Source organism: Spermophilus citellus, assembly GCF_964194105.1.
Source record: "Spermophilus citellus genome assembly, chromosome: 6".
NCBI classification, from domain to species: Eukaryota; Metazoa; Chordata; class Mammalia; order Rodentia; family Sciuridae; genus Spermophilus; species Spermophilus citellus.
Window position 1 is genome coordinate 100,651,713 of NC_138187.1, and position 288,358 is coordinate 100,940,070.

At 51.6% G+C, this 288,358-nt stretch overlaps 2 protein-coding genes across 12 annotated transcripts; both read right to left on the reverse strand.

Annotated features, from left to right (window-relative positions):
• Positions 1 to 19,484: 19,484 nt before the first annotated feature.
• On the reverse strand, positions 19,485 to 210,513 carry DISC1 (DISC1 scaffold protein). Of its 11 annotated transcripts, none has more exons than XM_081298287.1 (12): positions 205,155 to 206,657; positions 178,078 to 179,093; positions 176,395 to 176,464; positions 157,282 to 157,429; positions 147,820 to 147,949; positions 145,424 to 145,659; positions 139,972 to 140,026; positions 136,204 to 136,306; positions 127,224 to 127,412; positions 63,674 to 63,734; positions 33,611 to 33,848; positions 19,485 to 19,977 (listed from the first exon to the last, which is right to left on the reverse strand). In XM_081298287.1, the coding sequence occupies exons 1-12, from the start codon at positions 205,207 to 205,209 to the stop codon at positions 19,813 to 19,815; spliced, it is 2,466 nt and encodes an 821-aa protein (XP_081154413.1). In that variant the 5' UTR covers positions 205,210 to 206,657; the 3' UTR covers positions 19,485 to 19,812. The 11 variants fall into 11 exon arrangements, with proteins under 11 accessions (XP_081154413.1, XP_081154414.1, XP_081154410.1 ...); XM_081298288.1 differs by lacking the exons at positions 19,485 to 19,977; positions 205,155 to 206,657 and adding exons at positions 20,005 to 27,315; positions 210,431 to 210,513; XM_081298284.1 differs by lacking the exon at positions 19,485 to 19,977 and adding an exon at positions 20,006 to 27,315.
• A 32,453-nt stretch (positions 210,514 to 242,966) lies between these two features.
• On the reverse strand, positions 242,967 to 267,672 carry TSNAX (translin associated factor X). The gene is made up of 6 exons (XM_081299661.1): positions 267,417 to 267,672; positions 267,128 to 267,232; positions 261,493 to 261,607; positions 259,539 to 259,669; positions 248,890 to 249,017; positions 242,967 to 244,674 (listed from the first exon to the last, which is right to left on the reverse strand). The coding sequence occupies exons 1-6, from the start codon at positions 267,430 to 267,432 to the stop codon at positions 244,297 to 244,299; spliced, it is 873 nt and encodes a 290-aa protein (XP_081155787.1). The 5' UTR covers positions 267,433 to 267,672; the 3' UTR covers positions 242,967 to 244,296.
• Positions 267,673 to 288,358: the final 20,686 nt, after the last annotated feature.

The following is a 288,358-nucleotide window of genomic DNA, read 5'->3' on the forward strand; positions in this document are numbered from 1 at the left end:
CCGTCACAGCTCTGGTGGGGACAAGGAGGACAGTGATGGGCACCAGATTCCCGGCAGACTGGGATGGGCCAGAGGACAGACCAGGGCTGGGAGGGGCTGGGTCCCCAGTCAGTAGGAGGCAGCAGATGCAAGGATGCCAGTCTAGGAAAGAGAGGCTGGAAGTCAGAGGTGGCCTCCAGTGACATGGAGGCCATCCAGCACTGAGGGTGAGCACACCACTGAACCTGGCCACCTTGGGCACTGGGCTCAAGGCTGCCACCCACCAGGTGGGCCACTTGGACAGTTTCAAACAGCACCTCAACTTCTCGGACCCTTGCGTCCTTGTCTGTTACAGGAACTGCAGCCCTGTACACCTCTACCTGCGCCTGTGAATGAATGACACACTGCCCAGCCCAGGGCTAGCTCTCAGGTGGACAAGTCCCTTCAACTTGTGTGGGAGGCAGGGGACCTGGTCTCAGCCATCCAGGTGTGGTCATCATTTACCACCAGACTGATAACCCGTTGGCTTCCTGTGAGGGGCCAGCGGGAGGCAGAATGGCTGAGCCGGGGGTCCAGGGCTCCTCTCCCTGCGCCCCACCGGCCTCTTCCTCCAGCTTCTCCTGGATTGTTTAAATCCTCCAGGGACCTCTTCATTTTCCTGCTGTGTAAGTGTTCTCCTGGCTAATGGGAATCCTAAGGGGCTAATTTGGTGCCATCTGGACTCGGCACTTGGGCCTTCTCCAGCACTCGCCTCCAAGAGGGGTCTGCATCAACCTGAGGGCAGCCAGCTGAGCACACAGGGTGGCCGGCAGCCTCCCCTGGGGCCTGGGGGAATGGACGAAGGATCCGCTGATCAGGGCTGGAACCAAAGGTCCACGCAGCAGGCTGGAGGAAAAGCAGCCGGCAGTGACCCCGCAGGGCCGCCCGTCAGCCCTGGGTGGAATTGTCATGTCCACAAGGGCTGCCGCCTATCTCAGCTCCCAGGGTCCCTCCTGCCTCTGTCAGCTCCCCACACCACTAGAGGGCCATTTATCATCTCTCATCAGAGGATGCCTCAGGACACACGGCCACTTTAGAAAATATCTAAAATATGAAAAAAATGGGCTCACCACTACCCACAAAGTCCCCCGCGGACACGGATGCCACTCAAGGCTGTATGCATGCCCTTACATCAGTCCCATTGCGTTCAGAGTGTTACACATAAAAATATCACGACACATGGAAATAATTTTCGGCTTGGGGTTTCTAGCCTCCCGGGATTCCCAAGGGGATTTCTAGCTGGCCATGGTATCGGAGTGGACGCAGGTGGCCACGAACAAAGCACGCTTCCTTCCCACAAACACTGATGGACGGTCTACCTGCCAGAAAGTGTTTTAGGAGCTGGGATTGAAGGTTGAATACAAAAGACATCATCTTTGACCCTGTGGAGAAGTAATTTCAAACATTTTTTAAAAATTCAGTGTGGCATGAAACTGCCTCCTGATGCTTGCAATGACAAGATGAGGCTGTCACAGAGCACCTGGACTGAGCTCCAGACACAGCCCCGTCTACGTGGACACTGTTCACACATAACTAAGAGATGAACAAAGCATAAGGAGAAGTTCTCAGCGTGGCTCTATGTTTCGCCCATCCGAGGCATCTGGAGGAAGGGGCCCAGCTCACAGGTCCCTGAGACACAAAGGCACGTCTTGTTTCTATGTCACACAACGCCTGGCTATCACAGGAGCCCATGTGTTGGTAAAGCTGAAAGCCCTCACTGCAGGCTGGTGTCACAACTCCTGTCTGACTCTCAGGACCTCCCTGTGGGACATGGCTCTGTCCCCTGGGGTGCACAACCCCCTCCAATGCCACTGTGCTTATCACAGTGAAGCACATGGGTCCCTAGCTTCCCTGTTCCTCGTCTTATCCACTGAAGACTTACTGTTAGTTGCAAACTAAGGTAGAGCTGTTGAAGAGCCATCAGAGAGTGCGTCCATCAGATGGACAGAGGGTCTGCTCTCCTTCCTGCCTGCAGCCTTCCTGATACAGGTATAGGCTCAATTTTTTTCCTGTACATTTTGTGAAGTGTAACTGGAGAGAAAAAAGCCCCTGACTCATACCACAGGGGATACAAGCTGGTCACTTCAATCCACAGAGACCAGCGGCTACTCAGGCCTGAACCTTAAGTAACTAATCCTGCCAGGGTCCATCTGTCCTGGGCTACTTCCAGACCTTCATGTGGCCCACGGTTGGCCACCAAGGCAGATGGCTCTGATGTTGGGCGCCATGCTGGACACGGCTTCTTAAGGACCCGGAGAGCCCCGGCAGGGGAGGAAGCAGGGCCTAGGTGAGGCAGGAGATGCCCCTCTTGCAGGCAGGGACCTTCTTTACCTTGTCTTTCATCTTGACTCAGAGGGGCAAGCCTGCAGGTAGGTCCTGCACACATCCACTGGAGGTCCCAGGAAGAGTGAGGTAGTCCAGGCAACCTCCCTGCAGATACCCCGTGGGGGCAGAGCTGACGTGGAGGGACCTCGCCCGGCCTGTGGAAGGCCCTGCATCCCTGAGTGCATGCTGGACCTCCCTTGGGGCATTGTCACTGGATTCAGAAAGCGAGAGCAGAGGGGATTATTACTCCAGAGGAGGAAGCAGCATCTCCTCCTGGGGAGGGCCGTGGGATTTTTCAAGGGTGGATGATACCTTAAGATAGAGGAGAGCAGCTCTCACTAATGAAGAGGGAGACCACCAAGGCACCCCACCAAAAAGTGTAGCTTCCTGCTTTTCTTTTCCCTGGGGCTCCTTATAGCCACACTTAGCCTCCAGGGTGACGTCCCCCTACTGTCCCTCCCTCTGGTTATATCCCTAACTCCAGCTCACACATGCACAGACAGAGTCACAGACATGATGGACATATGAAGGGACAGTAAGGAAGTCGTGTCCTCCACACCACGACGTTGCCATGGCCACAGCTGGGCAGCCACATGTCTGGAGGCGACTGCTGGAGTTGGGACTGGGGAGGCCCACAAAGGCTGGTGTTGGTAGAATCTTGAAGAGATGGAACCTAACAGGGGTCAGTGGGGGCAGGCCCTCTCTGTGATGGGTCCTCCAGAAGGACTGGTTGGACTTGGGACCCTTTCTCCCCTCTTGATCCTTGGTCACAAGTTGGGCGGTTTTGCTCCCTGTGAGGTCCCACTGTGATAAGCCTCCAAACCCCGGAGCAACGGGGCCATGAGCCGTGGACTGAGCCCCAGGACTGCGAGCCAGGTGAGGCTTTTCTCTCTGTATCTCAGGTGTTCGATCCAGCAATAGCAAGCTGACCCTCACAGTGGTCTCCACCCAGATCCCAGCAACACCAGCACTTCCTGTCCAAGAATACAGCAGGCTTTTCACGGACAATTGCAGTCAAGAGGGACTTTGAGCGTACAGTGTGTGAATTATTGGGTTTTGCAGATGTGAGCCTGTTTAGTTATCTGACCATTTTTTTAGCTATATTTTCCACTGATTCAGGTTTGGAATATAGTTATATCTGGCACTGATTAAGTTACTGATATCCAAGTGGGTCTGAAGAAACTTATTTTCAGCCTCTGAAGTATGTTTTTCCAGTATAAGAGGAATCTCTCCTTCTAACCTTGTCCTGGCTCACGTGTTTCTATTTCCTGTGTGTCCCTGTGAAAATGAATTTTACTTCTCAAATTTGCTACTATCATGCTTGTTCTCTGAATGGTTTGTCTCCTTCTCCTCCTGTTATTCCTTCTTCAAAAGTTACTGTCATGGATTTTTTCCTTTTTCTGAATATTTACCCCACCAGACTCTGCGTACTGCCCCCGGCTCTAGGACTTCCGAGCCTCCCGTGAGCAAGACCCACCTCACACCAGGGCTGGACAGGACCCGTGTCAAGCTTGGACCCATAGAGGCGGAAGAGGGGTTTGTGCTACGTTTGAACAGAAACGGAGCCTCTGCAAGTCCCCCCACATGGAGCCTCTGACCTGGAGCCAGGCCTCCCCAGGGACATGCTGCACTGCAAAATGTTTTTGAAGCCCCCTTTTGAAATTGACTTCAGAGCCAGTTTTTAAAATCTTTTAATAGTTTCAGACTTGGTTTCTAGAAGGCACATGTACTCTCTGGAAATGACCAGGTCAACTTCAGCTGAGGACACTGCATGGAGCAGGGGGTATGCTTCTAGTTAGGCCAGCCTGGGTCCATGCCAGGGCTCTGCCATTGGCTTCTGGGTAGTTTCTTCCATAATTAGCCGTAGATGGGAGCAATACTGTGACTGATGGTATCTGTCCCCTGCCCTCATCCTAGTCCCTTCTAATATCTTTCCCGTATCCCTCCACTCCCAGGCTCCGACTCCTGGAGGAACAGTGTGCTCTCATGAGAGCGCTGGACAAGGTAGCTGACCTACATTACTTCCCTGGGGGTGGGCAATAAGGTCCAAAGAGTGCCCCCAGGCACACGAAGCCCTGGGTGGCCCCAGGTGCTCTCTGCATCCCAACCCTCTGCTGAAGGTCATCTCTGACCTGCTACAGTCTCCTGCGGTCTCCTAGTGTGGGCAGGAGCAGTGAGTTCTGGATTCTCTAAGCTACAAGGCAGAAGCTGAAAATTTGTGGTGGCCTTTCTCCATTTTTCTTTTCCAGCCCTGACAGCAGGTAGTTCCCAGTACCACGTCCCTGTGGTCTTACACAACTAGCAGTGTTTCCAGTGTCCTGAGTGACCACATTTGCAGAGGATTAGTGAATAAATTAAGTGAGATGATATATTTAAAACACTTAGGATGGTGCCCCAAATATACCATAGCTCCTAGCTCCTAGTGCTGTGAGGATGATGACCAAAACAGGCAGGATGTCATCCAGTCAGAGGAGAGGTGGCTGTCCAGCTGAGGTCTGCAGGGTGGCTGTCCAGCTGAGGTCAGCACCCACACACCCACATGCCCACAGTGGGAAATCAAAGTCACCTCTCCTGATGGACGATTTCTGCACCTACCCATTACTGAACAACGTTCAGTAAAGAGACAAGGAACTGCCGTGTGTTGGTAAAGGCTGCTGTCTTGATCGTAAGCAGGACAGACCTACTTTCCGCTCTCATTTCTGCACTTGGTGTCGGCTCTGGGATCCAGTAGGTCCTCCTGTGTGTTCTGATCAGGACGCTCCCGTTTCCTCATCGGCCCTTGGAGTCCTGAGCACAGGCCTGATGGCCACACCCTGCCCTGTGCCAGGCCTGCTGCCTGCTGAAGGGATACATGTGGAGTCCCCAGGCCCAGGGTGGACATCATGGCTTCCTGGACAGCAGGGCGTGTGTCTCGTGGTCTGACAGGCTCTGACATTCCTGCGTAGACAATGGGCGCCAGCTCTGGAGAGTGCACATCCTGGTCCCCCTGGAGCTACAGGGAGCTCCTTCTCTGTTTGCTCTTAAGAGTCAGACCCTAGCTTGCTGGACACCATTGCCACACACCTTGTGTTGATGACGTCCCTCTCAGGAGAAGGGAACAAGTCAGAGTCAGGCTTCTGCCCTGTGTTTCTCTCTCATCCCTCATTTTCTGAGTGTTTGCTTTGCTGCCATCTTCATTTCACATCTCCCCTGCCCTCAGGGAGAGTCTGCCCAGAGCCCGTCCACCTGTGTCCCTCTCAGGCCCTACCCATCCCTCTGGAGAGGAGACCCTGGACCATCCAGAGCAGCATGGCTGCCTTTGTCCACCCAGGGACCTGGGCCTGCGGCTGTCCCTGCTGAGAGTGAGGCAGAAGCAGAAACATGTCTGTTCCCTTGTCCCCACTGTGTGACAGTTACGGATGTCATTGTCCCCAGGAGTGGAGGCCCGTTGAGCAGGTGAAGAGGCTCTTTGGCCTCTCTGCCAGCCCACCAGCAGGCTCTCAGGCATTCAGGCCCGCCATTGCCCTTCTCCCCAGAGAGAAAGACACCAGATGGGATGAGCCAGCTCACAAAGCTACCGAGTGGGACACGGATGAGGAGCCATGACGTGGATTGGGGACGGGATTGGAGGCTCCAGGGGGCAGTTAAGATGTGTACCTGCGGAGCCCACAGGGCCTGGAGTCCACAGTCCCACTTGGCTTGGGGCTTAGGATCTGAAGTGGGTGGGGGCCAGGGGTGGAGGAGGTTTGTGGCCAGACTGCCCAGCCAAGCTCAGTTTGGGGACAACTCTGCTTTGGGGAGGGTTTAAACACCCTTGGGTGCTCACGAGTGCTGACACTCAGCTCTGCTGGGTTCAAGCTGCCCAAGCGCTAGCTCAAACATTGGGGTTCTCCCAAGTGTGGGATACCAGTGTGGTGGATGGCGAAGTGGGGCCACAGAACCACACATTGGAAACGCTCCCTTTATACAGAAAACAGACAGCCAGAGAGGAGGGCACCTCTGAGAGTCAAGCCCTTCAACATGGGCACCTTGTCCCCCCCAGGGTTCACATTCCTTTGGTTGGTTCTGTCGACTTCCAGAGAAGAAATGCTCCTCATTTTTATTTTTATTTTTCTTGCTACCAGGAATTGAACCCAGGAGTGCTTAACCACTGAGCCACATCCCCAGCCCTTATTTAGAGACAGGGCCTGGCTGAGGTGCTTAGGGCCTTGCTAAGTTGCTGAGGCTGGCTTTGAACTCTTGATCCTCCTGCCTCAGCCGCTTGGAAGGACCAGGGAAAGGCCAAGTGTGGCTCCTACTCCCACCTCCCACACCCCTGCCGTCACCTTCAGATTCCCTCCTCGAGGACGTGCCTATTCCTAATCTGAGTGCACCCTCACTTCCTCTGCTGTGAGGCCACTGAAATGAGTCTTTCTTTACCCCTGTCTTGAGGTTGCTGGGCCTAAGCCCATCATCCGTGATGATCGTCAAGCTAATAGGACACCCCTGGGCACACTGAGGCTGTGTCCCCTCCTCCTGAATCTGACTCTCACACATTTCTAACTGAAGAAGCCCGTTACCCAGGGAGGTTTGCACCCATGTGTGGGAGGCCATCCTCGCACGTGATTTGAGTTACCTCCCTGGCTGGGTGAGAGGTGCTTAGGCACATCTTGTGTCCAGAGCTTTCCCCACCCTTCTCAGGTCCGAGGGCTTGTCAGTGCGGAGGCATGTCTGGCTACTACCCCAAAGGCCCAATCGTCATCCCTGACCTTGAGATGCTGCTCCCCTTAATCCTCATTGGATGGGATTTTCCCCAGAATTTTTTGTTCCCCAATAAAAGTCCACTCCCTGGCATGTTCTCTCCCTCCCCCCCCCCTCTTCTCGCTAGCCTCTTTAGTAAACCTCGATACCACAATAGGTGGCTGGAGGCTGGAGCTAGGAGGAGCTGTCCTGGAGCTGATTTAAAGGTAATTAGAGTCTTGTCTCTTTAATTCAAAACTACCTGGAGGTTTCTCAGTTTCAAACCTTCATTCATGAAGCCAGCATGGGTCGTGGGCTAAACCCATATCTTGCAGTGCTAATGTCACCTTCCCTAACTTAGGGCCCAGAGTAGAAGGGTCCATGGTTCTCTGATCTATTGGAATTTGAAAGCACATGGACGCAGTTTTAAAGCATGGCTTTATTACAGAGATTGATGTGATGAGAAGAATAGTGCAGTTAATCACCCTGTAGCCCAGACACAAGCTGAATAAACCTGGTGTTTTTCTGTCATCTACACTGCAGAAGACGAAAACCCTGAGCAGCACCCTGGTTTACATATCAGTTCTACTCTCATAAAATCAAAGGGAAAATTACAGGAGCAATAAGCTACATGACCAAGTTCACAGATTAGACAGGGCAAGGACATGGACAGCACAAGATGGACGCAGATGGGAGGCACTGACCACAGGGTATGGGCTGCTTCCTCCACAGCAGGCTCACAACGCTCTCTGGAGAACCCCTGTCCTGGGAGGGTCGTCAGGAACACCTGCTGGTGTCGGGCAGCCAGGGGCTGTTCCTGGGTGGTGGGTGCTGACCCTGTCCAAGCCTCGACTGCATGGGGGGCTCACCTGGGCCCGCGAGGCAGGTTTGCCTCCTCCAGTTTCTGACTCTCTGGCCAGGATTCTCAGGGTGCAAGTGTGCTTTTAACTGGGTGAACAGACAAGTTCCAGGCTCACAGTGCCCAGGGACAGTGCGGCACCAGGAAGGCGGAAGGCGTAGCTAGGAGCAGGCACCTACCTCTGGTGGCGCCTCACTCTAAGCCCTCCTCCTCCTCCAGCTTAGGTTGAGGGGATCTTCCTGGGCCTCTGTCACCCTCAGATGCCCTCCCAAGGCTGCCGTGAGGGTGGCTGAGTGTGGAACCGCCCGTGAGTGTTTCCAGGAGGACCCCAGCTTGCCCCAGAGGAAGACGTTTCCAGTATGACATATCCACTTGATCTGGGGAAGGGGCAACTCAACCTTGGAATCCCAGGATGTTGGAAGGGACCCTAACTGTGATGGAGAACCCTGTGAGGGTTCTCCATCTAGCTGGAGGCCCTGTGAGGGCAATGGGCCAGCAGGTGGCAGTGTGATAGATATGTCACTTCCTCTCTCCTGCCACGTCGAGGTGACACGTCCCAATGTAATCAGGCTTTAAGCCACCAGAAGGCCACTTGCTGTGGGCTCGGCTATCTCCACTTTTGTTAAATTGCTTTTAAGTCAATGTTCTAACCTTCCTTGCCTATTTTTACATTGCTCTGTCAAAACCTGTTCTGTAGCCAGGCACAGTGGTGCACACCTGTGATCCCAGCTACTCTGGAGGCTGAGGCAGCAGGATGGCAAGCTCAAGGCCAGCCTCAGCCACTAAGCAAGACCCTGTCTCAAAATAAAAAATAAAAAGAGTAGGTGATGTAGCTCAGTGGACGAGCACCCCTGGGTTCCATCCCCAGTACAAAATAAAAAAGAAATAGATAACCCGTCCTGAAGTGTGGATGGGGATGCAGGGTCCTGGATCTTCTGGGGTTGGTGTGGCTAGACAGAGAGGGGTTGCCATGAGGAGGTGGTGTGGGCCAGAGGGGGCACCTGGCCCTAGCAGCCTTCCTGGGTGACACTGCAGGACCAAGCAGCAGCTGGAGCGCAGGCACAATATGTGGTCACAGACATCTGGGCTTGGCCGAGAGCCTCAGCCAGGAGGGAACACCCCATCCCTGAGGCACCAAGGAGCCCTTATTTGAGACACACTCAAGGAAGTTATTAGCTTCTGGAATCTTCCAATACATCACGACCTCACAGAAGCATTTCACAGGCTGTCAGTAACACAAAACACCCAGGCCAGGGCCTATTAGGTGTCTTGAGCCCGGGAGGCTATTTAAAAAACTTGTCAAAGTAGGAATTTGTTCCTGGCAAAATGGCCAGTCCTGACTCTTCAATTTTGCCTCACTGGAATACATTAAGGATTCAAGAATCCCCATGCCATGTGACTAGCTCATGATACTTTTTGAGACACGATTATAAATAATTCAGGGATTTGGTCCATTATTGAAGAATTGAGTCCAAGAACAAACTAATTACACCTATTATTCAAATATGCAGAATATGCTTTTGAAAACACCCAGGATAAAACTGCAGGACACACAATAAGCTTGTCCACAGACTGTGCTTTTGCCTGACTGCCGGGCCCAGGGTAGTCGCTGGTATGAGCAGGGCCTTGTCCTTGCCTGAGGACCAGGGTGCCCATGCATGGAAAGGCTAGCAAACAAAAATGGCAGCGTGGCCGAGAAATGACAAAACTTGCTGTGTGTCCCTGGGTCCTGGAGAAGGCCGGAAGGTCACTGTCCCCGACACAAAAAAAGAGATGCACAGAAGCATTTGTTTGGTTGACCTTGCTGTCTGTGGCAGGTGGGTACGGGGCTCAGCACTCTGCACAAGTCAGTGTGCACGTGACCCAAGTCTACGTTTGCACCAGGATGGCCCCAGAGAGCACAGCCGCACCACCCATGAATGGGGAAGGAACTGGGTTTATGGGGGGTGGACAGATGCACTCAGGGTGGGAGGCTCAGGGTGGACAGTTGAGGGGCTCCTTGCTGGCACTCTCAGGCCCATGTCAGGTGCGCTGCACTATCCACACAGGGGTGAGGCCTGGCATCTTGACCAAACTGACCTTTGGTTCGCAGAGACTTTCTCTGGCGTGCCTTCCTCAGTATGCATGGGATGTGGCTGCCCCGGGAGTCCCAGGGTGGAGCACTGGTCTCCTATCTGGTCTGCCCTACTCAGAGGGTTCCACGCAGGGATTCTCCCATCACAGAAGGAAACAGGTTGGGCAGGAAATAGGAGAGACTCAAAGGTGCCTGCGTCTCCTGGTCGGCTCCCGTCCCCGCCCCAGGCCCTGCCCCGTGGTGAACTTCAGAAGGTCCATACCAACATCCTTTCCATAGGTGCCCCCGGTGCCAGGAAAACCTCCAAAGCTGCAGTCGCTGAGGCTGATGCCTGGAAGCTCAGGTCAATTCTCTGGGGAGGAGGGAGTCCAGGGAGTGAGGGGAGCACCTGCCAAGCCCGGCTGGGGTGACTGGCTCTCGGGGATGAGGTGGAGGGAAGTGTGACAGGTGTCCTGAGGCCTGTCCTGGGTTTTCTTTCCACAAGTTCTTGAATCATGAAATATTCTAACTGCAGCAGAGTGCAAGATTAAACTGGGAAACAGACACCCTTCCACCAGAATTCCCTCCAACCCCTGTCCAGTGGGAACGGAGATGAAGACATTTCCAAATCCTGTGCAGCACACGCCCATGAATGTCATGGAGGTGAACTTCTAAGTGACATTCAAAAGGAAAATCAGCAACCCACCCCAGTATTCCAATTTGCAGATGCCCCGTTTCAGCTCATGAGAATGGACAGCCACCCCCCCGCTGGGTGACCCCCAGGCTCTGTGTCTCCACGACTGTTCCAGGCACATCAGTGAGGCTGCGGGAGCAGGAGCCTGAGTCCACCCTGATGATAGGGTGGCCCGCCTCCTCCCAGCCCCTGCCCTCGGGCTGTGCTTCCAGGACACCAGCTGCTGGGCAGGAGGCTGCTGCCTCTCCTCCTCCCACCTCCTCCGTGGCTGTCTGGAGCGACAGGATCATGGCCTGCAGTGCTTCCTTCACCATCTGGAGCTCTCCCTTGAGGGACTGTGCGAGTTGTTAAGGAGCAGGAGAGGTGATCGGCCCCACCCCCGGGGACCTCCGAGAACCAGCGCCTGGAGCAGATGGAGCCATCCAATTGCAGTTCCGAGCTCTTCCAAATTGTAGGAATTAAATATTGATACAAATTTTACACTTCTTTTAACAACGGCTGTGATTTCTGAGAGGCCTGAGGTTATTAACTATCTGAAGCACAATTCTGAAATGTGGAAGGAAGACTCGGCGCCCAGGCTGAGACAGATGGCAGGGCAAATGCTCAGCGATACGTGGTTACCAGCACAAGGCTGGGGAGCCCCAGGCCAGGGTGGGCGGCTGCCAGACGCAAGAGCTCTGGTGGCAGAAAGGGAAGAATGCTTGACAACAGAGCCTCCCCAAGAAATCCAGGATCTGGGGCCACTGCAATTACAGAGGCCCAAATAGGACCAGCTTCTCACCAGGAACCCTGGGCCCTGCTCACCGCTGGCCAGCCTGGTCCCCTTCAAATCTTTAAACCTGGCTTCTCAGGGACCACTCTGAAACAGCTCTGGGATTTCACCAGCTGCCCTGTTGCTTTACTCCCAGGTAACTGCAGGGGCCCCAGATTTGATGGAGTACAGGCACTGGCCTTTTCTGGGTTGTTTCTCTTAAACTGATTTCCTATTTATAGAGTTGTTTCTCATACAGAGAAAAGTAACAAAGAACTCAGCAAATCAAAGTACAGCACAGATGAGGCTCTTCTTTTAAGAGGTCATCTCCTGCAATTCCAGCAGCTCAGGAGGCTGAGGCAGGAGGATCATCAATGCAAGGCAAGCCTCAGCAACTTAGCAAGACCCTGTCTCAAAATAAAAAATAGAAAGGGCTAGGGATGTCACTCAGTGGCAAAGCAACTCTAGGTCCAATCCCCAGTACCAGAAAGAAAAGAAGAGAGGAAAAGGGAAGGGTAAATCATCACAGGAGGTCAGGCTGCTGTATCATTCCAGAGGAGACGTACAGGAAGCTTGGGGAAGGCGGTCAGGGAGAGCTGTAGGCTCACAGGCCACTGCCTGCAATGCTGCTCCACCTAGGAGCAGTGCCAGAGCAGGAATGATTGACACCCACAGGATGTGACCCTTCCAGAACAAGGAGCCCAGAGGATCTGGGATATGCCAAGGAGCCTCCCCAGCAGAAGCAAGGGCCCAGCCACCTGCACGCTCCAGGCAGCTCTCAGCCTGAAGCTGCCCCGGGTCCCTCCTCACCTGTCATTCACAGACATTTCCTACCCAGGCTCACTACTTGCCCTTGAACTTGAGGGGGGATGAGAGTGGGGTTGGGAAAGCAAGAGAGGAAAAAAAAACGGTTTCTCTCTCTCTCTCTTTTTTTTTTTTCTTTTGAAAGAAGCTTTGCTTTCCCCCATCTATGTACTCATCTTTAGGGAAAATTTCATGCAAGCCACAAAGCGTAAGTAGGCCCATCACAAATACCAGGCTCAGTTCAGCACAAAGTCAGGCTGACCACAAAGAGTGATCCCGGGGAACCCCAGGACTTAATCACCTCGGCTATGCAGCCTGGACTACACACCATGCTGTTCACAATCTGATAAGCAAGGACCAAGGTTTTCAGAGAGAAGTTAAACCAAAATGTGATTAAAAAAAAAAAAAACCTGTAAAACTTCAGGCACTGACAGAACAAACTGAAAAGTATAAAGAGAGAAAAGCTGCAAAAGAAAGTGACTGTTGCCCCATCAGCCATCGGACAGCCCTCAGACAACACTCTCTGCTGACCCTCATCCCCTGCATCCTGGCCTGGCCAACTCTGGGATCTAGCAAAACAGATCCAGCCACCAACCCCAAAACCAAACAGAGAAGGTGAAGTCAGGGAAGCCACAGGAGCTGTGGACCCTAGCCTGGGCCTGTCCTCCAGGCCCACAGGGGAAACCGCAGTCTACTTCAGGCTTGGACAGCACTGGCTGCTCTGCTGCTGAGGCTCATTTTCAAAAAGTTCAGAGTTCTTTCTCCTCCCCTCTCCCCTCCCCTAACCTGGGGAAGGGGAAACAGGGTCCCCCTGTCTTTCCATCCTGGGCAGAGTTATCTGTCCTGAGCACACGCCCCCAACAGGACCAAGTAATCAGACTTGGGGATGGCACCAGAAGATCTCAGACATGACCATCTCCCAGATTAACAAGTGAACCCCAGCTCTGCACAGAACACCTGCAATGTAGCCTTTGAATCACCTCCTTAAACCCCTTTCCCCCTGATGGGGGAACCACAGCCTCTGGGACAGGAGTCCCCTGTGCTTCCCCTTTGCTGACAGAGCCTTGTCCTCACTAGTGGATGGGCATGGGGAATGAGGACGAAGCTCCTGGTAGCAGAAGGACTCTGAGGTTGGCGAGGGCAAGGGGGGCTTTGCACAGCTGCCCACGCTGTGGGCCTGGTTCAGACAGGGTCTGTCCATTACGTCTCAGGATTTGTGGGTGGGGCTTGCGGCAGTGAGAAAGTTGTTGGGGACAGGCTGTGACTTCCACCCATCGCAAGACGGTATGGAGTCCAGGATGACTTGGCCGAGAAGGCAGGTGGGAATGGAGGCAGAGTGAAGCCTAAGTCCTTGTAAAACACTGAGGAGTCAGAAAGATGGGATTGCAACTCCCCAGGAAGCTGGGAACACAGTTATTGTCTGACTGTCCCCATCATGAAGTAGACAAACTACCTGTGCCTTTCTCACAGGCAAAGACTGAAAAAATAAATGTTTTCCTCCCTGGTGAGAGTGCCTTCTGTGAGAGAGTTAAGGTTTACTTCCTAAGAGATGTAATAAACAGGGCTGGGCTGGGCTCAGTGGTGGGGCACTCGCCTCGCACGGGTGAGCCCGGGTTCCATCCTCAGCACCACTTTAAAAAATAAATAAATAAAATAAAGTTATTAAAATATATATTAAAAAGAGAGAGAGAGAGATGTGACAAATATCTTCTGCTCTGTCAGGGCAGAGCCAGACCCCAGAAATCCTGGAAGCCTCCCATGAGATAGTAACCATTAGAACAATTAAAATCATGTTTACAATTACAAGATCTTTCTTTCTAACCACCCAGCCCCATGCTTCCTTGCCAGATGGGAGTTCCAGCACATTTTGGATGTACTGAAATGGAAGAGAGTTTAGGATAAAATATGAGCAATGGGGGAAGAAAAAGCAAATTGCAGAACAATTTTATGGAACAATCTTAATTTTGCAATGACTACAGTGATAAGCCATTGACAGCTAGAAGGCATTTTAGGAGGTCACCACCATGTCCAGGTAGTGGCCCTGGGAAGGAGACCGTGGTTTTTAAAATTTCTGCAGCTCTGTGATATTCACAATGGACGTGCATGGCTTTCTTATTTAAATCAGAACATTTATAAAAGAAACCACTTGCAACATTTCCTATGAAGCAGGCAGGAGAGATGAAAGCGCAGGTCCAGATTTTCACCCTTCCTTTCTGTCACTCAAATATTCAAATGTTGCCTGACTGGAGCCATGCATTCAGAAATGCTGTTGGCTGCACAGGGGTGAGCCGGGATGGCTGTCCTGGTCCAGCAGAAAGGGACACTGAGGGGTGGGTAGCCTGCCCAGGAGGACTAAGTGCTCCAAGTGAGCTGGGAGCAGAGGGGCCGGGCAGAGGCACAGAGAGCAGGGAGAGGCTGCTGATAGCGAGTATGCAGGGGAGAATTCGTCACCGCTTGCACAGGGCAGTAGCAGTGATGCTGAGAAGTAGCTGGGCTCTGGCCATAGTCTGATGATGCAGCCCACATCTATAACATCAAGAGGGACACCTGATCTTAATCTGAGCAGAGAACCTGAAAAACATCCTATTGTCCTCGGAACAGTGGGATCCAGCGGGCTCAGACTGGATGGGGAGAGCTGGAGAAGCCCATCGGCCAGCCATGAGGAGCTGTGACAGGAGGCGCAGGGGCTAGAGATGGGCATGGAGGGTGTGTTGAGCCACGTGTTTGCACAAAAATGAGTTCGTGTTTCCTTATTGATTCTCAGAAAAATGAACTATCCTGTTTGCTACAGAAGCCTCAGGCTGCCGAGCAGCAGGGTAGAGAAGAAGCTGGTCTCTCTGCTCGCTAACCCATCCAGCTCAGAGTCGAAGCCCTCTGGCACGTGTGACCTTGAGTTTTGTCCAAGGGCTGGATCCAACCCCAGGAATGATGGCTGACGCCTCTGTAATTTAGGTGCTTGCTGCACTGGAATGAGGGTGGGGGCAGGCCTCTAGGAACTGAGCTAGCCCAAGGACCTGTGCCCGGGAACTTGGAGGCTGAGTTCAAATGTCCCCAGACACGCCACCAGGTAGCTCAGCATCTAAGAAAATGAGCAGGCTAGTTAATCACGGCCCAGGGCTTGGCACTGCAGTCTGCAGAATGCCTCCGACCTGAGGCAGGACCACCCTCATCAGGCAGGGACGTGCCATGAGTTTCTGGTGAAGGGGTCCAGGAGCTCAGGGCACTGTCAGGAGGGCAGCCACTGTCTAATGGAGTCCTGTTTTTATAGGACAGCACTGAGCTTTTCTGTCAATGAGGCTTCCTAGTGGGCACTCAGATGGCTGAGTCAAAGTTGGTCCCCTGCTCCTCTGACCTGGCTTGATTCCAAAAGGAACCAGAGGGTGGCTTTGAAGCTGCTAGAGGTTTGCTCCACAGCTTCTTTCAAGCCACACTGCTCCTCTTGTATCCACTGTGGCCTGCGGTACTGGGGAACCACCTAGAAGGGACAGCAGTAGGGATCTCAGCCACTCATGGGCAAGGAGGAGAGACTTGTCCATTCCAGAGCCTGGGCCAAGGGACTGCATGAGCTGCCTACACCATGCCAAGACCACAGTGTGCCCCTCCCCACACTGTCGTCCCCAGCTGTTCTCACCCCAAGGCCTAGGTGGGAGCCACAGGGGAGTGCTATGGCCACCAGCCCTGCACAGCCCCCCTGTCCATGAAGTGTGTGAGCTCCGGGTCCCCGAGGTTCTCCCCTCCAGCTCTTCAGCCCTAGAGGCAGAAAGTGTGTCCAAGAGGGCAGGGCACGCTCCCACACTGGGCTACCTTGGTCTGTTCAAGCTACAAATTAGAAAATTGAACCAGACGAGAGCTGTGAGACTTCTGCACGATTCTGGATGCATTTAGAGTCTGCACACCATTGAGCACCATCGAAACTAATCCACTGGGCGCCAGACATTCCACATAGCAGGGAACAGAACTCTGCCAGGGCTTCCTGGACATGAATGTAAATGCAATCACAAATAGAACCAGTCTGTCCCCACCTTGTCTCTGACCCAGGCCAGCAGAACTTCCCTGGGGGCTTTGAAAGATGCCCCAAATGTGCAAATCCCAGGTGTGCTTCATTTCCTGTGATAGTGTGTTGCCGAAGTTGAAGGAAAAAAATGGGGAGTTCCCTGCTCAGCTTCCCTGCGCTGCAGGGTTTTAAGTTTGTGCCTTGAATGTGGAGAAGCCATCGTACATGCTCAAAAGAGTCTTCAGAATGCAACAACTAATTGGGACACAAAATGACTGTGAAATTGTACTTGGGGCTGAGATGGCTGCTCCTGGAAGCCCAGCTGGCGGGCTGTGAAGTCTCAGCTCCTGTCCTCTCCTCTGCTGCCAGAGTGGCCCCTCTCTGCTGCCTGCTCTCCTGGTCAATGGCGCAGACTATGTTGGACGCTCACTGCGCCGCATCCAACAGGAGCTGTTTAGTCCTGCCACACGTGAGGTAATGGGCCTCAGGGTAATGAGGAGACATGGCCATCTCTGTCCCTCCTCAGGCTGGTCAGTCCAGTGCCCTCTTGGGAGAGGCCAGGGACAGGCTGTCCATAGCCCCGACACAGAGCAGTATGCGTAAGAACCTTCTTGTGTACAACCACATTGCCCATCACTCGCTGGCCACTTGCCAACACTCTGTGGTGCACACGGCCTAGGCAGAACCCAGCACCTTCCACAGGAGGCGTGGACAGGAACATGGGGGACACAGTGTTCCCCTCCAGCCTACACCAGCCATGCCCTTGTGTGGCTCGCGGCAGTCGCGCTGTGTCCACACCACGTGCACAGAGCTCCGACAGCGAGTCGAGGAATCAAACGTGGCTCGTGGTCAGCTCTTCCTGCCGTGGGCAGCAAGTGCTTTCCTCCAACCTCACTCCCAGTGGGTCGCCCATCAAGAATGAAAACTAACCAGTCGGGCTTCAGCTGGCAGCCTGGAACCTCCAGATAAACCCTCATTTCATTTGTCAGGAGGCTGCAGACAGCCAGGAAAGACATGTCCTATCTTAGGGCACAACATCCCACCCAACCCTGGGTGCCACTCTGAGCAGGCCTGAAGGCACCTTCCCAGCATTTATTCCCAACCAGCTACAGAGGGAAGCCTGGAATGGGACTCAAGTGCCCAGCCCATGACACCTCCCCAGGGTGCTCCTTTTATCTCTGCAAGAATCAGCAAAACATCAAAAAAAAAAAAAAAAGCTACCTTCAATAAGCACTTTTATTCTAGCCTAGAGTGTGAGTATCTCTGTGGGCTGTGGGATGGACCCGTCTGTCTATTCAGGGCCTCCTTGTGGCCAAGGCAGCTGCAGGCTTCGTGGTGTGAGATTCTACACCCACTAGATACGACCATGGTCCAGCTCAGGGAATTCCAAGCCCCGGTTTTCTCAACTGTGGAGCAGGAATGAGTACCCCTCTCCTCAGGGGAGCGTTTCATAATCAACGCTTGCTCCATAGTGTCTGAATCAACCTGCCGTGGCCCTGCTCAGGCACACCGGGGGGGCGGGGGCAGCTTGGCCTGTGGTGGAGTGGAGCGCTATGAGACAAACAAGTCCCTACCCTGCCTGTGGACCCTGTTAAACATGCAGCATGAATCCAGCCTCATCAACCCCAAGAAACTTAGAGGTATGTGTCGATATCCTGAGTGACAAGTGAGTGACAAGAGGCCACCTATCTGAGAGCCCTTTACTTGGAAAAGCTGATGGTTCACGCACTGCTCAGTCCTCCCCAGCTCCGCCCCTGCCGCCCAGGTATAGCAGGGAGACTCAATTCCCTAGAATCAAACTAACCTTTTAGAAATTTTCAAAACAAGAGGCCAACACAAGGCCTGTCCGTGGCTCTCAGAACAGCTCCCAGCCCTGCTCAAGCCCTGGGACATCCTGCTCAGGAGCCACTGCTGGTGGTGACAGGGCCCTCCAGCACCTTGGCCTTCTGTCACGGGCTGCTATCCAGTGCCACCAGCAGTCATAGGCCTTTTTGCCATACACCTCCCTCTCAGAAGAGCTCCAATCTGCATGATCTGTGAACACACAGTCACAAGGACACCATTTGTCTCCTGCAGCTTCCCGGGGAGCTTTCCACTCACAGCAGGAAGGTTAGTTCTGTAAGAGGCAGGAAACTGTGACGAACAGTTTTTAGAAATCTACCTTGAACAGTGTTAGAATACTTGCTGATTCGGTTAAAGAAATACCCTACTAAGCTTAATAAGCAAGGTCAAAGACTTAAAGCTATAGCAAAGAAGGAACAACATTGATCTATTATGAAACCATAGATCTGAATACTTTTGATTAAGATGAATCCTTCCCCATTCAGGATCACTTACACACACACACACACACACACACACACACACACACACAAAATAAAGTATGGTAAGAACTGGAATTTTAAAAGGAAAACAGTAATAAGAAGCAAAGTTCAAATAGCTGAATTTCCTATGAACACATCAGTTATGGTTTAAGTGTGATCTGTCTCCCAAAAGCTCATTTTCAGAGGTGAAATGCCTGGATTATGACAGCTGTAGTCTAATCAACGGATCAATCCACGAATGCATTATCTGGGTGCTAACCGTAGGCAGGAAGGGTGTGGCTGGAGGAGGTGGTCACTGGGGTATGCATTTAGGGGGGCTCCCTTTGCCTCCTGGGGCCATGTCCTGAGCTGCTTTCTTCCTCCACCCCTTCCGCTATGATGCTCGGCCTCACCTCGGACCAGAGCTACAGAGTCAGCCACATGGACTGAACCACTGAAATCATGAGCCAGATAAATTCTTCCTTCTCCATGATGTTTTTGTCAGCCCTCTGATCACAGAGAAGAAAAGCCGCCTAAAACACCTAATAGAAGTCACAATCCTGAACAGAAAGAAGGAATGAAGAGAAAAGTGCACGTTAGCCACAAAGTGTCCACTCAACACTTAATCACCAAAAACATGCAGGGTGGGCTACACATCACTGTATCCACCTGTGCACCCTCCACCTGTCCTAGAGAACTAGCCAGTGGTAAACAGCCCCATGGATCATCTGGGACACAGGGCTTTTCGTGGACACCTGCCCGAGCCAACAGTCCTCCTGCCCTTACTCACCGAAGCCAACTTTAACAGAGGAGACACCAGGATATGGAGCCCTGTGAGAAGATCCTATCACTAGGAATTAGAAGGAACTGGTTGAGCTTAACCCCAGGTACCTGGTTAGACACTGAGAAGGACTGATCCAAAATGCTGCTAGTTTGGATACTCTGTAGCCCCATTAAGTGGCAGAATTGTGGAACCAAGAAACCAGAAGGTGGGTTTGGTTTCTGGGAGTTAGGAAAGCCCTTAAAAACCAGAGCCCATCCAGAGTTGGCCCTGATCATTCCCCACAGCCACTCAGCTCGGCTCTTCACTCCCCAGAAACTCCACTTTGCTTTGGCTTCATTGCATGCATGTCTAGCCTCAGTGGCTAATTTTTAGTGGTCAGATTTAATAATCAAAAAAAAACACTGAATGGCTTACCAAAGACTGGACACGGGCCACCTCAGACCCAAGGCGCACTACAGGGCAAGCTGTAGCTGCACCTGCTTCCATCTGCTAAGGCCTGGAGAAGTGAGGCAACTATTAAGACTTTCTTTTACAAAATAAACTTGCAGGTGTTCAACCCGCAAGATGCAAGGATATGAATGAGCTCTCCATTGTGACTGTGCATGGCCGTGTGAAGTGCATCTTCCATGTCCAGCAGCTTCCTGCCTATGGCTTCACATTGTTCTTCAAGTTCTGCAGACAAGATGTAAGATTCCTGGCCAGAGAAAAAGAAAAGGTCATGAGTGGGCCACAGGGACTTCAGGGCTCTGTGTGCAGGCAGGACACGTGGGGAAACATCCCAGGCTTCCTTGGCTTCCACACCCCTGGGAGTCACACGGGAGCCTGTGCCACCCTGGAGGAAGTGACGGGGAAATGGAGCCTGGTTCAGGCTGTGACTGCACGAGGGGGCTCATCCACATAGTTCCCCAGCCCCACTCCCATCTGGTCATTTCCAAGTCTGACTTCCCGAGCGTCAACTCCTGAAAGGGGTTTATCAAAAGGAAGCCTGGACTTTCAGCTGCCTTCACAAGGGACTCACACTCTTATTGGAATTCTAGCAAAAGCTAGGTGGAAGAGGGTGTCACAGGAGCAAATGGGCTGAGCTTCAAGGACACAGGGTTTTCCTTGAAGGGCACAGGAATCTAACTGGGTCTGAACACTGGCCACCCCAAAGCACATGGGGGTGGAGACATGAGTGCACACTGTCTATTCTGTTGCCACCTCCTCCCCTCCCTGGAGCACAGGCCCCACAAGAGCAGGGATGACCACATCACCTGATGCTGGACCCCCCTGAGCACCTGGCACTAGGAAGGTACTTAGAATTCATCAGTTTGGTGAAGGAACAGTTGAGTCTCAGAATTGCCTGCTCCTCTAAGACTTCCCCTCCAAATGCGTGCCCCACACAGGAGCCAGTAAAGGGCCCTCTGTGTTACCGTCCTGCACAAACCACCATAGAGCAGAGTCCACGCTTTGCAGTTGTACAAACTGGTTCAAGGCCAGTTCTAGCTCCTCAGCTCTCGGCTGTGGCCTGACATTTGCCAATTGCCCACACCTGAGTGCAACAAGCCCAGTTCCTCCAGCCATCATCCTGCACCACCTCCACACCTTCAAACCACACAGGATGATTCCCCTTCCTAACTCTCCATTCTGACATGTGCTAGGTCCACCTGAGCGACTGAGAACTCGCTATGGACAAGGGCCTTGGGCTGGCCACTCGTCCCAAGGCCCCAGCCCACAGATTCTTAAAGGAAACAAGTAAACAAGGTCAAGAAAATTCAGAGAGAAAACAGGAAATCTTGGTATAAAAGGAAGAGAAAAGCAAGAAATCAGTCCAGAATTAAAACTTAACCAAATGTAGAATTTTCCCAACTAGCAGCGAAAGGCTTACAAGATACGCTAAAGGAAGTGTTCATAAGGGAAGAATGATGGTGTGTATTCAGATTCAGGCACTGGACTGCCACAAAGCAGCAAGGACCCCAAGGGCCCAGGTGTGGGGACACTGGGCAAAAGCCCTTGGTGATCACGTGTCTGTCACGTGAAGCTGAAGTCAGGGTCTGTGAATGACATTGAAGGCCAGCCATGTGCTCTGACATGTGCTCTATTAGCTCTGGAAGGCTTTAAAGTTCATGTCCCAATGGTCCACTGTGGTGGAAGACAGCTGTGCCTGTGGGAACCGTGATCACTACTGTCACCAAGCAGAGGGCGCGTGGATTGCAGGAAAGCGTGTATATGAAAGAAAGGGATCTGGTGACAAGGTCACTGTATTGAAGTAGAAGATGGTAATTATGCAAAGCTGATGGCATTGGAAGTCCAGAAGGACTTCCTGTCCTCACAGCTCAGCCCACTTGCTCCTGTGACACCCCCTCCTGCCCAACTGCCAGATTTGTGATTAGTCATTAAGAAGACTTAAGGCAAGAACAGCTGATCACAGGAAATACTCCAATGGGCAAATAACTGCGATATTCACAATTATTTTGAGGGGTGGTATTATTGAACATTTTTATTTTCTTCTCTATACTTTCCTAAAGTTTCCCATATTTTTAAAGTATAATTAGAAAAAAATTACCATAAATATTATTTCAAACAATAACGGTAGAGTTTGGAAGCAAAACAGTGGATTTTTTAAAGTTTTTTAAAGATTACAAAGACACAAGCTCAAAGCACCATGTCTGGTGACAGAAGGTCTGATTGGCACATGCTGGTGGGGTTGCTTTTCCAAGGCACAAGTTAGAGAATCTGCCAGGCCCTGCACCAACCATGCTGGTGCACACACCTCCATATTGCAGGTTCTGCGTCTGTGGAGTCAACCAACCTCGAGTGGAAATATTTTTTAAAAACATCGTATTAGTACTGAACCTGCAGACTCCTTCCTTGACATTATTCCCCAAAGAACACACTGAACAGTGTCTTTACATTGTATCAGTTAAGTCATCCAGAGAGGGCACTTGGGGAAGAGTTAAAGCCCAGGACACACACCATGCTACCCCACTCTAAGGTCTTGAGCAGCAGAAGAGCTTGTTATTATGGAGGTCCCAGAGCCTGTCCTCTGTAGATACGACTGGTCCTGAGTCCTAAGGACATGGAGCGTGACCCAGGCACATACTGCCTGAGGGCCAGAGCCCCAGGTTCAGCACACCCAGGAGCCAGGTCCATCTGTTCTTGTCCATTTCCATGCTGCCCCAGGAACAGCTGGGTGTGCGTGGCCACCACATGCTCTCCAAACGTAGCCCGGGACAGAGGAGCACGCCTCTCCTTGAGTCTGGGTGCTCCTGAGGCCTCGCCAGTGAATGAAACCCAGCAGAGGCCACACTGCTGGGCTCCAGAGCCAAGCCGTAACAGTGGCCTGTCATCTCCGACCATAGTCCTGGGCCTGGTCTCCTGTAGTCAGGAAGCACAGGCCACAGGGATGGGCTGCGTGTGGACCTGGCAGCCCAGAACACGAGGAGACAGAACATGCTGCTTCCTTCAGGCCACGGTGGGGGACAACAGGAGGTGAGGGGCTGTGGCCAGCACAGCCCCAAGACGATGTGGCCTGCAGAGGTGCCAGCTCCGGCCAGCCCTGCAGGCCTTTTCTGCCCCGAAGACAGAGCTATTAGGACCTTCCCAGATGGTGGGGCAACTCCAGGAGGCAAGGGGCAGATGCCCACACAGTGCAGTCCCTGGCGGGACCCATGGTCACCTCTGCCATCCTAGCCACACAGCCCAGGTGGAGGCCAAGACGGTGAAGAGGCAGGAGACTGCCAAAGAACACACCGAGGTGGGGCGCGGGCAACAGAGGCCTCCTTCACAGTGAGGAAGGATGCCTCCTGCCGGCCCTGCATGCCCAGAAGCTATCCCCGAGTCCTTCGCAGGAGCTGGTGTGAGGTCTCTGACCCCAGAGTGCCCCGCCAGGGCAGAGGACCTGACAAAGCTATGCGTGTGCTGAAGGGGTTCGTCTCTACATCTCTGGATCCAGGAGCACAGGATCAGTCGCACAGCCTCCCTCTGCCATCCCAACTCCCATCCCACAGACACGTCAGTATGACAAATGGCTGTTTCCACTCACTAGGTTTGGGCAATTTGTTATGCAGCCCAGGCTATATGGCCGACCAACACAGGACCCTTATGGATGGACAGGGTAGCTGCAAAATGCCAGCAGGAAGTGCTTCCCCCACTCCTAAAGAGTGGTCTGTGACGAGTGCCTGACAGGTGCTTGAAGCCATGAGAGTGCTGGGGTGACTGGTCTCTGGGAGAGAGGGCTCCTGAAGTGGTGGCCACGAGGCTGGGAAGTGCCAGAGAGATGGCACTGCTGCTGGCTACTGGCCCCAGGACCTTGCCCCTGGTGCCGTGTGCAAGCTGTTGAACAGTGCAGGCACATATTCTGAGGGTTGTGCGTGAATCAAGAACAGAGAACTTCCCTCAGAAGGCATGCCGTTGTGCGCCCAGCTGTTGACTGCAACCAGAGCCCGGGCTGCTCTTCCCCTGGCTTCAGGGAAATGGCTCTTTGGTGGAGGCTCAGGCCAGCCAGGTGTTCTCCTGCTGAGAGGCAGAAAGGTAAGAGACTCCTGCCTCCTGGCTTCACACTGGCCTCCACTCACTCACTGCCTGGAACAGCACGCCTGTGTCCCCCTGGCTCATGTGTGTGTCACGCAGGAGCACGCAGTCCCCTGGGCCACATGGGGTGGGCTGCACTGCCGCTGGCTTCTCCCTTCTTTGAGAGCAGCTTGCCTGAGTCTGTCCTCTCCAGCTGGGGCCTTGGGATACGCAAGGCTCTGCAGGCAGGAGGAAGGGGCTTTACTGTGAACCCCACTCCAACTTCACGCTTTATCCGCTTCACGCTTCATTTTTACCTGCTAAAACTGCTCAGAAAGTTAAAAGCAAACAAAAGGGACATTGTTGAAGAGCTTTGTTTCCTTGGATGTTTTAAAATAAAGGAAATTTGTCTTCTAATCAGTCATCCTTCAGTACAAACTTTGAAAGCACTGAAGTTTCTTTATCGAAGGGTGAACTTAAGTCAGAGGCATCCCTCAGGGCACCCTGGGAGGTGGCTGCATGAGGAGGAACCCTGTCTACTCTCCCTTCTGGCTTCCTGGGAGGTCCAATGCGGGCACTTACAAAGAGCCTTCTCAGCCAGGGTGCTGAGCTCCGGGGGCTCAACACCTGGGAGCAGAGAGGCTGGACCTGGCTGGGGCTTGGGGAACCACCTACTTCACCTCCTTCCTTCCAGCCAAGGGAGATGCCTCCAGAGTCATGGGACTCAGCCACAAAGATGCAGGCCCTCACCCCTTCCTCTTCAGGATGCTGCAAAGGGCCCCCACAGGGTCTCAGCCTCTTTGGGGGCTGTTCCCTGCAGGACTCAGATCTGGACCAACCACGACAGGGAGCCCAGGGTTGCTGCACATCCATGTGCCCATGAAATGTCAGGCTGGAAATGGAGGAGGACAGGGAACATGTGAAGGATGGCAAGTTCCTCTTCCTCCTCTCCAAATAGGAAAGGAGCACCGGGTCTCTCGTCCCTCCTGTCCCCTCATAGATACCCAAAGAGGCTCGTCCGGGAGCTCATCCTGCACTACATGTCTGTGTGAAATGTGTGACTTCTGCTTCCAGTTTGATTCTTAAATTAAGCGTGGCAAGAAAAGAAAGAAGAATTCCTGCATGATTGAAACTTGAGGATTAAAATGCCGCCGGCCCCAACGCCCCTGTATTCTTGGCTGGGGTGGGTTGTGCAGGATTTGCAATTTTGGGGATAATTTAAAGTGCAGGTTGTTCTGTGCTTCAAAGCATCTTAGAAAATTCTCCAGTAATTTGTCCTGAGAGGCAGTCTTCTCAGAAATTCAAATGATTGTTTTTTTCCTCCTTTTCTAAACATGTAGTCCATCATTTAGCCACAGGAACAACCGTTTCCCCTGATGGTTAGATTGAAAAGCCACTGTAGCAGGGGAGTGGTTACTCGGGAGTTCTCCCACTTCCCACCGCCACCAGCCCCTGACTCAGAGCCTGCGAGCTCCACTTCTCCAGGAGTAAATCCCTGAGCCCTGTGCTGCAGGAAGCCTCCCTGGTGTTCAACACCCATCTCCCTGTTATGCACTCTGCAGCCCCAGTGACTCAGAAGCAGCGCCCAGGAAATGCTGGTGGAAGTGACGACACTCTTCTGCCTGGCCAGGCCCCGTGAGGTTTGCCCTCAGAGGTTTAAGTGGGAGGCCATCCCACTGTGGCAGTGTTGAGTGCTGGCACCTCCTGCAGGGAGGTGATCTGGTCACAGGGAGTGCCAGCAGGGATTAGCGCTGGTCTCATGGAGTGAGTTCCCTCAGTGTGGGTTGGTGCAAAACAGTGAGCCTGGTCCATGGAGCTCTCTGGATTCTTGCCCTACCATGTGGTCTGTTCCTCATGTCGTGATGTCATCTGCCATGATGTGACATAGCCAAGGGGCCCTCCCCAAAGACCAAACAGATGGGTCTGCCTGATTGTGAACTTTCAGCCCCAACACTGTGAGCTAAATAAAGCTTTTTTCTTTATTAAGTATCCAGCTTCAGGTATTTTGTTACAGCAACAGAAAGTAGACTGATACAAAGCTCTTGAGGATGTTTTACTCTTTCTCAGACTGCACTGTCTAGGAAATAGTCTTTCCATGGTGTGAGAGCCAGTGGGGGAACTGGTGTGAAGACTTTTCCAAATGCTGCTCAACTACAGCCAAGAACAGTCTTATCTGGGATAATCCCTCAGCCTCACAGCAGCCTCTTCATCCTGCACGACAACCCCAGTACTTGATACGTGTCTCTGTTGGCCTCAGAGAAAGCCCTGCAGCCTTGCGTGGGAAGGAATCAGTAGGACAGCTCAGCCAGGCAGCATCTTAAACATAACTTGCTAAGTGACCTCACAAGCAAACCTGTAGGCTTGAATGAAGGGCCGGAAATGTTCAGCTGTGTTGACTTAGAGCTGATGTCTCCTTTCTGTCCATGTCTCCCACCTCAGGGAACATGATTTAAAACAGAAAACAGGATTTCCTACGTCGAGCAGGATTTTCTCATTAAAATGACTTTCTAAAAACACTTGTCTATGAAAGTGTGGGCTCGCACCCATGAAGGCACCCGGCTGCTGACCTGAGCGGGTGCTAAACTACACACACTGTTAAAGCAGGCACAAATCTCTGACCAGGGCCTCGAAGGGCTTTTTATTCTTTTTTTTTACTTACTTAGTTTTATTTTCCACAAACAAGGCTAAGTCCTTGCCTGCGGTGTTTGGGAAATACCAACATTTAAAATGTTAGACTTGAGCTCATGTTCAGAGGGCAGGGGGTGTCCAGCCAACAGCCAGGGCTCTTCCCTCAGTGAGGGCACATCCCTGATGACAGTGGCCACCAGGCTGTTCAGGGCCATGAGACAGCGTGTGTATTGTCTCTGAAGGATGGCAAGTTCCTCTTCCTCCTCTCCAAATAGGAAGGGAGGACCGGGTCTCTCGTCTCTCCTGGCCCCTTATAGTTACCCAAAGAGGCTCATCCGGGTGTCAAGAGCCCAGTACCCAGCCAGGTCTCAGACGAGGGCTCTGGACACCACGTGCCCTCCACCCCCACCTGCAGGAGCAGAACGTGACGGCCAGCACCCACGGACCCAGCACATGCATCTCCCACGGGAGCCAGACCCGCAGGGTGCCGGGAGCCTCCCAGGCTCCACTCAGAGTGATAGCGCCACTTGCTGCTATGGCCACAAAGCTTTACCTGTCCTGTGCGTGGCTCCTGCTGGGCCTCTCTGTTCTGAACAGAACCTGCACTGGGAACAGGAGATGTGTCCAGCTAAGTGTCCTGGGGTGGGCACTGCTGCAGGGCCAGCTCTGCCTGGAGCAGCGCCAGGGCTTCTGGAGTTGCTGCTTGTCACAGAGCTCACCGCGAGCCGCTCATGCTCACACCTTGAGTCGTGGCTGGGATAATTCGAGATGGTTGAATAGTTGGCTTCTTCAGTTGCTGGGGAAAGTCCTTCCAAGGGAAGAGGCAGTGAGAGGCCCAGCAGAGGGGTCCTCCCTGGTAGAGCAGCCTTCTGCGCTCAGGGCCATCTGCGGCACTGCTGAGGTTTGACGAACCCTGGAAGTAAAAGCCCTGCTCCACTCACATGAACCCTGACCCACACCATGACTGAGCCTCGGGACATCTGTTCCATCGGAGTCTCACCCCACTGTCCCCTGAGGGAAAGCAGACGTGCTTGCCACCCCCAGGGGCTCAGCCGGGACTAAAGGCGTCTTCTTGGCTCAGACATGAAGCCACAGCCTTCCACATGTTCTTCAGGCCATTTTCCAGAATATTTGCGTGGCAAATGTGTTCCAGAAATGCTCCGTGGTTTTCTCCGCCTTTTAAAAAATATGGTCCCCATAAAGAATATTTACCCCAGACAGTGGCCTGTCTGTTACACAAAGAACGTGTTCCACACTTATTTGGAAGAGATTTGTGATGATCATTCCCCTTTCTTCATAAATGCTGAGGGCCACAGGCAGCGTATGAACACCAACAGGTGCAGAAGCCCAAGCACCTCTTTGTTGCTCTGGATAAAAGCTGTAGCCCCCCAAACGCCCAAATCATGTGGCTGCACCCTGAGCAAGTGGGTGTGGCCCTGGAAGCACTCAGTGGTTGGAAAGGGTGAAGAACCCACCTGAGTGTCCAGACCCCTGTAGATCACAGCCGGCAATCTGCTGTCCCCAGGACCCTCATGCTTGTCTCAAAGAAGGCATGAGAAGGAGCTCGGGACAGGAGGAATCAGCAGAGCCAAGAGAGCTGATAGAAGAAGCTGCCCCATGCTGGGTCTGTGGCGACTGGCCTACAGTCTCTGGCCTGCCGTCTCTGGCCTGCATGAAGGACAGTCTTAGAAAGCCACCGTCAGTGCTACATGGCCACTCAAGAGCTTCTGGACTGCTGCCCTGTTGCGCACTAGGCTCGGACTTCAGAGCTGAGCAAGGCCAGACCCCACAAGCACCATCAGTAGATGGGACCCTGTTTCAGCTGACACCTGAATAATCACCACCCCACAACAGGTCCAGATTCTGTGGACCGTGACACCGAACCCCAAAGACATGTAGGAAATAAAAGCAGAGCACTGCAGGAGGATGCTTCAAGGGATATGCCTTTGGGCTGCCTGTTGCCGAGAATTACCAGACTGCAAGAGGGAAGCAGAACTGGGAGAACTGAAGCCAACGCCAAACTAGTTCATTTTGTATTAGAAGAAAAATTGAAGTTCCAAGTGTTTTGTGGAAACCCCACAACATAAGACACACTTATGTTTTCAGGGCCGCTGCTCAGGCACCTGTTCTCACTGGGGCTTTGGTTGAGTGGCCCCTGCTCTTCCCTCACAACACACTCCATGCATCCCACAGACGGGGAGCGCCAGCCACTTTCCTTCTCACACCTTTAGGTGAGCCAATTGCCCTCGGGCTTCTAATTATGTCAGAGAAATGACAGCCACACGGTCCCGTCCATGGCTCCCAGAGTTACCTGGGGCGGTCCATGGCTCCCAGAGCTACCTAGGGCAGGTGTAGCCAACAGCCAGCAAGGCCGGGTTCCCAGGGTGTCTGGACAGGAGCACTTCACACTGTTGCCACTGGGACAGGGGACAGCAAGCCCTGGGCAGGGCGACTTCATGCAGGAGTGCCACGGAGCTCAGCCCAGGCCTCCTCCTGGGCTCCCTGCCGGGACATGCATAGTGGTCACCAGCTGGTGGCTGGGGAAGCTCCTGTTTCCAGCAGCCCTGTCCCCAGGCATGAGCTGGCATGACGAGGGACAGAGGTGAGCTTGTTTCCAGAAGCAGGAACCTCCAAATTGGACGTCCTCAGCTGCACCAGGGGTCCACTGAGTTGTTGTGAAGAACGTGCGGTGTCCTGGCGGCTCGGGGTGGCCATCCCGCTGTGGACCTCAGTCTTCACCACTGAAGGACAACGACCTCCACCACAGAGTCTCCAGGACCCCCAGGGCGTCCTCCTCGGGGCACCAGCTGTGCTTGGTAAGGGAGGAAGTAGCAACTGCACTGGAGCATCCAGTGGTGCCTCAGTGTCCCAGACGGAGGGGAAGCGAGTGGGTCTCCTTCCTGGGGCAGGAGGAGCTGGGAATGAGGACATTAACCCACGGGCCAGGGGGAGCCTGCCGAGCCCAGTGAACAAGTCCAGCCAGGCAGGGAACTTGGGCTTCCATTGGTGGAGCTGTTTCTAACCCTATTCATGCCAGTTGTAGGTAAAATCCTAATTAGATAATGTAAGTTCATATTATGTAAAACCATGAAATATTGGTGTGAAAAAAGTTTCTTATTTCCGAAAAAAGAAATCAAAAACCTTGGAAAGACTGAGTCATGTTGAAGCGAGGGAAGGGAGACTGAGGATTGCCGAACAGGAGCATGCTACAGGTCCAGCCCCAGGAAGGGCCAGCACCGTAGACCGGGTGCCACACTAGGCGAGGACAGGCCCTGAGGAGACCCATGCACACAAAATCGGGTCCATATCAAATGATTGGCAAATGTGGGTGTTTTTAATTTTAAAAGGAGATTTAAAGTGCAACTTTTTTTTTTTTTAATTCTCCCTTGTCTGGCAGGGGCAGCCTTTCCTCGCCCCAGTCTCTTCTTCTCCCTAAGACACGCCAGCTGCAGGAAGGTACTCTCCCCCATCAGCTCACAAACTCTGAGGCGGAGGCTGTTGAGAGACCAGGGGCAGAACAGAGAGTTTGGGCTCACAGCACGCCCGCCGCCTGAGCCCAAACGCAGGGCGCCACCCACTAGAGACGTTTCCAGGTAAAAGTTCAAGCAGGGAGGACCCACAGCCTCATCCAGGAACCTGGGCAGCACAGCTGAGCAAAACGAGGTGACTTCATTCCCAAGTTTGGGAGGATTTTTAGGTTATTGTGAACGGGATCGTTTTCCCGATTTCTTAGCAGATTCATTATTGGTGTGTAGGAAAGCTACTGAGTTTCATATACTTATCTTGTACCCTGCTACTTGGTTGAATTTATCAGCTCTAGAAATCTTTTTTTTTTTTTTTAAAGAGAGAGTGAGGAGAGAGAGAGAGAGAGAGAGAGAGAGAGAGAGAGAGAGAGAGGGAATTTTTTTAATATTTATTTTTTAGTTCTCGGCGGACACAACATCTTTGTTGGTATGTGGTGCTGAGGATCGAACCCGGGCCGCACGCATGCCAGGCAAGCGCGCTACCGCTTGAGCCACATCCCCAGCCCCCTCTAGAAATCTTCTGGTAGAGTTTTGGGGTCTCTTAGATGCAGGATTATGTCTTGAGCAAACAGAGACAGTTTGACTTTTCTTCTATTTTAATTGCATTTAATGACCTCCTCTTGCCTGATCACTCTGGATGTTAGTAATACTCCTCAGTATTTATCCAAAAGAACTGAAGTCAGCACACTCCAAAATACAGCCACACCGTGCTTATAGCAGCACAATTCCCATGGCCACGCTGGGAACCCGGCCGGGGCGGGGCGGGGAGGTGTTCACAGATGAATGACAAAGGAAAAGTGGTGTCTGTGCACAGTGGGGCTTGACCTGGCCATAAGGAAGGAGGAAATTATGGCATTTTCTGGGAACTGGAGATTATTATGCCAACTGAAATAAGCTAGTTCCCAGAAGTTAATGGTCATCAAATGCTTTCTCTCATATCTGGAAGCTATACCAAAATAAGGAAAGAGGGGAGCAGGAATCCTGTGAAAATAGAAGGAAGGTCAGTGGAGTAGAGGGGGACAGAAGGAGGAGGAGGAGAAAGGGAGGAACTGCGGAATGAAATCCACCCAACTATGCTACGGACACACACATACACTAGGGTGGATTCCACCTGCATGTGTCTCTGTGGAGCTTGTGTCCATAACATCATCAATGAACAGAAGGAAGACCACAGGGAGAGGAAGGGGAACAGGGAGGTGGGGGGAGGAACGACACGCCCTGAAGACTGACGTGGAGCAAATCACAGCCCGCACGTGTCGTCAGGTCCAAACACATCCCACTGTCACGTATGGCTTAACGCACTAAGGAAGACATCTGCTAAGGAAAGAGTAGAGATACCCGTGGGGTGCAGAACACGACACCCCAAAGGGCGCACCTCGGGGTGCTGCGTATTTGGACTGAAAGGCAAGGGCAGGCCTTACATGCAAGGACTCCTGCCCTCCTGCCCCACCCCCTCCGCCTCGCTTAAAGTGGGTCACAGAAACAGCACTCCCCGCTCCCAAGATGAGCCACAGAAACCAGAAGGCCCCTCCCTGAAAGCCATCCTATCAAGGACACCCCCTTCTCTTTGGAAGATCCTCATTCCAGAGGGCTCTGCCCCAAGGCAGGGAGGACTATGACACAGAGAGAACAGCAGGGACCTTAGGTGACCCCGTGGCCACCAGACTACCCTGCTGTCCTTCCTTCATCAACCCCAGCACAGAGCAGTTCTCCCTGAGTCCCTGGTCCTCGCTTCTCGAGGCTCCCCCGTCACACAGTGTCAATCTATCAACCTGTTGTTTCCTCTGTCCACCCATCTTGTGATTGGACTGCTGGCCATGATGCTGAAGGTGGGCCGGGAGGAAATCACACCTTTCCCCTCCCAGACCTATGTGCTCGGGGGGCTTAAATCTGACAAGTAAGGCTGCGTGTCCAGTGTGCCTTGTTGCTAGCTCCTCTGGGCACAGATGCCTGGGCACGCTGGCTGCTCAGACACCGCCAGAGGTGGCTGGAAGCTGCCAGCTCCTCTCTTGGCCTCTTTTCATTCGCCCTCGTGGAGGTAGCTACTGGCTCAGAGAGGAAGCAGCTGGGATGTGAGGGGTGATGCTGTCCAGGACCCTGTAGGAGGGGAGCCCGTCATGGGGCAGAAACAGAAAGCACCCGGGCAGCACAGGCTGCAGACAGGAGAGAGTGACACGGGTATCACGGCCAGAACAGCGTGTTCAAGAGAAGAGCTTCGCAGCGGGGGAGCTGCCCACCGGCTTCCCGGCCCCTGCCTAGCCCTGTGCGACTCCTGGAACATCTATAACCAGGCCGACAACAGCCCGTGGTTTCCAGGGTCCCCAGAAAGGCTTGGAGGAAGCCGAGGAAGCTGAGAAGGAGGCGGGCTCTTACAAGTTGAGGAGGCTCAGCTGCAGCGGGCCAGAGCCCCTGCTGATTTCCTCTGGGACAGAGCCCCATGCAAATTACCAGGCTTTCATGGCCCTGATGTAAGATGGGGGGCTTGTGCTGAGCAGCTTGGCAGGGACCCCCAATGCCAAGGTGTTAGTCCGCAGCAAAGCTCCCGCAGAAACAAAGTCCCACCACAGTGCACACCGTCTCCTTGGCCAGCCACACTCAGGGGAGGCTCAAAACTCACCTCCTTGCAGACCTCTGTAAGGAGCCAGCAGTCTCTCCTGGAAGATTTGCATCAGAAAGGCATCACGCTCCACTGGGAAACCAGTGTGGGTGGCCATGCCCAGCAGGCCTCCTGGCAGACCTCAGCTCACAGCAGCCACTTTAGCCACAAGATAATACACCTCCCCAGACCCCAAAGACTCCCTGGAAACCAGGGCAGGAAACAAAAATGCCTGCCTCTGAGACCTTAGGTCCTCTCTTGTCTGTGCCACAGGGGTCTAGCATCCTGGGCCAAGGCACAAACAGCTTTCCCTGTGTCAAGTGTCTTCCCCTGGGGGCCTCCACTAACTGCCCCGGCCATGCTGCTCCATGACAGAAGCATGTGCAGCGTTTGAAAATATTCCAGGGACGCTGTGACTGCCAGACAGTGAGCCCAGCAAGACCTGCTCCCTGAGCTCACAGACCGAGACTGGGGTGGTGCCCATCTCCCGCTCTGTTCTGTTTCAGCTGAAGAGGACACCAGGCTGCCAGCGGACACCTGGCACCTGAGCAGAGGCCTCTTGTTCTGTTTCTGTCTTTGCTGAGACGGAGTCCCTGTTAGGCTCCTCATTTGGCCTTTGGGGGCCTCCTGCCTCAGCGTCCTCCACGGTGCGTTCCCTATGACCAGTGCCCACTGCAGCGTCCCTTCCCAAGCTCGCCACCTGGCCTCTGAGAACCTGCCTCTGCTGCTCACTCAGGCCGACAGGAGGTTCCGCCTGCCAGCTGGGTGGCAGAGGAGCTCGAACAGGAGCTGGGTGGAGAACCTCGTGGTGAACACCACATGTGCGTAGAATTACACGTACGCACGTAGAAAAATTGTAGAGTCACTAGTACTGATATCTATATATGACTCTAAGTTAGAATAAGAATAAAACTGATAGCTGAAAATTTTTCTCTGCTTTTTCTATAATATTTCTACCAAAAAAATTGGCATTATTTTGTACTCATATTCAAGAGTTATTCAGACTTTCAAGTTTGCATGGTTGATGGGAGCCGCCCAGGACTGACCACCCAAAAGGCGACCCAAGAAGTCACGTGGAAAAGACCAACCTCTTTCTGTTCTCCTGCGCAGTGCGGCTCGCGGGTATGGTGAGCCCTCCATTCGGGTGACGCCTGCCACAGGGCCTTCCCCTTGTCCTCAGAGTGGGCCCAGCTCGGGCCGTCCCTCGGCCCCTCGTCTTCTGCACACAGGCTGCCCCCTGCCTCCTGGAGCTTCAGACTCTGTAGCAGTAGCCGGCAAGCCTCCAAGTCGGCCACCCATACCTTCTGGAGCAGTGGACACTCGCAGCTAGGATGGGGGAAGAGGAAAAAAAATGAGGTCAATGCTGTCTCCTGGCACATCTGGGCCTGTCAGGCTGGATGAATGTCACTTGGCATGCGGGCATATGACAAACAAGCCTCACAGGGTGATGAGGCACTTCAACCAGAGGACTCAGAGGGGCTGGCTATGTACAGCAAGCTGCTGGGACACAGGTGTCAACCCTTCCTAGCTGCTTGTCTGCAAGGCCACCCAGAGTCCCATCTGCATCTCCAGAAGCAGCTGCCCAGTCCCACACAGACCCTGAATGTCCCTGCTCCAGCAAGCTGACTACAGTCCTCAGCCACCCAACCCCCAGGCCAGGCACTTATATCACACCCACACCCAGTCACCCACCATCCCATCACCCTCCACCACACCAACACACATACCCTGTCATGGGGCCAACCAACACACAAGTGCACTCTGTTCCTGACTGCTGGACCCTATCAGCACAGGTGGAGTGCAGATGCCTGGTGTGCCCGATACACAGTGTGGACAGGAGCAGAGCAGGGCCACAGGACAATATGATGGCTTTGCACAGGGAGCAGAGCAGGGCAGGCACCGCAGCACCCTTGGCAGCCCTCAAGGAGCCAGAAAGGAGGAGTGACCATGCAGCAGGAGGGCCAGAGCCTCACAGGGCACATATAGCTGCTCAGGAACACGGCCTAGCAATGGCAGAAAGTCTTACCTCTCATGCAAAGCAAGAACCTGAGATCTTAGATAAAAAATTCATCTTTCATCCATCCATTCAGCTTCCTGATAGATATTTTCTACAGATCTGTGTTCTATTTAATAATTCTTCCTTCTACTGTGTCTGTTCTGCTGATCCATCTACTGTGTTCTGAATTTTAGTTACTTTTCAGTGTGATTTCTTAATATATTCCAGTTCTCTTTGAAATTCTCCAATGTGTCCTATATATTCCTTTTTTCAGCTGTGCTGGGGATCAGACCTGGGCTGTGTACATGCCAGGTGAGCACTCTACCGCTGAGCTACAGCTCAGCCCTATGTTTTCTTCAACATTTTAAATCATCACTATTTTAAAGCCCAGGTCTCTGAAGGATGAAATCAGAAGGAAAAAGAAAGATGAGGCAGAAGCTGTATTAGAAGATCTGTCAGCCGAGTATTGACAAGGGGCAAGAAACCACAAGTTCAGGAAGCACGGCTCTGCCATGCAGGAAAAAGTCCAAGGAAGAACACACGCGGCTGGTCACAGCAGAACTGGTGGCCCTCAGGGCAGAGTGCCACCCAGCAGCTCCACAAGAACCAAAATGAGGGTGACAAAGGGCAGAAGCCAGAACACAGCCAAACCACATCCTTCAAATATGGCAAGAACTAATTGCCCATCTAGGAGCATACAGTTAGTTTTAACTTTCCTCAACAGTAAAAGTAAAATAAAGACATTTTCAGATGAACAGAAACTGAGAGAATTCATCAGTACTACACTCATAACACAGGACATGATCCTGGCTAGGAACGAGGCTGAGAGTCCAGCAGGAAAGGGCACAGGGGAGCTAAGAGGGGGACTGCCGCAGTCTGGCTGGGCTCAAATCACGAGCCACTCAAGCAGGAACAAACTTTATTTCCGAACTCCACCAGCACACTCCACACACGCTAACCCGGAACCTCTCCTCTCCACGCAGCTCCTCCAGGCACACACCACACCAACAGGAAATCCCTCCTCCAGACCTTCCCCAACCAACATGAACCCTCCAGGAATCCCCGCGAGAACTCCAAAGAAGCGGGAGAACTCCAAAGCAGCGGGCAAGAGGTGCCCCATTGCCCAACAGTAAAGGTCAAATATACAATACAATCAATCCAGCATCACAGCAATTATATATAGCTTAACTCAAATCATCATCTCAATAGTTCAAACATTCCCTCATACGACCCGGGCTGTGGCTCTCAACAGGGGACACCCTCATTAGTGGTCCAACCCGTGTGGAATTAAGGCACATGACCACCAGCACAGAGGAGCAGGACGTGAAAGGAACAGCAATGTTCTCAGGACCTTGTACTGTCCAGGAGCAAGAAAGTCCTGGTTTATATTAAACTAAAAAGTCAAGGATTCATATTGAACTCTTTAGGGCAGTCAAAAAAAAAAAAAAAAAAACACAGGTGCTAAAGCAACACATAGCTGGCTAGCTAAAATGGGAGGAATTTTTAAGAATTAAAAATACTGAATTGACAAAGTATAGTTTTAACAAGAGCCATAAAGGAGAACTGAATAAATGTGGTACACATGGGAAACAGCAATATAGAGGCATATGCCCAAGTACATATTAAGGACAGACAGACAAGTGCCGCATTGAAGAGGCAGATTTTAACCCTCATTTTAATCAAAGTCCGGTTACATGTTGCTCACAGGAAGCACACGTTAAATACTGGGACACAAACAGGCTGTAAGTGCAGGAATGAGAACGAAAGGCCGTGGAGGCGTGTTAGAGATCCAGTGCCTGGGAAAGGATGGTCTATTATCTCTACTGGACATGGCTAAGGGAGAAAGACTGATCACTGGCTCACAAACGTCGATTCTGGATGGATTGTAGGTGGAGTGTGAAAGGTAGACTAGTGAGAGTCCTAGAAGGTAACAGGATGATATTATGACTTCACACTAGGCAGAATAAAAAGATGATATAACAGTATAAAATGCACTAACCATGAACCAATGGTAAGGTTTGTCTCATTGATAGTAAGAACTCATATTAATTAAAAAACATGGTTAAGGGGGATAAGAATAGATACTCACTGGATTAGACAAAGGGGAATGAAGGGAAGGGAGGGGAGGGAATGGGGAAGACAGTGGGATGAATCAGACAGAACCTTCCTGTGTCACCTATGAATACACAGCCAGTGAAACGCCACACCATGTACAGCCACAAGAAGGGCCAGTCACACTCCATGCATGAGCGATATGTCCGATACACTCTATGTCAAGGGAAAAAACACAGGTAAGAGAATGAGATGATAAACCATGGCACGGGAGAAATTTCGTGTTGTGCAGCAGACACCAACACACAGATCCAGAACACGAGAATCCCACAAGTCATGAGAACAGACGGAAAACCCAATAAAGCCAGGGACAAACACTGGTCACCAGGCACTTGGCAGAAGAGGGTATCTGAGTGAACAGCCCGCAGCTCATGGAAAGACACTCCAACACCACGGATCGTCAGGAAAAGGCACGTTAAGCCAGGGTGATGCGTGCTGCATGTCGCAGTACTAGGCGTTGGAGAAGGTGGGTCATGAGGACTCCCGGCTCCTGGGGAGTGTGTGCACGAATGACAGGCTTTTGAGATCTGAGATCTGCCGACTGGGAACATGTGTCAATCATCTGACCAGCCGCTCAACCTCCAGGTCTATCCTCCACAGCAGGTGTGTGCCGCCAGTTCTAGTTATTCATGGCTGTCACACTGCGTGAAGCCAACACAGACCTGAAGTAGCAAACACGAAGCACCAAACCTCCAGGAATTCTGGGTCCTGTTCCCACAGGCCTCTGCTCCCCCCTCCGTAACCCATCAGTACATAACCAGTTGTGCTTCTCTCCAAAGGCAGCTCATTTCATAAAGACTTTGACCCATCGACATGGAACCAACAGTGCAAATCGCAGCAGAGCAAAGCCTTCTCCACGCAGAGCTCCTCTGTGGGTGCACCACAGCCTCCTGAGCTCAGGGCACCAGCTGGCTTTTCAGCACATCTTAGAAACTGAGAAAGATGTGTCCCTGGGTGGAGGCCAAAAGGACGCCTATTTCCAGTCTGAGAGTTGAGACAAGGCACAGCCTCCTGGCAAAGGGCGCAGTCAGGAGGCGTGAACTCCTTTTGCCAGTCTGCACTGTTCTGTGACTGGCAATGGAAACTGTGGGCATAATGATGTGGGGGGGTACAAGTAAATTTCAGAAAGCAGGCAAATCACAAACAGAGTCCACAAAAAATAAAGGTCAACTGCGTGTACGCATGATCACACCATGTCACTTGTCAAAAACCTGGGGGCTTGAAGCGCCCATAAACAGAAGGATGGATGAACAGGGGGAGCAGGCTCTGTCCAGTGGATTGTGTGGTGCAGAGATGGACAGGTGGTGCCATAGCAAGAGGCCTGAGGAAGCTCACCCACACAGCCGGAAAGACGCAGGGAGCACTGTGACTGAATCTACAGCGTCAGAAGTCAGGACAGTGGCTGCTTGGGGAGCAGGGGTCAGGACAGGAGGGCACCCGGGCCCCTGGTGTGCAGGCAGTGTCTCTCTTCTGACGCAGGGCTCCCGTGAACACCTTAATTTGGTGAGAAGTCTCCAAGCAGGCGTTGGTGGGGTGTGCCCTTTCCCCCGCGGACAGGCAGGGGAAGAGAGGATGAGAGAAGCCAGGTAGCTGCTCGGTGAGGTCTGACCTCAAGGAGCTTGGGAGCCTGGCCCCTGGTCTGTCAGTGTGACTGGCCCTGCAGCGGGACTTCAGCTGTCTGTGCCTTCCGCTCCAGCCCCGTCCTGCACCAAGGGCATCTGCTGGAGGGGACCTTGTACTGCCATTTCAACATCTTTAACTCTCATCATCTACTTCAGTTTTCCATTTCTTCTTGTGTCCACTTTAGCACTTTATATCCTTGGTAGAAATAAACCCATTTCCTTGTGGATTTCAAATGTATTCCTAGTTTTTATTTTTAAACCTGTCTCTTAATTCTCCTGGGTTTGGGTCTCTCTCTCCTTCGCACTCTGTGCAGTCTATTGATCAGTCTCATCAGGTTGGTCATCTCATTAGTCATTTCAAAGAACCAATTTTTGCTTCACTAATCCTTGATATTGATTTCTGTTCTCTCTTTCATTGATGTTAGCTCTTATCTCTGTTCTCTCTTTCCTCGTTTCTTTGGGTTTATTATCTCATTTATTAGTTTCTGTCAAACACTTCACTTTTTTTCTTTCTCTCATTTTCTCCTCTTGCTATTTCCATGTAGTAATAAATATATTTAAAGATCTATATTTTTGTTTGAGTGATTCTTTAACTATATCCATATATGTTTACTCAAAATTTTAAATATACAGAAAAAATGTGGGAAATAATCTCAAATATGGAAAATAGTTTTTGTGTGCTGGCCATCAAGCTTATCGATTTGCAATACTTCCAGGTAATTGCATGAGATTGATTTCCAGAATTTACATCATTCTAGTCGTGCCCATTTCAGGTTGTATTTTCATTGTTTTCCTCCTCTTTAATTTGGGACTGTGCCTTAGTGCGTCCTGGTTTCTGGACAGAACTGACTTTCTCTAGCTCCCTGTCTGTCAGGCTGGCCTAACTTCACTGCACCGTGTTGAGAACACACTCCTAACGTGCCAAGGCTTCCTCTAGCACCCAGTGCCCCACTGATCCCGGAAGGGTGCGCGCTCGTTTGCTGTAGGAAAGACGAGGACAGAAGACGTATTAAAAATGAGTGCTGCTTATTTTCAATCTGCACCATCCATCAGTTTGTGAGATGAGCATTTCCAGTTCCAGCTGCGGTTCCTGGGACTGCCAGTTCTGTTGGCTGCTTTGTGGGTCTCCAACGATAACGGCAGGTTCCTGTGGGCTTCCATTGAACTTCCCACCTTCCCTGTGTCTGAAGCTCTTCGTGGTGGGCATGATGTCTTAGCCTTAAAGGTCTTTGTCTAATATAACATTGTCACTCCAGCATTCTTTTAGTTCAATTTTATCTACTTAACTTTTTACTGACTGTTATTTTCAACCTTTTAAAGTAATTTTTAAGTGAATCCAATACAAAATCTTCTGCCAAATTTTATAAATTCTGTTCTGAACTTTTTCTTTGGATTGCTGCCTTTAACCCATGTAGTCTCAATAATAGTAATTATTTTGCAGTTACTGCTTTTGTCTAATGGTTTCAACCAAGTTTTTCAATTATAAAAAAATTTAATTTTCCCTACCTTCCTTTTTTTTCTTTTTATTAAATCCACCACATAACCCATAGAGACCCCGGGGACCTTTCCCGTCTCCCACAGGGGCAATGTTTTGTGAAATTGCAGCATAATATCTCAGCAGGATCCCATCCACTCATCTGGCTGGATTTCCCCTGTGTGTGGGAGTGGTGGGAGTGTGTGTGTGTGTGTGTGTGTGTGTGTGTACGTGCACAGAGTTGGCATACAGTTTCATCACTTGTGGAAGTCTGTGTGCCCATCACCACTCTCAAGATGCAGAATGATTCCACCACCTCAAGAATTCTCCTTTTATAACCACATCTGCCCGCTGCCTACCTGACCCCCAGCCCTTGCCCCTGGAAGCCATTGATTAAAAAATATTTTCCATTTATAAATGCTTTCTGAGTGAATCCCAGCATGTGCCTCTGGAGAGGTCTTTCTCTGAGCACAACTCGCAGGGCACTGGCGTCTACGTCGTCTGTTCCTTTATCCTGCCGCAATCTTCCGTGCCCGTGTGTACAAAGGAGCATTTGACCATTCTCCATGGAAGGGGACCTGGGACATCCCCAGATCAGGGACACTGGGAACAAAGATGCTATGAATATTTATGCGTGGTTTCCTTGAATTTCATTTCTCTGAAGTAAATGTCCAAGATGTGATTGCTGGGTTGATGGTGGCTGCGTGTGTGGTTTAGTCACAATCGCCGGCTGTCTCCAGATGGTCAGACCTCTTCATATCCCACCAGTGACGTGACCTGACCTCGTCCTTTGCACCCCACCAGCATTTGATGTTGTCACTATTGGCGTGTGTTGTTTTAGCCATCGTGACATGTATGGTTCTCCCCTGTGGCTTTATCCACACCACCCTGATGTGATAAAGGGGACATCTTCTCCAGTGTTTCTCTGCTCCCCACCTGCCTTCCTCCACAAGCCTGTGTGGTGAGGGACTGACCTGCTGCTGTGCTGTTGTCCGTTGAGCTTGGAGACTCTGAACTCTAGGTAAAGCCCTTTCTCAGGTCTGTGCCTCCCACTTGTCCCCAGGTCTCTGGTTTTCCTTGCCCACTCTCTACACGAGCTCTCGCAGAGGAAAAGCTTCTTGCTTTGATAAGTTTCCATCACAGTGTTTCCCCAGACCTGGCTGTCTGTTGATGGGAGGGGGGACTCGCAAAGGGTCCCCTGGCTGGGTGCTTGTTGTGGTGAAATTCCCTGTGCCCCTGGGGGTGGAGCGTGCTTTCCAGGCTGGACATCTGTTGAGGGAAGGACCCCGCTTGCCAGGGTGCAGGAAGAAAGTGCCCAGAGACAGCCTGTGAGACATATGGTTTGTTGGGGAAAGCTCACAAGAGATCAGTTGCTGCAAGGAGAGTTCAGTTGTGACAGGCAGACAGCACCTCTGTCCCTCATGGTACTCTGCCAATGGTGGCCAGCTGGAGGAGTGACCCGTATCCTTCAACATCCATCCCTCTGATAGAGGGGTTTCACATGTCAGGTGCAGAAGCTGTGACGTCTTGTCTGACCAGCAACTGTCCTGGTGCAGGTGCAGGGAAGCAGCTTTCAACAGATGGCAGTGGCTTGCCTGGTTCCCAGCGTGCAGAGGGAGCCATGGCCCTCAAGACAGCAGTGTGGCCCTTCAGGCCCAGGCTCACTCTCGTCCCCTTGCCTAGGTTTTGGGAGTAGGAAGGGGCGCTCAGGGCAGGGTGTTATCTGCCCCCCTTTCTCTAGGGAGGGTGCTCCAGGCCAGGTCTCCTTGGTTACGCGGACTCACATGGCTCCCGCCATGCTCCTGGGCTTGCTATTCATCTTGTTGAAACACGTCCCCAAGAATTCTGAGAGGCTCCTGCCCGTGACACTGCACTTCGCCCTCACCTCAAGACAATGCTGCAGCTCTAAGTCCTGGTCCAACCCTTGGGGACACTGCTGCACAGCCTTGCCCCCTGTGTCCTGGCAGCTCACCAAGGCCAGCCCAGCCTGACCCTTCCCTAGTGCTCTGTTCTAGCACTTTCTCCCTGCCTTTGCTCTACGTAAATCCCACAAAAACACAGGCCGCCCCTCCTGTCCTGAGTCACTCTCCTGAGGCCTCAGATCAGTCCCACCTCTGGGCCATCCTCCATGGTGACTTTCCCTGCCTCCGCTAGTGACTGTCTCCTCCCCCTGGGCTTCCTGCCTTAGGAAAGCGGATCCAAACTGCTCTGCGCCTTGCACACTTGTCTCGAGCTCCTTGCTGTCCCCTCAGTGTCGACGGGACCTCCTTGCTGGTTCTTCAGTGGGATCCATCTGGCATACAGCCCAATCGACTGGCAGTTAGGACAGTGCCCCTACTCTGCCTTCTCCGTATTCCACCTGACTCTTCTTCAGGGCTGCATGTCAACCTCCTGGTTCCAAAGTCCACTCATCTCGCAGCAAAATCTGCACGGTCTTGTGTCTGGTCCACTGAGTTGGCCTCCCAGGTGTAAGTCCGTCGGATCTTTATTGTTCTGGCCTCCCAGAAGTCTCCCTTATTCTCCAAATGGGGTCATATTTCCTTAGCCACTTTTACTGCTCAGTGGTGACAGCCTTTGGGGAAAGGGAGCGTGCCAAGGCTCACCTCACGGGCTCAGCAGGTGGGAGGCATAGAGAAGGACACTTGGGTACTGTGTGTACCTGTGGAACAGCCCACCAGGGCCAGCCCCCAGGAGCAGGGAGGGCAGGGTGCTCAAGTCTCACCTGACACCTGCCCCAGTGGTGCCTCTCCTAAGCTCCTGGTCAGGTCCTAATCCCAGTCTCACTGCTGCCAGGAGCCTGTGTCTCCAGAAGCCAGTGGGCATGGGCCTCCCTATACGTGGGAGGCAGACAGGGGACAGCAGAGACCTCTGCCCACATCATCATCAGACCAGATCACCTTTGTCCCCTGGGGTTCCATTTTTGTCCACCCACTCTGAGCTTGATGGATCCGTCATGGCTCTCCATGGCTGTGGCATGTGCAGCGCTGGAGCCAACAGGAAGAGCCTCAGCCCATCCGTCATAAGGGTTCCAAGGGCTGGGCATGGTGGTGCACACCTGTTATCCCAGCAGCTCTGGTGGCTGAGGCAGGAGGATCAAAAGTTCAAGGCCAGCCTCAGAAAACTGTCAATACACTAAACAACTTAGTGAGATCCTGTCTCAAAATAAAACAAAGTAAGGGCTGGGATGTTTCTCACTGTTTAAGAACTTCTGAGTACAATCGCCGGACCCCACCCCCAAAAAAGTTTTCCAAGGAAAACTGCCAACCATCTCCCAAATTAAGAGGAGCACTATGACACGGCATCTCCTCATCATTGCATAAAACCTGAGTGAAAGCAGGGCTTGCCCAAGACGTCTCACGCACCCGCCATCCTGCACTCGCAGCCACGTCCAGCAGAAAGCCGAGCTGTCAGCAGAAGACCCTATAGCAACAGCACCAAGAGGCAAGCACAGGACCGTGCAGCTTGCAGTCGGCTGAATGCTCTAAATGTGAGAAGAGCATGGTGTGCGTGGGCACGTCTGCCCAGGGCGTGAGGTGGCCCTGAAGAGCACACAGGAAGGCCGTAATAGCTTCCCAGGCCTGGGGAGGGGCAACGGGCCTCTCCTTTACATTTTACCCTTTCTGTTGCATTTCACTTATTATTATTAAGATAAATCATGCATGTCCTTCACCATCACAGCAGGAACACCAGGATGCACTGCCCATGGTTCACCTTTTGTCCTGCTAAAACACATGAAGTTCTCGACCTCGGAGCTAAATATGCCCCTTTGCATAAAAGTCCACATGATGGTTTGTGGGGCCTGTTTTGAAAGTCAGGGAGCCAGTCCCCTAACAGGCACTCTTCAGAAGTGCCAGGACTGCCCAGCTCCTGAGAACCAGGGGATCAATGGGAACACATGCCCATGTGAAGTGGTCAAAGACTGTTAAAGGGAACAGGAGCAGGACAAGGAGAGGGGGCTCCCCTACCATTGGTCTCCACAGCATACCCCGGTAGCCCAACCCAGAAAGGGAAGGGCTGGGAGCCCAGGTGGACACAGCTCTCTTCCAGATCTCAGACGTCACAAGGACTGAGAAGCCAGGGTGCGGGCCGAGAAGGGGCCTGCGAGGAGCACATGCCCTGAGTACTTGCTCCGACAATGCACTCCCAAAGAGCAAGGAGGCCAGGTTCACGTGCAACCTCAGGTCATAAGTGCCTAGGTGTTGCAGAAAGGAGAAACTGTAGTGTCCCCAAACCATGATGTGACACAAGAGACATGTGCCCACCCAGGCCGCATGGCTGCCAGCAGTGCAGTGAGGACCCAGGACCTGATGCTGAGGGTGAGGCCATCAGAGGTAGGGACATTGGGAAGAGGCTGAGAGTCTGCATGTTCACATCCCTGGGATGCCCATGGCGCTGTGCAGGGCACACTGGGGGCAGCGAGCACCAGGCTGCAGGTCGGACACTCAACGGCCAACCACCTCTGGAGCCCCATCACACTCCCTCGGGACTCGGCACAAAGTGATCAGAGCATGAGTACACTGGCAGCACACAGAGCCCAGCACCAGCTGGGGCAGAACATGGGCATGTCCCAGGACCCCTGGAGTCAAGCCCTGCCCTTCCCTGACAGCTGAGAGGGGACCTGGCATTCGGGCGCCTGGGTGCTTCTGGGTAGTTATGAAGAAGGTCCTGCCGAGAAGCCTCCTTTCCCCATTGCTGCCTCCTTCGGCCACCCTGAGAAGCCGTTTGTGGGGTGCTCCTTATATGTGCGTTGAGAAGCCCAGATGATAAGACCTTCATGGGCGGATGGAGGAGTGAGGCCGCGGGCAGCAGGGGCACACGGTCGACCTCCCAGCACAGTGCTCAGCCACCCAAGAGGGCAGTGACAGGGCCTGTGGGGGCTCACGCTGCCAGGAACCCTACCAGGCATGGGTAGGACACAGCAGACCCCGGCTGCACTGTGGAAGGGCACATCAACAGCTGTGCCCCCAGCTCACCAAGTTTCATAACCGCTGAAATCGAAAATACAGTCTAAAAATAGCTCCATAAAATGACTTTCCTCTTTCAGGCCACCAGACAGGAAATGGGCTGACACCAGACACCACAGGGCAAGACCGACTTCTAGCGCCCATCTGGACAGAGCGGTCACACAACTGCCCTGTTGCCCGCACAGCCCAGCAGCCCAGAAAATGAGGGAGGAAAGCAATTACCCTGGAGCTGGAAACCAACGGTGGATATTGGATCATGATTATTGATGGAGAGGCAGGAGAGAGACCGCAGAGCACCAGACCCTCAAGGCAGTCGGCAGGAGGGTTCCGGAGGGGCGCTCGGTTTGGCTTTCTTTTCATCTCTCTGCCAGTCATTTGAATGTGACACTGACTCTAAGCACGGCCTGTCCCATCCTTATCAATATTCAATACCACTGTGCTGTTGGCACATTATCTCCCCTGGATACACCAAAGCACCAGATTCCTTGCTGTGGAGACAGCTTTGCACATGGACCCCGTGAATTCTCAGAGGCGGAACCGCATCCTCAAGCTCTGGAGAGCCATTCTGTAGCAAATATTTACTTCTCTATTTGTTTCCTACGGATGCTGAGCACATAGCATCTAATCTGGAGGCACAGAGGTGCCGTGGCTCATTCTAAAGCAGGCAGTGCCATCGATTCCATCAGCCGGGGTGGGAACACCTGGGGCTTGGGATTCCATTTGGCAAGAAGGAATAAAGGGTTGGTGCAGCGTGGAGGCAGAGAGAAGGTATGCGAGTTCTTCAACTTTGCATTGCACCCTAAAACCCAGCTCCCCGTACCACCCTACGGGGAGTGAGTTTCCAACAGAATGGTGGCCTCCAGGTCCACGTTAAACAGCTTCTTCCAGAGGTGGCCACTAATGACTCAAAATCCCTGGGCTGGGAGCACTAGGAGCAGAGGAGGTTGATAGAGTCACCTCTCTGTGCCCATCGGAGCCCTAGGCACTTCCCATCAATTATTTTGTTCTGCTGCACAATTTTATGAGAGACGAGTGTCATGCCTCTGATCTCCACCCCGCAGATGGAGACAGGGCTCCAGAGAACCTGCCCAGTTAAGTATCTCGCAGGGGAAGTCCCCTTCGGACGACAATGCCTGTGGCAGGTGGCACCAGATTCTCTTTTCCACTATGAAGCCTCCTCTCCACCTGGGAAGCACAGTGTCCTTCTCTGCTCTAAGCCCAACAAAGCTCGTGGAGGCTCACTGACTAGGCGTCTTGTGCTCCAGACCCAGGAGACACCCAGAGAGCCACCTCGCTTGGTCATTTTCTCACAGTAGGCGTTGCTCAATTTTTGTGCAGACACAGGAACTTCTAGTGAGATGATGGAAGCAGCAGAGGTCGTGGTGAACAGTGGCAGACGAGGTCATTCCCTGAGTGTACCGGGCTGACCGCTCCCCAGGCCCCAATTGCCCACATGAAGTTTCCAGCTGAAAACGGGGTTCTTGGACATGTGAGTGGGGACACACTGCCCATCCAGCCTGGCTACAGCTGCTCTGGCCTCCAGCCCAACAGGGGTGCCATTTGCAGAGCTGCCCACAGCAGCAACGGCAGCTGCGCAAAGGGTTTAGGGATGAACCATGCTTCCTCAAGGGGCTCTGAGGGTGAGGAGGGCACTACTTGATGTCTCTTTATAAATAAGGAAACTGAAATTTTAAAAGGTTAGTAATTCTCTCAAGGTCACAAAACTAGACCGTGCCAAAGTGGCCAGCCATGGGGTTGGCACAGCATCGGGCACAGGTCATCACTCCATGCACCTTTCCTTCAAAGCCACATGAGCTCCAACTTTGCTCTGTGCCCTCTCTGCCCATCGGGGACCAGGGCCAGCTCAGAGGGACCGGCCACAGGCTCCTCAGGGACCAGGAATGTGTGCTGAGGGCTTCTGGTGGCTACTAGAGCCACAGCAATGATTCTGAACGCCCCTTCCCTGGGTGTGTTGGACGAAAGGCCCCACGTGCACCAGACTGTCCTCACACCCTGACTCCAGTGTGTGAGTCGCCTCAATCACCAGGCTTCTCCATGTCCCCAGCAGAGTTCAGTTCTGGTTTGGTTTCCCTGGAAAATCCTATTTTTAAAGTAATAATAATATTTCTGATTAAATAAAATAGAGATAATGGGGAGGCTGGTTCAGCCACAAAGGGTTGACTACAAAGCTCATGTAGTACTTGTCTTTCCTGATCCTTGGATTAGTCTGTCGAGACTGGGAACAACCTGAGGGAGCTTAGGAAGCGATCTGGAGTCAGCCTGCCCATAAGTGCTCCCTGGCTCAGCCTTCCTGGGCCTCAGCCTCCTATCTGTACGGCAGAGATGACAGGAATGCGTACCTCTTCAGACTGTGAGGTGAGGGGGTTGAGTGTGCAAAGTACTACGGACAACATCTGAACATGACTGATGCCCCTACTTGTATCTCTCCTGTCCTCACCATCCCCCCACCACAGCAAGGCCCCCCAGAGTCAGGCTTGAATGCCTCCCCTGCCAGTTACCAGTTCACCACCTCTCAGCCTTTTAGCTCCAAATTTACCCTTCATTGCCTGCTTAGCCCAAAGGCAGCTGGGCCCTTCAAGCAATTTCCCCTTGCCAGCTGGTACAATATTAAGTTATGTCAGTGGAGGGAGCCGGACACACCCTACAGGGAGAACTGGAGAGACCTCGGCCAGCTCAGAAGGACTCACCACAGGCTCCTGAAGAGCAGACGCTTCTCTAGACCCGGCTCCTGCTGCCTGCACAGCTCTCCGCCATCTGCTCCATGGATACTTGGCTCTGCTTTCTGCAGAAGAACAGCCTCTCCAGCCCCAGCCCCAGATGCAAGCAATTTTATTAGGAACCAATTTCAAGCACAAGAGAAGAAATACAAATAGAGAATCACAGAAACGAAGCAAAACCATGTGCTTCTTTGAATAGGAAATAATAGCATAAACCATAATTTCTTTTCTAAAAATATTATAGATCCGTCTAATGACAAGGCCAAGAAACAGTGGCCAGCCCAGTAGTCCAAAGCTCCTTGGAGCAAAGGCTGATTCCAGACCTGGGGCAGGAAATGCCCAAGATGAGCCAGAAACCCCCGATTCCATCAGAAGACGGAGAAGCTTCTTGGCTGATGTCAAAAAATTCTAAAGCCAATTCAGAGAGGCTCTCATTGGCCAAAGAGGGAGCAGTGTGGATGAGGGTAATCCCGCAAATAACTTCAGTGCCACAGACGTGGGAAGCCGTGACATGGCAGCAGCACAAGCGCACGGAGGCAGCTTCCTGGTCACCTTTGGTGGATGCTAGGAAATGGTGCTACTCTGAAAACCAGATTGTTAGGGAAAGAATCACAAATTCAGCTTGCCTTTCACAAGTGGTTCTTCTGGATCATCAACTAGACACTGAAGGAAACTTGTTCTTATAGAAATCTCCGGCTACATCTGACAGAATTGCAAGATAAGAACACTGCTCCTTGGCACCCTGCTGTGATGACGCAGCACGAGGTGAGCCTGACACAGAGTCCAGGAGGGAGGTGCCACCAAGCCCCCCATGCTCCACGCAGCTCAGGAGAGTGACTGCAGACACCTGGCCCATGGAGCTGCGTAGAGAGCACTGCTGGCCCTCCCTGGGCCACAGGGTCCAATCTAAACGTTACCAGCCTCAGGTCTGACTTGGGGTTTATGGGAAACCCAGGTAAAAAGAAGCATGGACTATGGGGACAAGTTAGCCAAAATATGAGGATAAACTAAGCACAAAACTGCAAGCAGGTACAGAAAGAGGAGCGCGGAAGTGAAGACTTAGCAGACCTAGGGCACCTCTTTGTTTGCAGAACAACCTAAAATCAAAGCTCTGACTACGGGAAAGCCGGAGCGCCACTGGATCACCAGGCTTACCCAGGGGTTTCTGCTCCTGTCTTCGGCGCGGCTTCGGCGCTGCATTTATTTTTTTAAAGCCATTATTTTTTGTAGATAAATATACGGATGTGTGTATGGATTAAGTAGAATGTCTGAGGTCTGCTCCCAAATATTCCTGCTGCAGTAGTGTGGGTGCAGTAGACTAGCTCACGGCCCCAGGCTGCCCGCATCCTGGACCCGGGAACCTGTGGATTTCACTTTTTATGGCCACGATGTGACCAAGTGAAGGAGCCTGAGGTGGGGTGATCCTGCCCTCAGGGATCACAAGGTCTCATCAGAGGAGGCAGGAGGTTGAAGCAGAAGGCCACGTGGCAATGGAAGATGAGATTGGAGGCATGTGCTTGGGAGGAGGAGGGCCACCAGCCAGGGAAGCAGTGGCCATGAGGAGCTGCAAAGGGCCAGAATGATTGTCCCAACAGCCTCCAGCCCTGGCCACACTGTGACCATAACTCAGTGAGCAGCCATGGGCTTCTGGCCTCCAGCACGAGGACAATAGTTTTGTGTTGTTTTGAGACACTCAGTCTGAGGTCACTTGTTACAGCTGCAGAAGGGAACGAGTACAATGGGGAACCGGTAGAATGGGGCCAGGGGCTGCTGGACTTGCTGGTGCACACATGGGGTTCCTCTTAATTCCTCTGGTTTATACGTGTTTGAAGATACTTTTCTTCTTATTCTTATTTCTGTGGTGCTGAAGATTGAACCCAGGGCCTCCCAAGGTCAGGCAAGTTGTCTATCACTGGTTCCATCCCCAGTCCTGTAATAAGCTTTTCTTTAAGATTAGCTAAGTGGATTCAAATCAGAAAGTCCATTTCTAAGATTCAGTTTTCAAGTCTCAAATGACGGCCCCCCATCCAGCTGTTACACGGGGCTAGCATTGATCACTCAGCCTGGGGCTCTGAGGGAGGCCAGGGGAGACTGCAGGGTCCACGAGAGCTCCTCAGGATCTTGCAGGGCATGAGGTCTGGGCCTTCCATGTTCAGGTGAGAGAGCTCACATCTGGTTGGGCTGTCAGGAGGCTGGTACCCAAAGGTCCACACAGAGTACTGAGCAGGTTATCTGACACCACTGGCCTTGCTAAAGGTCAGCTAGAGGGACTCTCTGCCTGTAATTTTCGGCTTTCCAATAGCACGTGAAAAAATGTCTTACATCAGTCTCTGCAGGGACCACTGCAGTCCTCTAAAATGTATCTGGACCACAAGTACTATTCAAGTCTATTTAAGTCACAAACACTCTTTAAAAATGCTCTTATTGTTTTTCCACATGTTATTTTATATTATTTTATTGTTAACTGACACAATAATTGCACATATGTGATATTTTGGTACATGCATGCAATGGGTGAAGGTCAGATCAGGGTAATTAGCATATCCATGACCTCAAATATGTCTCCTTTCTTTGTGGTGAGAATGTTCAACATCCTCTCTTCCCAGTATTTTAATATACATAATAAATTATTGCCAACCACTGTTCCCCTGCTGTGCTACAGAACTCTGGAAGGTATTCCTCCTCCTTGCTGTCACTTTATATCCACCTGGAGCCTCTAATTCATGGCCCTCTTGTACTTGTTTGTTTGTTTGTTTGTTTTCATCCCCTGGGGTGGGACCCAGAACTTCCTGCATGCTAAGCAAACCCCCACCCCCGGCCCAGCCATCCTCTCTCCTTCCCTCACTCCCCTCTACTCTTCCCAGCCTTGGTAACTACTCTTCTATTTTCTTTGAAGGCAACGTTCTTAGTTTCTACACCTTTCTTTGCCTGACTTATTCCACTTAACACACTGCACTCTAGGTTCACCCTTTGCCACAGGTGACAGACCTCCCTTCTTTGCCATGGCTGAATAGTACTTCATTGTGATATATACATTTTTGTATCTATTCATCTATGGATGGACACTTGGGTTGATTCCACACATTGGCTTTTGTGAATTGTGCTCCAATAAACCCGGAAGAGCAGAAGTCTCTTCAACATGCTGGGTCGATTCCTCTGGATGTGGACCCAGTGGTGAGACAGCTGGGTCACATGGCAGTTCTAGTTTTTACTCGTGATGAGCCTCCCTGCTGTGTTCCACCAGGGCAGGGTGAATCCACAGTACCCAGAAAGCCCCAGCTCTCCTTCTGCGTCTCCGACCATAGCCATTTCAGCAGAGGTGAAATGGCATCCTCTATGGGTTTGGCTTGCATTCCCCTGATGACTGTTGAAGTTGTAGACCTACTGCCCTTTTATTAATTGGATTATTTGGATTTTCATCATATGGAGTTCAATTCCTTATATATCCTGATATTAACCTTTCTCACATGGAGAGTTTATGAATATTTCCTCCCACCCTCAGGGTGTCTCTGGGCTCTTTGATTGTTTCCTTTGCTGCCAGGAGCATCTTAGTTTGATAAAATCCCTTGTCTTCTTGTGTATGTGTTGTCACCTGTGAGAAAGCTCATCTTTTGTTTGATTGCTTTGTCTTGCTGGTTTCCTCAGAGAACTCGGAAACAAAGGCATGTTGTTAAGCAAAACAGGGAGAAAGTCCCCAGAAGGCAGGGGCCACAGCTGTCTGCATTCCTGGTTTGTTCCTCAGCCTGGAGCTGGGCAAGAATTCTTCCCTTCCTGCTCCTGAAGTCACATCTCCCTCCAAGGCAGCCAAGTGAAGACCAGGCCTCTCCAGGAATGAATCTGCAGTATGGTTGTGTCTCTCATCTCTGCTGCATGGTGACAACAGGCCCCGGGGCTCAAGGCTGCAGTCTCTTGGGGCTGGAGGTGGGCTGGCAGCTGGGCACCTGTGGGCCACAGCACCTCCCCTCTGCCTCTGAGGAACTGGGAGAAGGGAGGCAGAGCGTCTCTCGGGCCTCTCCCTGGTGTCAGGAAGCACAGAACTGCTGCAGCCCGCGGAGCTGGTGGTAGACACTGAGCAAAGCCTGAGAGCAGAATGAGGCTGCTCCGCAGGCTTCGGTTCCCTGGAGAAAGAGACCGAGGAGGCTGTCGTTACCCTTGCACGTGAGTGCTAAGCAGACATGAAGGAACCCACCCAAAGATGGCTGGGTGACAAGCTAGCAGGTCACAAAACCCTGTTAGCTACAGAAACTTACACCAAGGCCTCCACCTTCCTTCCAACACACTGAGGTTGGTCTGGGTTTCCTGTTATGGACGTGAAGACAGAAGAAGCATCCTGAAGATACACCAGCTCTCCTCCTTCTACCCTCATGAGAAGAGCTGGACCTGTTGGCAAGGTGAGTCTGTTACCAGGTCTTCATTTGGCTCGTTTTGCACCAGCTAAGGATCTGGAGGTAGAGCCGATGTTTATTCCTATGACAGGAAAAAGACCAGCAGAGGTCCAAGTGCTGTGACTCAGCAAACCAGGAGGCTGACACCGGAGGATGGCAAGTTCAAAGCCAGCCTCAGCAACTGAGCGAGGCCCTAAGCAACCTCGAGAGAGTCGGTCTCAAAATAAAAAGTAAAAAGGGCTGGGGATGTGGCTCAGCAATTAGGCTCCCCTGGGTTCAAGCCCAGGTACCAAAAACAGAAACAAAAAGCCATACAATAGCACATTATTCAAGATCAGGAAAAAAATGGAAGCCTGCTTCTTGCCACGCATGGTGGACCTGGAGCTCAGGGAAAGAAGCCAGACACAGACAGAAAACACCGCAGGGCCTCACTCTAGGTGCCACACACACCAAACACAGAAGAAGACAGTAGTGTCCAGGGCAGGCAGGAGGCAGTGGAGGAGATGAGGAGCAGCCAGATAGTGGCCTCAGAGGAGCAGACGTGCAGGATGGACAAGTTTGGAGGCTGCTGTTCAGTGTGAGGTCATTAGGAAATAACACTATCCTACCAGAGATTCTAAATAAGCAGATTTTAGCTGCTCCTGTTACACAAGTGTATAGAAGAGAGATACGTCCATTTGTTCACAATCGGGCCCTCTTCACTGTCTATTCATACCCCATAGCATCACGTAAATCCCAAACACACACAGTAAGATTGACTCTTAACCATGGCCGACGGCATTGGTCATGAGGTTTCCGGTTCACCTCGCCTGGACATAGTGCTCCCAGTGTTTCTTGTTGTTTTCAGTCAGGCTGAGATTCAGACTCTGCAGAAGGAAACTTGCAGAGAGACAGAAGGGAGGTCCGTGGGAGCAGGCCATATGCCCCGGGGCCCTGGTCTGCCCTGCGCCTCCACTGCCCCTGCAGTTCCAGGGAGGAAACCAGAGGGGCGTAGCCGCAAGACAGGCTTCAGACACAGGCAGGTGCACTGGTGAGGAACAGAAGCCACCATCGGAGAGCCCAGAGATGCCCAGCTCAGAGGACAGGAGGCGAGTTTGGGTGAGGAGGTCCTCGGTGTCCTGACCTGCTGCCAGCGGATACACCTGGCGTTTAGCCTTTGACCTGCGGACCTGGAGATACTGTCTGGACGGCCGTGTGGCTGTGTTCCTCCAGCCTGGATCTTACCATCCCCTTGGCAAGGAAGCGGCAGCTGGCTGTTCAGGCCAGGGAAGGCAGCTGCAGGAGGGGGAGAGGCGCACCTGCACCACTCATCACCATTGGGGTCCAGGGCCTCAAGGTTTGGCGGGTCCGGGATGGTGTCACCACTCATGTCTCCCGAGCTGCCTGCCCCACACTTTGAAACCAGATTAGTAGCATCAGTGTCCTGCATGACTGGCAGATTTAAGGACACTGGGAAACCTGCCCTGACCTAAGTGACTCCTGGAGGAACAGACACTATCCCCAGAACTCCTGCATCTGGACCTCCAGGGGAAGCCAGGGCCACCTCCCAAGTGCCTCCTTTCTTTAAAGAACAAGGCACTGGCCCTGATCCTGGGGCCAGGAGCCACTGTGAATGAGTGTAGGGTGGTTCCCAGAGGGAAGAGGAGTTAGAGCACACCAACCCGCTCCACGTGGGAACCACTGGCCATTGGTTTCCAGAATCTCCCAGCCAGCTTCCTTCATTTCTAAGTCTCGGGTCTGGACACAAGCATGGACCATGGCGGCACAGGCTGCCACGTTCCTTTTCTGCCTCCCAAATCCTGTTCCAGGGTCTGGTAGTAAGGGTTGACTTGGAGCAAAGAACACACGGTCGAGGCCAAGAGAGTAGCCAGGCTGCCTTGAGGAGCCGCCACAGGATCAGAACCTCTACCACCACCCCCACTGACTCCTGGGGAGATCCTGCTTCCTGGACAACCAGGGTGGCCTGAGAGGGGACCCAAGCACCTCTATCATGTGCTGACAACCTGGGCAGCCATGACAAGACCACGCTCATCCTGAAGCCCAGTTACACTTGGGCAGACCCTCCTCATCAAGGATGCACAGTCCCTTGCAGGTGGACTGAAACCTTCCAGGTGAGACCCCCCAGCAGCAGGAGGCCAAGATCACCAGGAACACCGCCCCCCCCCCCACCATATGCTCCAATAAGACTCACAAGTGAGCTCACTTGTGCCGAAGCGCCCTCCTGAGCAATCTTCAGTCTGTGACCAGGAGGGTCAACACAGGCCATCAGGAAGATAAAAGCAACTTCTACTCAATAGCAATAAATCAGGGACAAATCGTCAATTAACGTGCCCAGGCTTGAGTTCATTTGTGAAGCAAGGTTATGAGGCACCATTAGCATCTGCAGCGGTGGAAGAGGCCACCGCAGGACCTGGCAGATAATCAGAGGCTGGCTCCTCGTCCCCTCTGCAGAATAACAACGAGGGGAATAACTCAGTCCAATTGCATCGTCAAGTTGCCACAAGTTATCATCCTAGGCATCCCCGTCTCCTCCCAGTCCACTAAATAAATGTTATGATTTCTACCGGGGACTTTTTTTCCTAAGAAGCACAACTGAAAGGCCTGGTTTTCATGATGAATGGGGCTATGGAATTATCCTCAGAGGCTTAGCATACACACAATCACATCAAATTCTCTCAGCTCAAGAAATGTCATCTTTACATCAACTGCAACAGAGGGACCGTCCCCGCCTGAGGTGGCTGTGATAAGGGATTTAGACGCATCCTGGTGTGAGCTCCAGATAGGGACAGAGCCCAGCACCTGAACCAAGCGGCTGTCACCCTGTCCCTGTCCCTGTTAGTGCTCCGGTAGCTGCTCTGGGAAGCAGGGAGGCAGAGGGGAGGGAGCAAGAGAAAGGAGCCTAACAGTGGCACAGCGTGCGACAGTTGGTGTCACCACACCTGCGATGGCTGCTGCAGACGTGTCATCACTTAGGTGGGAAGAGGATATCGGCTTCATGACTGCCCTGCCACTAGAAGGCACAGCTGAGGAACTGAAGGGGCAGTTCTGTTTTCACCAATCGGAACCTAATAGTTCGTACCTTGCTAGCAAATTAAAGCATCCAGCAATCTTTTTTTTTTAAAAAAAATATGTTTTTAGTTTTCAATGGACCTTTATTTTCATTTATTTACTTGTGGTGCTGAGAATCAAACCCAGTGCTTCACACATGCCTAGGCAAGCGCTCTGCCACTGGGCCACAACCCCAGCCCACTTCCTGCAATCTTGATGGTGCTTCCCTGAATCATTAAAAAGTCTTCTCCTTTAATAACTGGATATCTACCGACAGGGTTTTCCACTGATATAGCAATTAATCTTTCTCCAAGATTTCTCAATTCTCACCCAAAATGCATCAAAAACATTCAAGCTATGGTGGTTTCTCTTGAGTCTGTAAACATCATCTGAGTTGTAATTCATGAATTAGGCACCGTGAAGAGTGAGCCCCTGGCAGAGCCTGGGTACAACCTCGGCTGGGTGCCTTCCTGAGTGGAGCCTGACCTGGAGATCTCCCCGATGACTTCCTGCCAACCTGTAACTAAACAGAGGAGGCAGGTGTCCTCGCCCTGGGCACTGCCTGGTGTCCAACCTCCTTAAGTGGGGCTAATGTCTTCACAGCTCTCAGAGGGCAGAGGGCACTGCTCCAGAGCAGAGAGGCTGGGTCCAGAGGCCCCTGCTTTACACGGCAGCTCATGTCCATCCGCTTTCTATTCCATTCCTCAAAATGACGGACATTTTCTTTTCCAGACTATCTTTTAAAAACAGCCTCATGCCCTCTTGAGTGGGAAACATCAATGACAAAGGACAGGAGGGCAGCCAACCCACACTCCTGCCTCTCCACTCAGAGGCACCTGCCTTACAGGACGAATCCCTGCGCCTTGCGCTGCCAGGGTCGCTCTATGGTGCAAGCACTAGGAAAAGCCCCCCTCCCCGCCATGCCCACAGGGCACTCTCCTGACCCCTGGCCTCTGCCGCCCACCCGTGCTCCCAGTCAGCACTCAGCTCCCAAGCACACCATCAGGGAAGGGGAGCCCGTGTATTGGAGTCCATTGCCCACCCAGTACTGTTTCTGAGGTCTGAGTTCCAGACCCCAGATATGGAGGCCCCGTGAGTCACTCCCCAGCCTCTGGACTCAAAGCAGAGCTCAGGACTCTCCTAGTCTCAGAAGTCCCACCAGGATCCATAGGCCCACAAGCTGCAGTTGCTCCAGAATCTCACCCCTGCCTTGCTCTGGCTCTGGGAACCTCTGCCCGCTCCAAGCCTCCTGCCGCATGAGATGGAGGACTCAGCTGCCTCATTTCCCTCCCTCCCGCCCTCTGCAGGAGGTGCTGACAGCAGGTCAAAAGGCAGGCAGCAAAACACTGAGCATGGGTACCTGAGCAGGCTGGCCACCCTGTCTGGGGGGACTCTTTGTGAGGTAGCAGCTGCAGGCAGACTGCTCTCCTCCTCCCCTCACCAAGAGGAGATTCCCTTCCACTTTTGTAAACTAAGGACTGTTCTTTCAACAGACTGCCTTTATTTCATCGTTCTCACTGTGCCATGCGGCAACTAGTGACAGCAACTGTTTATCGTGCCTTATTGCCAACAGCATTCTTTATCCTTTTCTTTACTAGCCCATTTTTATGATGGGAAATTGAGTCTTGAAGTGGTTTATTATTCTAGCGAAGGCCCTGGGCTCAGAAGTGGCCTCCTCGGAGTCTGGGTCTAGCGTCTCAAGGCGGAGCCCGACTTCACCTCTGCGCGTGCCTCAGTTCTCTCTGGAAGTCAGGAGAGGCGACGAGGAAACCCCTCCAGAGGCCCTGCCCCTGTGAAGCCCCCAGACTGACCTCAGGTCTCCTCGCTGACATCAGGAAACAGGAGCAGGTGGTGTGGGATGCCCAGGGTCCTCTTTGTTTTGAAGTAATGGCTCAAGAGAAGGGGCACCCTTTATACTACTCCTGTACCTCTTCTTCAGCCCAGACCCTGAGTCGGGGAGAGCAGCCTGGTCCTTCCCACTGGGCCCAGGCCCTGTGGAGGCCAGAGGATCAGGCTGGGGCTTTCTGACCGTCGTAACGAGGGAGCAGAACTTCTTCTCGGAACTCTGCACGATCTTTCTGAAGAACTAGATCTCAACATGTGGACACTTGGGAGGAGAAGCAGCTATTTCTGAGTAAAAATTCATCACTGGTGTTTTAGAGAATGGAGAGTATTGTACATTAGAAGTCAAGTTTATTAGAAGACCTGCCAAGTTCATTAGAAGTCTCTCATTTGCATGGGCCTTGGACATAGTTACTAAATCAACTCTGTATCTAGAACACTATCGGCTACAGCGGGGAGTCTGGTCCCCACCTAAGCACTACAAAAATCTCCCATTTTTTTTTCCTTCCTTTTCTTTTTACTCTTTAATTCGTGCCACTTTGTTACATTTTATGTATCACTTTTTCTGTATGTATGCTTGCTGAAGCATCATTACTTTAAGTATACTTAAGATTTTTCTGCATGAGAGGAAATAAGGTAAAAAGGAAACAAACAATCAGTGGTGATTTATTAAATTAGTGAGCATGTAGTGATTTCCATTATACCTGTTCACCCTTAATAAAGTATTTTAAATCCTTGTTTCTCTTTGAAAACCAGACAAACAATCCAGCCAAATGGCCTCAAAGTTCAAAGTGGACAAGACCTACAGTGAGTGTTCTCATGACTGCTTCCCCTGTGACATGCAGGATTGAATTATCTACTCAGAAGGGAAACAGGGCCCTGCGGCCACGTCTCCACCCATGGCTGGGCTTCCACGCATTCACAAGCCCCCAGAAGCAGTGGGGTCAGAGGGCAGAGTTTGGGCTACAGTAGGCCACTGATGCCTCAGGGCTGCAAGGAGACAGGAGGAGCCAGAGAGGCAGAGATGGCCTTCAGCAGAATCAGCAGGATAGTGGGCTCTGCTCAGAGACCAGCCTCAGGGTAAGCAGGAAAGATGCTACACCTCCCAATCTCTGCACCCTCACTGCCCAGGAGAAAGACAGAGCTGAAACTGTCCCATCTGGGCACAGAGGTGACTGACGGGGAAAGAAAGGCCTGCACTTCCCGCTCAGGCTCTCCAAGGCTGCAGAGGGAGGAGGCAGGGGCCCTGCGTGGGGGAGCCCCAGCTCTGCATGAGGACACCATCCTGAGGAGGGCGTGTTCGACTTGTGCCCACCAAGCCCAGAGGGAAAGGTATCTACTTTCGACCAACAATCGAATGAACTGCAGGGAGGGACGAGGAGGCCCTTCCTCTGATCCCCGGGGGGGGGGGGGGGGGGTTCCCAGCAGGCAGCTGCACACCTACAGGCAACTGTCTGTCAGATCCACTTCCTTCCATTCCCTCTGCATTGCTGGGATGTTCCTGGGGGTGGGAGGAACTGGGTGCCCAGGATGTTCAGATTGCCTGGCACGTTTGGTACGTTCCATGTGGCTCTGAGGAACCCACTCCTCACTGCAGACCTCCCCCTAGGAAGCAGACAGGGAATTTGGGTAGCACAACGGGGTGGGCAGACTCTAGAGGGCCACGCTCTGAGCAGGTCTCAATCCCTGCCTAGAGGCCCCAGCGCAAGCTCAGGTAAGCTGATTCCCTCCCTCTGCCCTCTAGCCCCCGGTCCTTGCCTTCCTCACCTCCTGGGTGCTGCTCCAGTGCGACTTCTCCAACTTCTCTGATAAGGACTAACTAGCTCCTGCTTCCCTTTGTGGATGTGGGACACAGAAGGCCGCTGGGAGAGGAGGCCACTTGCTGTATGTGAGACTGGATCGGTATTAGGAAGTAAGGAAATGGACATTCTCTCCAGCACCATCTCTACATGTTTAAATGACTCCTGCTCTTGGAAGAAAATGACACGCGTGTGCTCTGGTACCCATTTCCTCCCTGACATACATGTGTGACCTTCTTCATATGTAACATTTCTAAAGACAAAATCTCAATGGGTGAAATGGAAGCATGGAGTACACATCCTAAAACGTCCCTCCCCCTCTTTGGAAACAACTCTCCAGAGGTGTCTTCAACCTAAACACCCATCTTCCCTGAGCTTGGAAGTAGCCAGCCACCCTTGTTCTCAGCAGTAACCGAGAGGCCGGGGAGCCTGAGGAGGGACAGGTCTGGGTCTCAGAGAGCGTCCTACACATGTGCAGTGCCGCCTCGGCTGGAGGGCGCTCCCAGGAAGTCCAGCCACACCATAGGCTTCTCCCTGCCACTGCTGACACTACACGGCTGACGTGGAAGGCCAGCACCATTTTGCCAGATTTTTTTCCACTCCAGGAAGGTGTCTGCCCCTCTGGTTTTGCCAACATCTGGACCAAAGACTTAATGTCCACACAAACTGGCTGAGAAGGGGCCAGGGCAGAGACGGCCAGGGCCCTCTCCAGCCCAGCTCCCCCCTGCAGCGACCTCTGGGCCTCCATTAGCAGGTGAGTTCATGGGCACCATGCCTCTCCGCCTATCCGTGTGCACACTTCAAAATTATTAGAAGCTAAATGTGAGGTTTTGTTTAAAAAAAACTGGATTACCTTTAGAGCAATTTGTCAGCCTCTAAATTTCAAAGTAAATTTCAGGTGAAACCAAAGAGCTCTTGAGAGTTTCTTCTAAAGCCAAGACGGCCTCTGAAGAATTTTCCAACTACCTCCAAGCTCAAAGCAGATTGTAATGATTTTCCTGTTTTCTGATTATAAAAGTGTGATTCACACTCACACACTTGAGAATTGCAAGCAGAGTGCCAGGAAGCAAAAATAACCCACAATCCACAAAACTGCAGCTATTGTTTGCAGCAAAGGTTTATCTTCAACTTCAGGGAAAACCAAGCAGAGAGAGGAGGGGAGAGAGTAGAAAGAAGAAGGCGGCCACCATCGGTTCTGCCCGCGAAAGATCCCATATGTTTACCCAAAACCAGCACACATGGGGCAGGGGGCACCCGCCAGAGATGAGAGTTTGCCCTATACAACAAAGAATCTCTTTTTACAATGGTTAGAGACACACAAGATTTGAGATTGATAAAAAAAAAAAGTAGCCCATCTACAAAGTAAAGACGGAAAGCTTCTTTTGACCCCATGATAAAGGAGGATAACAAAGAGCACATAATAACTGAGATAACAGAAATGAAAACCCTTCAGCCAGGAGGGAAAGAAAACTAAGTCAACACAATCCTGCACCGTCCCCTCTGAATGCGGGCCTGGAGGAGAATATGTGGCACAGAGCTTCAAGGGCAGGATTGGCTGTTGCCATCTATTTTAGTCACGTGTTTCACTTCTGTGACTAAAGAATGCCACTGGAACAATTTCAGGGGAGGAAAAGTTTATTGGGGGTTCACAGTTTCAGAGGTCTTAGTCCACAGAAGGCCAGCTCCATTCCTCAGGGGTCAGGGTGAGGCTGAACACCATGACCAAAGAGTATGGCTCACATGACGATCAGGAAGCAGAGGGAGACTCCGCTGCCAGATATGAATATATGCCCAGAGCCACGCCCCAATTACCACCCCTCCAGCCACACCCACCACTGCCATCACCACTCAGTTAATCCCACCAGGGGATTAATTCACTGATTGGGTTAAGACTCTCACAACCCAATCACCGCTCCTCTGAACCCTCTTTCACTGTCTCACATGTGAGCTTTTGGGGGACACCTCACCTCCAGTCTCTCTAATCTCCCGTCATTACCACTGAGATCTGATGGCCAGGATGTGGGTTTGGATACTACGTCTTCTCTAGCCACTGACTTTTGAATCTAATAGTTAAGAATAAAGTGTCAAGAGGTGACAGCTATTGATCCGTTGATTCAAACACTAAATCTGATTTAGGCTCACCATGTGCCTGACAGCCTGCCACCTCCGGAACACCAGGCTGGTGGGGCATGGAATACGCCCTGGAGGAGCGAAGTCTGCCAAAACCAGATGCCCCCGCAATGGACTGCCGCGTGTGGCTACCAGGTGGTACCTGCAGGAGCAGGAGGGGCTGGCAGGGCTTCGCAGAGGGGCACGTGCACTGTGTCTTGGTGTGAGTGTTTGTGGGGCAGCAGGGGACTCTGCAGCGGAGCTGCACAGGGTACTTGGACACCCAGGGGGTCCAGCAAGTGGGGCGCCTTGGGCACCGTGCGGTGGGGACTGCAGACAAGACTGAACCAGCAGGCTGCAGCCCCTCACAGGACACCTCAGGTCCAGCAGCTATGCAGGGGTCAAGGGAGCCCAGCAGTGATGATGTCAGTCCTGCTGTGGAAAAGTGCAGGCTGATGTGGGAGAGGCCTTTAGGAAGAGGCTCCACTACTCTGTGGGAACAGGCGGGACACTTGGAGAGGCAGCCTGACTGCTGCCTCCCTCTGGCAGAGTGACACAGAGGAGAAAGAGGCACCTGTGCCAAGAAAAGGTCAAACAGAGCCCTCCTGCGGTGTCTCACCTTTGTGGAGGAAGGAGCCGTTATGCATGTGCACCTGACTCCAAGGCAGAGGACTGCAGCCAAGCCCTGCTCTAGCACCCAGCTCTCTTCTGTGCCACACAGATTCCCTGGGTCACTACTGGCTTCTACCCTCCTCCAGCAGCTCACTGACTTTCCCACAGACAGGGATGCTGAGCCCTCTGACTGCACCTAGTGTCCAGGTCTCTGTACACCTAGAGAATGACAAAGTCCATGTGGCCATCTGCTTGTGTCTTTGTCCCAAAACTGGCCAGACTGGAATCCCTGTGCAATGCCCTTTAAGGGCATCCCCTGCAGTGGCCCAGCAGGAGGGAGTGGACCAGCCAGCTCTGGGCGGCTTTCTTTCCAAAGCCCTGTCAGGCCACGGGATGCCACGGGGACTTTGGCCAGCATCTGCCACCTGCTTTAGTCACTTGATGCCTTGCAGTGTGCACTGAGCGATCACCATGAGGCCAACTACACCAGGGCAGAAAACCATTTCTGTGCCTCAGGTGTTGTTTCCTTGGAGAGGAAGAGATGTGATGGACCATCAGAGGAGATGGTCATCAGGGCATGTGAGCACAGCCATCACCACTTGGGGACAGCCACATGAGGGGCTGGCCCTCACCACCCATTCGGCAGTGTCCACTCTGATCTGAGGCACCTATAAAACTGCCTTCTCAAGGGTATACACCCTGGCTACCTGGTCAACTCCTGCCCCACCAGCCACCACCCTGGCCACAGGACAATGTGGAGGCCTTCTAGGTGCCAATGGACGTGAGTCAAGAGGTCAAAGACAGGTAGCTTGGGGGCATCTGTGTGGCTGGAGAGGCAGAGAGAGCGGTGGAGGGGATGGGAGAGGACATGGGTGTCTACCACCTGGCTGTGTTCCTTGAACCATCCGCACAAGCACAGGCTTCCGGGCACCTGATGTCAGCACTGACAAGTCCCTGCGGACACACTCCTAGACAAGACAGGTGGCCTCATGGCCCTGCCGGACGCCCCAGGCAGCCCGGAGAGCAGAGTGCAAGACCATTGCTCAGGGGTGGGCAGCCACAGCAGGTTCAAAGAAGGCACTTAACCCCGAGGATGGGTGAGGATTGGACCCACCAAGGTCCAGTGGTGTGCAGCTAGGAAAGGCCTCTGGAGGCCAGGCCGAGGAAGAGGGGTGGAGCCACCTGGCACATGCCAGGTGCCCTGGGGAAGGATACCCTTTCCCCTTTGAGGTGGCTCCTCTTCTAGGAAAACCCAGAGGCCTGGAAAGAGCAGGAGGACCTGCACACTGGAACAGGGGGATAGCTGGTGATGGTGACCCTTGAGGACGCAGTCACCAGGAGAAGCTGTGAGCACTGGGAAGGCATTTGGACATGAGCTGAGGACAAAGGGCAGCCACCTGCAATGCCAGGCTGTGTTTAAGACACACACTCGGGGCCCTCAGGACAGAGGACAAGGAGGACACTGGGGGTAGGGAGCCGCGCTGTGAGCTGGCCATTCCCGGAGAGGCCAGTGCACAAGCAGACAAAGGTGGCCCTGCAATGTGCCCAGGAGGCAGGGTCGACCAGACTTGGGGACTGAGGGGGACAAGAGGGCAGGGAGCCAGCCTGAGCCCAAGCCACATCAATGGGCAGAGCCTCCCCCACTCCCCACTGGCCACTTTCAACAGTCTGAGGTGTGAGAGGCAGGGAATGGCCAGGCAGAGGGTGTATTACTTTCCACAAGGAGAACAAAACCTCTAGAGCGAGTGCCCCGCTACCCCGACAGCTGGCTCCACCACTCCCAGGGAGACCTGTGGGCCCAGGGCACTGTCCCAGGACAGGTCCCAGGCGTGGCCTTTCTGAAGAGCTACTTAACCACATCCAAAATAGTAGCAACACATTGCCCTAAAACCAAATGCCTCCCAGGGCGGAGAGCACATTCTACATTCCCAAACTGGCTCCTTAATTAGGAGCAGAGCCAGGCGGCTGGTTCGTTTTCAGAAGTACGCAAGAGGAGAGCCAGAAACATCTCAACATGCCACAGCTGCCTGAGGGTCCTCGCGTCTGAATTCCTAACTGGGTTAAAAAAAAAAAAACAACCAGGAATGTTCACGCTGGTTGATTCAGGATTCAAAACAGAACCTACGACAATGTGCATTTCTGTATTGTTCAAACCATGTCTAAACGGGTTCACAAGGCATGAGGGCGGAATCCCATGCTTGTCCTTACCAAGGGACATGAAGGCTGTCCTGTGTTCTCCCCAGGACACAGCAAGCATCTCAGGCGATTTGCTTTGTAAAGGTGGAAACCTGGGCCAAGAGATATTTGTATTGCACCTGCTCCTTCCCCGGGGGCCCAAAGGACTTCACTTTTTCTTGGATAGCCCTTTTCACAGACTGGACTAAATTCCGGTGAACCCTCATGGAGCCTCCAGGTGCGCCCGGGGTCTGTGGTGCAGGTATTCTCCTTACCTGCACAGGTTTCCCTCAAGCACCTCCATGTACTTCACGGTCTTCTCCTTCACACTCGCTTCTGCAAAACAGAAGTGCAATGTGAATGTCCCTGCAGTGAGACAGGAACCAGAACCACACAGGCCCGGGACGGTCCAGGATCATGGCCATGCCTCTGGCAACAGAGGCCTCCCGTGTCAGGAAAACAATGAGGCCCATCACGGCAGGGCCCTGTGTCCTGTGCAGGGAAGGAGGCTGAGGCTGTGGGTGTCTCTGAGGGAGTCAGAGGTGGGAGCACCCTCACTATGCCATCCTGGCTTGGTTTCTTCCAGGCCACACACTGACCACCCAGTGGTCACGGGTGCTCCACGCACCTCCCCACCTGTAGCCAGCTCAGCTGTGGGACATAGGGAAGAGAACAGAGTGTGGAGCAACCTCTGCTCTACAGGGGATGCAGCCAAGGACCACAGGCCCACCCACTGGCACAACCCTCCAGTGAGGCCAGCCACCATCTGAACCTTCAGTGAGGCCAGCCACCTCTGACCCTCCAGTGAGGTCAGCTGCCATCTGAGTCAATGCAGAGCACATCAGTCACCAAATACACGCAGAAGGGGCAAGTGGCAGCAAGCACTGGACATGAGGAAGACCTGCACCCCTGGTCAGGCTCTGAGGATTGGACAGCTCCTCCCCAGATGCTGAGTATGGGCATGGAGTGCTCTGAAGGGCACCCGCAGGGGTGGCACTTGCAGAGGGGGCTGTAGTGGCCATGGCACTTTAAGGGCAGCTTCCCTGCTGGCCTCATTCTGGACTCCACTTAGTCTCCAGGTAGTCCACACTGCAGGTAGTCTACACAGTTTACCACCACTGTGAACTGGGGGAACCCACAAAGCAGAGGCCCGCCTGCCCCAAATGGCACACCTGGAGTCTGGAATCCTGCTCTGCCAACGTGTATGTTGGAGTAGGGTCAGGCGTACGGAAGAAGCTAGAAATGCACCCTGGACCTTCTTGCAAAGAAACTAAATATTTACACACACACAAAAAAAATAAAACAATCAGAAGTTTTGGTTCATTGCTTCATAAAAAAGAAAGAAATGCTTGGGCAATAAAACTATGTCATGTGCTAAGTGTTTTTCCAGGTGATTTGTTCAACATAATTATCCCCGGTGTCCAGAAGGTGGGCAACAAGACCCTTCCCAGATGCCAGAGTTTGAGATGCTAAGTGCCGTCTATAAAAGGGCACAGAACCTGCATGTAACCTACACACATCCTCCTGCATGATCTAAATCCTCCTGGATTCCTGGCATTGCCTCAGATGGTGGGAATGGCCTGTGAATAGTTGCTACACCCTGTGGGATAGAGACTAGGGAAAGGTCACTCTGCGTTTAGTACAGACACGGGTTTTGTCAAATAGTCCCAATCTGAGGTGAGTTGGATCCATGGTTGCAGAACCCCAGATCAGAGCGCTGACTGGCTTTTCTTTTTTTTTAACACATGCCACGTGCCAGGTATTGTCTGCGAGTGGGGATTTGGCTGTCACCAGAGGCTCTATAGAGTAGAGCTCTTCTCAACAGCTGATCTGGAGCAAGTATAGCAAGCTCCAAAGTCCCAACTGGAGAAGCTCTTCCTGCTCCACATCCCATGCCCTTGGGAAAGGTCAGCAAACAGAAAAGCTCAAGACGCCTGCTTCTGCAGCAGTCATCCTAACCGGGCGATGATTGAGAGTAACATAAAAGTTCTTTAGAAACTTAAGGTAAGTACTGTGCCAGAGCAAGTTCAAGAAAGACAATCAGGGCTGCGGAGCGGGGAGAGTAGGCCTCCTGGGAAGGTGGCACCTGAGTAATAGCTCGCAGAGGGCAGGGGAGAGCTGGCAAGCATCCTGAGCTGAGCAGGGAAAGCGGAGGGGCAGCCAGTCTGAAGGTCCCAGGGCCGGAGCCACCCGGAGTGCACCACAAAGTGGCTGGGGCCCAGTGCTCCAAGGAGAGAAGAGACAAGGCAGGCAGAACCCAGGCCCAGTCACGTGGCCATGGGGCAGACTGTGCTCCCAAACGGGGCCCCAGCATGCCTCTGGCCCCAAACACTGTTCTAGAACCTTCTGCTCCCCATGCAGAGACAAAGCCCATTTCCCTCCCAGGAATCTGGACAGGCTGTGACCACTCCACACCCAAGTGTGATGGGATTCCATGCGACTTCTGCCTGGCCCCCTCTCCTGGGAGCCGGCCACCACACCATGAGAAAGCCCACGTCCCATGGAGCCACGCGCAGGAGTGGAGCCAAGAGCCAGGCACAGGCCTTAGCCCGCAGCCAGCATCAACCCCAGATGCGCCTGATAGGCTGTCGGTGCTGTGCCTTTGCACCAGAGGGACCCAGACATCACGGAAAGACAAACCAGCCCACACACCTGTCCAAATTCTAGCTCTCAGAGCTCACAGACCTTCGTGATGGTGACACCGTGCCACGTGGCTGCAGGAACCAGAAAGTCCCTGCCAGGGCTGTAAGTCCCAGACTAAATGGGAAATGCTACAGAGTAAGGGAGACTGGCTCATGGTCACCAAGCTGAGGATCACAGAGGACAGGGTGGAAGCAGAAAGACACTGGGAGGTTCCTGTTATCATCCAGGAGAAGGCCATCGGCTGTCAGGGAGGAAAAGGAATCACTGTGCCTCACCGTCAAAGGGTCATAGCACGTCTCAAAAGACCACTTAAGAAGAGAGGGTATAACAGGTTTACCCGGCCAGTTTTATGTCATGCAGGACCCAAGGACCCAAGGATCCAGGGACAACCATGGGAGATGCTGGATGGTACAGGAAGTACTAGGTGCCATAGGAGGTACTGGCTGCCAAGGAGGTGCTAAGTGCCACAGTCAGTGCTAAATGCCACAGGAGATGCTGAGTGCCATAGTTAGTGCTGAGTGCCAGGGAGGTGCCAGTGCCACAGTTAGTGCTAAGTGCCACGGGAGGTGTTCAGTGCCATGGGATATGCTGAGTTCCACAGTTAGGGCTAAGTACCATGGGAGATTCTGGGTGCTGTAGTTAGTGCTCAGTGCCACGGGAGCTGTTCAGTGCCACAGTTAGTGCTAACTGCCAGGGAGGTGCTGAGTGCCAGGGAGAGGCTGAGTGCTCCAGGAAATGCTAAAGGATCAAAGAGAAGGGACCCCAGGGCTCCTGATAAAGGCAGGAAGGCATCCGCTTATCCCCTTTGCCAAGTGACGCTGACAACGTGATCCATGCCATACCACCAGAGTGGAATGCACGTAACTAGGTGACTCCAACTAAACAAAAACCAGTTGACACTTGAATGTGGTTAATCTGTGAAATGTTTACAGAGTGTAGGCCACAAACACAAACCACCATCCAGGTATCCAGTCTGGGGCCACTTCACATAAGACGCTATGCCCGACATGCCAAGGACCCCATTCCAGGGACACAGAGATGGCTAGGGCCAGGTGCTGACCCTGACCTCTCTTTATGGGGCACCATCCACAGTCTTCATCGGAACCAACAACCCAAAAACATCCATGGGCCTGATGGGAACACTGACCGTGACCCCAGCAGTACCCTTTCAGGGTAGGCGTGGCAGGAGGGAGAAGAGCAGGGTGGGCCCAGCTGGGTTTCCGTGGATGACAGCCTGCGTCTGCCTGACAGAGGCAGTACTGCTAGTCATGGAAGTGGGCAGGAGGTGAGCGACCCCATGCAGACTGGCCGTGAAGTCGCACAGAACACAGCTCCAGGAACTACAGTGGTCAGGAGGGCAGCCGCCGATCCCGAGGCCTAACCATGGACAGGAGCCGGGGCTCTCCACAGGGGCCGACCACTCACGTGGTCAGACATTAGCCGCTCCACTGAGGGGCTTGGCCATCACACAGCACCTGGAAGGCCTGGCCTCACTTTGGAAAAACAAGACATCAGATTTCAAATACCAATGTTGAAGGATCAATTTAGACAAAATTAATTTTCATCTAGAAAAATCATTCAGAAGGAAGATATGAAGGACAAAGGCGAAACTCCAGAATCCTGAAATTTTTTCAAATATCTAATGTCTGGTTGATTCTCTCTTCAAGTTAACCAGAGAGCCTCGTTAGGCTGGGTGATTAAACCACACACAGAGAGGAGGCAGAGACCCAGTGCCAGCGGAGGCTCAGGGAGGTCGGCAGTTCCAACACAGATCAGCAACGGCACTGCCCCGGCGGGTAGCGGGTGGGAGGGTGGCCAGGGAGTGGCAGGATCCTTTCCTGATGCCGTCCTGCTTGGTCACACTTCACACTCCCCCAGGCGTTCTGTCGGCTGGTGCTGAACCAAGGAGGACCATGGCCCCGGAAGCCCAGCGGGGCAGGCGGACCAGGCAGCTCAGCATCCCCTCGCAGAGCACTGCCTGCGGCAGGTCACACTCTAAACCCCGTGCTGACGATGCTGAGGGACACGGCCTGGGAAGCAGCCCTGCTGGTGCCACAGTGGGTCAAACAGGCAGCCAGGTCACTGGGACACTGCCACATCACACAGGCCTCCAGCTCAAGTGCCACAACAGGGGTTCCACGAGGGACACATAATGAGCATGTGAACTCTCGGCAGGTGTTTCAGGGGAACTCAGGAGGGACCAACACCTCGTCCAACACCTCTTACCTCTGCCACGTGCCAGGTTCCACATTATCATCAGGCCACAGAACTGGATACAATATTGCCCTGGAAGCCCTGGGCCCAATAAATCAGCAGAGATCAGGACAGAAGGGAGAGCCAGCCGGTGGCACAGGGTGGAAGCAAGCCGGGAGCAGGAAGGTCCCTTCCAGCCTCACACATGCCTTGTCCAATGTCCTTGCCAGTGGAAAGAAGCCCCTGCCCGCAGCGATCCCCACCGACCCTGAGGGCTCCCAGGGCTGACGCTCTGTTTTCCAGCCTGTGACTGCAGGGTGTGGGGTCTAGAAACTGAGCTGAGTGTCAGACCTGCTCAGCGAGCTGCTGACTCCCTCCAGCACTGTGCAGGTAAGAGCAGCCTTGTCCTCTGACTCGTCCCTTCCTCCCTCCCTCAGCATAGCACACACGCACACACACACACACACATGCACACACAGGTGCACACACGTGCTCACACGAACACACACATGCACAGATTGGATTCTCGTCCTTCTTGTTGATAGGACAAGGAATGCAACCTGAAACTTGCTCTTTAAGATGAAAAACTTTCTTCTTGAAATATTTGCTGGTTTTTGTTTGTTTTTTTTTAAACCCACCATATCCACCTGATCTTCCTAGGCTGAGAAAACAGCCCCACCCGCTAGCTGGCAGGGCGCTTCCAGCTGCATCATTTACTTCATTCAAGTCTCACAATAATTCTCTGATCCCCTTTTGAGGATGACGAGGCTGAGGCTGAGAGGAACCATTTCATGGAGTAAATGAAAACTTTAGGCCCAGCTGGTTTATGCCTTTAACCAAACCACACCTCTGAGGCCCAGGGCGAGGAGGCCGCTTACGGACCTCTCAGTTTCCAGGAGGGAACTTGCCCTCTGGAGCAGGGGCTCCCATGCGTGACTCTGGGAGTTCTTCTTGCAAGAGGGTCCTGCAACACGGTGCGTTAGGCTGGGAACAGGCCGACTCCCTGCCCCTGCACTTCCTGGCCCAGAACCCAGGGGTTCAACAATTCCCAGGTCAGGTCTTCTAGCGTTAAGAAGCCGCGCTCACCCAGCGTCTCAGTGATGGCTTTCATTTCTGTGTTCTAGAGGTGTGTACCCTCCTGGAGTCAGTGACTCCTATAGAACTCACCCTTCCCATCCCAGCCAGAGCACAGCCCACACACCTCCCCTGCTGGGCCCTAATCTGTCCCCTGCCCTCACTCCCAGGGCAGGTGCCAGACAACCAGGGACCGCCCCTGCACCAGAGTCCTGAAACCTATCACGCTGGCCGCCCCAAGCCTGCCTGCCCTGCCGGCCCACCCCATCCCTCAGAAGCAACAGGGAAAGCTCTGTAGACATCCCTCCCTCTCCTCCTGACTACCGCAGTGCTTCCCATGTGGCTTTGCAGAGCGCAGCTGCCCCTCCTCCTGGAACTGAGAGTACCCAGCTCCCTTCTCCACAGCAGGCATCTCCCGACCTGGGGCCTGGCCACACCTGGCTACTGTCAGAGCCACATGCTAACATCTTCGGGGCCTGCCGCATTCAGCCACTCATTGGTCATTGCTTCAAGTGCCCGGTATGTGGTCGCCTACTGTCTCTGCCCCTGCCCCACGCTACAGCAACGAGCCTGCTCCTACCCACATCTGCAGTTCATTCTGAAATGTACAAGGGAGAAGAGAAGGGCAAGCATGGTAGCGTGAGCATGGTTAGCAAAATGAATTTCAACCGTAAGAAAGTGGCTGATGGGGAATGCAGCCTTCACCTCCACCAGGGTGTGGCTGTGAGCCCCAGGACAGCACAGGCCTGGCCAGCTCCAGGAGGCAGGCAATGACCCTCGGCACCAGGGGCATTTGGGCCGGGAGCACCCACCTGGTGCGCCTCCCGGTACCACCATACAGCGCCCCAACACTGGGCTTTGCACTTCTGCCTGCCATGTCTTTGCACATCTGCCTGCCTTGTCTTCTATTCCATGCAGCAGAACTGGGAGGCAGGGAAGGCGGAATGCAGAGCTCAGACAGGAAATGCAGGGTCGCCCTGCCACATCCTGAGGGGTCAGGTACAATATTCCACATGGTTCTTCCCACTGGAGAGGGAGCCCATGTTCCTTCTCACCCCTGCACTGGTTTCCTGGACCTTGGAACAGAAGCCAAGCACCCACCCAGGGCCTGCCGAGCCTGCCCATGCATGGGCCCTGTCCCTTCTCCCCTGGTCAGCTCCTCAATTCACCTCAGAGCCCTTACCCCAGGCCCTGCCCGTGAGCCCCGCCCCACCTCCCTACCAGGTCCCGTAGGCCTCAGCTGTAAGGTCTCCTCCTTTGTGGACGCTCCCTTCCAGTCACTGGCTACCTGGGACTTCCTCTGTGTTCCTCAACAGTTGCCTCCAAGTCCTTACAACAGTGGTAACTTCCCCTGCTTTTGGTCTGTCTCTCCTATTGGAATCCAAGTTTCCTAACGACCGTGTATCAGCAGCAGGGTGTCTCGCGCCTTGGGTTCCTTGCTTTTCTGGCCATGCTTTTGGGTCCCACTGTCCTTTGTCAGAGCAGAGAGTGGCATGTGGGAAGCACCCTGAAGGTGAGTGCAGGTGGGAGTTCCTTGTCTCCCCAGGGAAGCACCAGGGCCACTTGTGCTGTGCATTCACAGGGGTGGGGGTCACAGGGCCCCTGTGTGACCCCAGCACTCGGCCCAGAAACCCTCACCAAGACCAGCAGAACAGCCACATGTATCTCTGCAAGCCTGACGGTGGCTGAACAAAATCCTCCCTGGGAACCAGGATGCAGGACTACGGACGGGTGCAGCGGAGCAGCCTGCTGCCCACCTGGTGCCTTCAGGCAGACACCCGTGCCCCTGCTGACAAGTCACATTCTGCCCTCTGCCTGCTGCCTGCTGGGCAGGCAGAGCCAGGGGACCAGGGCTCCCAGGAGACAGAATGAAGGAGGTCAGCCAGGACAGGCTGGCTGGCCCTGGCCCCCCACAAGTGGGGAGTGAGCTGCCATTCCAGGCAGGAGCACGTCTCCAACCTCTGACTCCCGAAATCATATCTGGGACAATGCTAATGTGAAATCTGGACACACTGGAACAGACAGTGGCATGCAGCGTCCCTAACCATTTACAGCAGTGTCCCACCCACCCGCCCCTCCCTCTCACCCCTCAAGAGCACCAGGTCGTCGAGAATTTAAAAATAGCCTAATATGGATTTCAAGTAGAGTAAGCTAAATGAGCCCGATTTTCTACACCTTTCATTTTGAATTATGCGCTGGATGTCTGGAGGCATGAGCATGAGTGAGGCGGATGCGACATTTAAAATCTAATTTTCAAAAATCGGGTCCTAAGGCAGAACAGTGAAAATGCATTTGCACATATAATTGCGCCTGCAAATCGACACTGGCAGAACAGCGCCAGGCTGGCTTGCGCGACGGCCTGGCCCAGGAGCACCAAGCCACGGGAGCCAGCTCACTAGCTCAGCGGGTACTAGCTGAGCCCTGCCCTGTGCCAGCTGATGCACCCCATGCCCAAGCGGATGTGCTCTGAGCTCACAGGCTGGAGACCCTTGGGAGCTGGCAAGGGAGTGGCTCTGGTGAGGGGCCTTTACCACATGGCAGGGGGTGGGGCAGGACAGCAGAGCCAGTGAGCTGAAGAAAGGCACCTTCTCCAGGCAGGGGAAAGCGGAGGTCGGGCCCTTCGCCCAGCAGAGTGGAAACCTGCCCAGAGCAGGGAACAGGGAGGAGCAGAGGCAGCATGGCCAAGAGCCCACATGCAAGGCCAGAAGCACAGTGGAAAGCGGAACATCAGGCTGACTGAAGACCAAACTGGGCATCAGAGGACAAGAGGGCAACAGCCAGAAGCCAGCATGGACACAGGTGGTACATGGATTCAGCTTGACATGACCTCAGCCATCTTGATTCATAGCTGCCACCACTGTCCCTGCCTGCATAAGCTCCCAGAACAGTGGGAGCAGACTAAACCACCAGAGTGGTATGTGGAGCTTGGCAACAGGACCCTGGGGCCAGCAAAGTACCCTTGGTATCAGCTGGAGATGAACCAGGTGTTTCAAAGTCACTTTTTCCCTGAATACCCCTCTTTCTGACCACATCCCAGGGACCCTCTGGTCTAGCTGCAGCCCAGGGCCACACTGCCATGAGCAAGTTCCCCGCAAACCAGCCCCTGCCATCCTGGACCTGTCTGCTCCTTTCTTTGGTCGCATGCACCTTCAACCAGTTCTCATACCCAGACATGGCTGTTTCAGAACCGGTGTGTGATAGGAAAGGTGCTGAGGATACAGACCTGGCAGGCATTAGGGTCAGGTTGGATGTATCACTCACTCAGCTACTCACTGAGCACCTACTATGTGCTGGGCACTATCATGTATCACCCACCCAACAACTCACTGAACACCTGATACATGCTGGGCACCATCCTACAGCTAGAGCTGCAAGAGCAAAGCCATGTCAGATGAAAGGGTATCTGTGAACTGCCCAGAGTCCAGCCTGACTTAGAAGCCGCCTGTTACTATCTGCTGAATAGCTGAAGGAAGGGCGGAGGGAGCTGGCATCCAGGAGGGGACACAGAGAATGGCACAGTGAATGCATGGGGCAATAGATACCTGAAAGGGACCATGCGAGCACAGAGTGGCCAGGGGAGGCCCCTGAGATGGAGGCGCTTCCACCAAGATGACAGAGAGTCCATGCACCGCAGGAGAGCTTGGCCAGCTGGTGGACAGCACCAGAGAAGAACTGGGGAGGACGCGGACGAAGGCAAGTTCTTTGCCTTTCTAACACTTGATGCTGGGTGTGTCTGGGCAGTTGTGCTGTAGAGGGTGGTCGAGGGGCTGAAATCAGGGAGGTGGAGAGCAGGGCTCCCACGTGTTTGCAAAGCTCAGAGAGGAGCAGGGCCACTCAAGATGGGGACAATTCATGCTGCCTCAGAATGGATGTTTTAAAGCCACATGGCAGATCATCTCCCCATCTGGTCGGGATCCAGAACAGCAGGCTGCTGGCTCCCTGCTTAGGGTCTCCCAGGCTGAGAGGAAGGGTCCTTTCTGGGGACTCAGTTCAACTTGCTTCCAGGAGTTGGTGGCACGCGGTTCCCATGGCTGTGGGCAGAGGCCCCGTCTCCTCCCTGCACAGCAGCTCCCTGGTTCACTGTCTTCCCTCATCCCCAGAACCAGCAGTGACATGAGCTCTTCTCTGCTGGCTCTTCCCCCACTTCTCTCCTATGCCCACCAGGGAAAATTTTCCACATCCAGGGCTCGGGTGGCCAGAGTGGGCCCACCTGGCCATCCAGGATGGTCCCTTAGGATCTACAGCCTTCCTCAGGTCTGCACCGTCCTGTGGCTTTGTACCAAACGTCTTCATGGGTTCTGGGGTCAGGACATCCTTGGGGACCTGCCCACCATGTGACCTTGTACTAAACGTCTTCATGGGTTCTGGGGTCAGGACATCCTTGGGGACCTGCCCACCATGTGACCTTGTACTAAACGTCTTCATGGGTTCTGGGGTCAGGACATCCTTGGGGACCTGCCCACCATGTGACCTTGTACTAAACGTCTTCATGGGTTCTGGGGTCAGGACATCCTTGGGGACCTGCCCACCATGTGGCCTTGTAGCACATCTTCACAGTTTCTGGGGTCAGGCATCCTTGGAGTCATCATCTGCCTGTGTCATCAGAGCCAACAGAAAAGGAGGCTGGAGACAAATCGCAAGGAACAAAGTCTTTGAAAGATGGGGGAGGAGGAGCCAATAAAGATGAGGGGAAGGAGTGGGCAGAAGAGGAGGACCCAGAAGGGGCATGTGACCACAGGACTCCCAAAGCCAGCCATGGGCCAGAGGCCACCAACAGAGCTGGGGAGGATTGCCTGGGCTTCACGATAAAAAGACATTGTGATCCACCGTCACCCTTGCACACACCCTTGCATACACACCCACGTCCACACACACGTGCACTTAGAAGCCCACCAGGGCTGAGCTCCCAGCCCATGACCACCCCAGCCTGCTGATGCTAGGCTCCTTCCACCCAGAGCCTTCCCTACCTCAGTGGGGTCCCAAGGGCCCTGCCACCCACAGCCCTCACAGTGACCATCTGCTGGCCCTCACAGACCAGCTGGCAGGCCTGGTGGGCGGAATGACTCTTAGTTCTGCTGGCCAGCAGGGTGCAGGACCTCATGAGCCGGGCAGCAAGGCCGGCAGAGCCTGGAGCTGAGGAGCCAGCCGGCCTATCCCACGTGCCAGTCCTCGCTCCTGCTGGAGGAAAGGGGCAGAGAACCCAGCTCTCCCTCTCCATCTGCTGAGATGGGTCCCCTGACACCCGAGAGCACTCAACGCCTCATGAAAATCTACTCCCGGCCCCAAGGGGGCCTGGCATTTGTTTTACGTATTTAAAGCACATTAGGCTTGACTCCAGGGTAGCAGATAAGTTAATGTCCTAGGTATGAGGAGAAAGGGATAAAATCATTGGCTTAGAACGATCCCAGCGAAACCATTTCTTCTTACAAGATCGCCAGATGCGCTGGTCCAGTGAGCCATTCCTAACAGCTCGGCTGTGATCAGATGGGGATCGGGTGGATGGAGGGCTGAGCCAGCAGGCTCAGAGCCAGCGATGCTCCTGTCCCCTCTCCCCCTGCTGAGGACTGACGATCGTCCTTTTCCTGATACTCTTTCTGTCACTGGACCCAGAGATAAGCGAGCAGCTTCTGCTCATCATGCGGACAGGCTCCAGCTACGTGGGTGAGAAACAAAAGGAATAGAAAGGCTAAGCCCAGTTTTTTACTTACAGAGAGCATCAGAAAGGGCCTGATGTGTGTCACCCTAGAATCCCATCGGAGTTTGTTTTAAAGGGATTGTGAAAACATGCTCTAGTTACAGATGAGAAATTCGTGTGGAGGAGAGTCCTGCAGGCTTGTTCTTAAGGCCAGTGTTGCGATTCAGAGACACACAAGGCAGCAACCTCAGCATTGTCACATGTGGTTGCCATGTGACATCAGTCCCCAAGTCCTCAGGGATGGGTCTGCAGCCTTTGTGTGACCCTGGCCCTGCCGTCCATCTCTGCTATCTTTCCCCTCTGCCACACTAATTACACACTCCTTCCACATCTACCTTCCACTAATAAAACAACTCAAAAATCATTTGCTATGAAGAACACAGTGCTGCCCTCTCCTCGAGGCCTGGAGGGAACGGAGGCGGCTGCCCGTGGCAAGGTGTGTCCTCACAGTGCCCTGTACATCGCTCTCCCTATGGCATCCCCCTCCTCTGCCACCCAGCTGGACATTGGCAGCACTATTTAGTACCCTCTATACAACCCTCTGCCAAGAGCTGGGCTCCACAGGTGGGGCTGGGACGGATCCTGGGTCTGTGTGGAAGATACCATGAGGTGGCTGGGGTGACACCATCGCTGCTGAGGCAGGGAGCACCGGGGCGGGGCCCGCCAGGGCTGGGCCTGGGCAGGAGCACTCTGGGGTTAGCACAGGTGTCTGGGGACTTCCTACAGTCGCCCCTCCCCGGAGCAGCCACCTTCGCAAAGGACAGCCCTCCTCACAGGACCCTAGGCCCCTGGCAGGATGACCACGCTGAGGGCAGCCCCCCCAGTGCTGGACAGGAGCCCACGGCCTGTCATGAGCACAAGGAACACGCAGCCAGGTGTGCTGTGTGGTCCTGGCCGAGCACTGTGCTGTGTGAGTCCCGGCCGAGCACTCTGGGAAGTTCGACTTGACCATACATTCGTGTCACTGAGAAGACCCAGCGCACAGACCTGCTGCCCTGCTTCATGGGGAGCAAAAGGAATTCTTATTATGGGTCTTTGTTTGTTTTTCTTTTTTGGTACTGGGGATTGAACTCGTGATCCTCCGGCCTCAGCCTCCAGAGCCACTGGGATTACAGGTGTGTGCCTTGGAGCCTGACTTGAGGAAGTCTTTTTTTTTTTTGTGGTGCCGAGGATTGAACCCAGGGCCTTGTGCATGCTAGGCAAGCACTCTGCCCACTGAGCTATCTCCCCATATCCCTAGCCCCAAGACTTAAGGAATTCTTAAGGACAAGTTTAAATGTGCTTAATTTATCTTTGCCTTTTAGCCATAATGATTTTACTTCCCCCACTCTCACTGTGTGTGCATGTGTGTGTGTGTGTGTGTGTGCACGTGTGTGTGGTGCTGGGTGTAGAAGCAAGGGCCCTGTGTGTGCCAGGCACCTGCTCTACCAATGAGCCACACCCCCTCCCAGGTGTGGCTTCAGCACGCAGCCCCTCCTGGCACAGGCCTCCACTGGCTAAAGTGGCTTGCTGAGGCCACCGGCCCTTACCAGGAGCAAGGACGGACTCACCTTCATGCCCTCACGTCATCTATCCTTGTTGTGTGTAAAGGACAGCCTGTGCATTGTGAGGCTTTCCCCACCTCCAGCCCAGTCCTTCTTACTTTGGAAAGTTCTGGATCTGAATTTTGAGAAGTTCTTTAATAAAGTCTAATGCTTTCCCCTCCCCCACCCTTTGTGGATTTCTTTCCTCTGTGTAAATGACAAAAACGAGAGGAGCCACCCAGCACTGTTCCCGAGCGGGTGGCCTGCCCACTAGATATTAAACACCCAGGTCACACCACAGTCCCCAGAGGCTTGGTCAGTGTGCCCTAGAAGATCCAGGGAGCAGACTTTCTCACCCTGGGTATTAAGACATCTGAAATCCCTTTAGCACGTTGGCAGGAGCACTCAGGGCTCCGTCATCGACCTCTCCGGCCCAGACTCAGGGAGTCAGTCCCTACAGGCTGTTCAGACGCAGGAGGGGGCTCCACCATCAGCCCCTTCTAAACCTCTCTAAATCAACTTCTGTGGAAGTCACATCCCAGCTTAGCTCAGTCTCCCGGGGGGACGGGAGGGGGAGTCTGGACACCCCCTCGCCCCCAGCTACCTGCAGACCACCCTCCGGGAGCTCCGGCTTCCATCATGAACTAGACACTTCCAACTGGCCAAGCAGGGAGCCTCCTGTTTCACTGCAGAACCAACAACCACGGGTTCTCCTTGCAGTTAGGGAGTGCCGCAGACACTGCACCCACTCAGCGCACCGGAGTACGCTCAGGAGGACCTCGCCGCAAGGGTCAGTACCGTGCCTGGTGTTTGTGCTGCTTTGAAAGCCATTCCCTCAGCCTTCCTCTTATTGTACGCTGTGGCGTCCGTGACTTTTCAGACACCTTAAGGTCCCTGTCCTCAGCCACAGCGACTCAGATCCACTTCCATGGAGCGGCCCACACATGGGGCCCTGAATCTACTCTCACCAGTAACATGGAGCCCCTGAGACTTCCACCCCATTGAAAGGAGCATGTTTCCACATCTAACCACACAGGAGGCATAGGAGCTGGGTCAAAAGGAGAGGAGGGCTGCAGAGATGATGTCCACAGGCCCAAGGGCACATCCACACCACAGACCTGGTGGCTCCTGCCTCCTGCAAGGACTCTTCTTTGCCCTTGGGCTTCTCCCCCTTCGCCTCACTTTCTTCCTTGTCCTCTGCTTTTGCATTTTTCCAGAAACCTCAGGGGATGAGTCTCAGCCAGATTGTAGGTTGGAAGGCCAGCTTACCCTTTCTTCTCACCCTCTGCCTCCTCTTTAAGTTCATGTTCACAATCAGAGCCAAGCCAGAGCCAGGACCAGGGCCATCGGAGGCACAGAGAGCAGCTCTCCCCAGATGGCCCAGGCCCTGGTGGAGGTGCTTGGTGACCCACCTTGGCCCCCAGACATGGAGACCCAGAGGCTGGGCCAATGAGAGGACTCTGGCCAAGGAGGAACGTTCCCACTTCCGCCCCGGCACACATCAGGGTAGTAACTACCTCCACACTAAATTTACGACATCGTCTTCCCCATCAATGCATTTGGAAAGATACATCCAATTTTAAAAGATGCCAGGTTAAAATAAACTTGGAGACTGTTTTCAAGAAATTCATGGAGCTCCTTACAACAATCAGACATGCCACAACATGTCGCAAAGCCAGGGGTGAGAATGGTGTTTGAAGGCCATGGGGCAGGCATCCCAACCAGAGTGGAAGACTACTCTAAGGTGGACGTACATGAATGGATTGTCTATTGTGGGAAGGACATCGTAAGGCTCATGGTCATTGCTACCTATCTAGTTCTGGTTCTGCTTTCCAAGCTAGGACCCAGAGCTGTCCTCTCATGGGTCAAGACTGTCCCCCAGAAGCCCTGTGCAACAGCTTTCAGAGGTGTGGCCTTTGGGAAGTGATGGATCAGGAGGGTCAGAACCCTCATCAGTGGATTAATGCATTTGAGTTTGTGGAGAGGGTGTTGCTATAGCACCCAGCTCCTCCCTGCTTCCCGGCCTCCACGAGGGAGCAGCCCTGCCCCACCCGACGCTACCCCCAGCGCTGCCTCCCCACAGAGCGGGGCCAGGTGATATGGGCCAAAACCTCTGAAACAACAAGTCTTTCAAGTCATTTACCTCCGGCATTTTGACACAGCGAGGCAAAGCTGACTCAAACCCTGCAACCAAATGACGGTGCAGTGGAAGTGGTGAAGAGCACGACTGGCCCTTAGGCTGGTGGGGCGAGTGCTGAGACTTACCAGCTCAGTCCGCCATACTTGAACAGGCCTTTGGAATCACTGCACCCCACTTCCTTATCAGAAGATTAGGATAACTCTGTCACTTCCCTCCTAGGTTAGCTGCATGGGTCCTCCATGGTAAGGACAGGGGTGTAAATTGATCTTGATTTTTTTTTAAAGAGAGAGAGAGAAAGAGAATTTTTTAATATTTTAGTTTTGGTACATAACATCTTTATTTTTATGTGGTGCTGAGGATCAAACCCAGCGCCCCGCACATGCCAGGTGAGTGCGCTACCGCTTGAGCCACATCCCCAGCCCCTTGATCTTGATTTTTAAAGCAACTTCACAAATTAATCAGTGCTCTACAGGGTTGATAATCAGGGGCATGACATGTTTTCACAGGCTGCAAGAACAGAAATTTTGAATTTTAGGATGCTAACACTAGGTAAATATTTAATGCATCCGTCAACACAGGATAAATTATTATCCATTTTAGGATGATTTCGTAGCTTCAATTGGATTAGAAAACAAGCATAACTGCCGGCCTCCTGGGGAGACAGTGGGCATGGTAGGACAGGGCAGCCATATGCAACACAATCCAGGAACTGCATGCACACCAACGACAAAGAATGGTGCCCGAGTCACGTGGCCCTGGAGGCGCAGTGGAGAGTGTGGTCTTTGACGTTAGATGAGTTGAGAGTCAAACCCAGCCTCCATCCTGTACTCATTCAGGTACATTGCTGAGCCTCATGTCCATTTCCTAACGTGTAAAATGGGAAAAAAATAAATAAATAACAAAATGCAGGCTCTCCCAAGGCACTTAACAGGTGTTCCATAAACAGCTTTTGTTGGGTTGCCATGGCTGTCACTTCTGTCATCTGCCTGCTCTGCTACTATGCAAGACAAACATTGGCCTTACTCCATCAGTGGTCCTAAGTATGCCACATCACAGCATTCCCCACCAGCACACTTCCTCTCACTACTTAACAGGACAGTGCTGACTATGCAGCCTTGAGAGAAGATGAGGGGTCATTGTCACCTGGTAGGTTACCTTGAAGGTTACGTTTTCTCTCTGAGGCTTCTCTGTACCACCACAGGGGCTCCCTTCTCAGGGCTTTCCATGCCCTAAATGAGTAGTTGCTAGGCACTCTGCTTGCAATTAGGACCTCTGCCACCAGATGTCAGTGCTGAGCTCCCCACCGCCATGAGCAATAGGTACACAGGAAAAGTCACAGGTCAGTGTCCTCAATGGTCCTCAATGGGTAGTGGGCTCGCAGTATGTCAGAACAGCACAGTGTTCTGTGCTCCAGAAACAGACTATCTTACTTTGGTTCATTCCTGCCAGGAATCAATGAGTCAAGGTCAAGTTTTGCAGCCACACCCTCTCTAGGTCCTGTGTCATACGTCCCTGGGCAGCTTCCAGCCCATGCTCATGGTGACACAAGCACATCAGCAGAAGAGCTGGGCAGACTCACCCTGCCTGGGAGAGGGACGGTACCTGCAAGCCTGGGCAGCTGCAGGCAAGGGCTCTGAACAGCACTGACCCCCGAGGAGTCCAGCCCGAAGTGGGCTTCTTTTGTGCAGGGACTGCCATGAAATCAGGACAGCCTTAATGCAACAGTGGTTCAGCTTCGTCTAACCCTCTGAGGACCACCTTGGCAAACACGACCCAGAACTCAGTTAAAGAGGTCTCTAAGGGTGTGTCCCAGCAAACATTCAGATGAGGACCAAGGGCAGCACAACCAGAGAAGTGGCCAGCTGGCTTCATGGTCATCATGAGGTGCTGGGGCGGGGGGGGGGGGTGATGGTGAGTACTCCAGTGGCTCCTGAGAGCCAAGGACATCCTGAGTGGTGGCCTGGTTTCTGGGCCTCCCATGAGCAGACCTCTGAGTCTAGATGTGTGACAGGTTTGCAACCTCCTACAGCGAGCTCCAAAGCCATCAGGTCAACAGGTGACATGCTGAGTTCCTGCAGCAGGTGACAGGGTCTACTGTTGAGCACCTAGGCACACTTTCCTGCCCCAAGGGAGATCACATACTAGATGGCAGTTAGGACCACAGAGAAGCCACCTAACCCCACCTGGGGGCTGCCCGGCTGCATGGGGCAGGTGGGAGGGCTGCTCCAGGACTCATAACCTGAGCGTCACTCCATGGTGTGGGCCTCTGGACTCAGATTTGGCCTTACTGTGCAATAGTCACCGTCCCCAGAGTGGACTAGAAGGACAGCAGCAACCTCATACCCTTACAGGAAGATCACACGTGAATACGTATCCTGCATGCAGAGCTCTCCTGGCAGCGAGAACATGCCAACCAGGAAGGTGGGGCGGAGAGAGCACGGAGCAGACGCCCACCTGCCATAGGCTCCCAGGAACCAGCTGGCCCCTGGCCACCACTTAGATCTCCTGAGCTTACTGTAAGCAACGTCTCTTATCTGTACAGCAACACGTCAAATTACACCATCACAAAGCTCCTCCCTGGTCAAACACCAAAGAAAATAACGGGACTGTCCTGTTGGGCTGTTTCTTAAAATTCCCTTTTAAACACTTTCTCTTGTCCAATGGTGTGGGCAGTGAGCACCTGGAGTGGCTATTCCCCAACTCACTCTGGGCCCCAGAGGCTCCTTGGGCCACAGTTCCAGAGGGAATTGTTGCTGGCAGGCCGCGCTGCCACAGGGCTCCGACCAGTGGGCAGCCAGGTTCTAGCAGCCGCCGGTCTTCTCTCCAGAGGCCCTCAGGTAGGACGAGGCTGCTAAAGGCAGAGGCAGGTCTCCTTCAGGAGAAAATAAAGGTGGGGCCTCTTCAAAACACCACTGTTCTGCCAGACTCAAGAGAAAGCCAAGGTGGCCCCTGCTACCAGTCACTAAGCCTGAGGCCTGGCTCTGCCTCTGACCTCCCAGAGCCACACTGGGCTCCCCACTCAGGGCTGCCCAGGAGCCGCTGCTCCCTTGACGCTTCCTAGCATGACTGGGACGTGCTCATGGGGGCTCTCCGTGGCTGGGCCGGGTGGTCCAGGGCACCACCGGGGTCCTGCTGAACCTGGGAAAGCAGCAACCTGGAGGAGGACTGCCCGCGGCAGCGTGAGGGTCAGAGGTTGAAACATTCCTTGGGCCACGAGATGGTGTTTTGTGAGGAAGTCCACATGGGGACAGGATTCCCATATTTTGTCAAGAGTCGGGAATGCAAGGAGGAGAGGAAGGATCACGAGAACAGTGACACTCCCAAGGGCGGTGTCCGCGGAGGGCAAACACATTCAGGACACAAAGGGCACAGCCCCCAGGTTGAGAGTGCCTGTAAAGAAATGGCCAAATGGCACCTCAGACGTCACAGCCCTGCCACGACAGGAGTCCTGTCTCTAGGAGCCTCCCCACGGCAGGGAAGTAGAGATGGAGCACAGATGCCCATCCAACTCCCAGGCCGGCCTCCGCCACTCTGCTCTGTCCTGTCTCTTAGGCCCTTAGCATAATAGGTGGTTTCTCCAATGGATAAACACGAGAGTGGAATGTCAGGAGGCTACAGAAAAACCTCAGGAGAAGTTCCCAGAGCACACACTGCCAAGCAGGCTGGAGTGGCCGTAGGCCCTCGAGGCCGGGTCCAGGTAGGCAGCACACACCCTAGTACAGGACAGAGGAAGATGGGGAAGGGGCAGGGACTGGGCCTGTGTCCTCACACTGCCACGGAGGAGACAGAGTCTGCCCAGGGAAGGCCCCGCACCGCTTGCCGACCCCCTGCTCCACAGAAACCTGCCAGCAGCGCTCTCCGCACTCAGTCAGAGCTGGCCACTGTGTGTCCTTGCCATCCATCAGCACCTCATACCCTGAGGGTTCATGCAGCGTTCAGCATAGCTCTGGCTCAGGGTGGGTTACAGAGATGGGCAACCTGGGGCAGGGTGGGGCACGCTGGCAATGGGGGCAGGTGGGTGAGGGGCTTCCAGGACCCTCCACACAACACAGGGGCACTCCACAGGCCCCTGCTCCAGTGCTCACAGCAGCAGACGTGTTACTGGGTCAGAATGGGGACCTGGGACATGACAGGGTTCCAATCCTCAACCACCCCAGGAACACCAGGTGTGGAGAGCTGAAGCCTCAGCTTGCGCAGAGCTCTGTCCAGAGCAAAGCACACCTGCCTGTGGTGCATTTGAAAGTCCCTGGCCCAGACCCATGTGAAGATGCCTCACCTGAGGGTCAAGAGTCAATGACACTGAGCAGGACTCACAGGCCCCTGCAGCAGTGAGATGGGAACCCTAAGAGGAAGGAGAATGCTGAGCCTTCTCATCCTCTGTGTCAAAGAAAAGCAGGCCCTCCTTCCTAGCTGGAAAGCGACGAGCAGGTAACCGTGCCCTAGCTGCCCAGGGCCTTGGGGCTGTAGACACGCAGCAGCAGCAACACCCACACAGGGAAGCCAGGGCACTTAAAGAGCATTGTTGGACTGTCTGAAATTCTCAGTAAAACTCCAAGAAGCCAAGAGACTGCTGAGGAAACCACACAAATAAAGGAAATGCTCCGTCCCCTGGGGACGTCCCATTCCGGGCCTTTGCTTGGGGAGATCTCCGAGCAGGTGTGAGAACTGTGTGTGCACAGGAATCTTCTCGCACACCCCAGGTCCGCAGCCTTGGAGGGCCAACACAGGCTGCCCTCGACTCCAAGAGCCCTCCCTAGGGCTCCCCTGGGCTTCCTCCTGCTGCCCGTTGAAGGTCACCACTACCCCGGCCCTCCCTCAGCGCTTGCTCTCAACATCTGGACTCAAAAGTGGCACTGAAACTGACTCCTCTGTGTGCTGGGCCAGGTGCAGATGTGACAGCCTGGGGTGCGTGGTCAAGCAGATAGACCGTGAGACGCCCCCTGGGCCCTGTGCACCTTGGGAACCGCAAAACTGGCTTCCAGCCTCTGCTCCACGTGACTCGATCCTGGAAACGCACACTGAGAAAAACAAGTCCCCGCAGCGATTCTCTGTCAGCGTTCAGCCCCGTGGTGCACAGGACAGTCCTGCAAGGAGGGCCCATCGGCCAAAGTGTCACCAGTGCCGAGGTTGAGAAGCCCTGGTGAGGGGGCTGCTAGGAGCCATCACCGTCTGCCTAGGGCTGGGACACTCAGCCTAAGCCACTGATTGCAAAGAGTGAGTCCTCAACAGGAAGGAGAAGTACACAAATCCTACGTGAACAAACGCACACCTACTCTTGTCCTTTAACACCTTGTACAAACTTCTGTTTGTGGACTGCAATAGCTACTACACAGAGGCAAAAACAGCACCTAACAGAACCCATGTGGGCTCAGTCCAGCCAAGGGGAAGCTCCTCCGCCCAGGCCGGGCATCCACACTCTTGGCAGCACACTTCAGCCTTAAAACCAAACTCAGGGAGTCAGCAGGACCCCAGCAGAGCTCCACGTGTTCGCCAGGAAGACACGCACTCAGCCTCTGCACAGAAATGCCCGATGGGAAGCCAGCGTGCCAGGGGAGCTCAGCTGTCCCCGCTCAACCTCAAATGTGTGGCCGAGCCCTTTAAGCACAGGAGGAGAGGAAGACCCCCCACAAGAGCTTGGATACGAGTGTGGCACAGTCTGCAGTGGAGAACGTGAAGGGCGGCGTGTTACTGGCACTGAAGTAAGGATCCGAACAAAGCAGCAGCTGCTGTCAAAGCAGAGTGACAACAACACACCACCGGGCAGCTGAGCTGACTGCACATGACACTCACCATCCCTCAAGGACATCTGCCACTGAGGACCCAAGCGGCACTCTGCTTCTTCACCACGGTTAAGATCTGTCCATCCACAAGGCCTTCCGGCATGGCCAGTGGTAAGATCCGAAGGCAGTAGATGCGGGCGAGCTGAGGCCTCATGGGGGTGCAGAGAGCCTCAGGGTACAGAGAACCTCAGGGTGCAGAAAGGCTCAGGGTGCAGAGAACCTCAGGGTGCAGAGAGCCTCAAGGTTCAGAGAGCCTCAGGGTGCAGAGAGCCTCAAGGTGCAGAAAACTCGTCCATAGAACAGCCCCATTGCAGGGAGACTGGGAAGAGGAAGCCCTGCTATGGCCACAATTAGGCCACCCACGACAGCTGCCCTAGCTGGTCTGGGCCACAGAGCACGCACAGGCTGGGCAAGGCCTTCACATGTGCTGCCCATTCCCTGCTTTCTCCCTCCATAGACATCTCATCCTTCCTGCTGACCTGGGTGTCTCAGCCCTTGGGAACCCTCAGAACTGTCAGAACAAAGAACACTTCTTCTTACTGCAGGAAAAATGCAGATTTAAAAACCATACTTGGATTTTGTAAGCATTGTGTTTCAAAATCCTGTTACGTCTGTGACCAGTTACAAATACAGGCATGGTGTGCGCTGCCACTTCACTTAAATGGGACACAACCGTGATGTTCCTACGCCTGGGAAGCCACCAGAAGCAGGGGTAAGACCCACCAACCCCCAGGGAACCCCTGGGAGGGCTGTGAGCTTGACTGACCAGCCACTGGGCTTGGGGTCCGTAGTTCTCTCCTGCTCATGTGAAACTCTGGCTCATCTTGGTGACCTCATGTCTAAAGTCCTCACAGACGAAAACATAGCCAAAAAGAAAGACTGAAATAGAGCAGCTGTCAGACTGTATGGCCCACAACCTGGAGCAGGGGACCGGGAGGGGATACGAGAGGAGACCACTCAAACCCAGCTGGCCTGTGGGGCTCAGGAAGCAGGGCACACGCCACGCCACAGCCCTGGGCACAGAGAGCACCGAGCAGAACAGGAGCCAGATGTGCCATCCAGCAGCAATCTGGGCACAACTACGCAGCAGCTTCACCTCTGTGGACCTCAGCAGCCTCCATCGTCAAACAGAGGCCCTGAGTCACCTCCTCAGGTCTTCATGCTGGGAATGCAAACAGCTTAAGTTCAGTTTAATTAACAATTAAGGTACGTAATACAGACTCTCGCCATAGGGAAGACATTTGCTCACTGCCCTGAAACAAGCTCGGGGCACCCACAGCCAAGATGGACGGTGACGGATGGACGGCCCATCTTCAGGCCCCGCCCGCTCCCGCTCATCACAGCTTCCTATAGGCAGGTGCTGGAGAGGTGGCCTGCAAGGTTCAGAGCTGGGGGACCCATTCCATCTGGTTCCTCCAGCTCCTGGCCCCTGGAGACCAAGAGTTTGATGCACTCTGGGTGCATCTGGCTCTTTTTAGGACAGTCACACTTAATATCTGGGGAAACTGGCTCCGGGACCCACCAGGGCCACCAAACCTGAGGATGCTCAAACCCATTGAGGGTGTGGTGGGGCATGTGTACTAACCAGCACCCGCCCTCCTGCATGCACCCCAACATCTCTAAACGGCCTTTCAATCATCATAATGCCTGAAGTGACGGTGCGTCTGGGTGCACCCCACCCTGCTGCCCAGGGGTGGCGCAGGCAGCTCCTACCTGCCAGCGTCTGCACCGTGCTGCACAGGGCTGGCGGCATGTGAGGCACTGTCTGGGCAGAGGGTGCACGACACTCCCAGGGGCCAGTGTTCTTTCCAGCCAACATCAGTGAGGTTTAGAAACGGGACCCTGGTCAGGTAGCTGGGAATTTGCCACTTTGAGATAGGAGCCTGGGGCCCACTGGCTGCCAAGCCTGCATCTGCCACTCCATGTGCCCTCCAGGGAAACAAGTGGCAAGCAATATTGATGAAAGGAGAATTTTCTTCCAAATTAAATACATTTAAATTTCAGTTCTAAATAACAATAATAACAGGTGTGCAGCACTTTCCTATCTACTAACTGTCCTTGTCACCAAGTTTGGAGATTGGTTTTCTCTGCAGGCCAGTGAGAAAACAGGACAGGCCCCTGCAAGGGAATCACTCAGCTCGTGACTTGGTCCCTTACTGGGAGCGGTGGGAATATCTGAGCAGCTACGGACAGTGGTCCACTCAGACCCACCATTGCCCCAACACTGCCTGAATGTTTTGCCCCCAAACAGCAGTGCAGGGTGCATCACCCTCTCCCCTCGCTGAGCCTCTACGTGTGGCTGACTCTGCCCATACCATACCTAGGGGGAGCAGACAGGTGCCATAACAGTGCCCCACGTTCGTCCAGCATCATGGCCACAATGTCCTGTGTCTCTGAAGCACTGAGGCAGGCTGGGCCCACCCAGTACCTGTCTTGGGAGGTCTGCCTGGCAGAAGTGGCTGCTGGTGCAGGGAGGTAGGCTATTCTCCTGCCAGGGCACTTCCCACTGTGCAGAGTCCATGTATGGCTCTCGGGACTCTCCGGCCTCACCGAAACTCTGTAGCTAAGCAGTATCCCCCAGGAAATCTTTGCTAAAAAAGGAAGGCTGGGTTTGTTGCAGCTTAGAAGAGACATCTATTTTTTAACTTCTGTAACACACACCTTGACAAGTGATCCTAGGATCACTTCGACTGTCACCATTAGTTGCTGTAGCAATTGGAAGTCCACCTGGGCTTCAAGCAGCCTTCCTGCTCTCCAACCCTCAACCAAGAAACCAGCAGTAATGCTGAAGAACTCTAAGAATCAACAACATCCCATCCAGCACACACGAAGTCTCCCACACCAGATGAGTGAGTGATCTGCCGAGCTTCATGGAGCAAGCGCTGACTCTGCTCCTAAGGGAGCAACAGAGGGACGGTTTTGCACAGGAGGCAACAGTTCCCAGAGCTGTGGTTACCTGGTCATGTTGCTGTGACCTTGGGCAAGTCCTTTAGCAGACTGATGCCTGCAGGAACCCCGGGTTTTGTTTCTGAAGGACATCGGTAGGAGGAGGGCCAAGCACAGGCTCTCTGCCCTGCAGACCCCCAAGACTCAGGCTCAGCAGCAGCAGCCCTCTTCACTGAACAGGGCCACATGCTGACCTGACCATGGACAAGGGAGCAGGTGCCATGATCCCCACTTCACAGCAACAGGCCAGGCAAGCAGACCCAGCCCCGCACAAATTGGACCTTCAGACTGCATTCTTGAGACTGCTAGCTCTACCTGCACCTCCTGCCTGTAGAAGCTGCACCAAGGCCCCAGCTACGCGCCTCTCCCCCCCCCCCCCCGCCGCGTCTCCTGACTGGCCTTGGCACTCCCCAGGTGGTGCCACGGCCCGCCCCTGGGGACTGTCAATGACCCGTCATCTCTCCCTGGCGGTTGTCCCCAACCATGGTGTGCTTCTCAGTGCCGGGTTGATACTGGATTTTACAGTGGTGGGAAGCAGGGCCCCTCCAACTGGGGGAAGAAGGGGTGATGCTGGGTCACACGAGGTGGGGGGCTCTCGGCCTCTGGGTTTCCATGGCTTCACAGGAGCCCTTGGACAGATAGCAACAGGCGAAGGTGGCACGCTGTCCCTCTCCTTATCATGGGAGGAAAGTGTGAGCATAGCTTTAACTATTAAAAGATTTAAAATGCTGAGCACAGCACCCAAAGGAAAAGAGTGGGAACACATTCATTATGGAAAGAAAACACAGCCTCGGGTGGAACTATCAGCACACAGATTTCTCTGAGCCCTTTTCCCTTGTGGTGTAAGACACACAGCATGAAATCCACCGTTCTCCCTGCTCCTGGTGCAGGCTCCAGGGGCCAGCCCACCCAGACTCTGCTTCACCAGTGATCCACGGTACTCCAAACACCAGCTCCCACTCCCTCTCCTGAGCCCTGGCAGCCCCCACACCACGGTCTGTCTTCACACAGTCAAGAGTCCAGGGAATTTATGTAGGGGGAACCATGTATGATGTCACCTTAAAGGAATTCCAAGCCCTTGGTAGTATTAAAAGAAAATAATAACTAACTGATATACTTTTTCTCTTCAACTTTTGCTTTTGCTTTGCAAAGGTAGATTTCTGCATCCTGTATTTGCTCAGTGCATAATTTCACAGGGTCTTTACTGAAAAAGAAATTCCCATCCCTGTCTTTCAGCAGTCACTCTGCTTCTTCCTTTCCCAAGGTCAGAGCCAGACACAGATCACTCACATGCACAGAGTAAATTAAGTACACAGTTTATATTAAAGCTCTGTAGAAGAGAGCTGCCTCCACAGAACTTACGGCACACCTCGAAGAACAATCCATGAAAGAAGAAATAGCAAATCAAAGGGGAAAAAACACTCCCTAAGCAACTTTGGGGATGGAGGAGAAACAGCAATCCCAAGGCCCAGAAAGAACCAGAACAAGAAGCAAGGACAAAACACAGCCCAGAGCATTGACCGCTCCTCCTTGCCCCGGAGCTCAGGGGTCATGGCAGGCGCAGGCCGAGCAGTCCTGCTGTGCTCAGAAGGCCACACTCCTCACAGGTGAGGTCCTCACCAGAGGCTCAGGTCTCTTGTCACAGCCCCACATGCCTCAGAGCCAGGGAGATGAAGCAAGAGAGGAGGAGAGGGGGAGGTGGGAGCCTGCAAAGAGAAGCATCTGGCAGGAGGAGGCTCCCGACCCCACCCTCTGCTCAGCCAGCTGAGTCCCTTGTTCTCAGAGCCACCAGTGCCCGACCACAAAGCAGGAAGGTTCCAAAACAACAGCTCCTATCTCTAAAGGAAGATCCATATTTCAGTCACCAAACACATCGCCTGCAGTTTTCCATGATCAGAGATTCCATGTTGACACACTTCCCACCACGGGAGAGCTCCACCCACCAGCCGGTCCTCGGCCAGGCCTCCCACCTCTCTGGCTCCTGGCAGCCTGGCAAGTTCATTCCCCCAGGCTTAAGCTTCCATCTTGGCATCACATGGCCACATGCCACACATGGGCAGCTCATTCTGGGTACCCATGTTATTGCCCTGGCACAGGCGGGCACTGAGGCTGCAGGAGAGAAGCGCCCACCCCGGGCACAGCCAGACTCTCGAGTGCTTCTGGCTGATGCCCAAAGCCTTCTACTGACCATCCACAGAACGTGCCTCATGGGGGTGTCCAGCTCTAAGAGGGAGCACTGGGGCAGCAGGACATAGCCCCCAGGCCCCAAGAGCCAGCATGGAGGCACTTCCACACTCAGGGTGGCAGCCCGCCTCCCTGGGAGCACCCCACGCAGGGGGTCTGCAGGACTGCATCAGGGAGGCCCCAGCACATGCTCTTCTGGCCACAGTGTGCCACAGAGTCAAGGTGGGACAGGGCCCCGCAGGGGAGCACACCCAGGGAGTGGTGGCAGCAGTGCTCCTCCAGGCCTCCAAGGCCCCCCGCACCCTGCTCCTTCCTGCACTATGGGTGCCTCTTCTGTGCCCCCTGGCACCTTCGCATCTGCTCATGCAACCAGCCCCTGCCCAGGACCTTTTCCAATACTGCTCAGTTCCTCTCCTGGAGAAAACTGGACTCAGTGCCCGGGACCCAGCCACTGCCCGCTGCAGATCCCCCTGTGTGACTCACACCAGTTCAGGAGCAGCATTCTGGGATGAGGGCACACAGCACCCACGGGTGCGCCCAGACTGATACTCCACAAAACTAAAGGGAACTCTGCGCAAGCAAAACTCCATCTGCCACTGGATAAGACACCGCATCTGGCCCTTGTGTTCATCCACCTCTAGTGGGAAAGAACAAGTCAGCTCTAGGTCTCCTGGTGCCAAGGAGCCTGTGGCTGGCACGTGGAGCCACGCAGGCGGGGCCAGCAAAAGCCAATGTCGTGAAGAGACCATCTGTCATCGAGAGGTGCTTGAAGGAGCCAGCCGCCTGACATGGCAGAAAGCAGAGTACTAACTGGCATTAGGATAAGTCACACCAGGGGGCAGCCAAGGCTACTGTTGAGCTTCATGCCAAGCATGCTCAGCGACTTGGTCCTGCGTCACTGGCTTTTGGAGGTGAGCAACGAGTGCTTTAAATCATTTTGTGAAACTCAGCTGTGGGGAATGAATGATCAGAATAAAGCTGGAGGAGGAACGGGTTACACAGGTGTCCAACTGGCCCACACCCGCTGGCTCGGCTGCACCACTAGGGCCCGGGCCCAGGGCCAAGGCAGGAGGAGCAACGACAGGCCAGGTTGGTCATCCTGGGCTTTCAGTTTTACTCAAAAATCAAACACATCTTCCCTCCGTGCAGGTTCTTTCATTGGCAATCGCCTCACTGAGAACTTAAACCCACAGAGCCCCCAAGATCTCTGGAGACCCCCAAGCAGACCCTAGGGAGGGAGCCTCGCCCAGGCCCCTGGGTGTGTAGAGTCATCACGAGGCTGTCCCCAAGGTTCCTGGTTGGAAACCGAGTTCCCAGGGTGGCCGTGTTGGAGGCAGCCCACAGGAGGGTCCAGGACACAGGCAGGGCCCTCAGCCCATCGAGGCCATCACTGCAGGAGCGAGGGTTCACTGCAGGGACAGGTCAGGCCCTGCTCCCTCTCTCCCTCTCCTGTCAGCAGATGATGAAGCCAGGAGCCATCACCAGGCGCCAGCCCCACCTAGCACTACCCACCTCCAGAACTGAGGAAATCGTTTCTGTTCTTCATGGGCTACTGCACTGGGGGATGGGCTACTGCATCTGTGGGATGGGCTACTTCATCTGTGGGATGGGCTACTGCACTGTGGGATGGGCTACTGCATCTGTGGGATGGACTACTGCATCTGTGGGATGGGCTACTGCACTGTGGGATGGGCTACTGCATCTGTGGGATGGGCTACTGTATCTGTGGGATGGGCTACTGTATCTGGGGGATGGGCTACTGCATCTGGGGGATGGACTACTGCACTGTGGGATGGGCTACTGCATCTGCGGGATGGGCTACTGCATCTGCGGGATGGGCTACTGCACTGTGGGATAGGCTACTGCATCTGGGGGATGGGCTACTACATGTGGGGGATGGGCTACTGCACTGTGGGATGAGCTACTGCATCTGGGGGATGGGCTACTGTGTCTGTGGGATGGGCTACTGCACTGTGGAATGGGCTACTGCATCTGGGGGATGGGCTACTGTATCTGTGGGATGGGCTACTGCATCTGGGGGATAGGCTACTGCATCTGTGGGATGGGCTACTACATGTGGGGGATGGGCTACTGCACTGTGGGATGAGCTACTGCATCTGGGGGATGGGCTACTGTGTCTGTGAGATGGGCTACTGCACTGTGGGATGGGCTACTGCACTGTGGGATGGGCTACTGCATCTGGGGGATGGGTTACTGCATCTGTGGGACTCCAAATAAGACATGGAAAATGACAGCTGGTGCGAGCCACCGGGTGCCATCCTAGTCCCTGCTCCCTCCAGCTCTGGCCCTTGTGTGCAGGGACATCCTCACTGGCTCTCCAACTTGTCTGGCTGGTTTGGCTGCCAGAGTGAAAGTGGGCCCATGAGACTCTGGCCCTGCATGTGGTGGGGATAGGCAGGCGTGGCCTAGGGGAAGGGCCCCAGGGACTTTGGAATGGAACCTAATTCAGGTCTTCACAGAGGTAATCGGAGTTCAGTTGAGATCACTGAGTGGACCTTAATCTGATACAATGGTCTTCTAATAGAAAGGGGAAATTTGGGGGATCCAACATGGCCGCCGGCGAGGAAGCAGCGATTCCAATGTCTCCACATTAACAGGATCAGAAAGACCCATTGGAACAGCGGCAGTCTACCTACTGAGGAACTTCTAGCAAAATTCCGTGAAGAGGGGACCTGCCGGGAATTGGTAGGTTTATTAGAAGTGTCAGTTTGTCCCAGACAAGTGGATCTTGACCGGTCACGCGGGCGCAGAGGTCAAGTCCCGCAGCCACCAGCCGCTTCAGAAAGCGGCCGGAGGCCCCGAGCGGCGCGGCCCGCCCGAACCCGCAGACGACACCCGACACCTCGCCGTCCCGAGAGGCCCCGCTCTCGCTCAGCGAACGGCCACTCCACCTGCCCGGATCTTAGCCACGCAGCCGCAGCTGCCCGGCTCTACCGGCAGCCCGGCGCAGCGAGAAGTGTCCCCGCCTGGCCCAGCAGACAGCCCGTGCCCTCCCAGCTCTACTAACAGCCCCGCCCACCCAGCGAACGGCTCCCCCCCCCAGACAGCGTGAAGGGAATATAACCAACCCTTTACGAAATAGTGAACTGGGAACTAAAACCAGAGATTGTGTCAGACCAGAGACAAGCCAGTTCCACCCCTCCCTTCGGACACTCCGGCAAGGAGCCAGGGGCCCGCCATAGCAGAGAGGGGAAGTCACCAAAGTTCGGCCAAAGAGATTCCTTCCCAGCGGAATCTACTTTAGCAGGAGTGTGACTCCCACCCACACCAGATACAAACAACCGGGAAACTTCAAAATCTCTCCGTGGGCGTGACCCTAAGGGCCAAAGGACTCTTGACCCCCAACTCCCCCTACTGCCAGTGACGAGGGTGTGACTGTAGGGGCAGAGGGAAGCAGAGAAGACTCCCCACCCCCAAATCCCCCAACCGCGAACTGAGAGGGTGTGACGGTAGGGGCAGAGGGAAACAGATGACACTCCAGACCCCCAACTCCTCCTACCACCAGCACAGTGGTTGTGATTGTAGGGGCTGAGGGAAGCAGAGGGGATCCTCGACCCCCAACTCCTATTACCACCAGCAGCGACACCAATGGTCTTAGCTGCCAGATTCCGAAGTTGTGCCCACCAAAGGGGTCCGGAAAAATTAAACAATTGACTCCCAGACTACAGCTCCACAGCACTGGGGCTTAGATGAATGACAACGAGAGTGCTCAGTAGTTAGGGAAATAGAGCACTCGGTGGGGCTGAAAGTGTAACCAAATCCTTGGGGAACTGCCTCCGGTGAGCAGGACCTGGCTGGCTGGCAGGAGGATGGGGAGGAGGGGCCATAGAAGTGAAACGGCTCTGGACCAACAGGATTGAGAGACTCCCAGGAACCGCCTTACAGGGATTGCTGTTGACACATTGAGGGCAAAACTCAGCCCGGAGGGCACAGCTTTGCCTACGGGAAGAGAAGAAAATGGATCTCTAAGACCTAATTTTATTTCCTATTTCATTTTAACTTTTTCTCTCCCTTTTCCCTCTCTCTCTCCCCTTCCAAGTTTTACGGCTCTTTCCATTCTCCTCTATGCTATCTATCTCCCCCTCCTTCTTTCCTTTCAAGAGCACCTACCTTCCCCTTCCCCCCAACTTTCATCCCAAGCATTACGTCATCCATTTCGCGTAACTGTCTAAATACAAATAGGTGTGCGCCCTTCCCCCGTGCCTGCAAGGTAGCCGGACCTGCAACCCACCAGCAGGTCAGGCCCAGCAACCTGGGAATGGCAGAGCCGCCCCATGCGCCTGCAAGGTAGGCGCACCTGCTACCAACCAGCAGAACAGGCCCAGCGGCCTGCTGATGTGGTAGGCACAGCGCCCCAATTGGAGGAGGAGCAGAGCCCCTGCCCGCGCCTGCGCGGGAGACTTAGCAACTATACAAGAGTAATACAAATATATAGGGGGAAAATTCAACAACACAACAGTCTCAGTAAGCAGAAAGAAACGCGAACAGTATGAAGAGACAAGGAAAGAAAGGACCACAAGCAATGCAGGTCAACTCAACGTTAGAAGAGGTAATTTCTGCAACAGATGGAATGTCAGATAAAGAATTCAGGAGATACATGCTTCAGATGATCTGGAGTCTCAAGGAAGACATTAGACAGCAAAATCAGACAATGAAAGATCTCTTCAACAATGAAATACACAAACAAATCCAGGAAGCAAAAGATCAACTATACAGGGAGATAGAAGTTATAAAAAACAAACAAACAGAAATCCTAGAAAGGCAGGAAGCAATAAACCAACTTAAAAACTCAACTGAGAATACTACCAACAGAGTAGAACACTTAGAAGATAGAACATCAGACAATGAAGACAAAGTATTTCAACTTGAAAAGAACATAGACAGCTCAGCAAGACAGTTAAGAAACCATGAGCAGAACATCCAAGAGATATGGGATAACATAAAGAGACCAAACTTAAGAGTCATTGGGATACAGGAAGGCACAGAGCTCCAAACCAAAGGAATAAACAATCTATTCAATGAAATAATACAAGAAAACTTCCCAGACTTGAAGAATGAGACAGAATCCCAAATCCTAGAAGCCTACAGGACGCCGAATGTGCATAATCATAAGAGATCCACACCTAGACACATTATAATGAAGATGCCCAACATACAGAATAAGGAGAGAATTTTAAAAGCTACAAGAGAAAGGAAACAGATTACATTTAGGGGTAAACCAATCAGGATAACAGCTGATCTCTCAACACAGACTTTGAAAGCTAGAAGATCCTGGAATAACATATTTCAAACACTAAAAGAAAATGGGTTCCAACCAAGAATTGTGTATCCAGCAAAATTGAGCTTCAAGATGGAAGATGAAATTAAAACCTTCCACGATAAACAAAAGTTAAAAGAATTTGCAGCTAGAAAACCATCTCTCCAAAAAATCCTCAGCAAAACATTACAGGAAGAGGAAATGGAAAATAACAATGAAAACCAACAGTGGGAGGTAGGACAGTAAAGGGGGGAAAATAATCAAAGAGGAAAACAAACCATATTCAGTAACATAAATAAACAAATATGGCTGGAAGGATAACCCATATCTCAATAATAACCCTAAATGTTAATGGCTTAAACTCACCAATTAAAAGACACAGGCTAGTAGAATGGATCACAAAACATGACCCAACAATATGCTGCCTACAGGAGACGCATTTGATAGAAAAAGACATACATAGACTGAAGGTGAAAGGTTGGGAAAAATCATATCACTCATATGGACTTCGAAAACAAGCAGGAGTGTCCATACTCATATCAAATAAAATAGATTTCAAGCCAAAGTTAATCAAAAGGGATAAAGAGGGACACTACATACTGCTCAAGGGAACCATACACCAACAAGACATAACAATCATAAATATATATGCCCCAAACAATGGTGCAGCTATGTTCATCAAACAAACTCTTCTCAAGTTCAAGAGTCTAATAGACCACCATACAATAATCATGGGAGACTTCAACACACCTCTCTCACCACTGGACAGATCTTCCAAACAAAAGTTGAATAAGGAAACTATAGAACTCAATAACACAATTAACAACCTAGACTTAATTGACATATATAGAATATACCACCCAACATCAAGCAGTTACACTTTTTTCTCAGCAGCACATGGATCCTTCTCAAAAATAGATCATATATTATGTCACAGGGCAACTCTTAGACAATATAAAGGAGTAGAGATAATACCATGCATCTTATCTGATCATAATGGAATGAAACTGAAAATCAACGATAAAAGAAGGAAGGAAAAATCATGCATCACTTGGAGAATGAACAACAGGTTACTGAATGACCAATGGGTTAAAGAAGACATTAAGGAGGAAATTAAAAAATTCTTAGAGATAAATGAAAACACAGACACAACATATCGGAATCTATGGGACACATTGAAAGCAGTTCTAAGAGGAAAATTCATTGCATGGAGTTCATTCCTTAAAAAAAGAAAAAACCAACAAATAAATGATCTCATACTTCATCTCAAAATCCTAGAAAAAGAAGAGCAAAATAACAGCAAAAGAAGTAGAAGGCAAGAAATAATTAAAATCAGAGCTGAAATTAATGAAATCGAAACAAAAGAAACAATTGAAAAATTGATAAAACTAAAAGTTGGTTCTTTGAAAAAATAAATAAGATCGACAGACCCTTAGCCATGCTAACGAAGAGAAGAAGAGAGAGAACTCAAATTACTAGCATACAGGATGAAAAAGGCAATATCACAACAGACACTTCAGAAATACAGAAGATAATCAGAAATTATTTTGAATCCTTATACTCCAATAAAATAGAAGATAGTGAAGGCATCGATAAATTTCTTAAGTCATACGATCTGCCCAGATTGAGACAGGAGGATATAGACAACCTAAACAGACCAACATCAATTGAGGAAATAGAAGAAACCATCAAAAGATTACCAACTAAGAAAAGCCCAGGACCGGATGGGTATACAGCAGAGTTTTACAAAACCTTTAAAGAGGAACTAATACCAATACTTTTCAAGCTATTTCAGGAAATAGAAAAAGAGGGAGAACTTCCAAATTCATTCCACGAGGCCAACATCACACTGATTCCTAAACCAGACAAAGATACTTCAAAGAAAGAAAAATACAGACCTATATCTCTAATGAACCTAGACGCAAAAATCCTCAATAAAATTCTGGCGAATCGGATACAAAATCATATCAAAAAAATTGTACACCATGATCAAGTAGGATTCATCCCTGGGATGCAAGGCTGGTTCAATATACGGAAATCAATAAATGTTATCCACCACATCAATAGACTTAAAAATAAGAACCATATGATCATCTCGATAGATGCGGAAAAAGCATTCGACAAAGTACAGCATCCCTTTTTGTTCAAAACTCTCGAAAAAATAGGGATAACAGGAACATACCTCAACATTGTAAAAGCAATCTACGCTAAGTCCCAGGCTAGCATCATTCTGAATGGAGAAAAATTGAAGGCATTCCCTCTAAATTCTGGAACAAGACAGGGATGCCCTCTCTCACCACTTCTGTTCAACATAGTTCTCGAAACACTGGCCAGAGCAATTAGACAGACGAAAGAAATTAAAGGCATAAAAATAGGAAAAGAAGAACTTAAATTATCACTATTTGCAGATGACATGATTCTATACCTAGCAGACCCAAAAGGGTCTACAAAGAAACTCTTAGAGCTAATAAATGAATTCAGCAAAGTGGCAGGATATAAAATCAACACGCATAAATCAAAGGCATTCCTGTATATCAGCGGCAAACCCTCTGAAATGGAAATGAGGACAACCACTCCATTCACAATATCCTCAAAAACAATAAAATACTTGGGAATCAACCTAACAAAAGAGGTAAAAGACTTATACAATGAAAACTACAGAACCCTAAAGAGAGAAATTGAAGAAGATCTTAGAAGATGGAAAAATATACCCTGTTCATGGATAGGCAGAACTAACATCATCAAAATGGCGATATTACCAAAAGTTCTCTATAGGTGTAATGCAATGCCAATCAAAATCCCAATGGCATTTCTTGTAGAAATAGAGAAAGCAATCATGAAATTCATATGGAAAAATAAAAGACCCAGAATAGCAAAAACAATGCTAAGCAGGAAGTGTGAATCAGGTGGTATAGCGATACCAGACTTCAAACTATACTACAGAGCAATAGTAACAAAAACAGCATGGTATTGGTACCAAAACAGGCGGGTGGACCAATGGTACAGAATAGAGGACACAGAAACCAACCCACAAAACTACAACTTTCTTATATTTGATAAAGGGGCTAAAAGCATACAATGGAGGAAGGATAGCATCTTCAACAAATGGTGCTGGGAAAACTGGAAATCCATATGCAACAAAATGAAACTGAATCCCTTTCTCTCGCCATGCACAAAAGTTAACTCAAAATGGATCAAGGAGCTTGATATCAAACCAGAGACAAGGCATCTGATAGAAGAAAAAGTTGGCTACGACCTACACACTGTGGGGTCGGGCTCCAAATTCCTCAATAGGACACCCATAGCACAAGAATTAATATCTAGAATCAACAAATGGGACTTGCTCAAACTAAAAAGTTTTTTCTCAGCAAAAGAAACAATAAGAGAGGTAAATAGGGAGCCAACATCATGGGAACAAATTTTTACTTCTCACACTTCAGATAGAGCCCTAATATCCAGAGTATACAAAGAACTCAAAAAATTAGACAATAAGATAACAAATAACCCAATCAACAAATGGGCCAAGGACCTAAACAGACACTTCTCAGAGGAGGACATACAATCAATCAACAAGTACATGAAAAAATGCTCACCATAGCTAGCAGTCAGAGAAATGCAAATCAAAACCACCCTAATATATCATCTCACTCCAGTAAGATTGGCAGCCATTAAGAAGTCAAACAACAACAAGTGCTGGCGAGGATGTGGGGAAAAGGGTACACTTGTACATTGTTGGTGGGACTGCAAATTGGTGCAACCAATTTGGAAAGCAGTATGGAGATTTCTTGGAAAGCTGGGAATGGAACCACCATTTGATCCAGCTATTCCCCTTCTGGGTCTATTCCCTAAAGACCTAAAAACAGCATGCTACAGGGACACTGCTACATCGATGTTCATAGCAGTACAATTCACAATAGCAAGACTGTGGAAGCAACCTAGATGCCCTTCAATAGACGAATGGATAAAAAAAAATGTGGCATTTATACACAATGGAGTATTACTCTGCATTAAAAAATGACAAAATTATAGAATTTGGAGGGAAATGGATGGCATTAGAGCAGATTATGCTAAGTGAAGCTAGCCAATCCCTAAAAAACAAATGCCAAATGTCCTCTTTGATATAAGGAGAGTAACTAAGAACAGAGTAGGGAAGAAGAGCATGAGAAAATGACTAATATTAAACAGGGATGAGAGGTGGGAGGGACAGGGAGAGAGAAGGGAAATTGCTTGGAAATGGAAGGAGACCCTCAGGGTTATACAAAATTATATACAAGAGGAAGTGAGGGGAAAGGGAAAAATAATACAAGGGGGAGAAATGCATTACAGTAGAGGGGGTAGAGAGAGAAGAGTGGCGGGGAGGGGAGGGGAGGGGGGATAGTAGAGGATAGGAAAGGCAGCAGAATACAACAGACACTAGTATGGCAATATGTAAATCAGTGGAAGTGTAACTGATGTGACTCTGCAATCTGTATACGGGGTAAAAATGGGAGTTCATAACCCACTTGAATCAAAGTGTGAAATATGATATATCAAGAACTATGTAATGTTTTGAACAACCAATAAAAAAATTTAAAAAAAAAAAAGAAAGGGGAAATTTGGACCCAGAAATAGGCCCACGCAGAGGGAAGAGAGTAAAAGAGACGCAGGGAGAAGACGGCCATCCCCAGGCCCCCATGCTGGACAGTCGTGGGCCAGCGAGGCTGGAAGACAGCTGGTGTCCTACGGCTCACCCAGGGGATGCGCATGTGGCCCTGAGGACTGAGCTCATTATTAGAGGAAACAGTTTGAGGGCCTCCCTAGTGTCCCATTGAAACCATGATATTCTTGGTAATTGATGTTGCAGGCACAGGGAGGGAGCAGAAAAATCTAATGGGAAAAAAGTCTTAGAATAAGAGACAAACCACCAGGAGTCAGCTTGCGAGTCTGGGGCCAGACCCCACATCTGGGCATCACTGGTCACGACTACCTGAGACCCTCGTGCAGTGACGGAAGTCTCCAGTGGCCCTGAAGGCTATGTTCTCTCCAGTCCCCCAGCTGTGGGTGAACCTGCTGTCCTCTGAGCTTTCCCAGGGTCTCCCTGACCTGCCTTCTCTGAGAGGTGCCCCCTTACTGTTTCTGACCCTCCCAGTCCAGCTCCTTGTTGAGTGCTCCCCTGAGTCCCACGAGTGCTCTGCTCACCCTGGGTTTCTAACCATTCGAGGACCTTGCTGAGGATCCCCAGGAAGGGTGCTGGGGGAGGCAGGGTGGGACACTAGGCATGGACATCAAGAAAGGTGCCGAAATGCAGTCCTGCAACAGCCACCAGGCCACCTTAGCTCTGCCTCGCTCTGCCCACTGTCATGAACTGCTGGCCTCCCTGGCTTTGTATCTGCAATGGTAGCCCCAATGTCCGGCCTCCACCTGTCTGGGGGCTGTGGATGGGAAAGGACTTCTGGACTTTTGTGACTCCATAGGAGATACTGGGTTTTTTTCCCCAGAGTCTCTTTAAAATGGTCCCTTCACAGGGCAGGAGGTCTCGGCAGAACCCTGGTCACCATATCTCAGGCACCGTCGAGTGCAGGCCCGTCATCTGGGTTGGCTTAACGAGGGACGCATTGCAAACGGCATGAGATGACACAGTTCCCACGGGGTGAGGAGAGTGGGGGATACGGAGCCCCGGACCCACCTGGAAGGATGAGGCCCTGAGGACTGAGGTGCCGTGCCACCTGGCCTTCCTGAAGACATGGGGACGTTCTGTGCACAGAGTGGGGGCCTGTGGGGGCCTAGAAGGACTGCTAGCTGCTCGGGGCCAGCACTCGGGGCATCTGCAGAGATTCTGTCAGTAAGAGGAGCTGGGAGCGACTGGGAAGCGTTTTCGAGCAAGTGCAGAGAAATGTCCTCACAAAAGGGCCACACGATGAGCAACGTGTGTTTCATTTCTTGCCAAGATGGGGGCTAAAGAAGAATAAAGAAAACCAAGGCTCAAAAGAGCGCAGGGTTCCCATGTCGTTCCCGAGAGGGGTGCCCGCCTCACCTGCCATCCACAGCGTCCTCACCAGCTGCTCCGTGAAGCTCAGGGGCTGCCCGCTGGACCGCTGGGCCACTACATGGGCCCCTACCATCCCTCCAGAAAAGGCCAGAGGTGGCCCAGGAGGCCCCAGCATGCAGTGGTTTCTCTGGCCTCTGCAGGTCTACAGCCCACAGCAGCTCTCCTCCTGGTCATCACCTGCAGCGGGCAGTGGGCAGTGGAGACCCTTGTGCAGGATCTGGCCGGGGCACCCAGGGCATCATGGAGGTATCCAGAGTGGCTGCCACTCTCCGACCCCCCACACACACAGGTCACACACAAGAATCACACCACAAAACCCACCATACAGCCAACCACACACAACAGCCACACACACCACATCACATACCCACGTGGACACGCCAGACGCCCCATCACTCACAAGGCCCACTCAGCACAGCACACACCACACGTGGCCCTCCTCCACTGTCTCCTCGTGGCCTCTTTCCTCTCGCACCAGCCCCAGGAACCCCAAAGGTCTCAGAGCCATTTCTGTCCCCAAGGCTACTGACGTCCTCCAGGTCTGCGGTGGGACTGTGGCTGGCCTCAGGGGAGTGGGGCTGGGTGAGTGGGGGCAGGGCTGGCGGTCACGCTGCCTGTGCCCACAGGCCCCCGAGTCCACACGCCCTGCTCTGAGGCAGGTCAGCTCCTCCCAGGGCAACCTGGCTCTGCTGCCTCGGTGACATTCAAGTTCAGCATGAAGCAAGGAGGCTTTGACACCAGACCCGAGCCAAGGACCAACGGGAGCCGGCTGGACTCCATGTTCTGTGTTCAGAGCTGACATTTCAAATGCCACTTCTCCTAGAGACTCGGCCACAGCTGAGGGCTACCTACTCCCCAGAGCCACATCACGTGGGTGACCAGGAAACCATCCAGACCCGGGGAAGCTGGGCAGAGGCAGCACTGGTCAGTTATCTGCAGTCAGTTCACCAAACATGTAAGCCCAGAACAAGACCATACCAGACCCTCCCAGAACAGAGACGGCCAGCCAGGCCTCCGCGCTGCACAGCCAAACAACCCACCCCATGTGGCATCATCCAGCCAGGTGTGGACCTCAGCGCTGGACATTCAGTCTGGTTCCAGGTGCTATGGCTTTATTACCTAAAAATAAAGCTGATCCCAAAAGAAGGAGATAATACTTGGAAGAGGCTAGCCTCACCCCAGCCCCCAGAAGCAAAAGCCTGTGACATCTAGACCTGGGACTGTGCCCTCCTGCCCAGTCAGTCCAGGCTGACAGAGATGGGCTCAGAGCACCTGGTCTGGAGCACCCTCATGCCCTCCTGGGCCGCGGGAGCCACATGGACACCCTATCTTCCACAAATAAGACGATCTGATGAAAACATTCATAAATCTAACCCAAGTCGATCTGTAAAGCATTTCACCAGGAACTGCCGTCTGTAGGGAGGACAGCGGCACCCCAGCCTCTAAAGGAGAGTTGGAGTGAGTGAGTGTTGGCTTGTCTTCCTCAATACATTTTGCAGTGCTGCCAGTTCTCCAGCTCCTAACACACCACAAGTCCAGGCCGGCCTGAGGAGCTGAAGTCCCTCGGGGAATCCCTGGGCCGTGGCAGGACAGCACATCCTGGTCCAGCCACCTGCTTCCAAGGACGGCCACTGGCAGCTGGCCCCTTAGAGCAGTGGGTCACGGAAGACCAGCGTCGGCCAGTCAGCTTCCTCTGACAGCTAACCTCAGGCAGGAGATCATCAGCCACATCATAAGGAAGATGGTGACATAGTTGGCACTTGCTATCCAGCTGGCCTAAGAGGACTTCAAATCCTAGTGCCTGAGACCCTGTCTCAAAATAAAAAATAAAAACGGTTGGGGATATGGCTCAGTGGCCAAGTGCCCCTGGGTCCAAACCCCAGTACCCCCACATCCTAATATTCTGTCATGTTTTTTTTTAACATTAACTCTTTTTGGTGTGTGTGTGTGTGTGTGTGTGTGTGTGTGTGTGTGTTTAGTTGTAGACATAATACCTGTATGTATTTATTTTATTTTTATGCGGTGCTGGGGATCGAACCCAGTGCCCCTCACATGCAAGGCAAACACTCTACCAACTGAGCTACAGCCCCAGCCCCTGTCATGGCTTTATTCTGATCTCTAGGTTGGGTGTCTGGGGCCCTGGGCACTTGTCAGGCTGGCCTTGGCCTCGCCCCTGGGCACAGTTCTTTGCTGCCTTGGAGTCCCACTGGGGAACCCAGTTCCCACACAGGAGCCTCCCCCATCCCTGCCCTTGCTCCACACCCCAGGCCCCAGCACCTCCAGACCCACAGCCCCTGGGTGCCTGGGAGGCTCCTTTGCTGAGCTTTTCCTGCTCAACTTCAGCCTGGGCCCTGCTTGGTCAGGAAAGGCTCCCCCAGGGCAAAGGTCCTGGGGTATCTTCCCCACAGAGCAAGGCAAGACCCCCCAGGGCCAGGTCCAGACCATTCATCCAGAAGCCTTCAAGAGACTCCAACTCCTGGGGAGTGCCTCCCAGGCCAGGGCTCAGTGGCCTTGGTCAGGGCCACCTTCGCTCCTCTCCCTCACCCTCTAGCGACCGGCCATCCTGCCCCGCGACAAGCATCTTGGGAACAAGGGAGCCTCCCTCTGTTGGAACACGGGTGTCCGTCTCCTCCCCTACTCCACCACGGGCACTCAGGCACTCATGGCCCACTGACCCTCAAGGGTCCTGTCTCCTGGACCTCATCTCAGGACTGGCACTCTGCAGGCCCCTGCGAGCATCGTGTCAGGTCCAACAGGGTAAGGGCATACACGCCTAGCTGCCCTCACCCTAGTTATCAGCAACCACCGCACAGCACTGCCCAGGACTTGCCTCAAACCCAGACGTCCCTTCCAAAGGCCCCAGGTCTGTTCCTCACCCAGTCTTCTTTACCTTTCTCAGAGATGGAGGCAGGGCTGGAGGCTGGTCCTACTCACGGGGGACGGGCCGCCCCCTGAGGGCTAGCCCAGTACAGCCCCACAAAACCAGGGTGCTTGAGAGGAGCTCAAAAAGGACAGGGAAGAAAAGTGGGGAAAGGAACCCAGGGCAGAGTGGGAAAGGACAGGGAGAAGAGAGGCCAGCCAGGGTGGACAGCCAGAGCCGTGGGCAGGGGGCCGAAGCTGGAGGAAGCAGAGAAGGGTGGCGTCCAGCCGGGCCCTGAGCTCCAGCCACATACACAGGGCTTTCTTCACAAGCAGAAATGGCCGTTTCTTCTTCCTCCAGATATGAGTGTCCTCTGGGGTCGCTTGGTCCCGTGCCCAGTCCGATAAGCGGGAGCTTGAGCCTGGCTGCAGCCCACAGTGGCACCAGCAGGAGGCACTAGCTAGGGCCAGACCTTTCCTGTCCCTCTCAAGGGCCTGTTCACCTTCTAGAAATGGTCTCACCAGGCTATAGCCTGAGGCCTGCAGAGTAAAAAGGTATTTCCACCCATGAGTTCACCCATGTGCGCTGAAGTCCTGCCCAGGGCTTCCAGTCGCTCCATCCGTGCTCGCTCCGAGGGCTTGACTATTTCTCCCAGAGGACAAGGAGGGCCAGCCACAGTGGGAGAGGGACCCACGAGAGGTCACAGGGCGGCAGCATGGGCCATGGGCTGTGCACCAGGCTGGGCAAGGACCCCCTCCTGTCCCGCACACTCGAGAGGGCTTGCCAGCAGCCTAATTAATTAAAAGCATCTATGCACCTGATGGGGGCCTCACCACAGCCGGGACGGGAGCGCTCTGCTCCTCCCGGATACCTCCTATTCCCTCTATTATTACTACGTCTTAAACACAGCTCCAGCGGCTGTTCCGGGCTCTGCCGCCGAGCCACAGGGAGCTCCCAGGAATCAGCCCAGCTCTTCTGGGCTGCCTGCTCTGTCTGAAGCTGCGCAGGTACATCGTTTGCATGCTAAACAATTACTTCTGTACATCCTTCTCATTTCGGGTCACACGGAATGGCAGTGTGATTGCTAACCAGACCTGTGAGTAGCTGATGGAGGAGTTTCTGAAAAGCGGATTTAAATGGAACATCCGGGTTGTCGTGCTGAATTCCATCCACCGCCAAGAGGCAGCTGCCTGGAGTCCACGGCAGTGAATGTGCAGAGACTCCAGGCCGGGACGCAGCAGGGCCAGGGACCTGAAGCAGGGTGAAGGAAGGTGTGTAATGTGCGCAGCAGCCCCTCGCTGTGACTGCGTGTTCCACGAGAGCAGACTGGACCCCGAGGTGAGAAGGCTCCTGGGATGCTCATCTCAAGTTCATGCAGGGAGCTGAGCCCAGCGGCCCGCGCGAGGACGGTAGGCTTTGCCACAGCGCCCTCTTGTGGGCAAAGCCCCACATGGCGCTGGGCCCCAATCCCCTCCCTGAGAACCCTACTACTTAATTACAGATTAATTACACCCTTTCATCAAGTTAGGGGGAAATCCACACAAAGCCTGACAGCTAGAGCAGAAGGCATGCGTGCCTTTCTTCTTTATTTGTACCATGATGTGATTTCTTTTCAATGCTCCTCCGTTCAGCAGCAGTCAAGAGCTGGGCGCCAAGGTCAGCTGGTCCAGAGTCCCAGTTCTCTGGCTAGAAGGCTGTCTGTGGGCAAGGGCATCCCCGTAAGAAGAGGACGCTGGCTCGAAGAATGTGCATGCCAAGGCAGCCGTGAATCTGAACGTCCTGGACCTTGAACACGCCTGGTTTGCTGTCTTGTTATTGCTACTTTTGTCAATTAATCAAAGAATGTTATCACCCTTGGGCTTGAAGTGACTTCATAGATAATTAACTGCAACTTTCTCATTTTACAGGTAAGAAAGCTCCAATCCAAAGAAGCAGAGTGACCTGCTCTTAGCTACCTGGTCACTGGTGCGGGGTGGGGGGGGGCAGAACTGAAACTAGAATTTAATTCTTCTGGATTTCAAGGTCTAGGTCCCTGGCATCCTGCAGAATGGCCCTGCTAGTGAGCAGGGGTGCCCTGCCAGTGTCCCCATCCACTGTCACCCCGGGTACCAGGACAGTGAGTGCTGCAAGACTGAGAAAGACTAGGCTGATGTGGAGTCCAGTCTGCGGGGAATGCTGGCCTGTCCACTTCAAGGAAGGCTGAAATGGCCACACCCCAAAAGTAAATACCCAGTACTCTAGATCTGCTTCCCAAATACCACCTTCCCAGCCTGCAGTGTCCAGCCTCACAGGCCAGGTCTCGGGAGGGCCCTGTGTGGACATGGAGCAGCAGCACGCTGGCACAGAGCCAAGACCTCCCACAGAGGGGTCCTGTTCACTGTACCTCAAAGAAGACACTGGGTCCCAGAGGACACAGGAGAAAGAATGTCACTGGAGCAGAGACGTTCTGGGAGAAAGCAGAGTTGAGTCCCCAGGGCTGGGCCAGGGGCCTGGCACTGTTGTTGGAGCTGTACGGCCCAGTCATGGTGCTAGCGATGCCTGCCAGGTTTTAAAACTCCACCTCAGGTTTGGGCTGAAGAGCATTCTATCTTGTACAAAGATGCCCACAGCAACCAAGGCCTGCTACCCCTTTGGTAAGATCTCCTAAGACGCCACTCCTTTATGGCTCCTGGATACACCTAACGCAGAAGGGCACACAAGCAGCTAAACTCAGCAGCAGGCCAGAATAAGGAGCCACACCGAGAAGTTCCTCCAAGCAGACAAAGATCAGGCTCCCAGCAGGGAGCAGCAGCAAGCACGTCAGCCTGCTTGTCTACACAGAGCTTGGGGCAGGAGCCGGAAGGCAGGGTCCCCCTGGACCTCACCACCCACTCCCCGGGGACCCTGGCAGGAAGGGCAGGAAGCCACCCTCACCCACCACAGCCTGCCCTCCCTGGAATGGGGGCTCTGCCGGTGTCTCAAGAGGATCTGCCATCATCCAGGGAATTGGGTGGACATGAGCCAGGTCCAAGCAGGGGACTGTCCTCAGCCACAGAACTAGAAACTGCCAGAGATTGGCAAGATCGAGATGACAGTGTTTGTTTATTGAATAAAAACATTAAACTAACTATAGAAAACAATAATGGATTGCACACGTCAAAAAGCTAGAAGAAAGGGTTCTGATGTTTCACCATGAAGACGTAAAGGGGGGGGCTGGGGATGTGGCTCAAGCGGTAGCGCGCTCGCCTGGCATGCGTGCGGCCCGGGTTCGATCCTCAGCACCACATACCAACAAAGATGTTGTGTCCGCCGAGAACTAAAAAAAAATAAATATTAAAAAAAATTCTCTCTCTCTCTCTCTCTCTCTCAAAAAAAAAAAAAAGACGTAAAGGGGGAGACGGCTGTGTTCCACTCCGACATCACACAGAGTGCGCTTGCATCAAAGCATGACTGGCACCTCACTGCATTAAGGTGCATGATTTTTAAGTTATGTATCAATTTTGAAAGTTGATTTGATTTAAAAAATAAAACAAAGTATTTCTCCTTTTAAACAATCAGAGCACCGCCTTCTCTGCAGAATGAAAGCTGGTGCAGGACTGAACACACCAGAGCAGGAGAAACAGCGGGGCATCGCTCAAGACTTGGTGTGAGATGGTCCTGATGCTCACCCAGTCCTTTAAATACCCAAGCCTGTGTGTCTGTGCCAACAAAGGAGCCATCAATACCGGTGTGCAGGAACAGAAGCAAGCCAGACAACCCGCTCAACGCAAGACCAACGCCTCCCTGAATCAGAGTAGACACGGAGCAAGAACACAAAAGCTCCTGAAAGTTCTTTCTGCTGCCCTCTGAAACCCTACGGAAATGAGACAAATCCAAGGTTAAGAGTCATTTTGTAGGTACGTCCAGGTGTATGTGTTTTGCATAGTCGAGTTTGTGTACAGAAGTCAGGTTTAAGCTGAACTGCTCATGTGCTCTTATCTGACTGGACTCTTCAAAAGGGCATCTGAAAAGATCTCCATTTAGAGATGTGCACAGTTGACCATTAGTGTCACCCTCTGTGCTGGCCGGTGCTGGGTCAGAAGTCCTGAGCGAAGGCAGCTGGTGTCTTTCTTCCTCTAATGGGCACCGTGAGTCCCCAGGAGAAGGAAGAGCCACATACTGGTTCTGCTGTGCTGTGGATGACTGATCCAGGGGGACATCCCTCTGCATGACGTGAAGAGGCCGGGAGCAAAGTAGGCTCAGCCCAGGATCTTTCCATGCTATTGAGATCAGGCACCAGAGACTTGTGCTTCTTCTTAGAAAGTCCAGGACAAAGGAACCATTAGCTTTCTGCAGACTGGTTCTGAAATGAGCCGGGACCTATTCTTGGCAGTTTTGAGTTCAGTCTACCTGCAGGTTCTGAAGGAAACTTTATTGTCACATTAAAAGTCACCGTTCACATTTATCTGAATTTGATATAAAAACTATATTTTGTTTCAAAAAAAAGTTTTATAAACTATGCCAATCACAATGGAATTCTGAATAATCCAATTTTAGGGGGTCAAGGGTCTGCAACTCTGAGGGGATGTCACTGTGAGCTGTATGAGCTGCTCCGTGGGGCATGTGCCACCTTCCGCAAGCCAACAAGGTGCACTCGCTCCTGTCATCCCTCATCACGGGGAAGCCACCTTTATCATGTGGACAGAGAGCAGATCATTCTGCAGACAGGAAAACTGGCCCACACACAGAGCCCAGAAAGCAGGTGGGGACACTGCTGGGGACCTTGTGCCCAGGAACAAGAGAAAATTTGCAGGAACAGTAGAAAATTCAATTGAAGACTTTCTTTAGATGCAGAAAAATAGGGAAAACTGATGTTCCATCAATTTCACTTGAAAGCAAAAATATCCTTCAAAAAACTTGGGAAGGCACAGAATCTGTCCCCAGACATTTGGCCCAGAAGCATCCGGTGTGATCAGGTCTGGACTCCACCAGACCCGTCCCATGCAGACCCCACTAGCTCTAGAGGAAGCTCCAGGTTAGGAAGATCAGCCCCCATGCAAAGAAAACTGGTGAGAGATATAGGGCAGGGGAGGAGTCCCTTTCAAGCCCCATCTCAGGTCTGTGCACAAAGGTGACAAATTCAAGGAAAGAGAGGATAAGAAGAGGTCTGGTGCTAAATCTGAAGACACAGAAGAACAGACTGTCCTCGCCACAGAGATGATGTCACCCCCGGGCACTTCTCCCAACCTGTGCTGGGGTTGGATGTGTTGGGCAGAGGCCTTTCAGTAAAGCCCGGAAGTACTTAATGGTAAACTTGAACCACATGGAAGAAAAGACCATTCTTCACACCCAGTTCCTTGATCTCCACGTCTGAGGTGTGGAGCCAGATCTCTGTGCATGCCCTGCACAGAACTAAGCTGGCCTCCTCCCCCAGCCTCCAGGCCTACCTGAGGCTTATCCTGAATCTCACCTTTGCTCCACTCAGCCCTCAGAGTGTGGGCTCCAGGGTGGACAGAGGGAGGAGGCCCAGGCTGCCTCAGGGCCCCTCAGTGTGTGACCAGCTCAGATCAGCAGGGGACCAAGGCTGCTGGAGCCTTGGGGCTCACACTGTCCTGTGAGCTTCCTGTTCTCTCAAGAAGAAAAACGCAGTCGAGATGCAAAGAAAAGAGAAGCAAGGGTCATATTGAAATTTGCTTTCAGAAAGAACCAGAAGAGATGTAAATACAATAACAAAGTCACGGCAGCAGGCGTAAGACAGATGTTCTGGGCCGCATGTTGGTGTCCTGCCAAAACTCACAGGTAGAAATCCTCCCCCTGGGAAGACATATCATCCTCACAAACAGGACTGACCTTATAAACGGACCCAGAGGGCTCCCGCCCCTCCCACCATGTGAGCACTCGGTGAGAAGGTGGCCTCTACACAGGGGCAGCAGCCTCACTACACCCGTCTGCCTGTGTTCTGACCTTGGACTCACAGCTCCAGAGCCGTGAGCAGCCGCCGTCTGTGGTACTCAGGGCAGACCAACAGCACCGAGGCAGTGCTGATGAGCAGAGAGGAGGTGGACAGACGTGGATCGCTGGAGAGGAGGAAGAAAGTGGGCTGTACAGACCCAGGCCCACTGCAGAAATCTTGGCAGACACAGGATTGTTTCTCAGCTGTGTTATCTGGGCAAGCAGGCTTCCAAGACAGGGTGAAGGGACACAGCCTGATCAGACACCAGGGCCCAAGCACCGTCTGCAGCCATGCCCCGTGGCCAGCAGGAAGCCCTCAGAGGAGACTTTCCAAAGACCTTGACCAGTCAACACCGTTTATAGAGGCTCTTCAACACCTACACCCCAGGGTCCCTACCCGACAGTCCACTCTCCCAGATGGCAGAGCAAGGCCAGCCCAAGGGACACACGCCAGTTAGGAGAAGACCAGAAAAGCCAGATCCGGGAAGCAAGGGAGTCCCTGGGAGGCTGTAGGAATCTACGCCAAATTGTCACCTTCACCTAAGCAGCAAAAGGAGCCTGTAGTGGACGTGTGAGAGGCGGTGAGGTGGCACGCGCCCGGTGTGTGCGTGACCAGAGGGCAGAGAGCACGCATCACGTCCAACACAGCCCTGCTCCTCAGACTTTCCTCCTCACAGAGAAGCCAGCATTATCCACGAGAAATCTGAAACTCAGCCCCAAACAAAGCGCAAACTGACCAAACACTGGACACCCTGGGGACCTCCAAACAAAGACCCTGTCCAGCGCCACACCCAGAGGTAGGGCCCAGGTGGTCCTGAGGCCACAGGCCAGTGAAGGACACCGCTGCAAGTACACTGGGGTCACATATCCACACGAGGACAAGACAGGAAATGGGCGAGGCTGCTTCCAGAGGGCACCTGAACTACTGACTGAGTGGGTGACATCTGCTGTCTTTCACTTTTTTGTTGAGACGGCAGAACTGACAGCACTGAGGGTGGCATTGACATCCCAGAGTCACGGGCACACATTTCCTCAGATGGGATGGGGTCCGCAGCCGAGCACGCAGCTCAGGCCCTGGGGCGAGGGGCACCTGGGCACTCCTGCTTCTCTGCATGCCTGTCGGCAGTACCTGGAACATGCCACCACTGCAGCCACCGGCCACCCCCAGGTAGGCACCAGTCCTTCCTCCAGCTGCTCCACACTCCTCCTGCCCCGGCATGGCCATCCATGCCCTGTGAGGGCATGCCACGGCCTCCCAGGGCATGGGCAAGGTGACTAACCAGAGGGCAGGGGCCCGAGGTACATGCTAACAGCAGCTGCCAGGTTTGTGGCTACCTGTAGTGACCTCCAGCAGGCTTCCCTGGGGTACTCTGCTCCTCCCCACTCCAAATACACACCCTGATTCTATGTCAAGCCTTTGTGAAGTGGAGGCTATGAGAAGAGTGGGTGTGCTGAGAGAGGGTGTGTTCTTCCAGGGCCTAAGCTCCGGACACACTTGCCTCCTGGAGCCGCTGGCCCTGCTCACCACACTTGCTTCTTACACACTTAATGTCATCTTAGAAAATGCAGCTCAAAAATAGCCTCGGAGGCTCCTACAGTCAAAGCTGCAGATAGGGAAGGATATTTCAGTACGGCTGTCCACACTCGGCCGCAGGGCACTGCCCTGGAAGGCAAGCCCATGGAGCCCAGGGGTACAGACCTCACCAGACATGGGCTCCTGAGAAGCACAGTGACCTTGCTGTTGCCCTTCACTCACAGCCAAAGCTGCCTCCTCTGTACGGGTGTCTGAGATGACGTGGTGACAGTGACAGCCTCAGGAAACCTAAAATTAAATCCATGAGCCCACGGCTCCTGGTCCTCTGACGCTGGCTGAGAGAAAGCAGAGCCAGGGCTGGGTCCCCAGGACCAGATAACAGAACCATTCACACCGGCCGGCACCCTCCCTTTACACAGAAACCTCCCTTTACCATACTTACAGAAGTTCTGATCTGGCCTTTACCAATGTCACAGAGCAACCTGCTCCTTCCCTCCTCCCCTCCTCTCCTCCTGCTTTCCTCCTCTCCTCCTTCTCCCCTCCTCTCCTCCTTCCCCCCTCCTCTCCTCCTCCTCCCCTCCTCTCCTCCTCCTCCTCCCCTCCTAGCCTCTTCCTCCTCTCCTCACCTCCTCCTCCCCTCCTCCCCTTCCCTCCTCTCCTCCTCCCCCACCCCTCCCCCACCTCCTCCCCCCCACCTCCTCTCCCCTTCTCTCCCTCCCACCCCATGGAGAACTCCACGAATATTCCTGGACAGCAGCACATTGCAATGCATTCCTGCAGGGTCAGTAGCTCTGAAGTTTCTTTTCTCTCCTGTCACCAGCCATGCAATTATCTCAAAATGTTCCTTGTCAGGGTCAAACAGAGGCTCTAGCTTGTGCCTCCCAAGCCCCTGCACCCCAAAGGCACTGAGAGAAAGGCATGGTTTGCTGGGATTCAGACAACAAAGCCCAGCATGTGGGGGCTTCAGAGGGAAGGCCAGGGCCTCGCCTGAGCCTTGCCTGAGGGCCTCACCAGCACCACCCCAGCTCCCCTTCCCGCCCCCTTCTGTTCCCTGACTAGGTGACCGAAAAGCCACTGGGGATGGGATAAGCTCAGCCATGGGGAAGGCCTCCTGTTCCTCCAAGAGCTGCCCTAGTCCCTGGTTCCATCCCTCCCTTGTGTGCCACCCTGAGCACAGGACATGATTGATTCAGCCCAGCTGACCTGGCTCTCAGAAAACTGCCTGTGTTCTGTCCAGGAGGGGCCTGGCCCCAGAGCACGCAGGCCTCCCCATGCAGCATTGCACACGCAGGCCTCCCCATGCAGCATTGCACAGAGAGGCGTCGAGCAGACAGCAGCAACCCGCCGGGCACTGCCAGGCACCGTGGCACTGTGGCACCCTAAGATATGGAGCTGCCCCTGCTTCCCAAGCTCTGCTTGAGCAGCGCACACCTGTGAAATCAGGGCCCAAACTGCAGAGAATGAGACCCAGACTTCCTCCTGAGAAGGCCATAGCCCACGAGAGCCCCGCAGGAGAGCCCTGAGAAGAGGAAGCCAGGGCCTGGCGAGGCCTATGGGTACCATGTGCACAGAAGAAGGACTCTGAGGGGACTCGGGGTAGTGACAAGCCACACAGCCAAGCACAGAGCAGGGGGCCACGTACTTTGTCCTTGACCTAAAATCATGATCCTAGAAAAAACCTGAAGGGTCATTTGACAAGCAGAGAGGTATAAGGAAAGCACACATGTGAATGCATCATTTACACACCCACACACGCGCACCTATACGTGTGGACACATATTACTCAGGCACACACATGAGCAGACACCCATGCACACACACACACATATATTACATCCTCACACATGTAGTGTGCACACATGTGCATGCACGCATACACTCACATGTGTCCATGTATACACATGTGTGCATGCACATGTGTGCATACAGATACATGGATGCACATGTATCTACATAGTTGTGTTATACAAGCATGCACATGAATATATGCACATGTACAGGTGGGTGTACATGTGTGTGTACTCTCATATGTATGTAAGCATGTGTGTGCATGTGTATTGGTATGTGTGTACAAGCATGTGCATAATCATGCCTGTGTGAGCAGCATGTACATGCACTCATGCATGCACACATTGCAGGTATACATACACACTCTACATGCATGCATTTGCAGAGCGTATATGCACATGCATACACTCATATATGGTCGTACACATACATATGCGTGTGTTGTGCATATATAGATATGTATGCACATGTATGCACACATGCAGCAATGTATACACTCAGACACAGAAATATCACACACATACACACACCTGCATACACACTCATACACACATGCATACACACAGATACACCACAGATCCACACAAGTACACAAAATAGAAATACACACCTGCATACACACTCATACACACCTATATGTATACCCACATATGCTAAGACACACACACACCACACTCACACACCTGCATACACATACGTGCACATGCACACACACATTCACACACACACTCACATGAATGCTCACTCACATACACACTGTCAGAAGCTGCTGTGGGCTCCTGGTGACCGACGTGGGCCGGGGGCCTGCTATCTCGTCTCCGTGAGCACCCATTTCCTCCTCAGTGCAATGAGGACTCTGCTCCCACTGTGCAGATTACTATGAAGGCAGAAGCAATGTGGGACAAGGCCTGGAAGGCGGTGTCACAGGGACATCACTGCTCAGAAGTGCACAATCACACTTTCCATTTTTTAGACCAGTGGGCATTTGAACCCAGGTCTTTTGGCGACCAGTCAGCCCACAAGGTCCCCTCTGGTCCTGCCGCCAAAGAGTCCTGCACACAGTCCAGAGCCTGGCTATGCAGAGCAGCAAGGACCTGGACAGCCACTAGGAAGGAGATCTGGAATCAGAATCAGCCCACCGGACCCCAGAGGTTCTCGCTGAGGTACAGAAGCCCCACCCAAGGATCTGCGAAGCTCTGCCCAGTCAGACTCTGCTCTCTCCTTCCTCGTCTCCCTCCGCAAACATTCACAGTCAGCCCATGACGTGCAAGGCACTAACACCATCCCCGCTGACGTCAGAGTCCACGCTGCCTGATCCCAGACACAGGGCCTGGCAAGGACAGGGAGGAAGGGCACAGTGCCGCCTCCAAGCCACCCATGTGCCAAAAAGTCATGGAGTGGCAAAATGCTCTGGGTACCAACAGGCCACCAGGGGGTCAGACAGCTCTGCTGCGCTCTCCACCCAGGGGCAGGACCTTAGGCCAGCAGCCTCCCCACAAGGGGTCTCACCTGAAAACGAGGGTCTGGACTTGGGGAGCTCTCAGGTGCTGCTGGGAGGGTCTCCCTAACCCGTCTGCTTGCCGTCTTCCTCTCAGACCTATTTGGCACTGTCTGCTGAGGACACTTTGGTGCTGGCAATGCACTGGGAAGAGGTGACAGAGGAGCACAGGCCAGCGATCTGGGCCATGCCAAGGACAAGGACAGAAGGGAGCACTGACAGCTGTGTAGCTCCCAGCTGCAGGGTCGGGGGGTGGAGGGCTGGGGCAGGATGAGACCTGGGCCGGCGGCTGAGGTGATCTCCACTTCTGCCAATTCCCAGGAGAGCCCTGGGTTCCCAGAGCCAGAAACGGGGCCCTGCGCGGCTCCTCAGGTTGCCGCCTGTTGAATTCTCCATCGCTGTCCTCAGCAGAGTTTCTAAATTCCCACATGCCCTGTTTTTCCACCTTAAAACACTTCCAAGAATGGAGGTGTCACGTGGACTTCACCAGACTGTGCAGCCTCAGGGACCATGCCTCCCGGAGCTGCGCCAATCTCCTTGTGGAAGCAGGAGAGCCCGGGCATGTCCTGTCCCCTCTGAGAAGGCCACCACAGCCTGTGCAGGTACATTCTGGGTCTGAGCAGGAGCAAGAGCAGAGTGTGGAGGCAACAGAGGACTGGACAGAAGGCCAGGGTTCAAGTTTTGGGTGGGCGCCAGGTGGAGCCACCGTGTCCCCCCACAGCCTCGCTGGCCTCCTGGAACCTCCCTCCCTCGGGGACCAAGCTCTTCATGCTGGGCCCTGCTGAGTGTTCCACCTCTGCCCAGCAGGAACCTGGTGTCCGGCCAGGTTCCCATGGCCCTTCAGGGTTCCCACACTGACCTAAGTGGTTGGCATCCTTCAGGTCTCTGATGAGGCTATGTCCTCATGGCTGTGTCCTCTGCTGCCCCAAGGCTCAAACCTGCTCACCCCGCAGTGACATGAATGGGTGCAGTGGAAGCTGGTCCTTGGAGATCAAATAGCCCCCTCATCACCTCTCTCTCAGGGGGCATGGCCAGGTCTGGCCACACAGCCCCAGGCGTGTCACCAGAGGTTAGCTCCACCCCTCAGGGACTCAGTCTCCTGGTTCAGGTGGGAGAACATTTGCACCCTAAGATCTCACAAGGAAAAATTCAAACAGCAGCACTACTTACCTGGCGAGGGGTGGGCAAATGGGTGACCTGGGGTGAGGGTCTGCAGATGAGGGGTGCTTGAGATGCTTTCGACCCCAAGCTCTGCCTGGTTCTCAGGCTCAGCCTCCACAGAAACAGGGCTCTGCCCAGGCAGAGCTTGGCTCCTGAGCCCAGGCTGTGCCCCCACACAGACACTGGGGAGGATTGGCAGTCTCCACACACTGGCACAGAGGCTGGGACAGACCTTCAACAAGTCACCATGAAGAAGGCAAGAAGAATGAGACGTCTCTGCCTTACAGTCCTCTCCACTCAATATTCCACCCTAGGGTCCTCCGGCCTATCCTGAGGCTGGGGAGTGGGTTCGTCCACAGCCCCACTCAGCAGCAGAGGGTCCTCTGGCCCATCCTGAGGTTGGTGAGTGGATTCGTCCACAGCCCCACTTAGCCACAGAGGGTCTTTCACCTGTCCTGAGGTTGGGGAGTGGGTTTGTCCACACCCCACTCACCCGCAGAGCTGCTGCGACACAACCTGAGCCATTCTAAGGTGACTCAGAGTGAGCTGAGCCACTCCTGAGCAAGGTGTTCCCTGGGGTCCCCATAAAGCCCTCTAGGAGACAGCCACCCCTGGACAGGAGGCGGGTGGGGCTGGCAGGAGCTGGGGGGCTTCATCACTGATGCTAACATTTGCAACACTCTCCAGCAGGTCAGGTTGGCCCCAGCAGGATGCTCAGAACAGGGACTGATCGGCTCCCTGGCTGGGGCATGGCCTAGACCAAGGCCAGGGCCCGTGGCGAAGGCCTATTCTGTGGCTCCTGGGGTGGAACAAAATGCTGCAGAGATGCGAGGCCCAGGAATGACCATTGTGGCTCATGCCTGGCACCACATTCTGGAAGGAGGCTGGCAGGGTGGACCTCGGGGAGCCTCTGGGTGGAGGCCAGCAGGGCGGACCTTGGGGAACCTCGCCTTGACAGTTGGGACAGCCGTGGATGAGCACTCAGCACAGACTGCAATGGTGCCAGCCTCGGGGCCTGAGCAGGCAACGCCCTGACTCACTAGTGTGAATTCCAGCACCTTTGAGCATTTCACTTGTCCACGCCCAGGAGAACCCACGGTGGTCGTGGGCTTAGTAAAGGAGGATTCTTGGATCCAGTGCCAGAACCCCATCCAGGATGATCCCTAACGAAGACCTCGCACCCCCCACCCCCACCGTTCCTAGCGGTCCCCGTGGCCTGGGTGTGTGTCAAGCGCTCCCATGGCGGGTGGCCTCTCCAGACCGGCTTATTACACAGACACATTCGCCTGAGACAAACCCCGCGGGCACCTCAGCAGTTGCAACTTCTTGGGTCTGAGCCACCCCACCACAAGGACGCACCATCTGCTACTCCACATACCTCAACGCTCAGTCCACCTGTACCCAGTGTTGGCAGTCGGACTTGCGCTGCTGCAAGCACTGCTTGTACCTCCTGCAGCTATGACCTCTGACCTCTACAGAAGTGGGATAACCAGGTCACTTGTCTAGTGCCACGGTTGACCTGAGAAGGGGCTGCCCAGGGTTTCCCAGGCGGTCCTGCCCTGGACACCCACCAGCACCCATGGAAAACTCCCCGCTGTGCGCTCCCACCAGCACCTGCTCTGGCTGTACTTCTCATCTTAGCCACACAGGAGGTGATGTTTTTCAAGAGGAACATTTACAAAAGTAAGATCACATCTAATTGTCTACTTTATGAAATAAGACTGCTCAGGGACCTGGACATCACACAAGTCAAGTTTCCTTAATGGCTAGACACCAGCTTTGGGGAAGCCTGAGAACCCCTGTGTGGACAAAAGGCCTGTCGGGTCCAGCCCCTCCCACTAGTGCACCCTCAGGTCCCGTCTCCCACTCGGCCAGTCCTGCCAAAGGGATAACCACATGAGCAATGGCCACCAGGGCCCTGGTGTGAGCTGAGCACCCAGGTGCGTCTACTACAGACATCCTTCATCTCCCCAGCTCACAGCTGGTGAGGCTGATGCTGTCCACACAGCTGCCCCTTCTTCATCCGTGGACCCCAGAGGATGCCTGAAACAGTGTTAGTACTAAACCCCACATACCCTGCATTCTTCTCACATGTGCACTTGATAAAGTTTAACTTGTAAACCAAGCACAGTAAGAGATTAACCACAATGACCCTAAAACAGAACAACTACAGCATACGATAGACGGAGTTAGGTGAACACCACCTCTGGCTCTCCTTCAAATACCTGCCCTTCTCAGGACGGTGTGGGATACAGTGCCAAATGAGATGGAGTGGGTGGGTGAAGCAGGCACTGGACACCATAAAGGACACTAGGTAAGTGTCCAGTTGATCCAATAACTGAGGCCACTTCTGCATGACCAATGGGAGGGTAGCATACACAGTGAGGATACACTGGACGGGGGCGTGATTCACACCCGAGGCAGGTTGGGCAGAACAGCAGGAGATTTCATCAAGCTACTGAGGAAGAACAGCACACTAATTAAAACACATGAATTGCTTCCTTCTGGGATTCTATTTAGCACGTTCAGACTGCAGTTGACTAGGGGTAACTAAAACTAGAAAGTGAAACCTCAGACAAGGGGGAGACACAGCCAGGGACCCCCATGAGAAACAGGGCCTCGGGATAAGGGAAGAGACCTCTCGGGAGATTACAACAGCACAGTCAGGCTCAGTCGGATGGGTTGACAGTCAGCCCAGCACATCAGGAGGCAAAACAGGAGGCAGAGCAGGAGCTCAGGGCAGCACAGTACTTCAAACATAAGCCTGCCCCACAACGCACCGTCTCAGAGCTCTGTGGGGGCAAATCAGTGAGCAGAAAAAGGGCCCAAGCCACGCTTACACGCAGCTCCTGGCACAACTAGACATCTGTCCCTGTCGGCACCCAGCAGACCCTGGGACATGACACGGGCTGACAGCAGGGACCCATAAACTTCACAGCTAAGGGGCAAGCCGAGGAGAGACAGGACGCACCGCCTCCGTGGAGGCCACAGCTGCTTCCTTCTCATGCACACTGGGGCACGGCCCCTCTCCTCCACTGGGTGGGCAGGGAGACTGACTCTCCCTTCCCCTCCCACTGTCACTGTAAGGGAGGAAGAACCATTTCTACCACTGAAAATTAGTGATGGTTCATTCTCCTGGAAACAGCCGATGAGCTCCTCCCTGCAAACCTGGACTCAGCCATTCCAGGCACGAGCACGGCACACCTTACTTCATGCTCTAATGCAGATGGTCAATTTCTCAAGTGAGGCAAAAAAACAGATCAGAAACACACCAGTGTCTTCGCGTCAAATTCCTCCACCCCATGTTTAGTGACCTTGTGGTGTCCTGCTTCATGGAAGAGGAGGGTCTCAAGCCAGGCAGTCAAAGACAGAGCCGGTGATTTGTTTCAGGGTTCCATGCCCAGATGTCACTGGAGGCCAAACAGCAGGCATTAAGGCTTGGATATCAGGGGTGCCCCCAGAAGATCACATTGTGTAAGACGATGCAAGAAGGTTCAGAGGTGAAATGGTGAAATTATGAGAGGCGAACCCTAATTGCAGATTAATCCACTGATGGATTAACTGGGTGGAGGCTGCAGGCAGTTGGTGTGGCTGGAGGAGGTGTCATTGGGGTGTGCCTTCAGGGTTTATATATTGTCCCTGGTGAGCAGAGTTCTCTGCCTCCTGGTGCAAGGTCCTGAGCAGCTATCCTCCTCCACGCCCTTCTACCATGATGTTCTGCCTCATCTTGGGCCCAGAGCCATGGAGCTGGATGACTGTGGACTGAACCTCTAAAACCTGACCCAAAATAGGCATCTCCTGCTCTACGTTGTTCTTGTCAGGCCTTTTGGTCACAGCAATGAGAAGCTGCCTAAAGCAGCAGCATTTCAGGTTTCGTGATTAGGTGCCAACAGCCACACTGTGGGACAGAAAGTCTCGCATTGCCCCTATATTTGCACAAAGTGCCTTAATACGTTTCCCAGGGACAACCATGGTTGGTTCATACATCTGGCGGAGACCAGCAAGACAAGATGACCTTCCTAATTGTGATGAGAAGCACAATTGCAAGTGACTTTAAAACACATGGTGAACTTCATTATGCTAAAATATAATAGCTTCTGCTTTGGGGCTCATGATGAATATTAATATGGAGACTCCAGAGGGAAATTGTGCTCTAAATTTCATATTGTATAAAACCCTTTCAATACCAAAGAGAGCATTTATTTATAGTCATCAGGCTTCTTCATAGATGCTATTAAATATTCCATTAAACATGGCAAAACGGAATGAGTAATTACAGAACACTGAGGGAGGGATAATGATCACCTTTCCCAAGTCAGCCCAAATGCCAGGCAGAGTGGGAGCAACAAGGCCCACCAAGCAGGACAGGGAGGGTGCAGAGGGCCAGGTCCTGCCCCAGCTCAGGCGGGGGCCATAGGTAGGCGTGGTCCACTGCTCCATCAGAGCAGGAGACACAGTTGAGAGTGGTGGTCCAGGGCCTGGAAATGCATGTGTGGGGTGGGCGTTGGCGGCTGGGGTGCAGGCATTCTGAAGGTGGAGGGGAGAGTGAGAAGCCAGGGGAGAGGGGCTGGCATGGAGGGAGAGTCTGGTGCCCTGCCACAGGCAGGCAGGAAGGGGCCTTCTAGAACACAGCGGGTCCTGGGGGGTCCTGTGATTTGTGAGGACAGGTCCTCGGAAGAGGGGGCTCAGACTTAATGCCAACACTGCTGGTCTCCCTGGCATTGCAAACCTTTTCCCATGCCTGAAGGGAAGAGGTGATGTACTGTCTGGCACCCCTCCTGGTCGGGGATGGCCTTCATCTGCTTTTCCCAGTACCTCCTCCTTCACACTGCAGCTTCTGGGGCCACTGGAAGGACAGCGGACGCTCTCCAAGGTCCACGCATGCGATGACAGCAGGCTTCGGGAGGAAGGAGTTCCTGTGGTGGGGTTTCCCTGGATCTGCCTAAGGAAACGGGAACAAAGGGGTGGGGGAGGCCAGAGACAGAGAAGGGCTGAGCAGGAGCTGCATCCTGAAGGGACATGTGGCTCCTTCCCTCCACTGCTGCTTGATGGTGGGGGAAGTACACACGGAGACCGTCCCAGGCTGATCAGGAGAGCAAGATGGATTACGAGGCCCCACAGCAGCAGCTGCCTGCACGGTACATTCGCCCTCAAGGCCAGGCCCACTCAGGAGCCTGTCCGCATGGTATAAGTCTCCTCTGTCCTCCGCACTAGGAAGGTTCAGAGTTCATTCTGAGTGGTGGCCTCCGTGAGCGAGCTCCAGCTACAGGGGTGCGAGTGTGTGTCAACCGCCTCAACACAGATGTGGGCTTATGGCCCTGCTCTGGTGCCGCTTGGTCTCTGGGAAGGGTGGGGCGCAGCAAAGGACAAGCTGACATTGTCCAAACTCTAGCAGATGTGTCCCCCAGCATGACAGACACACAAAGACCCAAGTCAAATGCTGGGACAGTGCAGAGCCAAAGTGAAGGGCTCAGTCACCTGCCCAAGCAAGACAGTCCCCCATGGCCATGACAAGTGCACCTGTCCTCTTTGGGGAAGGAGAACATGATATTTGGGATACATGGGATGTAAAGCAGCCATGGGAAACAGGAAGAGAGAGATGTTCAAACAGGATTAAAATAGCCAAAATCTTAACATCACTTTGGCAAGTAATATTTGGGTGCAACTAAATTCAAACGCAGAGCATGTAGTCTTTTGTTGATGACTTAGAAAGACTTCAGAAACAACGGTGCCAGGAGGAACATGAAAGAAGCAGTGACACCACCACCCAGTGACACTGGAGGAGAGTGGGTCAGACAGAGGCCACTCCGAGCCAGATCGACAGCACAGGAGCAGATGGGCCCAGAGGCCCACATGGGCTCCACAGGGCTGCCCGTGCCTGTGCAAGCACAAGAACACCCAGAGGTTACCAGCAATCGACGGTCACCACACACAAAGGCTGTCCCCTGGGGGTGTAGTGCATGGGGGCTTCAGAGAGGAGGAAGTGGGAGTGGAAGGGCAGGGGCTGTGCAGGAAGCTGACTTGTGGTGTGCCAAGGAGGAAATCGAGGTTCCTCCAGAGCTCCTCATTGAAACACTGACAGCTCCCAGGTCGCCATATTTAGCTGGCCCCAGGGAAATTAGCCTGCCAGGCCTCAGAGAGTCAGGTTCAGTTAAAATGAATCAGGGCCTCACTCCCCAAAGTCCTGCGTCACACAATGTCCTGCACAGCTCACTGTCAAGAAGCCTGGAAGATCACAATCTTGTTCCCTATTTAGCACCCCCCACACCCTGTGATTTACAGGACAGCACACGGGTCCTCCTCAGCCAGCAGGGTTCCTCACTCCCTCCCCAGGAGCTAAGGAGGCACCAGTCCTCCGGGCAACACCTTCCTGACAGGAGCACAGGGCAAGGCTGAGCCACATTTGGCGCAGGGGCAGAACTGTTGGCAGAAAGTGTTCCAAGAATTACAAATTTGTGTCCAATTAAATGATCATAGTTCAACATCTTTCTGAATTATGGTTTCCAGGTTCCCTTAGTGACCATTCAAAAGTAAAGAACTTGGGTTTCAGTATAAAGTAAGTGATCACCATAAAAGTGACAATCGACAGACCATCCTGTCGATTAAATGGTGCAGAAGAGGCTCGCGTTCAAGTATGGAATATAAGAAGGTGCTCGAAAGTTTCAAAAATGAAGAAACCTGCCTCTGTGTTCAGGGTGCTTGACATGGTCCACAGGGCACTCAGGATGGGCTTTTCACACCATCAGCAGCCCGTGGTGTGATATTCAGGTTCCCCAGAGGAGCTGAGAAATGGCTAAGACTCAGGTCAGGAGTCTGCCATAAAAAGCCCAGAACAGTTTCATGGGGAAACTTTGGATGCAGAGAGTCAGCCCCTGGCCCTGGCCCTGGCCCTGGCCCCGGCCCTGCGTTGCTGCCACTACCTGGGTGTCTACATCACCTTAGTGTCCAGAAATGAAATGACCTAGTTCTGGGGGCTTTGCAACCAAAAGAAGGGGGTCAGCATTTGTACTAAAAAGGAAGTGACGGCGTGCAGGGAATCCTTCCTTCCTGTCCAAGAACACACACCCACTCCCTGGGCATCTCTGACCCACCTGAAGGGCTCACTTGGCCATGGACCCAGCCAGGCTCTGAGCTTATCTTAGTGCCACCTTGGCCACGGCTCATCCACACACCGTGAAGCTCGGGAACTCAGCCAGACACAGGGCAGCGGGGAGGAAATCGCAGAGTGTCCTGTTCTCGTCTTTAGGGCAGCGCTGGGCTGAGCCCAGGGCCTTGGTGTGTCAGGTGAGCTCTCTACGATGGGCCATGCCCCGGCACAAGCGCTCCCATTTAAAGCTCTAAAACTCTACATAAAAAACAAGGCAAATAATGAGATTAGGTTCTGTCTCCAGGTGGTTCTAACAACCATGTGTTTCTCATCACACTGATATGAAAACAGAAGCATCTCGCTGAGGTGCTCAGGCACCTGGGGCGCAGCCACCCGGAGACACATGCTGCTGGGGGTGGCAGGCAGGCTGGGGCTCGGTGGCAGGGAAGTGACAGAAATGAAAAGTGCCTTGTGTGTGTTACAGTCTGTCTGCAAGGACTTTGCGCGATGCTCTCAAGCAGTCTTTAAGAATCTTGTGTTTCCCATTCCCCAAAACTGCCACACGGGTCACTTTTTAGGCAGACGGTACTTCAATCGCAGTTTTTGCTCCTGCTCCTAGGATGCTCCTCTTCATGTCATAATCTCACACCAAGTAATTAACACTTGTCATTGGCACTGTCTTCTCTCTCCTTTGAACACTCTATGTTTTATATGATTTTATTATTTTTAATCTCTGTTAGATGAACCTTTCTGGTTCACCATTCCTCCCCACTCTTGCCAAAAAGAGAATGAGAGACACAGATTTCATTCTCTTGTTTAATTCATCTTGACAGTTTTTGCTAAACATACCTGACAAATGCAGTGGATCTTGTGTGTCTTGGGATCCCTACGCCAAAAGCCCTGTCTTCATAGGGTGAGGGAGTTTCTGCAGGAAGCTGCCTCAGTGGACTTCAGTGTCTCCCCTAGGGCACCGCTCCCTTTCGTTAGCCAGTCCCCAAGTAAGAGCAGGGGCTTGCCACATGGGCAGCTGGCTCTCAGCTGGAGCCGAGTGCCGCCCTCAGCACCCTCGTGTGCTCTCCCTAAGGGGCAAACAAGCCAAGGTGGACAAAATCATTCCCAGGAACATGAAGCCCTGCGGCTGACCCTCTCCCTGGGCATCTCTGACCCACCTGAAGGGCTCACTGGGCCATGGACCCAGCCAGGCTCTGAGCTTATCTTAGTGCCAAGCAGCTGGCAGCAAGTGGGAGACGTCAAAGGTGCCCTGTTTAGAATCCCAGCCCTGATCATTCTGTGGTTGAACCTCTCCCCAGACACTGGCTTGCTTTATAACTGAGTTACACACAAAATCAGCATCATTAATAAAGGGCAATACAGGTCACCAAGTTACACGCAGGAGATGGGAAAACATGCACGTAAATCACAAGCTGTTCTTTTCTAGAAAGCAGACATAGCCCACTAAAGAAGTTACCAGTTGTTTTTAACCCACTTTCCCTTAAAAGAAAAAAAAAACTGCTGAAATCCATACTAGCGAGAGGGTCTCAGGTAACCTCCATAGGAGTCTGGGCGGAGGAACTGGCTTTTCCTCCTGTCTCCCCACACCTCACACTGCTCAGGACTCTGGGCTGCTCTCCCAACCCAAGAAAGACGCAGCACTCAGGCTGGCTTCCTCCCACATCCTTGTAGGACCCAGTCACCACGGCGACAAAGCCCTTGAGCAGTGATGCCTACCTCCTGCTGCCCCGGGGACTTCCTGTTGTCACCCTGTGCTATCTGCAGACGCCCCAACCTGAACCTCCAACTCGACAACTCAGTCACCTCCCATGGGAGACCTCGAAGCCACCACTGGGAAACAAATGAGAAGCCAAAGCCTGGAGGTCCAGCTGGGTGTCCCAAATCCAAGGGACAGAGCTCGGTCTAGCCAGCCACCCTGGCCCATAGCGCCCCAAGTGCTTGGTGGCCATGAGCATCTGGCGTGAGACACCACAGACTGGCTGGCCCCCGATGTGACAGCAAATCCTCCCGAAAGGTCCACCGGGTAAGGGTGCTTCCCACAACCCATGCCGCTGGCTGTCAACACAGGCTTTGGCTGTGGCAGTGTCAGGGGAGGGTGCAGATGTCTCAAAGGGAGCCAACAGTGCTGAGCTCTCCTCTCTTGGCTCCTTCAGGTTGGACCTGGCTGGCTCAGCACCGTGGACTGAATGACACCTGCTGGGGCCCCTCACACTCGAGGCTGCTCCTCCATGCGGGCACTGCCCCTTCCCAAGGGCCACTTCTACAACCGTGCTGAAGTCACACTCAGGACCACAACGCAGTGCTCGTTCCTGAACATTAGACTTCAAGATGTCGAAGGCCAGGGGGAGTCCATCACCTGGCAGGTGCTGTGTTTTTGCTAGGCTTGCACTTGACCCTGAACACAGAGCACCCTGCACTGTCAACACCCAGCACCCAGAAGCGGCTGGATAGACTCAGCCTAGTTAATTACACTGCCTTTTATTATGAAGCTTGACGGACTCAGTAGTTTATTCCTTACTTATCTGTCCCCTGCACGCTTGCAGCCTGGGTTACTAATCTGAGTCACCCGGAGCCAAAGCTCCTCAGACTGGGTAAGAATCAGCTTGGCCTGTGGATACATCTGGGACCAGGGGAGCTGACGCAGCAAGATCCAGGCGCGAGACACAGAGCTGCTCCACACCCATACGTACGGCGCCACCGACAATCCAGCACCCGTGGCGGCCACCGGCTCCTTCCACCTGTGCATGTTTTATTCATCACTGTGAAAATCCTTGGTGAAGTGACAAGGACGGGATTCAAAAAACGCTGCTCAGCCCTTTTTAGAAAGGATCTTAATGGCTTTCCAGAGATCCGCCATTCACATGGAAACACTGCTGCACTCTATTTGCCCAAATATATTCATAGCCTCTGTACTCCTAGAGCTAATCTCTGCCCTCTCGTGCATGCTGATGCCACGAGAAATCTCGTAGCTTTTATAGTTTGTACACTTAGAAATCCAACAGCAAAAATAAGTACATGATGCTCATCCCTCATGGCCCAATCAGCCAGGCTGGAACATCTCGGGACAGCACGTTGCCCCTGATCAGTACTGAAGTTACCTAGGCTCAAGTGTACAGTCTCCTGTTACATAGTTGGAAAAAAACAAGGCTTGATCTTTAAAAGTGAAAAGAAACTCAGAGAAGCCCTGAGTTGCTGAGCCAGCTTGTGGTGCTGGTTACCAAGTGACACAGTACCACCAAGCACACTTGACCTGGGAACTCTGTAGTAAGTAACCATGGCCCCTGCAAGCTGATGGACCCACACAGCAAAGTTGATGCACCCCAAAATGGCACACCTAGTTCCTGCTAGCTGATGCTACATTCCTTTTTTGGTTTTTAGACACTAATTTTCATGGACATCAGCTGGGCACGGTGGTGCACACCTGTCATCCCAGCAACTTGGGAGGCTGAGGCAGGAGGATCATGAATTCAAAGCCAGTCTCAGCAAAAGTGAGGCACTAAGCAACTCAGTGAGACCCTGTCTCTAAATAAAATACAAAACAGGGCTAGGGATGGGGCTCAGTGGTCGAGTGGCCCTGAGTTCAATCCCTGGTATCAAAAAAAGAAAAAAAAATTCACGTACATCAATTTGTGGGATATTTTCAGAGATTCTCATTTCGGATCAGATTCCTAAGATCCTGCTTCCTTCTTATTTCTCTTCAGATAATCACACTTTGTAAAATGTGGCGGCTTATTCACATCTATTTATTCCATCAGCCTGGTGAAAAACATTTATGCTGTGCTGTCTCAGCCTCTGCCCTCCAGCACGCACATGCCCAGGATCTTTGCACACAACTCCACAGCGCTGACCCCCCACGAGACAAACATTCTCATCACCAGTGAAGAAGCAAGTTCTAGCATCTATTACCTTTTAAATCTGATTTGCTTCTGATGATTTCATTCGGCATTTTAGAAGCAAACTCTGAGAAATCCTTCACTTTTTTTAGAAGTAAATGTTTGCTGACTCTGCTTGGACAGAACCAGGATCCTCGGAGACTCCCGAGGCTGGGCCCTCTGGTGGCCTCTGCTCTGGACCACCAGTGTAGGGAGGACACAGCAGCACCTGGGCTCTGCTCCTAGCAGACCCGGGCAGAGGCAGCACCTGCGTGGACGACCTTCCCCAGGAGAAGCCTTGAGAGGCACCTGCTCTCGCGAGCCAGGCCACAGTGCAGACAGGAAGACTGAGCCTGGGACAGAGGGAGAGGACTGCCCCGAGGAGGGCTACAGGCCTGCCCCAAGGAGGGCTGCTCCGCATGGTCAGGAGCCCTGGGCAGATGCACGCTGAGGATGAGGTGTCACCCCTGAGTAGCACCACCCTGTTTGCTAAGGCTTCTGACAGAAAATAGAGGCTGTGTGGCCCATGGCCCACCTTCAGCAAGGTTCCAGAAGCACAGATGGTCCCGCCTGGCCACCTGCCAGGAGATATGGAGATGGACATCCCCCCGCCACTCACCGTAGGCCGCAGCCCTGTGGGCCAGCTCCCGGCACAGCCTGTCCTGGTCCTCGCGAAGGCGTCCCAGCTTCCCGGTGCTTCTGGAACTCAGCCCCAGCAGCTTGCCCAGGAGTGCCTCCAGCCCCTTGCGCTCATGGCCCAGGGAGCGGATCTCCTCGGCCAGGTCCTTGGCCGTGCAGAAATGGCCTCCTACAGCACAGGGCAGAGAGGAGAAAGGAGGCAGAGGCGGCTCAGCTGACAGGCCCGTGTAGCGGGGGCCGCTCAGCAGCAGCACTGAGCAGACGAGGCACCCCCAACCCAAGGACCTACATTAATTAAGCCTCCTTTCTTGTTAGGACAGTTTACAAGAAACATCAAGGTTGGCAGGGTGTCCGCTAAGGGCTCAGGGGACTGAAATGCCAGGTTTGTCCACATAAGCTGTGTCAGAGTCCCTCCCAAGCTCTCCTAAGAGTGGACGGAGAGCGAATGTTGCTTTCCCACCCACCGTCAAGTAACCATCCACCCCACTGAGAATACGTCCAAGACAATCTCCAAATTCAGGGCCCAGAGACCCTGGCACCAATCCCTCCAGGCACTGCAGCCTCAGTAAACCTGCTTCCTGAATGTGCCCAGGCCAGTCTCGCCCACCCTACCACGGCAGGCAGTTTCAGCACTGCTGTGCCGGAACTGGAGAGGCCCCTGCTTCACTGAAAATGCCCTCTGCACCCCTCCAATTCTTGAGTCTGTTCCAGGGGTCTTCTCAGATATTCCTGGCCTGTGAAAACGATGACAAGAGAATGTCCCCATGGGACCCAGGAAAGCCACAGGCACTGCTCCCAGTGTTCAGGAGGTGTGGCACCTCCCACAGGGTGGGGAAGAGACGGGGCCCTGGAGTTGGACTGGACCTAATTAACACCCCAGTCCTGTTCCTCAAGCTGCGTGATGTGCAGGGAGGAAATCAGCATGCCCAGGACAAACTTTCCATAAACCATTATTGGAATAACGCCCGAATCATGGGTTGCTGCAGAAATAAACAAGAAATTCCATGAAGCTAAGAGAAACCTATGACACACGGAATATAGTTAGGTTGTTATATAGCTAGGTTGCAGGGTGCAATGTCAACATGCAAAAATCAGTAGTGCATGGTGTGTCATGCCATAACACCACAGTAAACCATTATGCTGTGGGATTAATACACACCAAGGAAAAGAAAATAACCAACCAACAATCGTGACCTTGTGAATTTTCTTGGTTGCCTACACACATTTAATCATTAAAATTATTTATAAGACATTAAAAATTATCTACATATCAATAATAAACTATTGGAAGATATTTTTTTAAAAAACACAATTTATAAGATATTTTAAGATAAGAAACACTTAGGGACAAATTTAAAGAAATATGTGGAAAAGCACTCTTTTTTAATACATACCGAGAGAGAGTAAAAATTTAAATAATTAGAAAGACAAACCACAAACCCACATTGGAAACCTTCATGTTACTAAGGTTTCAGCTTCTCCAGATTGATTTACTGATTTAATACAATTCCAATCAAAATTTCATGAGGTTCTTTGGCAGAAATTTATGAGCTTATTCTATCATCTGAAAGAAAATGCAAAGGCTTAGAAAACTCGGGTGATCCTCAGAAACTCCATCTTGGTTTTGAGACTCATGCTGTAGCCACCACACACCATGACAGTCCAGCTTCAGCAGAGGTGGGCAAACACATCCACGGAGAGGATCAGAGGCCCCGGAAGTAGACACAAACTCAGAGAGCCAACTGATTTTCAATCTAAGTGCAAATCCAGCCAATGAGCAAAAGGCAGTACCTTCAACAAACAGAACAGCTAGTTATCTCCATGAGAAAAGGGCCACCTCCCTCCACACTTCAAACCACACACCAAACAGCACAGAGACGGCCACAGGTCTAATGGTGTTTAACATGAAAGCTTCCAGGGGAAACAGGGAGATTCCCTCCCTGGCTTTGGAGCAAGCACATCAGAGAACCCTGAAGACATGAACTACAAAGGAAAAAGGGAACTTCATCAAAGGTAGAAACTGTGCTCCTCAAGAGACCCATAGGAAAACAGGAGGAACCGGCCCAGAGCCGGAGAGAGGCTCACCACACGCGTCCCTGACAAGGGGCTTGAACCTGCCACGCAGCCACCCAGACACAAATAGCACTGCTGGAAATGGGAGGAGAACCGAGGCAGAGGAACGCCAAGGAGCAAAGGCCAGAGGCACTTGTCACAATGCTGCTGCCACTCCCGGTGGCCCCAGGCACCTGCAGCTCCTGGTAGGTTCCAGGACCACTGAGCTCTAGCTGGCAAGTGGGTGTCCAGGATCAGGAAAGTGGGGTGCATTTAAGTGTTGAAGTGTCAACAACCCAGCAGAAAATCCTACGGCAGCTTCCTCCAACAGCACAGAGGACAGGCTACATGCATGTGGGGGACAGGACCCTCGACAACTGCAGCCCAGAGCTGCTGAAGAAGTCTCCAAGTGTGATGACTAGCCTTCTCCAGGCACCCCAACCCATGTACTCTCCTTTCCAAAGAATGGCCAGGGGGAGAGGGGCAGGTACTGAGCCCCATCCCCAGCCCTATTTTGTATTTTATTTAGAAACAGGGTCTCACTGAATTGCTTAGTGCCTTGCTTTTGCTGAGGCTGGCTTTGAATGCACAATCCTCCTGCCTCAGCCTCCAGCCACTGGGATCCACTGTGCCCAGCTGGCCCGTGCCCAGCTGGCCTGTGGTTTCCTGAAAGCCTAAATGTATCTAAGAGTTACTTCCATGAGCATAAATGAAACATTGAATCATTGTTTCATTGACAGCAATTTTTCTTTCTCTGTGGTATAGGAAAGACTGGCACTTCTGAAATATATATAGTTGCCTCTACAGTTAAGAAAGCTGAATTCTAGAGAATTCCATATCTTACTGAGGTCACATAGCAAAAAACAACAGGGCAGTTTTCAAACTCAATCTACACCAGCGCCCTCCTCTTAAATGCCACCTGTGCTGTTCACCTCTCTATCATTGATCAAGCAGACTCCAAACTGATATGTCAAGTGTCCCAAAAGGTCTCCTACCTTGGGGGCATTCTGAACACCCTGCACAAGCCACTGTGACCTGGAATCGTGGTTTCTGATCCCAAGATGGGGTGGACACGGCTTGACTGCTTTTCTGACACCGTGTTAGGTGATGTGGCAAATACAAAAGAGAGCAAGGGGCTGCCCCTGCTCTCCAGGAGGTGACCATGAAATAAAGGGTCAGATGGACTGCAAAGGCCAGGCAAATAAGCCCCAGGAGAGTCAGAGAAGACAGACTGCCCCAGAGGGCGGCTGAGGCAGGTTCCACGAGGACAGAATTTGAGACCGCCAGAAGAAGAGATGGGAGCCCCAGGAGACAGCCCGGGCGGGTGGAAGGAGACGGCTGACCAAGGAGGACCAAACGACGGCACCCGCATGCCTGGGGAAACCAAGAGTGACACCGCAAGGGAGCAGACAGGGCCTCTTGAGTTTTAAACAGAGACACGCTAACCCTCCTTCCCGCAGGTGCTTGCCAGCCTGCACACAACCAAGCTGGCCATGGAGCAGAACTCCATGGCCCGCAGAGAGCCTCAGGGACCCCAGGCTCAGGGGGCTTGCAGGAGGTTAGCCAAAGGTGTGGCTGATGGCCCCTGCACAGTGTGGCACCTTCCCCTGCCCCTCAGGCTGGGCAAAGGAAGCCCTTTCTCTGGGCCACTTTTTAAGTAAAAGGTTCGTGAGGGCCAGGGCTGGGGCTCAATAGTAGAGTGGTTGCCTCACACAGTGAGGCCCTGGACCCGACCTCCAGCACCACAAAGAAATGAACAAATAAAACTAAAGATATCGTGTCCATCTACAACTAAAAGAAATATTTTTTTTTTAAAGTTCATGAAAAGCAAGGTGGGACAAACTGTGACCCCAGAGATACCATGCAGGACCACAAGGATTCCGTCTCCTGGGGCAAACAGCTCAGAGGAATGAGGCTTCTAAGAAACCGGCAGAGATGCCATACACAGAGCAAGTGCCCACGCAGGTTTGCTGGGGACATCCTCCAGCCCCCCATAGCCCACCAGAGCTCCAGAGCCAGGGTCCTTAATAAAACTTGGGAGAGACCACTCATCAATCTGGCCTCCCCTGAGCCCAGGACACAGGGCAGGGGACCTGCTTGGTGAGAGAAGGGGACGTTCTGTGTGTGCAGAGTGAATTCCCATGGCAGCATCACAACTTGAGCCACAGTAAAAGGCCACACTGTCCCCAGCTGACCTTCTATAAGCACTGGGACCTTCGAGCTGAGCCCAAGCTGCAAACCTTGCTGGGTGCAGCTGTTCCCAACTGCCAAGTTGGCCAAGCCTGGGCAAGACCTCAGAAGTCAGAGATGGCCCTGAAGGAAGCCATCAGTGACCTGGGATCCCAGGCTGCACTAGTGTGTGGGTGGAACTGCACCCTGGCCACAGGCCACATGCCTCTCGGTGAGGACACTGCAAATGGCAGCTGCCTGAAGCTTCGTTCTGCCCATTGTGCAGCTGAGGCCACGGCAGTCTCACTCAGCCTGGTCTTCCTGGCTCTGCGCACCTCCACGCTCCCAGCCCAGCATTCGCCCCACAGTGCGGGGGGGGGGGGGGGGGGAGTCATTGCACACCTCTTCCTTCCCCAGGATCACCATCTAATTTACGGTTGGCTGTGCTCCCTCTCCTCATATGATGGTCTCATTTGATCTCTCCAGCAATCCCGGAAGGGAGCCTCTTGACAATTGCCCTGAATTTCCACTTGAAGAAACTCAGACCCAGAGAATGACCTTGCCAAGGTCTCAGAGATTTAGATTCCTGAATGCACAGAGCGGTGTTGATTTTGAATTTGGCTCTTCTGGTTTCACAGCAATAAATGACCTGGTCAGAAACATTGGCCCCATCATCCATGAAGGGAGGACACACAGGGTCATGCACCTGTGCCCATACTATCTTCCCCTGACCAGCCCCAGGCCTTGCTCTATCCTTCACCTGGGTGCCTCCCACCATGACCTTACCTGTGCCCACAGACACGTCAGTGTGCAACAATCTTCCTAAAACTCTCCACTGTTACCTGCCCACATTTCAGCTGTACTTATTTACTAGGCAAAAAAACAAAGTCAGTGCTGAAAATAACCCTAAAATAAGAAGAAACAAAACTGACAGGAAGTGGCAAATGCCAGCTGAAAGAGCCTGCAGGCCCAGGTGGGTGGGGAGCAGAGGCCAGCGTGCTCCGCTCCATGCCCAGTGCCTCCAAGGGTTGAAGGACTCCCGATGCTCTTGCCCTTCAGGGCAGCTCAGAGCCCTGTCCCTCCCGGCCCTGCCTAGCTCGACCAGCCTTTCTCCATGACCCTGACCCTGTGCCCAAGTCCATCCAGACTCCTCCGCCTCTTCGTGGCCCAGCTGCACTCCCCCACGGGCATCCCAACCACAACAAGCACTGCCCAGGTGACCAATCCCAGGACAGGTATCACACCAGAGAGTGTCCGGCCTGGTCTTTACGGCTCCCACAGTATCCAGAACCAGGCCGGCACCTAGTAAGCACTCAGCGACATCTTCAGGTAAATAAAGCACTGAGGCTCTTTCTTCCAACTGAAAATCTCTCTGTCCACATCTTTGGCTCTCAAAGTCCTGCTGGCACAGTAGCACCATGGCACTCTGAACACAGCAACAGAGTTCTGTGGCCACATCCCATGCAGAGTGTCCATTTTCCCCTCCTCTTAGGGGCCCAGGACTATTTGATGCTGAACACAACAGGGGTGGCAGCAAGATGTATTTCCATGTGTAACCAAACTCCTTAATATTCCTCCCTTAGTTGGGCCTGTCTTCCTACTCCTGAGTACAGAATGAACTTGGTGGCTTGCTTCAAGTCACTAAAGCAGAAGTGACAGTTTGACATGGTGGGGCTAAGTCCTCAAAGGGCCCTTTGGCTTCTGTCTTTTTTGATTCCTCTCTGGTGGGTTGCTGTGTGGAGATCGGCTGCCGTGCATGAGGGGACCAGCCAGGGGCAAGGTACTGAGGCCCCATCAGCAGCTACAGGTGACCTTGGAAGCAGTTCTCCTCCCAGCCATGTCTCAGGAAGGCTGCACCCAGAGCAGTCTCCATGGCTCCCTCACATGCCCTGAGCCAGCTGAGCTGCTCTAAGGGCTGTGAAGAGACCGTAGCTCCTTGTTTCGTGCTGTGCAGTTTAGGAGTAAAGAGAAGCAGGGCAGCTTTTTAGACCAAGCCTTAAGAAATAAGCAATGCCTGCTGCCTGTCCCTTGGGATGCTCCCTCCTGGTACCAGCAGCCAGGGTGTAAGGAAGTCAAGCTGGCGATGGCGGGACCAGTAGAGCACAGCCCACCAACCCATGTGCCTACACAGCCTTGGAAGTGGTGCAGCCAGCCCTAGGTCAGAGCCCCAGCTGCCCGGGCCAAGCCCAGCCCAAGTCACCAACACACAGGTAACATAAATGACTGTGATGTGTTAAGTCCCTAGACCCTGAGATGGTTCGTTATGTGGGAACAGATACAGAAGACACTGGGCATGGGGGCTGCAGGTGCCACCATAACAAAACCCCAAGCTCGGGACACTGGACTTGGTGCCAGGCAGTACTTGGGAGCACAACAGGCCCCAGTGACACAGGAGGCCCTTGGTTTGGACAGAGCTCCTGCACAGGGCCTAAGAGATCAGCCAAAATTAGGTGGCTTGCGCTGAAGGCCACCACATCACACCACAACTACCCTGACCATCCGAGAAGTCGGGAGAGGGAACGGCCAAATCCCCAGATGACTCGGTCCTAGCCGGCATGGTGGAAGAGTCACTCAGTAGAACTTCTCAGGAGAGATTACTCCAAGGATCACCCTTTTGGGCTCTCCCTTCTGCTTTCTCAGCCCTTCTCCCCATGAGCCCAAACCTCCACCCGGCTCACTGCAGCATTTGCTCATTTTTATACAATGAAGTGTGGTCTGATTCCAGAAATACAAATAAAATCCAATTATCTTTAAGCTAAATTTGTTGCGAGGTTGCCTCTCAAGGAGACTAAAAGGAAAGTATCATGCAGAGCCAGAGGAAAGGGGATCCACCTGTATCCTGGTGGCAAAAAGTCCCCCAGTTATCCTGTGCGGTGATATAGGAAAGGGCTCCTGATAAATTTAATCACACTGCCAAGGTCGTTTCAAGGCAGGTTACAGAAGTGTCCACCAGATTCCTGACACTGCCTATGACAAAACGCCAGGGAGAGATGAATAAAGAAATGTCAAATCCAAAATGATCCAGGACTCTCAGGTTTGAAGATAAAACTATTGCTACTCTCAGCCTATGCAGATAGCGAATGATTCTCAAATTAAGGAAGGGCCTCAGGCCATGGATCAGACCCAGGATGGGTCTCCGCATCTGAGACGGCAAGTCACAGAAACCTCCAGATGGTCCAAAGGCCCAGCCCACTAAGGAAGGGCCTCTAAGAATCTCAGGGGCACTGTCCTTCGGTGCTCAGCTAGAGGAGGGCTTTTAGGCAGAGGTATATCACAGTGGCCATGGTCCAGTGGACAGAGAACCTACCACTCCAAAGGTTCTGAAGCAGGAAAAAACAGAAATGGAATGGTGCAGAGGTGAAGAGGGCTGAGCTCCCGGCCACCAGTACAGTCCCAGGACAGCCGCAGAGAGGCCTATCCTGCCAGGAGCCCCAAAGGTAACGGGAAGCAGAGGTTGGGAGTCACCCTGGCAGCAGCTAGCTCAATCTGTCCTTCATCCTGTTGGGCCTCACCCGTTTTCTCAGCTGGCCCAGGAGCTGAAACAGGCTCCTGGCAGAGCCGCCTGCAACATGCCATCTAAGACTCATCCCCAGATTCTGAAAAGAGCTTCCGGGCTGGAGCAAAGGCTCCTCTCCTGGATCTGCAGGGAAGCCATCCACCTGTGCTCCTGCAGAGACACATTGAGTAAGACAGACCAAGTCCCTGACTCGGAAGCGAGGCTGTGTTCAATCATAGCAAATGGGGCCATAATTCCAAGTAAATGGCACAAGAGGCTGAGCCAAGCCTCACACCCGCAGCCGTGTTCCGTGGTTGTAAATTACTCATGTGGATGCACCAGGGACCAAGCTGCTCGTTAGCTGCCAACATTAGCTGCTTAATGATCCGAGGAGCAGAAGCTGCCAATCACTGCTTCCTTCTTTGAACACCATCTAAAATCCACACATGCAATTATTACACCTCCACTAAATGTTTATGATTTCTCTGAAGCTCTGGGCTGTGGACCCTTTCAACCTATAAGTTCAGAGAAGTCCTTGAGGTCGCCACACTTCCTGGGTCACACCTCCATGGATCACACCCTGGGGCGTCTGGACTCTAGCCCCTGATCTGCCAGTGCTCAGCTGCCCCAGTGAATGTAACCAAAGGCCACACCCCACGCCTTGGTCTCCCCACCTGGCCGTTGGTCATAGCCTCTCTCCCACCTACATAATACAGTTGTCACAGAAATCACATAAAATGGCAAATCGGAATGTTTGAAAGCTCTATTCAAATGACAGAATAAGGCACTGTTTTCAGAAATGTGTGTTTTCAAGCTATGATTTAAATACACCTCTCAGTATCTTCCAGAGAGAGGAGAAACAACTATCTCCTGAGAAGTCTCCGGCTCCACTACTGGACCTCACACAGGTCCGTCGGCTGGTCTCATGTTGCCCTTCCCTTAAGAGGGGCCTGGGCACTCCAGCAGCCCGGAAGGAGGTCTCACCTCACAGGGCTGTGCAGAGCAGCATGTCCACCCCCCAGTCTGTTGGAGGAGCGGGAACCAAGACCACGTGGTCACTGCACAGATAGGAATGCAAGAGGTACTTTCCAGGTTCATCTAGCCCCCGATGAGGAAACCTTGCTGCCCCCGTCTCCAGAACAGCTTCGGGGTGCCTAGTGTAAGTACCCTAACAGCAGAATATTAAACTGAAGGCAAAGCACCCAAACACAAGGGGGCGCTGTCCTGAGCAGCGGGCAGTCACCTGATATGGCAAGCGCTTTGGCTTCACGCAGGGCGGGCAGTTGGGTCTCTAGGTGGCTGACTCTCCTCCTCAGCCTGCTGCAGAGGCTCCCATTTGTGCAGACCTGGAAGGGGAGAGACAGCAGAATGGTTCATGCTCGAAGACCAGAGACCATGGCGAGCCCGCTCACTCCTAGCAGCTGGGCTTGTGGAGATGGTTAAGAGTGACAGCAGGAGGCCTCCCAGCAAGTACATCATGGGCAGAGGGAATCAGAGAAGAAGGGGTAGGAGGGGTGGCCAACATGGCACATGCCAAGCAGATCCCAGACCCTTCACCGCGCTCTTGTGGACCAACCTGCCCACGTGCAATGGGAAGGAGCCGCCTCTGCCCTCCGGGGCTCCCTCCCCACCCTTGTCTGAAACACGCCTGCCCAGCGGCTAGCGCACCAGCACCCCTCAGGGCCATCTGCCCACTTCCTGGGAAGAGAGGCCTCGCTGATTACAAGCCCAAAATAGCAGACCCTCCTGCCCTCTTCGCCCTCTTGTGCCCTAGCCTCTTCTCCAGGACGCACCCGTCGTTTCCATTCCTTATTTTACCCTCTCTCCTCCAGGGCTCAAGCACGCTGGGCTTTGGTCCCTGGCACGTAGTAGGCAGTAGATTAAGATGGCCTTTGAGATCAAGGTCAGAGCGGCAAGCTAAATTTAATTACTAGTAGACAGTCTTTAGGGAAACTCCAGGGCAGATCCTTGCTGGCAAGTCAGATTTGAAAAATAGTAAAGATTTGTTCCCATGATGTAGGTTCCCTATTTACCTCTCTTATTGTTTCTTTTGCTGAGAAAAAACTTTTTAGTTTGAGCAAGTCCCATTTGTTGATTCTAGATATTAATTCTTGTGCTATGGGTGTCCTATTGAGGAATTTGGAGCCCGACCCCACAGTGTGTAGCAGTGGAAGTGTAACTGATGTGACTCTGCAATCTGTATACGGGGTAAAAATGGGAGTTCATAACCCACTTGAATCAAAGTGTGAAATATGATATATCAAGAACTATGTAATGTTTTGAACAACCAATAAAAAAAAAGAAAAAGAAAAATAGACCAGCCGCTCTCAGGAGGTCTGCTGCTTTTATCATTTATCTTCCCACTCCAAACACTTCCCACAGTTTTCTTTTCATCTCAAAAAAAAAAAAAAAAGTCTTAAACCTCAATCTCTTTTTTTCAAATGCCTCTGGGTTATCTTTTAGTAATGATCTGAGGCTAAAATATCACAATTTTTTCCCTTTGTCTAAGGCTAAAATCTCATATTCATCCATTATCTATATGCGGATTAATGAGCTACTTAGAAGTATTTCCTCTTCGACACGAGCACACTGCATAGTGTTAGTAAGAATGAAGAGAACTGCGGAGCTATCTGGATGGGCCACAGAGGGAGTCACCTGAACCATTACTCTTTTCTTGCCAAAAATCTGAGCCTCCATTCAAAAATAAAATCAGCCTACCCAGGTTCACAGAGCCCTAAGGATAAATTTTAATTTCCACAGAGCAATTGATGACACATGGGTACCATCAGCTCAAGTGCTTTGCCCATGTCAGATGGAAGAGAGGTGGGTTTTAGGACCCACATGACCTCACCCAGGTTCCTACAGCCGTCCATGGAACTGCATGGACTCAGGGGCCCCGGCCTGCTGGGCAGCTGAACACACTTGCTGGATGAAGACATGGTTGGCAGCCTGCACGCCTGAGCCCACGCCAGCAGTGCCCTGCATCCACACATCCACAGGGATCCATCTTCAGACCCTCTCAATGACTCAGGGTTTGTCAGAATGTCAGAACCAGGAGCTTAAAAGAAGATGTCCCCAACACCTTCTCCAGCTCTAAGCTTGGGTTGGCTCTGTGACCAGTGACTGGCACATCCCATCCCATCCATCTAAAACTGTCAACGGAAATCCAACAGCATTTCTATTAATTCTACAACATGAGCCAGAATTCTAGATCTTGTTCAATCTGTGTCTAACAGTTCCGGTTTTAGTTAACAGTACCTGTTAATCATAATCGGGTCAATTTCTCCTATGTTGAGCAAAGCCATCCTTCAAGCTGTCACTATCAACATGAAACACCCTTTCTACACTTTCTTATAAGGTTGCAATGTACATTCCTTCAGGCTCTGCTGGATATAATCTAATATCCACCAATCTCCAGGTATTCTGCTTATTTCCAACTATTTCTTTCATCTAGTTTATCCCTTAATTACCTTTGGTTTGGGTAACCCCTGAGAGTTGAAGGAACATGGCGTGGGCAAGGAATTCTTTCCCTGAGAACACCAGGGCTGTGTGTGCCTGGCAAGCTGAGACTTGTACCTTATGCCACCAGCCAACCTGGTCTAGCGTGGAAAGACGGTATTCTGTGTGGCCAGAGAGGTTGGCTGCATTCACTGTGGGCTCACATGTGCTCCCCAACACACACACAATGGATGTGTACAAACACAGGCCCCCACACACACGGGTGCACACAAACCCAGAAAATCTGCGCAACCTACTTACAAATAAAATTAGACCCTGAGGAACTCATTATTGAATGGAGATTTTTATGTTTACATTTTAAAATCTAAGGCATGATTTCCTTAATTTTATGGAAAAGTCTTCAAGTTGTTATAAATGCACCAGAGATGGGTGTGTGACAGCTGGAGTGCCTATGTCCCCAGATGCACACATTGAGACCCTAACCCCTGTGAGCCAGCACAAAGAGCTGAGGCTGTAGGAGGTGGCACGAGAGTAAGGCCTCATGGAAGGGATCAGTGCCCTATGAAAGGGACCCCAGACGGCACTCCTGCTCTCTCTCCACCAGGTGAACACTGGGAGAAGCCAGCCATCTGTGACCACAGGGCCCTCCCCAGAGCCTGACTGTGCTGGCCTTAGACTTCCAGCCTTCAGTGCTATGAGAAGAGAATTCCTATTGCCCAGAGCCACCGAGCTGCAGTGCTTGGTTAAGCAGCACAGACAGACCAGGACGGTATGAAGATAAAGGAACCCAGGTCCTGGGCAAATCCAAGGTCCAACAGCAACCGGGCATGATTGTGGGGCTGCCTCCTGCTCCTCTCTCTGAAGGAGCACCCCCAGGAGGTGCTCAGGAACACCAAGCAGGTTTCAAGCGTCCCTGGGTCCCTGGGCCTGGTGCCCTCTTATGGACACCATGGCTCCTCAGGGAAGCTCTCCTTCTATGCAAGTACCACCCTTCAAACATGCTGCCGAATATCCATTAGAACATCACTAGTACTGTTTTTAGAAATGATTGAGACCCAAAACCTGAGAAAAGAGCCATAGTGACTGTCACATGCTTGCCAACAACCCATTCTAATGTGGATTAGCTGCCGTGACCGCCAGGCCCTTAGCACGCCTCCTCCTCCAGGGCCCGAGACTCTCCTCTGGATGAGCACAGGAAGAAGATCCTCCCAGCCAGTGGGCTCTCTGCTGGGCACCTGCTCTTTCATGACCTGACCACCTTAGGACCTCCCAGGCTCCCAGACCTGAGACCAGGGAGGAAGAGGTGGTGCCCAGGCTCTGCCGCAGCATCCGGCAAACCTGCTAAGCAGAGGCACTCGATGTTCACAGCAGCCCCTATCCCTGTCCCCGAGCCGAGAGCCCTTCCAAAAGCCAGGGCCCTGTGGATGGCCACAGATCAGGACCCACCAGGACGGCAGCCCTCCCTGGCTCTCTGGGGTCCCCTCCTCTCTTCCTGAGTCCACATGGTCTGTGACATAGACAGTAAGTCAGAGAAAACCTCTGCAGTGCTTACCTCAGTGGTGACTTCTTTAAGTGATAGGTTGAGGGATTTTATCCTCTCCTGGAGGCTGGAAGAATCAAAAACAGGACATTGGTCTTCCTGGAACCACAAGTGGATACCCCTGCATCAGGAACACTGAAAAGAATGAGTGCCCACCACCTGGGGCTGGAGGAGCAGCGGCAAGAAGATGCCAGACTGACCCCATGGGGTGTGGCGCTGACATGGCACTCAGGAGCAGAGCTTGCCTCCTACTGATGCTTTACTTGGCCAGTACTACACCCGCCACCATCCCCAGGGCACGTCTGCTGGCACAGGACTGCGACACATGTGCCTCCCAGCAGCAAAGCACTCAGACCTGTGACCAGCTTGCAGAAGTCACCCTGCCTGGGCAGCTCCCACTGGTGGGAATCAATCTCCACGTGGGTGCCATGGGCTCAGCGCACATGCGCGCGGGCCCCTGCATCAGGGCAGCCTGTTGGAGCTGCGCAAGGAAAGCATGTCTTATCCTGTGCCTGCTCCTGGCTCCGTCTTCCTCTCCCTCCCACGCACTCCTCACCCCCACAGAGTGAACCTCAGCGAGTCCAGGATCGGTGTGCTGCCTGCCTCCAGTTTCCCCAGGGACCAGGGCAGTCCTGGAGTGGATTAGAAGGCTCAAAGTCCATGGCACAAGTGAATGGACACCAGAAGACCTGGATCTTGTCCTCAAGGCTACTGCCCAGTGGAGATGGCACATGCAGACCACCAACCACAGCACAGAGCAAGATGAGGAGGACCAGGAAGTGACACAGGAGGGACCGCTCCACCAAAGCTGCCACAAGGCAGAATCTGGGGGCAGTTCAGAAACCAGGGAACGTCGGAAGCCACCAGGAGAGGTGGGAAGTGAGCCCGGCCTCAGAGCAGCAGGGAGGGCCACAGTGTGGGAACAGGCGGAGCATTCCAAGTGGCCCCATGACCAGCTGCACCAGACACAGGCCAACAGGAAGGAAGGTGTGGGGGTGGGGGGTGGTGAGGGGACCAGAGTGAACAGGGGAAGGCGACACCGTCTAATCTCAGTGGGGACAAATAGGCAGCTGGCATGCCGTCCAGGATGTGTGACTGCTTCGAGGGAGGTGACCCCTGAAGGACTGCCAAGCTCTGGTTGGCCTTCAGCAGCCGGCTGAGGAGCTAGAGCTTCCCTAGGCACCGGGATCATTCTGGTATCATTCTGGTTTGGGACATGAGAGCAACAGAGAAGGGATATTTTTGGTTTGTGGAAAATTAATTGGGCAAAGCAATGAAAGAAGATTTTGAAGAATAAATCAGTGTGAAAACCAGGCAGCTCCTTCAGCTAGGCCAGGCGTGGGGTCCAAGCCTGCAGAATGGAGGTCGGAAAGGAAGGGGAGGGTCAGGCCACAGGGTGTGGTGAGGTGAAGAGTGCCGGGGAGCCCTTCTCCTTGATACACTCAGGAACCCACTCATCTTCCAGTGCTCAGCACAAAGCTGAGGCCCTGCAGTCTACCACCTGCAGCTGCCAAGAGTGCAAGACAATGTCGTGGTGCAGAAAGAGGATGGTCCTTGATAAACGGTGGACTGCCAAAGGCAACGCCAGGATGCAGGGTACTGCAGGGCAGGAAGACACTTGGAGCACCTTGCCAAGTAGGAGTGGCGAGGTCTGGATTAGAGCCGAGTGGCCAGTTTGCTGGGCTTGCTGTCCTTCTCCACCTGTTGCGAGCACACACAGACTCATTTCAGCTGCCAGTCCCCAGAGCCGGAGCAGGCACAGCCGTCACCAACCTGAGGCCTGCTCTCACCTGTGGAGGGTCTTCTATCCAGCTGAAGTCGACCCACAGGAAGAGTTGAGGGTGACAAGGGGCAGGGCACGTGGCACCAGAGTCCTCTGATTCGGGGTCATCATTCAACAACAATGAGGGTGACCGTGTACACCGTGAGAAACAAGTCAGCTCCTGCCTGGAGAACACCCTGCACTGCCTGGCTGCAGCCCGGGTTTCTTTTTTTTTATTTTTATTTTTTTAATATTTATTTTTTAGTTCTCGGCGGACACAACATCTTTGTTTGTATGTGGTGCTGAGGATCAAACCCGGGCCGCACACATGCCAGGCAAGCGCGCTACCGCTTGAGCCACATCTGCAGCCCTGCAGCCCGGGTTTCTGAGAGAAGGTAAGTCTGAGGGTCCCTCTAGCACACAGAGCAGGCAGGTCCAGCCACAGAGGCTGCGGGGACAGAGGGGCAGAGCTCCTCAGCCAAGGCCTAGACTGTTCTGCCTCTGACCCCAGCAGCTCCAGGTAGTTCTATCCCTCTCCAGGCCCAGGAAGTCCATTCAACTCACAGTTAACAAAGGGTTCCCACATAGCTGGACCTGCACCAGCATCCAACAGCACAGTGTGAGCACAGGCTCCCAGACACACCCAAAGTCAAGCTCACCCACTGACAGCTGAGTAGAAAGGAGGCTGCTTTCAAATACTGAAACTTAGCTGGCCCAAGTGCCAGCGCCTTGGGCTGACGTCTAAAATACCAAACTGAAAACCAGCCAAGCTCCAACTTTCAAGAGGTTGATGCAGTTCACGGGCCTGGACAGATCTGGCCCTGCTCTGGAAAGAACACTGGTCTCCTGTCAAACATCCACGATGGACCAAGAGGCAGCGAGGCAGATAATTGGATGCATTGTTTTATATTTGATTTGATTTATATTTAATTTACTTAATTTATGCTATATTACTTTTTCAGTAGATTTACCTTCCTAATTATGTTTTGCTCAGACTAATATTAACATAGTTGCATCCCTGGGGTACACACGGAATGAGAGCAGTGGGGGGTGAAGAATATGAATCATCATCACCAGGCTGGGGCTTTCCAGCTATTTTTAGAGTGAGGCCTCTTAAAGTGCTGCACAGAACTGACACATCATGTGGGTTCCGGGGCTCTGTCCCCGGGCGCAGGGACCCCACGCCCACTGGGCACTGCCACCATCACACTGAGGTCCCTGAAATCAGCTCCAGAAGCAGGTTTTGAACAGGAAACCACCAGAGTTAAATGCCTCATGGGCTTCAATCATCAAATGGAGTCCCCGTGTTTCAAGAGCATTCCGGGTTGTTTGTGAAGGTGGTTAACTCTTAGATCTAGTCATGCCGTGCAGTCCACACAGACACTGGACAAGCTTCCACTAACGTCTGAGTCTACTCTATGGCAGTGAGTATCCTCCCTTAGAACAGCCGCCTGGGAGCAGCAGAAGCTAGCATTCCTGGGGGCTGCTGTGTGCCGGCACTGCTCCCCGTCCTCCACACAGACAAGTGGATCTGGGCTTCCTATAGCTCTGAGATGCAGGCGCCATGATTATCACACTTCCTGGCAAGAAAACTCAGAGAGATTCAAGCAACCTGCTAGGGCCAGCCAGCTGAGGAGCAAAGGCTAGGGTTCTGGGTCCTCCTGTAGGACAATGGACAGTATTGGTCCATGTCCAAGGCCATCCTCACATCCAGAGGTTCTAGGTCCTCCTGTAGAACAGTAGACAGCACTAGACCATGTCCAAGGCCATCCTCACAAGGGGTTCTGGGTCCTCCTGTAGGACACTAGACAGCACTAGTCCATGATCAAGGCCATCCTCACATCCAGGGGTTCTAGGTCCTCCTGTAGGACAATGGACAGCTCTATACCATGTCCAAGGCCATCCTCACATCCAGGGGTTCTGGGTCCTCCTGTAGGATGGTAGATAGTACTAGTCCATGTCCAAGGCCATCCTCACATCCACGGGCTCTGGGTCCTCCTGTAGGACAGAACTAGACCATGGTCAAGGCCATCTTCATATCCCACAGTTTGGGTTGTCTCCAGATTACTCTGGACACTGCTCACCATGTTCAAGGTCATTTTCATGTCCAATTTCCTTAATAGCATCATATGATAGAAGTCATAGACTTCAAAGAATTTGTCCAGGCAATGGTCACACATCTGAGCCCTCCCTGGATCTCACCTGGTGTCACATCAGGCTGAAGGACATGAGCAGGTGTACTACCTATAAAGTGTACAGTCCAGATCTCCGGCCCAGAACCACCTCCTACCACACTCTCCATTTCCAGGTTTTAGACTACACCCAGCATTAGCAGGGAAAGCCCATGGATGGGCTCTTGCCCTGAGTCAAACTCACAGGCAATGCAGAGGTTCACAGGAGGGTCCCTGAGGAGTGCACTGCCAGGAACATCCACTGGAAAGGCCAGAGCAGTCTGCGTGTTTCCAGGGTGCTGCCGAGAGGGGCATGAAGATGCAGACAGACAGGGGGATGAGTTTCAATGAGCTGGATCCAGCCACAGCCTGAGCCTATGCCCCTCCCCAAGGCAGAAGCCAGGGCATGGATTTGCACAGGGAAATACCAGGTCTGGGAGGGGAACGGAATGTCCTGGGCAGACCCTAGGCTTGCTGCTGGAGTCTTGGGAGGAGTGACCCCCATATGACAGAGCCATCATTTGCTGAACATGGAGCCATGGGCCAGGCTAAAGCTTCAGGAGACTGACCTCCCTGTACAGAAAACAGCAGCTGGAAGCAGGAGAGAGCTGAGAGGCTTCACCTGTCACTCCCTCTCCTGGGTCCCTGGCACCAGCTCCTGAGTCAGGGGTCACTGTCGTCATCCTCCCCCAATCAGTGGGTGAGGGAAAGGGAAGAAGAGGGACAGGGACGGTGCTGAGGTCAGAAGCCCTGCCTCGGCGCGGTGCAGAGCCCCACTGCATCTGCCCACACAGTGCCCACAGGGCTGCCACATCACTACCCACCTCAAGCCCTGGGCACCACGCGTTTCCCTATCCCTCATGTCTCAGCATGTCTTCTGTCTGTCTGTCCAAACTAAGATGATGAGCTCCTGAGCACCAAGAGCCGAGTGTCCTGGGAACCCTCCACAGTGCAGAGCACAGGACGCGGTCCATGGTAGACAGACAAGCGAGCTGCAGGACAAGGACAGACACCAGGCAGCAGATTCCCTCTACTTATGGAGACCTCAGGGAAATTACTAACCTGCTCGCACTTTCCCTCGGCCATGAAATGGGCACAGAGATGGAGCCATTCAGAGAGCAAAGCTCGACACACTGCGTGGTGTGGACGGGCTCCCCAGATCCCGGCTGCCAGCACTTCCCCTCTTCCCAGTGGAAGTACCCAGACTGGGTGCCTGTCCCTTGGTAAGCAGCCACCTTCTCCTGATGATGGTTCTCAGCAAAGCTGGCATCAGAATCTCTAGCCAGCCGTGCCCAGCAGTCCTCAGAGCGAGAAGCTGCCCTGGGGATGTCTGGAAGCTGCCCGTGAGACGAGCTGCCAGGAGGAGCTCAGGACAGCCTCGCATATGAAGAACCTTCCCACTGAGACTCTGATAGTGCTTCCGTCAAAACACGCGGAGAACTTAGGGAACACCTGCAGCCAAGGGCAGCCAGCAAGGTCCTCCCTCACCCAGCCCTGTGGGGCACAGTCCCCAAGTCCCCAAGCGCAATACCTCGTTATGTCTTCCGGTGGCTCCGCCTGGAAGTGCAGCTGACCAGCTGTGGTCAGCGTGTCCTGCAGGGCCTTGCCGAGTGCCTGAAGCTGGCCCAGGGGCAGCCGGGACATGAGCTCCATCAGACCCCAGCCCTGCCACCAGAGTAGCTGCTCCTGCTCCTCCAGCTCCCGCCCCAGCCGCTGGTCCTCGGCCTCCAGCACAGACAGCCTCGTTTGAAGAGCTTCCATTTCTTTCTGCAGAGAACCCAGAGGACAGAGTTGGTGAACTGATCCCACCCCAGGCAAAGGGCCACTGACGGTGACGTGTGTAGGTGAGGGCAGGCGCAGGCACAGGAGCCGCGGCTGGCCCTCAGAGCCTGCAGGTTCAGAGCTGGCTGACCTGGAAGAATTGCAGCAGCCTTCCGTTTCTGGAGGGTTGGCAGAGCACCGAATAACGAGGGGGCAAGCCCTGGATCTGACTGGAAGGGCAGCCCATAACAACGGGCTGACTTCACGTCAGATGGACAGACAGCGAGGACACAGCAGCAAGCTTCCCACAGAGACCCAAGCCACAGGCCAGCACAGGGAAGGCCGCTCTGTCCCCAGACACAAGGACTTACAGAGGAAAATGTAAACCTGGCTCTTGGGTCTGCAGGTTGAGAGGCACCAAGATACTGCAGAGGTGGGTGCCTGGCACCTGAGGTCCGTGAAAACAGTCCACGAGTCTAACTTCCACCCACGAAGCAAACCCAGGTACACACGGCCTACAACTATCACCTGAGCTCGAGGTCAATGAATAAAACGGCAGCAGGTGACAGAGCACCAGTGTGGGCACCGTGTCACGGCCAGAAACCACAATACCGCCTTGGGCTCCTGAATTAAATCAGAGTTTCTGGGCGCGAGCCCCGAGTTTTGGGCACTGCTCCCGGCCGAGGAGAACACAGCCTCACCCCAGGGTCTCCATCCCTGGTGCACGTTCTCCCCCCACCCCCCGGGGCCACAGGCTCTCTAGGGCTTCTGCCTTCTGAACCACCTCCTGCCCAGGAGCAATGAGAGAAATGTCAAGGGAAACAGCACCCCAAGTCTCCGCAGACCCACGTCAGGCACAGTCGACAGGGCCCCTCACCAGCCTCTGGCTCCTCCCGACACCAACCGAATACCTCGCCTTCTTTTCTCTTTTCTCTCTCTTTTTTTTTTTAACCGTTGTAAAATACAATGCAGGATCTGGCACCTCAGCCAGCTCTAAGTGCACAGCGTGGTGGTGAGGTACACACCCAGCGTCCCCTGTCTCCTCCACCACCCATCTCAGAACCCTTTATCTCCTCTAACTGGAACTCTGTCCCCCTTAAATGCCAATTCCCCCGCCCCTGGCAACCAGCACCAGCACTTGCTGTCTGCACCTGGCTCCTCTAGGAACCTCAATGGAGTAGGATCACGCAGTCTTTTGTTCTTATGTGACTGCTGATCTCACTCCTCCATGCTCATCCACGTTGTAGCAGGTGTCAGGACTTCCTTCCCTTTTGAACCCTGAATAATACTCCCTCAAATGTCCACACCACATTTTGTTCATCCATTCATTTCTTGCAGAACCTGAGGGTTGCTGTCACTTTGGCCCATTGTGAACAATGTCCCCATGAACGTGGGGTCCAGAAACTTCTTCCAGTCCGTGCTGTCAGTTTTTGAGAAACACACCCAGAGTCAAACTGCTGGGTCATGCAGAGGTTCTATTTTTTATCTGGAGGAAACTGCATGCTACTTTCCACAGGAGACCTATATCCCAACCCCAAGACGGATTCTTTAATGTGTGGTCAGACCTGGTGGTTTCACTGCCTAAATGCCCCAGGGGTCCCCACTGCAGTCAGCGGAAAGCCCAGGCCCTGAAGAGGCCCTTGCCAGCGCCCCTGCTCCAGCTGCTAGGCCCCTCCCCCAAGTGTCTGTTCCAGCCTCACTCCTCAGCCCACCACCCTGGGCGGCACCCAAACACGCCAGTTACCTGATGAGGCCCTTGCCACGCCTCCCACCTGGCGCAGTGCTAGCTCACAGTGGTCCCGACCACAGAGGGCCTCCTGCACGTGGTGGACGCTCAGGAAGGCTGTGCAGTGTGGGCCTCCGCCGTTCCCCAAGCGCTGCCCACACTGTGATCCGGCATCACCATGCCTCCAGCACGAAGCCCCTGGGCTAAAATTGTTTCTCTGTCCCCTAAGACATTATCAGCGACCGTGCAGAACCCTGACTGGTGACCATGATGAAGCATGAGAGCTAGATCTCAAGATTCCTCACACCTGCCTCCCCACGAGCTCTCCGGTCACTCCCACCCCTCTCCTTTCCAGTCGAGCAAAGCTGAGACCCCCTTGCGCAGTGGGCTTCCGTGGACAAGGAAACGCCCTGCCTGTCAAAGGCTCTTCACTGGCTCACCTGCAGCTGCTGCCGCTCCCCAAGCAGCCAGTCCCGCCGCGCGGCAGTCACATGCAGGCTGTCCCGGGCTGTGGGCTCCCGTGGCCACGGCTCTCCTCCAGGTGGGGTTTGGGTGTCCTCGCTGCAGGCCCTAAAGGAACACACACGTGTTGGCACAGGGGTGCAGGACCACAGGTTTTTTAAGAGCAAGAAGCTTCACAGAGCAGCCCAGCTGCTGTGACCCCTGAGGAAGCCCCCTGTGCGTTTCTGTTAATCACGCCATCGAGGCTCTAGCTTTTTCTCCAGGCGGATTCCACCCATCGGACTTGCTCTCTGCCAGACAGCACCCCCTCAGCCACGTGTGGCTACCGAGCACCTGGCACGTGATTAGCCCAAACTAAGCTGTAGTGGGAGTGTAAAATGTAAAATCACATCTGATTTTAAAGACTGCGTGTGAAAACAGTGTGTGGTAATTCACTAGGGAGGCCTCATGCCCAGCACACATTCCTACGTGCAGTTGGACATATTGGAAAGTCGGTTTCACCTGCCTTTTACTTTTGTTTACTGTGACTAATAGACCTGTTAAGGTCACGAGCAAGGTGCCCATTCTGCTCCACTGGACCTCGCTGACTTGCACCGAAAACAGCAAACGCCAGGCAGAGGAGACCTGAAACAGTCTGGGGTGACGAGAGAGGCTTGGGGCCAGGCTCTGTAGAGCAGTTTGCCAAAAGGCTCCCCAAAGCTCCTTAGAACCCTGGGGACACCCCAGCTCTCGCGGGAGCCAGCACCCTCCTCCAAGCCCCCCACGCATCGGCCTCAAAGATGGCCCCTCAGCCTTACAGCACTCGATTTCTACCTTGACGCAGGAACAACTTAGAGCAGAACCCTGTCCAAAGAGCAAGGATCCCGTCTGAGGGACACGTCAACCAGACTCCAAGGCAGTGGCCATGGGGAAGGCAGGACCACGTGTGCAGAACCCGGGATCCCGCTCCTTCAGAAAGTTCCACCAGATTAAGACAGAGACACAAGACCCACCAGGCACCCCAGAGAGGGAATTACACAGGGTCAAAGATGCGGCTGTCACCAACAACGGTCTAAATGCAAACCCAAGCAGCAAAAAATGCTACCGCCCACTGACCAACGGGCACAGTCCCTGTAAGCTGAGTCGCTGGTGAGAGCAGAGAGTGGGACTAGAACGCAGCAGGACTGGATTCTACACTCCACCTCTCAGAACCTAGCCTAGGGGAACCGCATGGCTGTGCACAGAGTGCTACAGAGACATCGCAGGATTTCCTAGTGGCCTTGCACTGAAGGCCCAATCGCACGGCCACCTGAGGGCCAGCGTGGTGAACCCCGACCCAAGGAGGTCAGCCAGCAAACCTGGGCCCCCAGGAGCCAGCAGCCCCCAAACTAGGGCAGGAAAGAAGGCAGCACGGTGGAGAATGCCCCTGTCCACTGCATTCTTTTGCGGTAATATGCACAATGTGAACCAACTGTTTACAACAACATGTGCATGAAATAGAAGAAAAACACCAAATGGCTACCAACTCTCCTCTCAGGCCAGTCTTGTCTAGGGCTGCGAGGGTGAGCACACACTGTTTTCTAACAAAAATAAAACACATTTTCCACCTGTTTCCACACATGCTAAGCAGCTGCACTTTGACCTGAACATGCCCCCACCAACCTGCCCGCAGCTCTTGGATTTGTCTCAGTTCCAAACATATCCCACCAATACCTCGATTACAAGGGCACGTCTCCATCAGGGATCCGTGCCTCAGACAGCTTGGAGCATCAACTCAAGCCCATGTCCTAAGACCAAAGTAAGCCCTGCACACTATGCCTGCCTGTCCTCCTCCTTCCCAGCTCGTCAGGAGGAGCCTGAAGCTGCAGGTGCTTGCCCACACACGACCACAGGGCCTCTGCCCCTCCACAGGTTCATACAGGGCCGCACCCTACAGTCCTATAGAGGAAATGCTTAGGGAGCTCTCCAAGCCTGGCCCTGAGGAGGTGCTGGGGCCTGTGAGAGCATGAGTAATGCTCTCTGGGGAGTGGGCTCCTGCCCTGAGGAGAGGGCTGATGACTGAGAGTAAGCTGTTGGAAGCCAGCTGGCTCCCTGCTCACTGTCCTCTGCACATTCTATCTCCCCTTCTGCTTCCTGCCATGTCATGATGCAGCCAGGGGCCCTCACCCAAGCCAGCACCATGTTGTTTGGATCCTCCAGCTGCCAGAATCATAAGCCAAACGAGCCTCTTTTCTTTACACATTACCCAGCATCAGGTATTGTATTACAGTAAAAGAAGGGTCCCAGACAGTGAGTAATAAGCCTCGGAAGTGTTGTGCTTCTGTCCTCTTCCGTTCCCATCCTATCCTGGGCACACCTTCAGGAGAGTATTACTAAGCCCACCTACCAAGTGCTAGGGGTTGTGCTTGCTGCTGAGGACACCGTGGTAAACAGGCTGGGTCCCTCTGTGGAGCATGGGCAAACCTATCAACAGACATATCACCCTGCAATGGAGACACGCTCCACCCAGAGAGCACGCCCAGGACCCAGCGCCAAGGCAGGACACCCCAGCTTCAGACCTCAGCTGAGCCCACCATCCACGTGCTCAGGAGAAGACCAGAAGCATGTCAGAACAGCTCCCCAGGGGGCCACAGCCCTGTGGAGAGGAGAGCATGCCTCCATTCCAGGGCCCAACTCAAGCAGAGCCCTGGACACTCTGGGGATGGCCACTTACCAGGGCATACCCCACGACTGAGAAGACTGCCTCCTGGGCTTAAAGACAAATAACAGCAGTAGTAACGAGAAGCGTTTAGCTGTGGTGACATTGACCACCTGCGCTGGGGACGTGCCCCTTCACTGGACTCCACTGTGTCTGTTAGAGACCTGAAGGAAATTTCAGTATTGAGCTTGCCGATGAGGGAGATGTCTCAGGAGATGGGGAGGCTTGCAGAGGAGGCTCAGCGAGCCCCCAGGAGAGGGGCAGAGCAGGCCGCTCTACGCTGTGGTTCTCACCAGAGTGCCCAGTGCTGGACCCAAGGGCTGCACCACTCGGTCCGGCCCAGCCCTCTGGACTTTTATTTGGAGACAGGGTCTTGCTGAGCTGCCCAGGTTCCTCAGCCTCCTGGATTGCCCCCAGTGCAGGGGACATCCCACCCACCTGGTGAGAAGTGGCCTGTTGGCTGCTGCCAAGGGCCAGACATGCAGGCGGAGGCACAGCCGTCCAGCTGTCCTTGGACTGACCGACCTTCAAGTCTTCCCTCCTCTTGATGGAGAGGGCAAGGACATTGAGGCCTTCCCTCCAAGGCAGATGTGGGAATCAAGCTTGTGCAAGATGTGACGCTGAGCACCTACTGTGTGCAGGCCCTGTCCTCCTACTGGAGCCACCTGGGGAAGGAGAGGGAGCTTGCTGTGCCCTCCCCAGCATCTCCACACTTGCCTCAGGAAACAGGAACTCCTGAGTGATGGACACGTTGTCCTGCACAGGGTGGAGAAGGTCAAGGGCCAGCGGGCCTGAGGACTGCCACACGCCTCGTGACTCCATGAGGCCCTTGGCCCCATGGCTGTGGGAGAGAGTGCTCGTCCTCTCTGGGCCCAGAGCTCAGGACATGCCCGTCCTTGACTACGAGGCAGATGGAGCTAGCTCTCAGGACTGCCCCACTGCCCAGCACAGGGAGGGTTCAGCCAATGTCTGGGACTGAAGGAAAGAGTCGCATCCTAGAAACCTAGCCTTCCGATCTTTCTTTGCACTCATTCGTTTCCCAATTTGCTCTGCTTGTGCTAATATGGAGAGTTTCCTGAGGGGCTGTGGTTGGGCTCAGTGGCAGACGATGGCTCAACACAGGGTGGGGGCTGGGTTCTATCTTCAGCACCACCAGTAAATAAATAAGATAAAGATCCATGACAACTAAAAACATTTAAAAAATAAAATAAAATAAAAGAGTTTCTTGAATTTCCTGACTAGAAGCCCTCTGGGTGGGGTGGGAGACGCTGAAGGAAATCGCAGGCAGCCACGGAGGAGCTCCAGGGGGTTGCTGGGGATGCTCCGAGTGATGGTTAATCACAGTCATTACTTAATCCATGACAAAGCCCTCGTGACCAGCCGCGGGCCTCTCCAGCTCACTCTCATGTACAGAAGGGCTCCACAGAGGACATGGCACAGCTCAGTAATGAGGCACCTTCCACGTCCTCTGTCCTCAGCACCAGGCTCCCTCTGCCCCGAGGATGTTCCCTTCACTTTCCACAAGTCTCCACCCGTAATCCCTGATGTCGGTGCCAGTTAGCATCCCAGCTGCAAGCTGATCAAGATGTGGAATGAGCAAACCCGCAGCGGCAAGAACTGAAACCACTCAGCGCTCAGTGCCAGCAGGGACCCGGTGTCCAAGACCCCACACTCAAACCCAGGGCTTCACACTGGCCCCATCTGGGCGTGTCCAGTACCAACAAAAACCTGAGTCTTCCTACTCCACTGTCCCTGCCAGCAATAATTTGAAGAACAAAACCTATTGTTAGAATAAGATCCTTTGCCAAAGAAAAGAGAGGTTGTAAACTGCACAGGAGAAAACTCCCCATTCCCTGGTCACATTCAGGATGCAGCCGTTGTGGGTGGCTGTCCCGTGATACTGAAAAGGGACTGCAGCCCCAGTGCCAGCAGATCCCATGCAGACTGCAGGGGGTGTGGCCCGAGAGGAGCCACATGCCACCTCCTTGCCAGCACAGTGCTCACGCCCAGGGCCTACAGTGCCCTTAACCTTGCAGGCTGACACCTTCAGAAGCTTTTGCCATTGAGAATGCAGAGGGCTGGAGCAGAGGCCCAGCTCTGCCCATGAGGTCCTGCCCCGCTGCCAGAGTGGTGCCTGGCTTGCACAGCCTCGTGGGTAAGAGGAAGAGCAAGCCTCAGCCTCTGGTGGGGTCAGTCTTCGTGGGGCCAGGGAAATGGCTATTTTGTGCCACTGCTGGGCCCGGCAATTCTAGTCTCAGAAAGGACCAAAACCTCCAGGTCAGTGCTGCCCTCAGTGGTTGGGTGGAGGCCACCGGGTCCAGCAGAGCCAAGTGAGCCCTTCTGAAGAGCACCGCAGTCACCACCTCATGACACTCTGGACCAAATCCACAGCACACCACCTGCATGTGGCTCTGTCCCTCAGGAAGAAGTGTCCAGCCAGTCCTAGAGCCCCAAAGAGTGATGCAAATCTCAAAAGAGCTTCCTCAACCAACTAACAACATCACAAGTTACCTGGGCCACTCGGAGCGGAACGGGACGTGGGACAGTTGCCAGGATGATCCAGGCAATCTCAGTGTTCCTCCTTGCAGAGGTGGTTGGTCTAAACGCCGAAGGGAGAAGGCGATAGAAGTCACATCCTTCCTGTTGTGACAACTCGTTCCACTCCTGGAAACGCCCCCAGGAGGGAAGCAGGATGTGGGCCTGGGCTTGGGCAGGTACGGTGGCCTCAGGACAGGCTGCAGCTGGGTCTGAACCAAGGGGGGACCTGGCAGAGCTTTGTCTGGGAGTTGTAGTTTATGACCCACTAATTCCAGAGCAAGCCCCAGGAGCCCCTGTGGCCCAGTGCACTTACTCTCTCCCCTTCTCCCTTCTCCTGGCTCTTCTCAAAGCCATGACAGGCTCTGGAGTGGGACTCCAGGAGTGGGACACCGAATACCAGTGTCCCTTCTGGGTCACTCCCATCAGCTCCAGTTCAGGATTCAGAAACACTGCCTGGCATGTGTGTAATGATGGTCCCGAGGGCATGGCAGCCACCGGACTCATACCCGGGAAAGTGCACATGGCCTGCCTCACTCGGTGCATGCCACCTGAGCCAGGCACTGTAGCCACTCCCTGTTAGGAGGGCCTCTGGGGAACCACCTGGGCCTGCAGGAGAGCCAGCATGTGGACCCTGCATACGGAGGGCACAGAGCCTGTTGGCCAAGGAGACTGTGGTAACGGAAGGACTGGATCAGAACCCAGGCAGGGGACACTTTGAACTGGACTGCATGAAAATTAGTGACTAAAAATGACCCAGATGTCTGTGCCTTCTGCCCAAGGCCTCCTTAAGAGTCAGGAGGATCTGCTTCAGCAGGTAGGAGAATTACAAAGCATCTGCATTTGTCCCCACTGAGGGGAGAGTCCCAGGGAGTGAGTGCCATTGCCAAACAGAGGGATGCCCACACCAGAGTGACAGGGTCGGGCGACACCAGGAACGCAGGGTCCCCAAAGACAGCACCTAGTAGTGTACCTGTGTGAGCATACATGGCTGCTGATGGAAGTCCACAGCTCTCATCAGAGTCTCAAAGGTACACCTGCTCAAAGAGGCTGAGAGACGTTTATCTGTGTTAGTGTTGAGACTTAACCAGTTAATGCTACTGGTTTATTTCTACAGGAACAGCCAGGTTCCTTGGAAAGTTCCTGATTTGCGGGGAACTTTGTGTCCGCGCTCCCTGGTGGCTTCTGGGAGAACTGCAGGCGCCTCCCTCCCAGGAGGCCTAGAGTCCAGCCAGGTCACTGGCCACAGGGGCAGCTGGCGTGCTGAAGGACAGACTTCTCTAATTGGTAACTATACAATCATGTTAACATGCATTATGAGGAGGTAATAAAGAAGAAGACTTCAATGCACTGTGGTCTAGCTGTGGCAATTACAGAAAAGGTGGTCATGGCAAAAGCAAAGGCGAGAGAATAAAAAATGATCACAGTCAGGAGCACGATCTGACCCACCCCCTTGTTCTCTGATGAGGGTTAGAATGAGAGGATCTGACCAGAGGAGACACTGGACTTGGAGGTAAGGGCTGGGGCCCAGGGAAAGAGTCAGCCAGGGCAGCCTCGCAGTCCTCCTGGGGAACCACACAGGAGAGGCCACTGAGACGGGGACTCAGGAGAAGAGCTGAATGGGGAGAGGGCAGCACACGTGGACAAGGCATGGCTAAAGCGACAGACACTTTCGTGGGTGAAAACACAAACTCAGTAAAGGCCAGGGAGGTGTCCTGAGGGAGATTGAGGCGTGGGCAGGCACTGGGGACAAGTGGAGGGCAGAGCTGTGACTCTGAAGGCAGCCAACACCTGGAGGTGTCTGAGACACCCAGACGGTGCAATGTCCCACAGCATGACCTAATACAGTCATAAATGCAGGATACCAGCTTTATTTTGGTTGATCCCGTTCTGTGAGGAGCAAAGCCAAGACTGTAGCAAAAGCCTCACACTCTGTCCACCCTGCTGTGGCTCAGATGAGAGGTATCCCCAGAACACCTGTGTGAGACAGTGCAAAAAGGCTTAAACCCCAAATCAGTGCATTGGTCCCTGAAAGGAACCACTGGAGGTGTGAAGCAGGTGGGTATGGCTGGAGGAGGTACATCCCTGGGGCTCCTGGAATATATATCTTGTCCCCACTGAGAGAACGGTCTCAGCTTCCTGGTGCCATATGCCCACCCACCATGATGATCTGCCTCTTCTTGGGCCCAGGACCATGGAGTCGGCCACCTATGGACTGAGACCTCTGAAACTGTGAGTGACTAATAAACTTGTCCTCCTTTAAACCTGTTCTTGTCAGGTCTTTTGGCCATAGCATCCAAATGCTGACTGGGACAAGCCTCTGCCAAATGCCCAGGAGAGATGGCCTGGGGGCCGATCACCCACTACTGGACCTGCCCAAGCCCTGGGCCTGGCCGCCTCATCCTTCCATCCAGATGTGGACGTGGGTGGTTAGAGGAGACCTCCAGCACTTGTGGCCCTCAATACACAGAGGAACCTAGCCCACAGAATCGCCATGACAACTCCTGCCGGTCCACGGGCGAACGGACACACCAACCGAGGGCCATCCACACAGTGAAACCCCATCAGCCTTCAGGAGGAAGGATGTCTGATACCTGCTGCAACATGGTAGACCTCAGGGATGTCACATCAAGGGACAGATGCCAGTCACGAAGGACACACACTGTGACCGCACCTCCAGGAGGCACCCAGAGTCTCAGAGGCAGAGAAGGATCAGTGACGTCTGCAGGCAGGGAGTCGGGGTGCTGTTAGTGGGGGCAGAGTTTCAGTTCTGTGAGACAAAACGTCCTGGAGATGGACAGTGGTGACAGGAGTATGCTTGGCACCACTGCTCTGTGCACTGAACGGTGACGACAAGGTGGATTGTATGTTGTGCACATTTTATTACAACAGAAATTAAACTAGTTACCGAAAGCACTCAGTAACTATTACACACGTGTTTGTTAAACAGAGACGATACACAGGCCGCGTAGACTGGGGTGAGAATGAGAAATAGCCCAGGATAAAGGAAGAACTATGGAGAAGGTCAGGCTGGAAGAGTCCCTGTGACCAGGCAGAGGACCGGAGGAGGAAGCCCAGAGTCAGCCTGCGGAGAATGCCCCTAAGAGGCCACCTCACAGTTCCTCAGGGCTCCCACAGACAGGAAGGGTCCTACAGTGCCCTGCCATGCATGCTACTTGGGGATGCCACTCTGGGGAAGGAGGGCCTCGTAGCCCAGCCAGGCTTCAAGGAGGCACCAAGACGAACTGCACAGCCTGTGCCCTGTGCTCAGCAGGGTCAGTCTGGCCTTGTGCTCGTGAGGGCAGCTGGAAGAGACTCCTGTCCCCTTCAAGCCTCACCAGGGAGGGGACAGGCAGGCAGTGGCCCTCCACCTTTTAAACGTGCTAGTGGCGGGGACCCACCCCCAGAGGTCCGGCTTAGCTTATCTGTGGCGGAGCCTGGACAGCAATAGTTTTAAAACTCCTTGGATTCCAGCATGCAGCCAGATGGAGGCCCACTGGGTTGAAGGTCAGTGCCCTCCATGTCCCTCCTCCTCAGCAGGTCCCACATCTGCAGCTCAACCAACCATGGATCTACAACAGCCCCTGAAGAGTTGCATGGGTGCTGAACATCACAGGCTGGGTGGCCTGTCGTTATTCCTTGAACAGTGTGGTGAACCACACAGGGTATTCCCATTGTGTTAGGTGTGGAAAGTCCCTGGAGGTGGTCTGAAGACACTGGGAGATGTGCACAGGCTTGTGCAGACACTGCACCATCTGATAAGGGACCTGAACGTCTGTGGGTGGGAGCCCTGGGGTCTAGGAAACACCACCCTGCAAACTTGAACAACTCTAGTGCCAATACCAGGGAGCCTGGGGGTAAGGAACAAATCTGCTCAGAAGCCAGAGGAAGGCTCAGGACTGTCGGGCCACCTGTGGGTCTCACAGGGTGCTCAAGAGACCCGGCTGCCTGGACAGCCCCCCATCACCACCTCCTTGGACCCTTGGCTCCCAGAGCAAGCCAGCACCTTGCTGCCTCAGGCCCTAGTTGAAGCTCTCCTGTCAATCAAACAGCAGAAGGGGCTTCTTTCTCTAGCAGCATGACCCCCAGGTCACTTCCCTCTGGAAAGACCCACCTGCCCCAATAAGGGACACCTCCCAGGAAAAAGCAGCTGGGGGGTCTCCACGGCCAAGCCCCTCCCAGCCCAAGAGAAGATGAGGGAGTGTGGTGGTGACCACCAAGTACTCACTGCTGAGCAGCAACCTGCAGGATGGCTTGGGCCTGCACCGCCAGGTGGCCCAGGAAGCTGTGGAGAGCTGGCTGCCTCGAAGGGAGCCGCAGATGCAGCCCACCTGACTCTTGCTCCAGGTCTTCTAACCTCTGTTTCAGCAGCTCAGCTGGGACCCCAAAGCAGGAGAGAGAAGAAAGACTGTGAGACTCAAGGCAGATAAGCCAGGCCTCTCCCCACAGCCCCAGCCTGCCCTTGCCAGAGTAAACCAGGGGAAGGGGCTGGTTTCCAGGCCAGCGTCGCCCCCGGGAGAGCTTCTGAGAATTGCTTCTCTAGCTGCAGCAGGGTCCCCACCTCACATCAAGGGGAAACAAGCTAGTGCCTGAGATTTGATTTTAAGAATGTTTCCTCCACCACCACATCCAGGTAGAGCCCGTGACGGCTCCCGAGGCCACTGAGGCAGAGTTCACCTCCCCATGCTGGCCATGCAGCCACATCTGCCGTAAAGTGGGGGGTCCTGTGATGGGTCCCCAGGTCTCCAGACAAGGGATGAATATGGAGTCACTGCAGAAACCCGGCTCCCCTCCCACGGGGACTTGCCTCGTGAGCAGATTCCTAAAGAACTAGAAAATTTCCCGGAAAGCTCTGTGGCAGAGGTCTCAGGACGCCATTCCTCAGGCTTCTGTCCTGGTTGCCCTTCCCAGGCAGGTACACCCTGGCTGCAAACCTCTCCCCCAGAGGTCTTGGGTGGAGGACAAGGTCCCAGGGAGCCACCTCCAGCCCGAGAACACTCTGCCCCTCCTAAACGCCTGCACAGACCCAGGGTCCACAGGCCATTTGCCAACAGGGGCACTCCCACGGATCTTGTCCTAAATTAAAAGTTTCAACAAGCTTGTCACTTTGAACAATGCATTTCATCAGTCAGAAGCAGTAAACACTGGCCACAGGGCACCTCTGGAGTTGACTCTTCTTCCATGCTGGACCCCTCCCAGGGCGCACCCTGGATGAAGCAAACACAGTGAGCAGGTGTCCAGATAGATGTCCCATCTCTGTGCTGACCACTGACAGCCCTTCCCACAAACTGCCAAATGCACTGGAAGCAATGGCCAGAAGCTGCCTCAGGGAATTTAGCAAAGGTCATTCTAAGGCGTGTGGTGGCCACACCTGTAATCCAGGCCACTGGGGAAGCTGAGGCAAGAGGATGGCAGGTTCTAGGCCAGCCTCAGGAACTTAGCGAGGCCCTGTCTCAAAATAAAAATTAAAAAGTCTGGGGATATAGGTCTGTGGTACAGCACCCTGCGTTAGTCCCTGGTACCACCAAAAAAAATAATAATAATAATCATTCTTAGGACACTGGCCAGAGCCCCATTGGGATGGACACCAGCAACCTCATAGCCTCACGCCTCCCAAAGTGCCTCTTACTCCTGCAGTCCACCAGCCATCGGCTACTGGGGCCAGCTTCGCGTCTGGATGGCACTAAAGGTGTGTTACCCTCTGGGTTCCCCAAGTTACACCCCTGTTCACTGATCAGCTGTTCCAAGCAGAGGGAGCTCCCAGCCAGCACCCAGGCCCTGACGTGCCATGCACTCCAAGTCTAAGGGACATTCTGGTGGGAAACCAAGGAGACCAGGAGAGAGGGTAGGGGATGGGCTTGGTCGTCAGAGCCACACGAACTTGTAAGGACTTTGGTGTTGACCCCAAGGAAGATGGGAGCCATCAAAGGGTTTTGAGTGGAAGAATCCATGACCCAACTCATGGTCAGCAGGATCCCTGGCTGCTGTGCTGGGAACACCTGTGAGAGGGTGCACTGAGGTTCAGTGGAGGCCACCCGCCCACTGCTCCTCAGCACACAGAGTGAGTGCCTGTCCTTGAGCTGCAAGGTGGAGTCGCATGACAGAGAGCAGCCTCCTAGGTCCATGAAGGAAGAAGCCCACACACACCGGCAGCCTGCAGAGCAGGTTGGTCCCCGCTGCTCTGTGGGGTCACGGAACAGGTGGCATGAGCCATCTGAGAGGCCAGGTAGCCACTCTACATTCTGAGGGCCTCCAGGGCTGACGTCTTCTCAAGCCACCATTCTCCAGTGTTTACAGAATGGCCAGGAAAGCACTTCCTTGAGAGCTGCTCTTCAACTCACATTGCCACACTTGCTGTGTAGTGGACCAGTTTGCTGAGAGTCGCACTGTGATGAAATGCGTCCCCACCGTCCCGAGCACCCCCTGAGCCTGTCTGCTCCAGATTCGTTTCAGGCTTACTGCAGCCTCCAGGCAGGATGACCACTGCTAGTGTCTGCCACGTGCCCAGTGTTACGTGTATGATCCCCAAGCTTCTTGACAACCCACAGAGTGAGTCACTGATGTGGAGATAGCTTAAGTGACCTGCCCAGGCCTTGAGGCCCACCTGCAGCGGAGGCAGATTGGAGCCGATCTTTTCTGGCGCCAGCCAACCTCTGGGTTTTTTCCATTCCACTTCACAGGAGCACCCTAAAGCTCACCTCCCCTAACATGCGCCCGTGACACAGGGGTCTTTTCTGCCTATTCACTTGCCTGGGCCCGGAAGTGATGAGACCCACCTGGTGGAGGCTGAGCCTTATCCACCTGTCTTGCCAAGAGCTGGCTCAGTGCCAGCCACAGGATAGGCACTGAGGGAGTGCTGGGTGAACAAGTGAACCAACATCTCTGTTTTCGTAAATAGGGACGCCGCCACCACCTGGGAGCTCTGGGGGTGCCTGGCACAGAGCCGTATGGAGGCCCCACAAGGGAGACTGTGATTTCCACTTTGCAAATGAAAACTGGGGCTTGCAGAAAGCTGAGGAAATTCTTCTAGGTGCGTCACACAACCGTGTGGACTCAGAAGCAAATACAAGTCTGTCTGAGGCCAAAGCCCCTGTCCTCACCCCTGTTCTTCCTGTGGGTGGACGTCACCCAGGTTTCCTGTGGCCACTCAGCCAGTGTCTCAGGCCAATGCGGACTACACAGCAGCTCGTCCTCTGCCACACTGCCCCTCTCTCACAGGAGGTTCCCAGCAACCACAGAGCACACACAGGGGTAGTCAGTAGCCCTCAGATGTCCACTCCTGGTAGAAGGCAGCAAGGGGTATTTTAATATTTCAAGATGGAAACAGGGAGCACAATGACAGGCGCACATTGTCTGTACTTGACGACTACAGGGATGTTCAGTGAGAAACAAACCTGAGAGGAAACAGGAGTGTCGGCTATCAGCTGTGTGATGGGGAGTGATTTCATCTCAATTTCTCTCTCACTGAATCAGCTGCACAATCTTGAGCTGCTTTTATTTAGAAAGTTATTAACTTGCTGGTTCCTTATGCTAGTCTTTGATTTCTGCATAAAAATGGAGATTTGGTTTCCTCAGATTCCTGATGCTAAGCTGCTTAGAGTAAGCCTGGCTTCTGTGGGTCACTCCGCCTTTCAGGGGACACCAAAGAGGATTTCTGGAAGCTCATCTTCTGTGCGTGCGAGGTGTGGAGGGAAGGCTGGGAAATTGCTCTGACGTGGCATCAAAGGGAAGCAAGTCTCGGGAGGGACAGGAACGCGGGCAGAAGAGCGCTAATTTGACGGTGACGCTTGCCCACTCAGCACTTCGCTGTCGGCCCTGTCCTTGGTATATACTCATTGATTTGCTCTGACAATATTTCAACAGAAGGTGAGGTTTGAAGCATCTGTTCTCTCCCAGCAAAAATTTACCATGCAAAATAATTAAATTGTCAGTGATCACAAATTGCAAAAGTAGGGGGATTTCCAGTGCTCACCCTAGGTCCTGGGCGCATGGCAGGATTAGCAACCTGTGTGCAGGGGCGTGTGTGGGTGTGCATGCGTGCTATCAACACACCCTGCAGACAATGCTAGAGCAACAGTGCACGGGCACATCAGAAACCACACGCCCTGAGGGGGCAGCTTCCAGGAAGAGAGCGACTCTGCATCATTCCAGAACCTTCCTTGCCTCGACACTCCACTGGAGTCCAGTGTCCCTCCACAAACACCAACCACCCAGGGTCCTAGGGAAGCCACTAACCCACCAACTGAAATTTGGTTACTTTTCAGTAAACCCTCATATTTTCAGGACTGTACATAAAAATCCTCCCTAGAGTTGTGTTTTCACAGTGAAAAAGTGGTCACTTGCATATGTGGTCCAGGCTCATGGCTCAGAATCAGGGGTGGAGGAATCTCCACTGGCACCTGTCCAGAAAAAGAGGGATGAGCTCGTACACCTCTTCCTAAGTCCATGGAAGCCACCAGACCATCAGTGTTACAATTGCCACAACCTCATGATGTCCCACCATCATCACCACCAATAATCACCACTGCTACCACCATCACTACCATATCCTCCATAACCACCACTACCTCCACCACCACCACCACCACCTGTCACCACCACCATGAGCCTGCCCCCGTGCACCAGCACTCCCACCACCATCGCTGAGCAACACCATTCCTGTGGCCCCCTACTGATTACTAGGAGACAGAGCCACTCAACTCTCTGCTGTTTGTTAAGAGACCTGAGTCAAAAGCTCTTACTAAAGAAGGAGACACGTTCTTCACATCATTTCTAAGTTGTTATGTTACAGAAAACTCACAAGAATGGGCAAGGGAGGAAAATCGACTCCCCATCAACAGAAGCCCAAAGGGACACATGGCACCATGCTGACAGCATCCACAGTGGCCGTGACTCCGTCTGGTATATATTTGAACTGTCTAAAGACTAGATTCAGGGTTGGGAATATAACAGTGGCGTGAGGCGTGGAAAGCCCCGTGTGTCACAGAGGCTGGTTTTTGTCAAGCCCATCTCTGCCCTCCAGCTCAGCTGTACAGAATGTGCTGCTCACCTCCCTTCCTCACGACCCTTCAAGCCTGCATGACCTGAGAGTCCTTGTGACAGTGGTCACCAAGAGGGGATTCGCGGCTTAGCAGGGCTCCCACACCCACGGGATGGGGTTGGGGCTTAAGAGCAGTCTGACACCTGCCTCCCACCAGACCCGAGACCTCTCCTGAGTGGCTATGTGGTCTTGAACTGTCAGAACCTCTCTCAGCCTCTGCTCCTCCACAGCGAAATGGCCTCGCCTGGGGACATCCCTGGGCAGAGGTCAGGGCTGCCGGATCAGCACGAGGCAGGGTGCAAGATTTAGCTTCAAGACCCTTTCCAAGTCCACTCACTAACATTGTGCCCAGGCTGAGCATGACACTGAGAAGGCAGTCCATGGGGAACTGAACAGACGGCCCTTCCACGGCACTCCCAGCTGGTGGGGACCTCCGTGAGAGTCACAGCTCTTCCATGTGAGACGTGAGCATAACACAGAAGCACAAAAAAAATATAGGAAGGCTTTAGCAGTAATACTGCTTAAAAACTGGGTTACAACTTAATATCCTTTCCAGGCCCCTCTAATCCTTAAAGCTCCGCAGGGCAGCATCAGGAACCCACCAGACCCAGAGCTGCCCCCTTGCTCTGCATTACAGAGACACAGGAGCATTCAAACCCACACAGAGAACGAGGGCTTGCCACCCGTTTAAAATTGTGTGAAGTCTGAAAGAGAAGCTCTTGCTAAATGCAATGAAGGTCCTCCTACATGAAATAAGGTCCATGCCAGTCTTCATTTTAATGGAACTGAGATACATGTTCAGTCATTACAGAAATGGGCTGCTTGCTTGGGCAATGGTGGACTCATTTGGCAATCCAGACACACAGCTGTCAGGTGGGTCAATTCTGTTCACTGAACATGGGTGTTAGCCAGGTACAACCCACTTAAGAAAATCACCAGGGGCTGGGGATGTGGCTCAAGCAGTAGCGTGCTCGCCTGGCATGGCAGGGCGCTGGGTTCGATCCTCAGCACCACATAAAAGTAAAATAAAGATATTGTGTCCACCTAAAACTAAAAAAAAAAAAAAAAAAAAAAAAGAAAAGAAAAGAAAAAAAGAAAATCACCAGAGCAGCTCTTTAGAGCAGACAGGCTAAAGTACCCCATCGGCTGCCGACAGGACCGTGGGGAATTTCTGCCAAGAAACACTACAACCTGAAGGTCCAGACAGGGGTTCTCAGGCTGTTTTCACAGCAGCAGTGACTTTGAGAAAGACACCACTGAAATCTGGATGTTCACTTTTTAAATTTCTCCTTCACAGGCTCCTTTATCTTCTTCCATGTTCGTTAGAGGTTCCAGGCCATTAGTAGATTGGCGTGCCTCTTGGGTGCTGTAAATACAACCGGCACCAAGGTTATTTTTGGAAACCACACAAATGGAAGACTCCAAACATCTACTCATTATTTCTCTCTATTGATTTTTGGCCGCACTCGGTTTTCACTATTAAACCAACATGGCACCCAATTAGTTCCTATGAATAGACTTTTCATGAGTAATTTGCTCTGCTGGTGTTTTCATAAAAAATTAGCTGGACACATCTGTTTGTCAGTGCTCAATACCAGTGCTCATTCACCCCTTTAATGGCAATTCTGCAACCCGCAATCTTTGAGGACTTAATTGTTTTTTTATAGAACATCTCTGAGCAGATTCCTCTCTAATGGAATTCGGGATGTTAGGAGCGCACCATTAAGCAGCCACCACCATCATTATTTTAAATACATAATGCAAATCCTGCTGTGTGCACAGCCCTGTCTGGAATGGACCAGGGGAACACACACCAGCACTGCCTTCAGTGCCAAGGGGATTTCACTAAATTGGTCTCGTGTCAGCATGAATAGCTTAAATTCTTTGAGTGGCATAGAGGGATCTAGACACAATAGCACAGTCCAAAAAACTCAGAAGATTAAATTGTTTACATTAGCCTGAGTTCTTCTAATTAGGATGAAATCCAATCCAAAGGAGCAAGGCATGCTAGAATATTAGCTCCTTGGAACCAAGTAGAATTAAGCTGTCTTCTTTTGGCAAAAGCACTACAACATGAGTAAACATGACCTTCAATTCAAAGGCAAAGTTAATCCAGAAAAATCACAAAATGGCACCAGTGATAAGAAAACTAATAAAGAGTCATGCTCACCAGGTGCCGAGGCCCATGCCTATAATCCTAGTTGCTTGGGAGGTTGAGACAGGGGATACAAGTTCAAGGCCAGCCTCAGCAACTCAACAGGTCCCTAAGCAACTTAGCAAGACCCTGTCTCAAAACAAAAATAAAAAGGGTTGGGGAGGTGGCTGTCAAGTGCTGGGTTCAATCCTCTGGTACCAAAAAAAAAAAGAAAGAAAAACCGAGCCTTGCTTCCCTCTGCCCTGGCTGCAAGTGGCACCTCTGTGAACTGCAGTGGGATTCAAGGACACAGAAGGCCCCACAGGGCAAGCTAGAGAAGTGCCTCCAGGCTCCTCAGACCCTAGCAGCTCTCACAGGTAACGGGCCTGGATGGAAGCACTTCCTGGAGCAGGAACACAGTGGGGAGAGGTGCAGGTGTGAGAACCCGCTCAAGCCCTCAAGTGGCTCCCATGGCAAGAAGGCAGCCCCAGCCTCCAGCCCTCCTGGGTCAGCAGGTTACAGGACGGCACTCCGAAACTCTGAGCTACGGAAGGACCCTTGGCAACTCCAGGACTCTTCCTGGAAGCTGAGGCCGAACTCCTGGGCCAGATGGAAACTCCCAGAAGGTGCTGTCCGGTTGTAGGCCAGAGCTGGACAAGGATGGCGAGGCCAAGGGTGGTGACACTGGTTGACCTACCTCCCAACACCTACTGCGCCTAAACAAAAGGCACCTAGTGTGCATGCAGTAGTGAGGGTGCAGAACAGCACTCAAAAAACAACTCTCCATTGAAACTAGAATCTGAAAACTAAGCATGGTCGATCATGCAAGATGCTACTCTAAAGACTAACACCTGGGGGTAAGTGAAAGCCAGCAGGGGAGCACATGTCTCTGCCTCTGATGTAGGAAGCAAATCAAAAATAAAAACATCCATCTGATTTTAGGGTCAGGAGACAGGTTTAGTCCTGGATCCACCCAAGCAAATCTGTAGTCCGAGGGTTGACCCACCGCAGTCACTCTGCCCCTGTAAGGATAGTGACACTAGATGAACCTATGCCAGGGGTGATCGTGACAAGGGGAGAGGAAAGGGCTGTGAAATACAAATGAAGGGTTGCTGCAAAAGTCAGAACGGCCCTAGGAGACGCCACCACAGTCCCAGCTTGTTGCTGGGATAACTCTCACACTCAGCGTGGCCCAACGCCTGGGGGACATCATGTAGGGAGGAGCTGACGGCCATCCTGCTCAGTGCCACAGATTCTTAGAGGTACCACATACAACTGCCCTGTTCCTCGCCATCAACAGCAAGTGTGCCACCCATAGTGGGGAGATGATCCCTCTGTCACAGGGGAGGGCACACATCTTCCCTATTCCTAGGTTCCACGGGAGGCACTCATTGTGCCTCAGTACGTGCACGTGCACGTGTCCAGAGAGACGCACAAGTCTCCCCGCTGGAGGCCTGGGAGGGGAGCTGAGCAGCAAGGCTGGGCGCTTCCCCTTCTGCCAGTTGGTGGCTGGAGACTTTGCTCGGCTCTCCTTCTAGTCTGTCCTCTGGGACCCACGCTTACAAGGCAGGCCCAAGATGGAGCGCTCCTCACTAGGAGCACTCCTTGCTAGGGCTGGCAGGCAGGTCTCGCTCTAGGGCTTAGTACTAGGGTCCACCTTTGCGGGATGCCTGAGTCAGACTGGTTTTCTCAGCACTTGGGGCAAGTGTTTCAGAGTTACCTGGGGCTGTGCCAGTTACTTTTCGCTGGCTCTCCCCTCTGAGCCTGCCCTTGCACCTTCGCTTTGTAATGCCGAGCTGGCCTTTGCAGACAAGCCCACTTCCAACCTGGCTGCTCACACGGAGGCCTGCCAGGCTGGAGAGGATAGGGTCGCCCCTCCACTCTGCTCGCTGCTCCTCCTGGCCACCACTCCCCAGCACCGCCCTCCAGGAGATGCAGGCAACGCCCGTGGGTGGCATCCTCAGAGTACACAGGACCAGCCTCACCCCTCAAAGACCACCCCAAGCAGCCAGCCTCATGGGCCCTCCGCCTGCTCAGGAAGTACCCACTGAACTTCCTCCCAGCAAGCCAGGCAAATGCCACGCTATTCCAGGCCACCTGCTGTAGGTGAAGACTGAGAGTCCCTGGAGCCCATGCCAGCCCATGGCCTCTCCATGGGGCCTGTCACAGGGGTGTCACTCTGGTGGGTACAGAGTGGGCTCAGCCCCCCCCCACTTCTGCTTCCCCGTGTCCCCGTCCATGTTGCACAATGGTCAGCAGCTAGGCAGAGAGCCCAGAGCCAACAGTGGCCAGGAGGGCCATGACTCACCCCCTAGAAACAGACAGTGCCCCGTGGGCAAAAGGCAGCTCTCCTACAGAGAGTGGCAGAGAGAGCCCCAGGCAGGGGTTCAGACTCTGCACAGAAAGCCAGTGAGATGTGAGCAGCCTGTATTTGCAAGAATGAGGTTATCTAGACACGAACCAACAGAGAGTGAGTGAGGGCCAATGGTCAGCCAGGGCCTGTCCCTCTTGGGGACAGGTGCTAACACCTCAGTGGGGAGATGCCAGTTAAGAATGGAAGATTCCAGGGCCCTCATTCTGAGGCTCACTCTGGAGTTGGGTCTCCTGAAGCCTGGGGTTCCTGGAAATGTTCCCCCACACCTGTACTCAGAGGACCATGGCAAGCAGGAGGGAAGGGGCAAACTGGGGGAGGCCCAGACACTGGAAGGCTCTGGCCCTCCCCATCCTGCAGGCAGGGTTATTGCACACGGTTCTCTCCCCTGGGTCAAGGACTTGAAGAAAATCACCTTGAAATTTGGGAGTTCCTATAAGAGGGCAAAATGGGGTGTTATCTGGGGCTAAGTGATTCAGAGTCACTCTGCTGTCTCCTTCAAACAGAGTCCTGGGGAGGCACGTAGTGTGGAGGGGTCAGGGAGGCAAAGGTCTCCCCCTAGCCCTGCTGTTCCTGAAGAATCAGAGATATCCAGGCTCCCAAGGACCCAGCAGGCAGAGCCTGGCCGTGTCCTGGGAGACAGTCAGGGAAGCAGCTCTGCCTATAGCAAGGCGGGGCACACCAGCTGAGCCATCAAGACCAGCCCAGGCCCCAGAACAGTGTATTTGCTGGTCCAGCCTGTGCACGAGGGGCAGCGCCCATGGACAGGATGGTGAGCACACTCGGTCTAATGGACTAGAGGAAAGCCAGTATGCGTTAGATCGGGCTGTGCTTTTGTCCATGTACGGGAAGGGTCATGGTATACTTCTCCCGGGAGGTCACTGTCACAAACTGTGAAAGTCAGTGGCCTAGAGAATTCATTGTCCAGACATCAGCACTGGGAACAACCAATGCTGGAGGTCACTCGCATAAGCAGTGACCTCCCAGAAGAGGAGGAAGCAGGGCGGAAGGACGGGACAGCAGCTTCTGCCCTGCAGGCCCACAGGGTGGGGCTGCAGAAGTCACCTTCTAGGAAGGAAGGAGAGGCCAGAAGAAGTCAGAGCTTGAGAATGGGAGGGGCGGGGGTGCAAGGACCCCCTGAGAAGGAAGTCCCAGAGCAGACCAGGCTGTGGAGTGGGAACAATATCTACACCATCTGCTGTGAGCGGTCATCCAAGACATCAGGCGCCAACAGATAGGCAGTGACAAGTCTAGACTTGAGCTGACCGGGAGGCTGTACCGAGTGGCTCCTCAGGCAGCAGGACCAGATGTGGTTCTGTAAAAGAAGGCTGCCCATGGCCAGGTCCTTGGACCTCATTGCCACAGCACTGGAGGGAAGGGGAGACCATCCCCATGCCATGGCCCTGGCCTGCCAGCCAGCCACCACCTGCCCAGGTGTGTGCCTGCAGAGGACACATGCTGCCACCAGGGTTGAGTCCTGACAGTGGCCCCCGAGGTCCCAAGGTTTAATTCCCTCAACCAATGTGACCAGACGCTACCTTTCCATTGACTTCTGGGTGGGCTATCTTCTTCCCTACAAAAATCTAATTGTCCAAACCCAAAACAGTGGTGGTTTTTCACGCCATGACAGAGGCCTGGGAAATGCAGGGTGGGCGGAGTGCCTGCTGGGTTCCTCGGGCCCACAGCCATCATTCACATGGCTGCCACCCTGAGAGAGGAGGGAGAGAAGCAGGAGGCGGCCAACCTCGGCAGCCCTTTCAACCGCTGGACCCCCTTTTCCCCATGGACCCACTTGCTGTGTTTAAATCTGGGGAGCCTCATCATCAGCACTTGGCTCGGCGTCTTGGGGCTAGCAGGTGGGTCCTACACAACAGGCCGGCTGCCAGCAGGAACGTGAACACAGAGAACCACCCCTGATCAGCACTGACCGTCGGCAGCGCTCCGATGCTCCTGCTGGAAAACCTCTGGCACCTGCCGAGTCAGCGCAGGAACAGGAAGGGTGAGCCTCTGGGCTCGGCAGGCTCGACAGCTTGGTCCTTCTAGGCCGAGTGCCTCCAGCAAGCTGGCTTTGGACCCTCCAGAGTCGAGTTTCTGCTAGATATGAAAAGGAACCAAGTGGGAGGGGTGTCACCTTCCACAGGCCTTCCAGGAGTCACTTTCAAACTGAGGGCAGTGGTTTTTACATGTTGCCATTGCCCGCCGGGTCTCCTTCGTCTGTCTGTCTGCAGCTCAGCTTTCTGGGAGGAGGCCTTGTGGCCCTGTGACCACAGGCACAAGCCGAGGCACACTGCTACAGCAGGGCCTCCCGCAGGCCCCCTGGGCCCCTGTGACTAGCCACACACAGTTTGAGGACCATGGACTTCTGGCGTTCTGAAGAAGACACCTGGGTTCAAAAATGCAGCCATTGCCTAACGCAGCCCCACCACAAGTGTCTTCGGCCACCCCATGTCCATGTGACACAGGAGCGTTCCACTGGCCTCTAAGGAAAAGGAGAGCCTGACCTCTTGACTTCTTTGCCCATAGCGTGGCGTGACAGACACCTCTCTCTGGTGCAAGTGGACGTCTGCCCTGGACAGGCCCCAGGCATCGCCCCATCCACAGCCATCTTGCTGGAGCATCCAACCCAGGGCTGAGGCCCTCCCAGCCTTCTGTCTTCCCACAGCATGTCCTTGCATATTTCCTTCTCATTTTTCCTCTCTTAAAACCTTTTTGCTTTTTGTTAGTTGTGAGGGAAAAAAATGAAAAGCAGAAAACTTCATCTGGAGCTCCCAGTCAGAGCCGGCCCTGATGAACATGGCAACGAGACCCTGCCATCCCCACAGCTCCCTTCTCTAGGCTGCCCTGGACCTCACACTGACCCAGCAGGCAGGCAGGGAAGACACCACGTGCCCATGTACCAGGTGGAGGCAGGACTCCTCACGGTGCCACAGACCTGGCTCTGGAGGGCAGCTGGGAACAGAGGAGGACGACACCCTGCTTCCACCTTCCATCCATGGCCGAGTCTCCCACTGCCCCCATCCCCCTCCAGTATGCTGGAGAGCTAAGTGATCCTGTGGCCATCCACATGCTGCGCCAAGGCCAGGGACGCAGACTGGTGGCCGGTCCTCAGAAGCAGCTCCCTCCAGCACCTGAAGGCTGCACAGCAGTCCCCCACCTGCACCCTAGACAGGAGCAGACCTGAAAGAGGCCACACTCAGCCTCTGAAGGACACCTCCAGGGCATCACCGGATGGCAGAAGACTCTGAAATGTCAGCAAAGCTTAGAGAAAGTCAAAAGTCAGGTCACAGAAGAGAAGAAAACATCCTGCAACCAACAGCCAAGAAGAGGAAAAGAGGCCACAAAGACAGAAAATCGACAGGATGTGGGCAGAGCGGCCATGTCCTGGCAGTAGAAACCCACGGCTGGTCACCTTCACCTAAACCAACTCCCAGAGGAGCTCATTACACCCAGTGTCTGGCGGTGAATTAGCAGCTGTCGTGGCTGAGCCAACCTGGGGTGTGGAAGGCACCGCAAACCCTGGCCAAGGGGCAGCCTACCCGCCTCCCTCCCCACCCTCCCAAGGACAGCCGTCACCATGTTCCCTCCAGCCGTCCACAGCTTCGTACTTTGAGTTACAATCAAGCTGGCACATCGCGTAAAGGTCAAGTGGAAATTGTCCCTTCTGCCACATCACTGTCACTGCCGCTAAAGGTCATTCCCCCAAGCAGCCCCGTGATTGTCTGTCTACTGTGAAATAGTGAAAAGCCCCTCTGTATGGGCTTTCTGACTTCTCTGTACTCCCCAAGACATCAAACTAGGCACACTCAGCTAACCAAGAAATAACCTGTCCGCAAATTGGAACAGAAAAACAGGAGGTTACAAATCCTACCTGTACAGACAAGTAGTAGGTGACATCTCACCAGTGTGTACGATCATGGCAGCTAAGGTTCACCTAGTGAAGATACAGCCCAATACCCAGCAGGCACCATCCCCATCAAGCTCCAAACTATCCTGCCAATCCTCTTTCACAAGGGAAAATTCAAGTGTAGGAACCAAGAAGCCTGTCCAAGTTTCCAACACCAGACAAGGGTGGAACTTGACTTTGTGGACAAATTGTTAACTAGGTTGACTTGAAAGGGCTAGAAATTTATTGTTCACAGCCACCGACTACTACTAACTCCATAATGGTGACATAATCATCATTTGGAGATAATAAATATTTGAATATCCATTTGTTCATCCAACAGCCATTTCTCTGGATGCTGAGGAATGTTTAGATAAAGGGCTGTTAATTTTTTGAAAACTAGCTATCTCCAGAGTTTACAGAATTTGCAATTATTAAATTATTTTCTCTCTTCCCAGGGAGCTTACATAGTAACCTTCAGCCAACACCCATGTTGGGGTGTAGCCTGTGGGTCAAAAAATACACAAAGCCACTGAAAAGGGACATAGACCAAGAGAAGGGCACTTAAGTCAGGCAGAGGCACAGAGCAGCATGGACCAGTACACACTCAGGAGCAACGGGGGCAGGAGAAAGTCACTTGAGATGGGGAGGTAGTGGCAGGAAATGCAGTTAGGAAGCTGGGCCAGGGCAAGGGTGAGGCATTGTGGCAGGTCCCGCTGAGTCGTGGCCAAGAGTGACGTGGGGAAGTGGTTCCAAGGGCACTTCAGGCCCACGGCAGCATGGAAGATAAACTGGGGTTGGGGGGGTGGGGGGCAGGCAAGAGCAGGAGCCAGGGCCTCGAAGGGACTACTGCATTAGCCCAGGTGAAAAGGGAGTCAAGGGACACTTGGGAGGCTGAATCTAAAAGACGCAGCAGCCCCACACGCAGGACAGGGAGAGCCCAGGGCCTCCTGGGCACTCCTGCTTGACCTGTCATTCACAGCCCCAGGAAATACAGCAGGAGGAGCTGGCTGGGCTGTAATGGAGAGGGGGCGTTCCAGAGGGTCGGCAGGAAAACGCCACAGTCTCCACCTGGTACTGGAACTAAGGAGATGCCACCAGTCAAGACTTTTTTCTTGTTAATGGAGAGATCGGGCCTGCAGGACACCAGTGGACAATGAAAACAGCCCCCGGCTGGGTGAGCAGGCAAAGGGGCAGGGGTTGCAGGACTCTGCTGGCTGTCTCCACAGAGCACGCAGAACTGAATGGCATGGGGTTGGGAGAACCCGCAGCGGGGTGACTGCTGGGTGGTCTCTCCTCTCCCAGCTTCTTCCCTCACACCCCCATTCCATCTTGCCTGGGCCTGGGCCTTGCTGCCTGGGCCCACCTGGACCACCTTTCCTCACTGTCACTGAGACTGACGTGGCCATCACAGGACTCCATGGCTCACAGCAGGCAGGACCGGGCCCCTCCAGTGGCCTCCATCACATACCAGCTGGAGGCCCAGCTGCCAGCACCTGCTCCAGAGCAGAGGCAGCGATTCCTCATGCCCGCCTTCCTCCTGAGCTGCGGGAGAGGTCCTGGGGTCCTACTGAGGTCTGCTCCCGGCACTGAAAACGTGGTCAGCCTGCAGGCTGCTGTGTGCCCTGTCATCCAGGGTGCTGGTAGAGTGTTTGTGGTTGGTTTTCTACTAGATTGATGCAGATTTAATTAAGTGCCTGAACTGTTTATAAAAACAAAATTAACTGCCTAGCGACATGTCACGCAGCGCAGGGAACCCCGCGCAGGAGCAGGGCCACCATGTCAGTGTCATTATGCAGAGGAAATGGCCACCTTGTTTGTCAATGGCCGTTTTAAATGGAAAGTCTACCCAGTAGCTGGGACAGCTCCCCAACCCTCTTTGCCAAGAGGACGAAGACCACACAAAGCAGAGGCCCACAGAGAAAGGGGACACGCCCCGGAACAGAAGCTTTGTCCCCTCCGGTCTTGTCTTCCATGCTCCATACGAACAGGAACACACCCTACTCTCCTCCTTCCTCTTCTTGTTGTTTCCCTTCCACTCCCAGGATAACCAATCTGGGCCTTGTGCAAAGCCCAGACAGAGTTTCAATTTCATTTTCCCAGTGTCATCCAAAGTCATGCACCAGAGCCTCAGGCAGGAGACGGAAGATTGAGAGAAGCAAGGTCATGACACCCAGACAGGGAGAAGGGAAAGAGTCCACCGTGGGGATGCCAAGAGCATTCAAGTCCAAGTGCTTCACTGTCATCCACGTGTTTTAATATATGTTGCTTTACCTCCTTTCCAAATTTTTGTGCAGCTTGAAAGAAATCAGGCTATGTGCAAATAAGCTACTTACTGCCAAGAAGAGAAGCCAAGTCATCCCATCTTGCTTTCTGCATGCTGCCAGTGCTTACGGCAGAAGCAGCCTCACTGCATGGGGTCTTCCAACACTTAGTACCCAGGGCTGTGGAGGGGTGGGGGTGGGGGGACAGAAAAGGCAGCAAGTAATCCCAGCCACACTACAGACCCTCACACATGTCACCAACCACATATCAGGACGGGAATCATCACTCCTGCTTTATCTAGGAGCCAAGTGCTCGAGGACAGAGAGCAGGACAGAAGCTGGCTGTCTCCTTACCCCTCACAGGACCCTGAGCAGCCCTCACCCAGAGGGGCCGAGATGGCCACTAAATATTCCATAGTTCGCAGCCATGCAAATCACACCACAACTGGAAAAGCACACAAAATCTAAACTAAATATAAAAAAAGAAGCTCTTGTTACATTTTTCACAGTTCATGAAGGTCTTTTTAACTATCTCAAGCTGAACAAGAGAATTATTTCTCAGTCACTTTATGCAGAAATCAGTCAATCCTACCCACAGAACCCATCAGTCAATTCAGGCCAGCACGGGCCGGCCCCTGGATATGTCTGTAATTGCCAGGTACAGAGAGGAACTTCCCGAGCCCGACACACAAAGCCCCCAGGCACTGCCACAGTCAGAGACCAGCCAAGCGTCCTGGCAAACACGAAGGACAGGCATCTTGCACAGGAGAGCCATCTGGGCTGGCCACGAGCTCAGTGGTGGGGCGCTTGCCTAGCCTGTGCCTGACCCTGGGTTCCACCTGAAGCAGCATTTAAAGAGCCCAATGGTGACCAGAGCGTCCCTTTCACTCCACCCTGGGATGGCCGAATTTTTTTCCCCCATCTTCTTGGGTGAAAGGAAACGGGAAGGAACCTGGTATCCCCTCTGCTTGTTCTGTGCACAGTTCTGTGAAGAGAAGGCAGAGACCCATGGCTGACATTGGTTCCAGGTCACCACTCGGGCCCTGAGCAGGGAGTGAGGCAGGCTGCCCACGGAGGCAAGGGACGTTGGGCTGGGTAACAAGCACACCATGAGGGGGAGCAGCCAGCCACAGGGAGAGGTCTCTTCAAGGCGGAGCTCAGAGGCTCTGGATCCCCTCTGCTGGCCCCTGCGGTGGTCACTTCTGTCAACACATCAAATATTCATTACAGCAGACTTTTGTTGTAGTGTATGGTGGCGGAGACTGAGGACAGAGGAGCTAACACGGGGCTGGCCAGTTCCTTTCCTCCTGGGGAATTCTGAACAGGCAGGGCCAGGTCTGGGTGCCACCCGGACCACAGGGTCAGAGGAGCCGACACCCAGTCTTGCTCTTCCCCCTCACATCATTGGCTCATTTTGGAAATGAAGTGGTGGACTTGGTCTCTGGTGGGCATGGGACATGGGCAGGTGAGGGACACTGGGGGAGAACCAGTGAGGAACAGCTAGGACAGTGGCCACATGGACACTCGCTGCCATGCTCTCCTTTTCTCCCTCCCAGCCAGTGTCTCGGGGCTGAAAGAGGCACCCTCAGGTCTGGGCTGTGGTCCCTTTTGTGGGAGGCCGGGCTGTTACACCTGCCTCTCAGCTGGCCACAGGCCCTGGGCACACACGAGGGTGACAGAACAGATGGAGCCTCAAAGAAAGAGCCTAAGCAGACACCAAAACACCAGCCTTGCTCACCCAGGCCTCCTAGCCTCCAGCCTCCATTCTCCCAGCCTCCAGCCTCCCAGCCTGAGGCAGTATTAGAAAGGCCTGTGAACTTTCTTCCCTGAGGAAGAGACAGAGGTGGAGCCCTGGGAGGGTCCCCACGGGGCCTGGCGGGGGTCTGCCAGCATTTGGCGAGGACGTGGAACTTTCTAGTCTGCCAATTGTGCCTTCTCATGGAACACAAAGTCATCTTTATGAGTGAAACTAGAGAAAGAAAGAGAAGAGCAACAGAGACCCAGGGACATGGATTGCCCTCCAGCTCCTCCTGGAAAACCCCAAGACACCGGCAGCCCTTCCCAGCACAGAGCAGGGCAGGCTGGCTGCTCTCACGGCTGCCGTGGAGGAGAGGCTGGTCCACACTGGGTAGGACCACTCCCAGCAGTTCCTGCTGGTCATTAGCCACTGCGCAGGGCCAGGAGAAGGGACGTCACACCTGCACTGCACTTCAACAGACCTCACTGCAAAGCACACCCCTCCCCAATGGGTGCAAACCTTCCCGATGACCCAGCCATCCCTCTGTGGGAACACCTGGTCACCTGCAGTGGGTCAGGCCAAGTGCTAGACCTGCCCGGGTCAGACAAGAGCCAGTGCCGAGATTCAGTGCAGATGTCGGGGAGGCTGGCGGCCACTTGCTCACCTCTGGGGGCCGCCGGACCCCAGGGTTCTCCTTCCTCTCCGCTTCTTCCCTACCCTCCCAACCTCCAGCAGAAGAAAGCTCCCCCTCCTGGGCCCCTTGCCTCTCTGGATTTGAGGCACATATTGTCCACAGCACTCCCATAACTGTGTGCCCTGCTACACGCCCTCCTGGACGTTCCCTCTAGGACGTTCCCTCCAGGATGAGAACCTGGGGGACACTGGTGTGTCTCTAAACGTGTTGTTTGCTTCCTATGTCACACACTACCAAGTGTGGCTCGCAGGCCAACAGCAGGAGCTTCACTGAGGAGCTTATTAGAAAGGGGGTATCCAGCCACGCCCAGACTTACTTATCCAGGATCTGCCCGCTAATGAGCTGCCCAGCCAGGCCACTCCTTCATGCACTAACACTTGAGAGGCACCGTCCATGCGGTGGATGTGCCAGGCAGGCCTCACATGAGCCAGCTCCAACACTGGACAGCCCCTCTTGCCCCTTCCCTTTCCCTGGTCACCTGAGCTGGCCACCTGGGCACACAGGAGGAGCTCATCTCACTCCTCACACACCATGTGCCAGGAACCCCAAGACTCACTAGGACAGTTAAGATTCTTCCCAGGCTGACCACAACGTCAAGCCACCCCGCCCTGTCGGCCTGTGCCCAGTCACCCTGCCTATCTCTGGCCCAACTCCCGCCTTGGTACCTCATTCTGATTGGTTTTTTGGGCCTGAACGACTGCTGTCTTCTAGTCTCATGCTGCAAATTTCCTTCCTCTCCAGGGTATTTTAGGCCATGCAGGTGGAAGTGCGAGGCCTTGGACCCCTTCGGTACAGCCTCACATCTCCAATTGACCCCACTCTGCCTCGGGCCCTGGGGGGGGACACAGTCAGAGAGCCCCAGACAGCCTCCACTGCTGGCATCACACCTGCAGAGGGCGTGTCCAGCTTTCTCCTGTCACCTCCTGCGTTACCACTACCCACGAACACCCTGATGCTCAGTGAGGCACAGGTGTTACAAACACAGGGGGGCCAGTGGGTCTGGGGATTCTGTGTGCAGGTTCTCCACCAGCTCTGGACAATCATAACACTACACCTGGGCCCGAGGTGCGCAAAGTCTAGAAGACAACCGTGTGCAAAGGCCGACTGTTCCTTAGTAGAGACAACCAAAGACTTGGTCCGACACAGTGTGAGTGCAGGAGGCAGGACTGATGGGGAGGAGGAAAGAGTCAATCACCCATGAACAAATGAAAACTCACCTTTGTCAAAATCATCGTCCTCAATTGCTGCTTCTTGAAGTTTCTGAAGCTTTACTCTTAAGGAGGTCACCTGTGTTGGTTTGGAGGGGGAAAGGGAAAGACAAGTCACAACAGCAAGCTTATTTTGTGAAAGCTAAGAATATCAACAAACTCTCAAAGTGAACCTCCTGCCAGGTGCAATGGTGCGCACCTGCAATCCCAGCAACTCCAGAGGCTGAGGCAGGAGGACCACAAATTCTAGGCCAGCCTCAGCAACTTAGTGAGACCCTATCTCAAAATAAAAAATAAAAAGGCTGGGGATGTAGCTCAGTGGTAGAACACCCTGTGTAACATCCCCAGACCCCTAGGGATCTGGTGGCTCAGAGAAGTGGCACGAAGACCCTGGACACAGATGGACACCAGAGAACCATACTGCTTAGGGCCTCTTAAGTCCCAGGTATCCAGAGCCCCAGGTCCTCAGGACATAACCTACAGCCAGGTAGAGTCAAAAGGAAGGAGAAGCTGCCTGTCGGTCTCTAGGCCAAAGCTGGCAAATTGCAGAGGAACCCTGGCCAGGGCAGGTCTCCCTAGGTGGGTGTCTGAGGGAATGAAGCTGGTCGCACAACCCGTCACCAACAGCTGCCTCCCTCGGGCCACACCTGGAACTGAGAAATGCAGGTGGGATGCTAGGTTTGCACAGTCTCTGAAAGAGCTGGGACCAACCTCTCCCCGGCACCCTGTGCTCTGTGTCTGTTCTCAGATTCTCTTCCCTTGCCTGGGACATCAGCTCAAGAAACCTGTCAATTAGGTACCTGTGGCCCATCTAAACGAGATTAATTAATTTGCTTTTAAAGGTCAATCAAAGACTGGGGCTGTGCTCAGTGACAGAGTGTTTGCCTAGCATGCATGAGGCATACACTCCCTCACACACCTCTGCATGCCCAGTCTCAGGCACTCTGCACACCCACTCCCACACACACCTCCACACGCCCAGGCTCAGGGACTTGCACACCCACTCCCTCAACACCTCTGCACACCCACACTCAGGGACTTGCATACCCACTCTTGCACACACAACACAATGTAACCACATGCAGCCTGGCAGTCCAATCTGGGGTGGCCCTCCTGGCTCCCTGGTACAGAGTTGCCCACCTCTCCTGCTGCTCCCCCTCTCCGATGACAGCACTTCGATGCTCTCCTAGCTCGTCCTAACTCCAAAGCACCTGCCTTCTCACTTGAGCCTCAAAATGTCCTGCAAGTATCCACCTCTGAATAAGGAAACTGAGAACCAGAGACATGTAGTGGCCAGAAAGAAACCAAGTGTCCCGTTTCGGGGGCAAGGACAGGAGTCGCTCCCTCTGCAGCAGGATGGAATGGGATGAGTGGGGCAAGGGCAGGTGACCATTTCTACATCGTGTACCCCAAACCGCAGCTGGTTCAATCTCCCCTGCCCCAGTTTCCTGTTCCTAAGCTGAGAAAACTACATGGGGCCCCAGGAGGGCTGTGGAGGAGCTGCAGCCAGAGAGCAAATCTGCACACCTGGGCCACAGAGAAGGGGAGGCAGAGTACGCGTTCAAGGAGGTGACACAGTGTGGTACTGCTGCTCCCAGGGAAGCCGTTCCAGACACCACTCCCCGCTCCCGGCCCTCTGCCTGCTGACCTGAGCTCCTGACCACCACAGTGGGGGCCGGCAGAGACACTGACCTCCAGCTGCCTCCGGGTGCTCAGCAGGCTGTCCTGCAGCACGGGCTCCCATCTCCTGAGCAGGGCATCCCAGCCATGGGTGTCCCCTGAACCACTGCCCTCATCACCTCCACCACCAGCCAGCGAGGGATCCAGGGAAGAGGAGCAGCCAGTGTCCATGTCCAGGGAAGAAAGCACACCACACTCCAGCCCGGAGCTCCTCCCCGACACCTGGGCCAGTTCTGCCAAGCCCCGGGCAGCCGTGAGACAGAAGGGCTGAGGGAGACTATGAGGGTCCTCGTGGGGCCCGTCTGGGCTGGTGGCTCTAACTCCCATCTCCTGGGGGCTCTGATGAGTGGTCTCCGCCTCCCTGGAAGGTAGACAGCCTTCTGCTTCCCCACGTTCCCTGGCAGAGCCAAGAGAGAGGCGGATGAAGCTGAAGCTGGAGGTGAAGTTCTCACAGGAGCCGGGCTGGGCATGGGGGGCTGCAGGTCCGCTGCCCAGACTGCAGCTGCTACCACGCCCCTCCACAGGCGCCAGCCCCCTGGAGGCCCCAGCACCCCTTGCTCCTGCACACACGGTTGGGTTCTGGCTGGCACCTGGGGCTTCAGAACTGTCCATGGATAAAGACACTTGCTGCCCCCAGGCATCCTTGGGGCCATGCAGCCTGGTGAGTATGGCGGGTAATCCGGTGCCAGCTCTGGGCTGAATCCCAAAGCCTACTGGGCTTCCTCCTGCAGAGGTCTGAGCCAGGCTCCAGTGGCCCACAGAGGCCACAGCAGGGGTTTCGGAGCTGTTAGGGACGCAACTCCCCAGCAGGGGTTCCCGCTCCTGGCTACTCTGGTCAAGGCTGCATTGTCCAGCCCTGGATGCAGAGTGGTGGAGCTCCTTGCTGCCGGCCCCTCCCAGATCCTGGAATGGTGTGCCCACTGCTGGGGACCTGATTCCGGGCCCAGCTGTGCTTCTCATGTAGCCTGGCCTCCGTGCCAGCCGCCGCCTCCGAAGCGAAACTGCAGGTGGTGAGCAATCCCGGTTACCTGGAAAGGAAAAGAACAGTACGTGGCCCTGGCTCCCCTGGAAGGGCATTTGGAGAGCATGCCCAGGGCTAGAGGTCACCGATGGGTGCATCTGCCAAAGACACAGGCCGGCCCAGATACCCAGGGACAAGCCAGTATGAAGATGCGACGATCCTCGGGAAGCATCTGCCTTGAACACGCAGAGCTCGGCCTGCCTCCCAGGCCCTCTGGCATGGAGCAGCCGATCCCCCAGCAAGCTAGGCCAGCACACCAGTGTGCACACAGCTCGAGTCCCCAGCACTCCCAGGTCTCCCCTGGAAGGTCAGCACCTTCATCCTGAGCACGGAGAGCAACAGATCTGAAGATGGACGATAGCACTTCAGAGGGAGATCCAGCCATCTGCTCCAGCCACAAGATGAACAACACCCTTCATCTCTGAGCAGTCTGTGTCCCCCAGGCCCCGTCCACAGCCCTGGGCCATGAATGCCCACCGTTTCATCCACACAGGGGCTGCAGGAGGCCTTCCTGTGTCCTCTAGGCCAGGCCCAAGATCCACGCCCAGTTCTGCTTCGGGAACAGACAGTCACTGACGCTGCACCTCACTGCCCGGCATGGCCCTAACCACACCTGCTGGCTGGGTGACCTTATTTACCCTCTGTGTGCCTTGAGTCCCTTCCAGTAAAGCTAAGTGGGCATGGAAGCACCACCCACAGGGTTGCTGTGAGCACCAGATCACAGGGCCACGCCACGCAGAGTGCCTGGGCCACTGCTGGGCGGGCATGAGCCTGCCAGGCAGTCACCGTCCTCACGTGGTGCTGCTGCTCATGACAAGCATCCTCCATGGGAACTTCATTCGCTCCCTACCTTGTGGATCAACCAGGCCGGAAGTCACAACCCTCCCTCCATCAAAAAAGCCAGAAGACTCGGAAAAGCTCACCTGGACGTGGCCAGGTGAGCAGACCGAAGCCACTGGCTCTAGCAGACCTCAGGTGTTCTCAGAGGCCAGCAAGATACTTGCTCCTCCTCCCAGAACACACACGTCCGGCTCTTCGTCCTGTTGAGTGGGGGTCACCAGGCGCTGATCCCACTGAGCTACCATCACAACACACAACAGTCCCAGGTGATGAGGGGCACTGATAATGCTGGGGATGTGAGCACAATGGCCGTGGCTGCCTGTCCCCTGACTATGAACTAGGGACAACAGAGACCAAGACATGCTCTTGCCAACTGCAGGACCCAGGGAGGGCTACTGCCGCCCAATAGACACAGAATTCTGGATGCTTACAGCAAAGGGTGGACCAGAACCAGGGACAGGGCTGGGAGGGGCGTGAGACTCTGCAGCACCCGAGAGCTCACCCTTGGCTTTGCCTGACTCCCCGAGCAGACCTGCCCGAGCCTGGCCAGACGGGGACCCGTGTGATTCGAATCATGTCCTTCCCTCCCTTGGCCTCCAGCTGAACCAGCTGGGTCACGGCTTGAAGGTTAGGAAGGCAGTGGGATTTCAGTCCATTTTCCTGCGACCGAGGCCATACCAAATTGGAACCACAGGGAAAGGAAGACTGCTGGAGGGACCATGAACAGGCCAAGCGGACACCTTCACTCTGCTGGAAGGGATAGGGTCCACCTTCTCCTCCAGGGGATCTTCCTACCAGGGTGACCCTGGCAACATTAGAGCCCAACCAGCCAGAAGTGCCAGGAGGGGCTGGGAGAGGAGGAGGGAGTGGGGGAGAGGCTCAGAGGTGCCACACTGCCACCAGGTCAGGCTCGGGTCAGATTGGCAAGACAGGCTCTAAGGAGCAAGGACTCCAGAACAGAGAGAACCCTGAATTCTGGCTTCAGCCACCAGAGAGATAACTCACAACTGATATTTTGGAAGAAGTGTCCAGTGAAGCCAACATTGTCTTTTAGCTGTTTTTTTAACCCAGTGGCTTTCACCTGAGTGACACTCCTGAGGGTAGAATATATTGCCAATGGGTCTGTCTGCTCAAGATCTCACTCCTTTTCTCACCTGGCATAGCCTTTACTAAGACCACCCACCAAGGGTTCTGAAGCAGAGCTGGGGTCTAGCTTCTGTGTGATGAGCTCCCTGGTGGGAGCAGTGTTCCCACCAGGGCTCGGGAAGGTGCAGTGAGGCACAGGTGCCCACCACTGAGCTGTTACTACGTGGGGACCTGGCTCCCTCCCCCTCCTGCCACTCACTCATCCCAGTCCTGACACAGGCCTTCAGCAGCATCTGAAAAGTGGAGACTTGTCCCAGGGTACTCACCCTACCCCTTGGAGCATCGGAGAGGGCAGGGGCCAAACAGAGAGGCTGGAGCTATCTAGAGAACCCTGCTGGGATGGGCTACACAGGGCAGATTGAGGTCTCTAGAAGATGCCTGGGTTCTCCTGACAAAGCTCCTTCACCCACCCCTTTTCCTTCCTTCTTCTGACCCTTGAGGAGCTTATGCTGTCTGCTGCAACCAGAACCCAGTAGTCTCCCTATCATCCTGCCTCAACCTCAGCTCTGTGGTCTGTTCAAAATCCAAGCCCTGCAGCTGAGGGTGGGGTGGGGCTCTCCATCCCTGGAGGCAGAGCCTCCTTCCCACCCAACCAAGGCGCAGTCAGATCCAGAAGGACCTTGGTGGGCAAGAAGGATAGCAGAGCTGGGAAGACAGAGCCCAAAGAACAGGAAGTGCAGGTGGGCTCTGAGGGCCATTGGGGAACAGCTGTGCTGCCCTTCCACGTGAACCCAAAAGTGGCGTCCTTCTGCCTTCCGGTCAGGCTGGGCAGGGAGAGGGAGCCCAGCGCGCCATAACAGACTCTAGGCGCAGAGCACAGGCACCTCCTCCAGGACACAGACTTGCTGGGCCCCATTAGGTGGCCCTGTCTCCACCCACTCAGGCCAGTGGGCCAGCCTAAAGAGGCTAAAGCAAGTGCCAGACAGGAGCTCAGGACAGACCCGGGTGTCAAGGGGGCTCTAGCTACAGTCCAACAGGGTGTCTGGAAAATCTGCTTGGGGAAACTGGGAGAAGCCAGGATCCACCAGCCTGATGGGCAAGAGTCCTCTCTGCCTCGCCCCTGCCACTGTCCCTCCGCCTGCCCAAATCCTTCCTCTGCCTCCCCTTTCCCCAACCAGCCAGTCCTCGTCACCCCTGTGCCCTATTGTTAACCCCTAGCACCCTAAGTGTTTGGTGTCTATCAGGAAGGAGGCTCCGAGGTCCACAGCAGGGCGAGGTCACTGCTGGGGAGCACAGCCAGCTCTGGGGACTTCAGAGAGACCCTCGTCGGGCAGAGGGACCAGCTGTGGAGGATGAGCAGACGCCAGGCCAGGGACAGAACCAGAGCAGCCTGCGGGTGGGGCTGGGGCCTGGGTGAAGCAGGGCCCTCCTGGAGAAAGTGGGGAGCTCTTGGAGACCCAAGGAAGCCACCTGAGGAAGAGAGAGCCCTGGGGAAGAGAGCACAGGAAAGAAGAGGATGGAAATCACCCAGGAAAACGCTCTGTGGCTCCAGGACAGTCGGGGAACATCAGGCACACTACACGCATCCCCGGCTGCCCAGCTCCGCTCTGTCTGCGCCCATTGGCTCACTTTAGCTCTTCAGATGGGAGGGGTCCCAACATGGCTACACACTGGAACCACCAGGGTATCTTTAAAGATCCTGGAGTCCAGGCCTGAGGCTGCTGAAATCACAGTTTGGGCCCAGGGCTCAGGGTCTGGGTTTGGGGTGATGCTGTGGGTGATTCTGGGAGGCAGCCAGAGCCAGCAGCCTCACTTTACGGGAAAGCCCTATTCAGCCTCCTCTGCACATGAAGCTCAAACCCATCCTAAATGTGACCTCACAGCACCACAAAGGCTGTGTCTTTGCAAAACCCTTCTCTCTCAAGCTTTTTGTGTTTTAAGATACAAATTAGCTTCTACTACAGGTGCATAAAGTGTGTTCTGTATGTGTTAAAGTCTGTCCTCATACAGCTAGCTCTTCAAATACTCTGCCCAAAGAGGGCTTCCACTTCCTGTCAGACCACGGGCCCACCAGAGACGTCACTGGCACCGTCTCCTCTTTGATCCAAGGAAGGAGAGCAGGGCCCCCGGCCCTGCACACACAGCCCGGTTGGTGTTCACGGGGCAGAAGTCCTGCGTGTGACACGCAGCCTGGGGGCCTAGAACAGGAGAAGGCTGCTGGTGGGAAACAGTGAGGTCCATGGGCACCTGCAGTTGAGTGTCTTGTACCAGAGGGACTTTTTGAGTTTTGATAAATGGCCATGATGAAACCCCTAGCATTGGAAGAAGCTGGTGGAGGGAGCTCTGCGCTTGCTTCGTGGCTTCTCTGTGCACCTGCAATCACACTAAAACAAAAAGCTACTACAAACCTGTGCCACACGGGACATATGAGCCTGTCCTTTGCTGTAGCAAGGAGTGCAGCTCCAGAGAGATGGCCCAGCTCGAAATCCAGCACTGCTGCCTCTGAGAACACAACCAAGTGCCTCACAACCCCTGCTCTCACCCTCATCTGGACGATGGGACTCCACCTCACAGAACTGCTGGGTTGTGGCCTTGATGTTCTACAGGGCAGCTGAAGGAAACCAAAGTAGATCCCCTTTGGCACATGGACAGTTTGAGCAGAAGGTCCTTAGAAACAGCACTTACAAAGGGCATGGTCTCTGAACTCCCGGGTCTGCCCACAGACACAGGCTCCAGGAGGTCTCCACTTCCTGGGTGACTTCTGGGGTGCTGCACCAACCAGGAAGACAACCAGAAACGGACACCATGCTGAGATGAACTTTCACAGACTGTCCAGCTCCCATCTGCTCTTCAAGAGCCTGTTCATGGCTCCTGAAAGTCACCGACTCTCTCCCAAGGTACTGAGGCCACCTCCCCTCACCTATGAGGCGATACTCCTTTGGGGAATTCGCTTACTTTCCTTGCAATGGCCCCATTCCGTAGCATAAAGACCAACCGACCAGTGTGCCTCCCCTGCCAGCCTGCCTGTGAGCAGTCACACACCCAGCTTGGCTCCTGGAACAGCAGAGGAGGTCCTCACTCCTGCATCACCATCCAGTGACTGACATCATGTTCCACTCAGGAATAGAGACCCGGCTCCTGGACATGACCACCTCAGTGGGGGAGTCACAGTCACACTGGAAGACCCCGCGCTCTGAGCACAGCCTGTCCCCATGCTGATGGGCTCTGGGTCCAGCTCCATCTCACATGCAGCATGCCCACAGAGGGCCACACAGACCCTCAGCCCATGCTCCCTGTGGATCAACATGTCCCCAACTCTACTCCATCCGTGTCCTGCTTTCTCTCTTTTCAGCCTGGAGCCCCAGCTGAGAGAGGAGATGGAGAATCAGCAGCCGGAGCCCACCACACACAAAGGCAGCTCTGGGGTGCACACTGCAGCCCCCTCCCCTGTGCTGTTAACTCTAGTAAACGATCGTCTTTTTCTGTTCGTGTAAAGTACCACTACAAATCTCATGGCCATCTGACCCCTTCAAGAGTGCTGCTGGCTACAGATGGGTGTCTCTAAAGACATTTTTAACTGCTGACCTAATGAAATATGGATGAACCAGAGGCGCGCTCTCTGTAGCTGTTATCTCAAAACAACTCAACAGTTTAGGTTTCTGCTTTGTCGCTGTTGTTCAGTCAACAGCTGTGAGGCACACAAGGCAGAACATCGATCACCTTTTCCTGAGTCCCTCTGTGAAGATCACCGTTCCCTTCCTACTGCCATGTTTTATTCACGGCTCATTTTCATGCTTTCTAGATGCCCTACTTTGCATGCAACTCAGGGATGTATTTATTTAGAAATGATCCTACATTGTCAGCACTTCACACCTAAGTAGCTCCCTGCAGGCTGGAGCGTCTTCCTAGTCTCTACTTGGGGACTATAATTCATAAGACTCAGAATTTAAGCTCACATCAAAGGCTCATGCCACTCTAGACGCCTGACCTTAGAAGTGATACGATTACAGCTTTGCAGATGTCCCGCCTGGTCCCACTGGAAAGCAAAGGAGAGGTGGCGTTCTCCCTCCATTCTAGGCCTGGACCCTGGTGCCTAAGAGGGGACCAGCATGCCATGGTGGCTCCAGGCCGTGAGGTTCAGTCCTCCACACAGCCCTGTGTGAGGAGAGCCTGCCCTGGGTGCACAGTGCAGGTCCTCCAAGCAGTGTTTACCAGGAAGGTGTGCCTTGGGGAAGGATCAGGGCCTCTGCAAGGCTTAGCCCCCAACAGGTAAACACTGGCCAGCAGTATAAGCCCACCTCACACACAGTCCTGCACAGTGTGGCCCTGGGTTGAGCCAGATCAGATCTGGATCTGAGGCGTAAGGCAACACCCATTGTAACAGACCTGCCTTCACCTCCGCTGGAGGATCCCTGGTGCATGAACAGCTACAGGCTCACTTCATGCTGAGGCCACAGCCACGCAGCAAAGCCCAGAGCTGGGCGACTCAAACAGCAGCAGCTTTGGGAGCTGCTGATTCCTCTGCAAGGGCTGGACTGAGGCCAACCTTGTGCACCCACAGACTGACGCTTCAGGAAGATTACAGAGGGAAAATTAGAACCCTCGAGACAGCACCTGTTTCCAGGGATTTGTTCATACCCACTAAAAAGAAGAATTCTGCTCTCTGCCCTTTACAGTGCTTCTTCACCATGGAATCACCTGGACAAAGCAATAATGTGACCATTAAGAGTAAGTCTCTGGGGCTGGGAGGGTGGCCCAGTGGTAGAGTGCTTGCCTAGCATGGGTAAGGCACTGGGTTTGACCGTCAGCACTGATAAAAATAAATAAACAAAATAAATGCATTGTGTCCATCTACAACTGAAAAAAAATTTTAATTAAAAAAAAAAAAAAAGAAGTCCCTGGGGCCTGGGGTGTGGCTCAGTGGCAGAACACCAGCCTGGGGTCAACTCCCCAGCTGCAAAAAAAAAGAAAAGAGCAGGTCTCCAGGGAGCTCCACTGCCCATTATCCCAAGTGGGCGTTGGCCACCTCCCATATGTCCGTGTGTCCATGTGGTGGGGAGCACAAGCGTCTTCACCTGCCTGCTGCTGGGAGCAGGCGTTATGGTCATTAAGTTATTAAAATGAGGTGCCAGTGTCTCCACTAGTCGCTGCTAACAGACAGATGTCACAGACACCCTAGGACGGGGCCATCTGCCAGAGTTGGCTGAGAATCCCAGGTGTGGGCTACCCCGCCCCTGGGCTGGATTCAGAGTGTGGTGGTGCCTTGCTTGTGGATGTCACAGCCAGGAGCAGATCTGCAGCAGGTCATGGGGCCAATTGACCAGATGGAAATCAACCAAAGGAAGACGCAGTCAGCACCTCCAGCAGTGAGAGTGCCTCGGGAAGGGTCCAGCATCTGTGAGGCTGAGCCCCAGCAGCACTCGCTGGCCAGCAGGTGTGACTGCCCACTCACCAATTTCAAAGGTCTCCATAGTCAACCCTCCATCCCCCGGATGGCAACACTTTAGGACCCAGAACAGTGCCCCCAGGTGAGTTCTGAAGCTAGCTGAGGTACACCCCCTCCAGTCCCCTGCAGCTCTCCAACCCGCCACGTGCCCTTTCTGAGCCTCGGTTTCCTCATCTGGGGAAAGCTGATTGGCTGACGCCTTTGCAAGCTGATGGTGAAGACTGGAGATCTCAAGCCCTTGTCCCACAGAGTGCCACCTGTCCATACTGCCATCCCCAGGTGTCAGTGACTTCAGCCACCTGGCGAAACAGACGTCTTCACCACCGGAGCGGCCACCTGCCACCGCACACTGCCTCTTGCCCCCGGCCCACTCCAGAGGGTATAAACCGCACACCCGTCCTCGCAGACCTCCCGTGTCCAGACCAATACAACGTCTGAGGCCAGCTCCTTCTCTGTAGTCTCATCTGGGTGCTGCATTCTCAGCCCTCACTGGTCACCTGGGGCACAGGGTGTACAAACGAGTCCTGCATCACTCTGTATGTGACCAATCCCATTGACATGCACCTGATGGACCCTCAGAGAGAGGTCCTGGGGAGTCAGAAGGGTGGACATTGGCTCTCAACTGGGCCTGGCCACGCCTCTGTCTGGTCAGGAGCCGGAGGGCACCAGGAGGATACAGCACAACCACCAACATACCCCTTGAAAATCAGAGCCAGTGGCGAGGGACGGTCCAAGCCCAGGAGGCTCTAATTTCAGTTCTTTCCCAGGGGCTTCTGGGTGCTCGGAGACCACCTTGTGAGGAGACTGGGGATTTTCTGGGCACTAAAGAAGCACGCCATTGGGCCCCTTTCTCTGCTTGTATGGGAGTCTGTTGCTAAAATAGCTGTGTCCAGAAGTCAGCCCCAGACTTCCCCCTGTTATCTTCCAAAGAGGGTCAAAGGCAGTAACAGAACATGATAAGGTGGATGCAAGGACATGGAAGTCAGTGGACACTGGCCAGCTCTCAGGAAACACCCGAGAACCCACTTCAGTTTCTGAGAAACCCAGGCTAGCGGGGTTTCATTGGCCCGTGTTTCCCCAGGGCAGCAGACACGTCTGCTGGCTCAGGCCTCGCCCACCCGCTGCTCCCAGACCCCCAGCTCTAAGGAGAAGAGCAGGACCAGTCCAGCCCTCAGGGTCAGGGTGCCTCCTTCACCTCTTCAGCCTTTGGCAATTTCCTCACCCTCTGGCAATACCCAAAGCCTATTTCTTTTCTAAAAAGGTCTTTAATAGTGAAAATAAACCAGATGAGCCTGTTTCTCTAGAATGGCTTTAAAACTCGAGTTGACTCTCACCTAGGGACTCGAGATTCCTTTGCTTGCAGCTTATTTTGAAATAAATGAGGCAACCTGGGGTAATAAATTGGCTTTAATCCACGTGTTATGCTGCAGGAATGTGGAAATGAGGTCAGCAAAGTGCCATGGGGTCTTTGAGGAAGCCAGGCGGGGAGACAGACCACAGCTGCAAAGACACAGACACTCCCAGTCCTGAAGAAGGGAACAGGCTATGCCTGCAAGCCAAAGGTCACAGATTCACAGACCAAGGGCGCAACACAGACACCAGGCATCTCCCCAAGCAGGGTCTTCCGCAAGCGCCCGCAGAGCCTAAGTGGGCCTTCTAGGAAAATAAGAATGTCAAACAGACTGTATTATATATAAACAGGAAATTAGAAAGGGGGAACAATAGTGTTTATTGAGACCACATCACGTGTCAGGCATAGAAAAGCAGGGACGGTGGACCCCTAAGTCCCGGGCTTCACCAAAAGGATGGGAGGCGCTTGCTCTGATTCCCCTGTACACCAGGAGTGGCGAGAGATACGGACAGGCCAGAAGAGGGGCAGATGGGCAGCTAGTGAATGCTGTGCCAGCCACTCTGAGACCTAAAGGGATGGGAGGTCCCAGCTGCCTGACCAGGGCTCTTCCCTCTGCCCACCCTCTTCGCCATGCCAGATGAAACCATCGAGACCTGAAGCTGCTCCGGAAGGGATGAGGCTGACGTACAGTTGCCCTGTATCCTGAGGAGGTCGAAAAGCCTCACCTGGGAGGAGAACGGAGGTACAGCACAGGGGCAGAACACAGACCAGGACCAAGACATGACACCGTAGCAAGGACAGAGGCAGGCCCCAGCACAGCCAGCCTCCAAGAGGCCGGCAGAGCTCTGGCCTCTGCAGTGACCTTCAAATAGATCTCCCAAGACGCAGGCCAGGGGCACACAGCACCTGCAGGCACTAGGCCAGGTCAAGAGGTCCCAGGAGCTCTGGAAAGTTTGAGAGTGTGTCTGTATGTATGATGGGAATTCACGAGAGCGTCTGTGTGTTTGCACACACACACGTACACACATACACACCTGGTTGTAAAGTATACTCTGTTCTTCAGGTCAAAAATCCACATCAGCTGCATTCACAGATCCCCAACTCTGAGGACCAACAACCACAGCGGCACCGGAGCATGGCTCTACTGAGCAGCATGACAGGGTGGCACTGGGGACAAGGAGTGGGTGAGGGACCCCAGGGCTGGAGTCTTCCCCAGGGGAAACAGATGTGTCTCCCAGCAAGACCCCGAGCCGAGGCAACACGTTGTAGGCAGGAGTGGCCCAGGACAGCAAGGCAGATGCTGGGTGCGGTCGCAGCACAGAGCCCGCCAGAAGTGTGCCGTGTGTCAGGCTCCCAGCCTTTCACCACCAACAGCACCTTCCAGAGAGAGATTTTCTCTTCATGGACTCAGAAGTCTCTAATCAGCTTTGTTTCAAATCCACCAATTTGGAGGTCACGCTCATGGGCACACTTTCAATTACATGCTTATCTTGAGAGAGGGCCAGACAGGATTAAAGTGGCCAGCCTCCAAAAGAGCCCCGTGACAGCAAGAGGGACATGCAGGTGGGGCTGTGGGTGGGTGGAAGCAGAGGGACCTCGGGGCCCGCACAGCTCACAGTCCATCAGGAAGATGAGTTTCTCTCTTGGAAGGATTTCTGTCACCAGCCTCTGCCATTGTCTGGGCAACAAGTTCATTTGACTGTGTTCCTCAGTGGCACTACCCACAGGCATGGAGGAGGAAACTGTGCCTCCCACAGCTCCTGCGAAGCTCAGCACGGGCCTCACTGCTCTGTGTACCACCCACAACCACTTCGCCCCAGAGACGGCTCCATGGCACCTGCTCGTGGACCAGAGACTGCACGTGTCACCACTCCCAGTCTGGTGACAAAACATGAGGAAGTTGGTTGACTCTCCGCACTTCGATCTTTCTGTGGCCTGAGATGAGGTGAGGCCAGGAAAGTGCCACAGATGTGGAAGTGCTGCTTCCCAAGACAGATGGTGGGTGGCCCAGTCTCTTCCCAAGACTTTATGGGCCAAGCATTGGTACAGCAACAGCCCAACATCACCCATTGCCTCCTTTCCCCCAAGTCACAGGCTGGATGACACACAGAAAGGTGTGGCCTAGGGAACAACTCAGGGCATGAGTGGGGCCAGGAAACAAAGCCGGCCTGATGAAGGTGACATCCTTAAATGTCCCTTTATTCTTCAAACACTCGCTTGGCACTTTCTATGTGCAAAGAGTTGCACCCTTAGCAGGTCTACCCATTCCTCACCACGCCCTCCTGGGGAGCTTGCTGCGACTACCTGTCCCTCAGTTAGATCACTGAGGCCTGTGAGAAGAGACTGCTTGGTCAGAGCCAGGATGGCAGCCCAGGAAGAAAGACTGCCTGCTCACTCCTCTCCTGCACGCAACGGGCTCTGACCTGGGATGTGAGTCTGGCTCATCACCCATGTCAGGGCTGTGCCTGGACCACCAAGGGCTCCATGTGTCCAGTGCTCAGATATGGTCCCCAAAAGCATGCTTGCTAACCAAAGAGTTCTGAGAGAATGACTCAGTAGGTCCAGATGTGGCTGCCTGACTCCATGCACACTGTCCTCAGCACAATGGTACAGAGCTGAAAATGTGCACAAGTCACATAGATCTAAGCAGAACTCCTAGTGAGTGCTCCTCCTAGTAATGCTCCTCCTAGTGAGTGCCCCTCCTAATGAGTGCTCCTCCTAGTGATGTTCCTCCCTGCTGAATGCTCCTCCTAGTAATGCTCCTCCTAGTGAATGCTCTTCCTAGTGAGTGCTCCTCCTAGTGAGTGCTCCTACTAGTGAAGAATGTTCCTCCTAGTGATGCCCCTCCTAGTGAGTGCTCCTCCTAGTGATGCTCCTCCTAGTGAAGAATGTTCCTCCTAGTGAATTCCCCTCCTAGTGAGTGCTCCTCCTAGTGATGCTCCTCCTAGTGATGCCCCTCCTAGTGGATGCCCCTCCTAATGGATGCTCCTCCTAGTGATGCCCCTCCTAGTGATGCTCCTCCTAGTGAGTGCTCCTCCTAGTGAAGAATGCTCCTCCTAGTAAAGAATGCTCCTCCTAGTGATGCTCCTCCTAGTGGATACCCCTCCTAGTGAGTGCTCCTCCCTGCTGAATGCTCCTCCTAGTCAGTGCTCCTCCTAGTGATGCTCCTCCTAGCGGATGCTCCTCCTAGCGGATGCTCCTCCTAGTGGATGCTCCTCCCTGCTGAATGCTACTCCTAGTGCGTGCTCCTCCTAGTGAAGAATGTTCCTCCTAGTGAGTGCTCCTCCTAGTGAAGAATGCTCCTCCCTGCTGAATGTATTGGAGTTATCCTGACTGTGGGTTGAGTGGAAGAAGAGGCTTCTGGAGAAAGTGACCAGGTCCCAGCTGAAGCCAGGAATGGCCAGGGAGGGGTGCTGCACAAGTCCATTTCCCACCTCCCAGGAGAGCACAGCCATGGTGGGCTGGGAAGCTGGTGGGGTAGCAGTGACACACTAAAACTGTGAGCCATTGAACTTGCCATCATAGAACAATTCATGCTGCAGCCACAGGACCCTTAGTTACCTCTATTGAGTGGGAAAGGAAGGAGGAGATTTAAGTCTGACTATAAGCTGGGAACACTGCATCTTCCCAGCAATAAGCCCGGGGGTCCCCAGCGCTCAGCAAAGGTCACTCATCAACTAGGAAAGAGGCCGGAGCTTTTGCCTTGCCAGCATGCCTTGAGTGTGGTCTCGGACACGTGCATGGAAATCACCTGGGAGGCCTAGGAAATGCAGGTTTCTGGGCCTCCCCCAGAACCCCAGGAGGGCACGAAGCCAAAGAGCAATATATGTTCTGCAGTCCACAATACACTTCAAGTTTCATCGTCACAGCTGACCCATTTACGGCAGTGGCTCAGTCCCTGGAAGAGTCCAATGGAAGCATCAAGTATCGCCCAGGACTAAAGATGGGCTTCCCCACACCTGCAGGCCCAGACCAAGCTGCTCCACCACCTCACCGTTTGAATTGCTAATTCTTACAGGAAAACAGACTTTAAATTAAACTTTAACCTGTGGTCAGTAAGAAACCTGAATTGGATTTTCTGAAGTAGAAAACAATTTGATCTTAACTCCACGAAGATGGTGCATCCTGGGAAGCTAAGTGACGATCCCTGGGTGCAGAACAGAACCCCTCCTGAGCAGAACCTTGCCCCGCAGCTCATCTGGAGAGGAGGCCAAGGAAAGGCCGCTGGAGGCAGGACTGATTTGTCCCTGAGTCAGCAGTTCAGAAAGAGGGCTGCTTGGAAGGGGCCAGGCAACTGGAAAGCTCAATGTGTGGATTCAATCCTTCGCCTGCCTCCTTGGCAACCTCGGATGCCCTAGATTTATCCAAACCAAGGAGAATGAGAGGCGGTGGTCCTTGTGGGTACCTTCAAGTTAATGGAAGTGACCTCATCAGCTTCTCCTTTTAGTCCTTTTCCTCCTTGTTCTGCAAGGACTTCCCGGGATATGGGCTCTCAGCCCCCAAGGCCACTGCATGACTGTGTGGGGAGACAGGGAGCTGGCTGGCTCACCTGCCGTCAAGGGGCTGCATCTCAGCCACGGTGCTTACTTCTTGGGACACTTCAACATTTAAATACTTCACAAGCCTGGGGTCGGGAGCACAACTGCGTTGAACTTGAAGAGAAAGAATCTACTGTCTCCAGAACTGACCAGCACACCCTCCCTCTCTGACAGCACTCTGCCCTCCTCTCCAGGCTCCCCAAGTCCCTGCTCCTCCAGGACACCATGGTGATCCTTCTCCCTCCCTAGGAGCCTGTCCCCTGGTCCTCCAAGCAGGTGAGGTCACACAGGCGTCAGGGATTGAAGTGGGTGAGGCCCGAGACACCTGAAGGGTGCTTGAGGGGGCACATGAGAGGCCCCAGGCATAGACACTACCCTCACCCCTCTGCTCCCTGGGCCCTCCTCTGTAGCCGCTGCTGTTTGTTAAAACATAGCATTTCTATGAAATTCAAATAAAATAACAAGGCCAGATATTTGCTGAGGGCTTCTAACATGACGCTGATTGTCTGGTCTCACTTATGCACTTGTGCTCCTTCCTCCCAAATGCCATCCGTCTTTCCTGATTAGTCTGGCCTTTAAACCTCCTCCGGAGGGCCTGCCTCTCCAAGACAGCAGCCGTGTGCCGCAGGATGACAGTCATTCTTCATGACACAACAAGGACTCAGAGTGTCTGAGGACATTAGAGCTGGGCGCAGTGGCATACGCCTGTAATCCCAGCGGCTTGGGAGGCTGAGGCAGGAGGATCACACATTCAAAGCCAGGCTCAGCAAAAGCAAGGAGCTAAGCAGCTCAGTGAGACCCTGTCTCATCCCTGAGCTGGGGATGTGGCTCGGTGGGCGAGTGCCCGAGTTCAATCCCCCGTACCCAAAAAAGAGGACATGAGAAGCTCAGGGTGGTGGGTGACAGTGACCTCAACCAGAGCAACTGGGTCACATGGCATGGCACCTGAGCATCGTCTTGGTCTGCACTGAATACCTGGCCCTGGGGTCAAGGCAGGGGCTGCAGAGACCACGGTTGGATGTATCCTCCTTTCTGAGGGCCACCTTCTAAGGGAAATGGCCCAGAGGCAGGAACAGGAGGCAGGGTCAGAGCAGGTCAGAGGTCCTGGCCTGCTGGATTAAAGAAGGGAGCACAGCAGAGGGACCCAGCTGCTTCTCGACCTGGGAAAGGCAAGGAGCACAGCCCCACAGCTGGGTTCTGGCCAGCGGGGCCCACTGGTCTGCTGGACTCCGGGCTGCAGAACGGTCCATTTGTGTGGCTCCAGGCACCAAACTGTGGTAGTTTGGTGGCAGCAGTGTTTTGACTCACGGCTTGGGATTCTCGCTCTTGAGATCTGAGGAAACCAGTTGTTGCCATGGCAGCTCTGGGATGGAACCCAGGGCCCCTGCCAGGCAGCATCTAGACCACGGATGGTGCCCTGCCCTTAACCTTCAGTCCCCATGTCACCTGTACCACCTTTGGTTTCTCACCTCTAGGTTTTACCTGTGCTCTATGCTTTCAGTCCACAATACTGAGTAAGCTGCCAGCCCTGAGGCAGGTAGCCGGAATCCAGCCAGTCCACCCACCCATGGCTGTGTGACCTTAGGCCAGCTACTTAGCGTCCCTGTGCCTCAACATCCACTTCCCACCTCATAGAATGTAACGAGTTAATAAATGACAGCCCTTCAGAGAATCCCTGCTCTACAGGCACGGTAGCCAACTGGCTGCTGTCCATTAGCTGGATTCTTTCTCCAAGACACACATTTGGGCAGTATTTCCCAGCCTCCCTTGGCTTCATGTGGCCTGGTGACTGTGTTCTGGTCAGTTAAGTTGTGGACAGAGGTGACGTCCCCACTCTGAACATGGCCAGTAAAGGCCTCCTCCTACTACCCTGACTCCTCCATCTGCCGGGAGATGTTGGTGCCCCGGGAGGCTCCAGAAGCCACGAGTTGAAAACACAGGGCCTGGTGTGCCAGAATCCCCAAAGACCTACAGGGTAGAGACCTACCCCCACCCCCACCCCACCCCCAGAAACCAGCAAGGGGCTCGGAACCTGAGGGGCGGCGGACACTTGAACTTTTGTATCACATCAGCAGGTGCTGGGTGACAAGGACACTCGTGCCTGGAAGTGAGAACTGCCCAAGGCCAGGGCCTCACTCAGGCACCAGGCAGTGGACAGCACAGGATCACAGGTCCAAGGCTAGGAAGATGGGACCAGGACGTGCAGCGGCCACATATTTCCTAAACCTCTCACCTACGATGACTGGGAAGAGAGACTTGATACCTACCAAGCCCACAACTCCAGGGGGACATGGGGAAAGCACAAAGTCAGCAACATGAGCTGGGCAGAGCACTCGCCCAGCACATGGGAGGCACTGGGTTTGACCCTCAGCACGGCACACAAATAAGATAAAGTCCTGCTGTCCAGACACAACTACAGAAAACTTTTTTAAAAATAATCAGCAACAAAATGAAACATGGCGAAGATGATGTTAAAAGTAACAGCAAAGGAGGAGAGGCTCCTCAGACTTGTTGGCTTTCAAGCATCAACGAGAGGCCAGGGATCCTAGGAACGTGGGCTTGAAGGGTGAGAAAGCTGCTTCCAAATGGTGAGGTTGGAAGGTTCCGTGGGAAGACTCGGCCCTGTGGCAAAGGACCATCTGCTCTCCATCCCAGCCCTGGGCCTCGAGACAGCCACCCTGGCATTGAGAGATGAGGGTCTGGTGAAAAAGCAGGGCAGCAAACCAAGGGTGGTAATAGGGCCCCAGAGAGCTTGAGACCACCTACCAGCAGAAAGAACTTAAACGAGGAAAATGGAGCAGACCAAGTGGCAGACAGAAAAGCACCGCATGGTCTCACCTGCACACGGGAGGGAAGACTCCGAGGCAGAGATCAGGATGGTGGCTGCCAGCGTTGGGAGGAAGCTGCCCCCATCGGCTAGCTTCTGGGACGCACAACACAGCTGCGTGGCCACAGCCAATCATGAGGCAACATGTATTTCAAAGTGGCCAAGAGCACTTCCACACCATGCCAAAAAGTCGGTGTGTGAGCAACGGGAACGCCTGACTGAATGATCCCCCGGGGAAAGCCAGCATCGGAGCGTGACACTGGGTCCCATCAAGAGACGCAATTATTATCTGTCAAATAGAAACCTATTCGAATTTTAGCAGAAATGTGTGGCCGAAGAAACCATGAGTCCTGGGGGGAAAGGCCTCTCTGTTTGAGTCTTAGACAAGCTCAGGACACCAGGAGGTCACAGTGGTACAGCCTGCTAAGGATGGTACCACTGCCACAGTGAAGGGGAAATGCCCAGGCAGGGGCACCATGCCAGCACTCCCCTAAAGGCCCAACCCACCACGCTGACAATGCCCCTCGTCCACAGAGCCACTGCCAGCGCAGGGGGTACCTTCGTGCAAACTTCAAAGGTGCCCTGGGGTGGACCACAAGCAGATGTCCCCTGAGAAGGTGATTTAGCAGAAGGTGGCCCACGCACCACCGAGTGAACACCCTGAAGGGTCCTAGGCTGCAGTCACTCTGGGAACAGCTGCTTTCTATCCTTCATCTGTCATCTCCTACCATTCTTGCAACAGTCCCCTGAAATAGGCACTGTCACCGGCCGTATGCATGTGAAGAGGGTGGGTGGCCAGTTCCCACTCAGCCAGCAAACCCCAGGAAGGCCAGGGTTTCCAGCCCAAGGACAGCTCCTCGGGGAAACAGGGACACAGGCCAACTCGGCTCCCAACTTTATACACTGGGCTGCAGGTGGCACCCTGGAAGGAAGGGAGCCAGGAGCCGGCTGCTCAGCCCAGGCTGGGAAGGCCACCGCCTACGCCTGCAGCACGGGACCAGCCCCACTGTGGACACTCTGGCTGCACTTATTCTTTGCACTAGTGGTTGCCACACTCAGAAGGGATCCAAAGCAGTCACATCTGAAGGGACAATGGGCCTGGGGTGGCACCGGAAGGCGGCACTTCCTGTGGGCTTTTCTGAGACTGAACAAGGAACCCTTTGGCTCCGGGTCCAGGGAACAAGCTCACATTGTCTCTGCACTGAGGGGCCTTGGACTCCCACTGCTGAGGCAGGTGATGCGGAGACACCCAAAGGGCTGCCACCTGCTCTGCCATGTCCCCAACATCACAGAAGTTGTCCCCAGCAACAGACAGCTCCAAAAGTTCACAGGGAGCCAGGGAGGTTCAATGGGAGGAAAAGAACTGAGTCCCAGTCCTCTCAGGGGCACGTGGCTATGTCACGCTCAGTAATTTTTATTAAATGCACCTGGACGGTGACTGTTTCCTTCCCAGAGCCACACACCTGCTTCAGAGAGAGGCCTAGGCAGGCCACAGAGATGGCTTCTCCAAGGAGAGAACGCCCTCTGTGGGTCTGAAGTTGTACTGGCAAGAGCAAGGACTTCAGCAGAAGTCGACCATCAGAGGGATTCCAAGAAAGCAAGATCCAAAGGGAATTTCGCAGAGCCTGCATCTCACTGGATGAAGACTTTTATAAAGGCCAAACAAAATCCAATCACCCAGTAAAGGCACAAAGATCTCCCAGGCCTGCACTCGGTCTCCTTGAGCAGGGACAGCCCACTCACTGCTCTGCAGCCTCCACTGTCCTTATCACCCTGCTACCACTGGCATCGCCAGCAGCACTGGGGTCACTCAGAGCCGAGACAGCACCCTGCAGGATGGGAGAACTGCTCACTCCCGGACCCGCAGGGCCTCGAGAGCATGGCACAGGGTAGGGGAGGCATTCTGTACCCTCAAGCTGCAAAATGTGGCATCAAAGGACTCACCCAAGAGAAGAATCAAACCCATCAGGGAGTCCACGCACGCAACGGAGCCGGCAGACCCCGAGGCCCGCCTGCTGGGCACAGCTTGGGAAGCCAAGTGAGCACCCCCACCTGAGTGTACTGCCAAGCCCCTGGCAGAGGAGCCCACTGGCCCTGCCTGGGACATGCAGGGAGAGCCATCACCCTCCATGACACCCATCCTCCTGTTCCAGGACACTCCATGTCCCTCTGTCCAGCCCTATGTAGCATTGGGCTTGAGGCAACCCAAGGGAGAAGGGTGGCCTCTGAAGAATCCACAGGACCACAGCCAAGGCTAAGACCAGGGTGTGGAAGGAGGGAGGGAGGAAAGAAGGGGCCAAAGGAGCAGCAGCAGCCACAGTGTAAAGTACGAGCTATGACTCACCATGTTCAGTTCCAAAGTCCAAGGCTCAGAGAGACACGCCTCCTCTGGCTCCTCTGCAGCCATCTAATCTGACTGGACCCACCCGGCGCCAGGATCTCCTGTGCACAGATGTGAAGGAACGAAGTCCTCCTCTCCCCCTTCATGGGATCAAGCACCAGGGTGGTCCAGCTAAGGGCTGAGGACCTGGGCCAGGTTCCAGGGTGCTTAGCAGGGGCAAGCCATGAGCAGACGGAGCAGAGGCAGGGCTGCCTTAGCAATGGCATCAGCAAGGTCACAATGAAGTGAGGGCTGCAGGTTGTAGCCAGGGCTGATGGGGGCATGGTGCTGGTCTTTGTAAACTGAGGCTGATGCAGGGCACAGGGTGGACGATGAGGCCCAGAGAGGTTAGAGGAGTGGCCCAGGACCTGACCCCTAGCCAGTGTTCTTTGCAACTCATCACTTGGTCAGTCCATCACAGCACACAATAGTGAATAAAAGGAAGTATCTGTGTCGTGGTTTAATGAAGGTCACCTTTGGCGGGTTCCATGAGAAGATGTACCTGTCCAAAGTGCCCTGCGTCATGGCAAATGTCAAGCCTCATGGGAGATGGGACATGGGTACTGTAATACCAGCAGGGCCAGCACTGCCCCATGGTTCGTCCCCGTCTACTCCAAATCAAGTCAAGATAAGGAGCAGATGCAGGCACATGTGGGTCTTATTATGATGATCTGTGTGGGCGGAAGACTCTTTGGAAATGTGAGCTGCTTTTACTGATCTTGAACATCAAACCAACAGAGTATGCTTGTGAACAAAAGCAGCTTCAAGAAAAAGGATCTTTTACTCATTAAAGGATGTCATCAAGAGCTGGGGCTGGGGCTCAGTGGTAGAGCGCTTGCCTAGCACGCGTGGGGCACTGGGTTCAATCCTCAGCACCATATAAAAATAAATAAATAAAATAAAAGTTTTGGTTTGGTGTACAACTAAAAAAAGTATTTTAAAAAACTGCAATCATGGGCTGGGGATGTGGCTCAGAGGTAGAGCACTTACCTTGCAGTTGTGAGGCATTGCGTTCAAGCCTCAGCACCACGTAAAAAATAAATTAATAAACAAAGATAATATGTGTCCATCTGCAACTAAAAAATATTTTTTAAAAAAAAAACTGTAATCAAGTTTGAAAGGCAACCTCAATGTAGAGTCACACCAAGAGCAGCCTTAGGCAGAGTGACTCCCTGGGAAACCTCTGGTTCCCACAGAGCCTGTGTCCTGGTGCCCCGGGGAAGTGGTAAGATCCCTGCCTTTGCCATCTCTCCCTTATGTCTGCACACAACAACTACTTGGATGAATGCATCTGGGTAGCCCCAAGACAGGGTCAGGAAAGCACGGCTGGATTCAAGGGACAGACCTGGTCCACTTCTCCAGTCACATCATTGAAGTCAAGACAGCCATGCAAGTAAACAGCAGACTTGGTTCAGCTCCTCCTGGGGACCCACCCACACCCCAAGGAGGAGCTTCGCTGCCTTGGTGAGAACACAAGGAACCCTGGGTGCATTACACAAGGGGGAGGTGACCACAGCGCTTCGCGGGGAGTGCCCACAGACTGGGAAAAGCAGGGTCCAGGCACAGCAGACCACACCCACAGAAGGAAGAGGAGGCAACTCCGGAGAACCAAGGCTGGGAAGTCTCACTGGCTGGATCAGGATGAGGGTCCCACTCTGACATGCCCACAGGGGGCAGGAGGATGGGTGCCATGATGTTCTTGACAGGTGAGTAAGGCACGCAGGAAGGTCAGGGTGTCGGTTTCAGGTATGCAGGGGCCAGGCACAGGGGGCTCCCCTGAGACCTCTGGGAAGGGTCTTCCTCAGATCTTCCCCCAGACAGGATGGTCCTTGAAGACAAGCACCCACACCTCTGCCACCCTGCAGAGCACAACTTGGTGGAACAGATGGAGGTGCTGAATGAATAGACGTATGAATACAGCAGAACAGATCTATTGATAAGTTATAGAGAGGCAGGAAAGAAAAGGATTATGGGGTCAAGGTAACTCAAAATCCCTGAAACTACTATTTACATTTACTGCAGATTGTCCATCCCCAAGGGCAGCCGTCTCCCATTTCACTTTGGTTAGCCTGTGGCCATGACGCAAAGCACTGCAGAAACATTAAGAATCATACTAACATATGCAAATGTTTTCATCAGAAGATTTGTGATCACAAAAATGCTTTCACAATTATGTTTCCAGTGAATTGGAAACTTGAGAACCTGAACTTATCATGGTTTTTGCTGTTTTCATTTTTAATTTGACCACTGTAAAATAATCCTCCTTCTACCAGCATTTGAGAAAAGATGCTTTAGTCTATGAAGGCAAAAGCCGCATTCTCTAGGTTACAAACAAAGCCTGTAATTACACCAGGTCATCTCATCACTCCACTCACAGGTCGGGTGGCAAGGAAACCTAGGTGGGCGTGCAGGTCACAAAATTTCAACTCTGATTCCACAACTGGGACACAATTCACTCATTAAACTTTAGATGTCATGCATGCAACCCATGCCAATCTCCACAAAGAACACCTGTCAAACGCAGGCTTCTATTACTGGCAGAGCTATTCCGGGGGGGTAAACAGGGCCATGAGATCCCAGCAGGTGCTGTCCAGGTCAGGATCGGAACCACCTGGCTGGGCACAATTCAGGAGCCATTTGTCAAAAAGAACGAACTTTATTTTTAGAACACACACACCCCGGACCACACAGCTCTTCAGGAAAACCCTCAGAGCCCAACTGCCACCATCAGCTTCCCACAAGCCTCTCAACCTCCACCACTCCTCCTGCTCTTGAGGCCAATTGGCTGGGTCGTGTGGGCGGAGCCAAAAAAAGTCCCCCAATGAGCAGCTCCATGGTCTGAAAGGGCGGGGAAACAACCCAATAAGCAGAGGAGCCAATCAGTTGGCAGCTAGAAGTTTGCTGCGCAGCTGTGAGCCAATCATCAGCTGGCAGCTGGAAGTTTGCTGGCAGCTGGAAGTTTGCTGGGGCCCCTTCTGCTGGGGCCACTGTGAGCCAGTCATCAGCTGCCAGCTGGTGCTAGCAGCTGGAAGTTTGCTGGGGCCCCTTGGCTGTGGCTCTCAACAACCTGGGGGCAGGGGCGGAGCAGGGAGGAGGTGCAAAGTAGAGCCCAGTGAGTAGGGGCAGGAAATCACCCAGGAACACAAATCCCCACCTACCACAGAGCCCAGGAGCTGGAGAGCCGCCCACACATCTTAGCAGCCCTCCTGCAGACCCAGACCCCCTCACAGCCTCCCCAGACTCATCCAACACTGGCTACCTGCTTCCCCCCACAAAGGCTCACCACCTTTCAAATGGGCCCAATCCGTCAAAGGACAGCTGCCAGACACCTCTGCTGTCACGCACACCCTTGCTGCTCTGTGCCATGAGTGACGGAGCTGGCAGTCCCTCCCCTCGAGGACTTTGCTGTCTTACCTCTCACAGGAGTCACACATTGACGCCTTACCAACATGTGACTCTAATGCTGCTCCTGATTCTGGACCAGTGAGACAGCCGGTCAGTGCCACATGAATGAATGAGGAGAAGGCCACTAACCCTGAATAGCAAATGTATCTGATTGGAAATGTAAGTTTTCAGGGGGCACGATGACTCAAAAAAATAAAGATTGGGTTGACTTCACTTTGTACGTCTTAAGTGGGGATGGATTGCACAGAACTAGGGCCACAACCCAGCCCCCCAGGAACCCTAAGGCCAGGAGAAGACAGCCAGATCCTCCCCTCTCTGCTGCTGCCCTCGCTTTCCTGTCCTTTGAGCACACAGCAGATCCCTGACCTCTGCTGCCACGCACACCCTTGCTGCTCTGTGCCATGAGTGACGGAGCTGGCAGTCCCTCCCCTGGAGGACTTTGCTGCCTTACCTACATGTCTCCAAGAGCTCAAACCCATCGACCACAGCGGGGAGATGCTGCCGCTGACCAGAATCTCACCCACGTGGTCTCAGGACAAGCACAGACCAGAGGCTGAGAAATTAGCCTGAAATTGACATGGGAGAGGCAACGTAGGCTCTGAGGCCTCCAAGGGCACAGTGCAGAGTATCTGCACCTGCTGAGGAGGGCATCGGGGCCTCGATGCCAGAGCACCAGGGGCTCAGCCAGCTGGTCTTCTAAAGCCTCATCCAGCAAGAAGCTCTGTGATCCTGCTTGTTCCCATCGCTGGCCAGTGATCCTGAGGAAGTGTCCATGAGTGGCTGAGGACGCAGCAGCACGTCACAACCCATTTCTGAGCCATCAAAAGAGGCAAGTGGCCAACGGGGACGAGGAGAGGGAGCAGGGCACAGGCCAGAGGTCACCGGAGCAGCAGAGTACACCACTGCTACTGGGCCCTGGATACTCCCCAAAGCCGCACACAAACACTTCATTCACTGTCCAGCCATAGTCCTTTCCTGCCTCTATTAGGAAATGGAAGCTGACCCCAAAGTCTGCACTCAAAGAAGCTCTGGTGAACTCTGATTTTGAAAGAGAAATTGGGTTTTAAAGCCTGAAGCATCTGATATTAAAAAAAAAAAAAAAAGTGCCTAATTCTTGCACCTAAGTCACCCGCCAAGGCCTGTCTACCACAGTCAAGAAAAAGCCACACAAGATGCCCAAGGATGGTGTCCACATGTGGCCCCCCATGTGCCTAGGACCCGCCTGTCCCCAGGGGGGCTGCCAAAGTCTGGGGGTAGTGGGCTCTGCCTGGGCTGCCTGCAGCTGCTCATAAACTCAATAACCATCAGCATAAAGAATGACTCCAGCTCCAGCCTACCCACCCTGGTCCAAATGTCACCCACGCTTAGACGCAGAAACCTTGCTCTGCCTGGTCTTCAGAGCTCAGAAAGATGCCCACTATAACATCAAACTCTAAATTGCAAACAGCAATAACTGAACTTCTAATAGTTCTCCAATCAAAATGTCAAGATCTGATTTCAGTGATGGAGATGGAACGCAGGACCTCACTCCACCACTGATTCACATCCCCCTAAAACTTTAGAATATTTTTTAGCAAGGAAAAGTTTTAATGAGCATACTAATTTGGTTCCCTTTTGTACACTGATGTCTTTGTTTTGAGAAGTGAACAAGTATCACTTGTGTCACTGAACAAAACAATCTAGCTTGGATCCCATTTGGGAACTGCTAGAAATCAATGACACATCCAGAAACAGACAAAAGCTGAGATGCCAGGCTGCTTGGAAGGTTGCAGGGTGGTTGTTTTTTCTTTTGTACCAGGGAATGAATCCAGGGGTACTTAGCCACTGAGTTATGTCCCCAGCCCTTTTTATTTTTTTATTCTAAGACAGGGCCTCACTAAGTCCTCAGGGCTCAGTGAGTTGCTGAGAGTGGCCTTGCACTTGTGATCCTTCTGCCTCAGCCTTCCACGTTGCTGGGATAAAGGTATGCACCATTTTGCCCAGAGAGATCAGTGTTTTCAATGCAAGATGGTTTTTGCTCATTCACAGTTTTTTGTGTTTCTTGTAATGAGCATGCATTGCTTTGGGGAAAATAAAAATCAATAAGAGAAACTTCATCTCAGAAACAAATGAAGCAGGAATTGTTTCTGCAGCAGAATCCAGCTTTCCCTCTCCTCTCTGAAGGTCCCACTTCTCCCTGGGACATCTCAGGTAGGTAGTAAGGTCCTGGGGGCAGTGTCCTGAGGTTCAGCCCTGGAACACCAACACAAGCATTCCCAACCTGGCCTTTACCTCAGAAGCCTCCTATGGGTTCCAGCAAACTTAAGTGTTAAAACCTTGATCCAGGGCTGGGGATGTGGCTCAAGTTGTAGCACGCTCGCTTAGCATGCATGAGGCACTGGGTTCGATTCTCAGCGTCACATAAAAATAAAATAAAGATATTGTGTCCACCTAAAAAAATATATTTTTTAAAAACCTTGATCCAGTTTCCACTGAGATTTTTGAAAAGATTTCTGAAAAGATTTCAAGAGCCATTCTTTCAAATGTTACAAAAAAAAAAAAAAAAGGTGGTTTTCAATGGGATTTCACAAAATAGGGATGAAAGAAATTAAGATTATTTCAGTTTCTTCTGCCAAGGCTAACACTTCACTCTTACACTTCAGGGTTTCTAAATATGTAGGGTGCATTGCCTACAACCTAACCTAGGTCTGCTCTGAACCTCAGCCCCACTCTGCAACTCCCAATCAACCAGCAGCTGGGATCACACTGTGAGTGGGACCCACACCAAGGTTCTAATTCTGAGTGCCCACAGAACAACTGTGCAAGCTAGAACAAGAAGCAGGTCCCTAGAGCTCAACTGCATCAGAGTGAAAAAGAGGACTGAGCAGCAGCCTGGGGAGGAGTTCATCCAAGGGACTCATAAGAGTGCAGCTGGCGCTCTGGAAGTTCTGCACCACTGCAGGCGCTCCATTCCTTCCACAAAATGTGGTGTCGTGTTTGCACACGGACTCCAACTCCACAAGTTGTTTCAGATGTTTTACCCTGTTTGATCCACAGGCAACACTGTCAGTGCAAAAGGCAATAATTACACCCCCCCAATTTTCCTTCTTTCTTCTTATCTTTCTTTTTCTTTTCATATTTTTGTTTTTTGTTCTGTTTTGTTTTGGGTTTGTTTTTTTTTTTTTTTTGGTAAGCATGAGAAAAACTGAGGTTCAAGGTCACAGAGCGCAGAAATCAATCTCAATTGAACCTCAGAGGACCTCATGTGCCACATCTGAGCACAATACAATTAAATTTCTCTTAAGATGCCTGGATATTCATGCTTTAATCAAATCAAACTGGTGTCCCTACGTACTCCAAATTAATTAGGTCTGCTTAGGGAAGATTGCAGCTGAGAGTTTCCTGCAAGCTTGCTGTATGGCTTGTGCCTGGGGCCAAAAGCTTCCCTCCAACACACTGGAACTGCACGGGCCTGAGTCAGCTCCATCCTACATTCGAGCAAACTGAGGCTGAATCTAGGCCTGGGTGCAGAAGGCCCTCTTCCAGTGTTAACACCCTGGTACTCTCCAGCTCCCATCTATGCCCCAGCCACACACACTGCAAAGTGCTTTCACACAGCAACACTGAGGCCGTGTTCCAGGAAGTGGGCTCTCCTGGACCCGCAAAGCCCCAGCTTCCTGCCGTCCTGTGAGATGGTGGAAGTCCTGTCATTGTTGGCAGTAGCCATCCACTTATGGCCCCATGTCGACACTGGTGGTTGGCAGGTGGCCCATGCTCGGCAGTGGAAATGGAGTAGTCTGTGCTGGCCCAGCGGCCAGGCGTCACTGTCCCAAGTCGGAAGTGGGCGGTGGAACCGGGCGCCCAGCAGCCGCTGCGGAGCTGCTGGCTCCAGCTCTCCCTCCCACTCCCCACCAGCTGCCTGCGTCCCGGGGTCCCCAGCCACGGCCTGCGCCTTCCCTGCCCCGCGGACACACGGGGAAGGGGTGACCGCGGGTCTTCGGGAACCCAGTCACCGCACTCTGGGGCAGGGACTGCAGGTCCGAGCTGTGCCTGCAGCCAGAGGCCCGCCCTGCCCTCGCCCCGCGCAACAGGCGCCCTGCCTCGGTTTCCCTCCCCTCAAAAGGCGCCCGCTGAGCCCGAGTTGCGACCAGACTCACTCCCAGGCTTCAGGACTTCGAGGGCAGCGCGCTCCCCACGCCGGATCCCAGGTGCCTACCTGCGCGATGGCTCCCGATGCCGCCAGCCGCGCCCTGGAGACCCGCGCCCGGCATATCCAGGGCCCGCCGCTCCAGCCGCGCCAGAGGGAGGGAGGGAGGCGTAGGACGGGAAGTGGGCAGGGGGCTGACGCCGCAGGGGAGGCTCCTTCCTCCTCCTCCTCGAGGCCGGCAGTTTCCTTTCCATCTGTGGCCCCTGGCACGCCAGCGCACACCCAGGCACGGGGCTGGCGCGGGTGAGACTTCAGGAAGTTTGCTCTTCACTCTCGCCAATTTCTGGGGAAGTGCAGCAGGAGGGATCGGTGCCCCAGGAATGAAGGTGGGGAGGCCTCCAGAAGCCTGGTTTGTGAGGGGCCAGGGATGGATGCAGGGAAGGAACAGATGGCAGAGAGGGGAGAGTGGAGCAGCTATTCTGAAGTGAAATGCAACTCTGACTTTTGAATCTCTGGCAGCACTGGGCTGTGATCCATGCCAAGCTCCTGGGCACTGGTTAGCGCCTTCACCCCTTCCTTTTGGCAATTGGAGAATGCACTTGTTACAGGACAATGGGTTCAGGAAGTGACAGACAGAGTTCCTGCCCTGAGGAGCTCAACTCTGGGCAGCAGGCACCATGAACATTGAGAACTAAATAACATGCCTTAGTGTTGGCCAAGGCCAGAGGCATGGCACAAACCATGCTGCTGCAAGTACTCAGGGTCCTGTGAGGTCAGGAACACCTTCTGGGAGAATGAGAGGGACTTGTTAGAACTGGATACACGGGCTTTGTGGGTAAATCCACAGGTGCACGTGAAAAGCAGCAGGCTGTGGGATAGGGACATGCAGGTGGTTAGCAGTTGGATCAGGCTCAATGTGTTGATTGAGACCACTAGGGGGAGATTCTGGACTCAGCTGGCAATGGGCAGGGTTGGAAAGGGCTCTAACTTTGGTTGGTTAACTGAAACAGGGACCAAGAGGTGGCACACACTAGATGGCATTGAAATGTCAGAGCTGCCCAGTCCACTCTAGAACAAGGGATCCGAGGCTTCAGGAGACTGAAATGTCAGGGCGGATATCTCACGTAAGACCTGCTCACCTGTCCTGGATGGGCCCCACACACTCGCCTTTCACAGCTGTGAGAAATAAATGTGTCACCCAGCGTCCTTGACAGTTCTCCAAATATTCCTACACACTGGCTCTGAACTGCCACCAAATCCAGGAGACCAAAATGTCACTGGACAACCAGTCAAAGTAGGGGCTTATGGAGGCCAGGTGCCCTCTAGTCCATCCCATGAGGGGTCCATGGATCACTGTACACAACCTATGGTTGATACCTCAGTTCCAGAACTGAAGTAGACATACCCAGAAACTAATGCGATGCTCCCATAGCTTCCCAGACCTGTGGACAAAAGATTATTGTGGAAGGAGACCCATTGGAAGCCACTACAAGTGTCTCTAGCTGGGAAAATAGCCAAAAATTATCCCACATTCCGTGAGGGCTTGAGGAGATTAAACCACTACCAGGAGCTTAAAGAATGCAGGGATGGGGCTGGGGATGGGGCTCAAGCGGTATCGCGCTCGCCTGACATGCGTGCGGCCCGGGTTCGATCCTCAGCACCACATACAAATAAAGATGTTGTGTCCGCCGATAACTAAAAAAAAAATAAATATTAAAAAATTCTCTCTCTCTCTCTCTCTCTCTCTCTCTCTAAAAAAAAAAAAAAAGAATGCAGGGATGATGACACCCACCAAATCCTATTCAATTCATCTATTTGACCCTTGGAAAAAGAAAAAAGAAAAAGAAAAATCTGTCAGGCACAGGGCCATATGCCTATAACCCCTGTGACTCATGAGGTCCAGGCAGAAGAATCACAAGTTTGAGAACAGCAAGACAACTTAGCAAGACCCTATCTCAATTTTTTTAAAAAAGAAAATAAAAAGCGGTGGGAATGTAGCTTGGTGGTAGAGGACTGGTTTTCAGATGGTGCTGCAGGATATTCAGGCTCACCAGCTGCAGCCCTGTTGTCCCTCTCTGACCCCCTGAAAGAACAGCAATGAAGCACAATTCTCTGGGGCGGGGGGCACAATTCTCCAGCAGGGAGCCTGCTGGAGATTGTGTCCCTCCGCCCCAGAGGATTGTGAGAAACGTCCCATATCAGTGTGTAACTAGGTACTGAACCAAGGGCTGTGCCCACTGATTTGGCTAGACATTTGGCTAAATGTTCAGCATTGGAAGGGAGCATGACTGGAAAATCAGGGCCAACAGATCTGAGGAGGAAATATGTGGATAGCCCTCTCAGCATGCATCGAAAAAGGGAAGGTACTTGTGTCCTGTGTGAATGCTCACAAAAGGGTGACTTCAGCAGAGCAGTTTATAATCAAGTGATAGGATGACATGTTCTGTGGATACCAACCAGCCTCTTTCCCCAGCCTCTTTCCTGTCACTGCCCAATGGGCTCCTGAACAAAGTGGCCATGGTGGCAAGGAAGGAGTCTGCTCATGGGCTCAGCAGCAGACATCTACTCACTAAGTCCAGCCTGGCTATGGCCACCTCTGAGTGCCCAAGTGCCAACAGCAGTGTCTCCATATATCCAATATGGCACCATGCCCCAGGATGGTCAGTCAGCCGCCTAGTGACAGGCTGGTTCTGCTGGACTGCATCCACCATAGATGGGCAGCACCAGGTGCTCGCTAGAATCACATCCTGGAATGCCCTTCTGTCCTCCGTCATACGCTGTCTCTGTGGAAACACAGGGACTTACAGAATGCCTTGTCCACAGAAGTTCCCTTTATCCTGAAATCCACGTAAGGTGGAGAAAATTCCTGAGGTCCCCTCATAGCACTGGCAAGGCTGGTCCAGGTGCTCAGAGCCAGCATCCAATGTGCCCTTGCCCCTCCTACAGGCAGGAGTCTTGGGTCCAGGAGTGAGGAGTGGACGTGGATAGAATACAGTGACTTACGATGAGCCCTGGTGACCCCTAGCAAGATGCCTGCTTCCTCTCTCCATAGACTGGTGCTACCCTGGCCTGCCTTCCCCAGGGACTCGGTGATGCCACTGAACTGAAGGAAAGATGCCATCCAGTCGCTGAGAGCCACTTGTAGCTAATTCCAAATCCCTGGGAACAAGATCTTGTCTGGTCCAGATTAGGTCGGAGCCCATGTCTTATACCATCCGGGGTAAGGGGTTTGACCAAGGGATGACAAACACAGAGGTCAGGAAACCACCTCTGAACATAGGGCAAGGTCCACTATGAGCTGGACAGTCATCCTGAAACGTGTCTGCTCTAAATGTCATGGTGAGGACTAGGCACCATGAATCCGGACCCTTGTGAGCAAAGAAGACACCCTTCTTGTTTCCTCTGCTAGGGTTTAAGTTCTGGAGGCTGAGACATGTAAAGGCACCCACTGAGAGGGTAGCTGAGAGCAATTAATGAGGGATGATCTTCAATAATTTTCAATTTAAATGAGTGGTGTTATGGTTTGGCTATGGGGTGTCCCCCAACAGGTGAAATGATCAGGTCTTGGTAGCTGTGACCTAATCAATCCACCTCGTGGAATAATAATTTGAGAGGACTACTGTACCCAGTGGTCCCTGTAGGCAGGTCTCTAGGGGTGCCTTGGGGATTATCCTTGTACCCTGGCTCTCCTCTTCCCTCTGCTTCCTGGCCACCATGAGCTGCACATCATCCCCCACCATGCCCTTCAGCCAGATGCTCTGCCTCACCTGGGCCCAGAGTGATGGAGTCACTGTCTATGGACTGATACCTCTGAAGCTCCGAGACCTCTGAAGCTCTGAGCTCAATATGAACTTTTCCTCCTCTGAGTTGTTCTGGTCAGGTGTCTTAGTCACAGCAATGAAAAAAAGCTGAACTAACAAATTGGGAAACTCTTCCGTGTCTTAGTGGGAGCAGAAATGGGGTGGCCAAGGGTGTCAGTACAATCTGAGGTCACAGCCTGGAGCCTCTGCATCTCCAGCAGTCTTCAGTGTGCTGAGCAGAAACTCCACACATCTGAGATCATATTACATGCAACATTCCACACTAGAGGTATGGATCTGCAGCAAGGAGCCAGGAGCTCGGAGGAGATAAAATGTCAAACTCTTTGACCAGGTCGGGGCATTTCAACTTTGCATTTGGGAATAGAGGAAGCTCTTTAAGTTCACTAGTAATAACTCAAACCTGCTGAGCTCCTCCTACCTGTCAGACACTGTCCTACACCAGTGAAGCTTATCAGGTCCTTTACAGCAGCCTGATTTTACACCCATCTTCAGACAGGCAATGGAGGCTCACAGGACTAGAACTTTCTCTCCCACACAGCAAGGGCCACAGCAGGGATTGCGACCAGGGGAGCTATTGTGGCATGCAGCTTCCTGGCCACCATGGCACCTGTCCCCCCAGATGAAATCAGCAGGCTGACCACTGCCCACAAGTCTACTCTTCCTTCACACAGCAGAACATGCCACTGGGCACCTGGCCACTCATGCTGCTACATCTCCTTGGGAACCACACACACACACACAGCACATCATATCACACTCCACATATCATATCACACACCAGGAACACCACACACACACACCACATCATATTGCACACCATGCACACCACACACCCACCCACACACACATCATATCATGCACCATGCACACACCACACACACACACACCCCACACATCACACACCATGCACATCACACTCACAAACATGCACACACACCACACATCATATCACACACCATGCACACCACACACACACCCCACACATCATATCACGCACCACACGCACTACACATGCCACACACACACACGCACATGAACCCCATGCATACACACCACACAGCATATCACACACCATGCACACCACACACACACCCCACACATCATATCATGCACCATGCACACCACAAACAAACATGCACACATACCACATATCATATTACACACCATACACACCACACACACACACACACACACCACATCATATTGCACACCATGCACACCACACACACCTCACATCATATTGCACACCATGCACACCACACACACCCCACACATCATATCATGCACCATACACACCACACACACACACCATATCATATTGCACACCATGCATACCCCACACACATACAACATACACACACACACACACACACACACACACATATACACACACACTCTTCCCCTAGTTTGGTCCCAGCTGCAGGTGGGAAGAGAGCAGGTGAGTGTGAGAGTCACGCCCTATGTGGCCGGGTGTAAACTGTCACCTCATTGAGGCCAGAGGCTGGCTGGGAGGAGTGTGCTGACCTGGGATCCTGCTCCTCAGCAGGTGGCAGGTTCACTGCTCAAAGGTCTGCAGTCTGCGCAGGGCAGGGACAGGGACAGGGCAGGAGCATTCCCGCCAGGCTCCACGGCTGGAGTGAAGTAGGAACGACTCTTGGGAACAATAACAGGCTGGGACAATTCTGGGAAGTCAGTTGTCTAAAGGAGATCTTTTCCTTAAAAAATAAACTTGAATGAATTGGGGAAAAGAAATCTGTCTTAAGTCAGGAAATAACAGACAACACGAGACTCTCATTCGTCAATGCCGGGAAGCAGGAAGTTGGTCAGCTGCCAGCCCATCAGATAACAGCCCTGGACGTGCGAGTGGCCTTCCTCACACAGCACAAGCTGTCCCAGTGAGGAACGCAGGAGGCCGGCGCAGGCTCCCCGTGAGGGCACGCTGACCCCCCAGCAATTGGCTCTGCTTCTCTGATCAAAACGACTAAGGCCAGAATTTAAGCACTGGATTCTACTGGGCGGAGACCCAGGACTCAGTGATGGCTTCTAGCTGTTCTGCCTTGGGTACACATGCAGTAGGGACAGCCAGTCCCACTGAGTCTCCCCCTGCTCAGACTCTGGGCCTCCTTGCCACTCTCAGCTCTGCTCTGGCAGAGGTTTGGTGTTGACGCTCGCTCTGCTGTCCACGGAGAGACGCCTGTCCCACTGCACAGCCCTCAGCAGTGTCTCACCTCCCCCCTCAGAGGCAGCACCACGCAGCTCACTGTCCCCAACTGGAGTGGCTCCTGCGACCTTCACCAGATCATTCTTTGTCCCATGTGCACCAGAGACAGCACAAACCATCCCTGCGACCCTGTCGTCATTAGAACCCCCCACACCTTCCTTCTCTGATCCTTGACTTTTCAACAGGCCTCTCACTGTCCCATGAGCCCTCTCTCCACTGGCGTGTGGGTTCCTGACCCACCTGTGTTCCTAAGAAGAAAGGGACCTCCCCTCAAAAAAAGGCACAGTGCGACTCTCAGGAAGGAGGCTGGAATGTCCCCACTTGACAAGGTTGTGTCCCCACAGAAGGCAGTTCATTGACTTTCAGGAAGCAGTGCTGATGGCTCTAGAGAGGGGTCTCTTTTTGTGGGGGGAGATGCCAGGGGTTGAATTCAGGGTCACTCAACTGCTAAGCCACTTCCCCAGCCCTATTTTGTATTTTATTTAGGGACAGGATCTCACCTAGTTACTTAGCACCTCAATTTTGCTGAAGCTGGCTTTGAACTTGTGATCCTCCTGCCTCAGCCTCCTGAGCCGCTGGGATTACAGGCATATGCCAGAGAGGGCTCTTGAAAGGACCACAGCCCCAGGTCCTGAGTCAGCCGGTTACAAATGCCTGATGTGCAGCCACACACAGAATCCTGGTGGCTTCGCTCCCTGTGAAACTCAGGGAGCGAAGTACGTTGTTTGTCCTCTCTGGCAAGTACTATCACTGGGCAGGCCTCTCTAAGGCTGTCCTAGAGGGAAATATCCATGCCACGAGGCCTATTTGAGATCCTAATCCAAAATCAACTAAAGAATCTTTCTCCAGTTAAATGTGCACATGTGGGGTGGACCTTTTCCCCCAGTTTCCTTCTTTGAAAACAAAGGGGAAACCAGAAGAATGGCCTTTAGACTGCTAGACTTCCTGACTGGTTGATGCGATTTTAAGAAAAGCTAAAGTCAAATATTCAATATCATTAACATTTTTAGTTTGCCAATTCATTATTTTTTTACATTTCACCCAAGCCAGACACAGTGGCATATACCGGCAATCCCAGTGATTTGGGAGTCTGAGGCAAGAGGATCACAAGTTCTAGGCTGACTTAGCAACTTAGCAAGATCTGGTCTCAAAATTTAAAAAATAAAAGGGCTGGAATGTAATTCAGATGTAGACTGCCTCTGGGTTCAATACCCAGTTTCTAAAAACAAACAAAAATCCACCCATTACCATCACTATCATTTAATAAGGAAAAGGCTTTTTAACCTCAGTTGACTATAATGATGTGATAGCAGATTAAAGGACACGCCCCTCAAGGAGTGAATTTTGCTTTTTCAAAAACCCTCTACTTTTGAGGCCGGGGTTATGGCTCAGGGGTAGAGCACTTGCCTAGCCTGTGAGGCACTGTGTTCAATTCTCGGCACCACATAAGAATAAATACATAAAATAAAAGTATTGTGTCCATCTAAAACTAAAAAAAGAATATATATATATATATATATATATATATATATATATATATATATATTTTTTTTTTTTTTTTTTTAAACACTACTTTGTCATGTTTGGGGGTTTTGTTTGGTTTTTCTTTCTTGTTGGGCCTTGGCCCTGGGAGGCTTCCTTGGTGAGCTGGACTAGCCTTCCAGTGGGCTCGGTGCCCAGCTAGTGAGGCACTCAAGCCCAGATCCCAGAGGCCTCTCCTCATGAAGCACAGAAGTGACAGAAGCCCATGGTCACCAGCCTTTACATGATGGTGGTGTTCACCAGCCTTTGAGGAACAAACCTGCACACATGGTTTGTGGATTTTGGATTTAGACTTTGAGAGGCTGAAACTGGAACACAGTTGGGAACAGTACTGACCCACAGTGGTCACAGTGGCATTCACATACCTCCAGCCCCCTGATGCAGGCACACACAGGGACAACCTTCAGCCCCTTTAAAGCCAGGAACAGCCATGGACTGGCTCAGGTAATGAAATGTGGGCTGAGGTGACACGTCACAGCTGGGTGGCAGCTTTAGAAGCGATTGCTTTACCCACCAGGTTTTCTGCCCTGTGCTGGAAGCGTCATCGGGAAGGTTCTTCTGCTGAACTCAGATAGAAACATCCAATAGGCAGACAGCAGCTCTCTGAGGTCAGCAGCTCTGAGCTCTAGCACCAGCAGCTCTCAGCTCTCAGCTCTCTTCTCTCAGCTCTCAGAGCTCAGCTCCCAGCTCTCAGCACTCAGCGCTCAGCTCTCAGCACTCAGCGCTCAGCTCTCAGCTCTCAGCTCCCAGCTCTCAGCGTCAGCTGCCCTTGCAGCTCCCCTGGCAGCCAGAGCTAGCAGCTCACCCACGGCTCTCTGTAGATCTGCCAGAAGCCAGCAGTACCCAGCAGCTCCCAGCACCAGACAGCCCTCACCATTGCTGACCTCTGGCTGGTAGCCACCTTTCGTGACCACTTGGTGACACCAGCATTACCTCTTCCACTCACGGTAGAAACCACAGATGGACAGAGGGAGCTCCTTAGTGTTAGCAGCTCTGGGCTATGAATGCCGTGGCTCTGGGCTCCTAGAGTGGCAGCCCTCCTCAGGGCCATCCTGGCAGCCATAGCCTGCAGCTCCCACAGCTGCATCAGTGCCCTGCAGCTCTCCACAGCTCCTTGCTACTCTCCAGCTGCTGCCCGCTTCCAGTGCTGCAGCATCAGGGTCGTCAGCTCAGCCTGCTCTGCTTGAGATGGGGATCATGACAGGAGAAATACAATTGCTCAGAGGAAGACCATGACAACCTGCACTGCCGAGTAAAGGACACAGGACACAGACTGCCCACAGAAAGGCAGGAGAGACTCAGGGAGGAAAAGGGGCGGCTCCTACATGCAGTGTCCAGAGGCTAGTTGCAAACTTTTTGCTTAGTCGTGGGGAGGGAAGGGCTCCTGTGGACCTGGCTGGGGACAGCTGAGGGACTGCAGAGGGGCAGGGTCCCTGAAGCTGATATCTCGAGAGGCCGCTGAACATCTGTTGTAGACTCCACCTAGGTGAGGCATTTGGGGCAGCCATAACCATCAACAATGGAAGAGTAAAAAGAACCCCTTAGGGACACCGGGCCCTACTCCTCTGTCCCATCTCCACCTGTTCTTCAGAGAAAGTCCTTCTAACATCCAAAAGCACACACGCTTTCCTTAACAGCCTTCCAAGAGTGGCCCCCAGGAGAGCAGCTTGGAAGGAGGCTTCGCACCTCTTGGCACCTGCCTGGAGCCACCCCGCCCAGACTGCCACTCGCGGAAGCCCATGCCCATCAGAGACGCAATCCCAAGGGTCTCAGCTGCGCCTCCTGCCCATGCCAGGAGCACAATGCCTGCCCCTTCCAGGGCCCTGGAAGGAGCGAAACAGAAGATCATGCTGGGTCACCACCCTCCCCACGGTCGCTGTCAGAAGCTGTCCTCCTTCCTGCTCACGCGGAGCTGACCCAGAGCACCCTGATCTGCTTTGCCATCCACTCCTGAGCACAGAGTTGTGCACTGATCAATCTTAAATTGGTGGTTGCACCTTCTCGGTGGCTGTTGCTGCCAACCAGCCCACCCAACAACAGGCATACGTATCATTACCACCCTTGGGGCATAGCCAGTGCCAGGTGTCGTGGTGGATACAGCAACGCACAGGCTGGCAGGAGGAGAAGGGAGTAGGGTGAACAGAGGGAGCATGGGGCTTATTCAGTCAGTACACCTCGTAGCATAGTAACAGTGGACACGTGACTGGACACCCCTCCAAAACTCAGAATATGCCACACCAGGGTGAACCCTGATGCAAACTATGGGTTTCAGTTTGTAACAATGTATCGGTATTAGCTCATCCATTGTAAAATATGCTACACCAATCAAGATGCTAGCAATAAAAGAACTGTGGTCAGGAAAGGAGTATATGGGAACTCCATCCTTTCCAAAACCACTCTAAAAATATACAGTCTGATAATGAAAAAGCACCAATCACCAGCTGCTTGGATAAATGACATTGCCCATGTGAAATGGAATATGTGAGGAGCCACTGGGCAGGTATGCCACAGTGACATGGCTCAGGAACCGCATTCTGCCACCCTCATGTTTTTAATTCTCAGGCTGTGGACTTCACAGCAGTGAGGGCCAACGTGCACAAACCGAGGAGTCATCCCAAGAGCCATCAAGCCCTGTACCTGAGGGCAGCTGTAAACAGGTCAGCAAGCTCTTTCTAACCCCAGCTTGGGGGAAACTAAGAGGAACCCCGGAACGGGACACGGAAAGCCATGAGAGCGTGTCTACCAGGTGGAGAAGAGCCCTCCCTGACATGGCCAGTGGCAGCAGTGGCCATCAGAGTGAGCAGAGGCGGGATGTCTGCTTCCTCCAGGGCCAACGGTGACAGAAAATGCACAGGCTAAGCTGCTCTCACAGAGCCACATGCTGGAGAGAATCGCCCTGCGTCGTGCACCTCTGAGCCTTGAGCTTGCTCCATGGGTGAGACACATGCTGTAAGCTGAGAAGCCGGGCTGTGTCCTTGAGCAGGAGCCGGACGCCGTGACAGATGGCCAGGACCTGCTCTTCGGGTACCCATCATCTGAGCAGCCAGAAGGAGGAGCCAGCTCACCGAGCCCGGCTGCTGTCTTCTGTCCTGGGGCTTAAGGGGCGACACCCGTCTGCAAGTACATCCAAGTGAGGCTTCAGTCGGGACGTCTGGATTAGACCTGCTTGTCTAAAACAGAAGAGAGGCATGGTGGACCAGCAGTGGGGCTGCTGAGAATCAGCAGTGGCCAACATTCCTATATCCTTAGGATCCCAAGGCATTTTCTCATATCTGAGTCCTTTTGATTATTACAATCACCATCGAGAAAGCAGGAAGGAATCGCTCGGGTTTATAACAGAAGAAACCAGGTGCAGAACAGTCATCCCTGAGCCAGCGCGCGCAGGATGTGGCCAAGGCCTCCCACAGGGCAGGACTGCTGGGCAGCTCTCTGCACCCTGACAAGATGTGTGTCTGCCCACAGGCATCCTAGCTCCTTGGAGAACACACAGAGACACATAGAAAAGCGATTGGGGGTTCAGGGGAGGCAGAAACGCATGGTGGACTCAGGCAGCTACAGAAACTCCCTAAAAGGGGGGAGAGGGGAGGGAGAGCTTCCCAGGAAAGGGGCTGTGAGAGCACGGCCAAGCTGCTGGTGGGAGGGAACCTCACACCTGCTCTACCTGCACAGAAAGCCCATCACAGGAAGAGCAGCGCAGCCTCCAGGGTGGCAGGGCAGGCCGGGGAGGGCCTCCCAGAAGAGCAGAAGTGATCCATGCAGCCAAGCATTTGGGGAAGAATGGCCCTGCGGAAAAGGAAGGCAACAGAGAAAGCAGCACAGGCGGGAGGCAGGAGGGAGGGGAGGGGTCCACAGGAGGAGGAAGAAACGAGGGAGTTAGGCTGAGTCAAGGCGTTGTGGTGGAGATGTCTAGCCAGACATAGAGAAGATGGCTGGTGCTCAGGAGGAAGGCGGGAGTTATCTGTGCTGATATGAGGGCTGAAGCCTTGGGAGGGAGAGAAGGTGGAATGAGATCAAAGCCCTGGACTAGGGTTCTGCAACCTCTAAGGGGTGGGAGCAGGGAGCAGAACAAGGGAAAGATGGGAGAGACGGAGGGAAGCGGGACAGAGGGACAAAGGCCCCCAGGAGGCCTCCCACCAGCCTCTGACTGCGATCCTAAGCCCCATGTCCAGCTGGGGTCATGTTCTGGACCTCTGCACCCAAGAGGGAAGCACAGAACAGAGATGGCTGGGAAATTTGCAGAGTTCACAGACCTGTGATGACCCAGAGCAAAGGAATGAAAACTGGTCAAAAACACTTTCAAAAGAGGAGAGAGCAAGAAGAAAGCCTGCAGGCATTACCAAGCAGGACGACAAAGGGGAATGGCTTGCAGGGGCCACTTCTCATGGGACTCCAGTAGATCAAAAATGTTCAGGTGCCCAGAGGGCATGCACAGCATCCAACAAACATCTGAGCTCACCCCAAGGATCTGCAGAGTGAGAAGGACCCAGAGAGCCCCACAATGTACCCCCCCACTTTCTTCTTCCTTTGGCAGCTCTGGCCACTCACAGCCTCAGTCACAGCAGACGCCCCCACTGCTCAGAGACAGGGGCCTCCACCCTGGCAGCTGCTGTCCAGGTCTTCCTCCATGACCCCACCTGCAGCCTCTCTGGAGGACCCTGTCCACTGCGGCCCCTCGGCATCCCCAGTCCTGTCTGCAAGGAGCCCTTCCCACCCCTTGACTAAGCAGAGTCCTCGGTCAGCTGTAGGACATTGAGCACATGAGCCACCTTCTTCTGTATCTACCAGCCTCTCCTTTCCCTGTCAGAGATGCCTGCACACCAGTTTCCCTTGTGCCACAGAACAAGGCCTAGCGAGGCCTCCAGTGACCAGCCATGTCTCACAGGCCTGGTGTCCATCTCCAGCAGGCCCAGCTGCCACACAGCGAGCTGGCATCACTGTGGCTGCACCCTGAGAGCAACCATAGGGGCTGGTGACACCACGGGCGGCTAGCTGCCAGAGCATGCTGGAGAGGAGTGGAGTCAAGGGAGAGTTTGGGAGCTGTTAGCTCTGGCTGCCAAGGGAGCAGCAGGTAGGGCCGCAGCCACTGAGAGCTGGGAGTGGCTAGTGTCCAGAACCCAGGGCTGCCCACTCGAGGGAGCTGCATGCATCCAAACCGAGCAAAGGAACCTCAGCAGATTGTCCCTGGGAGGGAACGTTCCCATAGGGACAGGGGACAGAGGTTCAATCAGCAAGCACCGTCCAGCTAGGTGAGAGGCCCAGGAAGGACACGGCCGTCGCAGGGGAGGCGTGTGGAGAGCAGGGCTTGCATGTAAGGAAGGGCCACGGGGGGGGGGGGGGGGGCACCTGGGAGCGCAGGCACCGGAGGTCTGCCAGACTCCTCCCTTAGGGGGCAGGAGAGAAGAGCCGCCCAGCAGCCCCGCCAAGGGCCACTGAGATGGACAGGCACTGGAAGGACACTTCTCTTTTAACTAGATGAATACACGGAGCGGCAGGTCCTGGAAGCAAGTTAAAGCCATGGTAAGAACTGAAGTCCTGGAGCCTGCCTGTGGCTGGGGCTTCCCTCCCTGGCTGCACCGTCCTCCGGCAAACACGGACTAAGGCCGTGGGGAAACCGGCCTCCATGCGAAGACGCCCTGTGGACCCCTGAGGTCCAGTGAGGTAAGTGCTGGCTGAGTGGCATCTTGAGCTGTCTTAGAAAATCCCTAAATTCTGTTATAGGACCCCATGGCTTCAGGGGTCTGTTGCTTAAAATCCAAACTAAGGTAGAATTAGCATCTTGTTCACTGAGCGTCCGCTGCATGCCCAACATCACACCAGGGGCTTCCCATACGTAGCCCCAAACCGCGTACTTCTGCAGGTCAGAGGTTACTGTCCCTTCTGCTCCCAACCTGGCCCTGCAGGCTGCTCTGTGTTCATACACGGAAGCCCTGGTATCTCAGATATGGTATTTTTAATTAGGGCTTAAGATGAAATGAGGTCGTTAGGGTGGACCCTAGTCCAGCATGACTGGCTTCAAAGGTAGGTCAGGAGTCAGGCGCACACAGAGGACCACCACGTGAGGACACAGATGGAGGAAGCCCACACTGCCCTACTTTGACCTTGGACTTCTGCCTCCAGACTGTGACAGAGAAAGTCTGCTCCTCCAGCCGTGTGCTCTGCAAGCTCCTGCGTGGCAGCCCTGGGGACTGCGCCCAGGATGAAGCCTGGCCACCTGGTTCTTGTGGGTCACATAGACCACAACGACGCAGGGGCTGCGACTCCAGGATCACTCCCCCCACCCCACCTCCATCTCTGCGTCCCAGAAGGGCTGGGCCAGGCCCCACCAGTGAAGCAGTGCTCGGAGCTGGTTGCCCTTGTGCAACGTACTTCAAGCAAGGAGATGGCTGGTGTTGGAACTGGAGCTTGAGAGGAAAGCCGGCTTCTGTTGGCGGGTGGGGGCTGGACAAGCCAGTAAAGCCAGATTCTGATCCACTGCTGTTGAGTGGCACGTGGCAGCTTTGGGGTTGCAGGTCCAGGTGGAGGGCCACACCTGCTTGTTGTGACAGACCCAGCAGCTCACCGCCACATTCCATGCAGGGTCTTGTCTCCTCGCAAATCTGAGGAGTGAGATGCATGGGACAAAGGCCAGAGGGAAAGCAGCAGGATTCACTCCAGCGTGAGAATAGGAAGCACTGTCACAGGAGTGAAGAGACCCGACAGCGCTTACACCTGAGAGAGCTAGTCCAGGGGTTCCCATAGCATGTAGGTCAGCACTATTGGTCCAAGTCCATGCTAATCATGGTTGGAAATTTGGTAGAGCTGCTGGTCAGCCCTTGAGTCTGAGCTTCCATTCAGGCCTGCCCCACTTCCCTGACGGTTTCCCTTTGAACGTTTTTCACATTCACATTTCATGCTCTTTGCCCTAATTGCCAGAAGGTAGTCCCTCCAAGATGCCCATTCATAGTCCTAACAGAAACTTAAAATACACATAAGAGCATCATAAATACACAGCAATAAAATTCACATAGTAGGAAGACCTTCTGCAGGGTGGCAGGGGACTGGAAGGCCAGAGGATGCTCTGGTACCACCCAACCCGCCTCTGGCTGCTGGTTCTCCTGGCCACTACTCCCTTGTGATGCCCTGCGGTTCTGCTCTTAACATTGGTTAAAGAAAACATGGGTTGACAGACAACAGCTTTGCATATATCAAAATACTTTTTCACTTATTTATTTTGAAAAGAAAGAGAAAAGAGCTTCTCAGACTTGGCCACTAGGTGACAGAAGTTGACTATAAGTGCAGTATCCAGCACAGCCCTCTGGGTTGCTCCCAGAAACTTTTTTCCTTTAGTTTCCAAGACAGGACTCCCAGGTCCCCTCCAGACCTCCTTCTGGGCTGCAGGGTGGCCATTTCAGATGCATATAGTTTGGGGTGACACACCACCCTCTCCTGAGAGCTGAATGGGCTTCCAGGAAGATGGTCAACAGTGATAAGCACTGTCCACACACTGCCCTGAGCACGCCCCAGGCCATCAACGAGGGGAGACAGCAGAAAGCCAGCTGCAGCCCAGCTCTGGGAAAAAAGACAACCAGGAAAGACAACCAGGCCACCCAGTGCTTAGGAAGAGCAAACTGATTCCTCACATCTCACTTCCTGAACATTTCCACACTTGGCTCTGTGCCCTCGAACACAGTAGGTGCTCAGCAAAGACTCCTCTGAGTTGCTGTTGTCTGGAGCCCACCTCTACACCAGGAAGGAGCAACTCCACTCCTCATGTCCCTGAGCGACACAATGCCTGAACAACACAGGAAGGTCTCAAACAAGCCTCACACTTGCCCTCTCCATGTTTCTTTTTGACCAAAATATTCTGTGACTCTAAATGCTGAGAACAGCAGCAAACAAGCAAGAGGAAGAATATTTAAGAAAAATGAACATCAACAGCTCTTTATCCCAAGCACTTTATTCCTAGAAATTTATCCTAAGAAAACATTTAAGACACCAGAAAACCTACAAAAGTAGATTCAGATGTAGTGGCCACATGCCTATAACCCAGCAACTTGGAAGGCTGAGGCAGGAGGACTGCCAGTTTAAAGCCAGCATCAGCAATGTGGTAAGGCCCTCTCTCAAAATAAAAAAAAAAAAAAAAGGGCTGGGGATGTGGCTCAGTGGTAAGTGCCCCTGGTTCAATCTCCAGTACCAGGGGAAAAACCTACAAAAGAGGAAATGTAAAACTAATATAAACCTAAACAGCCAATGGTTAAGTAATTACTTAAGTATAATTTATTAGGTCACTGCATACTGAGAATCAATGCAAAGCCAGGGGACAATGAGGAAGTGGAGCCTAGGTCTGTGGTTGGCTTAGAACACCATCAGGCTGAGAGGCGAGCAGAGCCAAAGGTGTGTCCATCACCACACAGGAGCCAAGTCCAGAACCCGCCAGGCGATGAGCGCCCTCACCTCGGGATTTCACCCAGCTGGGCTCAGGGACTGGCCCACGTCACACTGTGGTGGCCTCACCTGTTACCTCTGCACCCACACTGCCACACTAAGAGGCATCTCCAATCAAGACATTCAAATCCCTTTCACTGATGAAAGCCTGCGTTTGTCCTGAAACCATGGCAAAGCCAGATTTTCCCAACCAAGCTACCCACCATGCTTTACATTGCTTCCAATGTTACATTTATAATGAAATGAAATGTCTATAAACACATAGATGTCCTTCGTGAGCAACACAGGAAGCTGTTTAAGCATGGTGGCTAGGACAGAAGGGCCCCCAAGCTAAAGCACACTGTGCCAATGTCCACATGGACAGTGAGTGGCATGCAGACGTAAAAATTTTTAAAAGAGCAAAGGTGATCTTCTAGGTTTGCTGTTTGCATGGAGCTGGAAGGACCCTGAACTCCTGGCAGCTCCAGGGTCTCTGAGAAGACCAGCAGGTGCAGAGGTGGATGAGACCCGGAGGAGGGATCTGCTTCCTGGCCCAGACACAGCCCTCCACATCCTCCAGACACACAGCATAACAGAAGGAGCAGCGAGTTCTAGGGTGGGGGGTGGAAATGGCCTGTGGTCCAACTGTGTCCTGTCCACCTTCTCCCCCCCGAGCTGGAGGACTGACATGGAGCATCATCGGGTCAGGAACTTGTGGCCCCTGAATCCCAAACTCTTATGTCCTAAAAGCCTTTTGTTCTAAAATAAGAATATGTGTGTGTGTTTGTATGTATATACACCTACACACACAATATACAGATGCACACACATGCACCACATGCTATATATGTGTGTTCATGTATAGGTGTATGTGTGAGTAGGATATTGTATTTCTATCTATTTTATATAAAAATTAACCAAATATGACTACTCTTAAAGAATTAGATTGCCCATTAGGAGTTTTGTGATTATGACAGAGTGAAGTACAATTGAGTCAAATTTTGGTCCCCTAAGATCATGAACAATTGCAAATAATCTTAAATTAATAACTTTTCATTCCCATGTAGACTAAAATGACATATTGTTAAACATAATGAAAAAGACAAGAGTAGAGAAAAGTGTGTATAAGTTAAGAATAGGTAACTGGGCAGAAATTTGAGTTTTAAAGAAAATGTATTAATTGAGAGGAAAACAAACTAAAAAAAAAATACATACTATCATTATACCACATTTCCTCCTGAAACAAAAAAGCTTAGCAATCAGTTTAATGAAGGACGTGTGTGTGTACGCGTGGACTTCCAATTACATGGCTAGGCTCACAGCGAAGGGGCTATTTGGTGCAGTGCTCTACAGCTTATCTGGGATGGCAGGTCTTTGCAAATGGGAATAAGAAGCCAGGTGCCTATTCCAGGAAGGAGATTTTGATACTGAAAAACACAAAGGGCCTATGCACAAATAAATAATTACCCAAATTAAATGGAGAGGTCAAAGACCACCTTGGCAACTAGAACAAAGAAAAATCTGTCATCAAAACTCTTTAGCCCTTCTTTCCTAAAGTAAATTTGGAGCTAATTAGCTTTCAAGACTTTTCCGGGATTTTTTCCACAGTGACAAGACAAAGAAACACACTTAAGATGAAAAACAGATGTCGAAGTTCACTGGTCATCCGTTCGTGTGCTGTGAAGCTGTCCTCACGGTCAGAGCTGCAGCGTGGCCAGCGTGATGGACGTGCACAGGATCTCCCCCACCCCGGCGGTGCGTGAGCCACAGCATGCTGGCACAGCCTCGCTGCCCAATCTGAGAGCTCCCCGCGAGGTTCAGTGTCCTGGCCATGTCCTGGTCTGCTCTTACAGTGTGTGAGAAAACAGTTCTGTAAGATCCCTGTGAGGATGGCCTTAGGCCTGAGCCTAAGCAACTCCATTTTAAAAACTCCAGTTTGAAACCTGCAGTCTCACCAGGACACCCACAGAGCCCTCCAGTATGGCCTTAGTCAAGTTACTTCCCCTCACCCTGATAGAGAGTGAAGCTCCTGGCAGGCTGCCCTCACCTGATAGAAGGGAAAGGCAAGAAGATCAGGGTGGAGACCACCAGACCAGATGTTTCTAACCCCAAGGGTAAATGATGTCACTGAGAAATCCAGTGGTAGCTGATAAGGATTGAAAGGGGAGTCAAAAGCCCCAAAATTCAGTATAAGTAAGAGAGCAAATGTACAAGGATTCAGCCAGCCGAAACAAGGATGCACTTGAGCTGGAGAGCCTGATGAGGACCTGACATTCCATCACTTGTCATCGTTCCTGATCCTCTGTGTGATCCTCACTGTTCCCAAACTCTACCACCTTGTCTAGACCTTGGTGAGAACTGCAACTTCTCCCTAGACCCTCTTTAACTGGCCATCCACTCGACACTAAGAAAAGCCTGCCTTGGTTCCGGACCTGATCACGGCAGTCTGAGTGAGTATGCATCTGCTGGACATAAAATCTAAGGCTAGAGACTTTTGAACTTAGCATGCAGAGGGAATGTCTGTCACCAGCCTGTCGTGATTGTGTGATTTGCAGTGCTTAGAATTAATCTAGAATTGTTTGCTGTGAATTAACTAATCTAGAATTGTTGCTATGAATTGATTATGTCTATTGCAGTGCCCAGCATTAAGGATTGTCGTTTCCTTGATTAAGAACCTATAGAGTGAAATTGTAGTGAGTAATTTGAGTAAATAAAGCACTGAACAAGGGCAGAAGCATGTGGACATTCTTTATTTCTCCTCTCGAATGATATGTCGAAACTTTGCCCCCTCACAACAATCTCCAAAAGCACAGGACCACTGGTGTTGAGTCCACCCACACTGTCACACTGTCCCTTCCGGTCAAGAATTCTGGGACTACAAAAGGAAAACACACCTGCATTTCCCCCTATGATGCCAAGGAGAACCCAGCAAAAGCAGACTGTGAAGATGCACAGGATACACCCAAGTTCCTCAAGGACTTTGTTCTCATTTTGTTAGGATCTTGAACTCGTGTTTATCTGGGTTGTAACTAATAAAGCTTAATTTAAGCTACACCACAATAAGCAACCCCATTAGAAGAAAAGGTCTCTGTGCAACCAGGAGGCCTGGTCAGAACCTGATCACAAAACAGTGTCTTTTGTGGAGGCCTTGAGTAGGAGAGGGGAGAAATGGAGGTTTCTTGGTGAAATGTGTTTGAGCAAATGAATTTTCATTTGAATAATTGCTCTTTACAGGTCTGAGAACTTCCCTTTTGCTTTAGATTGGCCCTCCCCCATCATTTGTACCTGGAGTTGGTGCCAACAATTATCCCCTAATACCTGGACATCTCTCAGTGCTCCTCCAAGGACAGATGGGTACAGTAGGTGCAGGACTCACACATCCTGGGTCATCCAGGATTCCTGCTGTCTAGGTCTCTGGTTCCTCCTAGGATCTCCTAGAGATCCAAGTCTACTAAGTCTGAAAACATCAAATGTGGTCTGGTTTCCTGGCATCCATTCCCCCAGTGGTCTTCAGGACAAATACTTCATCATTTCCCTCCAAGTCTCCCCAAAGGGTACAAAGCACTAAGACACTCTTGAGCATGCTCAGGGCTGTGGACTAACTCACCTGACACTAACCCTCTGGCCCCTTGTTCTGACTCAGAAAGAGAAATGGGGAGATCTTCCATCTGGATTTTTCCTATTACTTAAGGGTGCTGAGATCCCTGCTAGGGCTGGCGGGTTTGGGGGGCAGGCGGGAACATTCCCAGTGGGGCAGTCACCACAGCCCCTCTGTAAGCATTCCCTTGGGTCAGTCCAGAGTCAGAGGCTCCTCTCCTGGGTTCTGTTTCCAGCTGCCCACAGGCTGAGCTCCTGGCAGTGCAGAATTGCCTCCCTCACCGGCTCTTTCTCTGGGGACATGGAGCTGTGTATCACCCAGGACACACAGGGAGAAGCAGGGGAGGCCTGGGGTCCTGAGGCCCCTGCTCCCTGGGTTATGGCCCCCAGGAGTCCAGCTGTCCTCACCAGCACCAGTCCAACAGCCAAACCCCACAGGGCTCTTTGTGTAGACCTAAGGAAGGCATGTGAGCCAACACACCAAGTGGTTCCTTGGTTGGTAATTATTCACACACAGGGAAAAGGAAGGGAGCAGAGGAGATTCCACAGCAGGAACAGAGGAGTGTCCATCAAGGTAAAGATCTGGGCACAGTGAATGTCCCTCACCCACAACAGAGACAGCCAGGGCCTTGCAGAGGACACCTGTAGTGACCTGTGGCTTGCCGAGAGGCGACTGTCATTCCTCGCCCATGGTTTCCAACCCTGGGCCTAGATTATACCCATCTCCAACTTACAGCTCATGGACAGCTACAACAGTTTCCCAGAGATGCTGGAATAAATATCAGAAAATGATGTGAAGATACACTGAGAACAAACGGGTACATCTTCATGTTGACTAAATGGGTTTTGTAACAAAAATAAATACACGTCTTCATTTTATGTATTTATTTATTTCTTTGGTCTCTCCTGGTGCCTTCAAAACGTGCTGGTAGAGGTGATTTCCTGTCCCAGGATACTGGCGGATCCCAGGACTTCTGGGCTCACTCGCAGATAACATCCACATTCAGTACGGCCAATGCTAGTTTGGCAATTCCCACACGCCCATCCGGGAGACCCGCAAGCCTCCTGCTCCCTGTCACACCATCCAGCTCAGCCAGAGGTCCAGCACCACGGTCCAGCACCTAGACTGAAATCTCCAAAACCGTTAAACAAGGTAAGCCTTTCCCCACATCAGTTGTGGGTCAGGAATGCCGTCATGGTGGCAGAAGGCTGGCTCACACACTCAATGCATCCACCTCTGCCCCTCAGGAATAGCGCTGTCCAGCGTGGTGAGCAAGGACCCGTGCGGACCTTCATATGCTCTAAATTCTGCCCAGGTAGGGCTTGGTCTCAAGCTCACCTCTGTGTTTGATGTCCACCACCTCAGTGACTCCACTGAGAATCAACTGGGGAAGAACCATCTCCCCCCCGTTAGGGCAGGATTCCATGGCAGCCGCAGGCGCCATCTCAAGCCCTGTTGCTGTGAGCGCTGTGCCAGGGGGTCTCCCCCCACCCCCAGGGAGGGTCCCCGGAGGCTCCTGATGCCTCTTTCCGGTGGAGATTGATTCAGTCCCAGTCAGCTCTGGGAAGTGCCATCAGGGCTGGGGTGTGGCTCAGAGGGAGTGCTTGCCCAGCATGCACGAGGCCCTGGCTCCAACCTCAGCATCACAACCAAACACTGACACAGCCTTACCAGACGACCCAGGAGAGACGAAAGTACACGCCCACATGAAACCCCGTAAGCAAGGGAGTGCTCTCAAAGCTGAGAAGTGGGATCAGTCCAAGTGCCCCTCGCTCGGCTGGCAAGGGATTGCAGAGGTAGAGCTTCCAGGGGACACACTCAGCGGTGGACAATGAAAGGCTGACTCCCGCGACAATGTAGAAGGGACTGAAGCATCACAGGAAGTGCAGCAGGCCTCGCAAAGAGGCCAGAGTGCTACACCATGCCACCTATGTGCAGTGCCCAAAAAGGCAACCCAGAGAACGGGCAGACACGCAGCAGCTGCACACACCTGGGCTCTGGCCAGGGGGCAAGACCCTATGGTCAGATCAGAGGCACAGAGACAATGCACAGCTCTGTCCTTTAGAGACCACCAGACAAATCCTATGTTCAGTTCATACCTCAATAAAGCTATTTTAAAATGTAATTCAAATATTTAACAACTCGTTTCACAACAATCAAAATATCAAAACACAGTCTTGGGCTCTGTGATCGAGGGCTCACCTGGCATGCACAGGCCATGGCTCAGTCCTCAACACCAAAACAGACATACCGCAGTCTTAATTACTGAACAGTGCTGAGGGCCAAGGTCACAGTAACCAGCTCTGCAGTGAGACTTTTTGTAAGATTTTTTTCACCGTTTTGCTTAAATACATCTCACACACTTTCTGTGTTAAACATGTGAAATTCCCAACCGAGTGGCACTTTGGTTTTGAGTGAGCTGCCATGTGATCTTGAGATGGGGAAAACCTCTCCAAGGAGCCAGAGAAGCCGTGATCCTGAAGGCACTCAAGTCAACTCGGCCACGCAGGCAGTTCACATTCCGGCTGCAAAACCAGCAAACAGTAGCTAAACATGGAGGATGAACTGGGGGGGCGTCCAAGAAGCACAGGAGACCGAGGGCTGCTCTCCTGTGCTGAGGGAACCATGTCCAACAGTTTGAGAAGCCACCCAGAGGAAAGGCGAGTGAAGGACAGACAATTCCCAGACAGTGCCACTCACTGGAAAGGTGGCTGGCCTCTCACACGTGGAGAGAGTGTAACTGGCCTGATCTTTTATTTATTTGGTGGAGGAGGTACAAGGGATTCAGGGGCACTGACCCACGGAGCCACATCCCCAGCCCTATTTTGTATTTTATTTAGAGACAGGGTCTCACTGAGTGCTTAGTGCTTTGCTTTTGCTGAGATGATCCTCCTGCCTCAGCCCCCTGAGCCTCTGGGATTATAGGTGTGCACCACCAAGCCCAGCAGGGCCTGATCTTTTTTAAAAGAGCAACTTGACAAATGCCTTCCTTCGGCCAGTTCTGTGCCCCCATCTGGCACCTCCACTCCCACCTGCTGACAACACCCGTGAGGCTGGTCCTGGATGGACACAGGCTCCTGCTCCTCCGGGCGACATGCAGCAAAGGATAAGCCCAGAGAAAGACAGCTGCAGACAGGCTCAGGACTTGTGCTTGGAGGGCACAGTCTCAGTGTGAAAGTACCGAGGAATAGGAGGGAAACCAAGGGGCAGGGATTGATGGGCACAAAGTACACACCGCGTGCACTTGAAGGGAGGAGCCCACACACGGCTGTTCACACACTCCAGACCCAGCGGCTATCTGTGGAGAGAGGCACTGTATGGAGGAAGGCCTGCACTCCACGGGGAGCTCTGCCTTGCTGTGCTATAGCTGCAAGGCTGGGCCTGGAGCACTCAGTGTCCAGAGAGGCTGGCAGGAGATGAGGCCATGAAACATTTGGTTTTGGTTTTATACTTATCCAGAGCACCCACCGCACATTCAGGAGACCTCAGTGCACTGGTGTATACTTTCTTCTTTATGCTCAAGATGATGGATGACGAGACACCCCAGTGTCCACCAAGACTGGCACGGCTCTCCTAATGTGTCCACACAAGACCTACTTATCCATACTTAAAAATAATAACTTGGCCATTTGTTACTGGGATAGTTGTTATTTTCTGCTCAACCTGCTCTGCAGAGGTGGAGCTGGGGTCAAAGGACACCAGATGCTGAAGGGAGGTACTGAGGCCATATGGGTAGTAGGGCCACCCAGCAGCTGCCAGCAGCACCCAGTCTAGCCCACAGCCCTAGTCAGCCCAGTCTTTACTGCTCAGACCCCACAGCCACTGCAGGCCCGAGGCTTGAGATACTCGTCCCTAAAAGAGGGGACCCAGCATTTCAGGGGCCTGCAGCTGGAGGACTCCCAGGGAGCAGACAGTGGCCAGGCCTTCTGTTGGCTCCTTTGAGACTTCTTGCCTTACCCTCCTGCTGCTGGACTCTTGAGATAGAAGCACTGTGCAGAGGTAAGTGGCCCTTCCTCTTGTCCGTATGCTCTAGGTGAACATGAGCTATTTTTACCATCATGGAAGATTTTTAAAGGTGAGATCTGCCTCTGTGAAGGTATGACCACTACTGGAGTCCATAGAGTGCTCACGCGAATCTGCCCTCTCCCGAGGTGTTGCCAAAGGTTCTACCTGGACAGAGCACGAGGAGGTGCAGGGACATGACCAGGCGTGGTGTGCCCAGGGCTAATGTGCCCTTCTCCTGGCAGAGGCACAAGAGTGAGCAGGGAAGGAGCTGGAGGACAGCAGAGGTGTGAGCGCCTGGGTTCACGTAAGCCAAGTCCCCGACCCTCAGTCCTTGTCAGCCCTCATAGGCTTGTGGTGTGTCTGTCCATGGGCTCCAGCCTGCCAATCCTGTCACCTTCTCACACTGAACCAATATTCACACATTGGCCAGGAAGCGAGCAGTGGGAGCGGTGACTTCAGCTCTGGCCGGTCTTGGGTGGAGCTCCTGGAGACCCTCCTCCAATACGTGCAGCAGCTGCACAGCCTGCTGGGGGAAGGGCCAGACCCCGGGGAACAGCCTGCCAGCAGGGCCGAGGTCTTACCCACCTCTGGGTCACAAGCAGCAGGGACTCCAGGGGCTAGGGTGGGCAAAGGGGGCCTTGACTTGTAGGAGAGTGAGGCGGAGACGAGAGCAGAGTGTGACTGCCCTTGGGCACGGTGCACTGCCCACAGGGTGTTCACAGCGACCTGTGCGCTCAGCAGGAAGGGAAGGTGAAGGGCAGAGGGTGGTGTGATGGGGCCGTGGCTCAGTGTGCATGGAGAAACATCACGTGGCACACCTTGGCTAGCCCTGGCAAAGCTGGGTGAGAGCACCCACCACATGTTCAGGAGACCTCAGTGCACTGGTGTATACTTTCTTCTTTATGCTCAAGATGATGGATGATGAGAGACACCGGTGTCCACCAAGACTGGCACGGCTCTCCTAGTGTATCCACACAAGACCTACGTCACAGCTTCCAACAACACTCGTATGAGGGGCCCCCGCTCCCCACCCCCCCACCATCTCCTGGACAGGGGCATTCGGGCTCGGGTCGCTCCCTCCCTCAGGACCACCGGCCCCTGCACAGGGGCATACTTGGAGGGGCCCTTGAGACCTCCGTAGTCAATTCTTCTGTCTTCCTCACTCTCTAACATCAAGCTGTCTGCTTAGTCATTAACACAACGTGTCCCCTGCTTTTGTGACAGTCACAGATTCCCCCAGCTCCCACCACCTCTCTCCATCTTGGAGAATCCACCTCTCACTAAATCATGAAAAGCACCACGTTCACCAGTGAGAAATGCATAGCCAGTCAGCACGGCCAGCCGGGACACCAGGAGCTCTGCTGCCCCTCCGCCGCCATCTCTCCTCCCTCCCTCTCCTCTGGGCTTTGCCCCTCATGCTGCAGCACATACATCTGAAAAGGTGGCCATGTCCACGTGCACATAACACCACCTAGAACCATGACTGTCCATGGCTTCCTGGAACCTCATTGTGCTTCTTCTCAACGTGTTTATGGAAGAACAATGGAAACTAGTTACATAATCCACAACACAAAGCATATTCAGATGGACTCCGAAGCCATTTGGGCAGCTTCTGACATGGCGCTGTCATAACCTCTTGGGAGGAGGAGGGTGGACTGTGCTGTCCAACCTCAGCTCGGGCCAGGGGGTGCCACACTTGATTCTGCAGCCCCAGTGCAAGGCTGCACCCACAGTGTCCTGACAAGAGTCAAGAAGCCACACCTGCTGACCTCGTTAAGTCCATTGAACCGGCCGGGATAGGGCTGGGTGCTGGAAAACACAGCAATAGAGGGAGGCAGGGGCTTTATTCTGCACGTTGAAAAGTCATCACAGAGAGCCTCTCTCCCTCAGTGCACGTACTGATGCTTCAGAGCACGTGTGACACGTGGGATTCCACCACCAGCTGGGCAGGGCGGAGGCAGGGCGGAGGCAGGGCGGCCTGCCAGAGGCTCCCTGGGGACCCTGAGGAGCATCACATAGTGCCTCCAGCTCTGGGAAGACACACGGTGCGTGGCCTGCCCCATGAAGCCACCTGTCTGGGAACAAAGACACAGCAAAGGGAGTCTGGTTCATAATGGCCCAGAAGAAATCAACCCACTTGTCAGTAAACAACAAAAACATTCCTCTCACCAGCTACTCCGCTTTCACAATGTGTACCAAGGAAATAAAACACAGAAGCGGGCACAGCTGCAGCTACAGGGATGTGTGTCAGTACTGTTTGTCATCACGAACATGCCTGAATGACCCCTTCTCAGCCACAGATTGAGTGGGACCTGTTGTAGCCAATAAGAATCACCTCACAGGAATACACTGATCCACATGTAAATGTTTTGGTATTATCTTTAGGGAAAAAAATCATTTTACACAAGAGCATGAAAAGCATGATTCATCTTTAGTTCAGCTGTAATTATCGATGTGTATAAATACCTGTGTACACATGCATGCACACGCATGCACACACGCACAGAGATTAGAAAGATAAGTTTACATAATGCCAACAGTAGTTATCTCTACAAGTAGAATTATAAATGATTTTTTGCCTGCATATTTTTCTGCAATGTACATACAAAACATGTAAAATACATTTTTTTATTTCAAAGGAGAGGTGTTAATTAAATGATATATAATTGCAGTTAGTAAAAGGAATATTTTTAGATGTGTAGAATATATAGAAAGAGACAGAAAGTACATAGATGATTGCCAGGGCTTGAGTGAAGAACAATCTAAATATAAATTGTTAAGGATATGAGAGCAAGTAATTTATAAGAGAAATCCAAGTGGAAAAAAATTAATTGTAGGGCTGGGGTTGTGGCTCAGTACTACAGTGCTTGCCTAGCATGTGTGAGACAATGGGTTCAATTCTCAGCATCACATATAAATAACTAAAAAAAAAAAGTATTTTAAAATTTTAATTGTAAAGATATAGGTGATTAGATTAAAAGTCACTGATATTCAGCAGTGCAGGCTTACAAAAACACAGCTCACGTAGGTAACACTAGTGGCAACAGTGAGAATTCACAGCAGATACACTGAAGACCCATCAGGTCCAGTCACACAGAACCATGAGCTCTCAGTTGTGGGAGCCAAGATTGGTGAAAGCCCTCTGGCTGAAACTATACACGCTGCCCAAGATCAAGCAACTTCACCCCTGCATGTGCTCAGGAGATCAGCTGGGTGTACTGCATCCCAGGGAAAGAAGGCCAACAGGGTGTGTGTGTGTTTGTGAGTTAACTACAAGGAACTGGCTCACAGGACTGTGGAGGCAGAGAAGTCCCAAGGTCCAAAGTGGTCAAGCTGGACACCCAGGGGGGCCCCGGGGTCAGTGCAGTTCCAGGTCCAGCTTTAAAGCCTGTGAACTAGGAGAGCTGAAGGCCCTGGTCAGTTCCAGTCTGAAAGACAACAGGCTCGAGACCCAGGGAGGGCAATGTCTCAGAGCAGAGGGCCAGGCGGGGGCCCTCGTTCCAGCTGTCTGGTGTTATGTCAATCCACTGGACAGGCCCACACTGGAAAAGTAATCTGCCAAGTCAGTCTCACCCATAAACACCCTCATAGGTGCACCCTGAATGACGGCAGGCACCCGGGCCCAGTCAAGCTGACACATGGAATCAACCTCCACAGGTACGGGTGTCAGTATAGCTTGTCACAGCGACACCGTGGGAATAACCCAATTGCCTGTTCATCCTAAAACTATGCACTGCAGCGGGCGGTGTCAGCGAGAGAGCCAAGCATCCTGCTGTGGGTGCTCAGAGCCAGCCGCAGGGCAGACAACGGGCACAGGCATGCAGCAGTCTTGGTCCTCACGTAGGCAGGGAATGCTGCTTCAGGAACCCACACCGGCCGCACCTGGGTAGTGGTGAGGGGCGATGTCGGGTAGCGAGTGCTGACCTGAACTGCCAGGTCCAGGTGGCCTCGTCCTGAAGGGGAAAAGGTTAGCGCACACTTCAGAGCGCAGGCGGCTCCCATGCAGATGCTGGGAGAAAAGAGCAAACCAGACAGAAGGCACAGACCCCGCTGGCCAGAAAGCCAGGGGCAGGCAGGCGAGGACGATGAGGTCAGCAATGGGAGCCTTAGGTTCGAATCACACAGGGCGGTGGGCATTCGAGCCAGCACGAGGCCTGGGCGCTCCAGTCTGAAAGCAGGGAAGCAGAGCCATCAACCGTATGTCAAGGGTCACGGGCTACTGTGTGGGAAGCAGGATGGAGGCAACTGCCCAGCCCCAGGGGGTGGTCAGCCTGGCCAGGCTGAGGAAGGCTGGTGGGCCCTGTGTGTGTGGTTGTCAGGGACTGGACCCAGGGCCCTCTACCACTGAGCCACACTCCGAGCCTTTTTTACTTTTTATTTCAAAACAAGGGCTCATTAAGTTGCCCAGGCAGGCCCCACTCAGCCTTCTCAGCACCTGGGATTCCAACAGACCCGGTGTGGAATGGGAGTCAGAGAGAGGGAGTGAGGATGACGGACAGGAAAGGAGCCGTCGCTGGGGTGCGCACAGCAGGGCAGCAGGTGTGAGCCAGGGACAAGCGGGTCCTAGGTGCATCCCTTGCCAGACACCAGACATTCAAGTGCTGCGGTCAGTGAGCAGCTGGACGTGACGCACCTGGGGTTCAGCAGTAGTCTGGGCGGACAGCATGGGCACAGCAATGGTATCTTAGCCCACAAGACCATGCAAGACCACAGGGGTTGAATGCAGGGAAAGAAGAGGTGGGAGCGTGGGCCATGGGCTCCAGAGTCAGAAGATTAAGGCAAGGGACAGATGAGCCACCAAGAAAGGGTGGCCTGCAGGCAGGGGGAGGTGCGATGAGGAGGAGGGCATGGCTGCCTGTGTCAACTGCTGAGAAAGCCAAGGATGAGGTGACACCAAGAGACGTCCTCAGAAGAGCATCCCTGGTGACGAGGGACAAAGTCTGAGCTGCAGGAGAGGAGGACTGGACTCAGCGGACTCACTTCCCACATCAGCATAGCCTGCCTGCACTTCTGTCCTAGCCCACCCGGAGGGTGAGAAGTGGTAGTCAGAACTTGGACCCCTAGTGTTAGGAGCGGTAGTCCCTGTTTCCTGTGCCTGAAGCCCCTCAGTCAGCACTCAAGTCGGGAAAACAGGCAGCACCTGAGGTTTCCCGTTCAGGAAAGGACTGCACACAGGTGCTTCCAAAGCCCTGGGAGGGCAGAGGGCGGAGAGCTGGGAGCGCTGCCAGTGAGCAGGAAGTCCAGGCCTCGCAGGAACCACAGGAAGCCACAGCTGATGGCCTCCGCTGCCCGCAGCCCGGAGCAGAGGCTCTCGCAGGACTTCACGTAGCAGCCACCCAAGCTGTGCCCCGACCCCCAGTGCTGAGGAAGGTTGGCGATTCTGTCTTCCACGTGGGGCACATGCCCTTGTTAGTAAAATGCAGGAAGACCCTGTGGGCAAGAGAGTCCAGGGGAGAGGGGTCTGGAGGGCAACAGGCAGTGCCAGGCACACCCACTCCACCAGCTGGTCTAGATCTGCAGACTTCATGCAGCGCCCTTCACCTTCCTCCTCCCAGTCCTCCCTAGATCTGCTGATGCCTTAAAGCCATAACAGCAGGCTGGCCACCACCGACACAGCCTGCATAAAACCAAGGAGAGTAGGAGAGGAAGTAGAGACAGCCAGGTACATGTAAAATGCACACATTACCCAGAAAGAAAATGCACGGCATGTGCATTTTCTCATGTTTGGAGAGGCTCCTAGGCCGCCCTGGTACTTGCAGCTACCTCCCCCTCCCACTTTGTTCCCTTCAGCCACCAGTGCACCAGCCAGGTACTTCCAGGCAGTGGCCAGCCCTCACCCCTGCAAAGTGGGTGCTCAGGCTCTGCCTGCAGGGAGCTGCTGTTCCTCCATCACCTGCTCTCCAGTTGGAAGGGGCTAAGAGCAGCTCATGTGTGTGTGCCTGCTGTGTTTTTTACAGTCCCATGTGTGACATGGAGAATGCAACTGCCTTTGTCTCATTCAGAAGACCAAGAAGGGTTTACAAATGAGGCTTTCCAGGAAAAAAGTGACCAGTAGAAAAAAATACTTTCACCCTAAAATTTGGAGATGACACATAGCTGTGTGTCATTGGACAGGATGTTGAGTGGTGTCACCACAGGTGTTGTGGGGACATCACAGGGTGCATCCACATAATCCTGATGCTATAACGTGGCCCAGTGACATAACCTCACGGCATACCCTTCCTGTGGGACTTCGCCGACTGAAATCCTAGTGGCATGATAGTGACCAAAAATTAAGGTGCATATATTTTCTACAAAAGCAAAAAAAAATTTCTCCTGAGACATGAGTTTTATATATATATATACACACACAGGAAACCACCACAACAGGTGACCCCTGATTGAAATTGGTATGATTTTACAGAGAACTGTAGGGGCAAGGGACACATTGTGACTTGATATGCAGTGTCCCCAGAAGCTCATTGTGAGGCAGACCAAGAACAATCACAGGTGAAAAGATGAGATTATGAGCTGTAGCCTAATTATGGATTAATCCACTGGATTAACTGGGTGGTGACTGGTGACAGGTGGGGTGTGCTAGAGGAGGGGGTCACTGGTCATATGCCTTGTGGTTTATATTTTGTGAGCAGAGCTCTCTCTGCTTCCTGGTTGCCATGTCCAGAAACCACTTTCCTCCTCCACGCCTTCCACCATGATGTTTTGCCTCATCTTGGGCCCAGAGCTATACGGAGCTGGGAGATGGTGGACTGAACCTCTGAAACCCCAATGAAAATAGACTTGTCCTGCTCTACGTTGTTCTTCTCAGGTCTTTTGGTCACAGCAATGAGAAGTTGCCTAAAAAGGAGGGCCTTGCAATTGTGAAGTCACCCACATTGTCTTTGGAACATGTGGGACAACCCAATGTTACACACCACCTAAGAACTGTCTTGTAGTTAGGGTCCCAAGAGATACACTCAGCCTTCCATGGGACGGAACCTGGAGACACTGCACAGGCCAGCGAGTCTTAGCTTGTTTAGGTTCCAGACAATTCTCTCTAAAGACACACCAATGAAGTACAGAATTCAGTCCTCCGATGTGTGTGGCAGGGCTGAGTTCTGCCCCTTTTAAAACATCACAGTGGAAGCTACATTCTCATACAAGGGTAGTGCATAAAGATATTTTGATTTTCCTTAATAGTGGGAGTTTTTAATCTAAGTTTCAGGGACTTGGTTTTAGAATATCCACAGATAGATTTCAGGGGGCAATGAATCTCTTTAAATCATATGCAAAATACAGTTGCAAGTAATATACATGATACGTTATTGTAGACAGTCCATTCAATGAGTTACACTCCTGGGTTCCTCATGCCCTGTAATGCACGACATATAGATAAGGCAAGTCATGAAAACACTTGAGAAGGGCAAATACTACTCAACGGATGAGAAAAACCGAGGCTCAGAAAGAATACACCATGATTAAGGCACACCTGCCCAAAGTCAGCAGAGCCAGGACTGTGCTGTCCAGAGCAGCCACGGTCTCTGCTTTATTAGCCGTGGCTCCCAACCCCAAGTCCACGTCTCACACGTGGTAGACAACCGTGGGCAAGGTGCTTATCCTCTCCAGGTCTTAGCTACGCTACTTACTAAAAGGGAGGATAACAAACTGTGTGTTTGGGAAGGATATTACCAGACACTCCTTCCTCAGGGTTGTGAGAATCAAGTGAATTTACAAATGCACTTTTAGGCAAAGGTAGTGCTATTGTGAACCGGTGGGTTGGAATGTAATGTACAAGTCATGTAAAAACTTTGTCTTACAGTTAAAAAAAAAAAAAAAGATTATGGGCTGCAGATGTGAGATCATATCATATGGAACAGGCTATCTATCAACTACAAAGAGCTTGGCGGACAGACATCTGGGTCTCAGTGTAATGGGTCCTATCTGTAACCCCACTGAGAGTGCACTGACCTACCTGGACCTCACCAACCATATGAACCAGATCTCGTCCACTGTGTGGGAGCCACTGCAGACCAGGAATCAACAGACTTGTACACTGCTCCTGAGAACCCAGCAAGCCCCAGGGTGATAATAACAGAGTTTACTCTGGGATGCAGCAGTCGCCAAACATTCCTGAATTCTGGGCACAATAAACTGAGCACTTGATAAAAGAATCAGAGTGTTCATTTAAAATTAACAGATGTCTACAAAAATTCAATGTTCATTCAAAATTACGGACTCCTACAAGAAGTCAACAGTATCTTTCTGAACAGACTTTTGAAAACACTATCAAGAGACAAAGAAAGTTTATACTCAAGTCGCCTCTTCCACATAGAAAACCTCCCACTAATGTCTTCATTTGACAAACTGAGCCCATTCTACAAGTCTCAGTTTGAAATCTACTTGCTCCACAGTTCCTTATTTTATTCACCCAATGGAACTAATCTGGCCATCTTGAGCCATGAGCATATGTCCATTTCTCACAGATAGTAGACTGTAAACTCCTCTGAGTCTGGTCAAGAGTTTTACTCATCTTTTCAACTTATAGAACTGCTGATACAGTTCTTTATATATTGTTATTTTTGTTGAATTAAAGTTAACAAAACATCAAAAAAAAGGAGCAAGACAAAGAAGATACCAGCAGAAAACAGAATTCATAGCTAGATCAGGCAGGAACACAATGTCAGCCATGAATCTAATTCTGGAGCAAAACCAACAAAGTCAGGCTGGGGCTGTAGCTCAGTGGCAGAACGCTTGCCTAGCACATGCAAGGCACTGGATTCAATCCTTAGCACCATATAAACATATACAAATAAAATAAAGGCATGTTGTCCATCTACAACTAAAAAAAAAAAAAGTCCTTAGTCATCTAAAAATAAGAGCTCAAAGTAGATCAATCCAACCCACAGTGAAAGCAGACTGCTTGAGACCACGTCTTACTCATAACCACTCTAAAAACCCTTATCAAAATTAATTCTAAAACCAGTGTTCAAGACCATGGTTGCCATGTCTATGATCCCAGCAACCCAGGAGCTGAGACAGCAGGATCACAAGTTCCAGGACCAGCCTCGGGAACTTAGCAAGACCCTGTCTTAAAATAAGAAAAAGGGCTGAGGGTATAGCTCAGTGGTGGAATGCTTGCCCAGTATGCATGAGGCCCTGGGTTCAATCCCCAGTCTGGTACTTGTTTTAGTCAGCTTTTCTGCTGCTGTGACTGAAAGACCTGAAAAGAATAATTAAAGAAGGAAAGTTTATTTGGGGGCTTACAGTTTCAGAGGTGTCAATCCACAGAGCCAGCTCCATTCCTTGGAGCCCAAGATAAGGCAGAACATCATGGCGGAAGAGTATGGTGAAACAAAGCAGCTCAGGACATTTCCAGGAAGCAGAGAGAGCTGTGCTCAACAAAGACATAACTTATATTCCAAAGGCACACCCCAGGGACCCACCTCCTCCACCACACCCTACCAGCCTTCGGTCACCACCCAGTTAATCCCCATCAGGGGATTCATACACTGATCGCGTTAAGGCTCTCACAACCCAATCATTTCTCCTCTAAACCTTCATGCACTGTCTCACACATGAGCTTTTGGGGGACAACTAATATATAACAGTACCAAAAGAAAAAAAAAAAACAACCCAGTGAGGAAGTCTGAAAAAGACTAATTACAAATATAAGAACTATTTTTAAAACAGAAAATAAACCCAAAGAAAGTGGAAGGAGATAAAAATAAGAATATGAGAACAAAGTGGGAAACATAGACTATTAAAAAAATAAACATGGCAAAAGTCAGTTCTTTGAAAAGACCAGAATACAGGAGAAACATCTCACAAAACTAACTTTAGAAAGCGTATTGAGGGGCTGGGGACATAGTTCAGTTGGCAGAGTGCTTGCCTCGCATGCACAAGGCCCTAGGTTTAATCCCCAGAACCACACACATATAAAGCGTATTGAGGGATAACAAATATAGATATAGTCAGGAAATAAACGTGTGACAACAAATCAGAAACTAGAGAGAAAATGGACTAACCCTGAAAAGAGCCCAACTTACCACACTTCCATCAGGAGGCGATGAGAAGTTTGCAGTCCTCCGCCATTCAAGGAACTGAAGAAATGGGTTTAGAAAAGAAAGAAATCTCCTCTCTCATAAGCAAGACACCATGCCCAAATGGTTTCACAGATTTCTAGCAAAATTTCAAGGAGCAAACCAATCTTTGTAAAGACACCATTTTGAGATAAACTCATATAAATTTCACTCATGGAAAGTGAGCAGCTCCTTGGTTTCCCTGTTCCCAGGCTGTGGCCATCCCTGTGGCCAATGACACTTCCATCACCCCAACAATAAACCTCATGCTTGCCTGGGGGCAGTCTTCCCACCTTCCCACTAGTACTAGTTCACACTCCTGAGAAACACTATAGCAAGTTCCTGCCCCTGTGGACATTTGTAAATTCTCCTGAGATTCAGTTTACTAGAAGTGGAATTTGTGGGTGACACGGGAATCTGCTCAGCTTTCTTAGGAACTGTCCCACTTCCAAAGTGGCTGTGTTTACATGCCTGCTGACGCCGTAGCTCCAACCTCTCCTATTCCTGTAGCTGTCCTCACAAGGGTGAGATGGCAGCTCACAATTTGACCCATGTCAAAGCTGAACCTGTTTTCATGGACCTTTGGCTATCTGTCATCTTTCAAGCTGTCTTTGCCAATCCTTTGCCAGTTCTGAACTGGTGGTCTTCATCTTTCCTTCATCTTTGCTGGGTTGTAAGACCTATATTCTGGATTCGAGGCCCTGATCAGATCTCTGATCTGCAGATACTTTCTCCCATTTGGGATGTCTCCGCACTTTCTCAAGTGTCCTTTGGTCACATAAGTTTTTTCTTCTTTGGTGGCGGTCTACTTATTTTTCTAATGGATGCTTATTTATGTCAGGTACACTAAGAAACCACCACCTAATCAAGACTACAAAATGTGCACCTGTTCCTTCTCAACTGTGTAGTTTGGGCTCTTGTATTTTTAGACTTTCACCCTAAGTTAAATTTTGGATATGATTTAAGTAATGGCTCAACTTCATTCTTTTCCACGTAGCTACTGGGTTGTCTCAGTGGCTTTTATTCAAAAGTATTATTTCCCCCTCTGAATGGTCTTGGCAACTTTGCCAACAATCAACCGACAAGATACTCGGGTTTTCTTGCTGACTGCTGTATTCCGCTGTGTATATATGCTTTCAGATCAGTACCTGCTTTCTCGCTTACCACAGCTCTGTGTTAAGCTGTGAAATCAGGAGATGTGACCCCCCGACCCTATTCCTCCTGTCAAAGGTTACATTGATTGTTCTGTCTCTGAATTTCCAAAGGAATTTTGGGATCAGATTATTTGTTTCTAAAAAACCAAAGTTGCAGTTTCGGAGGGGATGGTATTTAATTTAAACACCTATTTGGACTTTTTGCCATCTTCACAATGTTACATCTTAAAAAAATCTTTGAATACAGGATGGCTTTTCATTTATTTATAGCTCTCATCTTTTTTCATAATATTTGGTAGTGCTCTGTGTGTTATTCTGCACTTTGAGGGGATAAATTTATTCTCATGTATTTTATTCTTTTCCATACAATTGTAGATGAAACTGCTTAATTTCCTTTCCCAATTGCTCACAGCTGGTATATGGAGGATGCACTCAGTTTTGTATATTGATCCTAGAGTTTAAACCTTGCTAAACTGTTCTCATTTTTAAAAAGGATTCTTTAGGGCATCCTGTATTGAAAGACCATGTTGTCCCAAACAGTTTGCCTCTTCCTTTCCAACATATCTTTTCTTGCCTAATTTTCCTAACCAAATCCTCTATTACAACGTTGAATAGAAATGACTATCTTCAATCTCATTCCTAATCTTGGAGAGAAAGCTTTTAGTCTTTTTTTTTTCCCCTTCCTTTTTCTTTTTGGGTTCAGACACATTTAACCAAGCTATATCCCCACCTTTTTTTATGTTTTGAGTCAGGGTCTCACTAAGTTGCTACGGCTGGCCTCTGATTTGTGATCCTCCTGCCTCAGTCTCCCAAGTTGCAGGGATTACAGGGGTATGCCACCACGTGTGGCTCAGATTTCGGTCTTTCCCCTTGAGCAGTATACCCAAATTGTGGGTTTCTCAGATGTTCACCAAGTTGAGAAATTCCTGACTATTCTTTCATCACGAAAGGTATTAAATTCTGTCAAATTATGTATCTGTGTCTACTAAATCACCACACTATTTCCCCTTCAAGCTATTAATATGGTATATCGTATATACTTATACTTAAGTACAGATGTATAATATATAGGCTGATTTCATGTTGACTGACCTTCGCATTCCTGAACTCCTCTTGATCATGGGGCATAATCCTTTTTAGACGTAGCTGGATTTGCTTTACTAGTATTGGTTTTCTGCACCTGTATCCATGAGAGATACTAGTCTGGCTTCAGTGTATGATACTAGCCTCAACGCATTAGGAAGCTTCCCCTCTCATTTTTTGAAACAGTTTAAGATTGATGTTAATTCTTCTTCAAATATTTAATAGACAGAATTATACAATGAGGTCCACTATTAATAGATAGAATTATACAATGAAGTCCGCTCATCCTGGGTTTGCCTTGGAAGGAAGGTTTTTGATTAATAACAATCTTTTTATAATAGTTCTGTACATATTTTCAAGTTCCTGAGTTAGTTTCAGTAATTTCAGAGTTTCTAGGAATTTGTTCGTTTCATCAAGGTTATGGAATTTGTTAGCAAATTAGTCTGCTTGTCTGCTATTAGTATAGCCATTGAGATGGTTTGGATATGAGGTGTACCCCCACCCCCAAAACCTCAAGTGTTGCCGCAGGAATGTTCACGGCAGAAGGGATTAGATCATGAGTGGTAACCTTACCTGTGGGTTAAGCCACCTGATGGAGAAGTAACTGGAAGGAGTACTGACTGGGTGGCACTGCACAAAGGCAGGGTGTGGCTGCAGGAGATCCCGACAGGGGCATGTCCCTAGGCATCATCGGGTCTCCAGAGTTGAGCAGCCCCCCTCCTCCACACCCTCCTCCATGATGCGCTGCCTCACCTGGGCCCAGAGCAAAGGGGTGGGTTGACCATGGACTGAGACCACTGAAATCATGAGCTCCAAACCAATTTTCCTTCTCTAAGTTGTTCCTGTCAGGTATTTTGGTCAGTCATGAAAAGCTGACAAATAACCCTAAGCCAAATAAAAACACAGCCACTTAAGCTCTCTCTTAGCTGTCTGCATAGAGTTATTATTCCTCCATCCTTTTACCTCAATCCACTTATGTCTTTGAACCTAAAGTCTTTTGTAGACAATAAATAAAATTTAAAATGTGGATGGAATTTTAAATCCATTCTCAACCTCTCATTTAAATCACAGCTTTCTCTGAGGCATGTTTTGAAAAGCCCTAGGGCTCTTTAACTTAACACCAGCAGGAAACTACTTATGGAAAAAAAAACATTTTATTTTAGCTTTGGGGGTTGGCAACACTAGGGACTGAACTCAGGGACATTACACCCTGGACTAATCCCTACACTTTATTTTTTTATTTTCATAGGGTCTCACTAAGTTGCCCAAGCTGGCCTTGAACTTGAGACCCTCCTGCTCCAGCCTCCCAAGTAGCTGGGATTCCAGCAAGCACCACCATGCCTGGACAATTTTATTTCGGGAATTCTACCATCACTCTGCCATATGACCTACAGCCCGTTTCTTTTTATCATAAATATGAAAAACAAAACAGATGACAGAATTGCCATGAGCAACTAGAGACACGAGGCCAAGACCCCCCACCACCAACACTGCGCCCTCTGCATCAGGGACCCCAGGGACACAGCAGCAGCAAAGGCTCTCATCTACCTGCAGAGTCGCTCTGGCCACCCACCCAGAAGCCACTTCCTGACAGTCTGAGCCAGTCCCTCACCTTCAAAGATCATTCCATTCCTCTCTTCAGGAACCAGTTCGCAGGAGTGGTTTAGCTGTTTAGCTGGGGAGGATCAATGTGATGAGAAGGGATGACCTCCTTTGTGGGAGCTGTAGAAGTTGGCCCTGGGCCAGGTGTCTCCATGGTGTCTCTATGCTACCATCAAGGGGGACACAATCTGAAGGGAGTGTCCCTGAACTTCCAAGTGAACCACCTGGAAACCTCCCCACCTCTGGACTGACTTTAGAAATGACAACCCACCATATTCAGCTAGTCTGATCGGGGTTCCTGTTTCAACCACAGTTCTATACTTTACATATTTCTCAACAAGATCAAAGCAGTGAGCTTCATTTCTTTATTTTATTCAAAAGACTTAAACATCTGTAAAACATTTATCAATCCATTACCACTTTATTTTTATTTAAATTCAAATGGTAGAAGTAACAAGAATGTGCACAGGGGCTAATCCCATAGAGTGGTGCCCCGGTGCAGGACCACCCACCTCGCAGCAGCTTTTGCACCAGGCCCCTGACTTCCATCCTCTTAAGTGACACTGTTCAAAAAGGGACACTGTCAAGGATTAGTTCTTACCAGCGGAGATGACCTTTCGAAAAACAAAACCCAGTGACTAGATCTTAAGCCAGCTGGTCTGGGAAGGCTGGTTTCCTGCTCCAGTCCCTTCACCCACAGGGCCGCTCCCCCTCTGAGGAGCACTGGAGACCACACCACCATCTCAGGGGCCCAACTGTGCACCACACATCTTCTTTGGCAACTTTACCAATGCCACTGGACAACTCTAAAGGTTGGGATCAACTCAAGTGTTTCGATATTTCATTGCAATTACCTAAGTGTAATTTCTAATAGATGCTAGAAGAGGAAAGCCTTCAAGCATGCCTCTAATAATGGCAAGGGGGAAAATCCTGCTAAATACTCACTAAAAGCTTATTAGTTACATACACATACATAATTCAGCTTAACCACTAAAAACATTAAAATGTTAGCTCCAATTCCTCATCATATCTTCTACAACAAAAGGAAAAAAAATGAGGAGGGGCTGGAGATGTAGCTCAGTGGTGGAGCGCTGGCCTGTCACGACAACCCTGGGTTCCATCCTCAGCCCTGCAGAAAACAAAACAGTGAAGATACTAATATCTGGGCATTTGTCCATTTTTTATGGAAGGCTATAAACTCAAAATGGCCTAAAATTAGCCAGAACTTTATACGAATTCTTACAAAAATACCTCAAAACTTATAATTTTAAAATGTTGACAGATTATTAGTTTTTACTCCTTGCTCCATGGATGGAGCCAGTTTTGGAGGTGTGGAAGTTCAGAAGTGCAACTAAGAAATCTTTTCTATCTAAAACAAAACCACCAACTTACAATTGCTGCCACTAAAAATGATAACCGCAACATTCACACCAAGAACATTAAAAGAGGTACCGCAGAAAAAGCAATACATAGCACGTTCACCTAGCACAGATAAATGGTGAAGGTCAGCCAGCAGAGACCTCAAACAGGCACACATGCAAACACTTGTGCCCACACTTGCACGAATGAAAAGAGGGCCTCAGCTGAAAACTATATGTACAGTGTGCGTACAACTTAGAAGACATACAACTGAAAACACTTCTAGGCCAATGCCACAGCAAAGTCCAGTGAAATGCTAAGTGACAGTCTTACAAACTGGTCTCTCGGAATCAGCCAGGGACGCTGCTCTAGGAGATGCCCTCCTCCTGATCAGGCATTTCTGTCTTCACCGAGAACACGTCTGCCAGCATATGCTTTGGGATCTCGGAGCCCCGGACCTTCAGGGCGTAACAAGCATTCTCCACTTTGGCCAGACTCTGTTTCAGGGTGTACAGCTTCTTGGAGACCTCGTAAGGCCCAGTGTTGCCAATGAAGGAGAAACCGTCATACACCTGGCGCAAAAACTGGCTCACTTCAAAGGGGGTGTCGATGTCCCCGTTCCCCACACTGTTAATACACATCCGCATCAATTCTCCAGTTAGATCAGCCACTCCCAGAAGATAATCCACAGGTGTGACTTTCAGTTTCCAAGTGACAAGATGCTTATCTTGTGCATCCAAGGAGGGCTAGAAAACAAAAAAACAGAAAGCAATGCACACAAAGAAAGCTCACTGGAGAGCGCACCCAGTCCACTGCGTCCAAGAGGAACGCAGAGCCTGTGCCGGGGAAGAGGAACCCGCCCGAGGCCTGGGGAGGAGTAACTAGAGGCCCAGGGTACTCTGAGACTCACACTGCCCCAGGAAGACCAACTGCCTCCAGCTTCACTAGACAGAGGAAAGTGTTCTTCAACATGGCCTCATGACCTGGCAGCACGAAAATCGCCATTCAACTGACAATTATGCAGCCTTCCCAAGCCAGACGGCTCCTCTCCACTCAGCATTAACCACCATGACTGGGGGCCTCTCGCTGCAGCACCCCGGCTCCCTCACACTCCTGCGTCCTTCCTGAACTCGGCCTATGAAATCAGAACCTGGAATCAATACTAAAACCTACCCGTGGACCCTTTACTCAGGAGGATGAGTGCAGCGATCATAACCACGTGGAGTGTGTTCCACTAGGAATTACTCACCAGTTCTTTCAGCGCTCCTTGGTGGATCCCTCTGCAGCCTCCTTAAACATTCCTCCAACCTTCAACTCCCCTGAGCAACCCACTCTACCCCAAGCCTCTTGGTGTCAGCACAGCTGCCTACTCCCTGGCATCGCCTTTCCTGCCAACAGAGCCTCACTGCACCCCCAGGTGCTCCGCCCTCCCTCCTCCAGGCCAGCGGTCCCTCTTGCTTTGAGGTTAACACTTCCAAGGACCTCGAGGCATCTCCTCCCACCTCTTCCAGCATCTTGCTGCACCTAGCAAATTATCTTATCTAAAACCTCAGTCTCCTCATCTGTAATATGGATAACAGGACCCTTTCAGAGGTTTATTTTATGGATTAAATGAGACAGCACTGACCCCATTCTCAGCACAATGCTCCAACACAAGTACACACTCAGTGCTGGCAGCGATCATCCACGTGCAAACCCTCTCTCCACATCATTCCAGGTCACCTCTGTAGTGGTGACGTCAGACTAAACTCTATGAGCCCTGGCTAGGTGACGGTGCAACTACAGCCGAGACTGCAGGAAGCGGGAACCACACAGGTGGGCAGGTAAGAACTGTACTTATATAACCTGATGAACTAGCGCACTATTCTTCAGAGATGAGTGCATTCCAAAGCCTTTAAAACCACATCATGAATACCTGCCATGTTCCTATCAGAGACTGGCACTTTTTAGAAAAGCAGGTTGTGTGGGGTAGGGGGGTGGAGATGAGTGCATTTACTTTACTGGGTTCAATCCTTAGCACCTCATAAAAATAAAATAAAGGTATTATGTCCAACTACAACTAAAACAAAGCCATTCATAAAAATGAACTTAAGGAAAACATTAGTTCTTTGTTTCTACCATGATATGGAGGTTATAAATAAGTAGATTTTAGAGAAAGAAGCATGATTTAAAAATTAACAAACTTCAACTAACAAATTGGCAGCAATATCTTCCTGAAGTTTATTAGTGAAGAAAAGCAATTTAAAGTACAGTTTTTCAAGATGGATACTATAGTATTTAGGGTGAAATACCATGGTATTGCTAATTTGCTTTATAATGGCTTAATTAAAAACATTTAGAAAAAGTAAATATGTCACAATGCTAACCACTGAGTCCAGCTTGTGGGATAGGGCCCTCACTTTTTTTTCTACTCTGTACTGTTCTGTATGCTGAGACTTTGTAATTTTTAAATTAAGTCAGTTTGACAATATCCTCAGGAGGCAAACCAGAACACAACATTTGCCCTATCAAATCTCAGCACCAAACACCCTCAACATTAAAAGGAAATGCCATTTAGGAACGTGGCTCAGCAACCTGACAGTGCATATGACGACACAGCACCATGACCTAAAACTACCTGGCACCGAATCCTGGCACGGCAAGCACTCTGCTCCCAGTCTGTCTGCTTTCCTGGACACTCCCGTCTCGGGAGGAGGGAGCAGGAAGGGGCTGTGGCAATCCCAGGTGGCTAAGAAGCAGGGTCAAGCGGGTTGCTCGCTTCTCACGGCAGCTCACCACCCTTCGCCAGCACGCAGGAGCCTCATTGGTCGGAGCGGAGCTCCTCAGTCGGCATCACCCACTGCAGCACAGCGCAGCGCAGAGCAGGCCAGGGGGCCCTCAAGGCCCGGCAGTCATGCCACATGGGCCCGTGTGTCAGACTAGCTTCCAGCTGACCTACAGGAAGTCTACTCCTGCAGCTCCTTCCACCTCCCACCTACCTATCCTGACTCTCTGGTGCTAAAAATAATAAAAGGAGGGGAAAAAGGCAAAAAAAAGGGAAAAAATTTTTATCAGAATTTTATGTCAAAAGATACATCATTCAAAATGGCCCTCCTTGTGGAACTGCAAATTGGTGCAACCACTCTGGAAAGCAGTATGGAGATTACTCAGAAAACTTGGAATAGAACCACCATTTGACCCTGTTATCTCACTCCTCAGTTCATACCCAAAAGACTTAAAATCAGTATACTACAGTGACACAGCCAAGTCAATGTTTATAGCAGCTCAATTCACAATAGCTAAGCTATGGAACCAACCTAGGTGCCTTTTAACAGATGAATAGATATAGAAAATGTGGTATGCACAATGGAATATTACTCTGCCTTAAAAAAGAATAAAATTATGGTATTTGCTGGTAAATGGATGAAAGTGGAGAATATCATGCTAAGTGAAATAAGCCAATCCCAAAAGCCAACGCCAAATGTTCTCTATGACGTGTGGCTGTTGGCTCATAGAATAGAAGTACTTTGGATTAGACAAAGGGGAATGAAGAGAAGGGAGTGGGATAGGAATAGGAAAGAGACTAGAATGAGTTGGACATAACTTTCCTATGTTCATATATGAATACATGACCAGTGTAATTCCACATCAAGTAAAACTAGAAGAACAGGAAGTTGCACTCATGTATATATGTCAAAATACATTCTACTGTCAGATATAACCAAAACGAACAAAAAGAAAAAGGGCTCACCCTGTTGCCTCAGTGTTCTTTCTATCTTAAAATCCAGAAAGAAAAAAGAAAGAGTGCTTGTTTAAAAAATCTACCTGCAGGGACTGGGGTTGTGGCTCAGCAGCAGAGCGCCTGCCTAGTTCATGCGGGGCGCTGGGTTCAATCCTTAGCACCTCATAAAAATAAGATAAAGGTATTGTGTCCAACTACAACTAAAACAAAATATTTTTTAAAAAAATCTACCTGCAAAAAGTTAATTCACAAGAGCTACATAAATTCAGACATAAGCATCATGATCTAAGTGATTCAGAGCTCTCACCATGCAACAACGACTTTACTGGATCCCTCGGGTATGGAGTAAGTACATGGCCTCACTACAAAGCTTCAAGTCAAAGCCTCTCCAACAAGGCTCTGAGGCAGCACCTAGCACAAGGGGCCACTGGAGCTCACTTTGAGAAGCTCTGGCAGAGAGACTTAGCAGAGGATTGGATGCAAAATGCCTGGTTTCAAATCTTAGTGCTGCCACTTGGCTGTGTGGCTTTTTTTTTTTTTTGGTCCTGGGGATTAAACCCAGGGCATAACCACTAAGCTACACCCCTGTCCTTTTGTATTATTTATTTATTTTTAAATTTTGGACAGGGTCTCACTAAGTTAATTAGGATCTTGCTAAGTTGCTGAGGCTGGCTTTGAACTTGCAATCTTCCCGAAGGGATCACAGAAGCAAGCCACCATGCCTGACTTGTTGTGTGACTTCTTGTTAGCTATTCTTTAAAAGCCTAATTCCTAGGGCTGGGGATGTGGCTCAAGCGGTAGCGCGCTTGCCTGACATGCGTGCAGCCCGGGTTCGATCCTCAGCACCACATACAGACAAAGATGTTGCGTCCGCCAAATACTAAAAAAAAATAAATAAATATTAAAAAAATTCTCTCTCTCACTCTTTCTTTAAAAAATAAATAAATAAAAGCCTAATTCCTTCTCTGTAAAATGAGGTGATAATTCTTATCTCACAAGGTTAATAAAAGAACTAATAACAGTGTTTGCTTTAGGCAGAAAATTGTTTCTTTTCCCAGTGTACCCCAAGCTGTTCCTCTTCTATCCCTAACTAGAACATTTAAAAGCCCTATTTCCCTGGCTGAGAATCTGAAATCACGTGGATCATGCCCCATCTCAATCTTCTCCGCATGGAGCTAGTCCATCCCCTACGACCATTAAGCCATATACTATACAAATAAGAAATATTTTAAGTTCTCACAGTCTTGTTTTCTTTTCCACTGTCTTCTGTTGTAAATACCAACTCTTTATTAATTTCATCCATACTGATTAATGACCGTGTTTTGATGAAGTGTTGAAAAGAGACAGCTTCCACATATTCCTGCAGTCCTGAAAAACAAACAAAAACAATCACTAAGGGAAACTAAACATATAGAACTGTCACAGTCAGAGACTTCCCCCGACCACCCATGTCCACAGCAGAATCCACCAGGCCTGTGCTGGTGAAGGCGGTGCACACTTTCCCCCAGGCCTTTGTACCAAGCCTAATGGGATTGACCACCCCGGCTCTCATGGTTAGCTAGCTGGAGCAAGGCATGTGCTCCAGTGCTGTCCCCACTGCGTCCCCAGTGCCTTGCACAGAGCAGACATAGAAACACAACTAAATGAAGACATCCATTTCTTAAAAACGGGGTATTGTAAAATTATGTTGTGGAAGAACACTTAATAACTAGGAATACGCCTGTTATGAAAACCTACAAAACGCAGTAGGAGCACAGGTTCACTCTGGGAGGTGAAGTTCTGCAGAGGGTGGAGGGGTGCTGGCACCACTGTGGACGACTGACACCAGGTGCTGCCCGGACCCAGCTCACACAGGGGACCCCATCACAGGCACTGCACCTTGGGCTCTTCTTGAGCAGTTACAGAGGGTCCTGCCTGCACTGCTTTAATCATGTCCCCTAAAGTCTGACATGCTATATCTGACCTTCAAAAAGCAATCATCTAAAGAGTATCACCAAGTATTGGTCCTGATCTGGTCATGTCAAACCACTGTGGAATAGACCAATTTATGAGGTCAAGTTTTCTTGGTCCAGTGTTTTTTTCTTTTTCTTTTTTTAAATTTTAGATCTACTTAATTAGAATGCATTTCAATTCAGAGTACACATACACAGCACAATTTTTCATGTCTCTAGTGATATAGGAAGCAGAGTCACACCATTGGTGTCGTCATACGTGTACCTAGGTACCTACGTGTACCTAGGGTAATGATGTCCATCTCGTTCCACCATCTTTCCAACCCATGCCCCTCCCTTCCCCTTCCTCCCTTTTGCCCTATCTAAAGTTCCTCCATTGTTCCCATGCCCCCCACCCCCATTCCCATTATGGATCAGCATCCACACATCAAAGAAACATTCAGCCTTTGGTTTTTTTGGTCCAGTTTTCTTAAAGTGGCACGAATGTTTTATGAAGTGATATTAACTTCAGAAAAAAGTCACATGGTAGAAAAAAAGCTGGACCCCTCCCCATACTGTCTACCCTGCTGAACTTGACATTACTTCACACATAGCTATTTCTAAGACCACCAACATTTTTAGCAATACAATATTATTCTTTTGTATCACTCGGGAGCACCGTGTTGCAGAAGCAGATAGAAATCTTGTTTGGTTGCCACATAATGTAGCTTCACTAAGATGGACTTTAAAACAAACATTTCAGTAGGAAGAGCAACTCGTAACACTCCCACTGCCAGAGCAGAGACCACGGCGCCTGCTGCACGGTATTCACACAGAGCTCCAAGCCAGGAGGTTGGTTCCACTCAATTTTACTACCTACAAATTAATTTGGTGGGGGGGTTACTGGGTATTGAACCCAGGGGTGCTTAACGACTGAATCACATCTCCAGCCCTTTTTTAATATTTTATTTAGAGACAGGGTCTCACTGAGGCCTAGTGCCTCGCTAAATTGCTCAGGTGGCTTTGATCCTCCTGCCTCAGCCTCCTGAGCTGCTCGAATTACAGGCATGTGCCATCGTGCCCAGCTGCTAGTTTGCTTTTTGACTGATTATTGGCTTATTCTGTTACAGTCTAAATCTAGGAACCTAGATTTAGGAACATTCCCCAGAAGTCCATGTGCTGGGATATGTAGCAAGTGGAAGGACTGGACTGAGAGCTGTAATCCCATCAGTGGATTAATCCAGTTAATGGATTAGTGATCTGGACTCACTAGGTGGTGACTGCAGGCAGGTGGGGCATGATTAGAAGAGAAAGGCACTGGGGGACTGCCCTTGGGAACTCCACCTGGCTGGTCAAGAGCCCAGCAGCTGTCCTCTGCCCCCGCCCTCCCACCTAGTGCTCTGCCTCTCCTCAGGCCAAGGGCAGAGGAGGCCCTGACCACAGGACTTAAGTGTTCTGAACCACGAGCCAAAATAAACTCTTCCTCTAAGCTGTTCTTGCCAGGCATCTGGACGGTGGTGGTGAAAGGCGATCGTGGCTCCACCTGTCACTGAACTGACTCCTCCTCAACTACGCAAGGCACTCCAACTCACGGTGCCTACCCCCAGCTCAGCTCCCTTCCTCCTCTTGCATGTCCACAAACTCCTTAAAAGGCTCTGTTCAACCAAGTGACACAGACCCAAGAAGAATGTCCTTGTATGCCACAGAGGACCTGGGAAGGCAGAATCTCAGCCTTTCACTGAGCCCAGGGGTCCAGATTAGACACACCTTCTCCCTACTGGTCTCTGTGAGCAAAACAGCAATTTAGGAAGCAATGCTTGTTCACCATAAAATGAATTCTGTCACCCTGCTTAGAGAACAATGGTGATTAGAATCCTTTTGATTTTGTTTTTAGAATTAGTTTCATTATTGCCAGGCATGGTGGCACACAACTGTAATCCCAGAGGCAGGAGGATCATAAGTTAAAGGCCAGCCTCTGCAACCTAAAGAGGCCCTGTCTCAAAAGATAAAAAGGACTGGAGGTGTGGCTCAGCGTTAAAGCACCCCTGGGTTCAATGCTCAGTCCCACCAAAACAAAACAAAAAAAAAATCTTAACCATTTTTAATTGTACATGTCAGTGGTAATAAATACATCCCTAAGAGTGTACACACCATCACCATCTCACCTTGTGTGGGGTGGAGGCTGCTGGGGCAACCCAGGGCCTGTGCATGCCAGGCAGCACTCTATCACTGCACTACGTCCCCAGCCCCTCCAGAACCCCCTCATCTTGCAAAATTGGAATCTTCTTTTAAGCAGCATCTCCCCGGTTTTCCCTCCTTGGACACCAGCAACTACCAGTCTTTCTGTCCTGGTTTTGACTACAGACCTGGCATAAGGGGAACAACAGTATCTGTCCTGTGACTGTCATTTCACTTAGCTTAAAGTCCTTAAGTCTCATCCATGTGCATCATGAGTCAGAACAACCTTCCTCTGTGAGGTGAAGAAACACTCAATGGTATGCACAGGCCACATTCTACCTCTCCGTCCACCCTCACTCAGGTGGGTTCGGGTCACTTCCAGCTTTTGAAGAATGCTGCCGTGGACAGGGGGCAAGCACCCGCTCAAGCCCCTGCTATTAAGTTTCATGGATCTTTACCCAGAAGCCCAGGATAAAACTGCTAACAATAAAGATAAGACATGAACAACAAGTCCTGGGCCACTCTCAGTGCCCATGGAACCTCGCTTGGCTGCATTACCGACAGTCAGTCCTTCCTTCATAAAGACAGCTGAGGCTGAAGTCAGGTGAAAAGGGCTGTAATTCAAACACTCATGCCTTCCCCGGTTTTACTTGCTCTACATGCAGCTCCACATAAACACGCACACTGTTCTCACCTTTTCCCACTGAATTCCCACTACAACTTTCCCCAATGCTAGATAAGCAGAGTGCTTATCTAGCAGGCATGAGGCCCTGGGTTCTATCCCCAGGACCACAAATATTTGGAACTATCTAGACAGTTGTATTTGACTTATACTTATTTTGGATTTGAGTCCATTTAAAAAAATATATTCTTACAGAGAAAACTCAGAATCAGAAGTCCTGATTTATTCATTGGGAAAAAGTCATGCAGAATGAGACGACCCAAAATGTATCTGTGGTGCCACTCTCTGTCAGACATGGGTAGCTATCTGATATTAGGTCTCAGGTTTTCCTGAGGTCATGTTAAGCTGTCATTGGGACACTCAGGATATATTTGACAAAAGTCACTTCAGAAGTAAGGTGGCCAATTCTGTTCCACAGAAATTAGGTTTCATGTTGTATCACTGAGAAAGTTCAAGGACAACTGGCCCAAAACACCGAACAGCATTTTGATCACAAATAGGTAAAAGGATGTTTAGACAAGCTGTGCTTCAACTTGATGACAAGGACATCCGTTATATTCAGCATATAATCCCCAAGGTGAAAATTCTCAGCCTACTGCCACATGTCATCAAACAATGCCTTCCCCTTTGCCTTTACCTTGGATAAAATCCAATCAGAATTATTTACAGAATCAACTTCCAGTAAGAGGGATGTCTGGAGGCTGACTTCATGTAATTTATTTTTCTCCTTGTTTCCCTATTGGAACATATACAGGGAAACTCAATAAAAGGCTTCCAATTATCTTTGCTCATTCTTTTTTTTGTAGTTGTAGATGGACAAACTGCCTTTATTTTAATTTGTATGTGGTGCTAAGGATCGAACCCAGTGCCTCGCACATGCTAGGCAAGCACTCTGCCACTGAGCTACAACCTCAACCCCTCTCATTCTTATATTACATCTTAAGCAATACACATTCAGCCCAATTCTCCATCAAAAACCAAATGCAAGGGCTGGGGTGTAGCTCTGTGGTGGGGTGCTTGATTGGCCATGTGAGAGGCCCTGGTTCTATCCCCAGTGCCAGCAAAACAAACAAACAAACAAACAAAGCATATAAAGGTAAACAGGCGAGACAGGCTTTGTAATAAATCGCAACCTCACATCTCAACTTCATTCACAGGCTTATGATGCTTTCTAGAAACTGTTTTCCACAAGACTCAGTGTCCTGCCCTGGGCTGTGCCTGAGAGGAGGGAAAGCAGGTGTCCACACGAAGGCCTGCAGGATGGTAACAGCAGTGCCACTCACAGAGGCCAAAAGGGAAACTGAGCAGGTGAGTCAACGTGATACCCTCGGGTAACAGACTGCGAACAACCAGCGTGGGGGACATGTACAGGAAGTCCCGACATATGCCAAGATACAGACAGCCTTGAAAACATGATGCTACCCGAAAGCAGCCCGACTCAAAAGGCCACATGTTGCTTAACTATATTTACAGAGGAGAAATTCATACAGACAGAAAGGAAATTAGTAGTTGCTAGGACTTGGGGCAATGGCAGATGATGTGGCAGCACACTGTTGTGTGCTCCACCACAGCGTGATGGAGGAGAGTCTTGTGAGGAGAAGGGTGCGCCTCTCTGACTTGGTGCACTAGCCCCAAAACAATGAGAAGACCCATCCTTACCAAGTGAGACCTGAGCTCCAGAGAGCCCCAGGAAAGCAACAGGAATGTTCAGAGGTATAAAGAGGTTTGAAACACCTCCAGGGTGGGAGCTGATGTCCTCCACCACCCTTTGAATTATAAAATCACTTACAAATTAGCTGAATACTCTCAAATAAAATGAAAATCTCCACAAAAAGTTTAAAATCTAAGAATAGGCATATACCCAAATTTTCCACTAAATCAAAAGGACCCAAAATTACCACACCGGGCAGAGAAAAATACTAGTCATCTAACGTCTCTTGTTCTCCTTGGTACAGAGAGACCTTATTTCCCGCTCTCCTCTGCAGTCGGGTGTGGCTGTGACACTGGCACATAGGAAGTGGCCAAAGTCCCTCCTGCAGGTCCACAGTTGCCCCAGAAACCCTCAGTACCTCCCTCCATTCTCCTCCTTCCCCAGCCTCAGTCCTGTGCTGACGCCCTGGTGGTTCTTACACTGATGACAGTAGAAGCTGGACAGCCGCATCCCTGAATGATCAAATGGGCAGAGCACGCTCAGCACCACTACTGCACAGCCCACATTGAAAAGAGAAGGAAGTCACTTCCACCTTGGCAAGCTACCAGGATGCCACCGGCCAGCCATTTGTGTCCCCACTTGGCTTTACCTTAATTCACCAAGGTCTCTGGCACTTCTCTTAAACAGATACAGATATTCACACCCTACTTTGTTTTCTAGTATGCCTTCCCAGTTTTGCTAATATACTGAAACTATCATATTTCTCTGTATGACTATAATGGACTTCAGAACTTTCTTATTGGAAAATACTTGGATTAAGTGTGATACATTTATATTGATCCAATTCCAGCTACTGTGTTTAAGAAATAGCTCCTGGAAACATTTTCTTTTAGAAAAAACAACAGTAAAATTAAAAACTCACAAAAGCAAACCATCAGATAAAGGATATAGTTGGGGGGAAAAAGGGGTCTTTTAAAAAAATAGTTTTATTCTTCATTCTTTCAACATTTTTCAAGTACATACAAAAATAAAACCTTTGCAGAGATTTGAGTCTACATTCCAATAAGGGAGAGGAAGACAATGAAGAAACAGTGTAAGTTGTTTGGTGGTATGAAAAAAGAAAACAATTAACATATGCTGGTTTATAAAGAGAACCTTAATATCTGGGGTAAGCAAGACAGAAGCCCTTACTAGGACTAGATTCTAAAGTCAAGAGGTAAACTGAAACCACTCAGAGACACCAAGGACACCCTTGGTGGCTTATTACCTTGGGCATAACTTCTGTGAGCCTCGATTTCTTAACTTGTAAAATGGTAAAAATAATTTAGGGGTACTGCAAGAATTCAAAGAAATCATGAATATAAAAATAGTGGCTTAAAAAAATACCTCCAACAAGCTCGGTGCGGTGGCACACACCTGCACTCCCAGCTACTTGGGAGGCAGTCTCAGGCCAGCCTGGGCAACTTAATGAATCAAAAAAATAAAAACGATGGTGGTGTGGGCGTACAGCTCAATAGTAAAGCACCCCTGGGTCCAGTACCCAGTACAAATTTTAAAAAGGCTAGGGACAGAGTTTGGTGGCAGAGCGCCATGGGTTCAATCCCCAGTACTACCAATCAATTAAAAAGAAAGAAAGCAATGTGTTGGGAACAGACCTTCGGTTTTGCTGTTGTTCAACACAAGGATACTCATGTCTGTACTCCACAATACCCCTTAGGAAATGGCCTGTGTGCCACTATACTTAATAGGCATAGAACTCTTTTAGTTCAATGCCAGAACTGTTTTATCTCCAAGTCAAAAGAACAACTACTTGGAGTAACACCAAGACAAACAATGACAAGCAGCAGGCATTTCATAAGCACCTTATTGTTAACATACCCTAATTGTAAATAGTCAATTTTATTAAATAAGTGTCAGAAAATTTTTTAAGTCCTGGATACTCTTTGGCTGTTTTATTCCTTAATTTTAAAAACCTTTATTGCTTCAATTGAAATAACTTTAAGGACTTTCTGCAGCAAAATGGGCTATAAGGAATCAAATCCCTACTTTTTAAAATCCACGAGTAGGTTATTCTCAAAGAAAACTCCAACAAGGGCCTGAAACAGACTATATGGTATGCACGAGCATCCTCAGTGATCCAGTGAGCAGAAGTCTAGAGCAGCTGTGCTCATCCCACTCCCTCCCAATCTGAGAAACACCACTGGCAACCAAGGCAGGCCACACCACAGAGCTGCAGGGTGTCTTTGGAGTGGTTATGCATGTGGCCCTGGCTGCTGGCACTCTTTCTCCACCCCTCACCTGTGAGTTTAGTGAAGGACATGCCAAGTAGAGCCAATGGGCCAAATCTCAAATGTCCCACTCGGTGCCTGGGGAATAGTGCAGAACAGAGCCTAGCCATAACCTGGTAAGAAACCTGGAAGCTTGATCCACACATGAAAAATGACATCACTTCTCACGTCTGCAACACCAACACTGTGATGAAAACACACAAGCTTTTATAAAGATACACAAGAGTGTGTGTATGTGTGTATGTGTGTGTGTGTGTATGCTACCAGGGATTAAAGTCAGGGTACTAAACTACTAAGCCACATCCCCAGCCTTTTAGATTTTATTTTGAGACACGGTCTCAGCTATGTTGCTAAGGGCTTCCCCAAGTTCTGAGGCTGGCTCTGAACTTGTGATTCTCCCACCTCAGCCTCCTGAGTGGCTGGGATCACAGGCATGTGCCACTGCGCCAAGCAAAGATACAAGTTTTAAGGACAGATCAAACTGACAAGTGAGGACAACTGTGGTCAGCTTTTATATGTTGCCATTAAGTTTTTGCACGACAGGTTTCCTGCATGATGTGAAGGAAACAATGCCAGGAATACACAGCTCTTCAAACCCGCCTTCAGTCACTCAAGCCAATAGGAAGCTCCAGAGACCTGCAACTGGGACTCTGCTCACTGTGATGCAGTGAGACAGGCTGTGCCGCCACTTCAATCAAAGTCTTTCTGGAAACCTGGCTCCCCAGCACCAACCCCATCAGCCAGTGTCCCTCAGGATTTCACGTGCACACCCACCACAGCTTCTACTGAGACCGGCTACCTTTCCACTGCTCCAGGTGGCGCTCTAGCTGTGGGAGGTGAGGTGGCCATAACTCACCAGGTCTCCCTTGAGTACACTCAGGTACAAACACACTGCTCCTGCCTCATCTCTGACAAGATCCATACCCAACTGCAGCCTGCAGGGCACTTTGGACAGAGTTCCAATTTACCTTCTCCCCACGGTACCTCCACTGGGAGGAACAAAGGTGGAGTACAAGAGTGTGAGGCAGAGATGGCCAACAACTCCGACCCACCACCAGCCAGGAATGAGAGCCAAGGGAAGCCACCAGAAGTTTTGACAGAGAGCACCACCCCTAAGAATGCATGGCTCTTCCACTGAGCACACCACACCTGTACCACAGCACTGCCAGAAAGGGAGGCACTGCCCATGTGGTCCCCAATGCAAAGAGCCCCCTTGGTAAAGGAGCAAAGAACTCATGTGTCAACACCAGCTTTTCTTGGTTTTAAGAAAAAATGAGGTGCAGTTTACCTACGCACTACACAGTCAATAAATGAATCTTCACGTGTGTTTATCTATGTAACCACCCAGATCAAAATGTAAAACATTCCCATCACCTCAGGAGGTTCCCTCATGCCCCTAGTCAACAACTCTGCCAGCTACTCCATTTCCTGGAAACCACTGTCCTCCCTTCTGTCTCCCACATCAAACCTGCCTGCACTTACACATCACCTAAGAAGAAAGACACAGCAAGTGCTCTTCTGGCCTGCTTATTTTGCCCAGTGACCATGAGATTCCTGTGACACTGCTGCAGGTATTTGCCATTTTTATTGCTTATAGTAGATTTCATAAAACTATATCACTCACATATCTACTTTCCTACTGACAGACACTGTGGTCACTGTTCAATTCAGGCATTATGACAAGAGCTGCTACGGGCCTCTTCATGTCTTATGTGGTGTGCAATGTAGGCTCAGGTCCAGATGCCACCAGCTCATCCTTTAAGTCACTGCTCATCTCTGTAACTGGGCCACGCTGGGGGCAAGGGGAGCTCACTGTGGTCCTACTTCTGTGTTATGCAGTCAATCAGGACAAGAGCACCTTCTCATATGTACGTCAGCCATTTGGACGGTCTTTATTTGGGTGGGGAGGGTAGCCTCTGTCCAAGTTTTTTCTTCATTTTTACAATATTTTTCTTTTTGATGATTTATAAGAATCTTTATCCAAACATGTATTTTAAATGTCTTCTCTCATGTTTCAGCTTGCTTTTTCACTTCTTTATTAATGACTTTGGAGAAACAGAACGCCTTAATTTTAATGATATTCAATTGATCCACTGTTCTTTAACAGGTGCTGTATTCTGTCATTCTAAACTCTTTCCCGCACCAGGTCATGAAAATATCTCAGATATTTTCTGCTAGAAGCTGGGCTTAGCTTTCCCCTCACCTTCCCACCAACATCTTTGGACTTCTCACCCTAGTGAAATCCGTCTTATCTGAGGTGGTGCCTTCTGACAACACAAACTAAATACATTAAACCATGCTCATTACTGTTGGCTATTATTTAAAAACAAATAAGCCCCTGATACGAACTAACAAATGACAGAATTGGGTCCTTAACTCCTCTGGGAATGGCTGCGACAACTCCTCGCAGACCTGAGCTTTCATTTTAGTCTCTAACAGTGTAGCTCACCTCCAAGACCCCACTGCACACACAGCCACCATCTGCCACCAAAGCTGAAAGACAATTCATCATTTCTGATAAACAAGTGCTGAAACTAGACACACTCTGAGCAGACGGCAAGTGAGCACGTGTCCCAACCCTGCTGCAAGTCCTGGGTACACCCGGTTGGCATAGCACCTCTCTCAGCAATGGACTTGGGTTCAGAAGAGGACAGAGAAAGGACTGAGAATTCTGAACATTCATTCAACTCATGGGACAGCGGTGACCACCAAAATTCTTTAAAATAAACAGATAAAACCCAACCCTATCCCCAGGCTCCCAGATGGAGTCACAGTGGGAGACGTTTGGGTTCATCTGGCTGAGGGACAAACTCTCCTCCATGAATTACCAAAGTACAAACTGAGAATCACCGTGAGACTTTCCTTTAGTGAGAAATGATATGTGCCCTCTCTACTGAATAAAACCAAGAAAGTTCATTCTACTATCTTTATATTTTCAATTATCTTATTAGATCAGTCAGAAACTATTGTTACATAGTCAGAAAAATAAAGCCAACCGAATGTTTTCAGACTGTCTTCACATTACCCAAAAGACCTTGTTTTTTTTTAAACAGCCAATGTGATTTTACCAGATATCAATTAAAATTCATGCAACTCACACATAAATCATGTAGCATTTTTTCTAAAACACAGCTGCCACTGAGGTGATGGCAGACTCACCCGTGGTGATGGCTCGGTGGAACTGATGCATGTCTTCTCCTGACAGCTCCTGGGCTACCTGCAATATTTTTTGTCTGACACCATCCAATTTAACTTCTGATTCAGTGAGTATTTCTTCCATATCAGGAGCACTATAATTAAGATATTGGAAACTTTTAGGACTTCAGCCAGATGCTTTAATAATGAAAAACCAAAATCATCCAAATATGAATTAACTGGGACTAAATATCTATGTATTTGGATACTTCTAACCCTTATCTACAATTATATTTTATTAATAGGATGGAAAATGTTGTAATATACTACTAGGTACAAAAATTGATTTTAGACAGGTAATAAAAAGATTAACTGCCACATTCAATGAATATGTATGGCATATCTGCTTCCAGTAAATGGAATAAAAATTAGAGTATTAGAGACTTATCTTAAAAGTTCTAAATGGTGGTGCATGCCTGTAATCCCAGCTACTCAGGAGGCTCAGGAGGAGAACTGCAGCCTCAGCAGCTTAAGGACCCTCTGTCTAAAGAAAATAAATAAAAATGGCTAGGGATGTAGTTCAATAATAGAGTAACCCCTGGACTCAACACCCAGTTTTAAGTTAGGGTTGGGACGGGCTGGGGATGTGGCTCAAGTGGTAGCGCGCTCGCCTCGCATGCATGCGGCCCGGGTTCGATCCTTAGCACCACATACAAACAAAGATGTTGTGTCCGCCGAAAACTAAAAAATAAAAAAAATAAAATAAAATAAAAAAAGTTAGGGTTGGGGATATGGCTCAGGGATGGAGCACTGCAAGACACTGGGTTTGATTCCCAGTATCATGCAAAAAAAAGTTTTAAGTTAGTGAAGGAATATCTCAATAATGCTTTTGATAACAAAAGGCTATCACAATTGGCCTTACCTAATACTTGATAAGATACACAGTGGAACATCAATCACAGCTATCCCTCTGGAGTGGCATCTAGAATTTGCAACTAGAATCTCTTTTGGAACAGGACCCAGACATATGAGCTGGGGGCTCCAGGGCAGGCACCTTCTACCCCACATGGAACAGAGAAGCAAAGGAAGCTGGCCAAATGAAGTATGAAGCAAAGGAAGAGGCAACAGTGAAAACTGGGAGACACACAGCAGCATCTGCGTAATCACTGCTGCACACTTCCCTGCTCTGTTTAGGCTACTCTAAGGTGGTTTCTTTACTTTCAGCAAAGACATCAAATACAGACTGTCTGCCTAGAACAAGAACATAGTAGCTGGGCGCAGTCGCGCACACCTTTAATAGCTCGGGAGGCTGAGGCAGAAGGATCATAAGTTCAAGGCCAGCCTCAGCAACTTAGCAAGACCCTGTCTCAAAAAAGGGCTGAGGATGTGGCTCAGTGATTAAGCACCCTTGAGTTCAATCTTTGGTACCAAAAAAGAACAACGTAAAGTCCTAAAGGAAGACAATAACAGAAAAGTCAAACAAAGAAGAGCTTTCAAAGACAAGCAGTTGACAGTACCATGTGCTACAACAGGTAGAATAAAACAGCAGTGTATACACTACAGTTAACAGTATGAAGGTAACAGAACAACTTTAACAACTGAAAGAGTGCAATGAGTTGGAAACAAATGAGAATGACCATACCTTAACATTTATTTAATATTAAATTTTCACACCTATTAACAAAGTAAAATTTGAATGTATTAGGCTCTAATAAATAATCCAAATTTTATTTTCCCAAATAGCTATATCTGAATGATTGATCTTCATAAAACAGAAAATCCCTGGCTGCTCCAAAATCAAGAATTTTCCCCACCTATTTTTAACAAAACATTTAGTTTTAAAATGTACTTGCTAATACTCTCTGATCCCAATATATTCCAAAGACACCACATCTGACAGCAAGCGACTGTTCATTGAGGTATAAAAAACATATGTAACTGTATCCAACTGTAACAAATTTTAAACAGGCTTACGCACCTTGTAATCCTATGGAGGAGAAAAATGGTTCTTTTACTTTCAACGGTTATGTCTCGGCTGAGTTTCACCAGCCTCTCGTACTTGTCATGCCGCGCATCCAGCTCCTGCTGAAACGCTGAAAACACAGTTGACCGTAAGCAGGCGGGCGCTCACTCAAGCCCTCATGCAGCAGGCCACAAGGCGAATGCAGACATGGTTGAAGCCACCTGCCTTCACTTGACAAGGAACATGAGCAGAACATGCAGTCACTTAGTCTCAAACCAGGAGGCAGGACACTGTCCTCCAAATACCTTTCTGTACATGACAAGGAGGCACAGAAACACACCATTCCTGAATCCCTGAGGCTAACAGAGCTCATGAACTGCATTAAAGCAGCACTGGTGGACTAAAATGAAGATGAAAGGAGCTTTGTGAACCAAACCTCGGTTCCTTAAAAGCTAAAAATATGACTATCACACATAAGTATCTAGTGACACCCCAGTCAATGTATTATAAATCATGTGAACCTGGGGGCTGGGCTTGTGGCTCAGTGCCAGAGCATGTTCGAGGCCCAGGGTTTGAGCCTCAGAACCACATAAAAATAAAATAAAGATATTGTGACCAACTACAACTAAAAAATAAAATATTTTTAAAAATTAAAAAAATAAATAAACCATGTGAACCTAAAATGCACATTATTTCACCTTGTTACTATACTGCATTCAAACCAAATGTACTTGAAAAAAATACTATTTTCAAGAAATAAAGAGGGAAAAAAAGATTGAAAATTCACAATCATTATGTGAATTGGTTTTATTTTAACTTCAGAGCTAAACCATACAGTATTCAGCAAAAACCAGCTGAGAACTGAGTCAGACAACACAGGATGTGAGAAACCTAGAAAGAGGGGCTGAGGCTGGGGCTCAGTGGTAGAGCACTTGAATAGCACATGCGAGGACGGGGTTTCATCCTCAGCCCCACATAAAGATAAATAAATAAAATAAAGATATTGTGTCCACCTACAACTAAAAACAATATTAAAAAAAAAGAAGAAGAGAAGAGAAATCTATAAAGAGGGGGCTGGGACACAGCCCACTGATGGAGTGTCTGCCTAGCATGTGCAAGACCCTGTGTTCAACCCCCAGCACCACACTAAAAAAAAAAATGGAAAGAAAGAAATCAATCAGGGGCTAGGGCTGTAGCTCAGTGGTTGAGCACTTATCTTGCATGCGTGAGGCCCTGGGTTCGATCCTCAGCACCACATAAAAATAAATAAATAAATAAATAATAAAGATTTTGTGTCCCATCTACAACTAAAAAAAATACTTAAAAGAAAAAGAAAGAAATCGACCAATCAATCTAGGAAAAGAGAACCAAGGAGAAAACTAGAAAGTAAGAGTTCCCAGAACAAGGGAGACTGAAAGCAGCTGTGGTATCCAGTTAATTTACAGTCTGATGATTCATCCTGTCACTGTGAAGAGACCAGAGTCCCCACAACACTATGTAACCACGAGAGTCTCCTTCTCCACTTTCACTCCTCTTTTCCTTCTTGATTATAGAACAAGGCATTGCACAATCTCTAAAACGTCTCGCCCCAAACATCCTTTGCTTGTATGTGACCACTCTGACTCCTATCCTGTTTTTCCTGATCCTGTATGAGCAATTACTGCTAAAGGCACTACTGAAGGGAATTTCTGTTTATACTGGTGAAATATAATTGCTTTTAAACTAATAAATTTTCATTTCTTCTGCTCAAATTGCTTTTGACAAATATTAGGAAAGATTTTTATTCTAACTGCCTTTATTTACAAAAAAAATCTAATTTAATACTATCAAATACAAAGCTTCTTTAAAATAATCAACTCTTCACCATGAACTGCTGTTTCAGTCTCAAGATGTTTTCTTTACTAAAATTTATACCAAGTAACAAAATTATTTTTATTACTTTTTAAAAGACCCCATCTGTGGCATTGGGTATACTTATAATGGAGAAAAAGGTTAATTTAATTGAAAGAAAATGTTTTACCTTTTCTAGAATAAAGAAAAAAGCTCATTTTATTATACTACACAGAAAATACACATATATAAATAACATTAACTAAAACAGTCCAACACCAGGAGTCTCTAGACATATTAAGATCACCTGCAGGAAAAGTAATGCGTAGAACCCAAGATATTCAAATAGTGAAATCACACCCTCCCTGGCCTGTGTACTGCTTTCCTGCTACTCCTGATTCACACTGCTGCCACTCTGTAACACCATTCCCACTGACCACCTCGTGATCCACACTTCATCACTCAGATGCCAGCGGATGCGTGAATGGCAGCTGCCCCTTCTCACTTCCTCTCTAGACCCTGACCATGCTTTGCTGGTTCCTTATTTCCCAGCATTTATGTTTTACCAGCTAACATTATACTGTCTACTTATCAGTGTGTTAACTGGTTCATTCATGAAGGCAAGAACTCTATCCTCACCACCGCATCCTCAGAGCACAGGACAGCGGTGAAGGCCCAGAGAAGATGTTGAAAAACACTTGACTTGCTAGCTAAAGTCACCGTAGTACAACATGCTGGACAAGAGCACATCTACAGTTTGAAATGAATCCACCACCTGCCAGTGGAATGCTATTTCCCATAAACAAAATTTGTGAAAAGATACTACAAATCCACCTGCCCTCTGAGCACTAACTCCAGCACGCAATGAACTGTCCTACCCTGTAACTGTGAACAGCAGCCTTTCTAAATGGACGTTATGCTGCTGGAATTCACACTATAACTATTCATTAGAGCTACTGATACAAATCAGTTCTAAAGCACTGTTCAATCTGCTGCACGGCCTTCCCTCATGTCCTGCTACCTGCAGAAAAGCAGCACAATCCATTGGCAACTAAAAAATATTTTAAAAATAAAATTGATATTGTAAAATAAGATTTTAAGTTTCTTTACTCTTATGCATCAACAGTAGTAAAATATTCATCTAATGACTCCTTTTAATGAAGAAAGTTTTGTACCTTTGACAGCAAAGTATTTCCTGAAGCACCTTGGGTTTAAGTTTAACCAACCACATCATCTCATCACATTTTCTCTGTAAGATAGTGTTCTCATTGAAGACCTTCCTGGGGCTGGGGCTGGGGCTGGGGCTGGGGCTCAGTGGTAGAGCACTTGCCTGGCATGTGTGAGGCACTGTTTTCCATCCTCAGCACCACATATAAATAATACAAAGTTATTGTGTTCATCACAACTTAAAAGGAAAAAAAAAAAAAAGACCTCTGCTGAAACCTCCTCCCACAGACCTGTAATGTTTACAAGGACACATGGCAATCTTGAAGAAGGAGAATATTTTAATTTGCTTAGAATACAAAATGGCTAGAAGGCAAAAACTGCACTTAAAAATACTGTTAATATGCACAAAGCAATTATTTACTCTACAAAAATGAAGAGGACAAAATCACCTCATTTCTAAATTACATGGAAATCAAAGGTTCTACTAGAAACCAAAATATTCTTAAATTGCAGACGTGCCTTATTTGGGTTCTCCCACAAAGGAGGCTCACAATGAGCATTTTGTGCAAAATATAAAGACATGCCCACCTTCATGAACATGAAATGTGATCATAAAATGACACAAACTGCTTACAAAAATTAACTTTAATTGTCACCCATAAGATAAAATAGCTTTCCACATACAATATGTATATCTCCAGAAAATAAATGCCTTTTTTCACATTGATGACTTTTTCCTGTTCTTTGCTTGTCTTCCTGTCATCATGGCTTCACCAAGCTGTAACTGACACATCAAAATTGTGCACACAGGCTGGAGATGTAGCTCAGCGGCAGAGCACTTTTCCAGCATGCACAAGGCCCTGGGTTTAATCCCTAGCACCAAAAAATGATCATGAATACTACAGCATACAACCTGATGCTGGTACACATGGACACCGTGACATCCTCGTGCCAAGGAGCACACCCATCACTTCACAAAGATCTATTTTTATGTGGCTGAGAGTATTTCAAAGCTACTCGGCAAATTTCAAGTATCAACTTTCCAAATTCTCAAGCATCATCATTGAAATGCCCATAAACCACTTACTTCTCTCATTAATGACCTTATTTCAGAAGCATTTTCATTCCAAAGACCCAGGAAGTTGCTTGGCTTATAGGGAATCGACAGATGTGTTCTGCCAAGAATTAAAAAGCAAGAACTTAAACAAACTATTAGCCAAGTTAGTAGCTGGCCAGAACCTCAATTATAATTTTTATAAGCAGCTTTTATTACTAAGATGAAATTAGGCGAAGATTTCATCCAATATTTCAAGGTAATAGACACTTATTATTTAATCATACACTATATTATGAATACTTCAAGGCTCACTGTGAGCTGGATGTGGTGAATATAAAATTAGATAAGATACAGTTGTTATCCTCAAGGAGCTCAGACCAGTATCAGAGATAAAACAAATAAATAAGATGTAATTGTGCTACAGCAAATATATATATATTAGATTTAGCCAAGAGATATCAATAACCGTCTCTTCACTGGGTGGATGGATAATTAACATGTTTACCACCAACAAGCTACTTGAACCAGATCTCAGAGAAAATCATGATTCACCAAATAGGCAATGAAGGCACTGAGTTAGGAGCAACTCCAGCTGAAGAACTATGTGCTCCAAAGCAGGCAGAAATGCAAAACATGCCAGAAGTAGCTAGTGCTATATGGGAATGTGAAGTGCAGAACACTTGACTTGCTAGTTTCTCCCCCAAGTATGTAGCTGTATCAGCATGCTCTCTGTTCAGTTACAGCTAATTTTCTTGAATCACTGGAGATCACTGTAGATACTGTGCTAGCCTCAAAACATCTGTGACTCTCCCCTTTTAAAAAATGAAACCTAATTCCTTTCCCCTTAAACATGAAGTGGTTTTAAAACTGCCTTGCTTCTAGCAAATACAATGTGGTAAAAGTGACAATGTGTGATGTCTGAGGTTTGCAGGTTAAGGACCCATGGTTTCTTCCTTATTCTCTTTAGGGAAAGTAGGTACCATTCATAAGGACACTCCCGCAGCTCTATGGCCAGGAACAGAGAGCTGCTTGTAGTCAGAAGGCTTATACTGTGAACAGCTCAATCCCTCAAGCCCCAATCTAGCTTCCAATGACTGCCAGTCAGAACCGGCCAGGTGAATACCTTCCTTGTTACTGAACCACAGAAACTATGCAGTACAGGTCAGCAGGCAGAGGGGGCAGAGGAGGTGTGTCTTGTGGTTTCAAAATGGGGAGAAACCTGACCAGTTTAGTAGGCTGAGAACAAGGCGACCATGGATCTAAAGGCGTATGTAATCCACTAACAATGGTCCCTTCCTGTGTCAGGTCACAACAGTCTGCCTTCAAAAGACTGGTTAACACACTGAACACGAACATGCTAGGCAACCAGCCGAGGCACCACGACCAGGCCCAGGGCAACGTCCAGGCCCGTGCCGTGCTCAGTACCCACTGCCGTTCACTCGTGTCCTCATGCCAGCGTGGGGGCAGCGGGCCGTGGAGTCACGCCTAGACTCCAGGCTTTCCAGGCAGAAAGCGTACCCACAGCGGCAGCCCGGGAAAGCAGGTGCACACGGACGCGCAGCGGCCGGCCCCCGCCCGCCAGCCCGGGGCACTTACACTTGAAGGCCAGCATCACCGGCGACGACGCGCTCACATCCTTGCCCTCTCTGCGCTGGCCGTGCGGGAAGTTGTCGTGCTTCCTCTTCCTGAAGCCGCCCGGGCCTGTGCGGAAGAGAGGGGCGCTAGGTGGACTCGCGCCGCCGCGCCCTCCCGCCCCGGCCTCCCGCGCCCGGAATCCCCGGGCCTCCCGGCGGCGGGCGCGGGCGCGGCCGCTGCGATAGGATGGCGGCGCAGCCCGGGACCCGACGGTCACCGCGCCCGCGCCCGAGCCCTCCGGGGACGCCACCTTCTTTGCCGCTCATGTCGGGCTGCCTTCGCTGGGACGCGCGAAGACTACAGGCCGCGGAACGCAGCACAGCGCCCGCGCCCTCTACAAGACAGGACAAGGGCCTGCGGGAAAACCGCGCGACGCGTGACGGCCACGCACACCGGAAGCCCGCTCGCGGCGCTCCCCGGCCGCGCACACTTCCGGCTCCTTTGTCGGCGTTCCCCCGGCCGTGTACACTTCCTGCGCGCGTGCTGAGTCCTCGCCGGCTCTTTCCCGGCCGCTCTCATTTCCGGCCCCGCCGCCGGAGCATCTCCACCGCCCGGCGCTACCGCCCTCCGCGCAGTGCCCGCAACCTGGGCGCGCAGGCGCAACTGTAGCCCGGAAATCCGACGGGCGCCGGCGAAGTACCTGGGCCCGCACTCGGTCGCCCTCGGGAGACGAGCTTCTGCGAGGACTTGAGGCGTAGGGTATTCTGGTCACGGCTCCGGGCGTGAGCCTCAGACCTCCACACGGCGCCCCCTCGAGGGCTGGCGGCGGCACCGCCGGGTCGGGGACTGCGATGGGCAGGACCGACGCGTGCCGGCCCGCAGCCCGCTGGCTGCACCTTCGCGACTACCCCCGAGCCCGCCGGCCACTTGCACGGGGCAGGCACGTACTGCAGCTTTCCTGTTGAGCTAGGAGCGAAGGCGCACCAGGGCTGCGCGTGTTAGTGACGAGGCCCATCAGAAGTGCCCTAAACCAGGCGTGTAGACTCAGGCCTTTGCTCCCAGCGACTTGGGAGCCTGAGGCTAGAGGCTGTGAGTTAAAAGCCAGCCTCAGCAACCGCAAGGCCCTAAGCAACTCAGTGAGACCCTGTCTCTAAATAAAATACAAAATAAGGCTGGGGATGGGGCCCAGTGGTCGAGTGCCCCTGAGTTCAATCCCTGGTACACGCCCTCCCGCGCCCCCCCCCCAAAAAAAGGAGAGCCCTAGGAGTGTTCTTTTCCCAGGAGAGTAACCCAGAGACTCACACCTTTGCAACGCTGAGTGCGAGCTTGACTAGCCAGATTCCTTGCAGATAAAGGAGGCTCCTGGGGACCTTACATGTGGGTATTAGGCATATGATTCTCCCGAATGTGTGACTTCTGACCCTGGTTGACACCCACAGTATTCCACTACTCTTATTATTATTTTTAGTTGTAGACGGATAGATACCTTTTATTTTTATTATTATTATTTTTTATGTGGTGCTGAAGATTGAACCCAGCGCCTCACAGGTGTTAGGCAAGTTCTCTTCCACTGAACCACATCCACTACCCTTTGATTAGAGGTGACATGGCTATGGAAAAAAAAAAACTGATATAAATGTAGTAGTTTTTCTAAACGTTATTTTTTAATTGTAGGTGGACACAATATCTTTTATTTCATTTTTACATGTGGCTGAGGATTGAACCCAGTACAGTCTACCAATGAGCCACAACCCCGGCCCCTAAATGTAGTAGTTTTAATGTGACTTCCTCTAGCCTCAAGGAATCCAGTAGTTAGAACATTTGTAGAGTCAGTGCTTTTTTTTTTAAACCAGTCTAGAATAAGGATTTTTCTCCATATCTTTTATTGGTTCATTAAAGTTTACCTAAGGGTGGGATTTGTTACACTTTCATACATGCACACGATATAACAATATAATTGGACCCATGTCAGTTCCTATGGGATAAGGGTATTTTCCTATTTCCTAATAGCAGCTCCCAGGACCTCAACTTTGCAAAACCTAGATCTCTTCCATTTCCTTCCTTTCTGCAGTCACCACTGCTCTGGCCTATTTAGCCACAGCTTTGTCACCTGAACTGCTTTCACCGCTTCTCATAGATACCATGATTAGAGCACTAGTTTCATAACCTGTAACGACTTCTCAAAGCACTTGGTGGAGGTGAATCCCCAGGGCTCTTTCCCAGCACTTATTTGCATATGGCAGGTTTGCCAAGTGTCCCAAATGTAACTACACCTTTTGTCAGGAAACATCTTGCAACCTCTGGCAACCTGCAAGCCAATCCCTCCTGTTTTCTTGTTCATTGCTTCAGATACAGACCCAGAGTTGGCACTTAGCCAGCTTGTTTTCCATCAGGGAGAGCAAGGTGGGGAGTTTCCCAAGACCTCATCTCTGGGATGCTGCTCCTCCCTTCTGTTGCATTCTGACCTCCCATATTTGATTCTGAATAAAGTGCTAAGCCTTTTAATCACACCTGTTGTTATCCAGTATATAAGTCCTCACTCCAGTTGCCTTTATAGGAGGAATGAATACCACATGTCGAGTTTGGCTTTGGATATTGTGGGGGAGAGGAATCATATAACCAAGAAAGAATAAATGAGGCCCTCAAGAGATTATGTTTAAGTTTCTTCCTTATTGTGTGCTACTCTACTACTCAGCTATATTACCTCCCTTTTAGGTACAAATTCAACATAACAGACTAGCACAATTTGGAAACAATGTGTGATAATAAGCAGGATTAAGGTATAAATTATGATGTAGCCACCTGAAGTATAATTATGGGGCCATAACCCAAGGGTGAGGTGGTTATACATATTCTACAAATATATTTTAATGTTTACTTCTCATGGTTAAACAGCTAAGCCAGTGGTTCTCAACAAAAGGTCATCTCCTCTTGGGACATCTGGCAATATCTAGAGACCTCTCTGGACATTGGAAAGTGGGACTGGGTCACACTGGAAGTGGGACTGGCATCTGGAGTCCAGGGTACAGCTGATCATCCTGCAGTGCACAAGAGAGCCCCGACCAATGTTCCACCCCAAATGTTAGTAGTGTGGTCGGTGAGGAACTGAGAGACCCTGCCCTAAATTATCAGGTGCAGGGGTGTGGGGAAGCCATGGAGGGGGGCCAAGGAGACACCAGTTAACTGACCTTGACTACAAAGGGAAAAGGAGGCAATGGCCAAAAGTATCAGCAGGCTCTCCCAGCCTGCCACAGGGGGACCACCTCCACTTCCACAGCTGTTGTTCTTACTCCAGAGCTTTTCCTTTCCTTTACCTGTGGAGTCATATCTGGGGCATGATGGTGACCGTTCGTTCTCTGTGACCACGTTTATGGAGAAGGTGTCGACCAGGAACCGAACTAAAAAAACCACCCACTAACTTCCTAGCAAGTCGAGGCCTGGCTTGACATCACAGCCTCTCACCCACTCCCGTCCTGAGTAAGTCCGTGGTCCTAGAGCCCCTGAAGAAAAGAGGACAGCCACTCCTGAGGACCCCAGGACAGGACAGGGCTCAGTGCAGTGTTGTGGGCTGGTCTGCTCACTGTGCTTTTCATGTCTCCTGTTTCCTTACTGATAGAAGATATGTAATTTTGTCTACTTATTTCATCATTTACTACAAGAAATGTATGAAAACCCAGTATTATAGATTTGTAAACTTCTTGTAATTCTGTCAGATTTTGTACTGTGTCTATGTCTTTCTGTCTAGAAAGGCAGTCCTACAGTCTGTCCACTCCTGCTCAGCTATACAAAGGTAGGCCTTGGGCCCAGAATATTATTTATAAAAAGGAGCCCACACAGCTTGAGCTGGACTTTTTGTCCTGTGAGGGAACATGCTTCCCAGTCCAGTCTTGTGCATGCTCTGTTCTGCTCAAGGGCCTGGGTTGAGGCCCCCAGGCACATCCCCAGCTCTTTGTCAGCTCCCTGGGGTGAGGGGAGGCCTGGGGTCCTTCCACTGCAGCATGTGAACACCGTCATCTGTCACCTGCAGGACAGACCTGCTGGCCGTGGAGGCCAGTGCATTGCAAGGGGCTGGATCTAGTACATACTCTCTCCTCTCTTCCTGTGTGGTCTTCTCTATACTGTCTGTCCTTAGCAACCTCAAGTCATGTGCTGGTCTCTTCCCAGATGATATCTGCCTTTTAACCTCAGCCCCAGGCATCCTGTAGGGTAGCCTAACCACTCTAAGCAGAGAAACTATGAATTCAGACTAGTTACAGACAAATGACTTATTTAAAAGCATATATATTTGCAGATTATACACACCTGTGTGTCTGAGTGTGTGTTACTGTTAAATCCAACTACTTTTTTTTTATAATATTTTATTGTTGGTTGTTCAAAACATTACATAGTTCTTAATATACCATATTTCACAGATTGATTCAAGTGGGTTATGAACTCCCATTTTTACCCCGTATACAGATTGCTGTGTCACATCAGTTACATTTCCATTGATTTATAAATTGCCTTTCTAGTGACTGATGTATTCTGCTGTCTATCCCATTCTCCACTATCCCCCCTCCCCTCCCCTCCCCTCCCCTTCTCTCTCTCCACCCCCTCTACTATAAATCGTTTCTTCCACTTATATAATTTTTATCCTATTCCTCCTTTCCTCTTATATGTAATTGTGTATAACCCTGAGGCTCACCTTCCAATTCCATGCAATTTCCCTTAACTCTCCCTTTCCCTCCCGCCTATCATCCCTGTTTAATGTTAATCTTCTTCTCCAGCTCTTCGTCTCTACCCTGTCCTTGGTTACTCCCCTTATATCAAAGAAGACATTTGGCATTTGTTTTTTAAGGATTGGCTAGCTTCACTTAGCATAATCTGCTCTAATGCCATCCATTTCCCTCCAAATTCTATGATTTTGTCATTTCTTAATGCAGAGTAATACTCCATTGTGTATAGATGCCACATTTTTTAAATCCATTCATCTATTGAAGGGCTTCTAGGTTGGTTCCACAATCTTGCTATCGTGAATTGTGCTGCTATGAACATCGATGTAGCAGTGTCCCTGTAGCATGCTCTTGTTAGGTCTTTAGGGAATAGACCGAGAAGGGGAATAGCTGGGTCAAATGGTGGTTCCATTCCCAGCTTTCCAAGAAATCTCCACACTGCTTTCCAAATTGGCTGCACCATTTTGCAGTCCCACCAACAATGAACAAGTGTACCCATTTCGCCGCATCCTCGCCAGCACTTGTTGTTGTTGGACTTCTTAATGGCTGCCAATCTTACTGGAGTGAGATGGTATCTTAGGGTGGTTTTGATTTGCATTTCTCTGACTGCTAGCGATGTTGAGCATTTTTTCATGTACTTGTTGATTGATTGTATGTCCTCCTCTGAGAAGTGTCTGTTCAGGTTCCAACTACTTTTTATTAAGACATGAACTTCTTTACCTTTATGGCAATGTTCATTTTAAAGATATACCATACAGTAATATGCAGGCTATCTACTAGTATTGTTATAGCAGTGGCCAGCTTTCTTTGGGTTAGGGATTGCACCATGTATTCTTTACACCTTTTAACTTTCCTGCATCCTTATAGTTTAAATATATTACTTATAAAAAGCATATAACCTGCTGGACATATAATGTGCATCTGTGGTCCCAGCTGCTTAGAAGCTGAGGCAGGAGAATCACCTGAGCCCAGGAGTTCAAGGCCAGCCTGGACCAAATAGTGAGACTTTGTCTAAACAAACAAACAAACACACATATATTTTTTAAAAACCTGGGGTTTCTTCCTTTATTCAGCATGGATATCCCTGTACTTTAGTTGGACTTATTAGCCCATTTACACTTAATGTAATTACTGATGATTCAGCTTAAATCTACCACTTAGTGTTGCCGCTTGTTTTAATTGCTCTGTGAACCTCCTCTTCTTGCTTGACTTCTTTTGGGCTAAGGCTTTAAGAAATTATTTTCCTCCACTGCTCAGTGTTATAGTTACACCCTCTTCCTCCAGCTGTTAGTGGATGACAATGTGTCTCCTAGACTCACCAAGATCTCATGTTCTTGGCTACTTTTACCTTCCTCCTGAACAACTGCAAGTAACCAAAAACATTTTTAATTCTATTTTCCCTCTTTGGATTTATATGTTGTTTCATGTTTTAAATTTTTATGCATATTTTAAACTCCATAAGGAATTGTCATCAGCTCAGGTGATTGAGATTGATTGAACTACCTCATGTACTTTCCGTCTTCATATTTATTTCCTTTTCTTTAATTTGTTCATTGAGAAATAAAACTTGTTCATATTTATGACATTTTGATATAAGTATGTGGAATGGCTAAATTAAGCTGATTAGTGCATATGTTACCTGAACATTTATCCATTTTTTTGTGGTGAGAAGACTTAACATCTCCTATCTCGGCCATTTTCAGGTATACACTGTGATATGGTGACTAGGGTCACCAGGCCAGGCGTAGATCTCTTAAACTATCTGGATCTTGTACTTTGACCAGCAGCTCCCCCAGGGCCTCCCCTGCCCCCAACCCCTTCCCCATTCTCTGCAACCACATTCTGCCTTCTGCCTCTGGGTTCAAGGTTCCCAGACTCCACGTACAGGTGAGGTCACACAGTGTTCTCTCTGTGCCTGGCTCACTTCACTCCATGCTCTCCAGGGCTGCTGTTTCCAGGATTCCCTTTCTCCCCTCTGGGATTCTATTGGCTCTTACATGAGTAACATCTTGGAGTTCAGGACTGTTCGTGACCAATTCCCTTAGTTTTTATTTGGAAAAAAATGTATGGTTTTATTTGTTTTTGTTTTGTTTTCCTCTTGTTGAAGAATATTTTCTCTGGGCACAGAATCCTAGGACGGTTATTTTCTTTCTTTCTCTGTTAAACACATCGATCCACAGCAGGCTTCCCTGTGCCCACCTGCCAACGCTCCTTACCCAGTGGGCAGCAGCTGGAGGACAGTGGTACCTGGTGGGCAGTGCAGGCTTGGAGGACCACGTGCAGGACATAGGAGTGGACTGGTTCTGCAAAAAGAGTGGGCAGTGGCCAGAGCAGCTTGTGCAGTCACGTGTGAGGCAGTTGAGAACAGTCTTCTTGAGCCTGGGGAAGTGTGGAGGAACTTCTCTCTGCTTGCAGCTGAAGGCAGAAAAGCTCAGGCTGTCTGAGGGATCACAGGCAGCAGGTTGATCCAGCCTCCGTGGTGGGAAAGGAAGGAGAGAACAGTGAGAGGCCAGAAGACACAAGTTTCATGAACAAGATCCCCTGGACTCAGGTCTTTGTAAAACCAGAATAGAAACTTCATCATCAAGCCAGGGGTGGCAGCCACACCTGTCACCCCCACTAGTCAGGAGCCGGAGGCAGGAGGATCACAAGTTCCAGACCAGCCTGGGCAACTTAGCCAGACCCTGTTGAAAAACAAAACAAACAAACAAGAAAACTCCATCATCACTTTGGACAGGAATTAGCTGCAAGAATGGACAAGTGCTGCTCAGTAAGCAAATCTCCTTGTTGCTTTTAATTCATTTTGACTTTTTTTTTTCAATGTTGGGATGGAACCAGGGCCTCCTGCGCCAGGCAAGCCATCTACCACTAAGCTACATCCCCAGCCCCAGCTCCATCTCTTTTTTCCCCCATAAAACTATATCAAAATGTTGGTTTAACTTGGATTATCCTTTGGTTTGTAGATAAATGTGTTTCTGATTAAAAACAAAATAAAAAACAAAAACCCTGTTGTCTCTGGCTTCTGCTGCCTTCATTTTGCTTGTCATTTAATTGTGGCTCTTTATTACTTTTTTTTTTTTAGTTGTAGTTGGACACAATACCTTTTTATTTCATGGATTTATTTTAATGTGGTGCTGAGGATCGAACCAGTGCCTTGCAAATGCTGGGCAAGCACTCCATTGTTGAGCTACAACCCCTGTCCCTCTTTATTATCTTTATAATTTATATTTCTGCTTCCAGTGTTTTGGAGCCGATAATTTAAAAAAGTGGAATGTTCAATCTCCAGTCCTTCTGTAAGCCACAATTCTATACTAATAACAGGCTTTGGGGAAAAGGAAAACACATTTTTAAATGTTCAGAATTATTTTTTGATGTATCACATAATTAAATGTATTATACATAAGTATTTGAAATCATTTTCAAATTACGTACAATAAATAGTCAAGCAGAAATTTCTCTTCATCTTCAAAAGCTATAAGATTTTCTTTATTTATAAACCTCTATTATTATTTTTTATCTGCATAACACAGTGTGGGATTGCTCATATCTTGAAGGAACTAAATTATGCTATGGAGGTCCCCAGTGTCTGGATTTTGTTGATTTCAGTCCCATTTGATTACTTTCCTTGAGATCTCTGAATTATTTTGGAGCTCAAGTAAATCCTCAGGGAAATTTTTCTTTTACAAAATCAAGATAAAGAATGAAATGTCTCTGAGAAATTTTGGCTTAAATACACATTCAGAAAGCTTAAACAGATTTAAGTGAAAAACTGAGAATGAGTAGCAATGAGAAAGAGAACAGAACCAAGCCGGCCACCTGACAATAAGACCAACTATGCCCTCTCAAAAAAAAAAACTTTCCATAAGTCACTGTTGGGGGACAGTAAAACCATCATTTAAAACCAAAAAATAAAGGGAAAGAAGCAGGCTTTTTCTTTTCCAATATATACTCCGCAACTAAGTAACTAAATAGTAGATAAGAGGAAGTTATTTTTAGAGCAGTAATCCAGCTAGTAAGCATAAAGGAAATAATTGATCTTAATATCACTGATTTGTAAGAAACCAAAAGGTCTTACACTGTGCATCTAGTCAGTTGTGATCGGACATTGCCTAGTTTTTCTTTTTATTCCAAGCTATTTTTAAACTCCGTAAACCATTGTCTAGCACCCGGTGAGCTCTACTCTTTGTAGAAGGCACTTCCTCCCAGAAGAGAATGGGAAAGGAACCAGTGCTAAAGAAGTCCTGAGGACCTGAGCCCCTGGTGGAGAACCAGCCCCGGCCTGTGTCCTCCAGGTCTAACCAAAGTCTATCACTCCTTCCCTTGACCCCCCAGTTCTAAGAGCAGCTCCCTCCACGGCCAGTGGGGAGGCGCCACAGCTTCTTTTTTTTTTTTTTTTTTTTTTTTAAGAAGAAAGTTGTTTTTTATTGTGATTAGCATTCATTACAAATAATTACTCCTTTGCAGAGTATTTTTATTTTTATAAAATTTGTTTATTTATTTATTTGGGGGGTACTGTGGATTGAATCCAAGGGTACTCTACCACGGAGACACCATCAGCCTTTTTTAGCTTTTTTTTTTTTTTATTGGTTGTTCAAAACATTACAAAGCTCATGATATATCATCTTTCATACATTTGACTCAATTGTGTTATGAACTCCCATTTTCACCCCAAATACAAATTGCAGAATCACATCAGTTACACACTCACATTTTTACCTAATGGCAAATAAGTGACTGTTGTATTCTGCTACCTTTCCTATCCCCTACTATCCCCCCTCCCCTCCCCTCCCATCATCCCTCTCTACCTCATCTGCTGTTGTTCAATTCTCTCCCTTGTTTCCACCCCCCCTTTCCCCTTACATCCTCTTCTATGTAATTTTGTGTAACATTGAGGGTCTCCTACCATTTCCATATGCTTTCCCTTCTCTCTCCCTTTCTCTCCCCCAACTAGTCTTTGTTTAATGTTAATCTTTTCCTCATGCTCTTCCTCCCTGTTCTGTTCTTAGTTGCTCTCTTTATATCAAAGAAGACATTTGGCATTTTTTTTAAGGATTGGCTAGCTTCGATTAGCATAATCTGCTCTAATGCCATCCATTTCCCTGCAAATTCTATGACTTTGTCATTTTGTATTGCTGCGTAGTACTCCATTGTGTATAGATGCCACATTTTTTTTTTATCCATTCATCTATTGAAGGGCATCTAGGTTGGTTCCACAGTCTAGCTATTGTGAATTGTGCCGCTATGATCATTGATGTGGCAGTATCCCTATAGTACGCTCTTTTAAGATCCTCAGGGAATAGTCTGAGGAGGGCGATATCTGGGTCAAATGGTGGATCCATTCCCAGCTTTCCCAGGTATCTCCATACTGCTTTCCAAATTGGCCTTACCAATTTGCAGTCCCACCAGCAGTGTACAAGTGTACCCTTTTCCCCACATCCTCGCCAACACTTATTGTTGTTTGACTTCATAATGGCTGCCAATCTTACTGGAGTGAGATGGTATCTTATGGTGGTTTTGATTGGCATTTCTCTGACTGCTAGAGATGGTGAGCATTTTTTCATGTACTTGTTGATTGATTGTATGTCCTCCTCTGTGAAGTGTCTGTTCAGGTCCTTGGCCCATTTGTCGATTGGGTTATTTGTTATCTTATTGTTTAATTTTTTGAGTTCTTTGTATATTCTGGATATTAGGGCTCTATCTGAAGTGTGAGGGGTAAAAATTTGTTCCCAGGATGTAGGCTCTCTATTTACCTCTCTTATTGTTTCTCTTGCTGAGAAAAAAACTTTTTAGTTTAAGTAAGTCCCATTTATTTATTCTTATTATTAACTCTTGGGCTATGGGCGTCCTATTAAGGAATTTGGAGCCCGACCCCACAGTATGTAGATCATAGCCAACTTTTTCTTCTATCAGACGCAGTGTCTCTGATTTGATATCTAGCTCCTTGATCCATTTTGAGTTAACTTTTGTGCATGGCGAGAGAAAGGGATTCAGTTTCATTTTGTTGCATATGGATTTCCAATTTTCCCAGCACCATTTGTTGAAGATGCTATCCTTCCTCCATTGCATGATTTTAGCCCCTTTATCAAATATAAGAAAGTTGTAATTTTGTGGATTGGTTTCTGTGTCCTCTATTCTGTACCATTGGTCCACCTGCCTGTTTTGGTACCAGTACTACACTGTTTTTGTTACTATTGCTTTGTAGTGCAATTTGAACTCTGGTATCACTATACCTCCAGATTCACACTTCCTGCTTAGAATTGCTTTTGCTATTCTGGGTCTTTTGTTTTTCCATATGAATTTCATGATTGCTTTATCTATTTCTACAAGAAATGCCATTGGGATTTTAATTGGCATCGCATTAAACCTGTAGAGAACTTTGGGTAATATCGCCATTTTGATGATGTTAGTTCTGCCTATCCATGAACAGGGTACATTTTTCCATCTTCTTTTTTTTTTTTAAGAGAGAGAGAGAGAGAGAGAGAGAGAGAGAGAGAGAGAGAGAGAGAGAATTTTTAATATTTATTTTTTTTTAGTTCTCGGCGGACACAACATCTTTGTTGGTATGTGGTGCTGAGGATCGAACCCAGGCCGCAGGCATGCCAGGCGAGCGCGCTACTGCTTGAGCCACATCCCCAGCCCATTTTTCCATCTTCTAAGATCTTCTTCTATCTCTTTCTTTAGGGTTCTGTAGTTTTCATTGTATAAATCTTTCACCTCTTTTGTTAGGTTGATTCCCAAGTATTTTATTTTCTTTGAGGATATTGTGAATGGAGTCTTTATTTGGCTTCCCCATCAACAGGAGTCTTCTAGGAGAGGCGCTGCCCCTGTGGGGAAGCTCTTCTGTTGGGTCCTCTGCTACCTCTGTGATGGAAGGCCATCTTCTGAGACAAAGGCATAGGCCCAGAGAGCCGACCTCTGGAGCACACTCATATCTTATTTGAGGATCTTCATTTCAAATCTACTTCTTCCTTTTCTGGAAGCTTTTTTATTCTTTTCTAAAGCTTCTCTAGGAAATAGTCATCACTTATTTGCCCCTGAGTTAGTCACCTTTCTGTCACTATGAAAAACATCTGAGATAAACATCTTGAAATGGAAGAAAGGTTATTTTAGTGGGGCCAAATTTTCTTGCGTTGTTTTAAGTTTTTCATTCTGGTTTGTGGTCCTCTTGTGTCGTGTATTTATCATGGGGACCTCTTAAGAACCAAGCTGAATTGTTTGGCTTGTTCATATTTATGTCTCCCCAGCTGAGCAAGTGTTCCAGCCACCCTCTCCTCTCCTTGGTGACCTTTCTGCCAACCCACATTGACATATGGACAGTTGCATTCTGTGAGCTTTTAAATTTTTTTCTTTTAAAATAATGCCCTTTCTTTCTTACTAAAAGTTTTTACCATATTTTCTACATTTATCATAACGCACACACACACACACATACACACACACACACAATAAATGTAGAATTGAATGCTTTGAATGCTTTTCTAATAACATTCCTTAAACCAGTTTTGTGTGAAAAGCCAGAAGATTGCTTGTCAAAGTATCTTCAATGTCATCAGGACGGGCATTTAAAGGACAGAGCAGCCGAGTATACAGTGCCAGGCGCGAGGTGCTTCCTGGCTGTCTTGGGTCCACAGTGCTGTGACGCTCATGGTGTCCCCACCCTGCCTTCATAGCTTGTGCACATTCATAACTAACTCCACACTGGTCCCCTCGATGTCCTCAGCTTTCTGTCCCTAACTAGCTGCACTGTCTGTGGGAGGGACCAGCAAAGGCCAGTTTCCTCTTGCTGATGCTAAAGTCCTAGAGCTGAGGACCAAGGCCCTCGCCCTGATTACTGCCACTGCGGGAAACTCCTTTGCACCCTGCAGGCTGGGGCTGCCTCAGGTCACCCTGGGCGCAGCAGGCCGTGGTGCCCAGGATAACCCCTGCGAGGCGGGCCACACAGCTCTGCCCCCTTACCCAGGCCACTGCTCTAGGCCCAGGCCTAGGCCCAGGGCCTCCTCTCCAGGCCAGGACCCCCTCCTTCTTTCCAAGCTGCTTGCTACTCATCTGCTGGGTCCCGATCTGGGGAGGTGGTGCCTGCAGCCCACCTGGCCCCCTTCTTGCTGGGTGTGTTCCAGGCCTTTCCTCTTCAGTTTCTAAGATGAACTCAGGTCTAGTGCTGAGGTTGGGATGAAAGGCACTTTGACAGACCCAGGCACTGCGGAACCCAGTCTGGCTTTCCACTCTCTTAGAAGAGGCCACAGGCATGGTGTCCCTGGAGCAGCGTGGCAAGGCTAAGCCAGAGGCCTGGGTACTTGGGAGAGCCTTTGTGTCCTTTCTGTGTTGGCTCATTCTTGGCACCATGTCTTGTGCAAAATAAGCACTTGATCAACACAGGCTGACTGGATTCAGCTCTATATTTAACTCTGCTGAGGTATTTTCGAAGGAACTGATAGAGCCATCTGTGATGGATATATCTGCCCTTCTTTTCTTAGTTTGAGATTGTGAAAGAGCTAAGTGAAAACCATGATAAACGTCTATGTGAGTGCGGGCACATTCTTCCTGTGATTAGTCAAGCTGCCTGACTGCACACAAGTTTCATTTTTTGTCTCTGTTACAGGTAACCTGCATGGCCCATTTCTGCTGGGCTCGGATCAGGTTTGATCAACATGTTTGGCTAGGGTAAATCAATAAATCCCTAAATAAATCAACATGTTTGGGCAATACAGAGGGCTCTATTATTACATGAGCCAAGCAGAAACTTCTCCTGCAACTTTTCTATGAATATGACATGTTGGATGTCCAAAGGTTCCGCCCACTCCTGCTGGGAACAGAGAGGTTGTACCTGCCTCCAAGCACGTTGACGCTGATACATGTCTAGGAGTCTCTGTCACACTGTTGCTCCAACTCAGAGCCCAGCAACGGCCCGATAAAGTTACCTGGAGAACTTCCGATCTTAATCTCATGTCTGCCTCTGGTTTGGTGGGACTGTCAAGAGCTCTGAGATGGAAAACAGAACTGCTCTCCTGAACAGTAAGAGAGAAGTGACACACACACCTTTAGCAGCAGACTTGAAGGTGCCCAGATAGGCCTGTGAAAGCTGGAGCTTCGGCCATATCTGTGATGCCTGGCACCTCATTCTGACCCCACAGGTGCCTGTCTCACCAGAAAGTCTATGCTGAGGTAGAAGCCTTTAAAAGGACCGTGACAGGATGTCCGCCCTCGTACTGGAGCAAGGCTTTTACTCAGAGGCCACCATGAAATGAAATTGCAGTCTGGGGTTAGATGGTCCTCAGCAGTTGTGCAGGGCTGCGGATGGAACCCAGGGCCTTGCACATGCTAGGCAAGCGCTCACCAAAGATGGCCTGTTTTCAGCACTGGCTCTACCTCGGGATTAAAGCTTGGGCTCTCCAATGTGTCCATGTCTCCCCAGGCTTCACTCCTCTCATTAATTGAGATGCTGTATGGAGAGTGGAATAAAGATGTCTAAGCAATGGTTTTGATGAGCCATTAAAGTTATAGTATTCACTGAATAAGTGCTTATTTATGAGTGTTGAGTGTTAATTCTAGGAATGGCTAAGACTTGAATATATGGAAGATTTAGTCACATACATGCATAAGATTAATGTGTGTAAACAAGCGTATCACCAGCCACCCACATAATCCACCCTGGGAACAGGAGCCACTGGGAGGGTGTTGCACTTTCTCTTGCCAGAGTCTAAATCACTGCAGAGCCCTGCAGCGACCATCATGTCAATTGGATGTACACTAAGCATACAGCCACGTGGACCTCATTTGTCACACTTGTTCCTTTGGGGCTGTAGTAGAGTCTGTGGCACCCAGAGCCACCACCTCACCAGTGCCCTTAGCTTCTGCACTGCCTATGCAGAGCTTTAGAGATGTGGGTAATAGATTATTGTAGACCTTTGTTTAAAATGCTTACATGAAAAGAGCACTTTCAATGTTTTAATATAATTAGGATAGTATTGCTCTATCCTATGAAACTCAATAAAGATAGCTCCAAAAAGAAGATCAGCCTTACAACCCAGCCTCACTAATAAATGTCACTGCAAAAATTGTAAATAAAATTACACTTAATGAAACCCAGAACTATACTCATCAAACAATTCATAAATGTCAGATGGAGTTTGTTACAGAAGACTAAGAATGGAGCATTCCTGGTACCAAAAAAAAAAAAAAGAAAAAGAAAAGAAAAGAAAAACAACAGCAACAACAAAAACCCTCTATAAAAGTCATCCACCGGGGCTGGGGATGTGGCTCAAGTGGTAGCGCGCTCGCCTGGCATGTGTGCGGCCCGGGTTCGATCCTCAGCACCACATACAAACAAAGATGTTGTGTCCGCCGAAAACTAGAAAATGAATATTAAAGAACTCTCTCTCTCTCTCTCTCTCTCTCTCTCTCTCTCTCTCTCTCTCTCTCTCTCTCTCTTAAAAAAAAAAGAATCTGGCTGGTGTCAATAGAACCAGTTATCCTATTAAAAAAAAAAACAACTCATCCACCATACTGGTGTGCACAAATGCTGCGTTCTCCTGGTGGCTTTAATGTGCCAAGTGGGCTGGACTGAACCAAGTTCTCCTGGATCCTGTCCCTTCATCGTAGAATAATCCAGGTGAAGTGATGGGAATGATAACCATGAACAAGTTTGGACATGGACCAGCCATGGTAACTACCTCTCCTGACCAACCACAGTAGAAAAGTGTACTTAATTTTAAGACATGTTCTGATTTCAGAGGTTTAAAAATGTGTGTCTAATAATCACATTTTAGATTGTCAAGGAAAAGATGGGATTATCAACTACAATTAATAGATTTGACATTACTAAAACATTTCTCTTAAAAAAAATCCAAAGTCACAAAACAAATTACACTTCAGTGATTTCTACTTTTATCTTTACTAATTCCTTCTGTTTCTTTTAACTCTTCTTTTTCTACGCATTTGAACTTCAAATTTAATTCATTATTTTTGTTTTTCCACTTTACTAAAAATGTATTCAGTGCAATGAATTTTTCTCTAATCAGTGTTTCAGATGCATATCAGAGACTCTGATACATAATATTTTCATTGTCTATGATGTGTTTAAAATCCTATTCTTTGAGTTTATATTTCTCCTTTCCACTAGGAGTTGTTTCAGGGGTGTGTCATGCTGGGTCAGTTTGCTGTGTGTTTATTCACATTTCCAGGTCAGCTCTGTTTAATGGCAAATTGCTACCCCTGCTGTTTCTCTTCCATTTTCGTGGTGCCCTCCACCCTCTCTGCCCGCGCCCTGTGGGCACCCTTTCTGAACCACTTTGTTTCAGACTTGCCTCCTGTGCACAGCAGTAGCTGGGCTTAGTTTTTTGAGTCAGATTGAAAATTTCTGTGTTTTACCAGGTGATTTCTGCCCCTTTTCACTTATTGCTATGACTGATATGTTTGATACTAATTCTACTGTAAGACTTCATGTTGTTCAGTATATTTCCTGTTTTTTTCTTTATAAGATAAATCTGTACTATTCTATTTACGGGGGAGGGGTGTAAGAGAGAGAGAGAAAGAGAGAAAGGCACTGTGAATTGACCCTGGGGCTCTGCCTTGAGCTATACCCTCAGATCTTTTTTTGTCTTTATCTTGAAACAGGATCTCAAGTTTCCTAGGCTGGCCTTGAACTTGCAGTCCTCCTGCCTTGGCCTCAGGAGCTGCTGGGATTGCAGGTGTGGCCACCACAGTTTATGAGTAGTCTTAAAGTTGTGTACTCAACACCCTCTTCAATATCCTTGGTCTGCTGTTCTGTTGACCTTGTGTTTGACATGTCAGAGGTTTTTATATCTGTCAACCCTCACAGACAACCTGCCAGTGAGCTTGGTCTGTTCTCCCTTGGCCTTCTTCCTTGTCACCTTCCCCAGACTTTAATCATGTCATGTCAAGGTGGTAGTACTTGGATGCTAGTGCCCCCCGCCCCACCTTTCCTTTGCTCTTATTTGGACATTTTTGATTGTTGAGGTTTCTCCATTGGTCCTCAACCAAGCTTCCCCAGTCAGTTGGTTGGAGGGAGTTTATCTTCTGGTAAATTCCTCAGGAAGGACTTATCAAGGCAGAATTTCCCACATTTTTTAAAATGTTGAGACTGTTTTTCTATTTGGTATTTGAAATAAACTGAAATAAAACTTTTGATTCACACTTTCTCTGAGTGTGAATCATCTTAAGATGTCCTGCAAGCCAGGCATGGTGGTACATGCTGGTCATCATGCCGGTCATCCTGCCTCTTCCAGAGGCTGAAGCAGAAGCATTATTGGAGCCCCAGAGTTCGGGTTAGCCTGAAGCACATGGTGAGACTCCATCTTAAAAAAAATTATCTGTTGTTGTCTTGCTTTATTAAAAATATTGTTCTTGAAATCTGATGGTTCTAATTCTTTTCTCCTTATAAATATATAAAGAAACCTGGAAACTTTAATCTGTATCTTTGTAAATGATAATTTTACTATATGATCTGTTGCATGATTGATCACTCTGGACTGATCATCTGAGGTACCTAGAGAGACTTTTGACGTGTAGATTCAGCTCTTTTTCTATTTCTGGAATGTCTTCTTAGAGTATAGTTTTCAATACCAGCTGTGTTCCATAATTTCATTTGCTTCTTTGGGGACTCTGATAATACAGACATCATTCCTTCTTTGCCTGTCTCGAAATCTGAGCTTCCTACTTTATCTTTGATCCTTTTTACAGAAAAAATTACTTTCTGCAAAGTCGAATATAATAATAGACTGCCTGTAATGCCAGCAACTTGGGAGGCTGGGACAAGAAGATCATGGAAGTTCAAGGCTACCCTTGACAATTTAGTGAGACCCTGTCTCAAAATAAAAAATAAAAAGGACCAGGGATGTAGCTCAATGATAAAGCACCCCTGGGTTCAATCCCCAATACCAAATAACGACAATAATAACAACAATAATAGACTAAAAAGAAAAATGGAATTGAGATGGGAAACTTAAAACCAATTTTATAAATTGGAACTGACACCTGCATTTAAATAATAATTGTCATACACTATGTTACCATGTGAAAGATATCTTCAATTCCTAGAAATAGAGAAATATTATAGTAAATGTAGAGCATCCCTTTAGCAAAACGTGCAGCCCAGGACATTTCCTGAAGCCGCTGGCGTGTTCTTGGCCACCATGCCAAGGTCAGAAAGGCAGAGGAGAAGAGGGGACCTGGTGTGGATCACAGGAAGCAAAACAACCGACACTCAGGAAATGAGCCCTGGAGCCCACAGACTTGAGGGGAGGTGGGGCCATCACCAACATGAGCCAGGCTGCCACGGGTGCCATTCATTTAGGAGGACAAGGGTAGAGTTCAGGACGCCCAGGCCTTGAGGCTCCCCCTCCCCCCGGGGGAGAGACAGACTCTGTCCCTGTGGGGACTGGATTATGGTGACAGTGCTTGTGAGGAGGCCAGTCTGCCCTTGTGGTCGCTCTCTGTGGCCAGCTCATGCTTGCCCTTCCACTTTTCCACCCTGACCGAGGCAGCACAAGGCCCATGCCAGACTCAGGGCCATGACCTTGGGCTTCCCAGCTCCAGAACCTTGAGCCAGAATAAATCTGCTTTATCAGTTACCTGTGCATCGCATTCTGTCACAGTAGCAGGAAGAGGACCGAGACCTGCGGGCTACCTTCCTCTGTGCACAGCGACGGCTGAGAACGCTGCCTCCCCAGGGAAGCACCTGCTGCACTGCTTGGCACCTCAGGGAGCCCAGCGACTGCACCCTGGAGTGTGAGGAGCAGGCCCACCTCTCCAGAACTGGCCCACGGAACACCCTCCCTGCTTGTGCCCTGCTGACACCAAGGACCCAGAGGAGGGTGGGACTGTGATGCCAAAGGACCTGGAAAGCCACCTCCGTGACCATGATGCAATACCCGAGGCAGGCATTGTCATAAACCACAGAGTTCATGCACCTCCCTCTTTGGGAGGCTGAGAGTCCAAGCAGTGCCCCGTGGGTTCTGGAGGGGTCCCTTAGCTGCACTGCCATATGGCAATGAGTGCGGGAGAAAGAGACCCTGTCCCCAGAGCAGGAAGCCAGAGGGACAGGACTCCACAGGACCCTCTCGCCACAACTAATCAGGGCCTTGAAAAATATATCCGGGTACATGTCGGCCCCTTCTGCCCATCTCAGGAACCAGAACTCCGGGTGCCTAGCTGTCTAAACAGTGGGCTTTCCCAAGGTCCTGTGGTCCTGGGTCTAGCCTTGCTCCTGGACATTTTCACACCATCTGTCCCAGACATCCTAGGCAGGACCCCCTGGCAGGATGCTCTGAGAAACTCCAGCCCTCTGCCAGGTCACTGGCGCCCTACCCACAGCCACCCGGGTACTAATCGGTTGACAATTCCTGTAGAGTCACGTTTCTTGAGCCAGAGTCCTGAATCTGCTCTTTCTGATGCCATTGCAGGGACCAGCCAGTACAAAAATAATCCATCCTGTTTGATGGATTTGACTCTGTAAAGTATGGTTAAGAGGTTTTCCTTTTATACAACCTCCAGGGCTTTGTCCTTGCTGCCAGGTCGAAAGTAATACCCAGGTCTTTATCATGAAGTTCCAGCAAGTAAATTTCTCCATGATTTATTTGTTCACAGAGTTGCAGTAACTCTTCAACTGGAAGTTGTGTGTGTGTGTGTGTGGGGGGGCTCAGCAAGGGCCACACCTGCTGCCACCTAATCTTGCTTCTGCTTTAAACAATGTTGTGGCCTTGGGCGAATCACTTATGCTGCGAATGCTTCAGCTTGTGGAAGGAGAGTAGGGAAGCAAGCTCCCTTTCACAGAAGGCTGTGCAAGATCAAACAGATTTGGTGAGTTGTAAAGCATTCTGTTTTGGCCTGGGGCTGCCATGAAGATAAGAATCTTCCCCTTGCCAAGCCCACTGCTGTTCACAGTACATTACAGATTAGAAAATATTTGACTAAATAAATAATTTCTGAACTGTTTTCTGAAAATGCTTACAATTGGCACATGGAGAACATTCAAGAACCAGTAGCAGTTATTGCCACTCTTTTCAGTTTTATATGGCACCCGGTAGGATAGCTGTTGCTATTGCACTGGAGACAGAGCCAGGTGTGACTTGCTGGCTGCTGTGCCTGGGCTAACACCAGAGCTGGTGCTTAGATTCACAGTAGCCTCCCTTGCTACAGTTTGCCTTCTGATATTTTAGTTTCCTGAGGTCAACAACAGTCTGAAATAAAAAATGGAAAATTCCAGAAATAAACAATTCATACATTTTAAGCTGCATGCCTCCCAAGCAGCTTGATGAAACCTCATGCCCTCATTCAGTGAGTCCATGTTGTATACACTACCTACCTGTTAGTCACTTAGTAGCCCCTTGGTTATCAGGTCAACTGTCACAGCACCACAGCACTGGTGTTATTCTTTTACTTAAAAATAGGCCCAGAGCAAAAGAGTAGTGATGCTGGCAGTCCAGATATGCCAAAGGGAAGTCATAAAGTGCTTCCTTTAAATCGAAGGTGAACATACAATGAAATATTTTGGGAGATAGACCACATTAAAACAACTTTTGTTATAGTGTACATTATGATTGTTCTGTTTTAATTATTATTGTTAATCTCTTTCAGTGCCTAATTTACAAATTAGACTTTACCATAGGTGAGTGTATGGAGAAAACTATAGTAATCCATAGTGTTGGATTTCAGACATACACTGTGGTTTGGAAGAGGGCTCCCACACATAGGGAGGAACTATGGTACTAAGCCCAAGGAAATCTCAAGCTGGTTGGCAGCAGAAGCTCACACTCCTCTAACACCCTGACCCTGGCACTTGAAACTGGGCAAGAGGGCTCTAAGCTAACGTGCTATACTCTTTCCCACACTAAAAACTTTACAAAGTAAAAAGTTACAGAAAACATATTCCAAGTCACTTGGGCAAAAAGGCTATATGGCAATGTTATCGCATTCTCTCTATGCTCTCCCTGGAAGGTGGAAATCACCAGTGTCAATGAAATTCACTTTGCTATGCTGTGTCTCCTGGGGCTCTTGACACCAAGAAAGAAGGGGCTTCACCAGAGGTTCTGTTGTTCCCAGTGTTAGCTACCCCAATACCGGCTAATAAATGAATTCTCACTTTACTCATGAGGAAAGTAGGGTTAGAAGCTCCAATAGGTCACGTGAAATAACATAACTAATACGCGTCAAGCCAAGATGCCCTGTTTGACCTCTCAGAACCTGAGACCTTCTTCTATCCTACTGCCTCCTGAACACACCTCTCAGTTCACTCTGCATCCTGAATGCCCATAGGTACGTGTATCTAAGGTTCGGCCTCCAGGATGACGCTAGGAACCTTTGAGAGATGGGGGCCTAGTGGAAGGTCCTGAGGTCCCTGGGTTGTGCCTTAGAAGGGAGGTAGGACTCTAGCCTCCTCCTCCTCCCCTTTGGTTTCCTGGCTGATGACAGAGTGGTTTTGCTCTGCCACACCCTCCCACCATGATGTGCTACCCTGCCACAGGCCCCAAACAACAGAGCCAATAAATGATGGACTGTAACTTCCAAAGCTGTGAGCTGAGGT

Excerpts from the sequence above, each read along its gene's own strand:
- DISC1 (XM_081298284.1), bottom strand. The coding sequence starts at position 205,209 with ATGCCGGGCGCGGGTCTCCAGGGCGCGGCTGGCGGCATCGGGAGCCAT. Across the intron at positions 176,465-178,077 it reads GCACCCGGAGGCAGCTGGAG|GTGACCTCCTTAAGAGTAAA; the intron begins GTCAGTGTCTCT and ends AAACCAACACAG. Across the intron at positions 157,430-176,394 it reads GGACGATGATTTTGACAAAG|CTGAGCTGCTGAAACAGAGG; the intron begins GTGAGTTTTCAT and ends TTGGGGTCCCAG.
- TSNAX (XM_081299661.1), bottom strand. Across the intron at positions 261,608-267,127 it reads GGTGATGCTGGCCTTCAAGT|CGTTTCAGCAGGAGCTGGAT; the intron begins GTAAGTGCCCCG and ends CTGTGTTTTCAG. Across the intron at positions 244,675-248,889 it reads GTGGAAAAGAAAACAAGACT|CCCTCCTTGGATGCACAAGA; the intron begins GTGAGAACTTAA and ends TTTGTTTTCTAG.